Source organism: Hyalella azteca, unplaced genomic scaffold (genome assembly GCF_000764305.2).
Source record: "Hyalella azteca isolate HAZT.00-mixed unplaced genomic scaffold, Hazt_2.0.2 contig3573, whole genome shotgun sequence".
Taxonomy (NCBI): Eukaryota; Metazoa; Arthropoda; class Malacostraca; order Amphipoda; family Hyalellidae; genus Hyalella; species Hyalella azteca.
The window spans coordinates 85,680-374,037 of record NW_025933818.1 but is presented as its reverse complement, the minus strand read 5'-3'; the positions used below and the strand labels follow the sequence as shown (position 1 = coordinate 374,037).

Genomic DNA, 288,358 nt, shown 5'->3' with positions numbered 1-288,358 from the left:
CCACGCAGGCAACGATAACGGAGACTGGGAAGCTGCATAATTTTCAATCTTTCTTCATAAGACTTGCTTTTTAAGCCTGGAATTATCCTTGTTGCACGTCTTTGAACACTCTCAACTAAATTTTTGTCCTTTTCAAGTCTCGGTGACCACACAACGTTACCAAACTCAAGGTTCGGGCGCACGATAGAAGTGAACAACAGCTTCATCATTTCTATATCTAGGTACTCGTAGGAGCGTCTGATCAGCCCAAGCAGTTTATTGGATTTATTAACTTGCGTTTTAATATGCATAGAAATTTTTAGCTCCTTGTCGACACAAACTCCAATATCTTTTTCCAGGCAAGACTTCTCACTTATAACCCTCTTGTTGTAAGCGTGTCTTCTCATGCTGTAAGCTTGCTGTTCATTGTTCTTGCCGAGGTGAAGTACTTTACACTTGTCAACATTAAAACGCAGCTGCCACGCATCAGCTCAGTCAACTAAACTATCATGATCATTTTGCAGTTTCATTCTATTTGACGCATCCTTAACTGTATTATAAACTTTTGTGTCATCGGCATACAAGGAGCACACGCTTTACATTACTTCTGGTAGATCGTTTATAGAAGCGACGAACAAAACAGGCCCAAGAACGCTTCCTTGCGGTATACGTCACTGCGCACAGTTACACAGTCTGATACGGTTCCGTTAATGCTGACACGTTGTCTTCTGCCTACTAGGAAATTCCTGATCTATTGGAGTACATTTTCCTCTATTCCCAAAGAATTCACTTTACGTAACAGTCGCTCATGCGGAACACTGTCAAATGTCTTGGCAAAATCGAGGTTCAGTGCATCCACTGGCTCCCTTTTGTCCAGCAGGCGAGTCCAATTATTCAAGGTAGACAGGAGATTAGTGGTGCATGATCTGCCAGCAATATAGCCCTGCTGACAGTCTGATATTAGATGGTTAACAGTCAAGTGATCGATAATCCTATCCCATAACCGATTCCATCACCTTACACACAACACTTGTGAGACTTACAGGACTGTAGTTACCGAGGTTACTTCTGTCACCTTTTTTGAACATGGGTGTCACTTGGGCTTCTTTCCAGCCGGCCAGCAATGGCCCTTCGATAAAGGTTTTTCGAAAGAATACTGTTAAAGGGCCGACCAGGACGGTTGCTAATTCGTTGAGTAATCTATTGTGGAAACCGTCTGATCCAGATGACTTGTTGGGATTCAGGGAGACCAGGCGCTTGAGAACCTCCTCTTCATGTATCTCAAAACTAGTTAACTTCGAGCCCACTGGTCGCTCCTCAATAGCTGGAATACTGTTCAAGTCCTCATCTGTGAATACGCTGCTATAAAAGAACTGATTTAGAACATTGGCCTTGCCATCCTCAGAAGATATCTTCAGTTGATTTACATTCAAATCAGCAATACTGTCCCTTGTCTTACACTTCGAACTAGCATACATGAAGAAGGCTTTCGGGTTCTTTTTCGAGTTTTTGGCAACGTCATTTTCAACATTTTTGACTGCGGTGCGACAAGCTTTTTTAGCCTAATTTTAAGCTCTTGTATACAGGTTATACTCAGCATCGCTACGAGTTCGAAAATAACGCTTTTAGACTTCCTTCTTTGCCTTTCGCTTTAGCTTTAGGAGTTGTATGGAAATGCGTACTATTTTCGTATAGCAATCGTATATAAATCGTTGGAACCAATATGCTTTCTTTAAATTATTTTTCATATGAATTTTATTTAATTACCGTACAGTTTGTGTTCAATTGAAACCTATTTGCATCGATTAAGTGAATGAACTATTAAACTTGTTACTAGTTGTGTCAATAATCTTTGTATCGATCAATAGATGCGTGGGACACCAGATATAAGAAAAACGGGAAGACCAAATCGGAGACGAAAAATTTGACAGCTCGAAAGGCAAAATTTATATGCATCTGTTACACAGTTTTAGAATTAACAACTTATTATTTTAGGAAGGAAAGATGTTACGTATCTCCAGGAAAGCTGCTCCAATGAAATCTTATATACCTATTGCTAGTAGTGTGACCGTGATGTTTAACTATAATATTTAAATAGTTCCAGTATTTTGTGATGTTAATGAGCTATTATAGCTGCACGCGCCATGCTAGTAATGTCTAACACTTGTGATCGCTTAGTACTGCCAGGCGCGTGGATTCATTGTCTCGATAAAGTTAATGTGCGCTGTCGATGTTAGCATACAAAGTAGTTTGTAATAATAATTTGTTTCTTCTCGTGTGGCCAGGTTTTCATGTTTTGGCTGGGCATCGGCGGGCAAATCTACGGCAGCAGCGCGCCAGTCTTGGCGCCAGATAAGCACTTGCGCTCGGAGGGCCTCAACGTCACCGCTGCAACATCTTCGCTCAATGTGACCAGTGGACCATTACAAACGTAAAGTATTTCAATGCTCGGTCATTTAAATAATACAATAACTCAACATTGAGAGTTGAACATTTCCATTTATGATTATGAGTTTACCCAGTAAAAATTTACAGACGCGGCAGCTTCTGATTGGGATTACCAGAAGCTGGGGCGACTCTAAATTTTGTTAGGGTAGGTAACCTTAGCATAATCATGGCGGTAGACTGTCATGAGGGCGGGGGTTCAGATCCGATATTGTAACATTGAGCAGTTAAATCTGGCGCAGAAGTCTTTGCACGATTTACGGATAAATTGAACCGATAAAATTCAAATGATATTAACGTCCTTGAAAACAGAGGCAAGAGTTCTCATGTTGGTTTTGCCGCTGGGAAGAATACAACTTAAAAAAAATTATTTCATTATCATTGGGAAATGGAAAATTGGAATATTTTCTTATGTGCGTAACCGAACACACATGGATAAGTAATTGGTGACTAACGTTAAGGATTCGTTCACAGTAAGCGAACCCACAACAAGTTTTCTCGCATCGCTGGTCCTCCATCCGAGCCTTTCGAAAAGGAGTTTATCCCGAGTCCTGTTTCTTTCCGTAAATAAATTCTTGATAATTCAGTTCACTAGAAATGGTCGTATTGGCTGGTACATTTAATTTGTCATCATGCGAATGTAAAACAGAAATTAACTAAACGATAATTTATGTTCCACAGCATGACACGATTGGACGCTTGTTGAAGTGCTCAATATGCTTCGGAAAATGGCAAAATTCACATCCAATATTTTAATTGAAAATAAATTTGTCACTTGAAGTTTATTAGCTGCAAAAATAAAGAAACGAGTTGGTGTGTATTTTTTATCTCACCTCCGTGAGCAGTCCGCATTATGCACAGAAATTATTCGCAATTGATAGCGTTGCCACGCGCGTCTGTTCGGTGCCCCAGCGCCAGCCCGTGCAGCTTATGCAGGTCTGCGCCCTGCAAGCCCAGCCACCATTCTTTGTTTGGAAGTCTATGCGTGTTCATAAGGAAATTTCTATGCTCATATTAAATTCTTATTATACTCTTAATTATATAATCTAAAGTCAAGTACTTTCGTCGTAACTATTGTGTTGATATTTAAAAACTTGTATTGTACCTACCACGATATCTGTTGTACCCTAATCCTGCCACATTGGTAATATAAATGGCAGTGTGGCTCGACACTTATTTGTAAAGCAACACAAGTCCCTGAGTGATTCCAATGTGCAAGCCACTACACATATATTCATCGCATTGAAATAAATTGATGCTTCATGGTGTGACATTTTTTTGCGCAGCAGCAGCGTGCACCCTCTCTACAACATCTCCTACACGCTGTTTTCCCCCGTGGGGCTTTTTCTCTGCCTCCTCGTCGGCGTGGTCGTCACCGACGCCGTCGGTGGGTTCCGTTTGTGCAATCCTGTCAGTCTGGACATACAGCAATACTTCTGTCCTCTACCGTCTACTGCTTCCATATACTTTCAACCATTTCTGCTGCCGCTGTGATTTCCATGATCGGCAGCTTCCATTTACTGCGCACCCTGAATGACTGCGACGCTCTGTGCAGAATTACCCTAGAATTCGTGGTAACATAATTTCAATAGCGAATGTATGGTTCAGAGTGCCTCAAATTTTGATATCAATAACTCAACAAAAAGACCACGAATTTATGAATATATATGACATTCCGTAAGAGGAATTGAGATTGTTCATCACCGCATGTGAGAACACAAACTGTGAAACTTTGCCGCCTTCGTGGCATTTGCCACATCGTTGAGAATCCTGAGAGTCAATAATTGACGACACTTGAGTGAATAAGGGAGATGTGAGTACCTCAGAGACGCAGGCGACATTTGGTAATTAAGAAAGATGTGAGTACCACAGAGATGCAGGCGACATTGGATAATTAAGGGAGATGTGAGCACCACCTGCAGAGACGCAGGCGAAATTTTGAGTTGTCAAACAAGTGCTTGTGTTAAACTTTAACGCACGAATTCGTGCCAAATTCGAGGTCCGATGTCAACCATTCGACTGGCGACGGGAACGTTTTTATGGAGCATTTAGGTATGAATTTGCATTGACGACGGTAAATAGATGTATCTAATGTATCCGTAGACCGAGTGTTAATAAAATTGTAATGTTTAAGCATCTTTTCAGAACTGTATAAAATGAAAACAATTGTCAAAAAGGTATAAAGGGAGCGTAATTTTTCCAAAACAGTTGAGAAAGAATTGTTTTAATTAGAATGGAAAAAATTAAATTTTAAATTGAAAAAGAATATACATAACATAATTTGGAGATATAAAATAGTTATGAGGTATTCATGAGATGAGAATAATATATATCGTTTTGATTCTTGAAACTGTCGATGATATTAATTATATCTTCTGCGCGAGCTGTCGGACCACGGAAAAAGTCGACCCTCAGCACATTCTGCACTGCCTCAGGCAGTGCAGAATAGCTCAAAACCAATGCAATTTAGACAAATTATTTTGATGTAGTTAAGTCAATTGTGTATTTGTTTGTTTGTGCCTTTGATGCCTGACGCCGCATATATACTCGTATATACAGGGTGTCCCAAAAAACGATACTCAACTTTGAATGGCTGTAACTCGAAAAGTAATAGAGTTAAAAAATTTTGGAAGGTCAGGATTTGTTCCCAATGTTTTTCTGCATCTCTCCACCAAAAATCAGACAGATCGATGTAGCCATAAGCGTTTAATAGAACTTTCAGTAACATATGCTAAAATCGTGCTTGCGCAAAGTTTTAGTAAGATCATTTTGCATAATCATTACGTTGTCATGACACGTTTTCTTTTCGCTGTTTTATTTTTTGTATCTTTGGTGAGACAAAAACATAGCAATCTTTGGTGAGAGACGATCATGGAAATCTTTGGTGAGAGACAATCATGACAGTTTTTGGTGAGAGGCAATCTTTGGTTTTGAAATTCCCTCTCACCAAAGATTGTCATGATTGTCTCTCACCAAAGCTTGCCATGTTTTTGTCTCATCACAGATTATCATGATAGTCTCTCACCAAAGATTGCCATGATTGCCTTTCACCAAAGATTGCCATGATTGTCTCTCACCAAAGATTACCATGCTTGTCTCTCACCAAAGATTGCCATGATTGTGTCTCACCAAAGATTGTCATGATTGCCTCTCACCAAAGATTGTCATGTTTTTGTCTCACCAAAGATACAAAAAATAAAATAGCGAAAAGAAAACATGTCAAGACAGCGTGATGATTATGCAAAATGATCTTACTAAAACTTTGCGCAAGCACGATTCTAGCACATGTCACTGAAAGTTCTATCAAACGCTTCTGGCTACATCGATCTGTCTGATTTTTGGTAGAGAGATGCAGAAAAACATAGGGAACAAATCCTAACCTTACAAATTTTTTTTAACTCTATTACTCTTCGAGTTACAGCCATTCAAAGTTGAGTGTCGTTTTTTTTTGGGACACCCTGTATAGGGGCGGTTTTGGCGCGTATCCAAAATGCATGTCATGTCGTGATATTAAAAAGTTTTATTCAAGTAAAGGAATCGTAGGAATTGAATTTTGAAGATGCAAAAAGAATTATTCAAATTCTAAAAACCGGGTAAAATGGGAACTTTATTTTCATTGTTGGTTGCAAACACGTCTTTTTTCAGTCGGGATACTTTCATACTTATACTACAGCAGAGATTTATAATTAGTGATGAAATTCCCAAATGGCTGGATTCGGTTTAGTGAGATTATAAAATTGCATTGATTATTGATCCGGGTACACCGGGCTAGTCTGCTAGTCTCCCATTTATTAGTAGAAGTTCGTGTGTTAGTTTCAGTGCTATAGGAGCCAGACGCTGAAAATGTGTATAAGGGCTGCTGACGGGCGCGAGTCCACGAGGCTCATCATGTCGCGATATTATGTAAGTTTTGTTTCTTTTGTTTTTAATTGTGGAATTATATTAATAATGAGGAGAAGGTTAAATTAAAATGTGATTTTTACTTTGAAAAGAGTAAATTCCATTGTACAATAGTTAAGAGTTTTTTAATTTAAAATGCGGACTTGCGCGGGACCTTCGTGGAGTGTTTGAACGGGTATGTTTTTAACTGTAGTAATTTAGTTTGAAAACTATTACCTGTTTTCGGGATGATGAAGTCCCGTTAGGACGGGATTTGGCACGACGAAATTTGGAATACAGGGATTCTAATATTGCAAGGATTCTCCATATCCGGCTACACTGTGGTAGCCTGCAGGTATAATAAATATTTTTTGCCGGTTGTTTGTGCGCATGTTTGTTTCATATCAGTTTAATCAAGTCGTGTTCCGCGACTCAGTTCTTCATAGATGACGGCAGGAAAGGCGATATCCCGACACTATAGACATTGAGGAGCGCTAACGATCGATCGAGTAGCTCCAATGCAGACCTGTATTTTCGTAGCATCTGGCTTCATGCAAACATAATAACATTTAGAAATACTTATATAAAAATATAATCTACTAGCAGGTTAACCCGGCGTGGCCCGGGATAGGTAATCCTTGCAAATTGTACTAGAATCCAATTATTGCATACTCCGTCGTATCGAATGCCCGAAGCGTGACTGCGCTAAACTCAAATTCAGCACCGAACTTCCAATCAAGTCATGTTCCGTAATTTAAAGGTAACTCGAACTTTTGTTTTTTTTTTAATAAAACTTACACGTATCACAGTTCTTTGGTGTTCTTTGGTTAAATTTTATATAAATAAATTCAGGATCCCTTTAAATTGTAAAACGGGAGTCAAATAAGGGTTCTTTGCTGGATTTTGGTTTGAAAAAGTTTTTGATAATTCATAATTATTTTAATTTGAAAATCATTGCAGAGGAAACGTGATTAGAGTTTAACATTATTACAAATGTCAGGTATTTAGTATACAGAGAAACTTCTCGTCAAACGTCTTGTTATTCGTATCTTGTGATGTCATAATTTTGTCAGAATAATGTCGTTGTTTCCATCGTCATTTTTATGTCCGTACTTTTAATTTATGCCTTTTTAATTGATTAATTTGCAGTATTTACCATACGATTAACTAAGAAACTTCATTTATCATCGCCCGATAATCATCGCTTAAATTAATTACGACTTATCCGATCATATACCAATATTAATCATCAATGATTTTACTACCATAATTTCCATTATTGTCATTATATTTTACTACCATAATTACCATTATTCTCATTATATTTTAATACCATAATTACTGTTATTCTCATTATATATTCTAATACCATAATTACCATTATTCTCATTATATTTTAACACCATAATTACCATTATTCACATTAAATTTTACTACCATAATTACCCTTAGTACCATAATTTTAAGTCCATGCTTCTAAAATCGATATGTGATTTACTAGCAGCGCTTCTGGGCCTATGTTACACGTACACGTGCGATCCCATATAAATGAGGGATGAACAGCGATGTAATCTTAGCAATTGTGTGGGTCATCCTGACACAGTTTGGCTCGGTGAAAGGCATTTCAGTGCTACAGGCAGACAGTGTCACTATTTCGATAACTTGACTAACTTTTCTCAGTGACTAATTAATTCAAGATAATAGGATAACTTTAGGTTACCATACGAATAGCAGGTGATATTTGCACAAAAATGGCACGCTATCACTATATGGGTTCTATATATATGTAAGTGACCTAGAGAACATATGGGCATATGCCAATCTAATATTTTGATGGTTACCATATAAGTGAAATTCGCAGTTCAACTTCCTTCTTCATAAATGGTAATCAGTTCTCATTTTTACGTCTCTGTACTTTATGTCAAACTATGTATGAGTACATTAATTTTAATTGTGAAAACTTCGATACTCATTGGAGACAAGGTTTTTCTACGATGTTGTTATTATAGTTCTAACGACTCATCAGTGTATATTAGTAACAGGTTGAATCAACACAGAAACTAAAAAATTTCTGCTTGGAACTGAGGTAGCGAAAGAAAAATTTCTTCATGCTTTTTGCATGATTTAAAGACATTAAACTTATTCAAGATTTGAATATAGAAAATGTCCTTGCCAATATAAAATTTTGTTGCAAACAAATGAACAAACTAGAAGTGAAAATTTAACATGTCCTTGCTTCTTTGGCCGCACTAAATATTTTTCTCAATAGTAACGATCACAAAAAAATCTTTCATCGAGTTTTCATAGGATTACACTAAGATGTGTCACTTTTCGTGACAATACACTGTTTTCGTCTCACGTTCGAGCTTGTATAGTCGGAAATTTTTTTACGTGAAAACAACGAAACAAAGTTGGACGAAATGACGAATAACTCAACTAACGAAGTCCCTGCTGAATTGCAGGAATGCCGAACGAAAATTCATGATTTTAGGGGCAACATCAGTAATCTAGATCACGGATATGCATTTTATTCGACATTGAATCGAATTTGAACGAAGTAGTAATTAGTTACAGCTTCATTGTCATCAAATAAAGTATGGTATTATGATCATGGTATCTGCCACGTCGGTATTTGGTTCTCAGAATTTTAGCGGCGATTGGAAGTCAATTATTGCCAAGTAAATTCATCTTGTAGCCTAATATCTACATCGGAAACGTTCCGGTGACCAGCACAAAAATTTGAGGAATAAAATCAGCAAAATTAAGTAATTTAATTAAATAATTTAATTAATAGAAAAAAGCCAAATTCTAACAAAAAAACAGAAACGTAAATACCGCACAGTAGTGGCAACAGTACATGGAAGGCAAAGCCCTCCTCCTCCTCCTGAAGGGTTACTAGAATTTGAAACAAGAACCAACACCAGGGGCCACGGCTATAAGCTAAAAAAATTGCGCTGCAACTTCTCCACGCGACAAAATTTCTTCTCGCTTCGAATCACCGACATGTGGAACAGCCTCCCCGATGACATCGGTGGAGCTCCAAGTATGAACGCGTTCAAGAACAGACTAGATAAAGCTATGGAAAAATATATGTTCAGATTTGAAATGCCTAGCTCCTTATCGAACCCGGTGGAAGTCTAGTAGCTACTTCAAACTATCGCCAGTCATGAAAAGATCCGGTCAAATGACACGAGTTTAGATCTATGAACAAGGCACGAAAAGGAAAAGAATCGGCGACAGGCCACATCAGACCTACATTTCAGCGCCGACATCATTATGTTATGTTATGTTATGTTATGTTATTGCTGAGCTATTTCGCTCCTGTGAGAACCAAGACAAATGACCAATCCTCACCCCAATAACTTGCTCATTTATCTCTCATGTTATTGTTAACAATAGACGGAGTACTCATAAGCGTCTATACCAACTCGTACGTAAGTTTAATTAGCAGACTTAGAGTGGCGGTCCACCTTAACGTCGCATTCACAGCAACTCGCTTTGCTTTGCCTGCTGTCACTAACCGTGCGCATAATACATTCGTCGTCATTTGCTTACTTGTCAGCGATGCTAGCAACAGCTTCGCCGGGCCCTCAGTGGGGCCAGACCCAGTCCATTTGTACAGCCGATTATTGCTTGATTATTGTAACACATTAGTTGCCAGTGTAGCTACATGTTTTCCTACATTTTATAATGAAGGTTATTGCGTAAATAATTCATGCCTTAATACTGAGATACATATATGAATGACTCAGCAATGAGTGAAACTTAATTTGAATTTAAGGTCTAAAAGTATTAGTATCCGCATATAAAAATAATATTTCAGCAAACACAAGTATTGTAAATTTCTTATTTTAACCTCACCCATCCAAGAATCATGAAATGCAGAACATTCATATCTCGGAAACGCGTCAACTTAAATATATATATAGGCAGTTTTGGTGCGTACGTACGTTAATAACATAACATAACATATTGATCTCGGTGCTGAAGTGTAGGCCTGATGTGGCCTGTCGCCGATTCTTTTCCTTTTCGTGCCTTGTTCACAGAAGATCTAATATCGTGTCATTTGACCGGATCTTCTCATTGACTGACGATAGTTTGAAGTAGCTACTAAACTTCCACCGGGTTCGATATGGTGCTAGGCATTTCAAATCTGAACATATATTTTTCCATAGCTTTATCTAATCTGTTCCTGAACTCTTTCATACTTGGAGCGCCAACGATGTCATCGGGGAGTCTGTTCCACATGTCGGTGATTCGAAGCAAGAAGAAATGTTGTCGCGTGGAGAAGTTGCAGCGCAGTTTTTTTAGCTTCCAGCCGTGGCCCCTGGTGTTGGTTCTTGTTTCAAATTCTAGTAATCCTTCTGGGACCTTGTATAAACTATGAGTATACTTGTATACTTCAATGAGGTCCCCACGCAGACGTCGATAACTGAGGAAAGGTAATATCCCATGTTTCGATATTAACTGGGAGTATCACTGCATTTTTGATGGGTAAATCGAAGATCACTGCGGTACGCGATCAGAATAATGGTAAATAGCAAATTTTTAATTAGATTTAATTATCAATTGTCAAATGCAAATCCTGATAATATCTCGAAACATTTCCTTCTGATTGAAAACTTGAAATTTCAAGATAAATATGGGCCTCAACGGTAATGCTTCAATCTACGAACTTTTTTTAAAGCTATAGTTCTTCACACTCGAGGATTTTAGCCTCATGAAGGATTTAGCCTCATCGAGGATTTTAGCCTTATCACACTCGAGGATTTAGCCTTATCACACTTGAGGATTTTAGCCTTATCACACTCGAGGATTTTAGCCTTATCACACTCGAGGATTTTAGCCTTATCAGTGACGTTTTTTACCTTCCTTCCTGCCAGGCGAATGCGTGAAATGTGAATGACGTACTCAACGCCGAAGAACAGTGAGAGCTTACCGTGCGAGAATATTTGAACGTCGGTTAACGTGTAGCATCCATCCCTCAACGATACACAATCAGCTCTTCCAATTATTTACCAACGCAATCAATCAGCTCCTGGGAGTTGCAGGACTTCAGTAGGCTCTTAATCTCTACCAGATATTTAATGAAGAGTTTGAGAATAAACTCACTAGAATGGGTATGGAGCAATTATATTTCATTCTTCTTTCTAGTCGCCGTTCCGAGCTTCGCTGACGGCGAGGACGTCACCGCAGAGCAGAGTGCGATGCAAGTCTATTGCTTTGTCGAAAATAGTATCGTTTTAAGGTTCTCGTTAAAATGCAACTTTAAACTTTGTCGAGTTGTAAATTACCTAAGCTAAAACTAGCTATAAAACTATAATTTTCGTGCAATAAAAATGTCAATACTGCTTAAACTAATTGCCCGGCACCACTCTGACGATTTTGAGGCATTGGAGGCTCGCGGTTTCGGGACCAAACTTCAAGTCACTCGGCTAACAATCTTCAGTCTTCTCCTGCACCTCACCCCGCGACCAGCCATCCTGCGGCAATCGATTTTTCGTCAGTGTATTCTAAGACGCTATGACCGGAGTTCGTGTACTGCTTCGACGTCGCATGTGATGGGAGTCATGAGGTGCTAAGCTCTCCACGTCCGCATGTTCTCCAGAGCCTCAGTTAGACCCCTCGCTTGCATCAGCCGACTGCACCTGCTTCAGCCTCTCATGCCAGACAGTTTCAGAGACTGACATAGCTATACTCTGCCCTCTGACCTCAAACTAGAATAAAGGTGTTGGCTCTGCTCAATTTAGAAATATATACCATATTAGATATTTAATTTTAATTTATATCAACATATTTTTAATATAAATTTAATTCATTGCATGCTGCCATGCGATATATTTTCAATTGATAGATGGGCTGTGCCCTCCATATACATATTACTAAAAAGGGATAATTGACTTGAACCTACATTGAGCTTGGTCAATAATTGATAAATTGATAAATATGTGTATTATATATTTGGAACAATTAAACTGATAATGCTAATTTATACAGATAATAGATCTATATACAATATCTTGTTACTATTATGGAGATTTATGGTTTCAAGTACATATATAATTTTATTTGGCAGCACTGAGCTTAACCTCAGTACGTGCTGGCTGCAGATCTGGCACGTCGCGCGTTGGTCAGGAGCTTCCCGGACCAATATCCGTTCTCGCAGCCCTGCCAGGCTTCACACGCCTATGCATTATTAAATTTGCAGCTAACTAGAATAATATATATAAGATAAATTTAGGAAAGTAAACGTTGTTCCATTGCCATCTCTATCCATAGTGCGCACATTTTTCTTTAGGCTTCTTTCAGTTTCCGTGCTGGCACAGCGTGCATACCGGCAGCGTATTGAGACTTGATCAGAAGATAGATGAAACTGTTACGTATATTCATTTACGAAGGATTATTGTGCAAGATTTTTCGTTCTGCGGTCGCATTGAAATGGGTTTCTGTAGAAAGAAATATTATGCAATGCTGAAAATTATTTCATTACAATAATACTTTAAATGAAGTGATGTCATTGACAGGTGATGTCATTTATTCTGAACATTGGACGCGACATGAAATCAGTTACACAGGGCCAATTGTATTTTGAAATTTTATTGCAACTCCAGATGCTAGAAAAATCGACTTTAGATGTGTACATAGAGCGTGACATGCCTGCCCAGGGCAAACAGGATCTAGAAAAAAGTGTATTTCAAAACCCGGTTCAATTCAACAATCTAAAGTGGCTCAGACTTACCAAACGGTTTTCTGTTGCAATAGCTTTTCCGCTGAAACCCTTCAGTCTCTGCTAATGTATCAGAATTATAAATGAATTATTTATTCTATATTACATGAAGTTGATAAAGATAACCAGCAAACGTCTGCAATAAAATGCACAATAAAGCAGCACAGGAACTAGCTTTTCAACTCGAGAGTGCCGTGGGCAGTGCATGGTGCAAAAGTCTCTAGACCAAGCCTTCATTTCAATTTATTTGATCTCCCTTGTATAGATTGCAATACTGAATCTTGTGTTGATATACAGGGCCTACTAGACCTAAGTTCGCAATGCCGGTGTGTTCGCAAAAAAATTTAACTTTCTGCTTGATCTGACTGACCATGAAATACATAATCAGTCGTCATGAAACAATACCAATTTACACTGATTACTCCCTCTAATTTTTTCAAATTTCTCATGAAACCCGAAATTTTACCAATTTCACACCTTTCAAATAATTTTTTGCCATTGTCTCTACATAGCGAAAATAAATTCTGAATCCCAAGGGAAGCTCCTAACAGCTTTTTGTCTATGACCGGAGGCACACGCGCCTCCATGCAGACTTTGTTTATAATTCTACCTGAACCTGAGGACAGGGGGTCATTTACTAAGTGCGTGTAGGATAAGTAAGAAACCATTTGTCAAGAGATCTTATCTTAAATAACTTATCTTGGTGATGCATGAGAGTTTTATTAGTGGCATGATGCTAAGGCGTCGACCGTTAGGTCAAAGTAGCTGTAACGCGAGTTTAATTCCGGCTTACTTATTAGTTACTGGGGCTTTACTGAGGTTCCCAGCCCTTTTATAGAATCACGGCTTCCGCCCACTATTGAGCTCTTGTTCGCGTGATGTGTCGCGTGATGTCCAATTGTCCATGCTAACTCAGGCCTAGTACTTTTCCATCAATTTCTACCAAGTATGCTGAATATTACGTCTCATTAAAGATGATCTAATGCTGGAATATAATTGGAATGAATTGAATGAGACGGCTGAATGACACCGGACATATATGAAAACTCATTGTATATGAAAGTTTGAAGTTCAAAAGAAATCTTCGTATGACTGCAAGGTGGAATCAAAATTAGATCTTGCACTTTTAAAGTTGAAAACTAATAAAAGGTGGTAGTCTACTTATCTTATCAGTGACGGCAAGTCAGCGTTTTCATGAGCTCGCCGCATTAGTAGCGATGATAAGTCCGTGCTTACTGCAAGTCCCTCATACTCTTGTTCCATAAACGCGCACCATGAATTCACCAACTGAAAAAGATGAACTTCAGGACTTTGAGTTGGAATATTACGAACAGGTAAACAGAGTAATAAAGAAATAAAACGCTAACACCTCTAATTTACTGAAGGTATAACATGGCGTGCTTGAGACAGACATGTTATCAAACGTTCCACAATAATCCTGCGCTCTGAAATATTTTTGAATTTTGGTACAATTGGATAGAAAAGAGCAAGAAGACCGTAAGACTTTTATTGAAGACCGTAAAGGAGAGCACTCGAGGTGGCCAGAGGCATATTGGCAAACACTTTGGCATATTGTTGTAGGAGCTATACACACAACAGTAACAATCACTTGGATCAGTATAGTTAAAGGAATTAGTAGTTAAATATCTCAATATTTGAATTCAAAGTAATTATTCAATGTTACGAGGTTAGATAAGTCTCTCGATCCTCACCGTAATAACGTGGTTACTGTGCAATCATTCAGGAGTGTTCAAGTATAGAGAACAAGCAGCGAGGGTTTAACATCCAAGGTGTTAAGTTGAAGTGTGAGGATCCTTATCTGGCAATAACGAACAAAGAAATAAGAAATATAATCAAATAATTGGTTTCGTCTAGAACGCACAGTATTCAAATATAACAGCAAAATCCGAGCAATAAATAAAATGCCTTCTTACGTATTCGCTTTCTTACAAGGAAATTATAGAAAATAGTTCTCATGGAGAGCTATTACACTAAAATAAAGGAAAACAGTTGGAGGTGTGTCATTTGTGTTAAAGTTAGAGGCATGCAACGCATGCATGTTAATATTACGCTTGAAGCCAAGCACTTAAATAACAAATGCTACACGGAGCCAAAAACACAACGGAGTTAAGCACACTGCCTAAATTTTACAACAAGTACAGTTCCGAATTTAACCGAATTTACACCAGGGGTGCAAACGTGGAACTTAATTAAAGAACTCAACAAAATGTGAACATATTTTCAGACGCTCTAAATCAGTAGCAGAAGAGCAATATTTAATTAAACGCAAGTCCCAAATGGAGTATATACGCAAAGCCGTAAGAATGATCCGAAGATAATCCAATTAAGCTGAAGATCCACGATCTCGCCTCGTATGATGAAACTATCGACAAGCGTATGAATAAGGTTCAACGTAAACTAACAATAAATTTTAATAATATTCTAAATTTTTAAACGTATCGAATACAGAATACTTTTATACCGAAAACCCGATAAAATTTATAGTCGTTCTCCTGTGTTGTAGGATCAGGTCATGTTGCCCGTGTGGAAAATATTTGTGTCTTACATTCGCGTGACTGGAATAACAAACGGGAAAATCAACTTCGCATGTGTTTTATAAATATCTTTCAAGGTATCGATTTTTTCACGAAGCTTTTTCAAAGTGAATAGCTTCTACAATTTTTATTAACATATCATTGGTCAATTGAGAATTTGGTTCTGAGATCATTTTGTGTGGGTTGGACAGCATTTTTGATCCTGATTTCAAAACTGGCTCTTTTGTCTTTAGTGCGTCTAGGTTTTGATATATTCGCATTCTTGGGAGAAATATATTTGATAACTATAAATGTATATGTAATTTACATCGATTCATTATTGTTTGACCATTAACAGATGGATTTCACGGACCAGCACCCATCAACAATGGATAGGAACGTTGACCAACTACAGATAGATTTCACCGACCCGCAACCATCAAGAAAGGATAAAAACGGCGAGCGTAAAGTGACAGGAGGAAGAAAACCAGTGCAGCTTTCTGCGGTGCAGTGCAGAAAGCAGTGCAATTTTCTGCACTGCTTTAAAATAAGCTGCATCATCATCCTGACAACCTGTGTAGTGTTACTCTACCTCAACAGTGTTAGTACTTCTCTCCCACCACCACGATGCATTTCCATGTTGCTCATGTTGAAATTTTTACGTGTTTATAAAATCGTTGTATATCGTTGTATATCTGGTCGGAATACAAAAATCGCCGGGTTTAGAAAATGTAGAAAGATTTTTATATAGTGTGATCACATACCCATAAATTTCAATGCCCATTCAACCAATAATTTGGGTCAATTTAAGAAACGCCGCATACATGAATTGGCTAACAATGACTTAAAGTAAACTAATTTATTATTATAACTTGCAGAAGAAGCAGATGAGTCCAGCGGAAGAAAGCGCTGAAATTGTGAGTATTAGTTTGCAGTTGTGTCTTGTCACCTTAAAGATGTGAACCATGACTATATATAGTTAGCGTTCAACTTATTCCTTGATTCTTTGATTAAGATTAGTATGGTAAGTGGTTCTGGTATAAGGTTATGGGATATGGTTCTGGTATATGGCACTTTGGCATATTGTTGTAAGGTACATGGCTAAATGGTATATGGTTATACCATATACCCTCCAATTAGTGCAGGGTCATCAATATTTAGCGTTACAACTTTGAGTGGTTAGAACTATGAAATGTAACACAATTGTGAATGTTTGAAAATGTATTTATGTAGGCAGAGGTTCAGAGATACAGTTCCCACAATTGCATTCAATATGTCCACCATCTGCATCAATAACGAGTTGTAGACGCTTAGAGAAAGCCTTACACGAGACACGAATGACACTCTGCGGGATTTTGGCTCACTCCTTCAGCAGTTTGACCTCTAGGGCATCGAAACTGCTATGGTGAACGGTCGAGACCTTGCTCTCAAGGTATGACCAGATGATAAAATCCAGAGGATTCAGATCGGGTGACGATGGGGTCCATTCATCTTTGGTAATGAAGTGGGGAACATTCTCGGACAGCCACTCCTGAGTCGATTTGGCCCCATGGGATGGTGCAGAGTCCTGCTGGAACGACCAGGGGCGTTTTTTGAAGTGCTTTTGTGCCCAGGGCAACAATGCACCAACAAGGATGGCATCTCGATAGTTCTTCTGATTCAATTTCACCCCTTTGTCAACAAAAAAGAGGGGACTCCTTGAGGACTCTGTTACGGCTGCCCAGACCATCACTGAGGTCGGGCATTGCTTCCTAGTCACCACACGGGATCCTTCGTCCCATTCTTCGACCAAATTCGATCATTTTGGGAGTTGAAGTGGTGTTCAACATTGAATATCTTCTCATCACTGAAAACGAGGTCTGGCAGAGTGCCATCATGAATGCGGGAAAGAAGAATCTTGGATCTTTGGAGGCGTTTGTCAACTACTTGAGTAGACAGTTGGTGTTTTTTGACATGCTTGAATGGGGACAACTAAAGGTCCTTCCGGAGAACAGTCGATATGGTTCCATACGACACATTTGACTGTTTTGCAAGTGTATTGATTTTGAAAAAACAATGTAACGCTAAATATTGATGACCCTGTATATGGTGGGGCAGCACTTTGTTTAATTACGGACGCTTCGCATATTACCACACTCTGGCGTACTCGGGCTCTGCTCACTGGCGTACTCGGGCTCTGCCTCCTGGCGTACTCGGGCGCTGCCCCCCCCCCCGGCGTACTCGGGCTCTGCTCACTGGCGTACTCGGGCTCTGCCCCCTGGCGTACTCGGGCTCTGCTCACTGGCGTACTCGGGCTCTGCCCTCCTGGCGTACTCGGGCTCTGCCACCCTGGCGTACTCGGTCTCTGCCCTCCTGGCGTACTCGAGCTCTGCCTCCTGGCGTATTCGGGCTCTGCCCCCCTGGCGTACTCGGGCTCTGCCCCCTGGCGTACTCGGGCTCTGCCCCCTGGCGTACTCGGGCTCTGCTCCACTGGCGTACTCGGGCTCTGCCCCCTGGCGTACTCGGGCTCTGCCCCCTGGCGTACTCGGGCTCTGTTCCCTGGCGTACTCGAGCTCTGCCCCCTGGCGTACTCGAGCTCTGCCCCCTGGCGTACTCGGGCTCTCTGCCCTGGTTGGAGCGCCGCGTGCTTCTCTGCCCTGGTTGTTATAGGCTGCCTTCTCATGAATGAAGGTTGCCTCCTTCTGAATGACTAATGTTGCTAATGATTTTTTATATTAATATCTCAACATAGTGTACCCCATTTTCTATGAAATAAGATGCGTAGGAGTGATTGCACACGACGGTGTTTAAATATAATGACACATCATGAGAGTCAGTTCAGGGTGAGCTTTGGAAGCATAGTTAAAAATTTGGATCCATTCTAAGTATTTTAAAATCTTATGACTTGAAGCGTGCGCAAAAGTTTTTTTGGTTTCATCATATTATGCCAATAAAACATTTACTAAGAAAACACCTGATGTTAACTGATGAGAGAAAATTTCTCTGAAACGCTTCTGAAGACAGGCACACTTGTTAGCACTCGCTTCTATCACGTCCGGATGTGCATTCGTCAACATCGATAAGTTTTCAATGGGAATTCTTACCATATAAATGGCTTCTCCATGTACATATCTCGGTTTCTTTAAATTCGTTACAGAATAAGAGAAAAAGAGAAAAGAAGTCAATGCGCTTGTTCAGTAATTTAAACACTATGCACTAATTCCAAAATTTCCCCTTAAGGGGAGATTAAAATGTTATACCTAGGCGAAATAGCCTGTTAGTTACAGATTAAAGATTATCGAGAGTTACTCAAAACCTTCAACTCGATAAGGTAAGCCCTCCTTCTTGCTTGAGCTTGCAATTAATAACAGGAAATTATTGTACCAGCTGGCTCGAACGACCTCGTCATTAATTAGCCGTCTGAGGGTGATTCAGTAATATACTTGTATTTTCTACCCAATCACCATATTTCACATAAGAGATGTAATACATGCAATGAATTCATGTAATACATCGTTGCTTCTTGTCAAAAATCATCAAGATTATAAGAGATATTATCACTTCTCCTTAACATAGCGTAATCCCTGGGGCAGATCCGGTAACGTCTGAGCGCAGGGCGCAGGAGATGCCATCCTTTCAGTCCGTGGTTTGCCGTTCATGCTGTTAGTACATCGGCTGTTGGCTATATTTAGTGACTAAAAGTGCGCACATGGGCTTATAAGCAGATACTTGAGATGAGTACAAAGGTATCCGAAATGCCTACGCGGAGAGGTCGTGAAATGGAAAGAGGACCTGATGGCTTATCGGCGGTGCATCGTAGAGGGAGGCGAGTCTGCCTCGTCCAGCAATGGCACTACTCAAGTGGTCATGAAATATTTGACTATTTTGGAAAGGACATCCCTCGTATAGTCCCAAAATTTATAATAATTTGTAAATTACTTATTCATTTCAATTAATCAATGCCATTATTTGGGAAATTATTTCAGCATTCAATTCTTCGGCTACAGAGAGCTAGGGCCAGTCAGGTCACCTTAAGCCAAGGCAGCGTAGTTTCTGCACCCTAAAATGTGAATGCTGCCAAAGCCCGAGGCATTGTCAACGCCACTTGGGCTGTGGATAAAAAGCGTGCTGCGTTCGTAGCCGGTGGATTTTACTTAATTAATCCGTGGACCTGCCGACAGAACAATAAATCCTAATACAATAACGAATAATAAACTAGTTCAACAAGATTTTGACAAAACGACTAATCACAATTACAAAGCAATATTGAAGCGTACAGCAATATACTAAATTATAAGTACATGATTATAGGGCCCGTGAACTGATCGTACCTTACGTTGATTTTGGAGGGGCTTAATTAAACGGAACCAAATTGCGATACTACGGACAAATTGGTCAGTCATCTGTCAAAGGCTGCTCTTACATTCCTGAAAGCTGACAAGTAAGATGCGCCGCTAAAGCACAGAGTCGATGGTTCTTGGCACAAATGCATTAATTAATTAATGTTTTTTCTTTAGAATATACCTATACTATATACAGGGTGTCCAAAAAAAAACGATACTCAACTTTGAATGGCTGTAACTCGAAAAGTAATAGAGTTAAACAATTTGGAAGGTTTGGATTTGTTCCCTATTTTTTTCTCCATCTAACCACCAAAAATCAGACAGATCGATGTAGCCATAAGCGTTTGATAGAACTTTCAGTGACATGTGCTAAAATTGTGCTTGCGCAAAGTTGTAGTAAGCTCATTTGGCATAATCATTACTTTGTCTTGACATGTTTTCTTTTCGCTGTTTGATTTTTAGTGCATTTTCTCATTTATGAAAAAATGCACTATTGTGCTCGCCATGTCCGTCCTTCCGTCTGTCCGTCCTTCCGTCTGTCCATCTGTCTGTCCGTCTGTCTGTCCGTCCATGACTTCATGTTTTCGTCGACGAGAAAATGCGCTCTCTGTCACTCACTGCAGTGAGTACTGAGTTCCATTTTTTGTATCTTTGGTGAGACAAAAACATGGCAATCTTTGGTGAGAGGCAATCATGAGATCTTTGGTGAGAGGCAATCATGATAATCTTTGGTGAGACACAATCAAGGCAATCTTTGGTGAGAGACAATCATGGCAAACTTTGGTGAGAGGCAATCATGACAATCTTTGGTGAGACACAATTATGACAATCTTTGGTGAGACACAATCATGGCAATCATTGGTGAGACACAATCATGGCAATCTTTGGTGAGAGACAATCATGGCAATCTTTGGTGAGAGAGAATTTCAAAACCAAAGATTGCCTCTCACCAAAGATTGCCATGTTTTTGTCTCACCAAAGATACAAAAAATGAAACTCAGTACTCACTGCAGTGAGTGACAGAGAACGCATTTTCTCGTCGACTAAAACATGAAGTCACGGACGGACGGACAGACGGACAGACAGACAGACGGGCAGAAGGACGGACGGACAGACGGATATGGGGAGCACAACAGTGCATTTTTTCATAAATGAGAAAATGCGCTAAAAATATAACAGCGAAAAGAAAACATGTCCAGACAACGTTATGATTATGCAAAAGGATCTTACTAAAACTTTGCGCAAGCACGATTTTAGCACATGTCACTGAAAGTTCTATCAAACGCTTATGGCTATATCGATCTGTCTGATTTTTTGTGGAGAGATGGAGAAAAACATAGGAAACAAATTCTGACCTTTCAAATTTTTGTAACTCCATTACTTTTCGAGTTACAGCCATTCAAAGTTGAGTATCGTTTTTTTGACACCCTGTATATTCTCATAGTATACATACCCACTAAATAGATAGTATGAGAATACTATACCTACTATTTGTACGATCCGACAAATAAATCTGAATTCGCTTGGTTTTGGAATTCAATTTGGACGCAATTACATTTCCGGACTGGGCGACCAAAAAGTGTTGATCAGAATGTTAAAATCGAACTCATTGAAACTAACTAACAAATAATGCAAATTATTCACCATTCAAGGTGCCAGTTACTTCTGAAATGCCACTCTCTTCTGAGCCACCACCTACTTCTGAGTCACCAGTCATCTCTCAGTCCAGCACCATCAAACCTCATCAGAATACGGTAGATAAATATAAATAAAAGGTGAAATATGTAAATATTATTTGAATGCTTTTGTTTGAAATATTTATAGAAAATTTTTCAATTAAATTTTTGAATTTATATGTCGTAAAATCCTCCTCCAATCACTAATTGTACTAGCGGCCATATATTTCCGATTTCACTCAGTTTTTTTATCGACTTTGTACTTAATTATTTTTTCCTGTCCGGTCGATCGAGAAGAATTTATCGAAATATTGAAATCCAAAACTTGAAATTCAACTAAAAGTTTGTCTCAATTATTCACTTTCCAGGAGTCGTTCACTCCCGCGGATTGTTTGGAGCGGCCGGAGAAGACATCGGGCGTGTACACCATCTACCCCAGCAGCGCTGCCGTCCAAGTTTACTGCGACCAGACGACGGACGGCGGCGGCTGGACGGTCTTCCTGCGGCGCCAGAAGCAGGAGCCTCAACTCAACTTCAGTCGAACCTTCAAGGAATACGAAGAAGGATTCGGCAGTCCCACTGGCGAACACTGGCTGGGTAACACTGGGCTCATGTTTACTAACGTTTATTGTGTAATTCGATGATGGGAAATTCTTCGTATGGACGATCAAATGCGATTTTTTATTGTGTATATTTTCGCTGTTATTGGAAAGTTTTAAGATATTCTATTTTAGCGTAACCGGCTCTGAATATGAACCTTAAGATTCTCGTTTCCAGAAATGCAGATGTTATTAATGCATACATAGATAACATAGCTGTCAAATTCTATTATACCGACTTCCACTGATCAGGCCTGGAGAACTTGCATCACCTGACGACCAGGAAGACGATGGAGATGCGTGCCGCGATCATCCGAGGATACAGTCCTGTTAACACCAGCAGCCGCTACCGGGACTTCAGGTGAGTCATGCCCGTGGTTGTAGCTTAGAGGAAGTGTTGGGGTACAGAGGAGTGTTGGGCACAGATGGAGTGTTGTGGTATAGAGTGTGCGTTGGGGTACAGAGTGAGTGCTGGGGTATAGAGGGAGTGTTGGGGTATAGAGGGAGTGTTGGGGTACAGAGGAGTGTTGGGTACAGATGGAGTGTTGTGGTATAGAGTGAGCGTTGGGGTACAGAGGGAGTGTTGGGGTACAGAGGGTGTGTTGGGGTACAGAGGGAGTGTTATGGTACAGAGGGAGTGTTGAGGTACAGAGAGAGTGTTGTGGTACAGAGGGACAGCACCAATGATTACACTCTTCCGAGCCCTCATGCTCCCCAATCTTGTCTTTATTGCTGCCAACTTTGGTCGCCACTCAAGACGGGTGCGGTGCGGAAACTAGAGGCAGTGCAGCGGACCTTCCCGTACAGAATCAGCGGCATGAGGGAGCTGAACTTGAACTACTGGGGCAGGCTGAAACACCTGGGACTGTAATCACTGGAGAGGAGAAGAGAGAGGTATCTCATACTGTACACTTGGAAGGTGATAACCGGACTGGCTCCCAACTTTGAGAGTGAGACCTCTAGAATAGTGAAACGTTACAATGAAAGGAGTGGGAGACAATGCGCGATTACCCCATTTAATTACCGAGCCGCGGCCAGAGTACAGACTCTTCGTGAGGGAGCACTGCCCGTGGTAGGACCGATGCATTTTAATGCCTTGCCTAAAGCGGTGATGAGATGTGGAGTTCACCCTTGAAAAATTCAAGAGACGACTGGCCAATTGGTTGAGAAAGATCCCGGATTGTCCAGTAATGAGAAACTACCCTCAGCAAGCGACAAGCAACAGCATCTTGCATCAGCTGGCCCAAACGAGGGCAAATAGACGGAACACGTCCAACGTTACATCCGGGACCCGAGGGCGGAGTGACCTGCCTAGCGACAACTCGGAGACGGAGGGCGACGAAGGCGGCACATAAGGACATAAGGAGTGTTGGGGTACAGAGGGAGTGTTGTGGTACAGAGGGAGTGTTAGGGCACAGAGGGAGTGTTGGGATGGGTACAGAGGAGTGTTAGGGTACACAGGGAATGTTGATTACGCAGGAAAATTGTCATTGGTAAATTTCACTCGCATTTAACAGTGATTTTAAATATATTAAAAGTTAGATTTACACGGAAAAAACCGTTAAGTTATCCAGATCAATGTTCTTCATAGGGCATTGTGCGTGTAATTTGATCCACCAGAGTGGACGGCGGCGATGAGTACACATTGAGGGTCGGCAGCTACGACGACAAGCGCAGCTCTGCCTCCGATGCCCTCACCTACCACAACGGCATGCAGTTCTCGACCATCGATCGTGATCGTGATCGAAACGGTAAGATCGAGCAAAGTTAGGCTGGATTATCTACGCATATCATAAACATTCAATAAATCATGAACATTCGCAGTATGCCCCATACTCTCGCACACCACTTCACACACTAGCACTACCGCGCGAGTGCAGCGCCACTGAAAAGACGAGATAGTAAGCAAGTAATTGTGAAGGTATCGGGTACTGTAATGATAGCAAGTGTATTGTGCATTGTGAAGGTCTCAGGTACTGGTAATGATCACTAGTGTATTGTGCATTGTGAAGGTATCAGGTACTCATAATTAAAGCAAGAGCAAAGGGCGACAATTTGCCGAACATTAACGTTTCATTGGTCACGGTCCAACAATGGATGCGCCAGCTTGCCGAACATTGACGGTTCATTGGTCACGGTCCAACAATGGTTGCGGCAGCTTGCGGAACATTAACGGTTCATTGGTCACGGTCCAACAATGATTGCGGCAGCTTGCCGAATATTAACGGTTCATTGGTCACGGTCCAACAATGGTTGCGGCAGCTTGCCGAACATTAAGGTTTCGTTGGTCACGGTCCAACAATGGTTGCGGCAGCTTGCCGATCATTAACGGTTCATTGATCACGGTCCAACAATAATTGCGACAGCTTGCCGAACGTTAACGGGCTTCGAACTGTCGTTGTTTCTACTGTCGGCTCATGAGGCTGCCATCTATTCTTGAGACAGTGAATAATCTCCTATCAATTGATTGTCTTCCAATCCGCTGGGTCTTAACTATAGATCCAGGTGTGTAGAGTTAAGGTGCACAACTTTCTATGGAACCATAATAGAGCGAATAATGGCTGATATGAGATGTGCCTGACATCGTTGTCAGTATGCCTTTTATACTCGTCATATGCAGACAGCTGAACCTCGTTCACGCTTGCCAGTATACGTTCTGTGTTACACTGTGTTTCACTGCCAGCGGTGCGCTGTCTGGTTACCTGTACACCAGGCAACGCAATTTCGTGAATTACTCAATAGAAAACAAATAATTCACAAAAATATAATAATAAATGAACTTACCACTAATGAACAAAAGTACCTAACCTAACATATTATCGGGCCGACTTTTGAATGACAGCTACTTAATCATGACGTCCATATTAGATTAACCGAATACAATCTACTTTGAATGGCAGCTACTTTATCGTGGCGTCCAGATTAGATTAACCGAATACAATTTCGATTTTTCAGACAAAAAATGTTCGGGACTGTACGGTGGCGGTGGCTGGTGGTACAACTCCTGCTATAGAGTTCACCCTACAGGCTTGTACGCACGCAACCGACCTGCCAACGAGATGTGGAGCGAATCTAGCACTTCACAGTTTGTGGCCTGGGGAATTTTCATGAGAGGGCACATCTCGCAACTCACCCTCATGATCAGACCAAGGAGCTAAATGACAAACGAAATGTAGGACATGATTATGACTCTGGACATGCAGGCCATGCTCTGGGAAATACAGGACACGCTCTCAGAGGTGTAGAACATGCTCTGTGACATCTAATAAATATTCTATGATATGTTGGACATGCTCCTGGACATACAGAACATGCTCTAAGGAATGTAAGAAATATTGTACTATATGTTGGGCATTCTTTTGGAAAATTGAATGAGCAAGAAATATCTCCCAAACAAATGAACGAATTCGATGAAACTTGGTACATGTATTCAATAGGACCTAGCGGTGATGTTGTCTCGTGAAATTTTTTGAAATTGCTTTCATTCGTGAGTTACATTACAGAGTCAAGATTATGCCTGAAGGAGTCAAAAAGTCCCAGTGAATGAACAGTACAGTAAAAGCTCAGCTAAAGACCAAGAAAGAAGCCTACAAGCTTTATTTACGAACTCGCAGCGATTCTGATTATAACCTGTATGCAAGAGCTCGAAATCAAACTAAAAAAGTCTGTCGCACTGCAGTAAAAAACTTCGAAAAAATATTGCTAAAATGCAAAAAAGAATCCGAAAGCCTTCTTTTTGTACGCTAGTTTGAAGTGTAAGTCAAAGGACGGTATATCTGATTTGAAAGTAGACCAACGAAAGATTTCCTCTGATGAGGGAAAGGCTAACGTTCTTAATCAGTTCTTCAGCAGTGTGTTCACAGATGAGGACTTGAACAGTATTCCAGATATTGAGGAGCACCCAACCGGCTCGAAGTTATCAAGTTTTGAAATACACGAATAAGAGGTTCTAAAGCGCCTGGAAGCTCTAAATCCCAACAAGTCATGTGGACCAGACGGCTTCCATCCCAGATTGCTCAAAGAATTAGCAACCGCTCTGGCTGGCCTATTGACAGTATTCTGTCAAAAAAACTTGAACGAAGGAACTTTGCCGTCCGACTGGAAAGAAACTCAAGTAACACCATTGTTCAAAAAAAGTGACAAAAGCAGCCCCGGAAACTATCGCCCTGTCAGTCTGACAAGTGTTGTTTCTAAGCTAAAGGGATCTGTTGTGAGGGATAGGATTATCGATCACTTGACTGTTCACCATCTCCTATCAGATTGTCAACACGGTTTTATTGCCGGTAGATCCTGTACCACTAACTTATTATCTACGTTGATCGGTTGGACTCGCCTGCTGGACGAAAGGGAGCCAGTGGATGCATTGTACCTCGATTTTGCTAAAGCATTTGACAGTGTTCCGCATGAGCGGCTGTTATGTTAAGTGAAGTCTTTGGGAATTGAGGGAAACGTAATCCAATGGATCAGAGATTTTCTAGTAGGTAGACGACAACGTGTCAGCATTAACGGAACCGTGTCAGACTGGGCATCAGTGCGCAGTGGCGTACCACAAGGAAGCGTCCTGGGGCCTATTTTGTTCGTTGCGTTAAGAAACGATCTGCCAGAAGCCGTGTCCAGCGTGTGCTCCATGTCTGGCGACGACACAAAAGTTTATAATACAATGAAGAATGCGTCAAATAAAGCGCAATTGCGAGATGATATTGACAGTTTAGTTAACTGGGCTGACACGTGGCAGCTGCGGTTTAATGCTGACAAGTGTAAAGTACTTCACCTCGGGAAGAACAATGAACAGCAAGATTACAGTATGAGAAGACATGGTTGCAACGAGAGAGTAATGATTGAAAAGTCTAGTGTGGAAAAAGATCTCGGAGTTTATGTCGACAGGGAGCTGAAATTTTCTAAGCATGTTGAAACGCAAGCTAACAAATTGAACAAACTTCTTGGACTAATCAGACGATCATACAAGTTCCTAGATGCAGAAGCGATGAAACAGTTGTTTGTTGCTGTCGTGCGCCCGAATCTAGAGTTTGGAAACGCTGTGTGGTCACCGAGATTTGAAAAGGACAAAATATTATTAAAGAATGTTCAAAGACGTGCAACAAGGATAATTCTAGTCTTGAAGAGCAAGTCCTGTGAAGAAAGATTAAAGATTATGAAGCTTCCAAGCCTCAGTTATCGACGTCTGCGTGGGGTCCTCATTGATGTATACAAGTATACTCATGGCTTATACAAGGTCCCAGAAAAATTACTAGAATTTGAAACAAGAACCAACTCCAGGGGGCCACGACTATAAATTAAAAAAACTACGCTGCAACTTATCCACGCGACAACATTTCTTCTTGCTTCGAATCACCGACATGTGGAACAGACTCCCCGATGACGTCGTTGGCGCTCCGAGTATGAACGCGTTCAAGAACAGACTAGATGAAGCTATGGAAAAATATATGTTCAGACTTGAAATGCCTAGCACCATATCTAACCCGGTTGAAGTCTAGTAGCTACTTCAAACTATCGCCAGTGGTCAAATGACACGATTTTAGATCTTCTGTGAACAAGTCACGAAAAGTATAAGAATCGGCGACAGGCCACATCAGACCTATACTTCAGCGCCGTCATCCCTATGCTATGCTATATGGTGCCGCAATTCGAAATATGCTATGCTATATAAGGGCCGAAATTCGTAGTGATTAAGGAATTTCTTCTAAACTACTGAACAGATTTGAACGAAAATTTAATTATACATTCCTAACTAATGAGCGATAATATTTAGCGCGTGAAAATTTTCTCGATTTTGCCTTCGTTCGCGATTTTTTTTTCCATTTCACCTACATGTATGATTCGATCAGCAGTATGTGCTTCGATTCGCAGTGATCAAGAAATTTCTTCTAAACTACTGAACATATTTGAACGAAACTTAGTAGATAAATACCTAACCTCAGCAACGGTGATGTTTAGCTTATGAATTTTTTTTTTCGATGATGTCTTCGTTTGCCAGTTATACAGCTGTACGTATAGCGCTCTTGGTTAAACCGGCCAGTCGAAGTGCCGGACGTTTCTCCGTATATCCGGATAACTTGCGAACGAAGGCAAGATAGAATAAAGATGTCACGACCTAAACATCACCGTTGGGAGGTTATGTATATATAAATATATATTAGATGGCAGGATTTACTTCTTTACACACGTGCGATCGATGACCAGAGAATTCATTTATTTATATTATCAGTGAGTGGAACTTTTCTTCAGATGACGGTATATTAAAAGGCAAGTTTCAGAAAGTAATTCTTATTTATTAACGACGTTTCGAATGCAACAAACATTCATTTTCAAGTTAAAAGAAGCATTAAATATTGAAATTTTGGTGAAAATTAGCACATAATATAAGTAAATATTATCTAATATTATTTAATGCTTCTTCTAACTTGAAAATGAATGTTTGTTGCATTCGAAACGTCGTTAATAAATAAGAATTACTTCCTGAAACTTGCCTTTTAATCTACCGTCATCTGAAGAAAAGTTCCACTCACTGATAATATAAATCAACGAATTCTCTGGTCATCGATCGCACGTGTGTAAAAAAAATATATATATATATAGTTTCGTTCAAATCTGTTTCATTTTAAGAGACAAATTACCCGGCGATACGAGCCGAATAATGAAGTGTGAAATCATGTATGACGGTGAAATGAAAAAACGCGCAAACGAAGGCCAAATAAAAAAATGTCATGAGCTAAAAATCACCGTATGGTAGTTATGAATGTATATTCGAAATTTTGTTCGAATCTGTTCAGTAGTCATATATCGTCATATAACTCACGATTGAATGTGAAATTTAAAACTTTTTTTTGCCAAACATCACCATTAGGTCCTAGTGACTACGTGTTCAAGTTTCATCGAGCTGCGTTCATTAGTTTGGGCGATATTCCATGATAATTGAATTAGGAGATTGGCCACGAGACCGGCAACGAGACCGGCCACGAGTCCGGCTGTAAATTTTTCCAAGACGTCCTGGGTTTTACTAAATGAGGTTCTATTAGCGAAATACAGATTTGTGTTTAACCTATATCTTTTAAAATTGCAGTGTACTAAAGGTCAAGAAAGAGGCGTTCGTTTTCGTATATATGCGTCTGTGTGGGGAGGGGGGGGGGCTAGAAATTCACTGGAGAGCCATAAGGGGCGCCCGCTTGAAAAGTTAGTGAAACACTGCTTTATGACATGTAGAACATGCTGTAAGACATCTAGGAAATGCTCGTGTCCAAGTAGTGCGTGATCTAGGACATGTATGGTCTGATCGTGGACATGTAGGAAATATTATAGGACATGTAGGATATGCTCTATGACATGTAGGACATTTTCTATGACACGGCTGACATATTAGACACGACATATTAGACACGATGGACAGTAAAGACAGGTTTTCGGAGGTTACGGGAATGATACCTTATACTGATACTTGATGATAATGGTACTTGATACTTCAAAGCATAAAAATTTTGTAATTTTGCAATGTATTTTATAAAATTATAGCAACCTGGGTTAAAGGCTAATGTGGTTGACACATTTTGGATGAATTATTTTTTATAAATATGCAGAATCGCTTTGATTGGTTGGAAAGTCGAAAAATAGTAAAGATACTAGAAGGATTTGATACTTTGTAAAATAAGCAGAATAGATTTGAGATTAGATTCAACAGCTGCGCAAGTTTAGTAGGAAAATGAACCACAATCAAGGCACAGAATATTTTTATTTGCCTGTCAGATATCTCGGAAAGGTAGACTCCGACCCAGACTCCTCCAAGGCATCTTCCTCATTAGCGCCAATCCCCGTCTATAGGCAGGTACTGAATTTCGGTAAGATGAGAAATAATAGAACAACGAAAACTATGAAACTTTTATTGAACACGAAGTGAAAGAACAGAGGCCAGTTATAACTGCATGATGAATCTAGTAGTTATTCACACAGCAGGAAATATGACGGGTAACAGGACAGACCAAAAAAATAGCAATAGTGTAACAATATTCGAATTAAAAAAAGAGTCATTGTTACAAAAATTTGCCTCTCAGACTCTCCCTCTCAAATCTCACCGTGAAAACGTGGTCACTGGGCAACAGTAGATAGTGTTTGAGGTATATGTAAATAACAAGCTGCAGATTAAGTTTATAATGATGTAAGCCGTTGGGTTTGGAGACCAGGTTGAACGTTGCGGCTGATTGGTAAATTTTCATCTTGCAAGTAAATATTCTCAGTTTAAGAAACCTTTCTAATTCATTCAAGTTTTAACTCAATATACAGGAGTTGGAGAAGTAAGGAAAACACCTCACGTTTTTATATCGCTATTTTTTAACATGTTATAAACAATAGAAACGTGAGATATTTTTATGTTTTATTGTTTATTGTTGCTGCTAATTGATATTTTTTGCTTGCACAGATATTTCTAAATAAATTTTTGTGTCTATAACCCAACTTATAACCTATTAAACGCAAACCTCTCTGACTTTCAAAGAGGCAAAATTGTTGGTGCCCGAATAGCAGGTGCTAGTGTGACAGAAACTTCCCGAATGCTTGACGTTTCTAGAGGTACTGTCTCAAAAGTAATGGTTGCTTTTGAAAGGGTATGAAAAACGTCCTCGGCAGAGCACAGGTCTGGCCGAAAGTCGAAATTATCGGAAAGACAACGTTGGTACCCAAATAGAATAATGATGGACAATCGAAAGGTCACGGCTGGTAAATTGACTGCAGACCTCAATGTCTGCAGACAGAACCCAGTTTCCATAAAGACTGTCCGACATGAGCTGCACAGATCTGGATTCCGTGAAAGAGCTGCAATAAGAAAACTTCTGGTTCCAAGTACAAATGCATCAAAGCGTTTAGAGTGGTGGAAAAACCTCCAGAATTGGTCTCTGGAGTAGTGGAAAAATGTGATATTCTCTGACGAATCATCGTTTACCTTATTTCCAACCTCTAGCCAAGTTTACGTTTGGAGACAGCCAAAAGGGTCATTTAATCCCGACTGCCTCCTCCCATCGTAAAACATGGCACAGGAACTGTGATGATCTGTGGTGCTATTTCTTGGAAATTCGTCGGACCAATGATTTTTCTTTACGGAAGAATCAACAGCCTCGACTTTTTAGGAATTTGGGAGGACCAAGTTCATCCAATGATTCAAGCACTGTTTCCGGAGGGGGAACGATATCTCTCAAGATTTCAAGATCCATACAGCTGGAATTATCAAGAAATGGCACGAGGAACATTCTAATGAAGTTGAGCATCTCATTTGGACACCACAATCACCAGACATGAATATTATCAGCCTTTATGGTCGAATTTAAAGATGAAAGTCAGAAGTCGATACCCGCCGCCATCGTCTTTAAAATAGCTGGAGGAGTTTCAACTGAAGAATGGGTAAAATTTCTTTTGCAAACTATTCACAATTTGTATGAATCAATACCTCGGAGAATTGAGGCTGTAATTGCCGCAAAAGGTGAACATACACCACACTAAAATATATTTTGTAGATTTCTCAGGTGTTTCCCATATTTTGTCTAACCACTGTGAATGTCTGTATAATAATGTGAAGTAACACCAGCTACTAACATATTTGCCTCCTTGAATGAATCATAAATAAGTGTTCTCATAGATGACTTAGAGAAAGAGAATAGGGAAAACAATATTAGATAGGTGTTTCCACTCCTATAAAATTTAAGCATGTAAGCATGCGAGTTAAGTCAGGCTTTAAGACAAGCTGCTAAAGAACAAAAGCTCCACGGAGACAAAAACAGAACGAGGTTCACCTCCTGGCAGATATACAATACAGGAACTTTAGTCGAGTGGACACTAGAGACTCTAACACGCAATTTATATCAACTCAACAAAATGCAAGCACATTTGTACAAACTCAAAATCGGTAACAGAAAAGTAAGATTCAGCGTAAGTAGCAAAAGGTTCTAGGAACATGATCACACAATCGTGAGGTTGATACAGTAACAATCCCATTGAACTAAACATTCACGATTTCGCCTCCTAACAAGAAGACAGCGAGTAGCGCATGAACAGTAATAAATTTAATAGATAATTAATTTTAGTACAGGTTGCATAAGGAGCTTAAATGCCAATTAAAACACGTTAAATATGATAATGAAGCAATTTCGAATTTATTATTGGCAACTTCGGAATAGAATCCGAAATTTCTATTGTCACATGACCGAAGACGTTGAAGTGTTAAATGAAACGAGCACAGATGATCGAAATCAGGGCGCGTAACCCAACCGACCTCCGGCTCCCAGAATTCAACATGGAAATTACTATTTCTATACAGGTCCATGCTAGGAACACATGGCGAACTCATCTTGCGTCGTGCAGCAGGCGAACAAACCAGTCTAAGCACTGGGATCTCCTCCGCTCACTAGCCGGAAAGCAAAACCGCCCTCCCCCCAATCAGCCAATCCAATTTGGTCTGAATTCCCACTCCTCCCAGCGCAAGATCTCCGCCTTCTGCAAGCTATTCACCTCGATTGCTCCTCACTCCCAAAGCCCCTCCACCCGTCGCCTCATACGTCGAATCCGGGCTGAACATCCCCTCGATAGGGATTTCTCCCCTTTTACACCCGACAATCGACATGATGAAGCTTGCTATCGCAGCCACCAACAACTCTTCCGCTCGAGGTCCAGATGGCCTCACGGTCCTTCACTTCAAGCACCTCGGCCCGCGTGGTCTCCAGCTCCTCACCCGAATTTTTAACATCCGTCTCCACAGCCTCGATCCCATCCATTTGGAATAATTCAATAATCATTCCAATCCTAAAACCGAGCAAACCCGGAAACCAGGGCTCCTCATACCACCCTATCTCTCTCCTCTGCTCTGCAGCCAAGATCCTAGGGCGTCTTGTGCTCCCGTACATATTAGGATTCCTCACCACCATCCCCTCGCAACATGGGTTCAAACCGGGACACACCACAGTCACCAGATCGCGCACCAGATCGCGCTCAATAGCCACTATTGATCACTATTGAACAATATTGAAGACTATTTGAAAGTGTTCAATAGTGTTCAATAATTTTCAATTGAGTTCAATGGTGTTCAATAGCCAATGGTGTTCAATAACCACAATCGAACACTATTAAACAAAATTGAACACTATTTGGAAGTGTTCAATAGTGTTCAATAGTGCCTATTGAACTCTATTGAACACTATTGAAAACTATTGAACATTATTGAACACTATTTGAAAGTGTTCACTATTGAATACTATTGAACACTATTTGAGAGTGTTTAATAGTGTTCAATAGCCTCTATTGAACACTGTTGAACACTATTGAACGCTTTCAAATAGTGTTCAATGGTGTTCAATAGTGTTTAATAGTGTTTATTAGTGTTCAACAGTGTTCAATAGTGCCTTGGTTTGAAAGCAGACGGGTCTCTGTTTTATGATACGTAGACGTATTTATCGTAATAAATTCAATGCCGTACCTTATCTGATTTCTAACCTCAAGGCAAGGCCCAAAGTTATTTTTGTAACCGGTCTATGTCAGCCTACTGTTTCAGCACAAACTAGCTATAATCGAACAGTTTACCAAATCTTTCATTTCGCTTTCTTGCCTAATAAATACACGTAATATTTTAGGATTTACAGATGCAGAAAAATTGATAAAAAGAAGCGGCGCGGTGTTAGACAACACAATAATTTATCACCTGTAGGAGGACCGGTTGGCTTCACGTAGTTGAAGCTTTTGATGGTTCCGGTGTTCCCGGTGTAGTACTGCAGACAAACACTCGGGACTGCCGCAGCACGTAATAGATTGTAAATTTTTTAGAGGCAGTATGTATTAACAACAATTTTATTATTTTTACCTTATACGAATCTAATCTTTGAATCACTATTTGGAACTATGAAGAGAACATCGAAAGTACATGAAAACTTTCATGAATGAAAGCAAGCTTATTGAATGGGATGGTAAACTATGTAATTATAAACAATTATTGTTGTATTTTTAATGGGTTCTTGGTTTAAATGAACTCTGATCGAACCACAAATCAAAGAACGGTATTTATGATAGCATAAATTTTCAACACGTGAATCTCTCTGCAATATCATTGCGATGCTAGGTGTGATAATTCAGTTTGGTGGTTACATCCGTCCCTACATCATATAAATGAAATTAATTTTCAATATCAACTCACCTCGACTGGGCGAAGTACACTCGATCTGGGTCACCGAAATTTGCCACTTGCTGCCCGCCTTTGACGTTTTTACGTCCAAGACAAAATCGAAACCGGGAGTCACTTCGAAGTACATTGTAAATAAAATCATGCAAAATATCATAATGGTAGTGAAAAATGAGAATTATAAACATTTTCATATTCGCTTTACAATAAATATTTAATAAAACAATTCAGCGTACTAAATTAAGAGTCTTCCTCAGTAAGGCACGAATTCGATTAAATTCCATCAGCGAGTAAGCACTGTAAAACAAGACACATTGCAGAAGTCGCCGTCCACTTTACCTTTGATCGCGCATTCTCAACAACCATATTTACGTCTCTGGAGCGGAAATAAAAACAAGCAGCTGATGAATTGAAAGCAATCGGCCCTGAGTAAGTAAGCTACGTCACTGCAAACGACGCTTATTAACTCACCATGCTGCCCCGAACACGACGCCTCACTCACTATGCTGCCCCGAACACGACGCCTCACTCACCATGCTGCCCCGAACACGACGCCTCACTCACCATGCTGCCCCGAACACGACGCTTCACCCACTATGCTGCCCCGAATTCTCTCCACAGATGACGGGGACTGTTGACGTTGCGCCTGTGACTGTGAAGGCGTCCTGGGCACACACTCCCACGGCATTGGGGCCAGCTAAGGTGAAGGCTTAGAAGTCCTGGCGGATCTGACAAATGTTGTTATTGGCAGGTGTGATGGCAAGAGGGAAGCTGCTGTAGGATATCATCTCAGGATTAGGGTAGCTTGGGTTCTCGAAGACGGCCGCGGCATATTTTGCCGTAAGATAGCATCCGCCGTATATAACTGAAAATTGAGTTATTGAGAACTTATGAGAGTTATTGAGAACTTATCTATTAAATTTCGTAAATTAATTTAAAATTAACCTCAATATATGTGTTGAGGCAAAAATTTTGGGTAATAGATACTGCACATAATCAGATTGTTATTTCACAAAATATTTATTTTGTAAATACCATGAAATGTTACACTTTCGCACTTTTAATTTTCATTGGTTAAAGTATCTGTCAGATCGTTTAGTTGATTCTTACTTGAATAATGGTGCAGTACTCCAATGCAACGGATTAAGTATATTTGAATTCGTTGTGTCGTTGATCGAAAGTTTCATTTCCGAAAATTTGCTTGCAATTTAACAAATTTCTGTAGAAAATTCTCATTTTATGCAGCGGGTTCTGTGGCTCCCGGGCTCGTCGGGACATCCTGCACCAAGGACTCTCTGACCATCCCTGGGGCGGTCATCACCGACTCGTGGTCCGTCATATACCCGCCGGGCTCCGTGGGTGACACTTTCTGCGGCCTGAATTTCCCAGCTTCCGTAAGAAGTAAGATAATTGTTTTAATGATAGAAAAATTATTCTTCCATCATATATCTGACTTCACTTTAAATCGGATCTCTTCAGCTTACATGTAGCGGAAGATTTTAATATTAGATTTACTCAAGTCTGAAACTTGTGACCGGTATTTATTGATGGAAACCGCTGTCAGTTTCAAACTCTAAAGTCTAGCTTAACTTTTCTTTCACATCGCAGCTAGAGGCTCATCTAATAGATACTGAATTTAATAGTTAAATTTGCGTATTTGCACAGAGTGCATTTTTCTCGGTTTTGTCAAAAGTATCTTACAGAAATAATCTGAACCAAGAAGTCTAACCAGTTAAATGATCGAAATTTCAAAAATCTGAACCAAGAAGTCTAACCAGTTAAATGATCGAAATTTCCAAATCCAAATAAGTCTTCGTAAAAGGGGTTGAAGACAATGGTTTTTAATTAGCTTTAGAACCTAAATATGTTAACTTATACCGAAACTTTTCATGTCCATTTCACATCATTAATTCAATGAAAGATACGGCATCACATAATTAAGATGATTATGTCTTGATCTTCATTTTTTTAAAGGCGCAGGTACTCAGCCCTTCCAGCTACACGTGAAAACCGACAGCACAGAAACGCCCTCGGACGTGTATAACGTTGTATTTTCTTTTGACTATTCTATGAGCGCTCAGTAATTATCGCGGGGAGCATTTTGGTACAATGAATCGATTTAGATTTAGGTGGAAAAAAATTTCGAGAGATTCCTGATTGATTTTAAAGAACAAACTTTATCACCTGATTGTTTTTAAATGACAATATTTATTACAGAATCGTTTATTGACATCATATATGTAAATTCGGTAACCTTGTTTCTGAGAAATTGAAATATGAGAAAAATGTTCCTGTTTATAATATTTTTTTGCTAAAATTAAAAATTGCGCATTCGTTGAAGGCTATTTGTAACCTCGAATATATGTTGCAGATAGACCAAAATGAAAGGTTCTAGTCTGCATGATAGACTTTGTTTGGTCGGATTCGAAAGTTGAGGTTTATCTTCAAAGTTCCCAGAACATTTGCACACTTTGTACAATCGACACATAGCCTCATAATTTTCTGCTCTGCTTTGGAGCTGTGGTGTGCATGGAATTGGCATAAAGTAGGTATAAAAGTTACCTCATTACGTACGATGATGTGGCCAGTATTCCAAACTATTACTTATTTTCAAGCAACGAGGACAAAACTATCGTGAGCGCCACACGTGCCTTAAAGTGAAGTGCTGAGCAAAATAATAATTCGAGTTAACTGTGGACACCATTAGTTTTGAAATAAGTCCAGAAAAAAAGACAACGGCAAGAAAAGTATCGTATGAAGTATTGCAAATTTGATTCACATGATTTGAAGAACTAATTCAATTTGCATAAAAAATACGTGGAAGCTAGTATTTCACAGCTATCTATTGTATATGTGAGGGTTAATTTTTGCAAATCTTATCTCAGAATGCGGTTAGTACTAAAAAAAGAAAAAAAACTAAGTAATTTCCTAAGTAATTATTACGGTAACTACGAGTAGAAATGCAAATGCTGACTTATATATATATTGAGGGCATAGCGTTCATTTGCTATGCGATATCTGCATGACGGTTTTGTCATGCGATTTCGCTTTGATTTGCCATGCGATATTCGTATGAATATCAGGACAGAGTTAATCCTTGTCATTACAAGTTTCATCCGATGACTATTTTGCACGGAGAAATGCATAAGCCCTGATCGTTTTGCTTCGATATCACAAACTTTTGTTCGGACGAGATTTATACAGAGTTTTTCGCAGTTCTGGAACTGTCATACATATTCTTATCGCTCTTTAATTACGATAAAACTACTTCAATTAATCGTAGTCTCTAGACCTAATACCACACATTAAGCTACGAACTTGTAATGCTCTCGTTAATGTATGATCAAACTTTGGCTCACTGCATTATGGTCGTTTCTGATAGGTCATGTGTTGGATTGGAAACAGATATTCATACCCCGTATGGCTGGGCAAACATTATCATACGAGAATAGCAGTTCATCGGAACTGCATCGTAACTTGAGTCTCTGTCCGTAATTGAGATTCAGGACACTGCATGAGCAGAGAATGTAAGCTCAAATGACATCTGATATAAGCCCAAATGTTCACAGTTAACCATCTAATTTCTGTTTAAACTTTAAAAATTTTGTTGAATATCGTTTTATGCTTCTTCCAACAATTATTCATGGAAAACAGCAATTAATCGCGGAAAAGAATATTATCAAGGGAGCGAAATTTCATTTTCATGCATTGAGTGCAGCTTTAAGAAAAAATACATCAGGAAATGAGTTCGAAGTTTTGCTGGTTCTTTCTGTTCTCGGCCGGGGTAGCGGCGCTGCTGCTCAGTCACGTCCAAGGGGGAATTGTAAAAAAGAGATTCCAGAAGGTAAGTTAGCATTTTTTTATTCTCAAAATATGCTCAAGAGATTAGTTTTCGCTCATGAGAGGTTATGTTCTAAGTGTGTTAAAATTCAGCAAGCCCATGAACGAGGGAAAAGAATAATAATTTTTTCAAAATCAGCTTACAATAATTCTGGATAATATCAAAAATCCTGCAATAACTACTTGTATAATGAAAGTTTCCAACTTTGGTGAGATATCCAATACTGATCATTGAATTGAAGTTCAATCACGATGACTTAAGGGGAGCGTCTACCCTAAAATTTATCTCGGCTATTTACGAACGGATCACTCTGAAACTTGGTACACATATGTAAAACAGAATTCTAAGACTTTACTTAAAGAACTCCCCCACCCGCCCCCCTTTCATGAAATGTCGTGAAATCATAAATCAACGTACAGATATGGCAGTGGTACCGTTGGATAGGGCAGAATGTCAGCTTTAAAATGAGTGTAAAAACCGAAAAAGTGAAAATTTTCAATTTTAGGGTAGACGCTCCCCTTAATTAAAAGTAATAGAAACGTGAAAAAGTCTCAATTGATGCAAACGGTTTCGATTTCACTATAAATTAGCACAATTCACATACAATGAAAAAATAGTTCAGTTCCCCATACGCATTCATTTAACTGGTCGTATTTCAGGTTGATGTGAAGACGTTCTTCTCCTTGTGCAAGATATCAGACAACTACCGAGTGTACGACTCAACATCACTCACACTCACGGAATGCGCTGGACGTTGTTTGCTTAGTGAAACCTGCGTCTCGTACTGCTTCAGTTACGGTAAATACGATATGATTCTTGATATTTTATTACGCATTTTGATTATTATATTCTGGAGAAATAGTTCTGAGAAGAAGCATTCTGAAATCAAATTCACATTTACTATCGACAGAACGATCCATGTGTGCCATCACGTCGGTTTTTTCGGCCCACTGGTTTTCCGGGATACCACCTGATGCCACGACGGAGACTTACGACGTGTGTTACTCATCCTGGACTTCAACTGATAGCATCATTAGAGATACGATGATCACGACCTCAAGTCCTCCTTACAATTACGGTCGCCGTAGCAGATTCTTCGTTGACGGATTCTTCTGTCAGGCGAGCGGGTATGAAGCTAGGCGTTTCGACGGTGCCTTCGGCGTTTACAACTACCTACAAGTTGACTTCGGGAAAAATGTTCAGGTAGCCGAGATACGAGTTGCACTTCGCTCTGAACCAGTATATTTTGAATCCGTAACAGTGCGACTTGGTACTTCTTCTGTAGAAACATCAAATGCCGTGATCGCTCAGCTGCCCACTGGAGTCACCCCTCTTGGGGATTTGAGAATCCAGTTGAAGCCGCCTGTCTTGGGGCGATACATCCACTTCAAATCTGGCACTACATACTACTTCTCATTGGGTGAACTCCAAGTCATACCTGAAAATTAGTCGATCTATAAAAGGAACATGCGATCCTATAGAAGTGTACGTATACGTCCATACGATATCTCCAAAGCGACCGCAGTCTGAACTCAAAGTCCTGATCAGTTCCTCTAGCTACCGAGGAAAGATTGATGTATCGAAATAATTAGATTCCGATAGTGCATGGTCACACGTGTTGAGTAAATTTCAAGATTCTAAGGGATTCGAATAAATTAATCAATTCGACTTTCAGGTCGACTGTTCGTAATTTGGGTACAGGGGGAAATCGCAATCGCTCTGTGACAATTCATCGCATCTACAAGTTCAGTAAAACTGTTATCAATATCTGTGTCCACTGATACATAATTATCACAATAATGAAAAGAGCAGAAACCGGGTTTTCATGAGTGATAGTTAAGGTGTTTTAAATCGCACACGTGTTGATGCAGCAGCGTGATCTTACATCACACGCACCTACATATAATGAAAATAAGCTTTACGATGAGTCTATGCTAAAATTTTCAAACAAGTGCTTTGAACTGTTGAGTTTGTTCGCTAACCTCAAAATTGCTTCCAGTAAAAGCGGAATATCAGATAAATGCTAACTCAATTTCAGATTCAGATTTGAATCATTGATATAAATTCAATGAAGATTTCTTGAAACCTTTTGATATATTTATTTCATTGAATATTGATATATTTAATTTCATCTGTGAATGGTATAATAATCTTTTCCGTTTAGGCATTAACTAGCTTGGCGCCGGCAAATTTCTGATGCGTAATTTTGGCTTTGAAACCTTTCAATTGTTTGATTATTCATACATAAGTCATTGAGTTTATAGAATCTCAGAAATATTGTTATTTATAGATATATCAATTAAGTTTCCTCATCCTCGTAAATTCTAGCTGAAACTTATTTTTAATTACGCAGCGGGCGCACCACTGGCACATATATCTTGTCTAACTCACAAGCACATTAGACTATAAAATCAAGTGTGTTTTACGAACTACAGATCGCGATGCAATAAATCTCGAGTTTTTTTTTTTGTGTCAAAAAAATGTCTGCTTCTTCTTAATAAATGATGATTCGTTCATTGTTTTGCAGCGTTTCAATGAAGTTCACAATTAACAGATAAATGTGTGATGCTAATGTTAGTCATGCACGCTTCTTTCCACGCAGTAACGAACAGCACAATGTTATCCAGAAGTTACATTATTATAATGTGGAATCGTTGGCGTTTAATTCAAATCGTATTTAGAAATAGGCTAAACTTGCTTAGATATGTGAGTTGATAGCGAGAGTGAAACATTGTAAACGCTTGCAACCGAATGCGATTGTATTTTAATCTGCACTAGTGTGACAATTTATGGTTCTTAATCTACACTAACGTCGCAAGAAGCCTGTTTCATTTATTTATTTCTGTAATCGATTAACACATTAAAAAATAAACTGAAGCTCACCATAATGAGTTTTAATCCTATTTAAAATCGTATTCCTTTTAAAGAAAAAAAAATAGTATATGTGATTTTATGTGCAAAATTATTATAAAGATTGATAGATTGATTTCGAATGACAAGGAACACATTTTGTAAATATGCAGTCTCGAAAAAATACATTCCGATTTTTAACTTGATTTTCCAAAAGTGCGGAGAAGAATACATGACCATTGAGTATTTTTCGCCCCTAATCGCATATTCCATGCAGCATCAGAAAACTGAACAAATCTCTTCGTTTTTTTTTTTGCCTTGAACGCTTCATGTTGAAGCTAATTTCTTTCAGCGCATCCCGCAAAGAACGCACCCAGTTTGTCATTCACAGCTGCGTACGTCGCTTCTCAATCAAACGATGATGTGGGTAATGATGCAGATCAGTGCCGATTACTCTGAATTTGTGCCGGTTAGTGAAGAACTCGGAAAACGAGCTGCTGGTGTGAATTCAACTAGAAAAAAATTAGCAAATGCTTAGCGTTAGATGTGAGATGTTTCTAGCATTTGTTTAGTTTCCACCGATATGAACTAATAGGTGTGACAAGCACATGTATGATTTCCCGTACATCGCATAAAATTGGCCCTACAAAGTAAGACCGTGCTTTTAAAATGCCTGCAACCAAGATGTGTGGGTCACTGTGACCCACACAGACATAATTCCGCACCAGATAAGCAGGTGATGTATTTACTGTGGTAAGTCATATTAAAAGTTTTGTTTTTATCCATGCTAAAGCATACTGCATATCAACGTGTAAATTACCTTTTTATCTGCAGGAAAAAATGATGAATTTCAACGCAAATTGATCATTATTTCTTACATTTAAAGTATTGAAAGCAGATTATTCGAAAGCAAATGCTTTTTATGATCATTGACAAATGTATATTTTCTGAATCAGTTAATAATATGACGTGGATATGAGAAGTTTTGATAAGATAGCGTGGAGCAATGGAGCGCCATTGTGTGGTGAATTCTATGTTCAATATTCAAGGAAATTTTGAACTTTTTCTCGTTGAAGGCAATAGCTCAGCAAAGAGTCTGAGATAATCAGTGCACAGGTAACATCCCTCAATAGATTTTTTGCGGTATTTTGGATTTTCCGGGCTTATTAGTTTCCAGGCTATAAGGTTGTTGAACCTCCTGTTGAATTAGAGGCACACGTGGCATGAGCTCATCAGTCAATAATGTCTGAGCGTAATTTATGGCCACCGGTCATTTCACGAACGGATACGAACTGCTAATATGTACTTGACGAACCTCAGACAAAAATGCACATTCGTTGAACGCTATTGGTAGCCTCGAATATATGTTCCAATTCGACCAAAATGAAAGGTTGTAGTCTGCATGATAGACTTTGTTTGGTCGGGCCCGAAAGTTGAGGTTCGTCTTCACAGTTCCCAGAACCCTTGCACACTTTTTACGATCGATACAAAACCTCATAATTTGATGCTCTGCTTTTGGAGCTGTGATGTGCAAGAAATTGGCATAAACTAGGTATGAAAGTTACCTCATTAGTATGTGGCCAGTATTCCGTATTATTGCTTATTTTCGAGCAACGAGGACAAAACTATCGTGAGCGTGCCTTGAAGTGAAGTGCTGATCAGAAAAATAATGTGTGTTGCCTGTAGACGTTGCTTTTGAAATAAGTCGAGAAAAAACGTCAAGAAAAGTATCGTATGAAGTGTTTCGAATTTGTTTTACATGATTTGAACATCCAATTCATTCATTCATAAACAATACGTGGGAACTAGTATTTTACAGCTATTTATTGGATATGAGAAGGTTACTTTATGCAAATCTTATTCAGAATGCGTTCAGTACTTTTCACATTAAAAAAACTCTAATGAATTTCCTAAGGAGCTATTACAGTAAGTACAAGAGGAAACACAAATACTGACTTATATATATTGAAGGCATAGCGTTCATTTGCCATGTGATATACGCATGACGGATTTGACATGCGATATCAGGACAGAGTTGATCCTTGTCATTACAAGTTTCATCCGACGACTATTTTGCACGGGGGAAAGGCATAGGCCCTGTTCGTTTTTCGTCGATATCACAAACTTTGGTTCGGACGAGATTTACACCTATTTTTTCGCAGTTCTAAAAAAATGAAGAATTGTTCTCCAATTCGTATCGCTCTTTACGAGAATACTATTTAGATTGATCGTAGTCTCAAGACCTAATACCACATATTAAACTACGAACTTTTAATGCTCTCGTATATGTATGATCAATCTTCGGCTCACTATATTATGGTTATTTCTTCTAACCTCGACCTCGACCTCTCGACCACTCGACCACTCGGCCACTCGGGCTCTCGACCTCGACCTCGACCTCGACTCGACTCGCCCCGACTTGCCCTCGACTCGACTCGCCCTCGATTCGACTTGATCAACTCGACTCGATTCGACTCGACTCGACTCGCATTCGACTCGACTTGACCCTTCCTCGACTCGCCCTCGACTCGACACGACTCATCCTCGACTCGATTCGACTCGCACTCGATAATAATTATAATGATAATAATAATAATGATACTTATATTGATAATAATAATGATAATTATATTGATTATATTAATGATAATAATGATAATAAAGATGATGATAATGGTAATAATGATAATAATCCCAGCAGGCATCTGACATTGAAACGTTGATTATTGGTTGATTTCGGGTTGAAATGTTGAACAATCAAAATTAAACGTCATATCAACGTCGAAATCTGACCAACACTAAAAGGGTCGTAAAACAACCTTATTTCAACGTTGAAACAACGTCGATATTGGTACGATGAATGTTTATTTATTTTTAAACGTCCGATGAACGTCGAAATCTGACCAAAACTAGAACAGACGTAAAACAACCTTATTTCAACGTTGAAAAAACGTCGATATTGGTACGTTGAATGCTTATTTATTTTTGAACATCCGATCAACGTCGAAATCTGACCAAAGATAGAACGGACGTAAAACAACCTTATTTCAACGTTGTAACAACGTTGATATTGGTACGTTGAATGTTTGTTCATTTTTAAACGTCCGATCAACTTCGAAATCTGACCAACACTAGAGCGGATGTAAAACAACCTTATTTCAACGTTGAAACAACGTCTATATTGTTACGTTGAATGTTTATTTATTTTTAAACGTCCAATCAACGTCGAAATCTGACCAAAAATGGAACAGACGTAAAACAACTTTATTTTAACGTTGAATCAACGTTGATATTGGTACGTTGAATGTTTATTTATTTTTAAACGTCCACTCAACGTCGAAATCTGACCAAAACTAGAACGGACGTAAAACAACCTTATTTAAATGTTGAAACAACGTCGATATTGGTACGTTGAATGTTTATTTATTGATAAACGTCCGATCAACGTCGAAATCTGACCAAAGCTAGAACGGACGTAAAACAACCTTATTTCAACGTTGAAAAATGGTCGATATCGGTACGTTGAATGTTTAGCTATTTACCAGCATGGAACTAATGTTATCACGCCAACATTGAATGAAATACATATATAAAAGTGAACGATTAATGAAGGAATGCATTTCAATTTTCAAGGAGTCAAACAATTCTTTGGTTTATTTCTATTGCTCATGCGCGCGAGCTGCAGTGGTCAAGGTTGCTAAGGCGTCGCGCGGTCTCCAGCAATCCCGGGTTCAAATCATGCTACGGACGAAAAACAGTTTGGTTCTTCAACGTCGATTTAATTAGAGAATTTGACGTTGCAGCAATGTCGTAGTAGTAACATTGATTCAACATTGCATTGAAACGTCAGTACGACGTTTGATGAAAGATGTTGCTTCAATTTTCATTCTAAACCTCCTTTCACCCGATCTCAACGTCGTAATAGGTAGTTGTTTCAACGTCAATTCAACCATAGAATTCAACATTGCAGCAACGTCGTAGTAGCAACATTGATTCAACGTTGCATTATAACGTCAGTACGACGTTTCATGAAAGCCGTTACTTCAATTTTCATTCTAAACCTCCTTTCACCCGATCTCAACGTCGTAATAGGTAGTTGATTCAACGTTGATTCAACCGCCGAATGCCTGCTGGGATGATAATAATGATAATAATAATGAACACTATTGAAGACTTTCATATAGTGTTCAATAGTGTACAATAGTGTTCAATAGTGTTCAATGGTGGCTTTTGAACACTATTGAACACTTTCAAATAGAGTTCAAAAGTGTTCAATAGTGTTCATCAGTGTTCAATAGTGTTCAATAGTGCTCAATAGTGTTCAGTAGTGTTCAATAGCCACTATTGAACACTATTGAAGGCTATTGAACACTATTGAACACTATAGAACACTACTGAACAATATTTGAAAGTGTTCAATAGTGCTCAATAGCGTTCAATAGTGTTCAATAGCCACTGTTGAACACCATTGAACACTATATGAAAGTGTTCCATAGTGGCTAGTGAACACTATTGAAGACTATAGAACACTATTGAACACTTTCAAATAGTGTTCAATTGTATTCAATAGTGTTCAATAGTGCTCAATAGTGGCTATTGAACACTATGGAACACTATTGAACACTATTGAATAGTGTTCAATAGTGTTAAATAGTTGAACACTATTGAACACTTTCAAATAGTATTCAATAGTGTTTATTAGTGTTCAATAGTGTACAATAGTGTCCAATAGTGTTTAATAGTGTTCAATATTGTTCAATAACGTTCAATAGCGTTCAATAATGTTCAAAAGTGTTCAATAGTGTTCAATAGTGGATATTGAAAACTATTGAACACTTTCAATTAGGGTTCAATAGTGGGGATTGAACACTATTGAACACTTTCAAATAGTGCTCAATAGTGCTCAATAGTGTTCAATAGTGGCTATTGAACACTATTGGACACTATTAAAAACTTCCAAATAGTGTTCATTAGTGTTCAATAGTGGCTATTGAATACTATTGAACACTATAGAACACAATTAAACACTATTTGAAATTGTTCAATAGTGTTTAATAGCGTTCAATAATGTTCAATAGTGCTCAATAGTGTTCAATAGTTTTCAATAAAGTTCAATAGGCACGATTGAACACTATTGAAGGCTATTGAACACTTTCAAATAGTGTTCAATAGTGTTCAATAGTGGCTTTTGATAACTTTTGAACACTATTATACACTTACAAATAGTGTTCAATAGTTTTCAATAGTGTTCAATAATGTTCAATGGTGTTCAATAGTGGCTATTGAGCACTGTTGAACCCTTTCAAATAGTGTTCAATATTGTTCAATAATAATAGAGCACAATAGAAATAATGATAGAACACTATTGAACACTATAGAACACTATTTGAAAGTGTTCAATAGTGTTCAATAGCGTTCAATAGTGTTCAATAGTGTTCAATAGTGTTCAATAGTGGCTATTGAACACTACTGAAGACTATTGAACACTTTCAAATAGTGTTCAATGGTGTTCTTCCAAAACGAAATCAGGTTTATTTCTTTACAGTTTGAGGCAGCTAGAGAGGAGGCGGCTAGAGAGGAGCGAGCAAGAGAGGAGCGAGCAAGAGAGGAGGTGGCTAGAGAGGAGCGAGCAAGAGAGCAGGCGGCTAGAGAGGAGCGAGTAAGAGAGGAGGCGGCTAGAGAAGAGGCGGCTAGAGAGGAGGCGGCTAGAGAGGAGCGAGTAAGAGAGGAGGCGGTTAGAGAAGAGCGGGCAAGAGAGGAGGCAGCAAGAGAGGAGCGAGCAAGAGAGGAAGCGGCTAGAGAGGAGCGAGCAAGAGAGGAGGCGGCTAGAGAGACCAAGGTGAAATACTATACTGGACTGCCAAGCCATGCAACTTTCATGATGTTATTGCATGCAGTGGCTAACTCCACTGTTGAGTAGAGAGCGGAGAATTCTGTCACCTTTCCAGATGTTGCTCTTGACATTCATGAGACTGAGGCTGAACCTGCCAAGGACACACATCGGCCATCCTTTGAGAGTTTCACCAACAACGGTAGGCAGTATGTTCTACGAAACCATTCAAGCTATGTTTGTGAAAATTGGTGGTTGTGTACAGTGGCCGGACAGACACCCTTCACACTAGCATGCCACACCAATTTGTGGAAACTTTTGGCAATAACGTTGCCGTTATTATTAACTGCTTGAAGTTTTCATAGAGCGACTGTCAAACCTGAAAGCTAGGGCTCAAACGTTTTCCAATTATAAGCATAATCACACAATTAAATACCTCATTGGCATAGCCCCTCAAGGTGCAATCACTTTCATTTCTAAGGGATGGGGAGGAAGAGTACTGATAAACATGTTACAGAAAATGATGGATTTTTAATTAACTTGGTACCTGGAGACATTGTTTTGGCTGATCGAGGGTTTGACATCAAAGACTGTACTTATGATGAACGCTGACGTCAAAATCCCTATTAAGACAACTGGTCGTGCTCAGCTAGATGCAAAAGATGTTGAAGACACAAGAAGCTTGGCGCACTTGAGAATTCATGTGGAACGTGTGATAGGCAATCTGTGCAACAAATATGAAATTTTGACTGGCACGATTCCTATCGATTTGGTCTTGCCATGTGAAATGAGAATGCAACGTTTCTTGACAAGATCGTACGGGTTTGCTGCGCCTTGACCAACATGTGTCTGTCCTAGTGTTGTATAACTGATCAATGTGACACAGAATTAGTGTCTTGCTGTCCATCCCATGATTTTGTTTTGTTACAAAAACCATGCCATTGTGTCTTCAGGGGCTAAGGAGTGAAGATGTTAAAAAACCAACAGTCATCCTTGTTCGGTGATGAATCTCGGCCAACACACCGAAGATGAAATATTCAGTTTCGCACTTCTCATTGTCACATGCCACCATGTCATCCACATCCTCTTCTCTGCGGCAGGTGGAAGATCTCTTCTTGCTTGTGCTTTTTTGTGGGCTCAGAGAATAAACTCTCTTTTTATCACTATTTTGTGATGTTTCACCGAGTGGCATTTTGCTTGGGCTCAGAGAAAGAATTCTTGTGCTAGCCTCCTTCTGTGGTATTTCAGCTAATGGCATTTTGGTTGGACCTCTAGGGCTTGGTAAAACTGAAGAACGTGTGGCTGTAAAGTACTTAGCCGCAAGTTCAGGAAGAACAACTTCATATAAGAATCTCTCAGCTATGTTCTTTTTCTCATCCCACCATTCCTCATTTGGGAGAACGCGAACAATTGCCAAGTGCTTTTCCAAGAACACGACAAAGTCACAATAGTCTGATTTAGTACAGAAGATCTGGCACTGCACCTGGCCATAATACGGGTGATTTTGTTTTAGTGAAAGTCCAAATGGTCCCATTTCCATACAGAAGCCCTTGTCCTACATCGCTTCCTCTAGTGTCGATTCTCGATGCGTATATAGACATTTGACTTCAACAACACCTCTCCCACAGCAGTCACATGTCACGATGCTGTCAGGTGAGGCCGCCATGAAAGGAATTTCAGGGTTGACCACAAGGCCAGACTTCTCCATCATGAACTCAAAGTGGTCATCCTTAACAGAAGCTTTATAGCTGGCTAGCGCTTCGTTCTCCATTTGCTTTCCATACACCACAGCTGGCAATTTCAGGGTTTTAGTAGATGGGTAGCACACAGCTTGCACAGTTGCAGCACAGTAGTTTGTCAGTTCTCCTAGTGTCTTGCTATCACACTTGGTATTTCTGACCCTAGAATAACCATTCGGTGCCACAACAGCAGGAGTTTGCTCAACAAGTGCTGACAGTACTCTGGTGTCACAGACAGAACTGCTGCCTCAACTCCAGTCAAATGAAGCTCTTCAAGCATCATTTTCAGTTCATCTGCATCAAGCGCTTGAAATACCGTCTTGGTAGCAGGCCCCGTGCGGATCTCCATTACTGGCATCGCACCAGGTTGACTACCATCAAGTACACGGTCCAATGCCCTCTTCTTTGCTGTTGACGGGGTGTAGTCAATTCTGTATCCCACCTGTGGCTCCACCTTGGCGATGCTGCTTGGAACCATCCAATATGCTGGAACTCCCGAAACACAGAAAACAGCAACTCATCTAATTCAAAATGACTACACCATGTTAATTTAGCCATGAGACCATATTTGAAACTTGAAACTTTCTTTGGTAACACTTGCACATTGTATTGTATCCAGTCTTGGTGCTTGTCTTTAAAAGATCCATCTTTTCTTAATCCTTTTATTATCCTAATCACAGTATCAGATATGTATTCAGTTTTGACACTAATGAAAAATAAGAATGTTGAAGTTGAAAGCAAAATGATGAGTTTAGCTTACCTGTGACTGTTGTTTTCTCTCTGCATCTTACAATGGCATCAACTTTGAATAATACCGCTCCAACATGTGTACAAGTCTCGCCAACCCCTGCCACACTGTCGTAGTGAGCTGATATGATGGTACCGTCAGCATCAGTAACGACCCAAGGTTTCAGCAGTTTTTCATTCGGCCGCATTGAGGTTTCATCTGCCATCACTACTAACTTCAAAAATCAGTCTAATTCCACTGTTCTGATCACACTACAATCCTGGTCACGGATCCATGTTAACTTCGTAGGGTTGGAATTAAAGCTTGTAAGGTTCGTAGGTTTATTGACACAACCGAGGAGGAAGACGCCGATTTAAAGACTGACGAAAACTGACTTACGTCATGCTAGTAAAAAATGAGTAACGCGTAGCTACTGGTTCTACATGCAACTATACAAATGTAATTACGCAAATTGCACAACATTAACATTAACAACGTTAACATTAACACCGTGAACATTAACAACGTTAATGTAAGACATCTGTAATGTCAGGTATGTCTACAAAAAATGTAGGTTTTGGTATGTTACCATTTGTAATAAGTCTGTTTATAGTGACAGTGCTGACTGCTGAGTAGCAGATGTCTTCACCTAGCTTCTTGATGTCGCAGAATAACCCTCTCGCTCTCGCCGGCCGTCAGATGCAGCTCTTCACTCTTGCAGTCCTACGCATATCTTCTACACGTCCTTCAAGTTGCTTCTCACTGTCGAGGGTCAGGTACCTTTTAAGTGTATGTTTATAGTGTGCAGTCAGGCTTCAGGTGCCCACAACCCGCACATCCCCACCCAACCTCCATCACCGCCTTGTCGGAGACCACCACTGCTGTGCTTTGAATGGACCACCATCAGTAATGAATATTATTTCTATTTTAGAAACGGCTGAACAGATACTCGTGAAATTATAACAGAATTTTAGCCGCTTTAAAGAGAATAAATTTTTATTTTTGGGAGAACTTTCGAGTTGGATTTAAAAAGTTAGGTATACTAATTATATTTTAAAAACGGCTGAACTGATACTCATGAAATTAAAAAGACTTTTTTGCAGCTTTGAAGCGAATAAATTTCTATGTTTGGAAGAACTTTCGAATTAAATTTAAGAAGTTGTGAATGCTAATTCAATTTTAGAAACGGCTGAACTGAAACTCATGAAATTATAAAAGGCTTTTTGTCCCTTTAAAGTGAATGAATTCCTAGGTTTGGGAGAACTTTCGAGTTGTATTTAAAAAGTTGTGAATATCAACTAATCTCACTATAGAAACACCTGAAGTGATACGCGTGAAATTATAACCATCAGCAATGCAAAAAATGGCATAAAAGCCCGCTCAATTTTTCAAAATCACAAACTGTAATTTGGTGTGAAATAATTATCCGGTGGCCTCATTCTTTATATCATGCCACTGTGCACCTATAAAATTTAAATATTTTTCGAGTTTGGCGGAGATTCAAGTTAACATTTGGCAGTTACAGGTTAACTACCGAACTCAAAAGAACTTAACCAACAAACCTGAAATTATTACTGCCGCGGTGCAGGTGAAATTTTTAAGTTCGTTATTTGTTGACACACACGGCTACAAAGTTCAATGGAAAGACATGCAAGCAAATGTCCAGAACATGCTGAACGTATGCATCGAGCGACCAAGACATGTTTGACTTGGTTTGATGTAAGTCAGCTCTACAAATGATTCTTTGAAACTGATGGCGTGATGGCGATACGGCCTTATATACCACAGTAGCAAGCCTCTTATACCACCCTATAGCACGTAACGATAACCTTGACTATGCATACGTGGTCCATACGTATATTAATGTTTCAATACTTTACAACAGCGAAAGAAGTCGGATGTTCTAAGTTTATTGCCGCTTAACCCGAAATGATTTTGATTTTGGCTTTAGCCTTTTCAACATAACGCCATTAGCTGAAGACAGCATGGTTTTAAGTTGATCACTACAAATCTCAAAATATTTCAGTTGTGGGTTATAAAAGTCAACATGTTGCACTTGAATTATCTTTATTTGCCATATTATCAATCGGAAAATGCAGTCCCTGTATCAAATTGTATCAGGTAGAAGCAAATGCCTGGTGCCCGTAAGTTTTGTGAAGTATCAAGAACTCAATGCCACACGCAGTCATGGAGACTACTCGTCCTTGTGAGTTCTAATATTTAACGATGAGGCTCTTACTTTAATAGATTAGTATATACTGTAATGTATATTCTAAAAGATGTCAATTGAGAAAATACTCTAGGCTCCAGTGGGGAAAAACAGAACAAATTATCGGTCACAATCAGGAAAGTAATAGGATATATTCTAAAAAAAAGTACAAAATTAACGGTCTCGGTTATCGAAAGTTTCTTAAATTAAAAAATCATTCATCGCCCACAAGGGGCGGAAGGTCTCAATTGACCAGCCCGCTGAAGCTGGCTTGAAGGAAGCAGCGTTAGCATCTCAAAGAGACGAAATGACAAGGAGGGACAGGTGAAAAGCAATAGAAACGAAGACACTCGAACAAGAGGTTGCTTATACGGGACGTCGGCCGCCCGCACGAGAGAGACAGAGAAGGGAAATGTAAGGAATCCTACCTACATAATAACTTAATGTAAGGGATCCTACCTACATAATAACTTAACCCCACAACTGAGACCAGCAGTCAGACACCGCGAGCTCAGCGGTGGGGCGCTCAGGAACAAACCCCCTAGGAGCGCGAAATCCCATAGGACTTCTGCGACGAGCACAGACACCCGTCAGAAGTCCCACACGAGGGGACAAAAACAAAATACAACCAACAATGAAGAGATAGGATATAAATCTCGACTTTTTAAAAGATTTCAAAGGGAAAACAAAGTCAGAACTTTATTTAAACGACTTTCACTTTCCATCGAAGTGATGCCCACATAGTACTTCAACAAAATCGCATTCATTCATGTGCATGGTGTAATGAATTCACTTTGAAAACGAAACAGATTTTATACAGCATGCGTTAACAAAATACGAGGCCGACTATTAATTATCAGAGATGCTGGAGGCCAACCATGCAGAATAGCTGGCATTTAACCGAATTATGCGCAGAGGTTTTTTTAAAGCTAAGCAATCAATCATCGTACTGCATATGAAATGCATAAAAGCTAACAAAAATTCATATACGTCATCTCACGAACATAAGATGTCACATGTACACAGAAACAACTTAGCTTGCACTTCCGTCAATTATACAAAAAAGGAAAGGACGGAAGATGATGCATGAAAGGCGAAATGGCATTGAATATTTGGTGACGTTCCCATGAAAATCGCTAAGTTATATTGGCATATACATCAACTGCCGAACTCGTGTTAGAAGTAACCTGTAGATGCCGAACCATTTCGGAGTAATTTTTGGCTAGCAATACATGACGAACATTCACGAACATCTAAGGAATGAGATTTACCTTTGAGCGTGTTTCTTTTCGATACATTTCCCAGGAACACTTCGGAAAAAAGAATGAAAACAATAACTAAGTTTTTTCAAGTGCACGAGTAAAAATTTGATCGGTACCACATACTTCTTTTCTATTACACTTTTCTCTCAACGGCGAAAAAACAGTTTGTTTCAATGTGAATAATATTGCTTCTATCATAGATAAAATCACCACAAATCTTGTTAAAGCTCGAAATAACAATAAAAAAGATATTATACAAATTCCTTTATATAGAAAAAACGACAACTAACGACTAAAATTGATATCCAGTCAAGGCCTCCTATGACTAGTATTGTTTCATATTTTAACAAGAGAATACTATAATATGAACTTGTCAATGACAAAAATAATCCTAAAATGTTTGAAACATGTGCATTTTTCAAAGTAGGTGTTAAAAGCGTCGTGATCTTATCAGTGCAATTGTTACAAATACACTACATAGATGTGTAAAAGATCAAATACTTGCATACAAGGTGCCAGAGAGCGAGTGATTCAGACAATGCAAAAATCTAAAACAAAGAGTACATTTTAAAAACGACAAATTCATCATTCAATACCTATCTGAAATGAAATTGTCATTTAAACTAAAGATTTTGAGTATGAGCAGAAGAGAGTAAAACTTGAAACTTGATGTTTGCAAGCCAAAACTATTTATGCAAGATGCTAGGAAACCTTAGACAGGCCATCGCAATCAGAATACTTTCGCAAATTCTCTTTTATTTCGCACCATAAATAGGAAGGAAAGAGGAAGACGTTATCTGGCCCATTTCATAAATATTCACTAAGTGACGAATCAATTATTTATTCTTCAGTCTTCAATTTTCTAATAATAATTAAAGTCCAGGCAATTGGATGAGATTCATCAAGTTCTATGAAGTCAGCTTCGTAAACATGAATCTTACTTCACCCAGAAATGCTGTCACACTAACAAGCATGAATTGAAGCGATGAAACACAGAACACATAGGATTCGGTGTTAAATATAAAACTACTAGATTTTTTGTAGAGATATATACATTCCAAGTAATGACAAGCAATAAAAATATCAACTATTCGGTTGGACTTGACTCATTTCACTTATGTACTGAAAGACGAAAGTCACGTAAGCACTTCAATATATACCATGTTTATAGAGCTTATTTATACGGTACGTTCCCGTCCTACGTGTACAGAATTGCCAAGAACGAGCAACTTCTCTGAACGCATGAAGCTTGAACCAAAACTAATTAATTCGTCTGGTGAAATGTGGATGGTTCAAGTGAAAGCCGGAGTTGATTATAGCCGGATTAAAAAGGAAGCGAGACCGTACTTTTGGTTTACGAAAAATCCTTAATTCAAAGACGATAACTCGATAAGGCAGGCAGTTCGAATTATGCAAGAAGGTATTTATTTAAACGTACCTAAATAATAATTGCGTGATGCCAAAACCTCCTAGTTAAAGATAAATGATGCACTCCATACATCTCCGGGAAATGAGGTTTCTGCAGGCAAATAATAATAATCGACATGCCACTGCATCAATAAATACACCTAAGAATATATCAAGATAATTTTTCATTTCATTTAAATATTGCCACGACAAATGAAGCTGCACTGCTATTTTGACCTGATTTAATCACAAGATCGATGCGAGTGAATTAGTTCTATATAATTGCGCAAACAAAATTTGATAAAGGAGCTTGCATTCTTTATTGCACCTCAACTCTAGCGATGAAGCATTAAAACAATCGTGGCGATGACTCGCTGCGATCGCGAGCTAAAAATCAACGGTGAAATACCGTTGTATTATAATACCGTTAATACAACGGTATAATAATACGTTATTATTAACGGTATAATAATACAACGTTATACCGTTAATAATATTATACAATTATTATACCGTTAATCAACGGTATAATAGGGTAGGAAAGAGCGCCTGAACGTTGAAACGGCTTATGAATGGTAAGTGCCCTGCTTTACAGCTTATGAATGGAAAGTGCCCAAATTCACGATGTCACTATTCTTTACTTACTTTTCACGATTTTCCGCCTATGTAGAATGACTATTGCTAATTTTTAAGGAGTCCACTTGTGACGTAGACTCTTTGTGTCGCTCGTATGCTGTTGCGACAGATGCTGACGTGGGCATGGACGCGCTACGAGGCATATTTATCGTTGTTGCATCTCGATTTCTCGTCTGAGTTATTTCTAGAGGAATATAGTCAGGTCTTTTCTTGCCTGAACGAGGCATTTTGACACCGAGATCTGAAGAAGAGTTTCGAATTATCTTCGTGTTTGCGGCATTTGATATTAAAGGTCCACAACGATGCAGCAGATCTTTTATACTTCCCATACTGATGGAATTAGGGATATTTTGACGAGTATTTTGTGAACAATTAGGGCTCCAATCTTGAAGATTCGTTAACTGATAAGTGCCGGGTAAAGCTCCAGATCTCGCTCTGCTTACTATACGTGCAGGAATATCGTATGATAACGCATTTAATAAAGTGACCTTCTCGTTGGCTAGATCGGCGTTATCAAGAAGTATTTCACTTGTCATGTTCTTTTCTCGATCGGAGAATGCAATCACTTCAGTCTCTCTATGATCGTCTTGTTGAACTAATACGGAGTTGTTTTGGGCTGAAAAAGAGGCTTGATCGACTACGTCCGGGCAATCTGATAGAATCGAAAATTTCCTCTGATTTGATGGAGTAGTAACTGAAGAAACAGAACTAGATGGTGATGGCGAGCTGTCGTTTTGGGAAGTTCGGGATCTGACATTTAAGCGACGACGTTCTCGACGCGCCTCTTTCCTCTCAGCGCTGCCTTCTAACTTTTCCGATGATGATTTACGACATCTGCCAGTATTATTATCAGATAATGAAATAGAATTAATAGTTATAGAGTCTTCTAAGCCTGACGATCTTCCGAAACTTCTACTTGCGTTGGCGTCTCCACAGAAATCGGTGGTTAACTCTGGCTGATCACTACTTCTATTCGTACGTGCTGATGACTCTTTGTTGCCAGTTGCAGCATTCCAGTTTTTCTCTGTGATGTCAACAGAGTTTTGGTCAACATCAGTCTTATCTTCCCCCACTAGTTTAGTGTAGGCTGGGGAAGCTGGAGAGCTCTGGTCATCTACTCCCAGTAACTGCAGAACTCTTTCTTTGTGCGCCAAGACGAACGCCTCGAGCACAGCTACTGGCACGTTGATGGGCAAGTGTGTTTGAGTGGCCACGTGGCGACATGCCTGTTATTTACAATAAAATCAATGTCAATAACCTGAAGTTGGACTTAAATTCATTCGGTAAAAAGGGCAAATTTATTAATATTGAAATAATTAAACTGAAATTAATACATACGATGAGTTGGAAACGAAAGCTACTTTCTCTTCAAACGTGAAACATAATTTTTGCATATGCGGCGGCCACGGTTGAATGGAACACGTTATTACTAATGAAATAGAATCGACTACAAGATTTTAATAGTTGGAAAACTAGAAATTTGTAGGACAGTATCTTTACTATGAGATTATAGCTATAATAAAGTACTACCGTTATCATTATTACAAACATTACATTTAACAAAACTAACTATTGACAAAAACAAACATGAAATTCTGTCATAGCGATTATTACAATTTATAAAACAGAAATATATACTATCAATTCAAAACAATCTGCTGCAAATCAGTAAATCATTTATCATAAAGAAATTAGGTATTAAAATTGTATTAAATGGTATATCCAATAATACAATAATAATGAAACTAGATTGCTTGAATCGCATTCACTAGAAATTTAAAAGCGAAGAATACTCCACAAAAATTCAGCATTTCTCTATTTAAAACGTTTCGGAGACCAGCTCCATTGTCAGTTCGATAAATCTAGAACACAAATACAGTAAGAAAATTAATAAAGTTCGGAGTCAAAAGAAAAAACGTTTCCTATAATAAACGTTTCACCGAAACGTTTTCTATAGAAAACGTTTCACCGAAACGTTTTCAATAATAAACGTTTCACCGAAACGTTTTCTATAATAAAAGTTTCACCGAAACGTTTTCTATAATAAAATAAGTAAGACCTTATTTTACACCCAGAAATAACTTTTTAAAGCTAAATAATTAACATGACGATAACCTTGACTTGTGTGTGGGGAGGAGAGAGAGGCTCCTCCGTGGTCACGAAGACGCTGGGGGACGAGCGCGTGAAGGGCGACAGCTGTCGGGACACATCGATGGCGATGCCGGCCTGTGCACCGCCACCGCCCCCGCCACCTGCCACCAGCTCGCCTCTGCTGCTACGACTGCCCAGCGTCTGCAGGATCTGCACTGCAGATCTCACCTGCATAAAGAATTAGAAGGTACAATGTATAATATTGGGTCAATATAATACTATATCTCAACTAGAGGACTAGAAAAATTATTAGGGGCGATAAAATGTATAATATTGGTCAATATAATACTCCATCTCAACTGCCGGAACAAAAGAATCAAAAGGTTGTGATACTATGTATAATACAAGGACATTTTCATACCCCGTCTAACCTGCCGGACAAGACATGCTGATATACTATAGACTATATCCTATAGTTAATAACTCACCTCCTTGGTTAGAACATTGAGATGCGAGTGAAGCGACGTGACTTGCGAGTCAATTTTCTCGAGGTGCTGGCGGGACTGCGCGTCGTCGGGTGGCGGGCGCAGCTCGTCGGAGGAGCGGTGGTGGCGGGTGGGCGACAGCGGCTTGAGGCGGTGGGGGGTCGAAGCGCCCCCCTGGCCCGCTCGGTCCCGCCCACGCTGTGCCCACCGAGGGCTGCCCACCACTTCTTCTTCCATGCTGCCACGAACACAGTTTATGAGACAACTGCCAGGCATATGCCAGGTGTTGTGTAACCATTCAGTGTTATACAGGCATTTTTATTTTAATTTAAACATTTGACATCGGATAAATTTACCGTCGTCAACGCTATTCGTGCCTGATGGCTGGGGAATGAGAGGTCCCATTAGTACACAAAGGGTTAAGCGTACGATCAGACGAATTCGACTCTGATCTTTAGACAATCGTTAGGGAAAACAGTTGGTACGTGATTCAAAGAATAATTTCTCACAACCGAAGTGGAAATTATTCGTCGTCAACTAAGATGACGGTCTCGGTCACCACGAATTTTTCTAATGGGGAATTCGTCATCAACAAATATATAATTGAACTCTTAATTGACTGCGCGCAAAACATCGTAAGCATTTCAGAACAACGAACATAGAAACAATGGGCGGACAGCAAAGGGAACATAAACACGTGAAAACGTAATGGATGAACATCCATACATTATACATGCATTCCGTACATCCATTTACCTGCATTAACAGAAAATGTAGTGGAAGTTTAATCCATATATAATACATCCATTCCATACATTGGTTACGTTCATTGCAACTATTTTCCGCTGTTGAGACCCATGAAAAAAAGTGACATGAACTTTCTCGTGAGGAGCCCATTAAAATCTACTCAGGATACGCCGCCCATCAAGACTCCATAAGAATTAAGACTCCATAAAAACGAATACACGCTTGGAAATACTTCAAGAGGTTCATGGACTTGAAGCTTACTATATTAGGCATTATGTGGCATGCGGTTAATAAAATGTTTGAGCTACGTGTCAGTGAGTAGCTTTTGGATGAAAATAAACGGCAATAGATGCCGGTCCTGGAATAAATAAACGGCAATAGATGCCGGTCCTGGAATAAATAAACGGCAATGGATGACGCTCCTGGAATAAATAAACGGCAATGGATGACGCTCCTGGAATAAATAAACGGCACTGGTTACGGTCCTGGACTAAATAAACGGCAATGGATGACGGTCCTGGACTAAATAAATGGCAATGGATGACGGTCCTGGAATAGATAGCCTAAACGCTAAGGCTGCAGTAAACCTCATGTCGATTCTAGCAGACCCCGTTAGCTTTGAGTCCACTGGGTCACTGGGACCTTGCCTCAGGCGCTGAGTTGACAGTCTGTGAGTCACAAGGACAGAAGCTCTCCGTGAGCGGAATCACAACGTCTATAAAAAGATTGGGCACTAAAATAAGAGGGGAGCAGTTTGCCCCTAACACGACCGTAGCAATGTTACACTGACTGTACGTCGGCCTGACGGTCGAAGGCTATAAAAATGGGAGCAAATTAAACATGGCACAGAATAATTATGATGTAAGAAATTACCACTCTTTTGCGCATCTCCTTCTTCACTTGCTGCCAGGTGACGAGGAGGCGCACCTATAATTTCATTTAGATTTGAACCGGCAGCCGTGGCAGCAACATCTCCCGTACCAGCCTGACTACCGATACCTGGCCAAATATCTTCGTGAAACCTCAGTCACTAACTCTCAATAAGATTTAGGTGTGTGCCAATTTCTTGCATTAATTGATAAATAATGATGTATTTCCAAATTATATAACTTTCTGACGCCAGTTTTACGATGCGACTATTCTAACAATGTTATTCTCTCTTGTACAGTATAAAGTACACCTACGCCCATTGCTACGTCTGCAGCCGGTCCAGTCGATTTCGTTCTTTTTGACGCGAGAAGTTACTTGAAGGAAGACTTGGGTTTCGCCTCCTGTTCAATTCCTACCAACCAAAACTTAATCTCGCACTTGGACTACCTCGTTACTAACGAAGATTGATGAAGAATGAAAACTAAAACAAAACCTTGAATAAACTTTGCGTAGCTTAATTAAAATCTTTACTTGACCTATTGTGTGGGAAACTAAAATTTCTTACAATGAAATTCTAACGTAGAGACAAGTTAGACGATTGACAGGATTCAAAAAACACAGTTTCAAATTATGAAACGTCCGCAGAAAACAATAGCGAAGATTCCTGAAATTACTTTGAATTTATGTTAGCTGTCTTCGCGGTCAAAGTCTAAATCAGAAAAACCCAAGGTTTAACATCAACTAATATAACTTCAAGCGAATATACAGTAGCGAAAATTTACATATTAGAATGCGGCCCATGTTCAATCAAGTTTACGATATTATGTAAATTTGAATAATGATGAAGCACGAAGAAATAATGATATTATGATTAAATAATGATATTAATAGTGATAAAGCACAGGCGACACAATTTAAACACAAATAACCAAAACTGAGGTTGAAACAAAATTTATAACAATGAGTTAGGGAAATTTAACGCAGCAACTTAGTAAAGTAATTCGTAACAAATTAGATCTAAAGAAGCAAAGACATGACGTTGGCAAAAAATAAAAATAAACTCGGTAAAAACGGAAAATTTTTCAAGGAAAGCGCACACGACACTGAATAATGAAAACAATTATAAATATGAAACATCAAATTAGAATAATGAATAATGAGAAGCAACGCCCTTTTATAAATCGTTTTTTTTTCAGAAGCGTCCGAAAAATCAAGAAAGTAGTTGAGTAATGCAAAGGAATGGAAATAATAATTTCCCGGAGATTGAGAATCGTAAATGGGCTCCGCATTGAGAAAAATACATGAAACGAAAAAAACACAGATAAATAAACGTGAGTTCACGATCACCCATGTCAGGAGCATAGAAGTATGCGTGCACAGTATGCATGCACAGTATGCGTGCACAGTATGCGTGCACAGTATTCGTGCACAGTATACGTGCAAGGTATACACAGTAAGCGTGCACGGTATGCACAGTATGCGTGCACAGTATGCATGCACAGTATGCGTGCACAGTATGCGTGCACAGTATGCGTGCAAGGTATGCACAGTATGCGTGCAAGGTATGCACAGTATACACAGTATGCGTGCACAGCATGCGTGCACAGTATGCACAGTATGCGTGCAAGGTATGCAGCACCGTGAGAAGTTGAACCTATTGTGGCCGCGCGACGTGGCGTGTAGCGGCGACCGCGGTGACGTGCACATGGGCGAGCGGTCCTCGTCGTCACTGCCGCGCTCTTCGTCGTCCTCGCTGATGGACGGCAACAAGTTCTTGCCCGACATTATGTCCAAGTCGTCTCGCTCCTGTTGACAGCATAGAGGGATGAAATATTGATTTGGGTCGTCGTACCAAACAGTGAGAGCTGCAGCTCTAAATATGTAAACTTCCAGAATGTTTGATTGTATGTATTCGTTATCGTCATCTAGTTCAATAGTTTCTACCAAAATTCTTACGGTCCACAAAACTGCAATGGTATCTACCAAAATTATCCTGACTGCCCAAAAAACTGATATAGTACTTAGCAAGAACAGCAATAGAATCAAGCCAAACATTTCTAACCTTGTAAAATATCGTAAAGACCTTCATTACAACACACTTCATTGCTGTATCCAGTGTAATACAATATACAACAAACTACACACAATCTTCACTAGCTCTATAATTACTTACTTCAATTTAACATCCATGGTAAATAATATCTCACCTCGCTGTCGTAACCTTCACGTAGGTTATGTGTGAGGTCATGCTTGATATCATTGGCAAACTCTTGTTGGTACTCAGGGTAGAGTTTGAGCACCTCTATGACCCCCATGATATTAACACTCTTGAGGTCGCAATAAGTCAAGGCCTTCACATCACACGCGCTCTTTACGATGGTCTCACTGCCAGTCTCCAGGTGCATGTCTATGTCTGATCCCACCAAGTCCCCTTTGCCTGCACAAATGTCGCGTAATTGTCAACATGGAATGGATTTTTATTGAAATTATTGAGGGGATATTATTCATCATGAGATAATTGATCAGGTTATGTTTGCTTGATCAGGATTCAGAAGAACCTATCAGCTCAAAATCTGATGATGTACAAAGTGGTAAAATCGGTCCAAGCGCTGCTCGTTCGCTAATTATTCTCAGTTTTGATCTTGTTAATTTAATAAATATGAAAGTAATATTATGTTATAACTTATTTTGGGTTCTTAATGGCACTATCTGAAGAGCCGAGCATTAATAGTATAATTAGTCTTTAGCGAAATATACATATTATTTATATTATATTAATATATATATATATATATAATTCGGTCATTCAATTATTATTCAATGATCACAACATCATATTTGAAATCCATGTACGCAGTATGTGACATATTTACAAAATTACGAGCTATAACTTGAAAATTATTTTATAATGTAACTTTTTACTATCATGAAGCAATTCAGATCAAACATTTAAATAAATAAAATTCAATATCATGGCAAAATCCAGTCTGACATCTGTCCCAATTTTAACAGAAAAATTAAAGTGAACCTCCCGTTGCCAAGACTCTAAAATTTAGAGCACGATCTCAGAGGCTGGTTCAAAGGAATCAATTCGTTAGGAGGAAAAACTGCAAGTCCTAATGCAGCTGGGCTCATTTAATCAGCGAAGATTGCAGAGAAATCGATGGTCCTGCACTTAAAGTCGACTAGACTGACCGAGGATGGCGACAACCATTTCATCGATGACGACCTCCATGGAGCCGTTGCAGAGGTAGTAAATGTACTGCACGGCATCACCTTTGTGCACCAGGAACTCGCCGGGGGCACAAAAGTTGTTACGAATGTGCAAACTAAAGAGCTTGAGACAGCCTTGGGCAGCCGTGTCGAAAATGGGCAGTGACAGAATTTCTCGGTGGATGTGCATGGAAATGTCGCCTCGTAGCTCCTCAGGGAACTCCTTCAGAGTCTGATGGAAAGAAATGACTATTTTAGAGACTGGTAGAAAGAAAGAAGCATTTCAGAATCTGGTTTGAAGAAAAATCGTTTTCAGAGTCTGGTGGATGGTTGATTATTGTTGAAGAAAGTTGAAGGAAATCGAAAAGGCCTCAAAAATAGATATCCATTATATCCCAAAACGCCAATAATTATTTGAATATTAATCATTTCGAACCGAAAACGTAAAACGTTTTAGTTTCGAATAAATAATTTGTCCGATAATAACCGCGTTCATTGTAGAACTACAAATTCCAATGAAAGAACATAATCCTCCGAGTGCTGAAGAGACCAAAATGATTACGATGATTGTTAAGTTGAAGAAGATTGTAAATCTCCGTTCACGATAATTGACTGAAGCACATACTTCATGAACATTTATGCGCTCTTAGCTGAAACCTTCTTACTAATGTCCATGCGCGGCCACCATTTTAAGCGTCTCCATGCGCTTACACACACACATCATGCATGACCATGCGCTGCACGCACCTCATGCATGACCATGCGCTGCACCTCATGCATGACCATGCGCTGCACCTCATGCATGACCATGCGCTGCACGCACCTCATGCATGACCATGCGCTGCACCTCATGCATGGCCATGCGCTGCACCTCATGCATGACCATGCGCTGCACCTCATGCATGACCATGCGCTGCACGCACCTCATGCATGGCCATGCGCTGCACCTCATGCATGACCATGCGCTGCACCTCATGCATGACCATGCGCAGCACGCACCTCATGCATGACCATGCGCTGCACCTCATGCCTGACCATGCGCAGCACGCACCTCATGCATGACCATGCGCTGCACCTCACGCATGACCATGCGCTGCACCTCATGCATGACCATGCGCTGCGCCCACCTCATGAATATCGATGCCCTGGTTAAGACTCCACATGGTCTGGAAGTAGTCCTGCATGCGCTGCTTGAGCTCCTTGGGGATCTGGTTGAGCGTGAGGAAGTCTTTGAGGTCTCGCCACTTGGTTTGGTATTGCGACTTGCGCGAGTACATCCGCTGAATAATGGAAGTTACGTTGCCAAATACCGTGGCATGCATCAGCGCTGCGGGAAACGTAAAAAAATATTTATTATCTGATTTGACTGCGAAATGAATGTGAAAACGACAAGCAGGTAACCGAAGAGAGTTAGCATTCAAAAAACAGTATAGCATTCATGTCATTTTGGACTTTAACATTAGAAAATTAAATGCATGAAGAGATAACACATATCTTTAGAATTTTTTAGCCTTTTTGCTGGGCATTAAATTTAGGTTGTCACTGCGAGCGCGAAGACGTACATTACTTATTTCGGCCTCAGAGCCTTAACACTTTGAATATGGAGATATAGGCTAACGCTGTTGCTATAAGACCATATAAATTAATTATTATTAATTTGTCAAGTGTCCAGACAAATTTAATTTTTAATGCCATAAAAATCAAACTATTCAAAACATGAAACCCCTCAGTCTTATTAATCGTTGGAAAAATTCAGTATAATCAAACTTAATGTCAGAAAACTCCAAATACAAGGTTTTCAGAACTATATAAATAATGTTTAACACTTTGTCGAACAATGAATACAATATAGTGGCGAAATTTACCCATGTTGAGGTATGAATTACATGCTAAAATATGCGAGCCAAAAATGTATAAAATGCAGCCAAAATTCTACCGCCAACTCTGTCCTAACAGTGATAGGAATTTTTTTTAACACAGTTATTGCCGTTATGAAAATAAAACATGATGATTTAAGAAAAATTTGTTGGGATAGTAAACCTGCTGCACTAGTGAACCTTGACATGCATGCTTCGAGAGGGTATGACAACAGACACTATGTAAATACAACTAAAATGGTACTATTGCTCTATTTTATCAGATTTGTCGACAGTCTTCGATGCCTCGGCGAATACAAATTGAGTCACGCAGCTCTAAGAAGTCCGAAATAAGGACTTGAAAGCATCGTTAGGAGCAAGAATACTTGGTTCAACGAGTTACTTAAGCAGACTTCCTCTGCATGTCAATAAAGCCATTGAAGCAAATATAGCTTTGCATTTCTGACTCGTCAGAAGCGCCACTCTTGGTCTGATACATTAGCAGCGTGAGCAGCCAAGATTGAAAGTTATCTTTGAGTTAAATTAGATTTGGATATTCACTTCTATTTATTGACCGTTACTATTTACATCTAATTTATATATATTAACAATTGAAATTAAACATTTTACAAATGTGTCTCAATATAGGGAGGAAAAATAACGATCACATTGAAATTAATGACGAACATTAAAGGTGTGAACAGGCACACATTTGATTATAAAGTAAACGTGTTAACCTTATCTTACGAATCAGATCTTGATTCGTGCTCAGCTATATTTTATTCGAACGAAAACTTCCTTCAGCAGCTGAAAACCCATCGCACATGATGAAGTAGCCACGAAAACTCAAGCACTCAGCGAGGATTTTTTTTTTAATTTAGACGTTATAAGCACACATTGATAGTTCAGCTGTATGAAAATGCAAGGACGCTGATTGATTATTGCACCGCAGCCTTCAATTTATTATTTAAAAAGTCATACGATATAAGAACGGCAGATATATTTTCTGCATGTGTATTACGACAGGAATCTTCATACTTTTTCTATCTTCTTCGAGACAGGTAGTAGGCAGAAACGCTAATTTGCAATGCATTCAAGTTGATTCGCCTGTCGTTTACTAAGTATTTGTAAGCGCGCAAAATGTTGAACTTCCTTTACTCGGTATTGGCTTTCTCGCGATCAAGACTAAATAAGGGGAAATAATCAACAATTTTCAGGAAGTTGTAGAGGATAAAAATCGTTTGTCAGTTTAATGTAATGCGAGGCGACGAAATTTGTTAGAAATGTTTTATTATTCTAAATTTTAATTGTAATTTTAGTTTAGAGTTCACTGGAAGAAATGTGAGGAATGCTATAAGGTTCGTTCATTATTGTTGCGTGGAAAGCCGGAGCGAAGGAAAACCTCAGACCAATTGTTACTCAAAATGGAGAGTTAGACTCAAATGGAGATTTAACCTTAAATCAAGAGTTGGCCTCAAATCTCAGTACTTGAGCTGATGAGCAAAGAATCCTAAATGGAAGATGTGAACTTAAAGTGCTAATGTGCTAATGTCATTTTTTCACACGTTGATATTATTTAGTTTGTTCATTTGAAAGTGAGGTAATGAAGTGTTTTAATATTTTTCACACGTTGATATTATTTAGTTTGTTCATTTGAAAGTGAGGTAATGAAGTGTTTTAATATTTTTCATACGTTGATATTATTTAGTTTGGTCATTCGAAAGTGAGGTAATTAAGTGTTTTAATAACTATTCATCAATTTCCCGAACCTATACTATCATGTAGGCTAGTTGGGTGTCAGAGAGCCCCGACAAAGTCACAATCACTCACCCTTCTGTTCGCTATTATTAGAATCATGAAACATTATTCCTTTATGAGATACAAAATCGAAAGACAAAATATCATGGTACAGCTCGAATGGACAACCACAACATAACATAACATCTTATTTCATCCTATGCAAGATGACGTATCATTAATCAAGGCCTCTAACACGAGCACATCAAAAAATAATACGCTTAGAAAACATGTATCACAACAAATTTCCCTTCGGGATGGTTAGAAACAAGATCTAATAAATAATCGATGCAAATCGAAATGAACAAGACGCACTACTATCTGACTGAGAATTGCATTTATTCGAATTTGCTTACAAAATATGATTATAGCTTCAATTTTTCCAATCTTACACCAAAAGCAGCGATATATTTGGCTTATAATCATGAATTTAAAAATTAAATAAATTCCGAGTGATAAAAAAGTTTGCACTGAATAAATAAAGATTAAGAAGTCTTAATATTAATGCTATTGTTGTAATTTTATCATCTTGAGAAAATATATTGTAGATCTTACAGCCAATAAGCATGCTGATGATGCTGAATATTTTTTCAGCTTTAGTGTTGGCGGAGACGTTGCCGAAGCCAACGGACGTGAGGGATGAGAACGTGAAGTACAGCGCAGTCACATACTTCTGGTCGTTGTTCAGACTAGACACGTTGACGTGAGTGCGCTCTGCCAGCTCGTAAATCCAGCCTGGTGCGATGCATGTAATGATTTAATTGGGTTTGGAGATATACGTAGACGTATAATGTGTATTTTATTGAAGAATCGATAACCTGTGATGAAAGAATTTAATGGAAATTAAATATAAAGATAGATGAACAATAGGTATTTGGTGAAACAATTGACCACCTGTGATAAAAACAAATTAATTGAAATTAAAGAAATAGTTATAAGTATAATATGTATCATGTTGAACAATTTACCCACCTGCGGGTAAACTATTAATAGAAATCGAGGATATAGTAAAAGGTGTTATATATGTTTTGGGAAGAACAATAATTGACCACCTATGGTGAAAAAAAAGGTATCAGGAAGAGAAGTAATGAGGGAGATGACACTTTTCAAAGACAAATAAAATGTGAGATCGATAACAGACAACATGGCGGAGCAAGAAATCAGAATACAGAAAAGGCAAGGAAATAAAATAATGGCGAAGAGTGAAACTAACAATAACGAACTAAATTAAAAAATAGCATTTTGAACCCCCACTGCCACAAAAATAAAACATTCAAAATGAATTATTCGTGAAAGTCAAATGACCAATACGTCCTGTCGAGTGAATAAAAGCAAATGAGAACCGTAAATCAAAGGATGATGAATGCTAGCAATTCTTTACAAATCCGCGGACTTTTCATCGAATTTTTCAATATCCTGGTCAGCAGGGAGGTTATTCCAAAGTAAAAATTATTGATATTCTATATGCATCAAGCTCATGATTGAAATTTATGCGGTGTGTGACGTAAATTTTAATGCAATTCTAGCTTCAAATGCGAAATTTATCAGAGATTAGAAGTGACGAATTTCGGAGCCTTATCCAATATTTGTACTCGCAAACACATGAAGAATCAGACGAACAATAATAATAGAGTGTACAATCTTAGGATGGATATCTTCAATTAATTTTTTTTTCAAGTGAACAAAACATTTCGGAATTATTTCATTGAATCTAATAATTGGAAAATTTGTAAACTATAACTTAGAATTTCACGACTTTGAACGCATCTTAGAAGAATATCAGTCAATAATCTAAAAAATTAAGTGTTAAAATTATAATGGCGCACAAAACACACTAATATAATATCAGCTTCAAATCAAATCGTAGCATGGCTAACTGCACTTTCTAATGCAAACCTTGGATCGGTCTGAAATTCTAAATTAAGTTTGCGAATATCCGTGTAGTTGCAGAATTTCATGACTCAAAAACTGCATTAAAACGCGCTAGCATTCAAAGGAATTCATATTCCTCGTGAAAACATTTTCAGAGGAGCAAATCGAGGCGCGGCAAACTCGAGTTCGAGGGATTGAAGTCATAACTCTCAAAGAACTTTATTCTGCCAAAGATAGAAGTGAAAGAGTGAAAATCAAAATTTTTGAATGCATTTCGCAAGGCCAAATACATGTTTAAAAAAATATATCATTTAGACCTCGTGTAAGAAGCAAGACATAATCAATACCGCAGCCTTCATTGCTCGATTTAACACAAGAGAAAAAAATATAACTCAGTACTCACTGCAGTGAGTGACCGAGAGCGCATTTTCTCGTCGACGAAAACATGAAGTCACGGACGGACAGACAGACAGACGGACATGGCGAGCACAATAGTGCATTTTTTCCATAACTGAGAAAATGAGCTAAAACAGTAGAATGAATTTCATGAATGAGTGCGTTCATATCATTTGGCAGTATGAGTGAACATTCCTGATCATACCGTACGACTAGCGTACATAGAGTGAATATTGTTCTTATGTGAAAAACTCGTCTCTTTAACTCTAGACATTATGGTGACTTGTTAGTGATCAAACTGAACACATACTTTTAGAATAACTTGCAATTAATAAACGTAATATTGGAGGGAAAATTTTGCAAGCTTTGTTGGAAATTGGCGAGCACGGAGCATCTCAAGAGAAGACGAGCGTTTGAAGAGGAGCAAGCGACCTAATTAAATATCAGGAAGCCATACTAATTAGTTGTGATCAGCCTTTGGGCAAGATCGTTCAGGCAGTTCTCGAGACAAGAACGCTTGACACTCGTTCACTTCAAAGACAACTTTTGGCTTGACGTTGATAGCTCGTTACCGCCAGACGTTCTTCCTGTTCATTGAAGATCTTTGAAATATCATCCAAGTAATTCACTTTTTCTCGAGAGGACGCGAGTGCAACTAGCAAGGACATATTGCCAGAAGAATATTGATAATTATTCATCTTATGAAACGGTTAAATGGGAACATGAAAAATACTTGGTTTATTTGTAAATAATTTTAACAGCACATCAGCAAATTTGCTAAACAATTGCAGTCGCAAGAAAGAATATTTTGATCTGTCAGCGCTAATAGACGATTGAGTGTCGAAAATCCGCAAGTGATTAATAATACCTTCAACTCCAGTGCGTTAAATCTGTCGGAGCGTCTTTTCAGTGACACCTGGGACAAGTTTTAACTAAATAAAAGTTTATCGCGGTTCAATTAATTGTTCAACTTGTTATAATAGGTTAAGTAACGAGATGTAACTCTAAAGCGGAAATTATTTAATGTAATTAAGTCACGGCGAAGTATTAATACAAGAATATAATTGAATATAAATGGCAGCTAGATCGACACGATCGCCAGTGAACAGACGAGTGTCGGAGCCGACAGAACGTATGTAGACGCTCATACGTAGAGGCTAGGCAGCCACTGACTCCTGGGATGATTGAGGCACTTATATAGCCTCACTACAATGACGTCACAAAGACGACGCGGTGATACTGAAGGAATGGGTGGTGATATAATAATAATAATAATAGCGGTTTCAGCGTTAATTAGGCCGTAGGCCTGTCGCCGATTCTTAAAATCGCAGAACATCCACAGCTTGTTGCGGTCTCGAACTCACAACTCACTGATTCAAATTCTACTGTGCTTAACCGCCCGGCCTCCTCGCCGATTCTCACCAGAAACTGGCGCACAGAGCTGGGATCGAACCCGCGCCTCTCTGCGCCAATCTTGGTACTCTGAACTGTAACCACTGGGCCACCCTGCTTAGACGTTAAAATAACGTTACGGAAGCTGACAAATCAGGTAAGTCAATCTTCATATCACAAGTCTAACCATAAATATGAAGCTTTTCTCCAAATATTAGACATAAGCAGCTTAGAGTTGGGATTAACTTGAGTTACTATAAGAAATGCGTTCCTGAATATTCCCCCCAACGGATTGGTGTTCTTGCCACAGAAGATTTATATAATCTTTTTATCTGATAGGCTACCAATAATTGATAATACCTATTATTTTGGCAGAAGCGCTAATTCAATGACGATGAACGAGGCAATCTCCACAATATGTCGACCTCAATATCCCTATCAATAATAAAACATTGAAATAATTTTATTGTATAGTGTTTACTTTCTCGAAGGAGCCATGCACTAAGACTAGAGTAATGAAACCGGGAATAAACAAGAAAAATAATAACTACAATAAGAAAGTTAACATAGAAATATTCACTACACATTAATAATGTATCCACAAAGTGGGAGCCACGAGTCGCGATCGAGGCCTTGGGCGCTAGACCAAGAAGAGTGAAAATATAATCTATGGATTAAACAATTGGATTTGAAATATAATCTGTGGATTACTTCATGGAATTCATAGAGCTCCTAAATAAAATTTTCCAGTCACATTGTACTTCATTTCCATCTCCATGTGGGCTCTGTAGGTGGTATGAATTGTACGTTGGCTTTCACTCAACAATGTGCAAGCCACACAGAAATGTGATTCGCAGTCATGATGTTACTGATAAGTATGTTATATCTTGACTAAAATATTACCTTGTATGCAGAGGTGCAAAACTCACTTGCTCTGTCATACTCGATCTCCATGTAAGTGCCGTTAGTGGGTGTGGGGATGACGACAAGAGCTATCCAGATGCAGGCGAGCCAGTGAGCCACTAGCGTGAAGCACAGCATGAGCAACGTGAGCACGAACGTCGAGTATTGAGAGTAGCGGTCCATCTTCTGCAGAAGTCGTGCCAGGCGAAGCAGGCGCGTCAACTTTAGCATCGTGTAGATCTTGTTCGCCTGCCGCCAAAAACCCGAGGCATACACCAATCAAAACACGCAAACTGGGGTGTCTTAGGCAAGCAATTGCCAAATAGGAAAACAAGCGAGGCAAATCTTTGGGAATGAATGCTATTGTCGCCATGATATAGGTATTAAGTGAAAATTAGAAATATGTGAGACGAATCAACAGTAATGAAATTAGTACTTGCCAGTGATTCAGCAAAACGAGATAAGATTTCGAAAAATATTCATGAAATATCAGTAAGACTCTCAGCGGTGGAAGGAGCGAGTTAATCACCAACTTATATATAGTCTAAATATATTGAATACAGAAGCAAACACGACATAAGAGTCTATGGCATACGGATCAGCATCAGCCACTGCAACTTTCAATAAACAATATAAACTTTAATCCACGCTGATGGGTATATATGGCTATATATACTCTCTTATCTTATATCTACTTTGTGCGTTGGCAAGTCGTAAAATTTTGCACTCAAAAATTTGCTTTAAGCAACGAGTCATCCGAGTAATATTGAGAATTTACCATCTGAATTGTAATTAATCAATTGAAGATCGGAACCTCTATCACAATTACACAGGTACTAGTGACTAAATTGTGTTTAAATTAATCAAACATTTTAGGAATTCTCAGAAAAATTTCCAGGATCAATGCAATCGTATGAAGAAAAAAAAATACCTGCATTTAAATAAATTTGACTTTTTCAAATTTTCGAAATCGCAAATGTCAGGGCACTTTATATTAATCTTGTTTTACAGGATTTGCAAGCGCAAAGTATAATCGCTACGAATTTAAGTACTAATTTTACATACACAAAAAATTCAAACGCTTGAAATTCAGAATTTCTGGAACAAAGTTCAAAGCACAGTTAAATTCAAATGAACATTTTTAAATTCTTCAACATAGGTATAGCGGTTCAAATCCACAATGACGCAGTAAATCAGCAGTGACTGATCTCAACCTCAATGAAAAATCGGAATCATGTTCACGCGGAGTATACCGCTCAGCAAATACGGTTTGCTAGGCCTTTTTCAAAGTAAGATCTTATTGCATTTTTACCGCCTGTGGTGCAGTCTGCACAGCCTGAGGTATCTGATCGCGGGGTATTTCTAGCATTCTTAAGGCTTATAATAATAATAATAAATAAAAAAAATAATATAAAATAAAAATAATATAATAAAATCATTATAATATAATGATTTTAAGTTGATATGGCCATGAATGGAATAATTTACAATAAAATTTAAGATTTGCTTAGAAAGGACGTTGCAAAATATGTTAAGGAACGTAAGAGTTAACTGATAACTGATGTGATGGGACACATGATAATTTCATGTAAATAGCATACAATAAAATTCAAGTTAGCTTCGCATAGAAACAAACACCATGTATGAATGAAAACTATGAAATTATGAATGAAAACTATGAAATTATGAATGAAAACTATGAAAGTATGAATGAAAACTATGAAAATATGAATAAAAACTATGGAAAAACTACACTACAACCGAAAAACTGACCTCATTTTCAGTTCTGCTCTGCAGTATGAGCTCAAAGGGGATGGCGGCAACCAAGTCGAGCACAAACCAGCCCTTGATGTAGTTGAGGGCGATCTTGCGGGGGCACAACACCACCTCGCCCTTCTTGTTCACGTACGTCGTCCGAAAATTCAGGATAATGTCTGAAAAATTAACAATCATACGGTGTTATTTTTTAAACGTTTCAAAAAACAAACCAAACTTTGAAAAATTATTGTTACGGTCGAATAAACCGCAGTTTTCATGTAAGCCTAATAATTAAAAATGAAGGTAAACTAAGAATAAAGAAATTATGCAACAACATTTAATTCTACTTTTCGGAAACACTAATGATGGTTTAGAAACTGGTGTTTTTCACAAGGAAAATGAAAATCAGGTTGACATTTTTGTTCTAAGCATTGGCGCTCTTTCATACGCTATGGCGTGTCATAAAAAATTTGGACACTGATTTTAGATAAAAATATTTTCAACCTCCTATAATTAGATATTTAATTGCCAGCGCTCTTTTATTAGCTTGCGCATATCGTAAAAAAAAGTTAGGCATTGTATTTTCTGTGACTTTGAGCTCGTTAAACCGGCAGCAGCATATTTATCAAATTATATACAGAAACTCAAACATCCTTTGCCGGTTAATGACTGTAAATTAGTTTATTCGTTCACGATGGGTTTTGAAAACGCGAGAATCCTTGAACTTCTTATTAAAATCGGTTTTTGTTAAATAAACATACAATGTTAAAATAGCTTATAAAGTAGTATTGCACACAGCATAAACATGATACGTAGAATACTTTATTTTGAACGAAACACATTGAGAACTTGAATTGAATGTAAATATTCAGAGCGATATTCCTAACTAAACACGTACCAAATATTCCCTTCACTATAGGCAAGTCGAGAGCCAGAATCGAACTAAATCAAACGCGTAGATTAAAATCTGCTATAACTAAGTTGCGTACGACACATGCGCATCAAGCCGAAAATTTATTAAAAAATGTACTTGTAAGAACTAAAAATTCTAAGATGACATTTGTACACGTGAGCGATCCGTCTGGAAATGGATCAGGTTTGATAAATATTAATTTAGGTGGATCATCTTAAAAGTATTTTAAATACGCAATATTTTGAGGTACAATAGTTTTTTTTTATATTGTCGAGTATAATTTAAGAAAATCTAAGCACATTATACGTTTAATAAGATTTAGAAGTTCTACGGTAGAGTAGTGACAAAATTATTAATCTTCACACTAAGTTGCTTTCTAAGCGTCTGAATCACACAAATTTTTCAAGAAAAAGCAAATGCATTCTTCTTGCAGGTGACAATGCAAGGTCTTGCACTTTAGATTAACAGTCACCTCTGTTACAAGACGTCTTCCTTTTGACGTTTTGCAACACAACAGAATTTCAAACTTATATACGTACTGGCATTAATAACTAAGTATGTGTTCCCCGAAGGAGCAGCAATTGCTGCAAATAACTTCAAATGAGAGCTCACGAGATGCCTTTCCTTGTGATATATTCAGTAGCCAGGGACTTCAAAGCGTTCAAATTCTCAATGGATTCGGGTGGTAACTTTTCTTAACGAATAGCCGAGCTTACAGGTATCATATATATGTGCTTTATAAATTGCTTTAAATGCAGCGACAAGTTCAAGGAATAGAGGTATTCCTCAAAAACAGGAAATACATCAAACAAATAATTTCAGATAAGCGAAGCCCGACTAAACGCCAGATGAGAGTCACTCGACAAGAAGTAATTCCTTCTCAAACCCAACTTTTATAGCGCAAATGCAAAAATACACACAAATGGAGTTAGTACAATAAATTTTGCATTTATACAACAATGATTGAGAGAGATAAGAGAATCTTTATTGCTTAATTACAAGAGATCTACGGTAAATTTTACCTTAATCTGAAGTACCTATTCTACTTAAATTTTGTCCATAGAACGGATTAATATATTATGGCAAAATATGGGAACGCTCGCACCCACAAGTTACAAGTCCTTTGAAATCAGGGAGAGACTCGCTCAGTACGCATAGACGTGACCAGATAGTGTTACTACGCACAATGTGTACAATGTTATAAATCTCATCGAAATACAACCTCCAGTCAAAATATTAAAGGGTCTATGTGTTGTGCAGTCAGACAGCTATGCCTGTCAGGCGACGTATTAACATTTAATTGGGGCTTATTTCATCAGAAGTAAGACAACAAATGCCGACAAAATTCTGAATTGTGTGTTTTTTTGTGAACAGTTGCAAGCAGATCAACCCGAACAAAAATATCAACTAGTAGCTGTAGGAGCCGGAATATCATCAGTGCGTTACATATAATTGATAAACTAGGAGCCGCTCTTAATAAGTTGCCTTCCGGTCGATGGTCGCCCCGCTCAACACGCCATCCCGACGCCTCGTCAAGGAAGGGAAAGTCCATCAAATATTTCAACCACATTCAAGAGAATTAATGAGCACAAACTGAATGTGTTACTGGCATAGATGCATGCCCGAGGTACTCAATACGTTCACAATCGCCAGTCATGCTTTCAACGCACAGAAACGAGCAAATCGACTTAAGCTGTTGACTCGGAATTCTGCCGCACTTGGCTGAAGTCAACTTCATTGTGGGTAAACTACGTTGGGTGGAAAAAAGCCAGTTCATTTTCTAATTTTTTCACAATAAAAAATAGCAAAAAAGTTTCACATGATCCTTGGACAGTAGCATATTTAACGATTACAGCTTCTATGCAGTTTGCAGGATTACATTTTTTTCAAAGTCAGTCACTACGAACAGTTACAGTGCAACATCAATCATCAACATGATAAAATGACAGAATGATAAGAGCACCGACACTGGGTGATTCGGAGTATGAGTTAGATAAAGTTCCAATATCATCAGAGTATGAGAATGTTGAACTGCTGCGATCGAAAATAATGGTTGGCAACGAGGTTTGGATCAATAGTAGTACTTTAAAAAATTATTCAAAACTATAGTGTTAGTTGGGGTTCTGGGGGTCCATCAAGACGAATTTATGGCCAAATCAATACTGATGGCAACTCCTTCCCCTTTAACGCCTTTGTATACAGGGCGCGCAGCTATTTATGGGGACCGACCAGGGGTCGAGTTGATCACTGATATCAAACCAACCATTTCCTTCTGCAAAAATCTGCCTCATAAGAACAATTTTAGTACTTGTCTCAGTTCTTGGAAATAGGTAATTTTGTCCAGTCGAATCTAGTCTAAAGTGGAATTATTGTTCCTTCTGTTTCCAGATTCATAAAATTCATTATTTTCCATAGTTAACTAGATTGAAATAAATATCAAAAGATCAATACAGATATTGATCCATCAAAATTTCTCGTTATTTTATGACAATATAATTTAAATCAAAATGTTCCAGAATATTAATCCCTCCAGAACTGGCTCCTCAAAGCAGACTGCCGCTCATATAGATTAAGTGACGCTCCCACAAGGTATTCGAACCCGCGACAATGAAGATTTGGTGAAGCACTGCATGCGATCTGGCAGGGCTTCAGCATCAGTCAAACACACGATGGTCTCTCGCTCAAGGATGGAAGATATCGAACAGCTGGCAGATTGCATCCATCAGCGGCCACATCGAGAAAGGTTCACCGGCCGGAGCTGAACGCAATTTCTTACTCACAGCAGCGTGTTTTTTTACGAAACGAGACGCACTCACTAAAATGAACCACGGAAGCAACTTGCGGTAACATTTATTCAGACAAAGAAAAACATTGACGTCTTTGAAAATTTTATTCATCATAAATTGTCTGCAAGATGGGCTTTTCTTTGGCAAATTTTGCAACAAGATAATGCAGTTTTATCTGAAAATATAGAATTGGAGACCATCAAATTTCATTATCTTAATTTGCCATTATTGAGCTTCTACCTACTACGTGGCTCAATACTACATACATACATACAGTACATACCTACTACATCTTTCTATCCTGGGATAAAGGTAAACATCTAGGCGTGAAGTATTGAGCGTGAATGATAGTTAATATTAGTAACCTATTTGTTTAAATGCGGTCAATCGTTACGGGTCAATAATTCGTTTTCCATTACAGAATAAAAACAATCTGCAATTAGGTCATCAAATTTGAATGCATATCAGGAGGAAAATCAGGTTTTTAAACATCAATCATAATTAAACTCATGCTCACAGCCAGTCACAGTTACTCAGGGTAAGAGTCCAATACACTGCCGAGAAAAGCGAATAATATTGGTACGAGCCACACCAAGAGGCAGTAGAGTTAGACGGTAAATGACACGGGTACGAGATGCCAAAGGCCGATTACTTCCGAAGCACGGAAGGCATTAACCCCAATGACACGGGAGGCGCGAACGAAACGAGTACGAGCCGCACCAGAACGCTGACAAATATACTCGAGTGCGGAAGGTAATATCCCCCACAACACGAGAGGTGCGCTCGGTACGGGTAGGAGCCACACGTACCAGAGCGCTGCCAGTGGCCGGGAGTAACCATGAACTCTGCCTACGCCGTATTTAGTTCGTTAGAGGATTTCTTCTTACTTACGCCTGCTTTAAGCAAGCACCCTCGAATCGATTAACCTTGCGAGATATGTCCACAATTACAACAGTCTTAGCAGCCCAGATCTGGCTCTCTGCATTCGAATCGAAGTGCTTAGACCCAAACCAGTCACACTGAGCACACAGTATTCGTCCACGAGGTGTAGCTCAACTAAAATAACCTCACAAAATACCTCTTTCACAATGTACACGAAACGGGTTATTAACATCATCTATGTACATTACAATAAAGTAGGATCGTAGTTTAATTATTTGGCCACATATTGATCGGTGAAAGACTATATATGATATAATAACTCCCGAAGATACCTAACTGTCAAGCGCGTGAGTCGCGAATTTTATAGCACTTTGCCTAGACAAAAGAAACATTGACTAAAAGCATGATCAAAGTGCAACGACAACTAATATCACATAATAGAATCGCAAAGTTTAACCTTTTGTTAACATGATTATAGGCTATAATCGATTTTTTATAGAACATATAGGTCGAAGATGTCCAACTTGTTTACGCAAAGATGGCGACGTAGCCGTACTCGCGAGACGATGGTACCGTAGATTGACAGCGCTTATCTACTTCCAGGATCAAGTCACAATTTACGAATTAAATATCTTAGAAATTAGTCTACACGTGGTGGGGGCTAGCAGACGACGAGTGACGCTAATCAATGTAACTTATCGCTATCGATAAATAGTATCACATAAAAAAGAGTTTCCACGTTTACGTCGAGATATAAAAAATTTTTACGCATTATTTAGTCATAATTTAACAGGCAAAAGTTACATCATTTGAGTTTAGCCAGAAATAAAAACATTGTTCTTTAAAAAATTGTTCACAAAACTTATGTTCCGCCACACGTGGACGAGTTCCAGCGCGGTTTTTAACGCATTTTCTCATTTATGAAAAAAGGCGCTATTGTGCTCGCCATGCCCTTCTGTCTGTCTGTCCGTCCGTGACATCGCGTTTTCGTCGACGAGAAAATGCGCTCTCTTTCACTCACTGCAGTGAGTACCGAGTTTTATTTTTTTAGTTCATATAGCTTTCAACGCTTTGGCCCCAGGTGTTGGTTCTTGTTTCATATTCTATTAATCTTTCTGGTATCTTGTACAAACTATGAGTAAACTTGTATACTTCAATGAGGTTTCAACGCCGACGTCGAAACCACAGACCTATAGAAGCTTCATGATCTCTAATCTTTAATTTCTATAGTTAATCTTTGTTCCATCATTATTATATGATTTTGGACTTAATCTTGTTTTAAAAGCACTCACATAATCTTGCTGCATTTTGCACTCCTTTTTCTGCCCACCGATGTGAATTTGATTTTCTGAGGTATTTGGTCATATAAATTAATTCCTTTCACTCACGCGCTGTTCATCTGACATTAGAGTTGTATCAGCACTGGGGTCACCAGTTATGGGATAGCAATAGGTGTAGTTCTAGGATTTGTTGCGCGTGTAAGTTTCATTTGAACTAAAAGTTCTCCCAGATTGACACAAGATATCTCAAAACAAACGGTGTTGATTTTAATTTTCTTTGTTTAATCTTGAAATTTGATACAAGCCACAAGACGAGTTGCTCAGACCAAATACCTGCCAATTAAGTTACTTAAATCAGTACCCAGAATACATTTTATTTAATAGCATAATCAACTTCAAACAAAATCATTATTACAATTTTCATTTTCCCTGGATTACTTTTTTACATGTAAAGCTTCACTTGCAAAGATGCTAATTGCCGACTATGGATATAGTACTATGCCTATGCGTATTCTTTTAATCCTTTAACATCACATGATATTTTGCATCATGGGCACGCATGCAACTTTTTAATGTTACTCATAGCGCGCGGTCCTTTGGAAATTGCAGTGCAGCCTCATTCGAGCTATTAAAAAAATATAGAGCTTTATTTACTATCATTTCTAAGAACGTAATCCCGAAGCGAGCACAAACATCAAGCCGGAACATGAATGTGAGAACGCGAATTTGAGACCCGTCAGTGACGCTGCGTGCTGTTAAAGATGAGGTCGTCTCAACATCTCCGCATCACCGACTGCGATGAATTTATACGATACCTTGAAAGGGGCGAATATTTACTGCGTGGATTTGGCTCACGAGTCTCGCTAGCCATGCAAAGAAATAATCGGGGAAATGTTTACATTAATTCGAAGTTCTCTTTGTGCACAGGTCAACTGATAACCATGGCGAAAGAAAGGGCGTAATCGACCGCATTTTTCTTCATACTAGGTTAAATAAATGCAGCAATTAATTATGAGTTGACTAATGAATAGGGAAATATCGAGTCACTACCAAACGACTCAACTCGGGATGTCTCATGGAAGCAGTTAATTCAGCTCCATTGGAAGGAATGCTGTAATTTGGAGCAATGTTGTGTACAAATTGGAACTTTGTTTTCCATTTAGAGATATTGCCCACTAATCAACAATGTATTCCATATATATTCGACAGTGGGCGAAAAATTTTTAATTAATCGTTCCAATTAAACTTTGAACCAATTTGATTTGAACCAACATGATCGGCTCGAAAAATAAATCTTTACTCTCACCATAATTTACCTCAACTGACTGTAAAATAAAACAACAAAAAATGTCAGCGAATATAAAAATCAGAATTAGGAAATTTTATCATAAAATCAAAAATTTATCATTGAACCAGAAGTTTGCAATCATGAGATATTTTCTCATGTCACCATATAACTTAATGCAAATGTAGTTTTAAAACATTGAAACTCATGCATGGAGTATGAATGTTAATGACCAAATAATCACAGAAGGAAGATTGTGAAGGCATCTTGTGGATCAATTGTTGTGCGAAGAATCGTAAAAATTTCATGAGCGAAAATAATTCCAAATTTGTGAAATCTTATTTTATGCGTATAAAATCAAGTATGAAAATGATGATATTAATAGATAAACCATTGGTCAAAGTTTATTAATAACATGAAATCAATACTTATGATTGATAATATGGAAATAGATGATTTATCAAATCAGACAAAAAAAGATTTCAGGAAATGAGGGAGATAAACGCGCACTCGATCGTACCTAATATACAGCGGCAGCAAGGCCATAACACAAACTGGATTGTCTATACTATGCCTCAGAAAAAAATATTCTGATGGTATAATTTCGACTCCAATAACTTTGCATACAATTATATGAGGCAATTTTTGCCGGAATTACAATTACGAATTAATACAAAAAAGTTTTAACCATTTTCAATCTATTTTAATGTATGTAGAGTGAGAAAATATGGAATAAATTAATAATGAAATGTAGGATAAACGCAGAATCAACATTGATTATTTCATTAAAAAACAAAACCGTGATTTCCTGCCTTTACATAAAATTAGAAATTATCGAATGACGTGACGAAAATGTCTCTGATCGCTCGAACAAAATACGTGAGAAAGCCTCGACAACCAATTAAAGGCAATTTAATCAACGTATGTAATTTGATACATCACTTTTTATTAAAATTGTTTCCGTTCAATATAAGTTCGCGAAAAAAATGATCTGAACAACCGTCGCTGAAGGGACTGCGGGATCGACGCAACTCTCACTTCAATAGTAACTTTGAATCGGGGATATAATAAATTAATAATGAACGATTGTTCGCCCTCCGAAAATTGAACGATTATTTCAAATTCAATTGAAAAAATCATCAATTCAGATGTAAAACCATATTATCATAAGAAATCAAATCAAATTTTGTAGCTCAGACTGGACCTTTAGCTGAAAGAAAACGAAACGACATTTTTTTACGAAAAATGTCGTCCTTCAAGCGTTAAGAAAGTAGTGATTTACTGAATGAGCAAATATGATCCAGATAACGATGGTGTTCATGCTACGTATGAAAAAATTACTAATTGTCTTTCATATACACGAATTGAATTTTGATCTTTTACAGGAGAATAGAGAAGAAATTATTAAAGTCAGAATAAACCGAAAAGAAATTATTGATAACTCAACATATAGAGTTTTAAAAGCGTTCTCAATAGTGAAGACCTCATGAAACTACCCTGAAATGAGGGTGGATTAGCTTGCTTTTTACAGAACATCCGATTTTGAGGTATCGACAAATATTTATATTCAATAGTTTAAAATTTAAATCAAGAATGTACATAAAAATCTGTCCAGGGAACATGGTAAAAAAAATGCTGGTTGATGTATTCTTATTACTGTACGTTTATATTAATATTATTTCATTCTAAGGTGGCTATTCATATATTTCAGTTTCCCAAATGGAGCACACTGCATTTTGAAATTTAATAAAATATTCTTATTTCAATGTCTCAATCCTCAATTGTTTTATTAATTATCTTATATTACATAGTATAAAATACGTCTTACATCGTATATTATTAAAATAATCGACGTAATTCACAGTTAAAGTCTCGTAGTTATTAAATTATTGCACATAAAATAATAAAAAACATCAACTCCAGTAATCCGGAATTTATATCCTTCAACATGAATCAAAAACTATCTTGTTTAAACATGTAACTTCAAAAATCCAGAACTCAAACTTCGATAAAAAAACATGAATGTATATAAATTATTTAAAAAGTTTAATTCGAAAAAGTTCCAGTCGAGGCCGAATTATTAAATTTTGACCGAATATCGTCATTTTGGGATTGACTCAAAAATAGTTCAGCATAGATAATAAGAATCATTCACTTCGACAAATATTAGAATGATTCTGCTAATGATTTATTCCTATCATTTTTTTTTATTGCAGAGCGTACATGGGAATTAAAAAAAAAACATAATTCGCCCGACCAGCTTCCGAATTACTTTCGCAACTAAAAAGCAAAATAAATGAAGTCGCTTTTGGTAAAATTCAAATGACTACCAGAACAAATGGCAACCACGTTGATAAGTTCTGATTGCCGACATTTGAGTTCCGTGACATAAAATATACTTTCCGGTTACTATGCTTTCTAATAAATACAAAAAAAGTATTTATTTCTAGTTCACAAGTTTATTTCGGACGCTTTAAATTAAGTTGCAATGTCTGCAACTCCATCATGTATGAAATTTTTACGCAATTTTGTCCCTTTCTTTTTTTATCTCTAGCGTCTAGAAATCACATAAGAGAACTTGAAAAATTTAAAATGACGCTTAGGCTCATTTATTAATTCGATCGATTCCGATACCTTTAAACACAATAATTGAGTGAATTAATGACAATTTTCCAAAATATACGGATAATATCACATGTAAAGATATCCAATGAAATTTTTGTTGATAAATTAATAAATACACATTTAAATTGACAGTGTAAAATCCTATTTATTTAGTAATAATAGAGATGTCAAGAAATATAAATTAAGAAATAGAGCATATAGAAAGCTATGATCAACATAGAAAGCTATAATCAACACAGAAAGCCTATGCATTAATCATGGCATTTATATATACTCACCGCATAAGAAGAGCGCGCCGACGACGATGTCAGGCACCGGATTGGACTTCTGCTCGAGGAAGGCAGCGTTGTAGGGAACCACAACGGCCACATAGACCGTGGCGAAGAGGATGACAAGGTCCCAGCACGTCTTGAGCATGCCGTAGTGTGTCAAGATGAAGCGAGACTTCTGAATGCTGACTGTCTTGTACTCAGGCAGGGGGGCTGTCGCGTGAGGCTGAAGCAAGTTCTGAAACAATCGCGTGAAAATCTAACAATCTGTCTTGGATGTAACATTTCTGTTATGAAATATGTATATATATCAATATACCTGAAATATAACGTATAAATATCTGTTCTAAAATATAACGTATAAATGCCTGTTCTGAAATATAAATATAACAAGTTCTAAAACAATCGAAGTGCAATATAGAGAAGAATCGTTGCATCAAAATACACGATAACTTCCTTCGTTAAAGGTCATTAGAAACAAAAACACAAGTGCTGAATAGTCTGAGCGGGAACTTGAATAAAAGTGAATCCTCTTACCTGAACAACATGAAAGAAAACAGATTTAGTGACTCGAATATCCGAAATGTTTAATGGACCTTGCAAACTTATTGTTTAACTTCATTTATAACTCTATTTAAATATTCATAAACATTAACATCAAAAATATTAAATAAGCAAGTAATAAATTTTTAGTTAGCGATAATGTGGTGAGCAAACTTAGCAATAATCGAGAGTTGTGAGGCGCATAGTTGCCAAATGAAGATTTGGACCTAGGAGCAGAAAAGTAGAAAAGTTCAAATGTAGTGGGAACAAAGTTAAATTATTAAAAATTTTGATTAAATTTACAAAATAAAAAATCACGCTCATTAAGTTAATTCCAATCTAAGATTTATCTTGCGTGATAAATTTCGGGCAATAAATTCATGCAATTATTTATCAAATAACATTTGAATGTGAGCAATTTGAAAAAAATGACGACCAAGAGAAAATCGAGAACAGCAAGCAATAGCCACATGCAACTCAATGGCACCCAAATTTCTGAAAAAAATCTAATTCAACTTAAGAAAAATTTGAAGTAATATAGTTATTTGTTCAAAAAAATCGTGCGCATGCTAATTTGTACGAAATTCGAGACTGCAAGAACACTGCGCGTTAGGGTAAACTTTTATACACGAATATTCCGCAAATTTACTTCGTAACGAATACTATAGCGTGCAATGATTTTAAGTTTTAATTTAGGGTGGATGTGGATTAGTTTGTGTAGAATACATGGAAGACTCTAGCTTATTGCAACTCAGTTCTTATTTAAAAAAAGGGGTGCCATACTTAAATGATATCATCATTGGGAGGTATTTATTCCGAATATTTTTAGTGGATTATTTTTATCATTTCAAGTTGATTTCACATGATCACAATCACTAATAGCATCGGAATAAACAAGAAACTAACAGCATCCAGAAATTAAAAAAATTGGGCGGTCAAAAACAGAATTTTCCAAATTTACCAACAAGTTTCGTTCATAGAGAAGACGTTTTGCTCGGAACTGTTCCAATAATCAAACATATAAGCCAGAGATGAACTGCATACGTGTTGTCACATTATTTATTTCGTCTCTGCAAACCGAAATTGCCAGATTATTATGTGCCAATTCTCTCCACTAACTCAAGTATTTTTTCGTAACGAAAGGCGCGTGGAAAATTTAAATCACCATCTTGGCATAATTTGGATTCACTTCATGAGTCGGGTTGAATTCGACTTACAACAGCACAAGTGTATTTTACATAACATTCAGCCCAATATGCCAATCGGTGATGGTCATAAAATTAAATTTCTGATGAATCAAAATGTTCAAAACTCTTTCTAAGAAGAAATTATTTCTATAAATTTTCTGCATTTTAGGAAACAAAGAACACCACATAGAATGAAAAGTCAAGGAGTGCTAGTTCAACATTTTTACGCGTACTTTGCATAAAAAATAGCTGCACTGAAAATTGGTAAGTTTTTAAATTCGTGCGTGAGCAGCCAGGACATGAAGTGCGGTAAAATATATAAGTGTCCCAATAAATGCAAGCCAGCAGAAGATCAGTGGAACAATTAAGCCTTTGTATAGTCGGCGGCTTTAGAAATATATTTAAACCAAATAATAAACTAATCTAAACTTTGGTACTAGTTTTACATTAGAATTTATTTCTCGAATGAACAATATGATTAACATCTAAAGTTCCGTCAGTTTCAAATCTTTCTTGTAAATATTTTGTTTATTTATTTATATACTTTTAACTGTACTACAAAAATTGTTTTTAGCGCATTTTCTCATTTACGGAAAAAATGCACAATTGTGCTCGTCATGTCCGCCCGTCCGTCTGTCTATCTTTCTGTCTGTCCGTCCGTGACCTCAAGTTTTCGTCGACGAGAAAATGCGCTCGCTGTCACTCACTGCAGTGAGTACTGAGTTATATTTTTTTTTTCAAATTAACACTACTAATAAGAGCACATAGTAACCGTATCAGCTATGAAGATAAGAAATTGATATCTACGAACATGGCTAAGATATCAAATGCCGCAGAATCTGATGCAGGCCACCGACGACCATGCACCATAAAATTAAATGGTTCAAAATAATCGCAGAGATTATTATCATGAAAATACCATGATAAAATAATGTATTAGCTAGATAAAATGTAATCTCTGAGATCTATAATAAAACATGATTATTGACAATATGAAGTTTAGGTCATATCAACCTGAGACAAGTTGAATTCTATAATCTCAACTGTAAACAAACAGAATAAATTTGTTTGAATGAATGATTAGTTAATTTGACTGATTATTTGCAATTGTTTTCCAGCTGAAGTAGGAAACATTCCAAATTGAAAAAAATTATTGGATTAAATAATTTATAATTAATATTAACTAGTATTAAAATTACAGGAACTTCAAAGAAATTACAGGGGTTAAGAATTCCAACCATTTGAGCCGAGACTCATATTCCTAAACGGGAACATGCAACAAGAAAATCAGCTACATCATTTTGTTATACTATAACTTATCATTGAAATCAATGAACAGAGTTTATGCTCTACGACTACGAAAATTTGCTTAAAATTTTCTCTCATAAACGTTAATAAGTATTTAAACATATTCTCAAGTGAAGTTCTGAAGAAAATCATCTCCTTTGTGTCCAAAAAATATATCGAAACTTTCAAAATCTCTGTGACCATTTTCCTAAACATTCTTACTTTACTATACATGTACATATATTACAAAGCATTTCCATTAAACCAATGATCCATTTCCATGAAGCCATTCTCCGAAATTATGAGAAAATAAAGCTATTTGGCATCGGTGCCACAAAGCCATGATGTTTGTTGGGAGTTGTTAAAGACGTGGAGCCATAAGGCGAGCAAGCCACGGTCTCCCCTGCAGACATCCGCACGGCTGAGTCCACCTGTTGGGCTGCTCCACGCTCAGTTTCAAAATTCATGATCAATTTGAACTTTATTGCGAAGGCTAATGCTTAGTATGTGCTCAAAATATGACATATTCTAAAATTACACAATAAAAATTAGTCTAAAATTAGTCCCAGAAACACGCAAGCTCAATTAAATCAATAATAGGGACTCTTGGGAAAGGTCAACACAAAAAGCTTCCGCGGGCCTGAATGCTCACACACGTAAATTCGAGATCCCGATTATTTGAAATTCTGATTCGCATTTCACGCTCATACCAACGACTCGTCGAATACCGACAAAGAATATATACTTGGACGTTTTGGGGACTGACCCTACCTCAACTCGACGGCATTTTTTGTGTAATGTGAATCAATTGAAGATGATACCATCTTGGCCATGAACATCAAGCTGTTGTGAATTTGTAGAATTTTAGGGTTTCGAACTCTGCTGTTAAGAGTGAGCAACACCAAAAGGTAACAATACGAGTAAAAAACGAACATTGATTAGGATAAGTAAAATAAATCAATATAATGAGGAGAACCGAGACGTAATTTTGATCGTGACTGATTTCGAGCAAGGAATAAACAGCGACCTACCGTCTGCGAGTTGAATGTCTTTTTCCTGTGCGGCTGCAGAAAAAAAACGGACTTCAAACAAAGAGAAGGACAAACTGCCTACGCAAACACCGCCCAAGAACAAGGGGGTTTGATCTCCAAAGCGGCTGATGCAATATTTTTTGTTTGCTTTATTTTAGTAGGTAAAGATTAAGAGCTAAATTATAATTTTTGCTCTGGTCATTTATTGGTCGTAAATTTCTGTTTCCCACTAGCAAATGTACGGCTAGGTTTCGTAGGTTTTGGATAAATACAGAAATTTAAAGTTTAAAATAATTATCCATCACTCGAATTCGGTGTGAGTTGATAAATTAATTGAAAAGTTTCTTTTTTATTATGGCATATACTACATTTCAATAACCTCGATTCTATAGTTGTAAATGTGATAAGGGGAAAGTGGAAATGTTTCCAAAATGTAATTTCATTTACTATCCATACTTAAATGAAGAATTAATAAAGTTATTAGGAATCAATTGAAGAACGTAAAAATTCACACATCGTAAAACGAAACAATTATAAAATGAAAACATTGATGACAAAAATGTAAAAATAAACGAACAGTATCAATGAGATAAAAACATCCAAAGTTCAGAGAAAAAAGACATTGTCGCAACACAGAAAAAAAATAACAATACATGGCTGGGCGAGTTCTCCGCTATTTTACTCAAGACAAAACGAAATTTGCGAGTCATGCAGGTCTCGTAAATCTTCAAAGAGATCATTACTTCTCAGGCATTCTCTTAAAGAGGCTCCACTCAAGCTGAAGGCAGTCGTTTCAAATTTCTTCATTTTTTATTCCTCTATATATATACTGAATACGGACTTCATATTATTTATATACTATGAAATCCTCATTCAATTAACTCGTTATTGACCATTAACTTGAACTAACCATAAGTCGAACAGGAAAGTTTTTGAATTCAAAAAATGTGTGCAGAGAAAAATGACATCAAGACAGTAATAACCCAAATAACAATTAAGGGTGGCGCATCGGATTATAGGTGGCGATATAGGATTATAGGTGGCGATGGTAGATTATAAGTGGCGTACTGGTGGGTGGCCACATCGGCGAAAAATCTACTGTACAACACGTATAAGTCGAGAGGGTGGCGAGTATAGGTGGCGGCCATCGATGAATGATTAATGATTTAGGGTATGAATCGTCGATGGCGCACTGCGGGCAAACCTCTCGTAAGCCACCGATAACCGTGTGTCTAAACTGGGCAGTGCCAAATATCTCCATGAATTCGGTAGGCACTTGTACAAGGTGTTCACAAATTTTCAAGCCAAATTTAAGCCACTGGGCATGTATTAGACTGCTCCTGGTATAAATTATCCGAGGAAGAATGGAAAATTATGTTGAAAAAAAATACAGTTTCCCATAAGATGATAACGAATCCAATTTTTCATGCTCACTCAATATATTGCGAATTTTGCGTATGCGCCAACTGGCTGTGTTCAATACATTGTGAGCAATTGAGACTAATTAATTGTATCGTTACGTATAAATAGTTTAATCGATTCAATGAGTTTTATAATATTTATTATAGTCTCATGTTGCCCCATTTACCTAAATCCACTTTGACATAGTCGGCTGCGGCCCGGCCCCTTCCAAGCGCAGCGAGCGAGTAAATACATTCACATCTACACCTGTTATATTGGCTGGCGCACGTCGGCGTTGAGCTTCCTTCCTATTAATCATTACGAAGTTCGGCTTGAATTATGTCCTTTCCGGGTAATTTTCTAGTCCAAAAAGTATGCATAGTGATACGAGTGAAAATTCAGTTTTTTATCGATGACTTCGATAGTTAAATGAATTTATTTCTGAGAAATTTGCTCATACCGTCAGATAATAAACATTAGTTTAAGTCTACATTTCTAATACAGTGTTCTCGGTATCTTTCCCATGCAAAAGGTTATAAATTAGGCTAGAGATAAATATTGACTCGGAGTGGTGAAGGTATTTCACGCCTTTTATTTCAAAATCATCGAGTGCAAACAATTCCTTATTTCACGCAGGAATATTCTTGGCAAAATATTTAGAATCGAACCTCTGTCAAAATTGGTGTAATGTTTCCTTTATGAAACTTTGATGCTTATCAAGCCTTTTCCCGTTGCTCTGAGCTGTACCATCCTCCGTTTTGGACAAACAAAGTTTTTTCAGCGTAGTTTACTCGTATATAGCAGTATGTTAAAATAAAATAGAACTATCTAATCATCCCGTTGGTAGCATTAAAATCTCTCATTTATTGAAAAAAATTCTTGCAGTACGTCAATGACACGTTCTTGCCACTTAAAATGCCTTAAGCGTCAAGTCCTCTCCCATGGCTCAACGGTAGGGGCTTGGCTTCGCGCGCTGAAGATCGGAGTCAGATTCTTTAAGGCAAGAACTTTTCCTCAAGTCAATTCCTCACGAGGTATGTGTATAGTACTGTAACAATTGTTCCTTATACGTACATGTCTATCATTGTTACTTGTACTGCCATGGTGGATGTGTATTCCAAGTCCTCAGAATTTGTGAAATGCATCGGATGGGAAACTAAAGTAAACATTTTCATCGACTCCATTCTAGAGGTGCCATCGGCGGCTCATCGATACGCTAGCGGTGCCAAAAGGTAGTTATTGGTGGAAGAAGAGTTTTTCTGTTAGGGTGGCCATCGGTAGGTTATAGGTGGAACATATAGGTGTGTCACGCTATCGATGCGCCATCAATCATTCACCCATAAAGTCCACCTATAGCCACCAACAATCGTCGATGCTCCACCAATAATTTGTATTTCGGAAAAACCTGAGACGCGCCCAACACTCACATGAGTTTAATGATAATTTGGTTTTCGTACACGCACTCACGAGTAAACCAATACTCGTAAGACACTCAGTCGAACGCACAGTCCGACAATCCACCTACGGTAGAGCACAATTTTTAAAACAATAAATCAAAAGAATTACCTATAAAATATCGTCAATTATTCTCAAAACACGTTGTAAAACCAAAAATATAAATGGAGGAAATGGTAAATTTCAAAAAAAATGGTGAAAAAAATTGGCTGAGAAGAAACGGCCGCTATTCCGTTACGCAGCGTAGGAGTCAACTGTTGAACACCGGGAAACTAACTAGCAAAAACTTCAATTCACTGTTCAGCTATAGAAGTAAAATTAGAAATTCATAAATGCAATAAAATTCTTAAAATTAATGTCACATTATACAATTTACTATAAGATAAATTCCACTGCGTGCTCTCTCAAAAGCTGGCCCTTTGTAGGCTGAGATTAAAAAAATACTTGTTTATAAGTAGTACCTCTTAAGCAGTTAGTAGGTTATCAACAACAAGAAGTTAATTCATAAAATTTACTATAATATGCAAGTTCCTAAACGCCGGATAGTACGCCATATCTAGTATATTTTTTTTCTGAATGCGATATTCAGTAGTTCTCCGCGAAAAGTATTATTTTAGCTCCGCGAAAAGTACATAATTCTATTGATGGCCGATCAGTGTTTGCATGCGGAGGCTCGACATAAGCTTTCAGCGTTATATACCTCATGCCCAGATGCAGCGCTTATGTGCGGCGAGGCATAAACAAAAGGCACTGGAAGAAAATGAGTGGAGTGTCCATTTATGTGTCTCGGTAAACCACACGATTGCTAAAGATAAGTTTTCTTATTACTGAAGAAAGATAGGCTAATGTGATTTTTTAAACACCGAGTACGTTTTTCTTCACACTCCAAGTAGATTTCTAACAGAAATATCGACGAATATAACGTAGGAAAAACATTTTTCGGGATTGAAATTTACTGCATTAGTATTAACTGGATTTCACTCCGATTTTCTACTACGGAACGACAGACTGGTTCAAGAATTGAATTGCCAATTTGACACTCATACAATAATAATTAGGTGTAACAACAAGTTTTGAATACCAGAAATAAATTTTTGTGACCACCTATGCTACTACTACTTTTCAAGTTTCAAGCACAATAAAATTTAAATTCAGCCCATGTTAAAAACAATGGTTTCTATTATAAAACGTAGAGAATTATGCTAACGACTGACAATTTTCCTCATTCCTGACAGATACAGAACGTTTATTCGAAATAATTGACATGCTATATTATGATTCCAACAATCATGCGACGTAGAATTTTGCTAAATACAAGTAAGTGAGAACAGCCGTGACAGAGATCAACCCTGACTTAAAGTCTCAGGATTTCAAGAAACTTGAAATCCCGAGACTAGACAATTCCCTAATTCGAAATGAAACCCCTGCTTGCGTTTCAAATACAATCGCGCAGCAAACAATTAATCGAAGTTGAATCGTATTTAAAGACACTTGTTTTGAGCGAGCTAAAAGCTGGACCGGTGAAAGGTTCTCATTCGTCAAGGTTTAGAGGGCAATTGCGAATGACAGATGGACAGATGTTTTTTTCGCCTTAATTGGCCGTTAATGCAATCACAGCCGCCGAGAGAGAGAGACAAGAGCGTTTCCGGCGCAATCAATTGGATCGGCGGCACTCGCCTGCGCAGTCGATTGCAATAGACACGTGGAAAAAACATCCTCGAATTTGGGTAAATTTTACAGTAATATGAGAGCATGTTCGCTTATTGGAGGCGAATTTTAAAGAATTTGTGCCCAATCTATTTTTCCTAATTATTAAAACTTTCTTTGTCATTAGCGACAACTATCGGACGATTCAAAGCCAAGCTGATAAAGATGAACTGCGAGCCTTTTTCACATCATGTGAAATTGCTCGTCGCACTTGAAAAAGAACGCCTAGCGAAATTGAATTTATTGATATAATACTAATCCTATTAAGATTCAAAATAAATTGGAAATTGGTATCTCATCCCTTCGATCCAACTGTAGAATATTACCAACGAAATGGCAAAGATTCGAGATAGGAAACGCTCTGAGAGGCTGAGGCGCTCACTCTTCAAAACCAATTACGAAGATTGAAACGATCCCTGAATTAGAAATTTCATGAATTATTAAGCTAGAAGCGGTGACTATTTCTTTAGGATAAATTGCAGTTACATATGAATTCATCCATTCATGATAATAATTAAGATTTTATACTCATGTCAATTATCGTAAAAATATATTTCTGGGTTCCCATTTCTCTGTAAGTTAAATTTAATTAAATACGTTTATATCGGTTTATAATTGTATACGTTTGTTTTACGCAGTAAATATAACTGCAAGACAGTATATTTACTGCAAGACAGTAGTAACTGCAACCACTCTGGGGTTGACTGTAGATATGCTATGCGTAGGATTCATCCAGTTCCACACGAGGCTCGATTTTGCATAGAGCAAGAGCGGCACGATACGTTGCGATAAAAGTTGATATTTCATTTATATTTATTGGTGAAGTTCGCCAGGTCAAAATCTCGGCACGCATGCACCAGTAGTTGAACAGAGGTAGGGACTGCCGCTTCAGTATTAAAACTTTTGAACGTATTAAGGTATTCAGAATAAGCTGCTTAATGCAGAGAGCAGCTCTGCAGAGTCGAGCGTGAATAACTATATTATGTTTAAGACAAGTTCTCCTTGCAAGTGCAAGACGCAGACGAAACGAGGTTTCGAAAAGATCTGGGATCTTATAATAGGAGAATAATAGTGAATAATTGGTAAATTAAAATTATCATCAATTATATATAAGCTTATAAATAAAGACAAAAATACCGACTGATTACGAAAACTTCACGGGGATTTTGTGATATTCCTTGTTTCGAAAAAAAAAATTAGTTACAGGTCCTCACGGCTCACAATCGAAACCTTCAGGAGATTGAAAAAAACTTGAAAGTACTTTAGTATGGTAGACGATGACCGGAACACTTATGGGCAAATAAATGCATATGAGGATTCGGTGCAAAAGAACCTATGTTAATTTTAGCAAATAATATCATCAAGTAGCGTGAATACTGGTAAAATAAAATCATGGGTTTCAGAATTCGAGCTCATTAATCACTGAATGGTGATAAGTTGCTTTGATTTAGTATGAGTGTTTGCCAAACATTTCTAATGCCATCAACTAACTTTACGTGATTTACAGGTTACGACTAATTGGAACATTACATTATAGTGTGCAAGAGCATTCAATATTTTTGCGAAATGCGTAAAGCAAAGCGTAGAGGCGCTCCAGTAAAGCCGATAACAGTTAGGTATAAGCAATCAATCATGGCGAGACTTCCTGCGCGGATATCGAAGGCTCCTCTGACTGTTCCGCAACATAGGTGCACCTCGAAACAAAAGGCGGACAAACTTCACGAACTCTTGGAAGACGAAGAAAGAGGCTCAGCCGCAGAGGTGGGTCTCGATAATCTTACCGAAGTCTTCCATCAAAAGAACAACGAGCGCTCCCTGCCGTAAAGTTCCGCGATATTTCGGAACTCCGGACAAATACGCGTGTCCGGAATCCAGATAAGCAGTTGGAGAATTCCGATATGACGCCGTATTTCCAGGCTGTCAAACGGACTCTCGACACTAAGAAATAATGCTGTTAATAATATATAATAATAGTAATATATTAATACGCCAGGAGATATCCTGCTTAGTTATTCAGAATCAACCCAACGGCTTCCATACACAAAGCCAGAGAAAGGAAACAAAAATTAGGTATACACCGACGAGTAAAGCTCGAAATTAAACAAAAAATAATATCATGAAAAATTCTGTGTCACTTATTGTTATCTTCTAAATATATATGCAAATTGAAGCATATTCATTGTTTTTTATTCGTTTTTAAAGAAGCTTATTAATAAGAGAAGAAACGTCATTAAATCAAGTGCGTTTGAATTTTCACTTAATACATACGTATTTATATTGACAATAAATTGGATGAACCACCGCATATATTCAGTCATACTCGCCAATATTCATAATTATCACAAATATTAACACAAACATAAAAAGCCTCACTATTATTTAGGATTTCGAACAATATATTGCAAATTCTATGATCTTCAGGTTAGAATAAATTTCTATTTGCGTTGGAGGTTGGAAAAATTTACATATCCCAATAAATTTTCATCACAAGATGTGAATTTTTCATCACACGGTGTGGTTATTATTCACTTTTTCATCGTGCCTTTATTTTTCTACATTTAAATTCTCTCTTTTCAAAATAACTTAGTTGAAGCAACAAAGTTTAGCACAGAAACAAAAAACAGCCTGCGCATATGCAACGATTTTTCACCATCAGACAAATGTACACGCGTCCACGCTCGAAGAATTAATTTCCTTTCACTTCACTCTTAAAATGGAACCACATTTTCCAAGCAGAACCTGGGTGAACATCCCTAACCCTTGGCAGTGGTTTTTCAATAATAAACGAAGAGCAGCCGGTCATTTGAAACAGGGCATATATATTTACGGTATATTTTGCATTTATCTACATGAATTTTCAACGGTAAACAACTCAAAGCAGAACAAGAGTGTGGATCTCGAGATCTTCTCGGCTGACAAGTAAGACACGAAGAGCAGGCAATCTTGGACTCCGGGAAGGAGTCCATTTATCATGGAGGCATGTCGCTTGTCGTCATCAATCCAGCTCCAGTGTTGGCTAACAAAATCTTACTTCTCCATCATATGTCCCTCCTTATCTGGGTCATCGGGCCAGGAACTGTGATGATGGAGATATTTTCAGAATTATTTAGAGGCTCGCAGTGGAGCTATTTGGGTAAAAAAAAGAATGACGAAAGTGAGCTTGAGGCGTTCTTGAGTTATAATGAATAAAATTTCGTGATGAGAGACAGAAGAGACTTATTTCTAAGGCAAAAAATTAATAGCGAGGACGATACATTGTGAACTCGAAGATGGTTGCAACGTGATGTAAATTTTTGTTGTCATTAATAACAAAATTAATAATAAAACGTGAATTAGTTATAAAAGATTCCTTTCAGCACGGACAACCCGATCAGAAATTTTTAATAATAAACATGTAGTATTATCAGATAAAGTTATAATTACAAGGGTATTCAGGTAAGTAAATAAAGTATTTAAAAGAAATAAACTAACCGGAAACCTATATCAATATGTTGGCAATTGAATATTTAAGGCATACATTAGCGAGGCACACGCCGTAATATAGAAGGCATCAAATATATGCTAATTGTATTGAATTAGTCTTTAAAATCGAAGGCTGGAAGAAAAAAATTGCGAACGACGAATGTTTGAAGTACAATCGTTTGGAACAATCCTCAGTAATTTCGGCACCTTTACAGAAGAAATATGACAAGTGAAAAACCTCCATGATGAATGCCATAAACGCTACTTTCAGACTAAACTTCATGTAAAGAATTCATAGAAGTCAATACAGAGAATATTTTGGGAAAATTGCTTACGAAAGTGAGCCAAAAACAACGTTCCAGCAAACAGGGGATCCATATGCATAGATTCAGGAACATCGAATTTGGATCTCAGCTTCAAAAGAAAGCAAAGATTTAGACAATTCTGAAAGGAAGTCAGTCATAATATTCCTTGTAATCTGAATGTTTTAGCAGCCTTAATAAATTGAAACGGAACCAGAGGAAGGAAACTGTGAGCCATAAGCTCTGAACCGGAACTTTCGAAGTCTTGAGAAATGGAAAAAAAATCAAGAGCTGTCACGGCATAGCACGTGCTTCTTAATCATATCGACACGCACGTCAGCATCGTATTGAAAAACAACCATTCGGTTTATCTGCCTTATTCGGAAAATTTCGGCAAGTATGCCGAGTGATATGATAACCGCCCTAACAAAACGAGCGAATTTCCCGAAATTTGAAATTCATCTTCTATTTTTTTCTTTGGAAAATAATTTTAAGCAATAAATGCTGAAGTAGTGACGCAAATAAGAAAAAACAACTAATAGAATGATGAACTTAACACGAACTAAATCGCAACATTTTTTTATTTACAGACAGTGTCAGTGATGAGTATTCGTTTACAGGTTACTTTTGAATACGAATGAGGTGGAAAGCGCGGGCCGTGTTGAAGTAAGGTTTCATGGACATGCCTTACCGGAATTTGAAGTCTGATCAACCTATTTCACTCGATTATTCATCCCCGGTTATGTTCGATTCATTTCTTAACACGCATATGACAACCTACCCCAACGGGATAGTTAGAAAGAATGAACAAACTATATAATTGAAAGCATGAACTATATATTTAATGAACAATGTATAAAAATGAATAAGCGAATCCATGAGAAGTACATCAGTAATAATCTTAGGGAGCTATCAGACGGTAAACGAATGGTTAAACATTGAAGAACATTAAATTGGCTGGGTCCATCCGTAAGGTCATCGGTGTTGTCGCAGAGAGGAAGTCAGTTCAGCGAAGATAGACAAGTCAAATCAAATCAAAGTGTGGGAATCTAGCGGAGGAGCGCAGTGCTTGCCGAAATTACAACGGGGCTCTTGTCCAACGTTGCCAACAAGTTGCAGCTTCCTTTATCTACGCTGTTCGACGAGTGGGAGAGAAATGTTCAAATCATCGACCAAGTCCTGGAGACGTACTGTGCCGGAAGCGTTTCCGTCTTGAGACTGGCACTTTAGCTCAGATTGTCTGCAGCCGCTCCCGTCCATGGCCGACGAATGAAGTAACCAAAATACAAGAAGTTGGTTTTGAATGAATGGTTGACAGCAGCATCGGACTGGATCTGAGAAACTTCCTTGCCGACCTATTACTGCGTCCTGCCACGCCTGTCCAGGCAGACGGCTCAATCGAGAGTGAGCCAACCCCGGCTCATGTCCAATTCCAGCTCCGAGTAATGCCTCGGAAAGAAAGAAGAAGAGCGCGAATGACAGAAAGTCGGACCGCTACATTATGAATTGCACCCGTTGAATACTGCAGCTGCTCAGTTGATTCATCCTAACGTTGGAAGCGCTCACGTGACAAAACCACGTATGATTAGAAGGGAAACCAGATCACCCTTTTTAACGTTCTTTTGTCAAAAAAAATTAAACATGCATGGAGGAGACGCAGAGCCAGTCGACCAACGTTAACGAGCTTTAATTTAACATGACTAACCTCAATTAGGCGAAAGTTTAGCCATGCATGGAGAATTCGATTTATAATTAATCGATCCATTGGCACACCTATAATGAGAGAAACTTCTCTAACGTGTGCACTGCAGTCACATAAAACATGAAAAGACTTTTGAAATTTAGACTTATCACTAAAACTGTTTTATTGTATTTCCAAATGTCAGTCAAACCAGTACAAGAGATAACATGAAATGAATAATTCCACATAAATTTTATACAAAAATTGCGTTTTATTTACAAATTGTTTACATTTGACTAGAATACTGATTTTACCGATCATATTTTACATTAAAGTGAAGCTCTCACATTAGTTGTCCCGTTCGAAAAAAAGTTTTGAAGCGGGCGAATTTTGTATTGGAACGTTCCAAAAAAACGCTCCACTACAGCCAATATCGGGAATTTTAGCCAATACTCGACCGAGCGGTCGTATAGTACGTCGATTTTAGCCATGTTTATGGACAAAATAGTTGTGAAAATTAGCAATATTAAAGCTCAAACGTAGAATTTTCTAAGTAGAAGCTAAACGAAAAGAATGTTTCACGAATTTCGATAATGTTAGAAAAAATGAAATTTTAAGGTACACAGAAAATTAATGGTACGTAAACAAAGATACACCGAAAACGAATTTTTCGAATATTCAGCTTCTTTATTTGGTATTGATGAATTCAATATCCAGTCAATTAATATATTTTCCAGCGGGATTCTAAATTCACGATAACTATTTTGTTGAGTAATCGTGAGCCTCCAAAAATACTACGACATTAATGACCATCCATAAGTAATTTGAACAGTCAAACATGTTTTAAAAAACATTCAACTTTAAATACAGAAGTTGCTATTTTAAGTGCTGAAATTATTAAAGCCTCATGATAAAAGTGCCCATGTTAAATGTGGATCCCTACATCATAATTATTGGTCATACTGTCATACAGCCAAGGAACACCAAAACCTGCTACAAGCACTATGAAGTCTGTTAATTTGACCACTTCCAGCAACACTTGCCAAGGAATAATGAGAGCCGCAGAAGTTACGCGAGTGTTCAGTGCTCCAAGCCTGCGTAAACTGACGCCAAACTGGCAGTCACTCCATATAATTGCCCGTTTGTCTTGAAGGCAGCGCGCTGGATTTGGAGCAGACACGAGTAGCTCTGTGTCGTCCGTGCTCAAAGCAACGTCTTGTTTCGTGGATAAAGCAATTGAGGGTTAGTTTCTCAACCATCTCCTGACAACTGCATACGGTTGGAGCTAATTTCTCGTATATTCGGCGAAACATTAATGTCGGAACAACGATCTCAGTCTTGAATTTAACATAGTTTCGTTGCACTGGATCGCTGTTTGCGTGGCTCTGGCGACTTCGTACTTCACGGCCACTTACTTTTTTATAGAAGAAAAACCGAGCGAACCTCGAAAAATACGTTTCTGAGAACGTCTTTTCTCTGTATTTCCACGTCGTATTGCGGCACGGTAACAAATTGGAAGTAGATTATTCCACAGGCACCCTTGTGTAAAGTACTTGAGCGCACGAGAAGCGTCATAAAAATTTTTAAGAGAACTAATGCTATTAAAAATATGCATGTACCTGCAGTTTAGTTCTCAAATCATTATATGTTAATGGTATCCTAAAAATAAACGGCCGTGCCACTGAAACTGAACGCAACAAGGAACGGGTCAATAATGAAACACGAAGCCGTTCCTTAACCCCTGCCAAGGTAACAAAAATATAACTCAGTACTCACTGCAGTGAGTGACAGATAGCGCATTTTTTCGTCGACGAAAACCTGAAGTCACGGACGAACGGACGGACGGACCGACGGACATGGCAAGCACAATAGTGCATTTCTTTCATAAATGAGAAAATGCGCTAAAAAGAACCATTCCCTCCCGCTGCTAGTATAGCACAAATTTCTTCAGCACACTTCGTCATCGAGCTTTGTGTGGTTCAGGATCTTTTCTTGGTGGGTTGCACGGCTCGCTGCGTCGCCGCGGAGGTCAATTTGCCACTTATTACGCCCGGCGCTCGCTGAACTTGACTCTCAGCTGCTAATGAGTCTAAGGACCTCATAATGTTGACCGCGTTGCAGGCCTTCTGTAGTAAAATCATACCATTAGTGTGCGCAGGAAGCAAATTGAGTTGAAAATATAATTTTTTATGCGTTTTATAAGACTTTTTTGATACGTTTTATAACAGACTCCCATTGACGCTCAAAGCACGAACGAATTTCGGTGCAGACTAGATAAACTTATGACACGAAGAAGTCCAACGACGAATGGACTTATTAAAGGTAAAGTGACTATTTATTTAAACGTCAGTTTTGCGGAGATCTCGGCAAAAGACCAGCTTTTAGATCTCCTGTGAGCATGACACAAAAATTACAAAAATCGACGACAGGTCAAACTTGGCGTAATGTTCCGCGCCAACATTTTTTATACTTTATAATTTGATACTATATTATGAAAATCTATTTGCGCATACTACACGCGTACAAATTTAAGAAGCTATTCGTTCACGAGTGAATGACTCGATGGCAAATTTCCAACACTTGAAACACTTAAAATTGAAAGAAACCAAAATTAAATAACAAATGATTATAATTGGTAGATTTATGAACAACTGAATGATGAAAATAAACACGTCAAAGAATAAAATCATCTGAAAATAAAAGAATAAAAATAACAGAACATAAATATAGACTGAATATGAATAAAAAATGACATCCGAATAAACAAATCATCGAAGAAAAGATGAAGCAAATTCATCTTTGAATTTGAATTTTCAAATTCAATTCATCAAGATGAGTACTACCAGCCAGATGAATGCTGTACATATACTACCAGCCAGATGAATGCTGTACATACACTACCAGCCAGATGAATGCTGTACATACACTACCGGCCAGATGAATGCTGTACATTCACTACCGGCACGATCGTGTGATGCAGGGCCTCTTGCCAATTCATACGGTGTCTCTTTTGCTAATCGTTTATTGAAAAAAGGTTCTCATAACACAAAGAATTGACTAATGTTAACACCGACAACATTAGACACGATAATTCTACCTTCTTAGCCACATATCAACTACAAATTTAAAATATTTTATAATTTACCATCAATTCTATTGATATTCTCGCGTGCAGCGATATGTCCTCTGTTCCAATTCAATAACCAAACAGACAATTATTTTTATGGAGATGTTTGATAAAACGCAGTCGGCCAACTTAGTGACTTCGAGCGAAAGTTTATTAAAGTATTGCGAGAGATTGCAACTCAAGTTTACGCATACATCCTACATCTCCCTACATAAGGCGTAGGAATTAGTAATAACAAAGAAATTTCATTATTCATGCCGAAATTTGAGCACATGAGCTTCACTTCTTTGAACGTTACGAACAACAATAAAAATGCGTCAGGCAAAATCCCACATGAAACCATTTTTATTTTTCTGTTGTACAAATTATACATCGGAAAAATAATTTAATTAAGCATTATATTGAAATTTGAAATGAAAAGTAAAGGTGCCAAAAGAATTGTAACCCAATAATGGAGTTCAAGTACGCGTGGAAATTAAGATCTTAAGAGGTCGCTACATGAAGCAATCTATATAAATATTTAAGAAAACATTCATTGAAACATAGCTTTATTCAATTCATGCACGTGAAAATGAAAAAAAAAAAACCTTTCGCTTAATTGGCTGGGTTCGGACAAGAGATCACGAGGCTCTCGTCTCTGTCATTCAGCTCGACGTTCATATTGCGTTCAGAGCTCTGACAAATTAAGAGCAACTCGAAAGTCTCTTGTATAGACGTGGATTATCCCTGCAGCAATTAACCTCCTCCAGGAGATTCTGTTCTTTTCTCTTTCCGGTCGCTTCTGTCGCAGCGCAAGTCTTGTAAAGATGTCTCTTGTTTTGCAGGCAGTACAATAGATCTTTATGGTCATTGTTTTCGTAACAATGGATCTTGATATGGTGAACGGTTATGGCTACGAAAGATATTTATGGTGAACGGTTATGGGAACAATGGATTTATTTGTTTAAAGGTTATAGTATCAATCAACCTTTACGGAATCTGTTTTTTTTTTTCAAGGCTACAAACAACCTGCGATTTGGGAAACTATCTTCGACTTGGGGAGAATTATTATCGGTCCGTGACAGATATGATATTTGCCAAAAATAGATTCATACGATGCACCGTTATTAATCAAATCAGGTCCAATTGTTTCATTAGACATTAACATTATTGTGAATTAAATGGGGATGGTCAAACGGCAACTGCTTTCTTAATGGATTTGGAAATGGAATGAAGTTATGTCATTGAACGACCATGCACAGCGTTCGCCTCACTGAACATCAAGAGCAAAATAATCTTAAAAATCGTGTCGATGGCAATTAGTTTGGTGCAAATTAATTCATGCAAAAGCGAGCATTAGGTCGGTGCAAATTAATTCATGCAAAAGCGAGCTTGCATTCCGATTCGCTCGTAGTTAGGTTGCCACTGTATGTAGAACAGTAGTTAGAACTTCAGTCTCAGTGGAGCTGCAAATACACAAAGCCAACAGACATTCTGTGAAATCTTTCAAACTAATTTGTTGAACTTGGGAGCATGTACTGCAATGTCAGACGACTCAGCTGAACGGCAAATCCTGTAAATTCAGAAGTTGTAAGGACACTTTTGACACCGTGTACATTGTGAGCGTCAGCCTGCACACGCGTTATATGCCTCGCTCATATGACGGAGAACATTCGGTGCAGTCACAAAATAAGTACATCTGTAAATACTCATGCCCATATATAACAAAGGGTGATACTTTTTCAAATTCTGGAGTACACGTAAGTTAATGAAGATCTGTTTAATGTAAATACAGAAAAAGCTCATTTTAGAAGTATTAAAATCTCTAAAAAATTCGAAAATATCGCATATGCTCATAAGAATATGCTGATGACCAAGGAAGGTCAAGCTAAGCGAAAAAAAAACACAAATCAGTTTTCAAGGATGCATTTGGTTGAGTAGGCGAACGTGAACCGGCAAATGAATTTCGCGTCAATGTATAATAGATATGCATTACAATCACAATGCCAACATTAAACGGCTCAGCCAATCAAGAGAATTAACTTTCACAGCCACATGAACAACAGGTTAAGCTGGAACTCACTCAAAGAATAAAGATTTCCTACCCATTTGATTTTCATGATGACATAGATCATGCGAGGGAAATACAACAATAGTAAGATACACGAGCAAGCATGACTCTGTGATTACTCACGTTGTTGATCTTGAGTTTGTTTTTGATCTTGTCCTGTTTGTAGTGGCCGGAGAGCTGGTAGAGAACAGCGCGACTGCGCCGGCGCCCATAGTTACCGGGTGGAGGCGCTTCCGGGTCTTGAGTGTCGTTGTCTTCTGCAGGGCAAAGACGGAAAATTTATTCATTCATAAGCGAGCATTAGTTTGGCGCTACTCTATTCATGCAAATAAGAGCTTGCATTCTGATCCGTTGGTACGTAGTTTGGTTGCCATTGGATGTACTCGAAGAGCGGTAGCTTTGATAAGAGAGCTACGAGCCACCGCTCGTACAGCAGTAGCTTTTAAGATTTAAAATGTTACACGAATGACAATGATACGTTGGGTCCTTTGCTTGGGAGTACAGTAGCACCTTTCATAACAGCAACTTTCATGGTAGCACTTTTCATGGTGGCACCTTTCATGCTAGCACCTTTCGTTACAAAAGTTTTGCGTTAGCAATTTGAGTAGATTAATAAGAGCTTATTTTGAGTTGATTATTCACTAAAGTTCTTTTTATACTCAACGGCCGAAACTAAGATTTGATCTCCAAGGTAATTAGTTATGGGAACAATAGCCACACATGATGGACGAAAACAAAAACTTTTGAATATGAGAGAAAGTTCATCATACGCATTTTTATCAGGCTTTGTAAGTAATAGAGAAACCTACAATACGCAATTAAGAGGACTCGTGCTCATGGTTCTAAGACTAACAATAAAACATTATCTTCTTTTCGTAAAATGTTTTTGTTTTCAAAACATCTGAACCATCCAATGCGTAAGACCAAAAAGAGCCGATGATGATATAAAAAAATCAACAGGGAAGTTTGAGAGCCTTTCTCGTCACATTAAAAAAAAAAATATTTAAGGCAAGCAGCAAAGTCTGAAGTGCATTAAAATTATTTTCGGGCGATTGAAAACTATAAGTCGCAGTGAAAGACGTTAACTTTTGCCAGGAACTTTGCATAGAAGTTTAAGACTAATGTGATGAGTTTCAAGCTGTTTGCGTGCAAAGTTTCATCTTTTTGCTGAGAACATTCTGCAAAAATATTTTCCGAAATTTTACGTCAAATGAGAGTGCTTCTGAAAGAGAGTTATTTCCTTATTTTTTATACTCGTAGTTGATCTTTCCATGCATGCGAGAGAGTGGTTTGGATGAGGTTTGTCATGCCGTCTCGCTAGTCATTCGGCCGGTTTACGCTCATAAATATGATAGTTTCGATCATCACGTGGCCAATAAGTCGTGCAGACAGTCATTCACCTACTGAACGGCCGGCCAAGTTTGGGAATATACGAGTAACTCTATTAAAGACCGCGACCGTCGTGCACCTATAGGATAACATGCAAGGCTCCGTTCTTCGTGCAGTGTACCGATATTTTGTTGCATCCTTGGAGGTGTGGGCTCGAGTTTGAAATTTCACGGAATTTATTCGGATTAATTTTATTTTGCAGCAATTGGAAAGTTAGGTAGTTTCTGTGTTTCATAAATTAGTTATAATAGCTTATTATTGTGACTTATAATAACTATTTATCCAAAAGATGAATACATGGCAGTCATATAAAGTGACATCGACTGCTTATGATAATATGTCGCTTTAGATGCGTTCATTTCCTGCGTATAACGCTAACTGTTCTTAATTGCGACGATCCCACTAGATTTTGGAAAATTAAGCCATATTGACGCTAATATACAGAGAGATTATATTTACACAACGCACATAAACATACATGTCCGCCTACATGATTTAATAGAAAATAACTCCTGAACAAAATTCTAAAGAATTTAAAAACTAAGAAGAGAGCCAAAAAATTCTCCACCATTACTTTATAGGAGAAAATTTTTCTGAGTCCAGCTCCATCGTCAGCTCCAAATCATAGAACATAAGTACAAACAATTAGTAAAGTAAAATTTACAATAAAATATTATCTATTCATATTTTTTTCTCATTTTTATTTTGTTTATATTTAAAAATTTACGTAATAACATTTTCAGTATGAATTTTAGTTTACTAAATATTCGTACTTGTGTTATTCGTACTTGTGTTCTAGGTTTATGAGCTGAAGATGGAGCAGGAATCGAAATTGAGAAATTGGAAAATTGTGAATTTCTGGCTGCTTTCAAATATACATGGTAAAATTGCGCTTTAATCAACCAAGTGATCTTAACACTAATAAACAAATTTAATTACCGAATACTCAAAATAATTACGCATTATAATTTATTTCTCAGTTATAAATTTACAGGAGATTTCCAGCTAGGCACTGCCAACACCTGAATCTTTTGTTAACGTATTCAATCAAATACTAAGGATCGCACGATCGTGGTATGCTGACATGATCGTTCTGGCAGACTGGCAGGCAGCCTTTTGTTCTCATAAAGGCTTTTATAGTGCCATATGAATTGCTCGGCACGGCCAATTCCTGAATCAACAGGCTCCATGAAAAGTGCAAATCCAGGAACTATATAATGATAGATACGGCCTGTATAGCCAGCTCACGGCTCATCATCGCGTTCCTATAGACAAACTGGTCTTTTGACTGCATTTAGAATCTCAAATGATCAAAATTTATGAAATACATACATGCCTAAGTAGCGCTAGATGTAAATGTTTCAATGAGTTCAAAACGAAAAAAATCCAAACGGGATGCTTCCAGTAAATCGTTTCATTTTAGGACAAGGAATGTTACCGTACGGTTGCCGTGAGAAGCTCGCAGAACATCGCATATTTGGCAACTTTTAAAGTCGCGTGAGTTAAATGAAGGGCGAATTTGTAACTAGTCTTGATGATGCACGAGGCAAAGAAAGACAGCAGACACAGAGAAAAATATTGATATATATTGCATATCATCGGGATGTTGTGATAATACAAAAAAATATGAAGCTCACAAAGAAATTCTTTACAAGAAAAATACATTTGTACTTTTCTCGCGACTTTATTAGCCTTCTCGTGCAATTCCATGCAACATCAGAGACACCGAACGCATCCATCGCATTATTTCTTAGAGTTACAGCTTTTATGATCGGAAACTATGACTGAGAGATAAAAGAAAAATTGTCGTCAGTCTTATATTAATCGATGTTCGAATTATAATTGTTTTACGTCGATGGCTTTTTATATTCGTTAGATTATTTTTAGGACATTAGTGATCCCTTCGAAGAGAAAAAAATTAAGCATCTCTTTCAAAGTAGTGCAGAAATGAAGTGGAAAAGAAAATGTCAGAATCTGCCTCGTAAACGTCAAATATCCACGATCATTAATCACTTGGTGCAATATTACATGTAAAATTCATTTTGAAAGAAATTTTTAAAAAGAAACATGAACGCAATGACCATCACCAGGGAGATATAGAGCTTAGATTCTTTCCAAGAGAGAACTCGCAATCATTCAGGAGAGAATTCGGATAAATTATCGCTTAAATTCAAAACGCTCTTCGTGCCTTACTAGCGCAACTCATTGGCTGGCGAAGGTTTATCTCCAATAATCTTTCGACTAGTCGATGATCAGACGTTCTCGGAGTTAGTCAGTCTCGAGAAAGCCAATATTCGCGTCACACATTTTGTTCCAGCGAGGCTGCTAGAATTGCGCATCTGATACTGCCCCCTCAAGTTAAATTTATGCAGTTCAGATAAAATGCCCAGATGATGAATGATGGAACAACATAGATGCGAGAGGAAACAACACAAAGCGAATACGTGGACTTGTTTCCCCTATCTTGGAAGAAATAAGTCTTGGGCTTGTTTCCTCCATCGTATTCGAGTGTTATATATCGATATATATGCATTATTGCGATATATGAACATATATAGTCTATTGGTGGATAGAGTCATATTCAAAGGTAAACATATTCTACATTATAAAATGTTGCAGCGAATAAAGACGATTGGCTAGAACGCATTATTTTCCTATTGATTTACTGATATTGTGGAATGTAAAATAGTTGAAGCTGCGTCGAGGGTTAAGCCAAGTCAGGGCTGTCCCTACATTTTAGACATCGCGTAATTTACACTGCCAATCAAGCTTCTCGAACCCTGAATTCTCTGCCCCAATCTTGTTATTCTTACCCAACCGGTCAGTTTGCTGATATCGACCAGAATAATTCGCAAATAGCCAAGGCTCGAACCCGCAAGTCATTGCTTCAATCTTGGCGATCTCAATAAATCGGCCACTCTGCTGCGCAGTTGCAACACATGCACATGCACGAGCACCACAATTCTGGTGTTAATGCAGGTGTGAAATTGTAGACATCTGTTGCCCATATATAATGAACAAAACGTCCACATATAGAAGCCAGACCGAGTCTGAGGTGCGGAATTAATAATAATAGTGGCCATTTAAAGAATAACTCGCACGGTCTTCGCAACCACAATAAAGGTGTGTTTCCTTAAACGCAATTTGATATTTTAGAGTATCACCAATACTGTTTTTATATATATATATATAACGGCGAATTTAAATGTTTGAGGTTTGATCACTATGAATTTAGGGGCCAGGGGGACATACTTTCAAAATCGCTATGTGAACTTAAGTACTTACGCTCTATTTTCTTGTCTATGATTGGTGGATTTTGCTTGAAAGGCCGTCAATGATTGGCTGATGAACTTACGATCTCTTAACTTTTTTTGAAATTATAGGCCCTGGATGTCTTCTGAGGTTCAACTGTGATTTTAAGACACAAACTATTTGCGTAAATACGTCAGTAATAAGTCATCCGACGTCTACGCTTGACTTCAACTCATACACAATTTCAATCTTCTTCTTGTTTTAATAACAGCATTACGAGAGGTTGTCTTCATTCCCCTGTGTCGTACCGCGAAAGAAGTGAGGAACCTGCATGGCGGGTTATTGTGGATATGTTGAGGCCGTGCATAACGCACAGTTCATACTAGTCCCGGAAGACTCTTAAGTGTAGAACGTAATGAAGAGGCTGAGAGAGGAATGCGGAACATCCAATTTTGCGTGCCATGCTTTGGTAAATACTTCTGAACGTTGTCGAGGGATTTGGTAGTAATGATAAGCTTCCCAATTTATTTTTCAAACAATTAAGCTAAGATTTTTTAACTCAGTGAAGGCCTATAAATATTCTTACAGGCATTAAACATCGTTCTCGGAAAATTTCGTACCTCTCCCGTTCGCATTTTTTTTCAGATCAATACAACATGAATCGAACATGTATTCATTTGTACCGAAATAACCAAATAGTAAATGTTTCCACTAATGATTGGCTTCCACGAGCCATTAAGGCCAATTGTTGCCTTTAAACCCTCCCTAAACACCCTACATCATGACGCAGGATTCTTCTGAACCAGATTTCCCCAGAGTCTAAAAGCCTGCTCATAGGAAAAATAAGTAAAAATAATGGTTTCGGATGTTTTCACGTTTCGGAGTAATAGTTCTTCCTTCAAAAAGTGAAGAACAAGAAAATAGTTTTTTGTATATCATAGAATTATTACACTTTTCAATGATGAATGAATATGTAATCACTAACCTAAATCCCAGGATTATTATATAATTTTCAAGATAGTAATTACCAGGCCTACCACTGCCGGAGTGTCCGTTATTCATGCAAATTCTGGGAAGTCCGCCAAAAAAGTTCCTTGTATATATGGCGCTCCTCGCATAAAAATGAAACCAATTCATCGCGCAGGAGACATTTTTAAGTATGCCTATGAGGCCTTCAGACACGCCAATGAATATGCTAATGACTTTAAAAACATCAAAGTGATTACCACATAAAAGCAATTACCATGAGGAACAAAATACTGCCAAACTGCGGGAAGATTTGTTGCATGCTACAAAAGTATTCAATATGCCTCAGAAAATCCCTTCGCGTTCTATAGCATAAAATGACAGATTACAAAATTTAATTATATGCTTGCTCCAGATGCTTTGATCGAGGTAAGCGTATCCAGACACAACAATGGAAAAATTCAAAAGAGCGTGCTCAATAATTAAAAGGATGCATACAAATATTTGCTTCGTAAATATAACAAAATGTAACTTGTAGCAAAAGATTTCCGGGAACACTATAAACCAAATTAATATGTCATGTGTTCGCAACGACTAAGCGTATGAAAAATCCAGTTTCGAAATTGATAATACTGCAATGCTAAATATACATAGAAGATTAATGAATTAAGAAGTGTTCAGAGACAAATAAAAAGTTTGACGGTATAATACACAATGTAAGTTCGACATTACAACTGTCAATCCATGTTTGGCAATATATTATATGATGGAAATATTACTCTATCGGCTATGTAGCTCCCGCCGAGAAAACGAAAAAATTCACTTTCAATCCGATACAGTTCAGTAACATAAATAATGTTTATCCTGTATCTAAATCCAGAGGAAATTTTGAGTGAAAATATTTCATCTCCCGTTCAAAATCATATTTCCAAATAGCTCACAAAGTTCTTAATATATTTTTATAATTAACTTTCAGCCAAGAACGTTTGTATCTCGGCCCCTATATGCCACGTCAATATCTACAGATTTTCTCACATTGGTCACAGCCCTGTCCGTATAACCATAAACTGAAATAACTGGTATTTAATTCGATGGCTATTCGGAGAATGAGTTTCGAGATTATTCTCATGAACAAATTCAGAACATCGGTTCTCTTCATTTTGAATGCATGCACTGTCATCTAATTGCGTTTCATTTATGAAATTATTTGTTAATAAAATGTGAATTTCCGAGCGATGTATTCAACACATCAACTCGATCTAGCAAGAGCAGGCCAGAGAGCGTGACGAACCCACTTCTAAGAGACAGCTATTGCTGCTCAAACTTTATCAGTAATCAGGAATCATCCACTAGTTGTCGGTGATATATAGACATAAACTGTTTCATAAATTTCCGATTGAATCACAACGCTCTCGAGAACACTGCAAATTAATTAAAAATTTCGGTTGTATTTTAATTATGAAATGGAAATTTTCTGCTTTCGATTAAGACACCTACGACTTCTGTGAAATTCAGATTGGAAAATTCACAAATTCTAGAGCTCGATAAAGAAGATAATCAGGCTTGATTAATTGCTTGAAGTCTACTCAGCTGAGCTCACCGCTAACAGAAAGCAGGCTCCTCCTTTGTCGAGTGAAAGCTTCTATTAAATAACTCATTTACTTGAGAACCACCAGGCTAATTGGATGCCCTGCCTGTCACCGACGTTCAGGTCTGGAAATGAAGTGAGATCATTTCCAGGTTACCGGGACTCAAGATATCGCGCGAGTCCAGCGGGCTTCGTGGAGACGACTGCTGGACTGTTGGTGGTGTACATCACTGTGGTGTACATGTTCACTGTGTGGTGTACATGGTCACTGTGTGGTGTACATGTTCACTGTGTGGTGTACATGGTCACTGTGTGGTGTACATGGTCACTGTGTGGTGTAAATCACTGTGTGGTATACATGGTCACTGTGGTGTACATCACTGTGTGGTGTACATGGTCACTGTGTGGTGTACATCACTGAGTGGTGTACATGGTCACTGTGTGGTGTACATGGCCGGTGTGTGGTGTACGGTACATGGTCAATTTGTGATGCAGCAACGCTGCAACACAGACGTCAAGTGACGCTGCCTATCTTGTTGTAAAAGGTTGCCTCATACGGGAAAGGGCGCCGAATGAGTGGAAAAGAAGGCCACGCAAGAGGCAAGAACGTCATGTAGGTGATAAGTGAGGCCGCGGAATCTGCACAAGACGCCTCTTGATTGGCAAGTTAGGCCAGGAATGCGGCACAAGAGGCCACGTGAGAGGCAAGGTGCGACGCGCTGAAGGCAGTGTAGGAGAACAAGGCCTCTTCCTGTATACGTCCGTCAATGCACGAGCTAAACTAGAACCATTCAATAGTCAAGTTCATACAGTGGGGGGAAATAAATATTCGTACACTTGAAAAATCGTATTTTAATGTATGTAAGTACACAAACTTAACAGGAAAAGTTATTTAAATTATGTATAGAGACGCATAGTATTCAAAAATATTATCAAAAGAAATTAAATTTCAATGCAACAAAAAACAATGCAACATGTTCACTTTTCGGGTGAAAAAAGTATTCGTACAAAACAATAAATCCGCATTATTTTAATTTAATACTTGGTTGAATACCCTTTATTCAGCTCAACAGATACCAGTCTATTTCTATACGTCTCGACCAATGATTTGCAGATGCTGACTGGTATTTTATACCATTCTTCTTGGCACACCACCTTAAGATTCTCAATGTTTGTTGGGACCTTTTCTTAATTTGAATCTTCAAATACCGCCACAAATTTTCAATCGGATTTAAGTCCGGCGACTGGCTTGGCCATTCCATAACGTGTACATTTCTATCAGCGAACCATTTCTTTGTGGATCTTGCAGTATGCTTAGGATCGTTATCCTGCAGGAAAATCCAATCACCAGGTAGCTCTAGTTTCTCAACAGAAGTCGTCAAATTATTTTCCAGGATGCTCTGGTAGTTTGCAGCATTCATCCTACCATCTATAAGTGATATGTTACCAACACCTTTTGCGGAGAAACAGCCCCAGATCATGATATTGCCACCACCAAACTTTACACACCAAACTCACTCACTCACTCACTCACTTACACCAACTCACCGTCTTTCCTCCACACATGGTGACGATAATTTCGACCGAAAAGCTCAATTTTTGTTTCGTCCGTCCAAAGAACCTTTTCCCAAAAAGCATAGTCTTTGTCCTTATGCTCCTTGACGAATTTCAGCCTGGCATCTCGATGTCGTTTCATTAGGAGTGGGGTCTTTCTTGGGGTGCGTGATTTTAATTCGTTTCTGTGAAGTTCATTGCTTATTGTTCGTTTGGTTACTTGAATTCCTGAGGCACTCAGGTGACTTTGCAACTCTCCTCGAGTAATCTGTGGATTTTCTTGGATTTTTCGTCCCAATAATCTAGCAGATCGTGCAGAAATCTTCCTAGGAGCACCTGATCGTCTTTGGTTTTCAACGCTGTCACGGGTCTTGAAGCGTCCAATGAACGAAGCAACTGTACTAAAAGGAACATTCAAGTGGCTAGCAATCTTCCTATAACTTTCTCCTTCCTTCCAGGACTTAAATGCCGGACTTAAATCCGATTGAAAATTTGTGGCGGTATTTGAAGATTCAAATTAAGAAAAGTTCCCCAACAAACATTGAGAATCTTAAGGTGGTATGCCAAGAAGAATGGTATAAAATACCAGTCAGCATCTGCAAATTATTGGTCGAGACGTATAGAAATAGACTGGTATCTGTTGAGCTGAATAAAGGGTATTCAACCAAGTATTAAATTAAAATAATGCGGATTTATTGTTTTGTACGAATACTTTTTTCACCCGAAGAAGTGAACATGTTGCATTGTTTTTTGTTGCATTGAGATTTAATTTCTTTTGATAATATTTTTGAAAACTATGCGTCTCTATACATAATTTAAATCACTTTTCCTGTTAAGTTTGTGTACTTACATACATTAAAATACGATTTTTCAAGTGTACGAATATTTATTTCCCCCCACTGTATATGGAGAAGAATATCGATCTTACAGAGAAAGTAAATTTTTTAGTACAATTTTATGGTTCAAAGATTGTAACCAGTCTTAACACTAATAATAATCTGATTCATGTACTACTCTCAAAGGGAAAGGTAACGTCATTTACGTAGCGGGGAAATCTGAATCTAGTGAAAAATCAACAGAATGATACATAATCAAGAAAAACAGACCATTTAAGAAAATATTATTTAACAGAGATGAAAAATCAAAGGAAATTAAACTAATTTCAAGTAACAACAATTATAGCAATCATTTACGAATTCCGAATATAATTTGCAAGAAATGTAGCATAGCACCAAGAACTTTCTGTCTAATCATAACGGTTTAACAGGTCTCATTAAAAATCAGACATGAAGAAAGAAACGCTTCAGATTCATGAACTCTCCTGCGTAGTATCGTGAGCTCCATGGCACATATAACACGCTTACATACAACGTCTTCCAGCTCCGGTCTCCTCAGATCAATAAGACTAAGAAATAGAGCAGACAACATTAACGTGGAAAGCCTGAGTTAACAGTGATAAAGAATTTTACAGCATAAGTATATATGATCGTGAAAAAATTATCAAGGGAAATGGGACGAGATATCAAATAATTTTACGACCAAGACAAATTTGACGACCTTTGCACAATGAATTTTTTTTTAATTGTTTTAAGACAATTTGCATTCCACTCCCACTTTACCGAATAGAAAGTTACTTTAGTAGTGATATTAGTAACACAGATTCAAGAAACATTCTCATAAATATATAAAATTAATTAATTCACTTAATTTTAGGGTAACGTGCAAGTCGAGCGGTGAAGTTTAAAGTATCCTTAAAGTCCATTCCTCGAACGAAATATGAAAAATAATATGTGGCCACTAAACTTCACATCCTACGAGATCTAGAAAATCTGAATGGACCACATTAGGTGGGAGATCAAACTTGACTCAACACGACCCAAGATCAAACCGTCTAAAATAGGGAACTTGACCCATACCGAACCATCCCAGACACGGTATGACTGTCATTATAACACAGCATATACAAGCGTACATGGGTCCTGGTTAGAGTCGCTCCATGCCAGACACGGTATGACCGTTAGTATAACACGACATATGTAGGGGCGTACCTGAGTCCTGATTAGAGTCGCTTTCAGCAATCCTGGTGTTGGTGACGTCCTTGTGGGACGCCAGGAAGAGAACGACTTCGCCCTTCTCGTTCTTGATAGGAACGATGTCGAGCAGACACCAGAACGCAGTGCCTGCCAACGTAATGTAAGTCTTAGTCAACATAACGTAAGTCTTATATTAAACGTATATATGTAGTTCTTGATGGGAACGATGTCGAGCAGACACCAGAACGCAGTGCCTGCCAACGTAACGGAAGTCAATCTTCACTGGGGATTACAGCAAAGTATGTCATGGATGTTGAAATTGATAATAGCGTATTTCATTGAAGTATGAAGGAAAAAACCAAGTTCTCAGCAGTAAATCAGTACAAAGTGTAATTTTCGAGTTTTGCAGACTTGACTCGGTCTTGTATTCTTTTCGCAATAGACCGCAAAATTCAGGAATTTATCAGCTAATGATAATAAGGGAAGAGAAATTAAATAAGGACACTTGGTGGCATATATTTACTTCTACGGTGATAGCTTTCATGTTGACGCAAACAGGAAAAATATTGGAACAAATCCGTGAGAATGTTAAGCCTGAGACTTCTTTATCACTAAGTGAACGTGATTTGAATATCGGACATTTGTTCTCTTACACACGCTATTATCTGAACAAGAACTTTGAGTTCATCAAGTTGATGATGATATTGACCCTGACTAACTTTTAGATTTTTGCGCAAAAAAATACATAAAAAAATTCCTATAATAAATGCTGCAAATATTACATTATATTGTATTTTGGAAAATAAATTTACAATACATGACTGCAGCGAATTTAAAGGAGTTAATGAATAAAACTGAGTTAAGAATATAAGTGAGAAAATAAATTCTAAAGCCGATAAAATGTGGGGCTCTTTAGAGCCACGAAAAATAGTGAACGGTATTTTCCCCAATACTGGACTGAGAAAACTCTGGCTAAATTATCCTGTAACTCCAAGTTGGTATCTGAACGCCTCTATCCAAAAGGTGTTTTTATTAAATCAAAGTCCACTAAAATTTTAAACCATGAGCAATACTCGAAGATACATCCTACTTATCCAGCCAGGACATATCACGGGGAGTGAACATCGATGAATCGCAGGCAAGCATAAAATTAAAATGTTTGTTAATTAGTCATAATTCATAATTAAATTCACGAAACCAGAAGTAAGCCTGCTGTTATACCAGCAATTAATTTGAAACCATCATGTCGACACACCCTTAATTTCTCTACAACCATAGCCTAATAAAGATCCAGGAAAAATTACTTCTTAAAAATTTACCAAAGTATTTTGTCAAAATAAAATGTTATTTATCATTCTAATTCTAGAGTACATCTGCTGAAACCCATCTGCTGAAACCCAAGATGTGTTATTGTTCACAATAAGCAGATAAATGGTGAGAAACAGCAGCGGGAATCACATGCCGGCATATGCACATGAGGCATCGTCATCGTAATCAAATAACGTAACATTATCGCAGAGCAGTCTTTTATATGAAACATTTTTTATAATTATAATGCATGATAAAAATGCCGATCCTTCGGTAGAATCTGCACATTGGCACAAGCTGTCGTTGCGAGAAGAGACGTGAAACTGGAAGTGCAGTGTAACTTGAGGAAAACCTTCAGTATTTTAAAGCTTGAAATCTAGAATACGCATAGATCCATCTAAACAGTTTAAAAGTAGCGGGAGAATAACTGAAATCTGAACGATATGCATTATGATTTAAATTAATTTGTACATTTTTTATTCCATTAAATGATCAGCAATTAATGCAACTGCTACAGTTCAATTTACTTGCATATAAATAATGAAAACAGCATCCAAAAGAGGCATTCATGTACTTGAGATTAATTGTCTCGATTTAGAAACGCAACATTGCAGAATTAAATGAGCTTCATTGTAAGGCGACGACTTAGATAACCTAATATCAATAACCAGCATGATTATTAATCAGCACTTCTGATGTACTCCGTTAATTGATTATTATTGAATATATTGAAACATTTTTAACGCCAAGTTACTCACAAATAAGTTCGTGATTAGCACCAACTCAACACTTCGTTACATCACATTTTCGCTGAAGACATGTTTCCTACACCAACATTTCCACCAACCACCTCAAAAATAAGCACATAATGTGCATCATGCAGGCATACTGATTATTACATTATAGGTGCTACCACTTAGCCGAATAGGCCAAACAACTTACGCAGTAACTAAGATTCATCCGTGACCGAATAAAAAAAATCATGTTTTTAGCGAATTTTCTCATTTATGGAAAAAATGCACTATTGTGTTCGCTATGTCCGTCTGTCTGTCCGTCCGTCTGTCTGTCCATTCGTGACTTCACGTTTTCGTCGACGAGAAAATGCGCTCTCTGTCACTGCAGTGAGTACTGAGTTATATTTTTTCACGTAGCTACCATTCACAAGGTTGCATGCAGAAGAATCACGTAACTTGGTACGACAATAGCAACCTTACAGCAGACGTGCAACATGCCGTCTTTCATTTCATTCATGCCAGTCTCATCCACTGCACACTAACAGGCTTCGTCGTTGCGGGCACAGAGCGCAATTTCAGCGTGTTTAAGTTCAATTCCAGTGTGATGGATGATAACATGGCTGCTGCTGTGAAGTTCATCTCTACTATGATATCCAAGCTGATTCAACAACAGCTTAGAGCTATTGTTGGTCTAGGCTGTTTTCATTAAATATTTTAAAATATTTAATGGTAATTTGTATGAAAGTTACCGGGGAATGTAATCTTTGTTCATAATTGTTCCTATTTCAATCCCAAACTTTCCATCGATGGGTGCTTATTTTACCATCAGTTGTATAAAAGCAGCTACTTCATCAAATTTTCACGATTTAGCAATTCCCATAAACTTCCATTTCCATTTCGAGTTGGACAATAATTAACATCACCTCATATGTTAATTATTCACAAAGTACCTCAAAAATTTGCAATGCAAATTATGTTGATCTTAGTTTTCGAAGCACGGGACGTCACAGAGGCCGCCCAGCTTTGATGCTTTTGACTGATTGAAGAAGCCAATTAAAAAAATATCAGCCAAATGACAACAGCAAATCAAATCACCGTAATGCCAATTAGTTGATTGCCTCCTAACTTTCGATAATATTGACCGTGGCTTAATAAACAATTACAGCGTAGTCTCAATCGATGCCCAAGCCTCAATAAAATCACGTAAAGGCTCCACGTAATCGCTCAGTTAACCCTACGAGCACCAAGACTGATGACAATATTCGTCCATCAATTTGTACCCTTCGTACAGGCTTGTCAAATTGACAAGGCGACGTCAGTTGCATCGCTATCCTTCGGATCGACAGGCTTGTCAAATTGACAACACGACTTAAGTTGCATCGCTATCCTTCGTACAGGCTTGTCAAATTAACAACACGACTTTGGTTGCATCGCTATCCTTCGTACTGGCTCGTCAAATTTACAACACGATGTCAATCGCATCGTTACCATTGGTACAGGCTTGTCAAATTAACAACACGACTTTGGTTGCATCGCTATCCTTCGTACTGGCTCGTCAAATTTACAACACGATGTCAATCGCATCGTTACCATTGGTACAGGCTTGTCAAATTAACAACACGACTTTGGTTGCATCGCTATCCTTCGTACTGGCTCGTCAAATTTACAACACGATGTCAATCGCATCGTTACCATTGGTACAGGCTTGTCAAATTAACAACACGACTTTGGTTGCATCGCTATCCTTCGTACTGGCTCGTCAAATTTACAACACGATGTCAATCGCATCGTTACCATTGGTACAGGCTTGTCAAATTGACAACACGACTTTAGTTGCATCGCTATCCTTCGTACATGCTTGTCAAATTGACAACACGACTTTAGTTGCATCGCTATCCTTCGTACATGCTTGTCAAATTGACAACACGACTTTAGTTGCATCGCTATCCTTCGTACATGCTTGTCAAATTGACAACACGACTTTAGTTGCATCGCTATCCTTCGTACATGCTTGTCAAATTGACAACACGACTTTAGTTGCATCGATATCCTTCGTACTGGCTTGTCAAATTGACAACACGACGTCAATTGCATCGTTACCATTGGTACAGGCTTGTCAAATTGACAACACGACTTTAGTTGCATCGCTATCCTTCGTATCTGGCTTGTCAGATTGACAACACGACGTCAATTGCATCGTTACCATTGGTACAGGCTTGTCAAATTGACAACACGACGTCAGTTGCATCGTTAAAGTACGGTCAAAATGAACGATCAGAACTGCTCGCGTTTCCGTGCAATATTTCCCTAGGTCGCTGATGAGCGCTGATATATACGTATACAGTCTCCATTCAGGCAAGTTTTAAACAAAATGTAGCTGGGCTGCAGAGCTTGGAAAAAAAATTTTTTATGCTAAAACTTTTGGTGCGCTGTCTACAAAAAGAGAGTAAAAATCATATGCATCTCATTTATTTTCCCATGCGAAATAAATATTTAGCGAGAATATGACAGTTGATGTGCTTCTCGCACAAAAGTTTTCCTTCCAGTTGAATAGGAATATATACAAACAACGTTGCGGTTTGTACAAAAAAATTTACTGCAGGTAATGAATACAAAAAAGATAAACATTAATTTTAAGGATGAAACTGTGAGCAGCTGTTAAACGTACGAAGACCGTAAGATCTGAACAATGTTGACAGAGATCAACATAAAAATAATGTCTTCAAATCGTTATTCTCCCACACATGACTGGAATACGAAAAACATTTGAGTGCCCTCAACATACACATTCTCAAGAATCACCTGAATAGTTGTGCAAATTAAAACTCATGTTCAATCTGGAATGGCAATCCTATCTCCAATTTTCAGGTCTAGATTGCCCGTGGAACATTTTTTACGATGAATAATTTATTCACAATACTTCTGGTGCTCGGGGCGGTGACGATCGCTTCCGCTCAGATTCACCTCGGTGAGTTCCATTATAGGGACAAGTGTGCAGATGATAAACTTATGTGATTATCCAAAATAAACTTAGCTTAATTTTGATTAATGAATAGGTGAATGAATATGTAAATTTAAAAGCAAAAAATCATTATTTAGTATAAAATCAGGATTTTTTTCGGGAAGCTAAAAATTGTAACAAAAAAATTTTCATGGTTTCATGAAAATCAAAATTGAGATTCAAATGTCCACAAACCTGTAATTTTTAGTTATAAAATCGCCTTCCAAAGTGAAATAATTGTACATTAAAGGAGAGAAGAACATCATATTCAAATTAAGACTCAGAATGTCGACTTCAGTTATCAAGTCGCTTGTCTACTGCACTACTTTTGAAGCAATAACTCGTCTATACAAATTTTTGGCTAGAGCGCCGTACTAATAACGCGGATGTCGTGGGTTCGATCCCCATACTGGCCAAATATTTCCATCGCGCTGCAGAGGCTTCATTTCTAGAATTATACATTTCAATAATACGATTCCACCACTTTGAGTATTTATAGAAATAAAGTAAAGTTAAAAGATATTGAAGAACATATTTATTGTAATAATTCTGCTCGCATTCGCAGGCCCTCTGAACGTGGACGCGTCGTCGGTGACGGCGTCCGGCGTCTCGTCAGGAGCAGCGATGGCGACGCAGCTTCATGTGGCGCTCTCTTCCACCGTGCACGGCGTGGCGCTGTTTGCAGGAGGTCGGGTTACTTATCCCATTTAAAGTCGTTTTAATACAAACCTATACCACATCGTCGGTAACTTAAATAGATTGGGTGAAGCCGTATAACGTGTCCGTCACTGTACACTCCGAAATCCGGCTTTAATATCGTTTAAATACAAACCTACAGCACTTGGTCGGTAACTAAAATAGATTGTGTGAAGCCGTATAACGTGTCAGTCACTGTACGCTCCAAAATCTGGCACCAAATAAGCCATTTCTTTATATTTAGTGCCTTCTTAATAAGTGATGTGGTACGAGCCTCACACCCAAGGCACGAGATTATTTTCGTATATCAGATACCCAAGCATAGAGACGAAAATAACGAAGTTAGGAATGATTGAGGAATTAGTGAGGTTTTGTTTAAAAGATTTTCATCGTTAATTTGGTGAGGGATCCGACAATCCTTTCAAGAGATCGTGAGAGGGCACTCGCCAAATTTGTCCAGATCAAAAAACATAAGTCGTTCATCGCACACATAGCTGGCAAAGAGGCAAAAAATATAATTTTCAACGTGGAAAGGTATTAGTATAAATTAGAAATTATAGCAACAATGACCGAATCATTTAAAGAAATAATAATTAATTATTCTATTAGTGTAATTATTTTCTTCAAATATAATAACATGCTTTAGGCATTTTCGACATTACGTCGCTTACGGCGCTCCTATCAAGCAAATATACAGTAATGAAAGATTAACAGCAAAATTAATTATGTTCGACGAGTTCAGGCAAATCATGGACGTCGTTGCAAATGCGCGCGGCATTCAACACGATATTTCAAGCGGAATCAATAGCAAATAAATATTGATAACAATAAACCCGAATATTTTTAAATTTTAACAGCTGAGGTCACTACTCCTATTACCAAGCTCAATAATTAAACACATTTTTGTTAAGCTAGGTTTTCGTTCAAAAGTTACGATTGAGTCGATATGTTTTAATTTAATTAATATAATAGTTTACTTAATTAAGGTACAGAGTTTGGCAGCTGGCAACAAAATTCCATATTGATAAAACAGATGTGTGTTCTCAATAAGTAAAATTACACCAGGAGAGACGACTTTTTCTGACGTCAGTATGACACTGACAACACACATCCTGCTGCTGTTTAAGTTTTCACTAAATTTCAATTAAAACTGCATGGGGATCACAAGCAGCAGCAGACTGCCAAACGAATATCGTGGCTCCGTGACCATGACCGGCAGGCTATCATCTCGCAATATCATATGAACGATAAAGAGTCTTTCCAAAGTCCGTATTAAATTCAACCTCTACAGGACTTACATGAGGACGTGTTTCACTAACGTTATAGGTAAAAAATTCTCTTTACAAACCAAAATAAAAATTTCTAAATTATTTTTGACATGAAATTAGTTTCTTTATTATTTACTTCACAAAAGAAACGGTCAACTGATATTATTGTCCTTGTGCAGTGGTATTCCATTGCGCACAGGGGCTGCTCTCCGAGGCTCTGGTGTGCATGGAGACCCCTGCGCTGGTGCCGGTCGCAACACTCATCTCCGAGACAGACAAGTCAGAGACGAATTATGCAATCATATACAAAAGCGTTCAGTTCCATGTAGATTGTATGTTTTATTGAGACAACCGGCCGTCCCAGGAGGCAAGGAGGAGGTAAGGAGTCGGGAGGTAAGACGGCGTTGTTTAGGAGTCAACAGCCCAGAAATTTATTTTCTACTTTGAGGCTCAGAGAGAAGCCTCTCGAAAGTCTTGGATCCCAGAGTTTTCTGAGATAAAGAGGACTTGTGAAATTCCGTTTAGATGTGCGGGCAAAAGTTAACCTTTAATGTTGCTTCACTTTATATTTTTGGTAACTTAGTTGGGGCTTTTCTTCATAAACTAAAGGTTATTACAGTAAATTGCTTGAAGTGTTTTTTTAATTTATCGCAACAATTTTTTTCAATTTGAGGATCCTAAAAGAACTAAATTTTTGCTCCCATCGCATCTTTCCGGATATTCTTGATTTTTTATTTTATATGTACTTGCTTACTATTCAAGCTCAACCATTGGTATAGCGAAAGAAAAAAATCGAAGAAACGTTTCAATTAGTGATTGATGCAACTGGAATCTGTACCCAGGTGAACATCTTGTTTGCGCGTTCTCGGATCAGCATTTCAGTGCGCATTTACACTCATGGACCACTTTACACTCATAGACCATTGTTTTTCTTTTTTATGCAGTTTTTAAGCATGCTCAGTGACATTTCTAAGAATCATTATAACCTAATTTTTCTGTCTTTTTACGTTCATTTATAAACGAGGCGTAGGCGAGCGAGGTGGCAGAATTTCTGAGCCGCGCCAGGTTTCCAACATAGGCACTTTATACTACATGCTTATTTAAAATTTGGTCTCAAGTGGCGACACGCGCAATTGGAAATATTTCGTTCCCTTGACAGCATGGAATCACGAGGCTCCATTGACTCGACATCCAATTTGGTGGGCGACAAGGCTTACATTTTTGCTGGGTCTCTCGACACGGTAGTCAAGCCAGGTAAAGTGGTGACAAGAACCCAATTTTTCGTGCACTTTCTCATTGTACATCAATATATGTAGTTTAACTACGTATCAGAATTTGCAAAAAAATTAATTAATGTTTCCAATCAGGTTATGATAATTAGTTAGTTATGAATTAATGCAATATTTCAATTAACCATCAATGTGTTCTGTTACCATTGCAAGTATTTTTCGACCTCATGATCTGAATGAACATAAATACTTCTTAAATAGTTAATAATAATATTATAAGAGTAATAATAATAATGATTATATTGATAGCGGTCTCAGCAATTATTAGGCCGTTGGACCTGTCACCGACTCTTATCATTGCAGAATATTCACAGCTTGTAGCGGTATCGAACACGTAATTCACTGCTATAATTTTTCTTCTGTGTAACCGCCCGGCCTCCTCGCCGATTCTGACCAAAAACTGGCGCAATATAGACCTGAGATCGAACCCGCATCTTTCTGCTCCAATAACAGCCAGTACCTGAACTGGACCACCACCAGGAATGATAAGAAATGTTATAAAAATTATCCCTTACAGGCGGCAACATTCCATCATCCCGATCAATAATTCATGATAGAAACTGAGACTACATGTTGTTACTTCTATGCTCAAGTACACCATGGCAGAGAAGCCTTTCCAGCCAAATGACTCAACCATGATTTATGACGGAAACTCTGCAAAAGATACTGTAAATGCAAGGAAAATATATTATTTAGAATGTTGTGTTCAATATGTAAACAAGTTGAAAATAGAATGTGGACTAATCTATGATACCGATGAGTTGAAAACCGAAATGGCTGGAGTTGCTGCCGGACAGAACACGCTATTGCTATCATATTCTGACAGTCACTTAAGAGAAATGGCTCGCAGCAATTTGTTATAGAGTTGCATAATGTCATGATTCACTCTTATCTTATTATTCACATTTGCCTCCTTACAGGTAATGGTCCAAATATTGAAGAGTTTTACTCCCACTACGGCGTCCAATTGATTACTGAGTACGGGGTAGTGGCCGAGCATTGTCAGGTATGTTACAAAATTCGAACATGTGTCAAAAAAGAAAAAAGGAGTTACATAATTAGAATCAAAATTTCGGAACGGAAGTCCAGTCTTGAGATCTTTTTCTTTATACCACATGAATTTTTAAACGATGATAGTGCCAATAAGGTTAGTGATTTATAACACTTAAGATTGCTAAAACATCAAATCTTTATTGATGTTCCATGACTGTTTTAAAAGAACAGCATAAGCACGTATTTTGAAAGATCAACTGCATTAAAAGTTGCTGCTTATGAAAAATATTTTAGAAATAACATTTCACAGTTACAATTAAATCTCACTCATATTTGCCTATCAAATAAGTGAAGAATTGCTGTGATAAATAAGGTTGACCATTTGAAACAACTCATATCGCTTTGTAAATTAGATTGCACCCAGAAAGTATTTATACGTCCCCATTGATATACATATACAGTGGGTGTAAGAAGTATCCGACACAAAGGAAAAACTTTATTTAATTAGAGCTTATCCAACAAAATAACATAAGCAAACACTATTTTAAGGTAAATTTAAATGGGAAATACATATATCATATCAAAACAACAATATCATTATTTGTTGACTTGATAATTGCAATTTTGTAAAAGTTAAGTTTCAAAATAAGAATGTTTTTACTTCGTGTCGGATACTTTTCGCACCCACTGTATGTGTATACCTAAAGGTGCTCTCGTCGTGACCTGGTCGCAATCAAACTCCCGGCTAGGACTATACCATGATAACTGTGAAATGAATATTTACTTTTTAGCGCATTTTCTCATTAATGGAAAAAATGCACTATTGTGCTCGCCATGTCCGTCTGTCCGTCTGTCTGTCTGTCTATCTGTCCGTCTGTCCGTCCGTCTGTCCGTGACCTCAAGTTTTCGTCGACGAGAAAATGCGCTCTCTGTCACTCACTGCAGTGAGTACTGAGTAATATTTTTTTCGATTCCCTAGAAATAGTAATGTAAAAATGTTATGAAATTTAAAAGAAAGGGGAAAATATCTAATTAGGTATAGAGGTTAGCAAATAACTTCATACGGAAATATTTCCTCGTTTTAATGACGGAACCAAATCATTTCACTCCAAATTATATGATTACAATCGGCTGCAGAAAAAAAATAAAATTTTTATTTATTTTATAAGATTTTATATATTTAATTTCTACAAATCAAAAATTAGATGTCTAATTTAGTTGATATTTTCGACTCGTCAAATTCGTGTTCAAAAGATTCGAGTAATCATTTATATTTTATAATAAATATTATTACTACTACTAAATACTACCTCAACTAATTCCGCGGTTAAAGTATGGTTCAGAAATAAGGTTTGCTAACATAGAAACCTGAACTATTTTCCCAAAATCAGTTTGGGGAGTCAGATTTGTGATATGAAACTGATCTATGAATGATGATTATAAATGTTAGTTTTAATCATAGTTACCATGAAATAAAATTGAACTTGCGACGATTATTATCAAGTGCCAAGAAATTAAACAAAATTAGAGGTAACATGATGTTCTAAATACATTTTAAAATTTCATCAGTTTATTTACACGTTAAATATAGGACTGGTTGCTTATTCAACATGTTATTTGAATGCGAGCCCGAAATTTATTAAGCCTACAGACAAAACAGATATTGACTTGAAGAAATACGTTCATTTAAATTAATGGACCTAATAATAGCAAATTGGCAACTACGATAAGACCGACAAAATTACGACGACTTTGTTAGATTGTTCACTAATATGAAGTGAGTTTCAGCCAACTGACAACCACGGCCCGGCCTGCTCGTATCTGGGTGGCGACTATATCAACAACTGCGTGTACAATGGCGCCTACGAAGCCTTGAATGCGCTCTACGGCGACATTCAGCGGCCTACTGGTAAGATTTACAGAGCATCTAATTTTCGGATTTGCTTCATGTTTCTCACCATTTTAGGCAGATTCATAATAATGCTCCCGCATACATTCGTAGCTAATGTTTATTTGAGGGAAAAATAAGGTAATATTAGCTTCTCAAATCAAGTTCTACTTTTTGTCAGAACGAATGTAGAACTTGAAAACTATCCCCAGTTTTGACCAAACCGAGGCCGTTCCGTTGGCGATTGAAAGGAGTTCAATTCGGGACGAAGAGCCGTGGTATCGATGTATCTCAGCCGAGACGGCGGTCAAGAATCCAATTATAGTTCGGGTTAATACCACACAGCCGAACACGTGCTAGGAATATGCCAGCCTCGGTCCAGTCCAATATTCTTTATTGCATTTACATAGAAATATTCACACCAGTCGTGCAAGGCACCTGCCATGACTATGGTGTGAATGCTTCTAGGAAATGCATGAAACGATATTGGACTGGACCGAGGCTGGCATATGACTGACCCGGCTCTATTGCATGGTGGGAACAGAGTCTTTATCGCATCCTGTCACTCCTGAACAACCTGAAGCCCTATTGCCTGAATCCACGTACGTAACTTGTTTCAAACCCGCAGTCTGATGGTCAGAGGCCGCCTCTCTATATATGTTTTGAAATTCGAATCCACATGTCAAAGATCATCATCCATACATTCTCACACCGAATGCACAAACATTTATATGCGAATAAAAGTTTGAAAAAAATCAGCAAGACAGTATAAACGTAGACATTAGGCACATATAACCGAAAGTTTCCAAGATTATCCAGAAACAATAACTTTGCGTTCTCCATTAACATATCAAGTGCCTGGACGTTATATTCATCCTTCACAAATCCATGCCTTTTAAACTTAAATACACCGACGCCTACAAAGTCTCCGCTGCAAACCATTCAAGATCGTTAATTGTCACTTCACAAATTTTCGCATCCATCAAGTTCGGGAATAGGCATTGTTGCACTCAAATTGCATGAATGTTTCTCATTTACAAAAATAATTTCCAAAATAAACGCAGATTTAGTTGAAGAAAGTGAAAATCATAAAAAAGAATCTAGAATGCACTAGCAAATATAAAGACGACTTGATTTTAAGTCGTAAATTGATTAAGAATTTAAAAACAAAGAAAATATTCCATAAAATTTACTATTTCTTTCAGTGAAAAAACTTTTCGGAGTCCAGCCCCACAGTCAGTTTTCAAGATCCTAAAACAGAATAATTGTCAATCAGTTTTAGTTCAATAATTTATTCTACTCGTACATGCGTTTTCGGATATCGAAGTGATGATAGACGTGGACTCAGAAACGTTTTCTCACATATAGAAATGGCGAATTTCTGGCTATTTTCTACACCAGCAAATGAACAAACACGATGAGCGATACTTCGATTAGGTGTACGAGAAAATCGACTGCGTGCATTCCATTTAAAAAATTATTTTTCCATAATTTTTCTTGCAGATGCCCAATAAATCTGAACTTTTGAGTAGCTTTTCAATATCTCCATCAGTTGCAAAATTGTCAGCAAAAATTCATCACGGATCAATTTTCATCCAATTCAAAACAAATCAAAATAGCCAAACATTCACTATCCCGAGAGAGCTTCATTTGTACAGAGTGGCGCGCAAAAGTTGAGAGAACTCGATAGCTGAACTGACTGCATTCACAAGGGATGGCCTGTAACTGCTCAAATAAAGGGGACCAAAAAATTTGCGCGATTTGAGACCAACAGTCGTGAAACGAGTGTCAATTTTTATGAATATTTCACTCCTGGCTACGCTGCTGCGAATATTGACTTTGTCGAGAATACTTTTTCGTCAGAAAAAGTTTTCATTATAATATGAAATGGAAACTGGAATTTATGAGCAAGAAATTTTAAATTCAATTTGTTTCAGATGTCAATAGAAGTACCTTGCAGACCAAAGAGTTCTCTGAAACAGTTCCATCAGAACTAGTATAGGATTGTTATCAGAGCAGTCGAGGTAGGTTGATCTGTAGCTTACAAAACAATCTTATAACAACAACAATTCTTTAATGATGTGCAAGTCATAGTCTTGAAAATTTCTTCTCGTAATATTACCGGTTCTAAGCTGCAAATTAATGGCTGCAAATTTTCAGTAAACTCCGGAGCATTAACTTGAAGTGTCTGGCTACCAATCCTTGGGCATTAAGCGACCAAATAATTTACTTTTTCTTAACGGAGCTGAGACATGAATGATCGTTTTTCAGCTTTTTGTTCAGTATGTTTTCAAAATTAACCCCTTTTTCATGGAATGCCGCGTAAAAAGCTTGTGACATGAATGAACGTATTTTAGTTTTTGTTCAGTGTGTTTTCAAAACGAATCATTTTTTCACGGAATGCCGCGTAAAAAGTTTGTGACATGAATGAACGTATTTTAGTTTTTTCTACAGTATGTTTTCAAAGTGAAAACTTTTTTTCACGGAATGCCGCCTAAAAAGTTTCAGACATGAGTGAAAAAATTTTAATTTTTTGTTCAGTATGTTTTCAAAATGAACCTTTTTTTCACGGAATGCCGGGTAAAAAGTTGATCGTATACAACTCGAAAAATTTCAATCTACATATCAACATGAAGAATAACTTTTTCTGGCATCAGCTAGTAAATTATAACACTGGACTAATGCGTCAGGGTCGGAGGCGCTGCTCGGAACCTTCGCCGAGTTCGACCAAGGCGACTTCTTCACGCTTGGCCTGCCGTCGCAGTCGAGCATGGACAACGTGGGCTACGTGTACATCCCGTCCGCGTGTGAGGACGGCACGGTCACGTGCAAGCTACACGTAGCTCTGCACGGCTGCCTTCAGGGCAGGTACACAAATATTCTTACCACCTTCTTATCCTCTAAATTAGCAAATACATTCTTATTCTATAAGCATTTATTATGAGTTATCTATAATTTTAGTCTCTTAACGTCATAATGTAATCGTGCAAGTGATTTAATAAGATCCGCAGTCATGTACAAGTGCAATTGACCAGGCAAATGAGTCCCAGCTGACCAAAATTTAAATTCTTTGCACCAAATCCTTTCAATAACAATTTATAACAAGAAATTTATATCTGCATAGTAATTATGATTAGGTAGTTTGTAAACGATCACACCTAATAAGTTTGGTTGTAAAATTCGCCGTCTTAACCAATATGTGAAGAGAACACAACCCTGTGTCACAGAGAAGCGATGGGCGACACGTTCGCTAAGAACACAGAGTACCTGCAAGTGGCAGAGCTCAACAACATCATCGTGATCTTCCCACAAGCTATCAGCACCATCCTCAGCAACCCCAACGGCTGCTGGGACTGGTGGGGCTACACTGGAATTGGTTATTGTGAGTACATATAGCGTGATGTGTTCATTGTGATACCGAACAACATCTGAGATGGTGAAGGTACACGAAACATTAATATTTGATGTGATCAATGTGCCGCTAATGTGTTCATTTACTGTCGTCCCGGCGGGTATAAAGTGATAAATTATGTCGTTAATTTTGACGTAATATGGTACTCGCTACTCAAATATAAAATTTAGATTATTTATATTGAGAAATAAAAAATCGTGGATTATAGTTTCAATTCAATAACAAACTAAACTGAACGCGCTACGCAAAAAATTGCAAAAAAAGATTAAAACGCTTGATTTAAAGCTCGTTTTTGTCGAATTTCAGCCACAAACAACGCACCGCAAATCGTTGCCATCAGGAGGATGATCGAGACGGTCATCGGATGAAAACATGCAAGCAGATTTGAACCAAACTCCACAAGCACAAAGAATAACAAGTAAATGATCTGCAGAAAATAATTACTCATAAAAATAATACAATGATCTTACTTTATTATACAATGAGTTGGAGGAATGTCCAAGCAGGCTCTTCTAATCTGTGCTATCTCTGGCTATAAATAAAAAATCATCAGAAACTGTAACGATATTTTCTTTACATTTTATTATGAAATACGGGATGTTCAAGCTTGACCACGTCTATAAGCCCCTGAAATATGAAATTTTGTATCGAATTTACAGTTACACTTTTGATAGCAAGAAAATATACTCAAGTGAAATTTTGTTCAGCTAGATATGCAGGTGCAGCTGGTATGAGAAGATCGTTCAAATTGAATTCTCATTGCAATCACAGGCGATTGATTGAACACTGCACATTCCCCCGATTGCTTTTTTGGTTTGTTCCTTCAAACGATTCGATTAGAAGCCATCGTTAACAATTGAAGCTCATTTCCCGAAATTTGCAGTGATATCGATGAGGGCGCTGATAGCTCTACATTGCAACTGCATAAATGACTTCAATTGCAACGAAAGATCAAAAGTGGAGAGACGCCGCAGGCTGGAATGTCACTGTCAATTGGATCAAATTTTCCAGGAATGAGTCACAATGAATCGTTTCTTAATGATCAGCTTTAAATGTACACATGACTCCACCCATGAAAAATATTTTAAAATTTGAGTCACTTCACGTATCTGGCCAGGTAATATAGTGTCAGCATGAGGAGGTTAAAGAATGTTCCAGGCAGGGTTGCCCGGGTAGCTGCCCACCTACCCACCCGGGCTGGTTTTTTTAACGTAAAAAACCCGGGTTTTTTAAAAATCCGGAGTAAAAAGAAAGTTTTAAAAAATTAAGAATTCATCAAAATTATCCCATGTTTGAATTTCATGATGCAATAATACTGGATAGAAGTTATCAAAAATACATCTATCTGGATGGTATGGAAAAATTTTTTTATTTACGGACGGATCACTTTAAAACTTGGTACACAGGTGTAAAACAGAAATCTAGGACTTTTTTGTTCGTGCAAATTTTTCTAAAAAAATGAAAGAAAACGCGAATTTAATAGAAAACGGCAAAAAGGGGGGTACTGTAGAAATCTACACATTCGATGCGAGTTACATATCATTCGATGCGTAAAGACCATATCTAGAGATTCATCAAATCCATTCTGCGAATATTGCAATTGTGTCTAATTTCTAGCCGCTTATTTAGCAATTTATGTCACACCATTGATAGAGAAATAAATTTCACAGGGGATTTATGTAACAATTTGATGTCAGCTTTATCTAAACTGTAGGTTTAATATAAATTTGAACTTAGGTGTTAATTTAATTTGCATATTTTAGTTTCGCAATGTAATATTTAGATACCGTAGTCATTTGCTATGCTTTTTACTAAAAAGTCCATTAATTACGTTGCAATAAAAATTTGTCATCAATAAAAAACTACAGTTAAGACTGTGGAATGAAGTTGGAGCAAAATATTGACTTTTTTATGTTTTGTCATAAAAACACTTAATATTTTGGCTACTCAAGATTCAAATCTTAAAAGACTTGACAAAAGAAAGGCTGGTAATGAAAAAAGAAGATCAAACCCCCCAGGTATGTAATTTCAAGACATGATGAGAGAGAATTTTTTTAAAGAGGTTATTTTACTAGAATACTAGGTTTTTATGAACATGTGAGTTTTTTATTCTGCATCCCAGCTAAAAAGCAACTAGCAATACAATCCTGTCAATTTTTGAGCACTTACAGTAGTTGAAGCCTAAAGGATTAGTACAAATTCCAAAGTGATTAGTCTAATTATTCAATAATTATGAGGAAGAAACTGAAAATTGTTTTTACAAGCTTGCACTATTTGAGTTTGAGAAACAAGAAAATATGCAAGAATTGGGTTAACTGTTTCAATACATATTTTTTTCCAACAATCTGTAGTCTCTGACAGAGATGTGTCACTGTTTTATTAATAGTGATACATCAAGTTCCTTCAACTCCCTATTAAAAAAATTGGCAATTATTGGATTTAATTAAAGTTATCGCAAATGTAACAACAGAAGTTGATACTCTATTTATAGTATGAAATTTTTAATAATCAACATAAATTATAAAAACTTTGAAGATGAGTATGAATGATAAAAGTGAAAAAAGTAATATAAGCCATATTACCCATTAATTTGCCAGGGTTTTTTAATTAATACCATGAGGGTTGGGCAATTTGAAAAAAAACCTGGGTTTTTGCAACCCTGATTTCATCTGCATTAGTAAACGACAAAATACGATGCAACGCTTACGATATGTGTCATTCCATTGGTAGCGTTTTAATTTCAAGTAGTCTCATCTGCAAGGAAGACATAATTAAGTAAACAGTTGAAATTTATCCACCGCGAATATACGTGTTGTGTCACGTGATTTTTACCACGTTTTTCTTAGCTCGCTTTCGTGTCTGTGATGATCAAATCTTGCAATCGATATTTCACCAACTTTCCCATTAGCTAGCGCTCTGAAACTTTTAGGGAAGCTCAGCTCCCGATAACAATACAATAATCAATAATTTGTTGCACGTTTCCAGGCGTATAAACTCTAGAGAAACTCACAAGCAGGGGTTGGAACCTTTAATGCACGTCATCCTCGAGAGGATATTCGTGTTTAGACTGCGTATATCGATGATACGCTTCGTATCATCGATACGTACATCAAGTCAAGTAAATTGGCTGGCAACAACGTGTTTCGTGTGTAGCAACGGACTAAAAATGATAAACAGAGATCAGTAGCTGCCGAAAAAATATTTTCTACTTTTGAGTCCACATGAAAAACGTGGTCTTTAAAAATTTTTTTTTATACATTTTATTTATAGTTAGTATTTTCGCGTGTGCTAAAATTATTTTCTCACAGATTATTATGTAAAATTATAAAGTACTCGTCAACATACCAGAACACCAAATGATATTGACCCAATTCGACTATCTAAAATCAATCGTACACATCGTTAATGAACGTTTTTCGTACATCTATTACCTAGCTAGTAATTATAAAAAATACATACTCTGCCGCATACATCGGCAGAGCTTTCGTCAAGACTTGGCCCTCATAGTTATAAACTAAAAAGTTGTTCTCGAGAAGAGAATAACGTTTTCTTCATGGCCTCGGTGGGAGAGATGGCCATACTTCCGCCGCCGCCTTCCATGATTCATATTTGATATTATCCTGCGCGTGTGGAAAATATCGGAACACGGAAACTTGAAGCTTTCGGTGACAGTACGTTTTACGATAATCGTACATACACGATAAGCGTGCATACACGATAATCGTACATACACGATAATTGTACATACACGATAATCGTACATACACGATAATCGTACATACACGATAATCGTACATATGTCTGACGCCTGCGATACTCAACGAAACTGATAGTCTGGTCGGTACACGACATCTGGAACGTTCACGAAAATCCGCCCCAGCAACAAGCCAGCAAAAGATCCTTTCTCAACCAAGTTAAGCGATCTTCAAGAGTTAAGCGATCTTCAGACTATTCATTCCTAATTGTAAAATTACTATAACTCACACATTTCGCGACACTAAAGTTAGAAAACGTAATTAGCGTGTAAATAAAATCATAAAGGAATCAATAACTGGAGGAATTCATGTTCCTCCAGCTATAGAGTTCCTTCAACAATATCTGACAATATTTACCGGGGAATGAAAGCCGAGCAACAGATGGCAACGCAAAGAGGATCTTTAAATAGAGTTCAGGTTCTTCGCTTTATGAAGATCAGATGACGTCCTGGCAAGGCTAAATCTTTCCCACTGATCAGGCTCAGAAACGCCCACTCTATGCCTGTCACTCTCTAAAATAAGGTCGCAAGAAAAGGCTGCACACAAACGCCCACTCTACGCCTGTCACTCTCTAAAATAAGGTCACAAGAAAAGGCTGCACACAAACGCCCACTCTACGCCTGTCACTCTCTAAAATAACGTCGCAAGAAGAGGCTGCACACAAACGCCCATGGACTCTACGCCTGTCACTCTCTAAAATAACGTCGCAAGAAGAGGCAGCTCACAAACGCCCACTCTACGCCTGTCACTCTCTAAAATAACGTCGCAAGGAGAGGGACCGAGGCTCTGGAAAGCGTAAACCTAAAGAGAACTATTGCCAGAAAGTGCGCTATCGTGTCCCGATAAATGGAAGGTGAAGTCGCACGATACATCCCTAGAAATGCCAGCGGCTATTGTTGTGACGAAGTTTTCAGAAATGTTACCGAGAAACAGATATGTTATACAACAGATGTTTCGTATATCCAGAAAACCATCGAATGGCTGGATCAAGCGGAGATTGTTCCATTTCAGTGAGTTTCAAAGATCCTATTGGGGAATAGAGACACTCTAGATTTATAGCGTGAAAAAAAATAAAATAAGACCAGATTTATAACGTTAACAATGGCAATATTTGGAATGCAATTCAACGCAATAAAAGTCAAACAAAATAAGGTTAATGTATAATCTGTGGAAATTCAATATCGATGCTTTCGGCGAGTTGATGATTCACGCCGTATTACATTAGCTGAATCGGCCATATTCAATAGGAGTATATAATAAGTGCTTCCACGCCATATGAATCATTCATCCATAAAATTGTTAACAACGCACTCGTCCTAAAAATATTTGCTAGGCATAGATGCAATGCAACATTAAAAAACCTAAAGTTTTTGAGAAGATATTCATCAAGGTGCATAAAAAAATATTTTCTCATTTCCCAAAATGAATAACAGTGAAATGCTAGTAATAACTTCGAGCAGTGATACAAATTCACCACTTTTTACCATAAGAAAAAATGACAAGGCGGGTAAAATTGCACAAGTTGATTGTTCTAATGGGACGAAGCAACGTGAAGGCGCCGGATGCAAGATATTCGCTAGGAAGCTCTTGCGTTAGAGGCGATGTTCCCGAGGCCGTTAGCAAGCAAAAGAGATCGCGCGGCAGAAGCCAAAAATTTTTTATCAAAGTCGCTGCCATCCAAGATGACGGCAGAATTGCTCTTTTCCGTCTCCTATGGCATGTTGCATGTTGGTATGAATTCAAATTAAAACCCCAAGAAATTTATATCAGTTTTTTTTTTATTTTTCGTGAATTTTATTCTTTTTGTGTTAATAACATTTTCATTTAGAAGAAAATTCAATCCATGAGACCATTCGACACCGGCAGCTTTCAAATGTGATCTTGATGAAGCTAACCAAGTGCCTCCAACGTTCTTTAATTTTGAAATAATCTTTCAAACGTTTGCGTTGGTGAATTTGGTTGCAGGTACGAGTATATATGTAGTCATAAAACTGGATATCGTAAACATTGAAGTGACGTAAACATTAATTTATAACTAAATAAATAATTTCTGGGCTTCAGAACTTGATCAGATTTACAATCAATCGAGTAGAGCTTGTCATTCACTTTGGATTTCCATGTTGCGTTTACTTTATTAAAAATTTTATACATGAATAGATACACCTCACTAAATCGTTTTTACCTGTACTAATAAAGCACGACGAGATCTGTCGTGCTTTTTTCCTGTGCCGCAATCGTATGAGACTACAGCCACACCAACGTACGTCGCGCATACAACGTCATTGAAAAAGTTGGCATAGTTCCTATAATTGGCGTTGATCCCAATACTGAAATAGAATAAAATAGAGCATCAAATAAATCATTTCTAACCCCTCTATCATCCGACAATATAAAATATATCGGAAAAGGAGTCTACGGAGACCTAAAGCCATGGTAAATAATGCAATTTGGTAAATAAATTACGTTGAATCCCTAAATTGTTATCCAGAGAGCTACATGGCGAACGCGTACATATTTAAATGAGAAAGCCTATATTGGATTTCCGGAGGCGACCCGACGAAAATAATACAATTATCTCGAGTTTATTTTGTTGTTTTATCGCAATTTAGAAGGAAAAAATCGAATTGGTAAAGGCGGGAAAAAATTAAAAGAATTTAGAACAAATACACATTGACAATAAATCGCAGTGGCATTATTGAAGCTAGAAGCAAAAAGCCACGTGGCATCAAAAATTATTTACTTTTCGGCTGTCATGTACATTTTAGACGAATATATTCAGTAGTTTAAAAAGTTAAATTCCATCACCTTCCAAGAGTCTTCTGCATTCAGGTAGAATTTTTTCAGCAAATTTCTCATATTAATTAATCTACGGGATCAGATTCTACAACCCTTCCACTTTATCTCTTGCATTTCTCATCCACTTTTTCCTCTACTTGCCTTCTCTTTTTCCATCAAGACATAAACAGCGTTTCGTCTTCCAAAGAGCGATCATAAAATCTGAGACTATTTTCGAGCTTCCGTGAAGCGAACATCTTTTGCGTCCAGACATCGCTTTAGAAAAGTTTAGACATCGGATACGTCGAGGTAATGATGGCAGAGAAGACGCACTGGATCCCACTCATACTAGCAAAAATTCCTAAACAAAATAGCTTTATGTCTCCTGTTTTTCTAGGCACTGTTCATTGAGATATGATCCCTCCGTGGAAAAACATTACGATAGAGCATCAATCTGAAGAGCAATGAATAACAACATTCTTTGTTACTGTACGCGACTCAATAACGAGGAAATCTTGCCAATCGTACATAATCATGAATAAATACAATTTTCGCAATAAAAAAATTGAGTAAACTCTAGTAAGACTCAAATAACATAAGCGAAAACTAATTTAACTTTACAACGCAAATCACATCAGTTATAATAAACATTCTACCCCAGCATCTGATCAAAATTAATAATGGTAAAAAAATTACTTCCATGCAAAAATAGGTAGGAATGATTTTACCTAAAAAACGGACAAAAAATCAAGTCTAAAAATTGCAAAATTTATGGTAATTTAATAAAGAATTGGATGGTGAAATGTATCATAACTTTGCTGGCTTAACTGTCGAGTTTTGAAAGAAGCCCAAACTGCATTATGATATGGCTTTTTAAATTATGCCTACACAACGTAAAGAAGTCTTCGATATGAGCGAGAGCCGATCGAGCTAGCTACGGAAAGACGCCAGGTTTTGGCAACTATTAACTTCTGCGGTTTTAGTTTTTCTCTGACATTTCGTATTTTTTTGCTGAATTCCAAGCATCAAGTTTCGTCGTCAAACTTCTTGCAATTAACAATAAGAATAAACGATCGGAAATAAGATTCAACTCTTAGGTATCGCAGAACAATTCAACTTTTGATGAAGACAACTTCGATTCCGCTACATTTTAATGAATATATTTTGGAGAAGAGAAAATTCATCAATAGAACAGATTAGCTCAGAGTCCACTTAAAAATTATAGTAAAAATATATATTCTAAAAAAATTTTACCCCTTCTCCTAGAGATACAGACCAACCCATTGTGTCATGCACACAAAATTTCAAGAAACTCTAGACAATACTACTTGACAAGAAACACTGACCGTTTTTCTTGTAGAACATAACTTCACGCTTGAGTTCAGTCTTGTTCTCAAGTGCCTGCTCGATAGCAAGTTTGTTCTCGTCCAGAGTTTCTGGCCCGAAGAGGAACTTGCATGCGCAGCACTTCTGCATGATCTGCGCACGCGCGTAGCCCGTGAGCTCACAGAAGCCATCGCTGCAGTACACGATGGGGTACAACGACGGCACCTGAGCGTTCCCGAGCACAAAGTTGCTGTCTGCAATGAGAAAAAATCATACATTAGAGACATGAAATGCCATTGTAAAGTATTAAGTAAATGCTATATTTTCGTGCAGCCTCGGGACACATGTGTTCTCATAGTTTTTTACGTGAAGAGGTAAGGTTGTGAAGATTTTTTAGATTTGTATGTGAAAGAAACATGAATTACGATTTTTGTATCCAGTACGATGAAATAATAAGCCGTTGATGTCTAACCAAATATTGTGAAATTTCAGAAATTTCTATCTTTGATATTATCAAATGTATTCCGACTCCTGCCATCATCACTAAACAACTCATAATCAGTCAACGCAATCATCTATACGAAAACGAGCTTAAAAGCACGGATAAAAAACCTCACTTGTGGGTTTTAATACTCGAAGCATAACACAATTTCAAGTGCGTGTACAAAATTTGCAAGCAGTTTTCCTACGTGCATCACATGTTCCTGCAAAAAGTGAACCGGGTTCAAAAAGTCTGCTTGAAAGAGTTATAAAAATTTGCATAAGACGATGAGCAATAGCAGCAGCGATCACTATGTATGCATGAGTGAAATTTTGCATGAGAAAAAAAACGCAAAAAACGCACAACAATGCATGCACTGAACGCAATTTTTCTAAAGCGGTTTACAGAAAATCTTCAACCAAAGACTTTCTGCGTCGCCGGGCCAGACTCTCAAGTTATAATGCATGTCCCGGGATGAAATGAAAACCAATCCGTAACTTAGTTCAGAGAAACTAATAATAAGGTAATCGTGCAACAACATCGCGTTCATCTCATCGCATTGTTCTCAGTTTGGCAATGATGAAATTTAGGAAATTAGAGCACAGATTAAGATAAATCTCTATGAAATTAGAAACCTAAACGAATTGAAAGATCATTATTTATACAATCCGCAATTCAGACTAGTTCAAGTCAAATGCAAAGGCATGAAATTATGAAGCCAATTAAAGAAAACATATAATAAAGATATGAACCATTAGCTAATAATGATGCATAGCAATCAATGCACATTTTGTCTGAATTTTTCAAGTCAAAGTGAAATTCCTTCAGCCTGTTTTGTAAGACCTGTGCTGAATATCGGCAACCTTCTCACATGAAAACGCACAACTTCCACTACACAGTCAAAAATATAGCATGCCGAAATAGCCAATAATAAGGGCAGGGTGGCCTAGTGGTTACAGTTCAGAGTACCAAGATTGGCGCAGAGAGGCGCGGGTTCGATCCCAGCTCTGAGCGCCAGTTTCTGGTCAGAATCGGCGCGGAGGCCAGGCGGTTAAGCACTGCAGAATTGTAGCAGTGAGTTGCGAGTTCTACCCTGCAAAATGCTGTGAATGTTCTGCGATGTTCAGAATCAGCGACAGGCCTACGGCCTAATAAACGCTGAAACCGCTATTATTATTATTATATTATTAATAATACATACGATACGTTGAATACATTGGAACTACAGCAACAACTGCGGGAAGAAAGTTAATAACGGAATTTGTTAGGGAAACTTGAATAGGTATATTTTATGACTAACAAAAAATGTCGGAAAACTCAAAGCTATAGACAAAAAATATAAAATCTAAATTTTGGTTAAAAGTCGAAATAGACATAGTACTTCGTCACAAAAAAGACAGTACATCGTCACAAAGCTCAAAACTTCGTTCTGAGCTTTTTTCCGAAGAAATCAGATTCATAATATTTGTTATATATTTTATAACATTATTCTACTTCTGACCTTAAATTGGTAAGTTTCAGCTGTCAAGCAAGTAACGTGCACGTAAGTAATGAATTAAATTTCAGTTCGAAGAACGTACAAAAAGTCTCGGTCCAGAAATTCATTTATCTCGAACGCAGTAATTTTGAAACGAGAAACGCACATTAACGAAATTCTACGTTATTAACGTAATTAGAAACAAACAATGGAAGGGTCCTTCACGATAGTGACTGCGACACAAGAAACATATAATTTCCTTGCTAAAAATGCAAGGGACATGGGCACCTTGTGCAAATTGTTCCATCAAACGTGGGCTCGACGTAAGATAAAAACAACGGAAAAATAATTCGTGTTTCTAATTCTCGGAAAGCGACGATTTGCTAATGGCGGTGCACAGCTAATGCACGTCACAGGCGGGGCACCGCTGAAATTTTATAAATATATAGTATCAATTACTTATACCCTAGCTTGAGGTACGTGAATAAAATAATTAGCGAGTTTCAACTAGTATATGTTGGCAGAATTTGTTCTTTTAGGCAGGTTTCATTGTTGTTGATATGTTAAAAAAACTAATAAGAAAATTGTCAAAAAAATTCTCTGGTCTTTAATGAAACCTGCCTATAAGTATTAAAATTGGCTTACAACGAAAACTCTTCCGTTTCTGAGAGATTTTAATCAAATTTTGGCATTAAACTCGAATCGTAGAATAATATCTATATGCCAGGAAAGCAAATTATTGATATAAATTCAATATCTCTGTGAATGGCCTTCCCACAACATAAAAAAATTAATCCTGAAGCTTTCAAATTCATCGTCATCGATGAAAAATCACCGTTTAGAGGAAAGATCATTTATTGATAATGAAATAATAATCAAAAATACAAACAGTTAGTACACTAATACGATCTATGACTTTAATGCCATATATATTGATCCCAATATAAATGGGATCCCATGAAAGTTGATATAATAGTAACATCCTCACAAACTATCAGTAAATACCTTAAAATTAAATACGAGTCTGGCTAGTAAGTTTTGGTAAAAATCAACAGAAAATTTCACGGCGACCCGAGGAAATCTACGACCGTTGCTGTCAGGATGAAATTCCAGACCGGAATGAGGATTAGAGACGTGATTGCACTGACATTCCAGAAATTATAAAGCTGTGCAGTGACCACACTTTAAGAAAGTACAAAATAAGGTAGATTGAATTTCAAACTGGTCCTTAATTCACATATGACAAGCTTTTTCAAAAAAAAAATGCCACTACAAGTTTTAAAAATTCAATCCCGCAAAAAAAATTCGAAAAGATTAGTCTACAGCAGTGGCTCCCAAAGTGGGCGATATCGCCCCCCTAGGGGCGATGGAAAGATTTTGGGGGGCGGTAAGGAAGAAGAGGGCGTTTGGGGGGCGATAGGGGGGTGGTAGTCAGAAGTTCGAACGTTGGTTTGACGATTTGTACACAACACGTGCAGCACATGACTTCCAGCGATGGGTTTTTCACCCAGATCTGTTTTTTAACCTCTCCTGGGTTTACGTCTAGGACAAATTAACGGCCAGACTCTCGGCCGATCTCACGGCCAATTTCCAATTCAATGTTCGAGTAATATCTCTCAAACTAATGAACTTGACTCGATGAAACTTGGTACGCGTATTCATTAGGACCTAACGGTAATGTTAAGGTCGTGAATTTTTTTTATTTTGCCTTCATTTGTTTTTGCCATAGTTATATGGCAATACGGGCCGAAATTCACAGTACCGGGTAATCAAGAAATTTTTTCCAAACTATTGAGCAGATTCGAACGAAATTTTGAATTTACATTTTACAGTCCTTACTATCAAACGTTAATAATTAGCTCATGAAAATTTATTCGATTGTGCCTTTGTTCGCGAGTTTTTTTTTCATTTCACCTTCATTCGTGATTTAAACAGCAATACTTGCTTAAATTCGCAGTAATCAAGAAATTCCTTCCAAAACTACTGAATTGATTTGAACAAAACTTAGTATTTAAATACCTAACCTCAGCAACGGTGATGTTTAGCTCGTTACAATTTTATCGTTTTGCCTTCGTTTGCGAGTTGTACGGCTATACGAATTCGGATATACGTAAACGGCTCTTGGTTAAACCGGCTGGTAGAAAAGCCGGTCGTTCCTCTTATATCTGTATAACTCGCGAACGAAAGCAAACTAGAAAAATTGTCACGAGCTAAACATCACCGTTGAGAGGTTAGGTATTTATATACAAAGTTTTGTTGAAATCTGTTCAGTAGTTTAGAAGAAATTTCTTGATCGCCGCTAATGTAAGCGACAAATTATCCGGCGATACGGGCCGAATATAATGAAATGTGAAATCAAGAATGACTGTGAAATGAAAAAAAAAACTCGCAAACAAAGGTAAAATCGAAAACTTTTAAAAACCGAAAAAGTCAACGCTTGGTATTTAGGAATGTATATTCAAATTTTCGTTCAAATCTGTTCAGTAGTTTGGAAGAAATTCTTTGATCACTGCGAATTTCGGCCTTTATCGCAATATAACTCACGAATGAAGGAGAAATTTAAAAATTTTTACGAGCTAAAAATCAACATTAGGTACTGATGAATATATGTTCCAAGTTACCTTGAGCTGCGTTCATTAGTTTGGGAGATATTACTTGATAATTGAATTTGGAGATTGGTCGTGCGACCGGCCACGAGTCCGGCCGTGAATTTGCCCGAGACGTCCTAGGTTTCTAGTGCTGAAACAGTTAAAACAGCATAAAAACATATTGGTTCACTAAATGGGGTTCTATTTGTGAAATACACATTTGTGTTTAACATTTATCTATTAAAATTGCAGCGTACTAAATTTCAAGAAAGAGGCGTATGTTTTTATATATGTCTGTGGGGGGCGCTAGAAGTTCACTAGGGAGTCAAAGGGGGCGCCAGCCTGAAAAAGTTTGGGAACCACCAGTGGTTCCCAAAAAGAAATACAGTAGAAGTACAGTAGTCCCTACAGTAAAGAAATATTATAGAAAATTGAATATCAAGTGCCTACCACGACATCCAGCTTAATTAACACAATGCAAATCCCTGGAGTTCGCACTCAATCTGCACCGGAACTTTGCATTGATAAATCTTAGATTTCGGTTTGCGAGAGAATCTTTCCCGCAGGAACCGAGCAGCAGTGACGCTAATTAAACTTGGCCGGGGCTGCCGACCCAGTGTGTCTCCAGAGGCTCTAGAATTGCCAGCAAATCAGGCCCCCTGCACCGTGCAACGAAATATTGCTTGCTCTCCATGTGCAACGATTTCTAGTACTGGTTCAACGCGGATTCCAACAGTTCCAATAAAGAACTGATGGACATTTTTCTAGACGACAGCATCAGAAAAAATAATTAAAAAATTCGTAGCAAAATCAATCGTTCTATTATCATCACGCCCAATGATTTGGGCAGGTAAAATTCGCATACTACTTTAACGTTCGCCAGATTGTGCCAAAGACCCAAAAATCCCATCAATTACAATGCACTGGTACTTCGACCAAGAACACAGAGTTCGTTTAGGTACACCTGGAAATGAACTGAGTTTACCAAGGCAGGAACACAAACGTTTACAAGGGCTGTTCACCACCGCTGAACAGTACGTAATGCTAGTATGGAGTAAAATAGTGACTTGAACATCCAGCTGAACACTAATTTGTTCTACCGCGACTGGTTATTTAGATTTTTAATTTTGTCATTCCCTAAGCAGGAAAGACATTAGAATATATTATCTGAAACTTAACGCCGATATCGAAAAGCCCTCATGCGCTGGCACGAGTGCAATCCTTGTTATGAATCCTTGAGGTCATAAAATTGTATGACTACTTTGATTGCTAGACCACCAAAATATCTGATTTCAATTTAGATTTGTAAATTCATCCTTTCCTAGTGAGTTTGTCGCTGAGTTATCACGCCAAACAAATTCTCCAATACAAAAAGAAAACAAGGTAGGATTTCCCCACAGATCAGCCAAGCAAAACATAACAAGCGAAATTTCCCGAAGTTGCACCAGCGAGGCACCGGCAAAAGAATTTGATCATCGCGACAAGAATATTTCCAAGCGTGTGAAAAGGCATAAGCGTGCGCGTACCATTTCAGTCACGTTCTGTTGCACAATAAATTAAAGCCGGTGAATTGTTGGCAGCCGGAATGCTCGAACATAATATTTTATATATGAGCGAAAAAATTTTTGACAGTAGGGCGGATCGACATGGCTTACAATTATACAAGAGAACTAAACGCCTTGCACTTTGATTCAAGTTGGTACAATTTCCAGCGAATGTTCGCGTATCAACACATTATTTTGCAATTGAAGCCGAATAATTTGTCAGCCAATTGTTGTGGATTGGCTTGTAGGAGCAAAGACTTTTATTTTTATTTTGCACCTCCGTCTGGCACCAGCTTACCACCTGTTAACGTATCAGTTTCCCTTCAGTTCATCGATTGAAATTTCTTACGTCGCCATGTAATTCCTGGTACAGGGAATATCAAAAAAGTAAGAAGGTTAAAAAAAGTACTTCTCTGCTCCTCACTTCCAGGGCCTGCGTAGATTCCTCCCCAGGGATGTAGCTCATGAATCTTTGCGGGTTCTGGCTCTTATTACCAACCCTGCTCCCAGATTTTAAAAAGCTTTCCGTCAGTGCAGTGGCGCAAAGGACTCGACGCACCTGCGACAAATTAATGAATAAATAAAATTACTGAAGTTGCACAAGAAACTCGACGCACCAGCGACAACTCGAGATAAAAATGCAATGCAGTGGTGCAACAAACTCGACGCACCAGCGAAAACTTAAAAAAATTCACAGCAGTTGCAAAACAAACTCGACGCACAAGTGAAAATTCGAAACAAAAATTCACTGCAGTTGCGCAACAAACTCGAAACACAAGTGGAAACTCGAAAAAAATTCACTGCAGTAGCGCAACAAACTCGACGCACAAGTGAAACTCGAAATAAAAATTCATTGCAGTAGCGCAACAAACTCGACGCACAAGTGAAACTCGAAATAAAAATTCACTGCAGTAGCGCAACAAACTCGACGCACAAGTGAAACTCGAAATGAAAATTCACTGCAGTAGCGCAACAAACTCGACGCACCAACGACAACTCGCACTTAAAACTTCAAGCGGGACTCTTCGTATGGCCGAGACAACCATGGCCAATAAGGCGTCATTTTTTCCTTGAATTTTCATACGCCAAAACCAATTTTGCTTCACTTTGTAACATCGATGAAATTCTGGACCTTAGAATTAATTTTGAAGGGTGTAAATAAACGTCATATAAAAACAACTGCGCTGCTGTCAAAGAACACACAAGAAAGGAAAAATTAACAAAATAGTGTGAATGTTTTTAAAATATTCAAAGTTGGCCGCGGATAAACATTTTGAAACGACATTAACTTCTGTCTAACTTATTATGGATCCTATAATTGAAATACAATAAATTTAAACTCAGACATAAATCGGTTTGTTGTGATATCTACTCGATTCAACCACTTCCCTGCAGATACGTCAACAGTCGTCACTGTCGTACTCGTACATAAAAGCCAGGTAACTATATAATTGATATTAGCAGACGAAGGGTGCATCGACCCTCATCAACGCTTACCTAAAACCTATAAAGTATCTTAAATTCTTAAGTTACTGTCATCAGTTATAGCACATAGAAGAACCTCTCTATCGCTATTCGTAACCAAAACCTAGCATCTTAAGTTACCGTCAGCAGACACGTAGCACATAGAAGAACCTCTCTATCGCTATTCGTAACCAAAACCTAGCATCTTGAGTTACCGTCAGCAGACACGTAGCACATAAAAGAACCTCTCTATCGCTATTCGTAACCAAAACCAGTATCTTGAGTTACCGCCAGCAAACACATAGCACATCGAAGAACCTCGCTATCGCTATTCGTAACCAAGACCTAATATCTTAAGTTACCGTTCAGCCGACACACAGTACATCAAGAACATCGCTATAGCTATTCGTAAAGAAAACCTACTATCTTAAGTTACCGTTTGCAGACACATAGCACACCAAGAACCTCGTTATAGCTATTCGTAACCAAAACCTTGTATCACAAGTTGCCGTCAGCAGACATAGCATATCGAATAACCTCACTATCGCTATTCGTAACTAAAAGCAATGGTAAGACGCGTTGCCGTCACCACTAACCGAGACAGGCTCGTCGCATTGGTGCCTGCGGTCTGGCCGTAAGTGGTCCACGGCGATCACCCGAGTTTATGGCTTTCATAGCCATAAGTCTCTGCACGTTGCCAGCTGGCGCCGGTTGTCCTGAACTGACTTATTTTAGGTAGCGTTTAATTTATTTCTTTTCATTGTTATCAATTTATATCTTAAAAGTGAGCAACTGGTATAGGTAATCGGCACAATACATAAGTTGTTCATTAATAAAATAAATATGGAAATGAAGTCCTCGATAGCCTCCAGACATTAAACCGTGATGGAATGGCCAACCATTTTATTATTGATTGGATCTATAAAAGTGATAAGTAAAAATGGAAGAAGAAATCAGATACAAGATAAAAAATATTAATTGTGTTTTCTTTGAGCTCAGTCACCAACCCCTGCGTTGTCTGAGATTCATATCCTCTCTCAAAATACACAACTATACACGCATAGATATTATTAAGCGATTTTATATATAATGCAACAGATATTAAGCGATTTTCATATATAATGCAATGTTAGTGGCAAATCATGATTTGATTACACGCCTGAGAGAAATGGCCTCCAAAATTTGTCTAAATAGGTCATTAAGATGCCACTCGGAAACCGCTAACAATTCTTGGAATTTTAAAATAAAGAATATATCGCTTAGACAGCATCTTTCCGTTATTTAATAATCTAATTTTATTGCAAGGCCAAGTTTAACTGCAGAGATATTTTTGCGAGCGAACATAAGCGGATATTTACAGAATAGCCAACAGCTAGAACACGAGACTTCGAATGGTGAATTTTTTTGGCTGTTTTCTTTGCCTTTAAATTCTTGATAAACTTGCGGTTTGAGCAATCAAGTAGTTTTAATACGAGACTTCAAATAACTGATAGACTCGGCAGTAACAAACAATTAAGGTCAGTCGCACTCATAAATGCCATTCTTCCATTGGCCCTCAGTTACTCGTCCACAAAATATTGCCTCATCGGCAGTAAACTGCATGGAGGCTTGAGGAATGCACAAATGAGAGCTGCACTAATAACATCTAAAATTGATGGCCTCCTGATCAGAGGTTCGACAGATTATTTGAAGTCTATAATCACTTTCACACAGACGCCGCGCTGCCTGCTGCACTCAGCTATATATACACTCGTGCAATGTTTACATGACACATCAAACGTGGGCGGCGGCTTAAAATGCTGTGAATTTTTAAGAAAACTTCACTTAATTGCAACTTGAACCTGCAGAGACGCGTCTCATGGGTATAAAATCGATATATTAGACGATGGACATTTAGTAAGTGATGGCAACTTGCACATAATATGGATTGAAAATGTTATAAAAGAAGTGTATTAACTGAATACATTCGTGAGTTCTAAAATTATGACAAAGGTCAGTGAGCGAAAATGAAATTAGATCTTTCGAAATAAAAACGAGATCTAGAACTAAGCGAACTGCAATTAAAATTTCCTAACGTTCAAATAACCTGACATTTTTTAACCAAGAGCTGAATTATTGTGTTACGAAAGCGAGCGAGCTCGCACATCCCAAGCGTTTATTCTGTGTTATAAATATCAACTTACTTCACCTTAAAACTCAAGTTTCGCATAGGACGCAGGTAGGAAACAAAAAAATCCCCGAGATGAAAGGCCCATTACCAGGCTTTTGAAATTCTGGGGCAGAGGTGAACGGGAGAATCCATTCTTTCTTTTCTTTGTGAACTTGAAGTCTTGAACTTCCCCTGATGAATACCGCAACCTTAACTCCAGCATTAGTTGCTGTTACTTATAGTGAATGTGCGTTGATAGTAACGGCCATAAACGCTGGTTTGAAAGCAAAAACATTAATTATCAGATTCAATACAATACAGCTTATGTCGTTTAATATTAAAAGGAAAATTGTTCCGTGACTCATACACGAGTTTCGAAGGGAAAATAATCGACGATGCAGCTCTCTGAAAGAAAAACTTCGCAAGGGGCGCTTGTGCGTGACGCACAAATATGTGTATAGATGTTTTCTTTTCTTTTTCATGAAGAAAAAAATTTTAACTGCTAGATATCATTGCTGAGCTGCTGTCATTCTCTGTCCAGTAACTTGAATAGTCTTAGCTTACCGATTTCGAGTCAAGAAGGTAGCCAAAAGTTGCTGTACAACAAAGAGCTTATTTAAAGTTGCCTTGGCAGGCAGCTGAAGCGACCATATGCACAACGGATCTCTGGTGGGCAACGTTGAGACACTGAGCCAGCTGGGGCCGTACTGTTCTTTAACTTTTTTTCGAAATAACCATGAAGATAGTTAAGTGAAAAAAAAATCAATCAAAGTAAAAGTTGTGTCTATGCAAGGTTCTGCCATTGATCAAAATATTTATTTTGATTCGTCCTTTGCAAGACAAGCCAACTATCAACTGAATGCTCACTAATGGAACGAAGTCTAGAAAAAAAAGGACTTTTTTTATAAAGAAAGGTGACTTTTTTATCTGATCCTTTAAGAACTCGCTTTCTCCGGCATTTTAGTTACGTTGGAGGGCATTGCTAAATGAATGTAAAAAGCCCACAACGATAACAAAGTACTTGATAGATGCGCAGCGAAATTACGGATAATGATGCACAAATAAAGGCGTCATCATTAACGGTGCAATGGTTTCAATGTGAATTCATTCCTCGTCTAATATTCGGAAAGTATTTTCTAGGAATGATAAACTAAGATTTTAAGCATATGTAAACATTTCGGAACCGGAAGATCTCTGAAAAAGCGCTGCAAGCATGCATGAAAAACTTGATTGAAAATACAGAAACCAACAAGACGAGTTTGAAAATCACAAATTATTGGCACTTAATGCAAAACGTTTGGGACAAAGCGAATCCAATCGGAATTCATCCGAAGTGATCGAAAAAACAGTCGATAATTGCGGCTTCTGTAAACCCACACCAGAGTTCAAATCATCAATCGCAGGAAGCCTATGGGGCAAATGGAGAGGCGGTGAACTGAAGCGGGCTGATGCAATTCGAAGATAACGAGCGAATTGATCACATGGAAAACGCAATGGCTGTCGCTGCAAAATTTAATGAAATTCTAATAAAAATATCAGTGTATGTAACAGTAGTAAAAAAAATATCGCCAATGAAGAAAACACGTTTTTCTTCGCGTGCTCCATCGAAAGTGCATTGTAAACTCCAGACTCTTTGAAAAAATTCAGCAGTTTTTGATCAGGGTCTGATTCCTAAAAAGTTAAGGGATTTTCCTCCGCTCCAAGAAGATTATTTAGCTCGCAGAGAGTTTTCAAGGGAGCTTTACAGGAACTTTTGATGAAATAGACAGCAGAGGCTACAAACTTCCATCGTCTGCCGGACATATGATGCCACGAGCTGCAAAACCCAGGAGACTTTTCATCCCAGCTCAAGCTGGCGCTGGTTTGCATTATAGAAAAGAGCGGTCGAGAAACAATACCTCGATGCGGTTTCACTACAGCCAACCGACCGACCATGCATGGTCGGTCGGCTTAATTAACCCGTTGCGGTCGGGATTGCTCTGATGGTTAATTGCATAATGTTTGCTGAAGAGCACATTATTTTCATTAAAATGCAACGAAATGATTTCAATTCATGAGTTATGTCAATAAATGCATTTCTTGAGCTTATAACAGTTGGCGTAAATCATTATAATTGTTATTGTGATAAAAAGAAAACAGCACAAAGTATTAAACACCTTTTTCGGCATCAAAACATGAAGGCTATTCATCTTGGCTTCAAGAGAAGTAAGGATACCACATTCGTTGCACCGTCATCGCAAGTCCCACCACCATTATTGCTCCCAAAAGCATCGTAGCTCCCAAAAGCATCGTAGCTCCCAAATCATCGTAGCTCCCAAAAGCATCGTAGCTCCCAAGATCATCGTAGCTCCCAAATCATCGTAGCTCCCAAAATCCCAAGATCATCGTAGCTCCCAAGATCATCGTAGCTTCCAAGATCATCGTAGCTCCCAAGATCATCGTAGCTCCAAGGCCATCGTAGCTCCCAAGACCATCGTAGCTCCCAAGATCATCGTAGCTTCCAAGACCATCGTAGCTCCCAAGACCATCGTAGCTCCCAAGGCCATCGTAGCTCCCAAGATCATCGTAGCTCTCCCTAATCATCGGAGCCCCTGCAGCCGCCGAAGTTCTCACGTCCATCGTAATAATTACAGAATACTTTTGTGCCGTGGCTCCTCGCATTCCCAATTATTCATATTATGTTCCTATATAGCGCCATTTACATGAATCGGTAACGGAGAGTTAGTTAGTTTAGTGGCCACACGTTTACTTGTGCTTCAGCTATTTAGCTATCTCGCACCGAAAGTCATGTTAAACATCACCAAAGAGGCGGAAGGTTTCAATTATAAAAAGTTTCTCAAATCAAAAATAGGTCATCACCCACAAGGGGTGGAAGGTCTCAGATGTCCAGCCCTCTGAAGCTGGCTCGAAAGAAGCAACGTTAACATCTCAAAGAGACGAAGTGACAAGGAGGGACAGGTGAAAAGCAACAGAAACTTAGACACTCAACAAGATGTCGCTTACACGGGACGTCGACCGCCCGCACGAGAGACAGAGAAGGGAAATGTAAGGAATCCTACCTACATAATAACTTAATGTAAGGAATCCTACCTACATAATAACTTAATGTAAGGGATCCTATCAACCCAATAACTTAACCTCCACAACTGAGACCCGCGGTCAGACACCGCGAGCTCAGCGGTGGGGCGCTCAGAAACAATCCCCCTAGGAGCGCGAAATCCCATAGGACTTCTGACGCGCACAGACACGCGTCAGAAGTCCCCCTGAGCAAGGGGTCGGTAACGGAGAGACAACCAATTAAATTATTATTTAATAAAAGACCAAATTCTTGCAAACGATTTTTTTGCGGTACTTCGAATTCATATACAGAGCCCATCACTCAAAATCTGAAACCTTTTCGACAGATCAAAAAAATTTACTTCGCTTTTAAAGACGGTCCTTGAATTCGGAAGTAATTAATAAGAATCCAGGCAAATTCATGGGCTCAACACACGACTAGACTTTTCATGCGCTCAATATGAATCGGGACAAATTTGTAGATCGAAAATTACTTCAGACTGGGAGATTGGGATTCGTGAAACGCTGTTTATACGGACTGTCAATAAAAACAAAAAAAAATCATCCACGATGAAAAATCATCCCAAATCATCCACGATGATGATCCCCAATCGTAAATCAGACGCAAATTAATCAGTATCAACGTCATACTGGGCCGTAACGAGGCCGTGGATTTCTCAGTGTCGTTGTAATCAATTATAAGAAGTTGGTGGCGGGCGGTAAGTTGGGATAGCACGTGAACGCGTCGTAAATCTTGGTGTCGTAAAAACGCCTGATTGATGCGACGTAAAAGTTCCGTGATTATACCTAAAATGCCTGACTTCCTGCATGAACGACTTCCGCAATAATTTACAAGTGAAGATGCGCAGTAACTCCGGGCATGTCGGTCGGAGGGAACAATTGCTGAACTTGAATAAAAAATTGCAGAATTTTGAATGCCATCTAATATCTGTGTTTTAGCCAATTAAGCACTTCAGCTTCGGGTTTAATTTGTTCAAACCAAGTACATTTAATTCAGCTAAACTCGCAAGCAGTTGGCACCACTAATTACTCGTACATATATCTTTGCAATAAAGGTGTCGCACGATACCTCAGCGAGAAAACCGTACCTGACAGAGCATCCATAGCGGCTACAATTTGCTAAGTATAATGTTCATTACAATATTTCAATTGACTGAAATCAAATTGACTACATCAAATTATTAACAAATTACTTCCAGGAGAAAACATCAAGTGGACTGGACTGTTTACTAATTGTGAATTCCACCGATTTTTTGTTAATCACTGATGTTAATCAGTAAGTAATTTAGAGGTATCAAGTTAACACGTGAGTCAGTACTAGATCCAAGACAACTTTATCCGAGCTCTCATTTAAAGTTTGGCATGTGCGAGGAACACAAAGAAAACGAAGTATACATGGCTTAAATTTTCGAAGGATATCACATTCATAGATTCATAGACTCGTGTTGACAATACGAGACAAAAAATTGAATAGGAAAACATGCAATCTCAAGAAGTGAAGCATATATGGACGATATGAAGTTTGATTGGGAAGGCTAAAAAACTTCTCACGCTGATGGCATCCGTTGGAACACAAAAATTGTGTCTAATTAAATTGTACGCGCCGCTCCAGTCACATAAATAGACAATAAAGTTCTGGAAATATGCAGAATGCAATTGAGATCACGAAGATCTCTATATTAATAACGTGGTGTGGAGCTCATGTTCTGCGAAATTTTTTTTAATTATTGGTTACAACAAAATTGTTAAATATCGTCTGATTTCAGTAAGCTCATTGATGCTCAAAGCTCGCAATGCTCACGTTACAGCTAAAAAAAATCTCAGCGCTATAAGCTGAAATCAGTTGACGAAATTCCAATCAAGAAGGAAGCGCTCTCAATCAAGAGCTGCTTGATCAGACTCGGCAGGTCTATAGCTTCGGTAATTGAGCTCGCCCCTCAGCTTCATCTCACACCAATTCCCTATCGAGTGCGATTGATTTTGCCTGAAATTGCAAGCCATCTGATCAACTTACATGAGCACAGCCGGAGCAATCCCTTGCGATCCTCAGGCTCTGGTCAATAATTATTAAATAACTGATAAATGAAGTTAACAGATAACTGGTGTATTAAGATAGCATTATAACTGGTGCATTAAAACAGCAATATAACTGGTAGATTAGAATAGTGCCATAACTGGTAACCTGAAATGGAAAACTATTGCTGTTTATAGGTGCGTTTATAAGTCCTGAAACGCGATGATAATTGTTCATTCCGCGCTCGACAATCCTGAACCAAGCATTTCAAAATAAATAGCGCACCACACGATCGATTATAATTGAAATGAAAAAGATATTTTATTGATAAATATATTTACAACTACCCGATGATTTGAAAGTGGATCAGCTTCTATTTGGTTGTTGACGAGGAAATGCTTGGTCAAATTTATAATTTACCATTTTGAATGTATTTCTGAAAAAATTATAGATGGACTGTTTGAATGAACCATGAAAAATGCATGGCAAATTCCACTTATAGTTTCAAGAAACCAGGCCGTAACCCCACCATTCGTCAAATGATTTGAAATTCAACTAACCATGTGACTTTGAGCAAAGCTTTTACGCAAGGAAAAAATCGATGGCTTCACAAACAATCTCATCAACCTGCACGTAGGCAAGGCCGTTGTTCTGTTAAAACGTCCAATACGAGTGCGTTTGTGATGGGATTGCATGAAACAGACTGTGAGAAAAATATTGCAGTGACAAACTTGACAAAGGATAAGGGTGAGCCAGACCTGTGAAAATAAGAGTTCAAACTAAGTTCTTCAAATATTTCAAATATGCAGCAGCTTCTCGAAACACTGACACAACACATCGCAGGGAAATAGGGCAATTAAGTACAAGCATTTCAGAAATAAATTTATGCACCAAAAATCGGATACTAATCCCATTGAAAATCTCTTCAGCGGTAAGCTCTTTATTTTTAGGAATCATTGCAGAGGATGACACAGCTAGTGCCTTCGTAAAAATCATTAAGAATCTACTCGGGAATATAAGAATGAAAAAGAAGCAACTATCTCACAAAACATGGCTATACAACCGAAAAATACGGTCATTATAGGAGTGAGTCTTAAGTATGCAATAACATTTTAAGAAGTAAATAGCCGAGCGTGAAAAATATACATTTGTAAGTTCCAAAACAGCAAAATATTTACGCGAGGCCGACGGGACATTTTTCTAATTGCCGAAGGTAATTTCATTTCGAGCCATTCGTTAAATTCGATGACTTTTTCGGCAATAACAGTCCATCTCAAGTAGTTAGTTCGGCAGGCATTGGCAATAACATCTGGAAATTCATTGCCCAATCAGATGCCTTCTAAATTTACTTCTTGGTTAACTAACTTGCTAGCATATGAAAGTGGCACTAGAGCTAGGCCGTTTGAAATCGTCATCTTACAATTTTAATTAACTCGTAATAATTAGAGAAATTTAATCTGAAGACTCCTCAAGTTTTAGTATCTAAACTCTACATTGATAGTCTCATTTATTCGTTCCATTTGTTTGTCCAGTTAACCAAGTTAGCCCGTAAGCGAATTATCCAGTCATGTTGAGAGACGATCATGGCAAGTATCCCGGTCAAAAGTCGAGGGAATTCCACAGAATATTTAGTATCGAGCAAGGCAGTTGGCAGTGTGGCTCGAACGATGTACCATCCCATTGAAAATTCGATTGGTTAACACTCAGTCGTACATGTGATCGTCGAAAAGTTATGCAAGTGCGACCATATGATCTCTACGGTTGGTTCGGTCCGACTCGCCCACAAAGAACGCGTAATTATTTGCATAGGATATTTTGCGTGCCAACTATAGGGGGTGAAGCGCTTAGCATAAGGGGAGCGTTTACACTAAAAATTAAAAGAAATTACGTTTTCCGTGTTTTCATCTCATTTTGTACGTAGAACTATTAGAAATCTGCAGCAAAAAAAAACTGAAGGCCATACCTGCCATTGTTTTTTAGTGAGGCGGTTTTGAACTTTTATAAAATGAACATTTGACAACAATCATTTATGAAGATTTCTTTAATTAAGTCTGATTTTTTAGATCATTATTGGCGCAGATTGAACTGTTTTTGAGTTTATTTTGTAGCTACGGAGAAGACGCGTCGATCGCAGCCTACTTAATCTATGTGTAGACTTTAATTTTTTGCACGAGGCAGTTTAGGATATTTATAAAATGACCATTTTATAACAAAACTACAAATATTTATTTACAATAGTACTTATAGAACATTTTTTCGTTAATTGCGATGTGTTTGGGCTCACTTTGAAGCTGCAATCGAGGCACGTTAAAAAAGCACCAACAATTGATTTGCATGCAATAATTTTTGCTTAAGGCCGTTTTGAACTTTTATAAATGATCATTTTATATGAATAAATCTATCAGAAAATCGAATTTATAGCTTATTATTCGCGTTAAACTGAACAGAAATAAGTCAAAAGACGCGTGATGCTATCCTCAATACGAGTAAGTGGCAATGGTAGAATATCAAGCAATTTTTAGGAATTTTCTTCTTTTTTAATCAATTTACTTCTTTGGCTCACCCTGAGCAATTATAAATTCCAAACTGCGCCATCTAAAAATCAATCTCCTATGATTTTCAAGCTACAGCAATGAGAGACATATTCGATTCGGATAGACCATATCTATAGCGACTCGAGAAGCCAGTATTTCTGATGTAGAAGCCCTTTCTCTGAGTTGTACATGGTTTGAATTATATATTAATATAAATAAGGGAGAGAACTGATAAAAGTCGTACAAAAAAATCGAAAAAGGGCTTATAGTCTATAGCTACTCTTTTTTACAAATCGAATGATAGGTCTCTTGATGTTGTAGCACATGAATTGAAGAAGATTGATACAGGACCCTTTTTTGCCGTTTTCTATGCATTTTACGTTTTCTTTTATTTGCCAAAAAAATTCATATGAGCGAAATGTTTTCTTTTAGTGATTTACATACGTATAAGAAGTTTCAGAAAGATCGGCCATTTAGTTAAGGACATAATTTTGAGGAGAGACGCTCTTTGAATTAACTGCTACCAACATCCACAGACAGAGAGAATAGCTGTCAATAACACAGAATCCTTAAATATTCACATAGTTTCAACATTTGAAGTATATGAGTTAGCAATAGTTCTAGTTTGTACTTAATTTTGTCTCGAACAATTCAGAAAACTCAAAATAATCCATGAATGCTTGACGAGTAAAACAGCAAATTTCTTCAACAGACAATTATTCAGCTGCACTCGTATCATGGGACAACGTCATCACGAGCTCCGGGACGGACACATTGTTCCGATCCAAAGCATTGCCACGTTGAATGTTACATGTTCTGTGCTTCGAGGAAATCGCAATGGAATCGCAAGTAAATTTCTTCCTCCACCAGACTGTTACCAGACTGTTTAACAATACAGAAGACTTATAAAAATTAATGCCTATCCAGAGAAACAATCATTTTGGGCTTCTTTCCTCCGGCCCACGGGCACACCTATATAACATTTCCCCGCTGCATGGTGCCAAAATGACTACCATACAAATTTGGCAAATGCTCTTGCGAACAATGATAAACTATTTACAGATATTACACGCAGTATGCGGCAGTAACGAATATATATAAACACATGGCTGCGTGACTAGCACACGATGTTCCGAGGTACGATATTCTAGGCAGCGTTTTATAGGCATACTACATATGTATCTTGAACATTTCCGAACAGCCATAGTATGACTTCAAGAATAATAACGAAAGAATTACGATTGATAAACCTAATAAATGGGCTACAGCCGTAACAATGCAGGTAAAATAAAGAGAAGTGTCAGGCAGCAGCCAACTATCGTTCGTGCCTGATGTCAACAGGCTTTATTATACCTCCATTGTCGTCGGCTGCCAAGAATGAGGATGTAAATGAGGATATATGAACGTTTTATGAAAGAGGAATTTCTTGAGGACTGGAAGCGCACATGGAAATCTTTAAGAAATCGTTCGAATCAGGAAATTTCCTAACCCTTCGTCGCTTAAGTTCACAGAATGAAATGGATTTCCATAGAATGGGATAGATTTCCCTGGAATGGGTAGATTTCCATAGAATGGGATAGATTCCATCGAATGGGATGGATTTCCATAGAATAGGATAGATTTCCATCGAATGGGATGGATTTCCATCGAATGGGATTTTCGCTTATTCAAATCTCACCTGCAAAAAGCAAGCAATGGAATTTTATTAGCTGTATTAAATACCAATTTTCATGACTAACGGATGTTCACACATGACTATAAAGTTCGTTCAGTAACACATCAAATGTCCTGTGTGAATCGCTATAGCGATGAAGGCATTCGAGACAATCGAGAGCGTATATTTTACAATTATGACCAGAAAAACGCAGCAACTTAAGTACACGATACTTACAATCCCATCGAGTGAGGAACATAACAAAGTATGCCATAGCCTGCAGACATGATGAGGCGCTTGAGTCCCTGACTTCCAAGTCCTAGCATACACTAATGCTCAACGTGTAAATTATCGTCCGAATTAAAGATTTATTTTTTTTACACGCCGCTCTGTGAATAAAGTATAAGTAGTTTTAGTCGGACCAAAGTAATCTGTATAAGATCTGTACATGCTTCTAAATGTACAAGATGATTAAGTCAGGAAATTCGCAAGCATCGAGCGACCCACATGGCTGCGTGCTCTCGATTGCAGACTGGGTCTCACTAGTTATAGCGTGGAGCGCTAGTTTGTTTGCCACTATCATAAAGTCTGATAGGAAATCGAACATTTTGCAATGCTTCACAAGCTTTACAGTTGTGCAATCGACAAATGTCTTCAAAACTTTATCGTGTAACAAATAACAAGACGCTTAAAAAATATTGAAAGCCGCAACGCGCTATCGAAACGCTCAACATCTTACGTATCGCGATATAAATATATTATTTATCTTGAGGTAGTTAGTTACATTTACATAAAATGAATAAAATATTTTGGTATCTGTTATCACCTGAGATTAATGCATCAGAAGGTCCTACAGTAAAATCCATAAGTTAAACATGCGTTAATGTGGTAGCTTCCGTGGTAGACAATTGGTCCGACAAATATCGCTCAAAAATATTAGCTTTAAGAGAGTTGCTTCAAAAACAGAGCATTAATTATTTTACGAAAAAGAATAAAAGTGGAATTTTAAATTAACAAAATATCACCAATATGAAAGAAATGCAAAGGGAAGTTATAACGCTCACTTTTACTAATTGTTTCCAGCGGATAAGGAAGCGCGCTCGGCACCGAATAATTGACAATTGCCCTGTCAAGTAATGAGTCGTCCCATCTGTACTGCTGTAAATTCTTTGTTTAATACACGCATCAATATTTATGTGAATTTTTTATGGTATTCGCATCAGTAATGATATAAGTATTTTTATAAAACAACTCATCATTACCATCCACAGTATAATCATGATAACGTCTTCGCTAACATATCAATACTGTAATTTTTTTAATTAATTTCTGTGACGGTTACATTTCAAGCACTAACTTTTACAATTAATTCAAAAACAAAATTGGTCATCAGCGCATTGCACGAGTACTCTTTGCCTTTGCTCATCTGTCAACAATGGAACTCTTAAAAATGTTGGATGTAAGATACAGACATTGATTAGACTTCTCAGTATCAAATTCATTAAGCATTGATAATAGTTCAAGGTAAACATGTCAGGAGCTCACACAAATCTGCAATAGAAGCTAAAAACACGCACGTGGTTAAATGAACGAGACAATTAGCAAAATAATTAGTTCCCTTACACCTTGGATACAGGCACAAAAATGTTGCAAGAGTTTATCTAACATTGGTTTAGTGTTTTCATTAACAAATTAATGAAACAAGCTCTACGATTATTAATAAATTATTTAAATCATTGATGAAGCTGTAAGAAACAAAAGTGAAACAAGACTCCGCCAGAGATAATACCACGAAGAGCGTCTTCCAATAATTGAGTTTTAGTAATGAATACAAAACTCTAGAAAATCTCGAAACATACAAGTAAACTATCAAACCTATTTGAAATCACCCAAATAATATGAAAACAGGCAAGTTATTTTCTTAGAATACACGAAATTAAAATACTATTACAGAACAAAACGAACAAAATTAATGCAGAAGAACAGCTAGCTTGAACCGAATAGAAGCCTTAAATCAAGTTTTGAGAGAAACAATACAGCCGACAACGTCTGGGTTTACGCGAGAAACCCCGAGCTGCAGCGCGAAAGAACGGATATCCCGCGCTTGATAAGCGTCCCATGACACTCGTCCTGCAGCTCAAGCGCGGCCATCACGTATAGTGACTACAGAGGACATAGACGTAGACGTAGTGACTTCAGAAGATATAGGTAGACATAGACGTAGTGATTACAGAAGACATAGGTAGACATAGACGTAGTGACTACAGAAGACAGAAGTCGCTGGCGAGGTGCGAGCTTTGTCATTGTCGAGGGCACTCGAGCTTGGTGATCTGCATCGGCAATTGATCAAGTGTATCAAGTGGCACTCTGGTGGATTGCGTCGAGTTATATTCGGTTAGGTGAAAGATTTAGATACTTTGTGAAGTCACTAGGACACGTTAACTGCATATCACATGTTAAAAGAAAGACAATCAATAAATTTTTTAATGAACAATGATAGTACAAGTATAATAACGCAAACGTCGGCTTGGACACCGCATCACCGAGACAAGAAAGCAAAAATTGACTCGCTTCCAAATTATTTGACTATTGTCAGGTAACTCGACTAATCAAGTATAATACACAAAAGGAGGTATATATTTTATGGAATATTGACAATTTTTATTTATGTGTGATTGACAACAAACTTTCGTGATTTTCATGACGAATAATAAAAAATCATTGCGTGAATAGGTGCGAATATGACGTGATAGAATAAATTGTATGGGTGATAATAAATTTTGAATATATTCTACATATTATACGTAAAAAATTTAATAAATTTAATTAATTCGTTGCAGAATTAATTGATTCTAGAGAAAATAATTGGGAATTTGAAAGTACGATTCTAATCCATGGTTGATAACTATAGTAGGCACAGTTAAGAACAAATAATTAATAGACAAATTGGGACTTTCTTTCTAAAAGCGCGTATAATGCAAAATAACGATTGAGTTTAAAAACTTATCGGCAGTAAATCAAACGTGTCAATGATTTGCTGAAAAAAAAATTCATATCCAGACAACTTCAACTTACATAGAATTTGAAGACGAATCTGAAAAAAATTCATCTCCGGACAACTTTCACTTAAATAGAATTTGAAGACAAATCTAAAAAAAAAAATTCATCTCCAGACAACTTTCACTTAAATAGAATTTGAAGACGAATCTAAAAAAATTTCATCTCCGGAAAAATTCAACTTAAATAGAATTTGAAGACGAATAACAAACAGATTTTTCTTTGTATTGATCGAGCTCCTTGACTATACGCGCGGGCAGAGGATGGAGCTGCCGTACAAGAGCCCCGCGCGGCGCAAGAAGAGCACAGTCACGCCGCCACAGTTTGCCTTCATCTCAGAGGTCGAGGAAACTTCTGCGACCACCCGGCAAACCTGGGTCGACGGGGACTTCAGTGAGGGGCTGTCGGGTGAGTGCCTTCAGTGAGGGGCTGACGGGTGAGTGCCTTCAGTGAGGGGCTGACGGGTGAGTGCCTTCAGTGAGGGGCGGACGGGTGAGTGCCTTCAGTGAGGGGCGGACGGGTGAGTGCCTTCAGTGAGGGGCTGTCGGGTGAGTGCCTTCAGTGAGGGGCTGTCGGGTAAGTGCCTTCAGTGAGGGGCTGTCGGGAGAGTGCCTTCAGTGAGGGGCTGACGGGTGAGTGCCTTCAGCGACGTGCATGCCAACTACTTATTTATTTCTTGAATTGCAGACTTCAATTAATTCGTTTTCGGTGCGCGTTTCTCTCTCATGTTGAATCACATGCTTTAACCACGCAAAATTATTCACTGTTAAGCCGACCACTTCATACATTTGATATCGCAGCCCGAGAGGCAGCAATCACGGCGGTAGAGAGCAGCTAAATGCAACCATCAACTATTCAGGAGATCGGGCCAAAATAAAGATACAAAAATTAACTCGAGGCTCCTAAAAGTTCTGGAGCTCGGAACTAAGTTCTGAGCGCAAACAAGGAGGCAGATTTTGTTAGCTCAAAACACACTCCATACTTTGAGCAAGAGTAACGCAGCGCGGTGATACTTTAACTCTAGAAATTGTTACCATGTTTAAACTTCTGCTCGGAAAACATAAAAATACTCGTGAGCTAAGCCCTTGATGTCTCTTCAATAACAAGTCTGCGGCGTACCTCATAACATAACGAAGAATAGGATGAAAATATGCCCACGTATTATAACCGTCACACTGGGATACGAAATGATGCAGGAAATAAATATTAAGACCAACGAAAGCTAGTATTCAAATAAGATGTTTGATAGGCGAGATCAGGGAAAATATTCATTCTAAGAAGCTACGTATATGGTCGCAGGATCGGAAGAAAATGTATCAAAATCTTTACATGCGAGACCGAATATTATTTAGGCCTCAAGCTTTACAGGCTAGACCGAGTATTATTTAAGCCTTAAGCATTACAGCCGAGACCGAGGACTATAATAAGTCTTAAGCTTTACAGGCGAGAACGAGGACTATTAGGGCCTTATAAGCTTAAAAGGCGAGGCCGAGGATTATTTAGGCCTTTGGCTTTACAGGCGAGACTGAATGAAATATCTAGTCTAAGGCCACCCAGGCAAGAGACAGGTATATTTAAAGTTACATGTAGTAAAAACCTCGTACCTCGTTGTAAAAATAATTGTGTTCTCACTAGCTGAAAATAGTAAAATACTACCTGTATTTCAAGCGAGCCTCGCCTGGCCAAACAAACACATTAGGAGTGCTGCAGGGCCAGGACCTCAACTGAATGCCGGTACAATTCTATTCAACTTTGGTAAACTCTTTCCTTAAGGAAAGACTCCAACCATCCCGGTGAACGTGAGGAGAAATGAACTGAAACAAATTCGAGGAATATAATAATTCTACATAATTCAGTTAAACAGGTATCATGTCATTTAGAAGTTTGAACAAAAATTTATGTTGAGAGTTAAACATGCCATATACCGTAAGATTCCAAAAACACTAGCTACAACTTATCCAAACAAATTATACAGTCGTCAATTAGTAGATTCAATGTCTGTCAAATTATTTGTTAGCCTTCATAACATCAGCGACATCGCTAATGTTGCAGGAACTCTAATAGCTCTAAGCTCGGCACAAACCTATTATAGCGACTTTGGCCATCGGTAACTTTTTTAATACTGTCCACGACAAAGTGCCTTCAGTGAAGAATATCAATCTTGGCAGTGTATGTAGTATGTACATTGTACAAAGACGGCACTTGGTATGCTCAGGCTCTGAATTACAGCATGACGATAAGACTCCTCTTTCTTGTGAACCAAACAAAGTGAGACGTGCATTAGTCAGACATGACCGTCTTACTCCTCTAATAACGCAGCAGAAAGAGGCAATATGCTATAGCAAATTCAAGTGTTATCGTGTCATGCACGAGAGCGATAAATGAAAACGTTTATGAACGCTAAAACAACAAGTATTTTTTGCATCAGGTTCAAACACCTGAAACGCTCGAGTTGATTCCTACTACTAGATTAGGAAGGGAAACATTGGGAAACTGTTCAATGTAAAGGAGTAAAAGTAGACTTATTGGTGAATCCTTGAAGCCCGCGACTTTAGTGCAATATTATTACTTTTTTTTTGGTTTAACACAAACTTTTAAATTAATTATATTTCAGGGAAGCGATGGCGTAAAAAATGGCCTAAATAATTAAAGAGTGAGATTAACCCTTGGATGATAGAGAGAGAGAACGTTTAAAGATAATCATGCAAGTTTAAACTGAAGCATAAATAATTGCAAATCGTATATATTTCAAGATATAATGTACGAAGGCCAAATGGTGGAGCAATTTATATAGTATAAGCGATATATTGACAGCAAATTGATTTAATTAGGTTCTGATGTAAACTCAGTACGTGAGACTCGGTTTTCGAAGTTTTGTTTAATTTCAGTTTTAACTGCGACTTTTCCAAATATTCCAGTGCAAGTAAAATCTAACCCCCATTAAAATAAATTCACCGGAAACATATTTCAAGCACAGGAAAATTTTCTTTAGGGGCAATAAGACAACAAGTTAACAAATGGACATAACCAAGTGCTCATAATTAATTCAAAGCACTCAAATCACCGAAAATAGTTCCTCTATGAGTCTATGCACATGCACATATGTTAAAAATTATCGTTGCCACAGCTTTGATGAGCATTGAGCACTACGTGTCAAAAGAAAGAATATAATATAACTGTTCCTTAAATTTAACCTCAAATTAATTTTCAATCAGCTTCAGAATTATTTGGATGAGCTTTTGCAGAGTATGAATGCTTTAATTACTTTTTCAGGCGCTGGAGGCTCGCGCAGGAGCGAAATTCCAGACGCGGTGATCATCTTTCGAGCGGTGGACACGCAAAGCCTGGAAGTGCTGCACACACTTCTGGACAATAGGCCGGAGTTCGCAAACTGCCACGGCGGTATGTTCCACATGACGCCTCTGCACTGCGCCGTTGAAAACGGCTGGCTCGAAGGCGTTCTCATGCTCGTAGAAAAAGGAGCATCGGTGACTTCGCGTAATCAATACGGCCAAACTCCGCTCCATTACGCAGCAGCGCGAGGTAAATATGTAATACTCGAAGAACTCTTGAAGAGAGGGAACGTAAATTTGATTGACGCTCAAGACCTTCGAGGAGTGACGGCACTCCATGACGCGGCCACAATGGGGTCCCGACGGGCAGTGGAGGTCCTGCTCGAGTATGGCTCCAACTGCACTGTTACAGATTCCAACGGCCAGACGGCCCTACATAAAGCAACCAAGGCGGGTTCGGTGGAATGCGCCGCGGTGCTTATGAAGGCCGGTGCAGATCTACTTCAAAAAGACGACAGAGGCGTCACGCCCAAAAGATACTTGAGGGAACACCCTGAGTATTTGGAAACTTTGCTCGATATGGGCATCATCACAAGCCCTAACCGGCAGTCTGGCTTCCCTTTGACTTTCGACTTTTCTCTGTTAGTTGCGCCGTACGGGATACAGCAATGTCGGCTGCTTGAGAACTTTGCAAAGACCGACTCCAATTATCTGCTGGCTCATCCACTTGTGCATATACTGCTTCTGGTCAAGTGGAGGAAAACAAGATTAATTTTCATGGGCTACTTATTATTTTTTACTGTGTTTGCAGCCCTGACTTACACACTTATGTTCGACCGCTTTATTTGGTCAAAGTGTACACTGAACAACCATACAGCCTACAACCAAAGAGCAAACAGCCGAAGAACCAACAACTTTACAGCAAACGACCTCAAACTGCCCCTCAAATGTGAGACCATCGATGATGTGCTCGGAGTGAAGATAACGATGATCTTTCAAATGTTGATCTTCACTGTAGGCCAAGTCAACCGGCTGCGCAAGAATGCGATGAGTTGCATGAAGTCGCTGACATGGTGGCTCTTGCTGACCATCATCATACTCTGCACCGTCATCATCGTCCAATCATGGGCGAGTCCACAAGAGAGTATGTGGTGGGAGCATCACGTCGCAACATTCATCATCATGCTCGAAGGAACTCAGATCCTGCACTTACTCAGCAAGTTTCCTTCCTACGGCATTTATTGGCTCATGTTCATCAGAGTGGCAGAGATGTTCCTGCGGGTCTTCTTCATTTACTTATGCCTACTACTCACCTTCACAACCACCTTCTACCTCGCGCTACACGACTTGGACAAAACCACGATATTCGGTAACTTCGGCCTCACGTTCCTCAAGAGCTTGACGATGATGGTGGGTGAACTAGACCTGTCAGATATGAAGGACAGCTTGGAGCGACTCCCTGTCACCTCGCACATTATACTCATACTCTTCATCTTGCTTATATCCATCATCCTCGCTAACCTGCTTGTTGCTCTCGCAGTCTCCGACATCAATGGACTACGCTCTATTGCCCACCTAATGCGACTCGCCAGGTTGGTTTCATTTATTGATAACTAAGATCATAGCGAAGATAAAATTATGACGTCACGTCACTAAACTTTAAAATAATAAAACTTTAAAATAATAAGTCATGAGGTAATATAAAAACACTAAAATATGAACGACTTTTTGCATACAAAGTCCAAATAAAATGAATATATTCACTGCTAAAATAGAAAAATTTCAAACGAGAGTAGTTCATCAATTGGATCATATAAATGACAACAAAAGGTATTATCAGTATTTTTGGTAACTTTATTAGATATTAGTAGCATTTAAATACCCTGTAAAATGCGCATGCAGATATGTTTAGTTAATTCGACTTTCAGCTTCGACTTTTAAAAATTGTTCACGCCCTGTAATGAGATGTAGACGATACCAGCACAACTCTCATCACAATATAATAATAAACTGGAGACCCTCGTTTTAAGCACATTGAAAATAATATTTTTACGGATTTTATAATGTTAACGCTAGTTACAAATCGTGATCTACATTTAAAATCGGCAGTATGGTGGAAGCGATCGTGAGCATCGAGCAGTTGTGGGACTGTCCGGTGCTCAGATATCTCGCCCAGATCTGCTACTTGCCTACGCAGAATATTCAGGTGAGCTACTAGCAATGTACGTTATATTCGCTTCTAGGACTGAACTTTTTTGACCAGAATTTTTGTGTTTTGAACTGACGATGGAGCTGGACTCCGAAACGTTTTCTCTTTTAAAGATATGGTGAATTTTTGTGGTATTTTCTTTGTTTTTAAATTCCTGGTTATATTCAGATATTATACTTATTTTCTCAGGCTTGTACCAATAATGGTGGTACAAGCAAGGAAGCTTTGACATGAATAATTATTTCTGCAGAAGAACTATAGTTGATAAATGCATATATCAAGATTCTAGAGAAGGAATGCATCCGCCTAGACAGTGAAAACTGTGAACGCCAAATGTGATTGTAAGCTAGAACGTGAGCACTAAAACTTGACTTTTTTATGCGTAGATTCAATCTCTTGCCAATCTCCTCCTTTCGGCTGGCAGACATATAAATTTCCGAAGCTAATGCATTCATATATGGCCAGTTCTGTAAAATATTTACTACTGATCATTCTTCTGAATTTTACATATATTGAAGGCTCAAATCGCAGTTATATAATTTTTAAATCCGGTAGAAACGCTTTACAGTTATACGATATGTGAAATTGAACATCCAATCATAATGGGGAAAATTGTCTACCCTCATTCTAATTCCAGTTAATTATATCAATTCAAGAGATATTGTTTCTTACGCGGGATTGCGGAGAAAGCGTTGTTTTAACGTCTAGGCCTTTAACTTCAATTACTCTTCTTTTTATTCTAAGCATATATACGAGGTGCTGCAATGCATGGAACTATGGGAACGTTATGGTTGATTGACAGCGAAGGATAACGTAGCGTAGAAAACAAACCCTGGACGTGGTGGGTCGCTTTGGGCGGAGGTTAAGGTAACTTTCCCGCTAAAGGCAACCCCAAATGTGACAAGTTTCCCGCTGAAGGGTTATAAAGGCGAGCGAAAAATTCTCTCCTGGACACAACCATACGAAGTGCAAGCCCTGGAATAACATGCGTGCGGATGGTCATATAAGCGCTACAATCTATATAAAGAATAAGAAAATCGACCCCAGAACTCCATTTCTTTTAATTTACTGTGGTTCTAAAAGAGAAGAAGCTAGTTAAATCTCCGTCCACCAAATGATACCTTAATGTTATTTTAACTAGACTCATAACTGCCTACTGGAATACGATAATACAATTAAAGGTATGCAAATTTGACCGATTTCAGAGCTGTGATGGAACACGAGATCAAAGATGAACTTTTCCAATGAGAAACCTTACGAATCTCAAAAGAAATTCACTCGAATAGAACTAAAGTTTTATTTCAAGATTTCTTATTTCGAAATAACATTTTTATCAATCACAAAAGTTTTAAAATAACTTCAATTTATTAATTAAGATTGCCGGCAGCAACGATTAATCAATTCAAAGCGGCAAAGCGAACTCAATCCTATTGATATCAGTATAAAAGCGACTGGTAAAATATGAAACGTTTCGGTGCCTAGAATAACACGAAAATTGTTGTAACGCGGTCTATATTAATCGTAGGGGTCAACGACGAAGCAGGAGTCAAAATGGGAGTCTTACGCCATAATCGAAGAAAACTGGAACAATTAAAAGTTTCTAAACCACTGGGGTAATTTCAAAGATAAATCACACCTGAATGATAATTACTCAATGTATTCACTGCATTCAATCGCGAAAGATGTGTAATGCAAAAACTTCAAATCGAGACATAATCTTTTGATTTATAGAGAGTCACTTAAACAACCATGCACGAAAGGAAAAGAGACTTGAAAACCTGAATCTTCTCAAGAAAAAGTTGGCAATCCAACGGAAGCTAACGGAACGTATTACTGGGGTTAGAACAGATTACCTTTGGCCGTTTTTTTCGACTATCTAAATGGCATCGCCAGGCCTATGCGGTCCCTCATTACATATGCCCGAACAAAATTTCCGTTCTCACAAGCCCACACAAAGTTTGGTGCAATCCACATCGCAACAAAAGGTCTTTTCCTAACACAAAAAAGCTCAGAACAAAAAGTTTTGTAATGTAATCTAGTAGAAAATAACCGTTACGGTCGAGCGTTAGGATTGTCGTGTGACCGGATAATTAGGTTACGATTGAAAAAGTTGTAGCCTAACACTAAGCTACGGCAAGGCTATATTGCAAATAAAAATGGCTCACCAAGCACAATATTGGTTTCTTTTAGGGTTCAAATAGTCTGATAACCTCATAACCTTCACATGAAATTGAATTTTCTCCCAGCAGCACTGATATTGTTGTCTTCCTTCCTAAAGAACGACCGTGCCATTGAAGTGAAAGTCGGAGATATGTCACATGAGAAAAAATTTCTGCGTTCAATGTACGATAGTAGAGTGCACTGGAAAAAGTACAAAAAAGTACACACTAGCTTTTGTTACTCATCATCAATTCATTATAAGAAAGATATTTTCTCACCATTAAACATATTTTTCTTTACAAGTAACATACCGCTTCAGAGACCAAATCTGGTCTTGCCTAATGACCAAATTTCCTTCTCCAAAACCCCATGGAAAAAATAAACTGAGTGAAGAAAAGTTCGGCTAACGAAACTTACGGTGGCGCTGATTTTTATTACCTACCTAGGTAATGAAGTCAAATGGTTCCAACACCTTAAAAAATATCAACAGTTAATGAGAATTTATAATAATACAGGCCACTTTTCTGAACCGCGGAAGATCCATCCTTGGCTGACCAAGTTTGGACCATAAAAAGTACAGTAAATGCTATTCTCCACTCAAAACTCGTACTTTGCTTTCAAAAGTTTCAGAGCAGCAAAAAAGAAGTTTTTCTCATGATTTCTCAAATTTTTCGCAGTTCCGCTTGTGGCCACGCACGGACCAACGCCATCCCAAGATCGTCGTAAAGTTGAGCGAATCAGCGATCCGCAAGCCTTCGTTGACGCGGTATACGACAGACAAGTCAACTTCGTGGTTCGTGTGCTGCTTGAACAAACTTCGATCCAACCAATACAGCGTGCAGATCTCAACATGCATCTTGGAAAACCTCCTGGACCGTCTCGACGTCAAAGAAGGTAACGGCAACAGCAGACTATCCGTGAAGTTCAGATGCCTCGGCCCATCCTCAGGAGGACGCAAAATCTCGGCCGCGGAGCTTGTCTCACGACGTCGCCACACGCTATGCAAATCAGGACCGTTGCAGAGGAACAACTTGTCTAGGAGAATCCGCGCGCCCAGCAGGAAAAAGAAGAAGTTTGATGTTGAGCCGCACCCAGAGCGATTTTAGTCCATGATGCGAGGTTTGAGAAGAGGATTGGTACTTAACCACGACAGGATTTACGTATTATCGTAAGAATACGAACTAGGGGTAGAAAAGAACGAATCTTATTTATTGCTTATATTTAATATTATCTTATCCATTTTAGATATAAGTAGATAGACTATAAAAAATAAATAAGAAAACCCCTATATCTTGAATTAAAAAATAAAATTAGGGCAGAGGTACAATATCAATACTAAAATTAAAATTCTAACTAAAAGAAGTTACCTACTAAAAAATTTACGCAAACAATTTCTATTTTCATTGAATTTTTTCTTTATTTTTATTCCAGAATAAAATAAGTGTTGTAGTAGTAAGGAATTTATTCAGCATTGTGTTGATTTTAAACAACAATTCAAGCTCTCAGTAAACTCTGATCATCCAGTGGAAAATCTAAGGAATGATGTAATAATGCAGAGAATAATACGCATATTCGGTATCCAGATAATGATAATGACGAGGGCACCACTAAACTGCATTACTGACACCATTACTGTTACAATAAAGTTGATCCAAGCGACAAAATACATTATTAACCAAATAGGTCCCAGTTAAGTAGTGCCGCTAGGCGAGGGAGCATCGATGATTATTTTCTTTACATAATTCGCACGAAGAGAGAACTTAGTTTCAAATATGAAGTTTTACAAGTTGTTAATTTCAATTTCATATAAGAAGTTGTGAAATTGTACGAGTTATTAATGAAATTCTGTGTACGAGACAAAGAATTTCATTAATAAATAAAGCTCTAAGAATGGCAAAAATGCATGAAATCCTGGTTACACTATAGAGGCTTTTAGGAACGAAGCAACAAACTGTATTTATACTTCGATGAAATGAAATTTTTATTCCACCGCGATGTCAGAATTTGTACGATTTTCATGTAGTGGCTGCAAAATATATACGTACGCCGTCTATGCATTAATGAAAACGCCGAAATAGGTGATGTTGATAACATTAATAGCAATGCGGAAAGCTTACTGAATGAAATCGCTTCAATTAAATAAAAGGATGCATTACAAAAACTACGGTAGCCTGTTTCAAAGGATTTTGGGCAGTTATAATTTCTAACACGCATTCTATTTTATCAACTCTGGTAATAAACAGAAGCATTGCCAATAATATTGTTCCATTTAATAAAAAAAAATTACTGCTCTAGTAAACTGGAAATAATAACACCCATATATTATACGAACATGTTATACACTAAGCGCCTATAATAAAGTTTTTGTAGTGAACTAACTATTTATTTCCATTATCTCGGAATTTCAATTTCATATCTTGAAATATTTGGCAACCAATATCATCGATTTGTATAAAAATTACAAATCGAAAAATTACTATGCAAAGTCGTGAAATGTTTCAACAAACGCTTCAGAAATAACCTTGAAAACATGACAGAAATAACCTTGAAAACATGACTCAAAATTGCAAAATTAAAGCAAGTTAATTTTCTTGGCAAATATTGATCTTTCACCGGAGCTAATATGACTTAAACTGTTCCGGCGTCAAGCCATTTTCATTTTGAATCCTTACCGCTGACAAATTAGGAAATCGATTAAAATCTCACGATGTGCAGACATAAATTTTGAAAATGAATATTTATCAAATTAATTAATTGATTATTTCGATGAGCAGCATCAGCGATGAAAATAATTTCAAAACGACTGCGTAAAAACGAATGTTATTCCTAACGCTCAACTCCGAGGAAATTGACATTCTTCAGCTAAAGGCACAGAGCGCCTGAGGTAGGAATGACCATGAATGAGATTTCTAAAAATTAAAAAAAAACACACACACAATCACATATTAGAACTAGGACAAAAATGAATGCCAAAATAATCACTTTTTTCGTAATAAAAAATTATAGTTGCGTGCTAATGTGAAAAATAATATCTATTTCACTCTTATTTACGCTGCAATATGCGATATTCACAGCCGTATAATTATTACATTAAAAATAGTGATAGTAATGCTTTGTAGCTCTCCAAGATAGCTTTGTTTTTCCTGTTTTTAGTTGTACCTAAATTTTACACAGGACCTCACCAACAATTGAAGATATTTTTTCCAAGACGGAAACCACATTTGCACCTCGCACCTGACAACATGCCAACGCTACTGCAAACAACGTACATTAATTTGTATGCATGAGAACAGCGCGATTTGTGAAGCAGAGTTCCTGCAACCGTCTACATAGAGCCATCAATTAGGAGTCAGCACTGCAGGCTCTTTAAAACTCGAGCAGCATCCCAGGTACAGGAGATCTAAAGCCGGGATTTCAACATTCCAACGTTGAGCTTTTAACGGGGCAATGACGAGAAAATGCATCATCTACGCTGAATATTGTTTCTATTTTAATTTAAGGAACTATCGTGCGGATAAACTAATTATTATATATTACAATACTAGAATGCAACGCGTATATCAGAGAAAAGTTTATTAGTTTGTACGGAGACATTATACAGAAAATTACGTGTAACAAGAGTTTAATACAATAGCGAAATCAATTGGCAAAGTTTAATGATCGTTCAAATTAATTATTGCGTTCTTACGAAGAATAGGCAACGGTATAGTTAGATATCTGAATTAATGAAACTGGAGCAGGAATATAGTGTCTATAATTCTGCGACAGTTATCAAGTCTCCCGATATTGCATTTATTAATGAAAATTGGCTGCATTTATACTGCGCCTCAAGCAAATACAACTCAAGTCGCATCTATTCTCAGCATTGCCATGAAGACGACTTTGAGTCGCTGGTCAAAGAAAATTCATTGTAATATGGGTTTTTCGATAAGCTCACACTTCGTAAAACAGTTAGTGCCCATAAACTTCAAAGGCAAAGGCCTCCAAGAAGAATGTTTCAGGAGAATTTTACACTCCTTAGTTGGACGAGTATCAAACAATTTAGTTTCAAAACATTTCAGCATTAAACAGAAGATGTTCCTCGTGCCAATATTAGAGCATCAAAGGATCATGCCAATTAACCACCCGAAATGTATTCAATTACCCGAAATTTTCTTAGGAATTTTAATGCAACACACATGTTTCAAATCCTGATATTCTCAAATCAAATTAGAAAGCCTATGTGAGAGAAGCAAACGAATCATTACTTCATAAAGAGCCATTTGAACTGGCACAGGAACAGTAGTTTATTAAACAAAAAAATTGTACGATTCATTGATATAATTGCCTGGATATAATTTCCAGGCAGATCAGATGAAGATGTGGGAGTTCAGCCGTGCACCACCAATTTCGTGCACCAATAAGCCCTGAATCGAACGCCTTGGATCTCTCCGGACATCCACCAATCAGCCGTGAACCACTCGGCTTTGTCTTCCTCCGGCCTCACATAGAACCTGCCGTGCACCACCAGGCGGCGGATCGAATCTGACTTCCGGGCTTCGTTAAATGGCGTAATTTTACGTTCACCGCATCTGAGGTTAGGTTTCAGATAGTATAGTTCTGTTACAAAATTTATCGTCCTTCGACAAGTGGCCGTTCGACCGAGGGCTTGTTCGACCCACGGCCTAGTTACGGACGGCTTGAAGTGTTGAAGGCTACGTTCCGGAAGGCAGGAATCATGATGGTCCATTACATCCAGGGCAGTGGTGGTCTTCGGCAGGCGACCCGAAGATGTAAGTCAAGTAACTAGTTCAGATCGTTGCAGATGGTGGGTTGTTGCGATCATTGCAGCATCGTGTTGCTCCCATAACTGCATCGGCAAGTGGTTACGATTGAAGGACAGTAACGCGTGGTTTCGATCATTGCAGTATTGCGTAGTTCCTATTGTTGCAGTGGCTGACGATTCCGGGTCGCCTGCCGATCATGTAACTAGTTCAGATCGTTGCAGATGGTGGGTTGTTCCGATCATTGCAGCATCGATCGTGTTGCTCCCATCACTGCATCGGCAAGTGGTTACGATTGAAGGACAGTAACGCGTGGTTTCGATCACTGCAGTATTGCGTAGTTCCTATTGTTGCAGTGGCGTACGATTTCTATCTACATACGTGGCAATGACGTTCATCTCAAGGTCCCGCTTCCATGCTGCAAGGTTTACGTACCACAGGGAAATCAGGCATGGCATTGAACAGTGTCGTGTTTGAAAGCAAATAACATCCAACATGTGGGAATATTTTTCCCTAACCTCATCACAGTGTTCATTGCCAATGTTCGTAATCCCACCGTTATTACGAAAAGCTACGTGGCGAGTTGGCAGCATTCAATATTTCCGAGCAATCAAACTCAAGAAATCAGATGTTACATTTCTTTTGAAGAGAAGAATCTGGAACTGTACATGAATGTGGAAAAACGAAATTAAATCCCAGTTGTGTGGACAATAATGTTGAATTCACCAATTTCCTTGGGCTGGAAGAAATATGCATCTACAGGCAGGTTCGAACATAGAAACGTTGTAGCTTGGACTTATGGCGTGGTAGAAATACAAGAGAGGTGAGGAGATAGAGTTTATTAATTATGTGAGAGAGGCACAAGTACGGAGAATTCCATTGAATTCTACCTCAATGTACTCGCAATTAATGATTGGGGTATAGCTGTCACGTTATTGCATCAATGCAACGGTGAACAACGACGTACTTTAAGATTTAAAGGAGTTAACCGTAACGACTAAAGGCATTCACTTGAAAGCAAGTATCACTTTCACTCAACTCATACATTATATGCAATTGAATCTTATATTATTCAGAAATAAATACTAACTCAATGAACATAGACGCACTGTAAGGGTAAGAGAGAAACTAATCTGAACCTAGAGATGCACGACATAACTTCAAGACCTTGCCGTACGCCACTCAATCCAATTCAAAAGACGTTCATTATGCATGAACTATAACGGCAAAAACGGCAAAAAATTGTATCAATAATTTAACATAATTGTATATTATCACAAAAATTGATAAATTAAAATTCTACTCTGAAATCAAATATTTTGTTCGATGGACACACGCACCGATTCAACAGGACGACTGCACCTATGACCATAATATATCGAATGGGATTTTTTTTAATTCTATTAAAAACTGTGGCTTTTAGTAAATTGAGAGCACATTTAAAAATCTAAAGCGAGGAATTTTCATAAATCTGTTTACTCTGTTAACTGACACAGGGAAGTCTTAACTGAACGTGGTCAGTTGGTTATCAATCTGCATAAGCTGTCCTTAGAGAGTAATGGTCGCGTGGCAAAAAAAACTAAATTTGCTGAAAGTTACACTGAAATCCTTTCCCTAAGAAATTTATTCCATTCTTTTCCACGACGTACATATGACAATGCAGACTTCAAAAAAAATTAAATTGTACGCAAAACCGTTTCGTACACTTGTGGCCTCATCATTTAAGCATCAAAAATACGAGCTTCACCCACTTCTTCATAATAAGACTTTGTTACGATAACCATAGGTCAAATACCACAATTAATGAAGTAAAGCAACGGATACAACTAAACCAATCTATTATGAAACGCAAGACACTTTACACATGACAAATAGAAAGCCATGGAGAAAAACGTGCCCAATATGCACTAGCAGTACTCTATGTATAGGTATACATCTAAGTTAAAAAGTAAATAATATACCGATAATATTACGCAGAATTAGCTGAAAATAATCATAGCTAGCCGAAAAAGCTTTGATATGCCTTGAACGAAATTGAGCTTAACTAACTGCACCCTCTCATTTGCCGCACAAGCAGGGCACCTTCCATGAAAATTTGAAGAATAAACGAACAAATCACGACTCACCACACATTTAACGCACACATAGGCTTAACATTTAACGTTAACATTCAACGGCACATTTAACGTTATTCCGTCTATAGTTTTCAACAGGAGCGTTCAGACTCCAAGAGTAGCAGAGAACCTCGTAGCCGAAATTGTGCGGGTGCGCGACGATAGACCTGAACTTTAGGTAAGTTCATCGAGCGCCCCATTAAAGCCCGTCTCAGTCCATTAGAGAAATTATTAGGTCTGAAAAGAACCAAGTCGTCCAGCCTGAGCTTCTGCCGCCACAAATGTGTGCAAAACGAATCCAATATCTACCTGAAAGCTCATTGAGCCAAGACAGACGCTCATCGATCTTCAATACTACGGCGCCTGAAAGAATATTTTTTATCTTCATTTAATAAAAGGCGTGAAATGAAACATAACTTTCATGCCAGGTTTTAATAATGCATGGATCTCGCAACCGCCATTTCAGCTTTGTTGACTAAACAAAGGCAATATCATTTCATCAAAGACGCATAAATCTTCCTGTCATATTTTGAACGCAATTCTGCACACGTCTTTGCTTCAGTTGAGCGTATCTCAATATTATGGTAAGCGGTCAAACTTGTGTGGATCTTTCAAGGCTAACGATGCTTGCATTGCGAGGCCGGTTATACTAATGGTAAAATTGTAAATATAATAATTAAATTTTTGTTTGTATCGCATAATTTATTTACTAAGCACAAAACTATCAGATATTTTATTTGCTTTATAAGGAAATTCATTCCCGTAAATTAGCTTTCTAGTTCAATACGAACACACGTCACTTTTTCTTACAATATCACTAAAAGACCCTATAATTCAAAATCCCGACGTTGTATTTATTTCACAATGACATATATACTACATCAAGACTGTAAGATCATTTCATAAAAATAATATGACGTATTATATTATATATCACAAAAATTACAAGCTAACTTCAAACTACTAGACTTGCAGCTTATAGAAATTTATCGTTTCAGACTCACTTGACGAGGAGAATTTCTCGTAAACGCAAGGCGAAAGTTAGAACGATATGTTCAAGGGGAAACTTCGGAACTCGATGTGACTTATGCAACTCAACAGAAAAGTTTTATTTAGAACCGTTCGCATGACTTCGCTCCAGGGTTGGCAATGATTAAATCAAACTGATTAAATCATGTGATTAAATCAATTGATTTTTATTAAAAAATCATGATTTTTTATTAAAAAAATCTTGATTTTTATTATTTTTTCGATTTTTGTTATTTTTTTTACATAGTTAAATATATTAAGTAGCTGACTGGCAGTCTTCAATTTATTTTGAGGTATTGTTATTCATGGTTTACTATAAATGTACTATGACAAATTGGAATATGAACCTGCTGCCTTTTATCATAGTGTGTATTACGTTCCAATGAATTGTAGGTTTTGGGTGCAGAGGCATCAAGTGTTCAATACATTGTACAGTACATATAACATAGCTAGAAGCTTAGCTAATTCTTATAAGGTTATAAGTAATCTTTAACTAACTATTTGACTATTTGTTATTTATTAATCACATTAAACAATTTACACGTGTTAGCTAGCTTATATAAGAAGGGTTGGTTGAGATTGTTTCGACCCTTTAGGCATTTAGAAAGATTTTCCAATCTAATATGAGTACCGTCAAGTGGGGTGACTGCGGCCACCGGGGGTGACTTCTGCCACACCTACAATAGAAACAAATGGCAGCAAAACAAAATAATATTCGTTGGCCAAAGGCTTCCGAGGCTTCCATTTTGGCTTCCGAGGTGACTTTGACCAACGTTTATTATTTAATTTTGATGCCATTTGGTTCTGTTGTAGTGGTGGGCGAAGTCACCCCCGGTGGCCAAGGTCACCCCACTTGATGGTATTCTAATTAAAACATTTAATTTCAATCTTTAAATATGTGAATTTATAACTAGAAACAAAAGATTTACAATTATAAAACTATACCGTACATAAAATAATTAAATGCAGTTAATGGAAATAAAATGTTTGAATTGTGTACATGTTTATTTCAAACAGTGTTAGCTTTTCTCATAACATAAGTCTCGTTTCAAGTCATTTGAGGTTTGTTTGGTTGTCGTTCAGTTTATATTTAGTATTGGTTAACTGGTCTGAATCAAATGAGAACAGTGCAGTCAGTCACTCGGTCACTAGGTACTGGTCGGTGTGTTTAGAGGGTAGAGTCTGGTAGATTTATAGGACATAAAACTAGTTGATCTATTGATAGTGCTGTGCACTGTGCTACCTATCACAAGTGACTCTTCAATGTTTAGGAGATCTGCATTCCTGAAGTGTTGTTGTACAGTATATTGAAGCCAGTTAAATGGCCATTATATAGCTCGTTACCTTGCTCCATACAAACTTTACAAAGCTAATGAATAGACTTATTAATAATTGTTTACCCCAAAGTCCCAAAGTGGTAAACTGGTAAACACTACCTTGGCCATTCTTGAAGGCAATAACTGCCCTTTTTAGCCATCCATATACTGTTATCTTTAGTAGGCTAATTGCAACATAAAAAATAACATTTCAAAATAACCAAAAAGCTGAAAAAATAACAAAAAAACAAATAAATAGAAAAAATCATATAAAAATAAAAAAAATCATTGATTTTTTATTTTTGTTCATTTTTTTCAATCAAAAGAATCACCAACACTGCTTCGCTCCGGACCGAAATGTTTTATGTTCGTGCGTGTGAGTTGGTCCGCTGCGTTGCAACGTCTTGCATTAACGTACAAATCGCAATAGATAGCCGAAAATTTAATCAGCGTGTCAGTCTAATACCAATGGTTTTCTTAAAGGATCTAATGCTAGATTCCAACAACTTCGAACGATGTGCAAGACGAAAGTTATACCAGACAAATTTTTTCATGTATTATATAAGCTAAATTAAAAAAAACACATGACTGCCACCTCCACTACTGACTGCCTCCTAAATTACATTAATTATTGATAAATCATGCTCAAGAGATAAATAATAAACAAATGACGATCAGGCTATCCAGCTTGGGTAGTTATACATGTAATCACAATATTTATTGCAGCTAGAAAAGTTCAAAAAGCCAGCGGCTGGCTCCTGAGGACAAGTTCATGATATTTATTAAGGAAGTTGCCGGGGCACCAAATGTAATTGGCTGGATTTCCTCTAGGTTTAATTAGCACATGAAATAGAAATTACCTCGAGTAATTCATGCAGAGTTGGTTTAATTCAATCATGGATTCATTACTAATTGATACATAATTATAAATACTAAAATAACTCTGAAAGAATAGAAATAGTTTGTTATTTTAATGTAATGCGAGGCGATAATATTTGTTCCAAAATGGTTTATTATTTTGAATTTGTCATTTCAGTTTAGAGGCCACCGGAAGAAATGTGCGGAATGCCAAGGTTCGTTGATTATTGTTGCGTGGAAAGCCGGAGCGGAGGTATGTGCTGTGTTAGGATGTGGATATGTAAATGTATACGTGAATAGATTGATGTGAACAAATTGTGTAAATACTTAGGTTATATATGTATGAATACTTTAATGTTTGGGTTACTATTATTTATCTATTTTGTTTGTTTCTTTTGTATGAAAGCCTCAAATCTCAGAGTCAAGAGTTAGTCTCGAAAGCCATGCATCCAAGATGAAGTGTTAAAGTGTTATTGTGCCGAAGTTATTCTATATTATTTGTTGTGTTCATTGAAAGTGTAATAAAGTGTTTTAATAAGTACTCGTTAATATCCAGAACCTATACGATCCTGTAGGCTAGTTGGGTTTTCTGAGAGCCCCAACAACTCAAGGATCGTTAACTCAAGCAATTAAAAAGCTTCATGCGAGGTTCACACTTAGGTTAATTTGAAATAAACAGGAGATGATATGAACGAACAAGATCTTCAGATCTCTCACAATTTGATTAAAATTTAAAAATGAACATTTACAAGTAAACAAATTACCTATTAATATAAATCTTTTCACCAATTCCTAAAATGAAGAACCCCTGAATAGAACAAAATAAAACCTTACAAATTACATTAGATTAATTTACATTAAGAATGTTATGGTAATATTTGATACCTGTGAAGGATATATAATTAATGCTTTTCCGAATTCCGAAATGATTTCCTCCTGGCGTTTATCGGAGTGGATGAACAAGCAGTTCTCCACTTCATTGAGAATTGCATTAATTATTCACGAAGTACGAGCCGTTAATGTCCTGTATAACGAGTTGTCCACGGAATACAGATGAAGCGAGTCTGTTGTGGAACTTCAACACCAATAAATTGGGGCATCATTGAGGGGGAAAAAATGTCAACGATTCTGCATAAATCTTCGGGCATTTTGTGTAACAATTCAATTGGTTTCGAATGTAGCCATAGCAAGATTTGGCCCTTTGGCGAGTTCCAACCATTATAACATTATTCCAACATCTTACTAATTAACAGGAGCCAATATAGTCTTACGGGGTCTGATTCAAACTACTGTCTGTAGTTGGCACATCTACTGACTTGAAAACTGAAAATAAAAGTACCGTGAAATTTAGGATCGCCCTGAAAATTTTTTTGAACATTATAATAGTTGCATTTCAAATGAACATTTATGTAGCCCAATGTAGTAAGTTTTCGTAGTGCAGTAAGGAAACTGAGTAAAAACAGAACATGCGTAGCGCAGTGAGGGAACGCAGTATGAGCATGCGAAGCGCAGTGATCGTAGAAACGCCGTGAATGCAATGTATGCGTAGCACGATGAAGGAGCGCAGTGATCGCAGGAGGGTAAAGCCCGAGAAGCTTTGAGGAGAAGCGCAGGCCAGACGCGTCAGGCGCAGGAGGGAAGGCAGATCAATACGAGATTACCACAACGGAGACCGGGCGACCACCGCTATATAAGCAGATTAGGATACCCACGACATCAACACATCTTGGTCACAATTTCGTCACGTCTTACTGAACACAACAAACCTTAAAACATGCAACTGAAGTAATAAGTTTTGATATTTGTTGATGTTAATTTTACCTATTCTTTACTTCCACCAATTTCTGCGACGTTATTCTTGCCCTTCACTACATCTTTCTAAGCCTCCATATGCTCCCCAAATATCTTTTTGCAAACACAATCACAGCCGCATTAGCTTCCACAGACAAACCCACAATCACTGCAAGCTCCTCTTGACCTGTTCTCTCATCCCCCACGCCATTACTCACTCCCCTCATTAAGAATCACTTCAATCATTATCAGTTGTGCTACCCTTTATACCTCAAGTTTCACCATCAGACATTCGACAGTTCCGATCACACCCACATCACAGTGACATCACACGTAACACACTCATGTTCCCTCCTCTCATTCCCCAAGTATAAAAGTCTATTCCCCATCAGCGCCCCCGTTCTCACACCAAGCAACCAAGCAATAGGCCCCTACCTTCAATGCCATAATACTAATGCTTGCACTACCAGGAGTAGCAGAAGAAGCAATATACTGATTATTTAGGAAGGGGGACACAGAAGCAAGTTTAAAATACAATAATGCAGTACGATATGATCCAAAGGATTTTTTAACACTAGCAAAGAGGAGATTTGACTACTGAGGAAATTCGACTTTTATTCAACTACTGAGAATGAGAACCAGGGATTTTTACAATACCGTTAGTATCGCGGATTCTCGCTTGAACCGCTAGAATGAAAATTGAATTTGGATAAATAATAAACATGTTGTTAACAAAGAATATCCCATTTACGAAACCGTCTTGTATCCTAATGACGACTAAGACGGATGCTGTTGTACTTCATCAAAACGGTGTCGTCAAAACATTGATCACACAACGCTACTTGAGTTGCAATCGGAGCCAGCAAACAGACGGACCGAATGTATACTCTGTGTTGTCTTAAACCGAACTATTGCCGTGGGCTGCTAGCTTCAATGGAATGATCGTTAGCTCAGTAAACATGGAGCTGCGAGTGTACACAAGTTTGTTAACGAGATAGAGTTCATAACACAAACTCTCTCGAACATCATAACTCAAAACTTTAGATGAGGATTAGCAATTTATGATGATGCCGCAATCTTATAGGAAACTTGAACACGCACGGCAAAAAGACGAAGTCAAAAACTTCTGAGGCGTTTTTGCAACAGGAAGTTAAGGTTAACGTACCTGTATGAACATGCCTTCGAAAATTTTCGATAAATCTTTCAAATGCCAGCTGAACGTCCAAGATTTTTGGCTGGCGTGCCATTATCCGACAGTCATCCGCAACAGACAAAAAAACTTTTCTATCTTCAGAAAGCTTTTGCGCTCTCGAAAAATACCAGCTTTTTCTTGAAACTGAACACCAAAGGAAGTTATAATATCAGGCAACAGAGAGGAAATAATTCTCTCGATGTACTGTTTGAACATGAGATTTAAGACCTGTCCCTTTTATAGTAAAATTTCATGACAGTTTTAGTCTAAAATTTGTTTTACTCGTTCATTAATCGATAAGTATGCGTTCAAATACATATTTTGATCGAAAACAATGCAAAGTAAAGCATACTATAATTATTGCAACATGATTAGGATGGGAAAATCTCATATTGCCTTTTAATCGAATCAACGAAACATGAACAAAACGATTAGGGCTCGGCTTACACTCGATAATAATCGAGTTAATACAGTTTCTTATACACGGATGGTATGGTTCATTCTCATAAAGAGTGAAAAGAGCGGAAATATTTAGCGCTTTAGAATAAACTAATTTGCTGGTACTAAGTACATATATAACAAAAATAAAACTACGATAAAACACATCAATAAAGATCCTAGCGCACAACAGCGTACTACATTCCATATATTTGCTAGTGTCACCAACTGCATGTTCGCCAGCCGTACTTTCAGCACTCATTTATGCACCCCAACAAAAGGATTGTAATGAAAGATGCTTCGGTTTCCTCTGAACTCTTGTATCCACAGGTTCACAACTTTACACTCTCCTAAAGAAAAACGAGAAGAAATTCCTAAATTAGCAAATAAATGAACACAAATATTTTATTCATTAATAAAAACTGATGTTGAATAACACAAACTATAATTAATATAACAATGATGAATGATGAACTCGCACAAAATGAAACACCCAGGAACAAGCATTGAACCAAACTAAAACGCAACTGACACTGTGGGTTTATAAACGGCACTAAATATTGGATGGGAGCTTAAGAAACAAGTATAAAATAATAACAACACCTGTCCCAACATTGTGTATAAGATCAATACATATAGTAATTATCTCATGGAAGATCCAATTCAGTTCATGATTCGCATTTGTATTTCAGATCGCGAAAGGATAATGACATATGAAGTATAGGATGATGTGAAGGGAAAAATAGGATGGCACTTCTGGAGGCAATCATCGCACGATTAAAGATAATGTAATGCAGCTCATTACGTGGCTATAGAACCACGCTTGCAATACTGTGGCTCGAACACTTCATGGCGCACAACTGCGAGTTGGAATGGCAATGTGATGATATTAACATGAAACTGGTTAACGTGCTAGCCGTGTAACCTGATGTTGCTAGAGATATTGCGTGCGATAGGTTGCTGGTTAAATCTGCGTGGCAGGTCAACCCGAGCTGCAGGTTAAGCCGGCACTGCACGATTGGTTTCGTTATGGAGTTCTACTCGTTGGGCCCATGGACTTCAACAATAGAATGAACATCAATTTTTTGGCAATAGCAACCATATTTACAACCTTAGCTCATAGTGTTAAAATTTTAAAATTTCTTATCCTGTTGCCATAATATCTTTTATGATCCCGAGACAATAATCAGGCGGGATACTTTCTTTAATATATCAAATTATAACATAGTGATGTCGGCGCTGAAGAAGAATCGCTGAATGTCGCCGATTCTTTCACTTTTCGTGACTTGTTCACAGGTGATTTAAAAACAGGTCCTTTGACCGGATCTTTTCATGACTGACGATAGTTTGAAGTAGCTTCTAAACTTACACCGGGTTCGATATGGTGCTAGGCATTTCAAGTCTGAACATATATTTCTCCATAGCTTTATCTTGTCGGTTCCTGATATCTTGTTGTGTTATTCGACTTGCGGCAACGAGCTTCTGATGGCTTCCCAGTTCGAAATTCTCGCAGTCATTGCGGCCGTTCGCCGCAGAGACGTTCGCAAACGCGCAAATCTAGGCCGTTGTTGCCGACTTTACCTCGCGTTCCCGCCAATCGCGGCAACCACCTTCGCGATAGCGCGGAAGCTGGCCGTGCCTGCCGGCCTGGTCGCTCGCGGTAGGACAGACTGACTGCGGCAGCAGGCCCTTTCCAGGCCGAGAAGCGCTGCCACAATATTGCGCTGCTGTGGACATTCCTGCGCTGTTGATCACCCTGGCGTTGCGCTGGGGCGAGCGTTGGCGCAGGCAAGTTCACCCGCGGCTGGCTTCCAGACTGCGGCGATTTCTGACTGGGTTATTCTAACTCCCATGAAACGTGGAGCGCATATGAGAAATGTTATTATAGCAAGTCGTATAGCTGCAGAACAATTTAACCATTGTTTCTGACAGTGCCTCAAGGGCCTGTTAGTGCACAGAAATATTACTTTCATATCCTTTGCAATGGCATCGTAGCTATGCTATTGATATTTAGAGTTGTGAAACTACTTTATCTAGCTAGTTATCTCTCCTAAAGTATGTCCTGCATTGTAACGTCTCTTTTGACAAGTTTATTGTACATTTTAGGAAAGTATGTGTTGGAGTAGGCATTGAAAATATCTAGTACAAAATTTGATTAAATTTCAGTCGGGACTTCAGAAGTTGGGCATTCGTTTGCTGTCGATGGAAACCTCGGGCATTGCCAAACCGGAGTTGAGTCACGAAATGAACTTCTGACTTATTTCGTAATGCATCATGTAATGCTCCAACTTGAAAGTTGCTCGGCAAGAAAAATTGAAGTTTATCAAAATTCCTACCCGGATTTGAAAAAGGATTATTTTTTTTCAAAGGATGGTTGGATTGAATTTGCCTTTTTTGAGTTTGGAAATTATTTTGATTGAATATATATTCATATTGATACATAGTGAGATGCATATTATGAAAAAAGAATTTTCTATCCTGTATAATTCTTGATCTAACTGCCATATTTCATCAACGCGAAATTTCTTATCGCTTCGAATCCCCTACATGTTGAACAGCCTCCCCGATTACATCGTTGACGCTCCGAGTATGAACGCGTTCGAAGCGAAAGGCGGGCTGTACACAACCTAATTCTGGTCCGGAGGTGCGTTTCATTTTGAGCTCGCGTGCTGCATGGCAAATAGACGCGCGACGCGTTTTACGTGACCTCGCCCACGACACCGACCCAAGACTAGGCTAGTGCTTGAATTTTAGAGTAGGTTTGCACCAGCGTTTGTCTGGGATTTATAATCGACATTTTTAGAAAATTGAATGAATTTAATTAACGAATAAAGTAATTTCGGTTTTCAAGCCCAAAAAATGTCTGTTATGTGTGTGCCAATATCAATAATATGAAAACACTTAATCAATAAACCAAATAAATAAATTTGATGTTATTTGAGAACACTCAATCGCAACTAATGGTCACGATTGTGCTGTCTAATTGAGTACCAACGTGCAGATACTTGCAAGAAGAATACGTAAGAACCTTGATGAACATAACTGCATTATGAGAAAAAGTTAGACGCAATCGAGTAAATCTTCAAAACAGGGCTAATTCTATTATTATGATAGTACAACTAATGAATTTGATCATTAACTCTAATATAACATCTTTAACTAACAACAAGAAAATTTTGCATCCGAACAATATTTGTGTGGTAGTACGAACATTCAATTCTATTGCGCACCAGATAGTCGAAACGTTCTCCATCAGTTGAATGGAATATAAAGCTGGCTTACATCAAAATATATCTGTAATAACAAGAGGTATAACAAGTGTAGTGCCCGAGACAGCGTTAATTTGGTCTCTGTAGCAGCAATCATTGTAGACACTTTTAACTAAGCCATGCACTGCAGGCTGACGCATGCGGGCTGAGTACATATTGTACTCAGCCCGAGTACATATTGTACTCGGGCTATTGTTCGAGTACAATATCTATGTACACGAGTACCTACTGTACTAATGTATTGTTCGAGTACATATTGTACTCGAACAGCTGTAGCTGAGCAAGCAATGCGAGGCAAGGAAACTAATTATTCCAGTAAAATATGCAAAGAATTATTCCAGTAAACTATGCAGAGAATTTAATTATTTTTTTCTTTTTGGTTTGACATTTCTGAATTGCAATCTTGTAGCCACTGTTTTCTTCCAGTGGCTACATGATTGCAGATTTTTTTCGGAACCTTGACTTTCAACACACCATCAAAACAACAATTAATAAAATTAAATAATATTCCATTTAGATGAAATTTGGATTAATTTTATCTCCGTTTTGTGTTAATTTGAACGCTTTTTGAAAATCAAAACGTGACATATTCAACAGAGCATAGCGTTCCATGGTCTATTGTTTATGTCACCGGAACACACGAGTATGTATATTGCATATACCAACACGGGCAACATGGTCGTGCAAGGTAAAATGGTTACTATAATAGCGCCTTTCATTAAAGCAAATTTATTGCACACAATTCCTCGACAGTATGAACAACGTGCTGGCGAATACTGATATTCCTTGCTTGACAATTGGAGTGGGAGTATATGAGCTGTCCTCCTTCACACCGCACAATAAGCTATCAACGTACACATTCCACATTCAATATTAAGGTTCCGTAAATTCTAAACGAAAACTGCAATAGATAAATTTCCAGTGATAAATAAATTTTAAGTAAAATCACTCGTGCCCCACCGGATAGTGATACAAAATTCATACGTGCTTAGCTCTGCACTATATATAACCGATAACTGCTCGAGACATAATAGTTTACTTCCTAACTCAATAATGTCAAGTTTAAATACGCAGAATGTGAGTTACTGCAAGAAAAAAATAACTAACGAACAAAATATACGTCATCAATGGAATATTTCTTGAGAACGAACATCAATCTCAGGTAACTAATGGTTACAATGTATAGAGCGGCACTTGTTATAGTAGACGAACGGGCCGAAGTCTACGTTTTTCATTGTCCGCTAGTCAATGATGACAGAGTGCAACAAATGGCTTCCTATATCGAGCGTGGCACGCACAGTCGTTAGGGGCTTCCAATAGAACGTGACTGAGACAAATTTGTTCGTCGCTAAGGGACAAGAATCTTTCATGTATCGCTGTTAAATATTTCTTGGCAAAAGAGGACTACATTTGGTATAGATAATACACGTACCGTACGCTTATATCGACCACGCGAACTCAGCTATGCCCTCTGAAGCCACTATATTCGGGCACCACTATTTATAGAAGCGTTATTACAGAGCGCCTTGCCCACTATATACTCAAGAACACAATCTATAGCCAGCACAGGGCCCAGCGAGCCAACGCTACGCCTTGCATTTCACGACACCTTCGCTACGCCTCGCATTTCACGACGCCTTCGCTGCGCCTCACATTTCACGACGCCTTCGCTACGCCTCACATTTCACGATGCCTTCGCTTCGCCTCGCATTTCACGACGCCTTCGCTACGCCTCGCATTTCACGACGCCTTCGCTACGCCTCACATTTCACGATGCCTTCGCTTCGCCTCGCATTTCACGACGTCGTAGAATGATGCAATTATGCCTCCTTGGAGCCGTTCGAACCTTACATCGAGGGCGGCAGTTGAATTTCAATAGGATATCAGTATCGCGCGAGGCACAACTGTTGGTATGAGCAATGCATTGGTCAGCTGAATGTACGGTAACTTTTAAAACCAATAATAGCAATACAGGACAAAGCGACAAGATAAACTGGTTAATTCACGACTTAAAGTGCGTCGAAAATTTAAACTTAAAATTTAGACTTAAATTTAATCATAATCGTTCAGGAACTCTTTTATATCGATGGTTATATGTAAGTAAGAAAATTTGCAGAATTTGAACTTCTTAGGAACCGACGAAATACTAAACAAGCCTTCCCTGAGCTAAAGTAACATTTGGTGGTGACATAACGTCGGCGAAAATCTGACCATGTTTGGTTTTAGAAATTAGGGAGATGCGTTAACAGCTTATGAAGACCTGTTTAGGCAAATGCTTAAAAGAATATATGGTTTCAGGACATTCATTTCGACACCAATAGCGATAATATCCTTTTACAACAATTCAAAGCTTCAGCTCATATGACGAGAGAAACATGATGGCAAAATTAAATTTGTACACTAATCCTATTCCAGCTGACGATCAAAGCATGGCAACCGCGGTAACAAAATGCGTACTCCCAATTTTGAATAACGGAAAGGATATCTGAGCGTCAAAGTCTACATTTTATTGCATGAAGCCTTTATATCAATTGAAACAAAATCATAACATTCCATCAAAAACATTCCACCAGCGGGCGATTTTAGAGTAACTCATTATTTAGCCACCAATATAAGCAATTTCATAAATATAGTTTTCCATAAATGTATTTGTACTAGTATAGCTTTCTGCTTGCAACTCCGATGAACTCCACAATTACTATCCAGTGCAGCAATTTCTATCCAATGCAATCATATAGAGGAGGAACATCACTTATGAGCTGTCCTGAATAAGCGTTCGGATAATTCTGCCTCTAAATGCAGTGCTCGAGAAGACCGCGAACTGCGGTCGATTAACTTGGTGAATGCTTTCAGCTTTCCCTTTCTGTTCGTACATGAAAGGCCTTGCCGTATTGTTGTAAAAAAGCTATATTTCACTGCTGACGCCGCAAAACCTTTCAATCTTGCACTACATTAACATTAAGTTTAGAGCAGCGATTACAACACTAAGGGTATTGTTCCACGTGTCAAATGAAGCCATTCGGAATCGTGCGCATTGTTTGAAATGGCGTGGAAATTAACGGACCCGACGAAAATTAGGTTTTATTCCCGACTTACCCGTTATAGAATTCAGGCTACTCAAGATGGAGTAAATGTATGTAAAACTATTAGAATCTAAAAGCTTAATATTTCATACGTTTGAAATGAGCTTCAAAGCAGCAGAAGGGATAATATATATTTAATCGATCAAAATAGGTCAAGAGACTTGAGTATATTATATATCAATAAAGAGGAAAATTTTTATTTACCCGATGATTACATTTTACTACATCATTCTAATTTCTAAAAATTCATTTCCGCAATAACTGCATTTGTTTAAAGATTATCAATTTATTATAGCTCGTTAATTTTAGCGCTTCAATATAAAAGCAATTATAGAAAAAAATTAGTTTCCAAGTATTTATTTCTTTCATTTTCTTAAAACCATGAGGAAAATTAAGCTACATGTTTCATTTTACTCCTTATATCAAATGTAAAGACTTAATTTCTTTAAAATACTCAAATTAATCCTAGAATATAACTAACCGCGTTTTAAGGGTAATAACATACAAGCCGGTTAAGCAAGTGGGCACTCACTATAGGCAGGTTTCTGTGGCTGTACCCAGAGCAAGCCTGAAATTCGCCGATACCGAAGAAAAACAACAGCCCGTCCTCGCTACGTCATACTGGGACGATATATCAGCCCAATAATAACGGTGCTCCAGCATCGCCATATAAGTGACCCGTGAGAGAAGCGGGCGAACAACATGCGATGGCTGCTCTGTGGTATGAATGTGGTCAACACATTAGGCACGACGTTTTTAAATGATAAATGACGTTTTTAACATTAAATCATCATTTATCCATATATATTTTGTTTTTAGGATAATTGAACATAAAGCTTTCATCTTTTCGTGCTTCAACAGTGGCAAAAAAATTAAATGTAATAAAACAATTACACATTTTTAACTAATTAATTTAACAGATAAAAGTCGTTTAATTTTATTCCGTTTCGTTGTAATGAGTCGTGCCGAAACTAATCCTTATAAGCTGAGCACCCGAAGTAGCGCCTTATGCGCACATCCATGAATATGTTATACTTTGGCCTGTACATAATAAGACCGATTGGCTGATTAACAAACGCATCTTTCTGTCTTCTAATAGGTAAAGGTGTACATTATACATTTTATACCCCTTCATATGTTTAACTAAATTCAGAATTTTTACATTTTTAAGTGAGTAACAAGTCCAAAACGGACAAAAAACGACACGCAAGCCCATTTTTGGCACACAAACCATTTTGTTACTTGTAAGTCCATACGTATCACGTACTAATAAAACTAACGTAAACCGTCCCATCAATCCCAGACAGGAACCCGTGAGTTCAGCACATTCTCCATCCAGTACGAGTAACATATGAACTATAATAATACCGTACAATGCAATCTTACCATCGACACATATATGATAGTCTTCACAAAGAGAAAACGAGCCTCCGCAGACAGATTCAGATGATAGTTGTTGTAGAATGTCATCCTCAATAACGCCCTTCCACGATTAACATTTCAGTACTCGATTACGTACAATAGAAGCTGTTATAATGTACAGAGCTGCATAGTGGTTGGACAATATTTTGCTTTGTGTCGTGATAAATGAGCATGACAACGCCCCTACCAAACCTCACAACAAAGCGTGCCAGATCACATCTGCTTTACGCTGGAATCCATTCACTGTCATGGCTACTCTTTCTTCGAATTGCACGAGCTATAATATTTCCATATTTAACATAAATTTATTAGAGTTCGAGAAAGCTCGCTTGTACGACTTTACATTCGCAATAGATACTTTAAATCACGTTGCCTACATCTGTGCGTATTCCTGTGAATAACATGACTGATATCAAACGCCAGATATGATGACAATTAAAATAATAATAACATGACATATATTCCAAAACAGTAGTAAAAATACTAAAGATAATTGTGTAAAAAATACGGAGAATTTAAAATCGGATTTACGTGAGGACATTGAGGCTAATTTCGAGTAGAATTATAAATCAGCAAGGTTTTTAACCGTAATTATGCAAGGTTCCTTTGAAACTAATACAACTAACATAACCGCGCAATTCAGTGGCCAGTTCCAACTGTCGTCCGTGCAACGATTAACGTAACTCGTTTAGGAAAATATGAGCATCTCTCACGAGATTTCCAACGTCTCAATAATCAACACAAAAATCAAACGCACTCGCACTAAATTCCTCATGTCAAAGGCCTGCAGCTTAATTGCGTCCATATGACTATTTCACACGAAAATAAAAATAGCCTAAAATATCCAAATAGTCTATAAATAATGAAATAAATATAGCCAATATCATAGACCGATAAATATATTAATATGTATAAACACTGGTGGTAAATTATTCGGATATGGTGAGTTTTGGCCGCCAGCGCACCTAATGAAGCAAAAATAATCGAGCATGGGAAGACTCTTCGACCGCGGCGCAGGCTCATTACCGCGTCACTGGAAATATTGGCTGAGTTATCGGCAATGTTAATTAGGTAATCGAGAAGCGAGGCTTCAAAATATTTCATTACACAAATCATCCAGGGTAAGTCATGCGATGAGGATAAGTCATGCGATGAAACTACTTTTAGCGATCAGAAAATGTAGATTAATTAGCTCAATGTGAGCGCAAGAGACCACATATTTCAATCAATACAAGAAAATATACAAAATTCCCTGTGTAGGTTCAAATCAACGCTCGATAAATTAAGTCAGATTGATGGCGTACAAGATAATAGTAGAAACATACAAATGGTTAACTCAAAAAAGAGTTAAACCATTAGTAAATTATTGAAAAGCCGATTATAAGCGACTACGACACTTATTAGAGCATTTATTAGGTGCACGTTTATCACATTATATTTCCGTGGAAAAATGTATGGGTATAAACAGGTTCTTAAAGTCGCTCAATAAAAGTACACAATTGAAAAGAAATGAAATGAGTGTGCGGCGTCTAGGCAATTAAACTGAATTCATTCTGAATGTGAGTAACTGATAAGTGGTTATCACAAGATGATTGATAAATATCTCATTCTTTTTACATTTACAATGAAAATACTACAGTTATTTTTCTAGGAATGGAATTGGACAAAACAACAGTGCACCTGATGATATATTAAAATATTTAAGGGCAACAGATTACTCTTGTAAATTAAATTCGTCTAACTTTTGCGTTCGAATGCAGTTTAAAAATTATAGCTAATTTTTTCCGTCTCGCGCGTGTGAAGCTCACCGTGATTGAATAGAAAGTTTGCTCGTCGTAATTGAATTTGTCTTGTGATCACCAGGCTTTTCAGCAGCTTCCAACAACAACACATGCCAGGCTTAGCGACCCCGTTCATAATTTATCCCTCGTAGTGAACGAAGCCAACCGCTTTACTTGATATGCAGCTTAACAACTGATGAGAGCGCGTCGCTGCCTCAGTAGCCCCGGAACGAAGCAATTTCCGCTTCGTATGAATTGTGTACACATCGTACGTCGACATTAAATACAGTGAAAGTAAAGAGCGGTGGACGTGTTGGGATCTAAATTCTAAATGTTTTCATTTCCATTTTACGTGCCTCAAAATGCACGCGCAAGCGTTCAGTTCCTTTTAACGAGTTTATTCATTAATTAATCTAAGATCACGATTACTTAACGCGGGCGTTAATGTTCGTAGTCTCACATATTTTAATACCCCCATACCTGTTTATATATTCGAATCCGCGATAGTTACTTTCGCTGAACCGCAAAAGAGAGAAGGGATGCTCGAGAATGTGCGATTGTGGTCTCTTTTTTGGCAACTAGAATGAATAATTTTAAACTGACAAACAAGAAGGCATTGCTTCATGCGTGTCATGATAAGTAAATCGGGTACGACGCATACACTAATAATTTATATGTTTATTAATATGTTTACCGTCCGTACATAGTCCTTTAACTAGTGTGCCAAGGTGACTTACGTTGTTAGTACACCGTAATTCATGCTCTTGAGATTTTTATAATAGTTTCGCGATATTGCGATAATTTAAGACAATCCCATGTATTGATTGACTTTTCACGATCGTGGCAGAAAATATAATCACATAATGAACCACAGAAAAAATTCTAGCTCACAAAATCATTTTTTCAACTTGGTTTAGATTTTACAAGTATTCACGTCCTAGTTGATAGACTTTGCGACGGTCGTCAGTTAATAACAGAATAAAACTTGCAAAATTTTACCAAGTAAATTACTACTGGCAAGAAAATGGAAAAAAATGACATTTCTCAACATGCAAGCGGAAAGTTAAGAGAGTCCAACGGCTCGGTGCTGGCATGCAGCGGCGACATCTGAGTTTGAGAGATGGTCCGCTGGGAACCTCATTGGAGGATCAGCCACGAAAATTGGACCTGAGGTTAGTCGTAAATCCGAGGGAACGCACAAGGTTTACTATTTTTGCTTTAATGGCCCGAGTATTCAAGAAAGTGTCCATGAAAGTGTCCCGAGTATTCAAGAAAGTGTCCATGAAAACTAAATTGATCGGGCACTGAGTCCGAGGCGCTCAGTTTGGTTCGTAGATCATGACACGCTGAACAATAGCTCGCAAAATCGCAGAAGGGTCATTACCATGAATTATACATACCCATTGAAGAAATCATGATATGTACAGACGAATCGTAATTTTCGATGAAAAAAATTCGAAAACTGAGAAATTCTGTTGTACAATGCTAAAACTCAAGCGTATATTCTCGTCGTCCACCGTCTTGTAAATAATTAGTAACAAAAAGTTACACGAAAAAGTCCTAAATTTGTTTTTCGTGGATGAAATTTTCTGCAAATAACCCGCTAACTAATACTTCGTATAAAATTCGCTAAATTCAAAACTCTTTGAAAACAAATTCGTCATTCGAAGACATCATCTCTAAATTACCCATTATTCATATATAAATAATTTGAATTTGATCAGAATCCATGGAATTGAAATCATTGTAATTCAAATCAAAATTCTATGTTTCTATTGACATATCAATAGAATGGCAGAGCCATTAATAGCCGCAGTTAGAGCCCAAGTTTAAGCAGAAATATGGGTACTGAGAAGGTGACTGAAAGATTCACAAATATTGCTATTGAATTTGAATTGAATAGCACAGCATTCAAGCCACGCCAACCGTATCGAGTTGCTCTTGCTGCCCAAAAGCTGCTCATGAGCCGTAAAATTGACCGACGCGATATTGAAGATTTTATGTGAAATCTTTCGCTGTCATGTAAGAAATATTCCCACATCACTGTGAAACCAATCATTCAGAAACTAATTCATAAGTAAACACGTTAGCAATCGAGTAAAAATCGTCAGCGGAGTAAATAATCGTTTTCTCAACGACTTGTATTGTAAGCTGCAAACAATGTACGAATTTTATACCCAACGCAATTGATCTGCATCTCTTACTAAGAAGACAAATTTAGGGATTAGTTTGACTATGGGCGTGCGAATTTTCAGTCGTCGTCGAGTATTTGGAGGAATTTATAGAACTGCAGAGAGTAAGTGGCGTAAATTTTGTGTCAGCTTGCGTAGCAATCAAATTTAGAAGTCATTTTAACAAGAATCCGAGACCTTAGAATACTGCCAGCAGATAATAAATTCAATTATAAAAGGAAAATGTATATAAAGCGATGGAAATTGACCATCCAAGAAATAAAAAAGGGAGAAATCTTCAAATAGGACGATATTTTTTTTTAGCAGATAATAAATTCAATTATAAAAGGAAAATGTATATAAAGCGATGGAAATTGACCATCCAAGAAATAAAAAAGGGAGAAATCTTCAAATAGGACGATATTTTTTTAGCCTAGATTGAATTTTTTCAGCATTAGTAAGAAGGTCCACATCGGCCAAATCGTTTAGTTTTGAGAGCAACAACATAAAATGCTGAGTAATTTCGAATTATAATATAGTTTTACACATATACGATGAATATATCTTCAAAAATAATACAAAAATAACTCATTCAAACAGAAAAACCTAGCAGAAAAGTTCGTCATGCGTAAGTGGGCAAAACAAGTATAGTGTCATCGCCTATAAAGTGCCTCGCGGTTCAGGGCGCCATGACGCTGCGGACGAAAGTCGAGTGCGAGCGGAACCCCACCCACCACAGGTCAGGTGCTCAGGAACCCGTGGTCTTGTTAACTCCGTCCAATTATCATATTTCACATGATAATTCATAAAAATGAGAAACAAATACCTAAGAGGATATTGTTTGGTTCTGAAATTTTGCTAACTTCAATGTGTAGAGCATTTCATTTCCATACTAATTGAGATTGTTGTAAATTGTCGAAAAATTAATCATAGTATATTCGAATTTGGGTTCAACTCAAACAGTTATCTAAAAAGTATTTAATGTTGTTTTTCTTTGAGCGGGAACTCACAAGTGATGTGGTAGTTCGTTCATACCGGATAAATTCCAAACTATTAGTTAATAACGTAGTAACATTAAATTAATTTGCTGCAAAATTTATCAAACGAGATCTTTTCCAATGTTTAAACTATAGAGAAGACGGTGAGCAAGGCTGTTAACTTGAGTAAAAGCGGCGTTCCATCATGCAGCGCAGATTCATTGTTCTCAAGCCGAGATAATCCACGACTAATACGCTGCTGTCTCGTGTCTGAAGCTCCACAGGCCAAGCGGCTCACAAGCGCACAGTTATATAGCGTCAGAATAAATCCATAACAGCGTTCTAACAATATTTCCTTCTGGCCTTCAGAGGAAATAAAAAACCTGTTCAATATCCGTTTGGTTAAAGTCATTTACGAAAAAATTATTCCTCATAACTGACTAAGTTTTCTGCTTTAATTATAAGTTTGAAGCCGCACTTTATTTCAAGCTCGTTTTCATCTGCGGGAAATTATCTTCTTCCCCTACCAATCCGTCCCGAACTCCAAGCTAATTTGGGACAATGTCAACGTGTTTAAATGGTGCCAGAAACGTTAAAACATAACGGTTGCGATGTACATGAGCGCCAAGTGAGCGATAAACAACAAAAAGTATCGCCAACTTGAAAATTTTTGGTCATACACAAGCACGGATGAAATCTTATCTACGGATATTGCTCCGAATATTTAATTACCTATTTAGAGTGTCAGTTCGATTTACGTATACTTCAATTTTTAATATATGAATACATTTCTTTGCAGACAAATATATTTCGCACCAGTCGCTTATGAACACTGATGAAGCGTTAGCAACATGGTCTTAGTCCAATTCGCATGCTGCTCCTGAAATAACAAAAATTCATCAGTTCATGCACTGCTGTCTTTATATAGTAGCATGCAGAGAGCTAACGCTACTTTCCACTACACAGCGGAAAAATGAGTATACAATCAATAAAAGCTTAATTTAGAGCACCAGTAATGAGTGAGATAAAACAAAGGGCAGCAACAAATTGAAAAAAAATATACGACATGATATGAGAAATCAAAAAAAGCATCACGAACAAGAATAGAGTACATGAACATGCAACAAAAATGTTGATCGCGAGCCAGTGAGGTCAAGGTTGAAGTATGAAGTATGTTAGCAAGATGATAACAACAGCGCCTGACAGGCGTCAACAAGTCGAGCGATGAGGAGGTACCCGTCAGAGCAGGTGCGAAGTATCACACAATGCACGGCGCTAATTGACGCTAGACACGTACTCCTTTAATTAGGCAGGCAGGTCTCGTTAGAGCGCCGCCAACTCACGCGCGAGGCAAGGTATTGGCGGTAATTGAACTGCCATATTTGAATTTCAAACAGGGAATGAAGAAACAATTTTGTACTTGGACAATGGTGTTAAAAAAGTGCGATATAGCGTGCATTCGGATATCTTTACGGGAAAACGAGTTAATAATGTAAGGAATGCCATTTCATTTTGAGACTTAGAACGCAGTATAAAAATAATTTTAAAAACACAGACGTTTCAAGCACTGACCAAAAAGCGTAAAAAACATGTATTAACGTTTTAAAACTAGCATAAACTGATGAAGCCAGTAAATAATCAAGACACTGTACTTAACCAAACAAAACAAATTTTTGTATAATTACGGGAAAAACCTCAATATTAACTTCAAAAACATACTTTCAGTAGCGACAATGATGCTTTTGTTCATAGCATTTGATGTACCGTTTTACTGAAGCGGAACAATGAAAAATATAAGACGTTTTGGCATCATTATTTCTATACTTTTCTCGTTTTCGAAATAACTATTATTCAAATTCTTATAAAAAATCGTCCGTAATGTGATGGACGTATCATTTCCGCTCCTTACATTCCTGTGGCCTTCCTAGGTTCATTTCGAAATTTAAGCAATAACTGTTACATAAAAGGAATTTATACTTTAGCTAAAATAACTTATTGTCCAATCAATTCGAGTAATTACAGTATCCTTTAAATATCAATATACTTTCATGCATTTGTTTATACGAATGACGTATGAGGCAAAATCAATATCGACGCAAATTCACACAAAACGTTGCACAATATTGCAGCCACAAGTCAAGTAAAATTTCTGCGGCATTTTCTTCGCATGGCTGCAATAGAAATTAATCTTAGAACTGCACCTAGCACACAAGCATGGTGTCCTTCAAGAGGACCATGCATCAATTAAACCGAGTTCCGGGGCTACAATTATACCTCAGAACAACTCTTTGCTTTTCTTCAGTACTAACAGCTGCACAGCTTTGAGGACGTTTCTATTGATATGCTAAACAGACTTAATCTACCAGATGATCGACGAACAAAGATAGCATGGGAAACTAAGTAAATGAATAAGCGTTCGGGTGAGAGTATATTTTTTGTAAATTAATGCCGAGACACGACCGTGCAGGTCACGTATCAATAAAGAAAAATTTTGAGAGAGAAATGAGAACAATGAAGGTAAACCGCACGAAGACGATAAGAGGCAGTAAATACTCGAGGTGAACCAGCTGCAGCTGCTGCCTAAAGTACGAGGTGTGAAAGTCGGTGTGAAGAACACCCTTCGCTATCGACATCTTGATGATTCATGCTCTGCGAGCCCATGAATGTCGACATAACATTGCACCTAGGGTCATCCTAGTGACAAAGACTTAAGATATTTTTCTGAGATATAAACAAATGAAAAAAAGCATTAGTTCCCCAACGTATTTTTTATAGAGGAATTAACCTTATGAGTCATGCTATTGAGACCCCAACATACATGTTGGAACACAAGGGTGGTGAATTCACTTTATTTGAAGGAATATTCGCTTTATTTTCCCTTAATTAAGGACACTGAGAGCAAAATCAATGTAAGTGTAGGTGCAAACAGAGCAAAAGAAATCGTTAGCGTTTTATCAGAACAAACAAGCAGAAGTGACATCCATCCAGCAAAAAAAACAGTCTCCAACAGCCATGTGTCATCCCCGCGCAGAAAACTCTCAAACAAAATGTGGTAATCGAATGCAGACATCAGAGAAAGTAAATGAAAAATCTGTGAAATTTTTCCAGTTGAAATTGAAGTTTCCGACATCGGATGTGAACTGCATAGGCTATGTTGTATAGCGACATTCAAACATTACGGTTGCGATGTACAAGCGCGCGCCAAGTATGCGATAAGCGAACATGTTTGAACTGATTTATGCACGCAGCTGTGAGGATATGATTTCAGTTTTGACAGAATGCACGGGGTAAATGGGCACGATTTGCTTACTGTAAAGGCGATTTACGCATCATGCGTATTTGCGTGTCTCAATGACAGTGTTCTGTACATGCATCATGGTATAGACGCATAGAAAATGAACTGCAAATTAGGGAATGAAAATTAAAGACAAAAACAAACACACACACAGAAAATAACTAAAAATGAAACATATAGAAGTTTCCTTATCCAGAGCTCACAAAACATGGCCGAGGTTATGTAGTAGCGCTCGCAAATCGCTAGTCTTTTTTCAGGGATCCCGCTAGTGACCTGTCGCATGCTTCATTGTTATTCTCATTCACTCTTTAAACGTTGGTCGGTGCACACTGCACAGGGTTCCTGGTGCTGTCGTGTAATTCCTGCTGTTTTAGTTGAACAGTATAATTAATAAGTGATTCAAAGATTTCATCATAAAGGCGGGTAAGCTGCTGGAATATTCAGGACCCGAATTTATGTTTGATTTTCCAGGTAAATGCATTGTGTGGAAATGTTGTTTACGTATAACACCGGTATTTTCTCCGTTGTCATTTGCTTGTATATATCAGTCCGGTACAAAATTTGGCTATTCCCGGCAACTTAATTTAATATTGGACATATTGCGTGGAGCCAGTGTATATTTTGTTTATTTTAGGAAGGACGGCAGTTTCTATTTGCGTTAACTCTGACTGGATCTCGATCATTTCACCGAGCCTAAATTCCACCCTAGAGACTCAACTCTCGATAAAATTTGTAATAACTGTGTAGCATTTCATCCTCTCAACTGAAGTTGGACTCCTAAATCTGCTATATGGTGGAACGACTCAGCTATCGCTCTCTAGGCATAAATGTTGGAAATTTTCCCACAACAGTGATATGGAGAAGTCCTTGGCGGCGACTGTTCAATTATTTATCTAAAGTTTCGTGTGGTTCACCTTTGGTTGTTTTTTATTTCAATTTCACTTCAATTATCATTTTTAAGGTTTCCCTGAAAAAGCAGTGAGACGATACTACAGTCCCAGCACATTGCAATATACAAGCCCGAATGCTATGATAAAAAAATAATGCCCTTGCACTGCTATACATAAATTGAATGCTCCGATACGCAAGCCTTAATACTGCGATAAAAACTCTTACACGGCGATACACAAAGTCCTCTTACACAAAGTCCTACCTAATACTGCAACACACAAGCCCAAACACAGTAATACACAAGCCCTATTACAGCGATACACAAGCCCAAACAGCAATACACAAGCCCTATTACAACGAGACACAAGCCCAAACACAGCAATACACAAAAAAAAATACACAAGCCCTATTACAGCGAGAGACAAGCCCAAACACAGCAATACACAAGCCTTATTACAGCGATACACAAGCCCAAACACAGCAATACACTAGCCCTATTACAACGAGACACAAGCCCAAACACAGCAATGCACAAGCCCTATTACAGCGAGACACAAGCCCAAACACAGCAATACACAAGCCCTATTGCAGCGATACATAAGCCTTAGTCGACTTACGCTGCACCGAAAACAAGCTCAGTAAAGAGACACGCTTATACGTCGAAGCCGGAAAACAAGTCTGCTGGAGCGCGACGATCAACACGGCTCCAGCTCTGCTCGGGCTTCAGGGAGGCGTAACGGAGAGCCATTCGATCGTTTTCTTTGAAACGCGACAGCCGCACCGACAAAATTATCCTCATTTCGTAGATTGATACAAATTATATAATTCCAATATGAAAACAGAATCCCAAGATGGAAACTTCATTTGGATCAGTATAAATGGATCATCAAAATTTAATCACAAAAATTTATCTTCAATGACATTATGACAGTCACTACACTACAATGGCATTATGACAGTCACTACATTTGTAAAGTAGTGACTCCGTTATAGCGAACAAAGCGTGTAGTTGTGCTGAGGTTTCCCACAAGCTTATGTCTTCCAATGGTTGTTGAATCGATTTGAGGATCCTCTACAATAACGAGATGTCAATGGATGCAAGAACCTTAAGATCTACCTGTAGCTAATGACTTGCCGTTATATCAACTCATAGTCGACAGACGATCTCTCCGCACACAAATGTCCTTTTTCAGCCGAGAACTTAAAAGGTTTAACGACTGGAGGAGAGGAAGCGTCATTGTCTGGAACTAGTATAATAATGGGCTGTTCTTTCTGATTGTCATGCTGCCTGGTGCTTATCAGTCATCAAATGACAGTTCATTAGGTCTTGTCTTTTGATAGTGAGGTTCAATCATTAGGTCTCGTCTTTTGATAGTGAAGTTCAATCATTAGGTCTTGTCTTTTGATAGTGAGGTTCAAAGGGAACACGAGGCACTGTTGTGCACAGCACCTGGCACCCCGTCGACATCAATGCTCATGACTAAATAATACCGAATTATACACTTGAATGATCATAAGCTGCAGTTACACACGTGAGGACAGCAATTAGGATATAAGCGTTTGAAAATTGTTATATAGGTACATTGAAGTTTACTTTGCTTCGAAGTAATGTTTACTTTACATACTTTTTAATACTATACCTATATATATACTTTATATTGAAGTTCATGTGCAGTTGTCCACAATAGTTTTAAAGCGTTCTCGCCACCGCCTATTGTATGTCAATTTATGCACCTGTTAGGCCGGTCTTGACAGTGCAAAGCGTCTACATTTCAGAGAGTCGAGCTAAAAAATCTATTTGTCAAAAAATTATTATTAAAATTATTGACAAAATTATTGTCAAAACAATTAAGCTTTTCTATTATAAATCAATAAAAGTCTCTTTTCGTATAAAATTCATTGCTGATGTTCAGCCTTATGTGGCCATCTGAGTTAGGGCAGTGAACGTGGAGTCACAGAGGAAATTAGTGCAGAACATCTAAAGAAATAAAAATGTTAGTTGAGAAAGACTGTCTCACACATCGTCGCATGGCAGAATTACACAAAACAATTACACCTTATAAGCGATGAACAATAAAAAAATTGTGCTAGTCCATACCGTCCGCAATGATTATACGTTCACCTGCACAGTTTTTATGATATTTGCTAGAAGCCTACGCGGCCATCTCTCAGGCCCCGTATCCTATTTACGACGTATGCACAACGCTCATCGAAACCAAATAAGCCTCTGAGGAAATAGAACGGTGCTTTGACGGTTCAATAAATGCATGCGCGAATATATGGGAAATATATTCTAGTACAAATTTGGGCCAACTTTCTAAGGAAAAAACAAGCCCAGCGGTATGTGCATTTTTCTCAATAATCCATTGAGTTATTGTATTTAAAATAATCCAATGTTATCTACTTAGAGCGGCTTTGACCACTAACCCCCTACGTGACTGTGATTAGTATATAATAATTAGCATGTTAATAGAAATGTGAATATTTTCTAAATTTACCTGCTCAACGGCATTTCACATGATGTGTATAGGGTACAATTTCAAATATATCTTCAGTTATACTAGAAGAGGTGCTAAGTTTTTGAGATGACTATACCGTACCTACAAAAAAACTATCGTTCGCACCTATTCCGCACAATACATCCACAGAAAATACGAACACAAACACAACAAATTTTACGGGTAAAATGAGGCCAAACTGAACCTACGTCGCGTGGTTACATGTCTGGTAGCTAGCGAGCAGAGCTGTGTTTGCTGTCACTGACAAAATTAAATAAACTCTCGAGGATTGAATTAGAATCAACAGCGAGCACAGCGATGGTCACGTTTTTAAGACCGTTGATTAGTTGAAAATTGCTCAGAGATCCCTGCTCGTCGCTCGCAAATTGAATGAGAGATGCAAAGCCGACGCCTTCCAAATTCTTGGTGAAATTGACTTGATTTATGATGCACGAATATTATGAACGTAAAGCCAAACGACAAGGGTATATTCATGTGTATGATATGCACGTCAAAGAATATCTCATTTAGACACAGAAAAACGATTTACATATTATTTACATATTTATTTTTACAAGGAAAGCTTTACATATTCATCTGTATCCTAATTCTCTCTTTGATAATGAACAACTTTGACGATAATAAACATGGTTCGGATACAGTGAAGCTGGATAGTACAAGCAAATTCCCTAAAATATATAAAAAAAATGTATAATGAGCACCAGAGGTGGGCAGTAGCGCGCTACATGTAGCGGCCGCTATATTTTCAGTAGCGGTAGCGGCTCTACATTTAAAGCAATGTAGCGGTAGCGGTAGCGCCCGCTACATATTTGAGTAGCGATACGAGGTTTTGCCGCTACAGCGCTACCGCTACATTTATAGACAAAGCCTTTAGATTTTACTTAATAGTATTAAATATTATTTAAAAACCAGCATGATACATACATAATATAAATTACAGAATAAAACTGTACGAAAGATTTCGGTGTAATGTTGTCAACCTCAGCCTGTTACTAGTGTCAACATGTTAGTTGTCACTTGTTAAGTTGTTACCAGTTACCACTTACAGGTATTTTTTCATGTTTCAGTTTGCTTACTGTTATTTTTATGTTTCACCTTCCCTACATGGATGTCTACTTTAATCTACCAATCTCAAAAATAATCCACATTACATATACAAATAAAAGACTGATTTTTTTATACGTATATGTGGATAATTTTTTAGATTGGTAGATTAAAGTACACATCCGTGTAGGGAAGGTAAAACATAAAAATAACTAACTTTTATTTACTGTATCTGACCCGTACTAGTTCGGTTAGATTAATTGCAATGCATTGATATGTTTTGAAAATGCTCATTAAATGTTTATGAGTAAATCCCAATATCAGAACAATAAATATTTAGAGATTTCCAATAATTTTGGCCATTGTAGCGGCTAATGTATAGCGGCGCTACATTTTACTGTAGCGGTAGCGCCCGCTACATTTAGAGCATGTAGCGGTAGCTGTAGCGCCGCTACATTTCAAAGCAGCGCTGCCCAGCTCTGATGAGCACTAGGAGCAGGATATCGTAAGGCCTGGGTTATAGCAGGACTTATAGGGAGATCATCCAGAGCAAATCTTCTCATTAAGAAGATCTAACATTAACTTTTATCGGCACATGAATGAGATGTTGAAATCGCAGGTAAATAGACGCTGTGCGTTGATGTTCGGTTATCGAGAAAGCAACGAAGCATAATAGTTGGTTAAAATCGTCATGGTGACGTCATTAATTATCGTTTTTGTCACTGTATACGATTATTATAGTTCCATCACTCCATTTTGTTATCGGCGCGCAGTTCAGCGCAAATGGAGCGCAAACGAGAAAAGAGTGAAGACGCCAACGAGGAAAATAATGAACGAGATTAATATGATATGATTGTTTAATAGCATATATCAATAACTCAGAAATACTCTTTAATTTGTGAACACTGCGTACGATTGCGCGAAAGTTTTGAAAAACCCCTTAACGCGATATTACAAATACCATGGTCAAGATGGTGGTATTGTATTATACTCAAGGCTGGTAAAAGCGTATGCAGTTAATTGTTATATGCAATTATAAGTTTATAGGATTAGACCTACAAAGAACAATATATACCTTCTTGATCTCAATATACCTTTATATCACAATATGTCACAAACCAGGAGCCATATTTTCCGTCACCGCTCAAGCTAGCACGAGCAATGAGCGTTGCAAAGAGAAGAGAACTGAACGCAGGGAGACTTCAAGACCTCAGCCTAATGTTAGGTTCACGGACTGTATTTAGATATTCTGGCTCAAATCAGAACTCTCTAATAATATTTTTCTCAGTTCTTTGGAAAACTAATTTAATGAAGTTTGGATTTTCGCGAGGGGGAACCTCAATTAAATTATGGGCTACACAATGATTTAAATTTCAAGAGATATCCAATGAGTGTTTCAAAACTTTTTAGCAGACACACTTTTTCAACGAGACATAAAACATATAAAATAATTTCAGTGTAATCCCACAATTTAAAAAAAGGTAAAAAGCGTACAAAAGTTCATGTTTCTACAGCCTGCAGTTCACAACCTTCTAGTGACCAAGTACCACTTTAAACAACTATACACTCACCACGTACCACTTATTCGACTTACAAGCCGCTAATGTGATAGAGTAGCATTTAACTAAACTAATGCCTTAAAAACAGGCGTATTAATTAGGTGCACTGTTTGAACTTAACGGTAGGTCGCTGGTACAAGGTTGTGGTGTGTGGTACCTGTTACGTATCGCGGCCAAATTATTTTAGTTAGGCAACAATCATTTTGTGTCGTAAAAATAGCTAACTAGATATCTCTCATGGCACTGAGGGTGTCCGTGTACCAAATTTAAATTATTTCGTGCCACTAGTACGTAATCCACTGCATCATCAACATTACAGCAGCTTTCATACATAAAGAATGTCGAACGTGATGAGCCTCGAGGACGACTAGGTAATTTTCTCATTTTTAATAATTAATTAATAATAATAACTTAATAAATATAATTTTTCTCATTTTTTAGAGAAAAATTTTGCACGGATACTTAGATCATTAGATTGAGATTACTCATAAGTTGTGTGAAAGCATAAATTTATTTCTAATGAGGCAGGGGAGGCAGGCTTCGACGGAATACGCAAAGGCAGAAGACATTACGTTTTTTTTTGTACCATACCATTAGACATTGAGGACCGCTTCATGGGCTGAAGAAATTTCTTTCCCTGAAAGCATTTCGTCTCGTATTCATGGATAATTCTGTTGAACAGTTGTAGGTAGCTATCATATTAACACACGTAAAGTAATAAAGAAGCAAAAATCAACATTAAATGAGAGTATTTCGTGGGACTGAGACAGATATTGTTTCAAGACAACAGCCAAAATCGAACGGATTCGTTCACTTGCAAAAAAATCTTATTTTACAAAAAATGCGTGCTAACTTTTTCAAACTCGTGCTTGGACTACACACGAGAGAAAATATACACCAGTTTCCGCTTCCTAGACACAAAAAGATGAAGATACATTTAAAATTAAACTATTCTTGACTTTACATTTTTAGCGACTTCAAAGATAAGCCACAAAAAATAAGCCGATGCAAAGAGAGCAGGCAGCCAGCAAATTGTCAGAGAATTGTGTTAGTTGCTCAAAGTTTTGCCAAAGCATATCCGGGTTTAGCAAATCGAATGACATCCTGGAGGAAGAAGCAAGGGAGAATTTCTTCACCAAGCCAGCTTGTCTGATGCGCCAAAAAATAAACGTATAGTACCTACACGTGCGACTTCGATAAGCGGTCGTAACGCAGCAATTCTATTTATAGTGCAGTTATAGAAATAAAATGGGTCGCACATATAGAATTTCGAAAATTTTGTATTTACCAGGTATGAAGGCTAAAGACGACTTCATTCAATTTATCTCCTTCAAGGTAGCATAAATGAACACGTTTTACTTTTTTATTAATTTAAATGCAAAAGAACAAATACTGATATTATCGTTCTTTGTCTACGTGAGACATGACCATTTTTCCTATTGCATGTTTAGTCTCACTTCCTTGGTTTTGCCGAGCAACTGTTCTGCAGACAACCAGGTAACTAGAATACATTTTTTATATCTGAATAGGAAAACGCATCCCATTCATGAGATGCCTGTATTATGAATTACAATACCTAGCCACAGAAAATAATCCTCAGGGTAATCATTTATCTCACGCGCATATAATTTTTTCGGACGGGTTTTTACTTTTCAATCAACGAAATGAGGATTTTTCTATACCGAAAAGAATGAAATGATTTTGCAAGGATTCTTGACGAATCATCCAATCATCCAATACCGGAAATAAATCAAGATCTATGAACGAATGTTCTAAAAGCAAAATTGACAATTACATTACTAACTATTTCAGATGATTTCCAGATTGTGCGCGCTTAGTGCAGAAAACATGTTGATGTTTTATCGAAGATAAAACATCAAAGTCTGCCTATTGCGAGTTAGAAAATAGAAACTCGGATCGAAAAGCTAGACTTTGATGACGAGTTCAATAATTAGTGATTGTGATAACATCCCGAATTAGACGCGCTGTGCTGAATTTTCCGATCACGATGCCTCCTGATTTTAGGCATATGATAAAAGAAGTACACGAACAGAAGGTATTAAACGCTAAACGCATAATTTATCATCGAGAGCCTCCAAATAAAGAAATGAAATTAGAATTAGAAGATTTACAATATTATAGTTGGTCTTTTAGACTCTAGCGTGTCAAAACCGACTAGATTCTAACAAACTTTGATCGTTGCTCCATAACGGCAAGACTTTGACTAACAACTATAGAAGCGATAATTATAACATTAAAAGTAAGCAAACGAAGAAAATTTTGCTTAGCTTCTATAGGCTACAGGTGATTGTGAGCGCAAAAATATACCAAGGGGTTAATACCTCGATTAGTCATTCACCTCGTGGAAGACAGTTAATGAAGACGTCTTGGAGCTATAGTTCACTAGAATAGTTCACGTACGTATAGTATCTGCACTATTCAACCGGATAATTGGGCTTTATTGCACAATAAATGGGATTTTTCAATAGTTTTAGTAGCTTTAACAATTACAATAGCATTCTGAAATGTCCCGGAGATCGTTATTGGGCCGGAGATGACGACGGAAATATATTGCGGGTAAACTGCGGAATTGTGCCTCACTTCGCCGCCTACAAATTAGCAACATTTAATTTTGAAAACCGAGGTCTCTTTTGAGCCCACGCACATATCAACAATCATCATACAAAAACTTCAATAGTTAGGATCTAAAAGAATGATCTAAACATTTTTCAAAGTAAAATTAAGAACACATCAATAAAATATTGAACTACAATAAAATTAACATAATTAAACCATCAAGATATTTGCAGTGTTGGTCTCTAGCTCATAAACGAATTATTTTTATTCGAGAATAATTTCCGTGTTTGTAACAGCAAAATAACAGCTTTCATCACACGCGACCTCGACAACTTGTTCTATTGTCATCCGAAGCTTGTATATACATATGATGATAAAGATTCAAGGTTATTTGGTGCAGCCGGAACTCGTGCACAGAGAATGCAAAATGCGCGCAAAATTTAATCAAGAGAATTAATATTTCATTTCTTGTGGTTTGGGGACATCTCTAGCAATCATTCCTGACTCCAGGCAATTATGCTTTTTCGCATGTGAAATGATATTCTGCTGTGAGAGCCAAAGTGTTTTAGGACATAAGAAGTGACATAACATTAGAAGCGAAAATGTATTCACGGTCGCATTTCGGATGAGCCTTTTGATAGCGTAAATGTGTTAGCAGAGCAAATAAATTGCATTTTAACCGAATTTTCGTCTTCAATGTGGAAAGAAGTAAAGGAGAGAGCTAAACACCAAATATATAAAGAATAAGTATAATTAAGGAGAGCTAAACAATAAGTATATAACCCTAGCGACAGCAAAACATATGCAACTACAAAACACACCAACTTCAAATAAAAAGCAATAGATAAAAGATATCTGAATAACCATGAGCAATACAACTGGTTTTTTAATGCGGCGTTTATACTGAACTCAAGGGGACACCGAAAATGACCAATTCCAACACCGAAAATTTCACACAAAATCAATGTGTGTACTCACGCGTGCCGTCGAAACGAGTCGCGATGGTATCCAAGAAAGTGTTCTGCGGGGCTAGCAGCCCGCGCCTGTTCACCATCTTGCACTGGTTTTTCTTCTCTGTCTTACAAATGTTGCTCCCGAACTATACCGTTTTAAATACGGCAGTACTGTCTTACTGCACTCAGAAACACTTATCTTTTTCCACCAAAATTTTTGAACATGTTCTCTTTGTAATTTCTTTGCAATTACAACAAGTTATTATTCAAATTATATTTATCACTAATTTTCTTTTTTAATTTCATTCATTCTTTCACTTAGCAATAAATCAATTCTCAACTGTAAAAAGTTAGTTTTTCGTCCATGTTATCTTTCATTTTAGCGTCATTTACAGTGTATGTAATTATCGAATTTTTTTAACGCAGTCACGCGCAATTTGCACTACGCTATCTACACGCACTAATTGCTTCTCATTAGGAGCACTCGGTTTCCGTTCACTAATTATCTTAAATTTTTGGGTGACGAACAATAATTGAAGCAATTTTATACACATTCACTAGTCGTTTTATCGTATACTAAACCGCAATGAGCACGCCTACATCGGCTGACAATCTAATTAGCACTAGAGCCATCACCAGCATTTATCATCACTATGGAATCGAGTTGATTTTTTTATATTTTTGCACCAATGTTTTGATTTTTGGAATGTTTTAACATTTGCTCCATTCAGCACGAGAGAAAGATTATGGAGTTAATTTATATTACTACAATTTTTTAATTTCCGCTGAAAAATAGGTGCTTCCACTCTATATTACAGCCTTTTACAATTTTTAATTACGTTGCAAATAAATAATATCTTTGATACACAAAACAGTGATAATCAATACATGTTCAAGTCAGAGACAATAACTTGCAAGCATGAGAAAATCACATTTCGCAAAAGTTAGCATAATAAACTTTATAATCTTCAGGAATTAATTTCGTGTTAACAGCAACACTAATATGGATGCGCACAGCAATTGAGGTTAAGGCCATACGGAGACAAACATAACTAAGATCAGGAGCTCAGCTCACGAATCTTTGGGAGTTTAATATAGTAGATATTCTGACGTGGTTCACAACCGCACAAGGGTTTAAGCAATCAAGGCTTTTTTCGGCCGTGAAAAAGCATACGTAATCGCTCACATCAACGCTTTATACACAATTTATTTCACAATAAACATCTCGAGAACATTAAGCAACAATAACGCTAGTAATAACAATTATATCGCTAGAAACACTTCTAACAGCAACACGCAAACAGTAACACTTCTTGCACTGTATATTTATTAATTAATTCAGCCTGCACAGTTTTGTCTCAGTACTAGATTTTTTTTTTATTATCCAGAATTTAAATTGAGAAAACTTCAATTGTTGAACGTAATTTTCCGATAACGCTTTCAGTGATTCCAGAGTTGAACAATTCACAGCACATCGCGTTAAAGCTAAACTGTCTCTTAAATGAGGGTCACATGACAGATTACATACACGAGCTGGCAAGAAAAAAAAATTATCATTTTACTTATGATGAATCACATATAGTTTCCTGCTGTCGATTAAGTGCAAATAAAGACCTAAAGATATATTTGCAATAAAACCTTACTGATGGAAAATCAATGCAACTCCACGAATTTTTGAATTCCACGAATTTTATTCGACTTTATACAGCCACAAATGTTCGTTCCCGGTTGCACTGATCATGATTCCAAGTTGGTATTTAAAAGATGAGCATTTCTTCAAGACGTAGGTACATCAATATTTGATAGCACCCAAAGTAACCCATTTCAGGGCATCCGAAGTGAAAGAAAAGTCTGAAATGAGGCGTAGAGTGAGGAGGCAGTTTCGGGACCCAAGTTTACCTGAGGCCCGACGATACCCAAACATTCTGGCGATGAAATTGGGTCCACCTAATCATTCTAAGTCTATCAAATTACTATAAATACTCGTTATTAAGTTCCTTGTCCACGTTATTAGCATCTACGGCGACTTAAATAATATAATTATATAATTAGGAATAGCATGAGGGCACTTATAATCCAAAAATCGGCTAAAAATCACTAAGTGCAGTGGAATCCATAACCTCCCTTCAAAGACTTCAACCTCTTACGAAAATTAGAAACTAAATGCGGCTGAGGAACATGCAGTGGGGATGAGGAACGTGCAGTGAGGATGAGAAACATGCACTGGGGATGAGGAACATGCAGTGGGGATGAGGAACATGCAGTGGAGATGTGAAACATGCAGTGGAGATGTGGAACATGCAGTGGGGATGAGGAACATGCAGTGGAGATGTGGAACATGCAGTGGGGATGAGGAACATGCAGTGGGGATGAGAAATGTGCAGTGGGGATGAGAAACGTGCAGTGAAGATGAGAAACATGCAGTGGGGATGAGGAAAATGCAGTGGGGATGAGAAACATGCAGTGGGATGAGGAACATCCAGTGGGGACGAGAAACGTGCAGTGAAGATGAGAAACATGCAGTGGGGATGAGGAACATGCAGTGGGGATGAGGAACATGCAGTGGGGATGAGGAACATGCAGTGCGGATTATGAATAATGAGCAATGGGATAAGCTCTCTGCTTAGAAGCTCTCTTTTTATTTCGACAAAATCAATTGTTTAAGAGCGTAGACTTTTTATGCACGTTAGGTCGTCTTCTTCTGCCATCGCTACTAGCTCGAGAAACAAGGCCCCGTTCCTTAATTAAAAGGATTCGAAACGGTTCTTGTGGTTTTCGAATGACAACTGAAACGGGTTTCGAAATCCTCGGGTTCAGCTGCAAGCCGTAGCCTTGACCTTATGACCTTATGATGAGTTTAGGACTTCTCAGTCCATATAGTCAAGCTGATGTTCCGCCTTCGTTGCCCTCCGTCTCCGAGTCGTCGCGAGGCATGTCACCCCGCCCTCGGGTCCCAGATGTAACGTTGAACGTGTTCCGTATATTTGCCCTCCTTTGGGCTAGCTAATGCAAGATGCTGTTGCTTATTACTTGCTTAGGGTAGTTTTCCATTACTGGACAATCAGGGATCTTCTTCAGAAACTTATCCAGTTGCCTCTTGAAAGTCGTAGAGGTAAACTCCATTCCTCTCAGCACCTTTGGTAAGGCGTTAAACAGCCTTGGTCCTACCACGGACAGTGATCCCTCACGAAGAGTCTACTCTGTCCGCGGCATGGTTATTGGCCTTGTTATGAGTGGTAAGGTCTTTATGCCATGTCCTTAATATGGATGGTCCTTGCTAATAGATTTCATACAATAGAATTGTTCTTATATTAAGCCGACTTTACTTCTAAATTCCGAAATATTAAGATATTCACGTTATATAAAATTTTGAAATATAATAAACCACCTCTAAAACGATGCGTACAATCTGGCATCCCGGTAAGCCAGATCGACACAGTTCATTTCGGTCCAGCGCACCACAAGCGAAGAGCCTCATTTATCGACTCCTCCGAATTGGGAACACTACTATTGATGCTGATGAAAACTCTTGCACGTTTTCATCTGCAGCTGTGCATCCATAAATGAAGTTATAAATAGACGAATAACTTCACGCTAGCTGTCTATACTCTATGGTCACTCAAATATTGATATCATCTATGAACTAGCCCGAGGTCGTAGGATAAATTGCATTTCATTTGAATGGACAAAATTACGTAACAGAAATTAAGCAAATAAACCTCAACACATTTCAGCTAGCAAAAAACCTTATTTGGCAGCACTTCTTGCATCGAACGTATTGTTGGCCATTGGACTGAATCAGTTTTAAAAATAACGGATTTTAAAAAATACACAGTTATCACGTCGGGTTATACAGTTACCAACATTTACGGAGCTTCCCTAGTATTTTGAATCATCAATCAGAACCTGGGAGACTGATTTTGGCTGCCTAAGTCGTATGCGAGTGCACGTATCGTATTGGACCTACGAGTCATATACCAGATTTTCCTTCTATATTTAGCAGATATTTTGGTGCTGATCAAGTTAACAGACTGGATCGATCTTGAATATACGAACCGCCATTCATATAATTCAGCCCTGTATGTGACACTTTCATTCTAGCAAAAAGTTGCAATTCAGTGACAATCCAGGATAGCTAGCTAACTGATAATCCTCAAAAATCGGATCGGAATTGGAATGGCTAGGAGAGCTACGTATCAAATAAAATTATTTTAAAATTCTGTTATTAGCGCTGAGAATAAAGTTGACTTATATTTGTAGCCGAAGTAAAATTTAATAAGCCTAAGGTTCCATAGATCATAGCCAGCCACATATAAATCTAACTTATTAGTTATTACTAGCCTAATAAGAGCAAATAATTCAACAATTGATCAATCCAATTACTAGCGAATCGATCAATCACACTATAAGTTCTACATTTTCATTTTTTAGATAAAATTAGATGCACGGGGAAAAGTTCCTTCTACAGACTAAACACTTACAAAGTTTAGCAGGAATTGGGGTAGCTAGGTAAGTTTTCAGCCAGCAACTGCATAGCATCGCTATCAACAGGTCCTCCAGAGAACTCCTGATGTGCTCGGAGTTTCAGGAACCTAAATATTTACCGCATCAATTAAGAATATCTCACTTTTGTTTGCATTAAAACCGCATCATTTGCGGAAATGTTCATTCTTAACAGGCACTTCCATACAGAGATACAGCTCACCAGCCCAAGGACGTGACACAACCTCATCGCACCGCTACCTAACATCAACTGATTTGTGTATAAGAGTTAAGAGATATACCATTATACCTTAGTAACCTTACCCTCCCAACTTCCGGATAGCTTACGGATTAACTTATGTTATAATTTTAACTAGTAACATCAGTTAAATAATTTCTGTACATGTAACACCTAGAAACACTAGTGAATACTGCATATCCATATCATACATTCAGGCTGAAAAGAATATCATAATCGCTCCTGCAAGCCTGGATAGGTTCATCTGATTTATAAGAAACACTTGCTCCGCTTTTATTACAAACTATGAATTTATAGTTTTCAGAGGTAGATATACCATCTATTAGGTTCAGTTGGCTATATTATTTAATTTCTTTCCATTTCCGCTAATAATTATTGGCGCAACATTTTCTATTTAGCGATTTTTTTTTCTTCCTTGGGGTTATGAAAAATGCTAAATAATTACAGGTTCATCTTTAACATGAACCAGCTCAAGTACAAAAATCCTACCTGCCATTTTTAATGATAGGTTCCTCAGTGAACTTTCTTACGCCAGCATTAGGTTAAATCCGCAAATAATAGCAACAGTTGTTCACTTAGAAGGTTACTGAGAGATTTAGGTGCGGGAGGCACGGCTAGGCATTATTACTGTTAGGATTTGCAAGGAATTGGGATGAGGAATTTCGCTCATGGGTACCTGCCCTACGCGGACATGTAGAGCGGGTGTTTTGGCATGGTAATCGAATACAATTTCGTTACGTAATTCAATATATCCTCATCACCTGCGCCTGTGGGGACTGCTTCAACTGAGCCACAGAGGCTCGCGCCAATTTTCATCAACGATTTAGACTGTTGAAGGTAAATAGCGTTAGATGGAATAGTTTACCGTTTTCTTGTTGATTTGTTACCCTGATTTTCAAAATCAGCTTCATCGGTTTTCATAAATAACGCACGCCGTTATTTATGGCTCAGACAATCTATTCTATAGCTGCGCTTTTGATCTTCACGATGGTGATCATTTAGTTTTAGTCCTTATGCAGTAATCGCGATAACCTGCGATCTTCTTTGATATAATTATTTTGTCCTAATAAGGCAATCTCGAGTCGCTTTCAATCTTCTCGGTTATAATTATTTTGGATCGAATATCGTTCGCCTCCGTTCGCCAACTATGATTAAATTCGGGATTGTTTCGAAATTTTTCCTCCAGGAGACATAACCTGGAAATCTGAACTCACTATAGTTGCCGTGAATGAGCTATAAATGTATTATATAGTCAGAGAGACGAGAGCTTGGTATAGACAGCATTTGTATTCCAATTCCTTTTTTCAACCCAAAATCGATATTGCGTCGTCGATCTAAGATCAATCTGTGAGAGCGCCAAGCACCGAGTAATTTCCAGTTTCCAAACTAATTTAGCTGAAGTATTTTTTAGTCTCAATTTTCCAGCAAGCGATTGTCAGTTTGCACATTTTCGAGTGAACCTGAAAATCGAGAGGACTCAGAGGAGTCGATATGTGACTCGTAGCAAAGTGATTATGAAAGCATATAAACAGATATTCGTAGTCCACTCATGAGCCCGGTGCAAGTCTCGTGAAATTTCAACAATTCAACTCGTGAATTTACTCACCCAAAGGGTTGCTCCGAATAAATAGGTGGTCAAAATATGAATAAATTATCACTATTCGACATGATCATTGTATGTTCAGAGTATAATTCCTTTTATGCATTTAACGACGGTTACCTTGCAGAGAGTTCCTCCGCACTGAGAGATGTAATATGTAAAGGAAAACAAATTTGATTGGATTGATGTTAAAGCCCAGATCGTAATCATGATAATTGATTTCATGGTGATTTTTTATAATTGATTGGACGCATTTGAGAATCCGACGCCCAAATTACATTAGCTTTGCTCTTTAATAAAAATAGCATTGCAAGGGATTAATTGATTCAAATTTAGAATAGGTAGAAAATCAATTTGCTTATTGATTTAAAAAAATTGATGTTAAATCGCACGACTTCGCTGATGCATCACGAAACGCGTTTTTTTCCTGCGCATGGATATTTTTCGGAATAACGGCCTCTTCCCGTCAACCAAAGTAATTAAAACGATTGCAATTAGGCGTCTCGTTTAAACTTCTGTACGAGCGTCGCACGAAGCTGGAAACAACAGCGTTCTGAACAAGCCACTCCTTTAGCTTTGTACAGAGCGCTTGATAATCATAGTCTATTTATGCGATGGCTTCAGCAGTGTTTTTGTGCTCTAAATTGTGTGTGAAAACTTGTCAAATTGGATTTTTAATGGATCTGTAGATAAACTAATGGTTTCTGCATAATAAGTAACTTGAATGATGAGAGTTACATCAATCAACGCACACTAAAAAACAAGCGCAACAAATTTATCATACCTGTTCATATATATTCCAGGATAATTTTTGACATCACTGGCAGTAATCAGAAATTATTATTATTTTTTTAATTATGTAGCTTCTTGTAAAAATTCCTGGAGGAAGGACAATCAAATTTTTTAACACTACTTCCGGTTTCCGAATACCGCATAAGAATACTAAACGAAATGAAGGACAAAAAACTTTATAGTTAGCATATGTAAATTGTAATCACTTCGAACGTCAAACATATGACGTAACGTTTCAATTAGAAAATTCAAGGGTCTTTAGCATACCATCTGCCGAAAAGAGCTACAGTCATGGTATTGTATGTACCCTGGTCTGATGTCATTGTGTACAACGAATCATTCACAGAATTCACAGAGTAAACAGAATTTGGGATCAAATTGAAGTCGCGTGTGAGCCCCACAGGAAAAACAGTTTCACACGAAAAATTCCCCTGCATGTTGAAAGGCCCGAATGTGTCTTGCGGAGGTTCGAAAAGATCGAGCCGGGCACACGTCCTCCAGTTCTCTGATTCGCACCAAACTACTGCACAAACTTGTTCATAAATCTGGTATATATCTCCTCCCTTCTTAACCACTCCGCTGTACGTAAGGAGTTGGTAGGTCAGGTTACTGCTCGAGTGTTCGTATGTCAAATGACAGCACAAGCCGTCATCGTGGCATTGCGAAACGCTGTTGGTTTCTCCGGTCTCCGTTGGTGGCAGGACCATTCGCTCATAAATCGATAGGTCTTCGTGAAGCGTTCGTTGCTGACGGGGCTCCTTATTACGGTTGCCGGACGAGATCTAAAAATGTAAAAACAACTATTAGCGTGAACACTAAAAATCTGTGCTTGAAGGAAAGACAACGCAAATAGAAATAATATCTATAGAGAATGTCTATTCCAAATGTCACTAGTGATTGCAAAACAAAAATGTTTCATTGTTACATGTTCCTTTCCCCTAAAGAATGCCATAACTACACAACGCGAAACAAACTAATTCAATATTTACGACATTTTGAAATTAAAGCGTTGGCAGAAAGGGTATCATGCAAAAAGTTCGTCTAAACTCACAATTAAACACCTATAACTGCCCCCAAGGCGCTTCGTATTTCAAATTAATTACTTCAAACCCCATTCGCGCCTTGACGTCAGTGGTAAGCGAAACTTTTATCGAAATATTTGGGCTCACAAAATCATCTGGCAAAATTTCTCCTAAATTCACAACTATTGTTTTATTTATCGCAATACTGGTTTTATCGATTTATTTTTCCTCTACAAATACGTCACTTACGTCAAGCTTTATAGGTCGTGTGATGACAGGCAGATTTTTGTTCCTAAGATCTTTGGTTGTGGTGGGAGATGTTTTGCATGAGGTCACCGGGAAGACAACGAGTTCGTTACCAGAGTTAGGATCGTAGGAGTAAAGGTTGTTTAGGTCTGAGTATCCCCTGTACACGCCTGAGCCCAGCTTGGTGTGCTCAGGCCAGTGGTAGCCAGCAACCATCAGGTTCACGCCTAGACCGCGACTCCAACCATTTTGCACCCCAATCGCTGCCATACAAATTTAATGGATAAATATCGCATTTAAAGCGCTCAATTATGTATTATTTGCCATCAGTAAAGTTAAAAAACAGTTAAATATTTTACTATAATTTTGTACAAAAAATATTAGCAGAAACAGATTTAAACTTTAGAAATTTCTAATAATGTGATTTTATTTCATCAAGATCTTTGGTCTTTACAGAAACCATCAAAGAGTCTAAATTTATTGACCACCAGAAGACATCACGCGAGCGTCAAATGAAATTATTTGTACTAGTTTGGCACTATTATTTATTTATTTATTACATCACCAAATTTATAAAAGAGCCGTGGCGAATATAACTAAATTTTAGACTAATAATAAAAAATCAAAAGAAAATTTTAATGTCCTCTTGTGTTCAGTAAACGGACATGAATCATTGCAGCGCTATATCATGACACTTGGTGATTATTAGTGATTATTCAAGAGATAAGATAACTTGTTATGAAAGAAGATTAGTACAACAATAGAATGCTCTATGTCCATTTCCTATAAGAATAAAGTTTTCCAAATGGTCTTCATTAAGATAACTATCTTAATCCATATTACCAGTTCCTCACCCAGTAAAAATGGTGTTTCATCCACCCAAGCCGTGCTCATCACAACGTCCCGTACTCCCTCCTCCATGATGTTCGTGTAGGCAGGATGCAGGAAGGATATGTCGAAACATACCTGAGAATTTCAAATTAATATATTGTTATTCCCGAAACAGCATTTTTTAGAAATCATATAAAGTAGAAATAGCTTATTGATTTATTTTGCAAAGTTTAGTCTCTGCTCGATTAATTACAATCTTCAATGAATAAACCTCAGCCGAATTTGAATTCCAGTACTAAAAATTATGTATTATAGCATTATACAGTATGCACATCGGCAACTGTCTCTATCTTGTCTCATAATATTTACTCAGCTACATAAACATCAGAGAAATTGAAGTATAATTAAAATACTATAAGATGGATTGGAGAAACGAAACCGTACATCACCGAAATTTGCTCTGAATTCTTCAATTAATGTTTTTATTACACATCCCTTCTCTTGTGTGAGGTGAATTTTGTTAAGGTCAAAGCAACCTGATGCGCGGTTCTCAAGCCGATACCTGAAGGGAAAATTTGACCCCGAAGTCGGTAGTGAACAAAGCTGTCGTGTCGTCCATCGGGCCAGGAACGAACTGTGGCTCCAGATACAAATTTTGCTTACGGTACCTAAAGAAAATTAACTGGCTCAGCCCAGCGATGTTTAATAACGCATCTCAATCAATCCACTTTGCCACAAAATCCATCAGTTTTTTTTTTGTGGTGACACACTCAATTATATCATTCAAGTTACGTTACTGTATTATTCTATTTCAATATCTTCATATTCAGTTTTTTGCGACCACATCCATTTCAATTGGTCAGGTTATGTGACGCATTACTTTTTAAACTAAGTTATTCGTGTTAGAACTTACGGATTATCACAATCAATATTGTAATCAATAGAGACGGTCATTTATTTAAAAACATTTTTTTTCCTTTTACCATAATCTTTTCGAAATTAATACATCAAGCCTTAAATCATGCGCAATTTGATATTACGCATTTTATAGATTACTAGACTAAAATTTAGCTAAAATTTCCAAAGCAGGTATTAAGTATCGAAAATAATCTGGCAATAATCATACTATGTCCAAAATAAAATCTAAATTTCATAATTAATCGAATTTTAAGTTATGACACACACTTTCGGCTGTAGAAGATCTCAGGGTTACCGCTGTGTCAGTATGAATCCCTTAGAGATAAACACTAACTTACGTGTTTCACCTCCTCAGTTTTCGTTCTTTTACTTCACCGTTTAACTAATTTTATGATGCCAGTTAGTTTACCATCCATGATGGTTAACTAACTGGCTTGAAAACGAACATTAATTGGTCCTTATTTTAACCTTCAATTTGATTTTGAGCAGGGAATACACTATTTCGTGCAATATTCATTTGAAAGTATTGCGTTCTCCCCCACAGCAATATTCATTATTCCTGTATGATTCTTATACACAGTTACTCTCATTGAGAAATAATTGTTTGATTATGAACAATTACCTTGCTATGACGGTGCCGGCTCGGTCAAAGACCACCTGAGTGTTGAAGAAAGATAGTCCGTCCGCCTGACATGGTGCCTGAGAGGTGTTGCAGGCCGCCTGCTCGGCCAGGTCTATCACGAGGTACATCTCCAGCTCCAGCGCCATGCAGCTCAGGCTCCGTATTGCCTTGCAATTATTCAAAACATTACTAAAGATCAAGCTAAATAAATTACAATAGATTAGAGGAAAGCATTTATCCTTTCTGCATGATGCTATATTATTAGAACGAGTCTTCACTTGTGAGTCCTATGCTCTGATCGACAACACTGAAACAATAAGTAATGAAACAAGCCCCGTGTCACAATAAAAGGAACAAAATCTAGGCAAACTGCTGGATCTTACGATGAAGTTCGCGACTTGGCCGTCAATGGCACACGGCACGACCCTCAGTGATGGGTCAGGGATCTGTTGAGTCAGCGACTGGAATCTGACGGAGTCGTTGGTGTACATATCGAGACTCTGGACGCCGTACTCAGGGGCCACAAAGATGTCGGCGCCCTGCAAATATAAATGCTTATTTTGTTCGCATATTCTTGGTTAAAGAATATTTAAAGACAAAATTTAAAAATGCTTTGGTGACACTTCTAATTTATTCGCTTGCAAGCTTATATATATAAATGGCATGAATTTATTTGAATTTTCAAGTACTTCAAACTCGCTATACTGTTAAAATTGAAATGATACGTCAAAACTCACGTATTCTTTAGCCATTTTGGCAGCTTCGTAGATGAAGTCTACGTTGGTCATCAAAATGTCGTCGCCCGACGATGCGTTGCTCCAGTCCTTGTAAGGCTCGTACTCCAGCACCGCTGCCGTGTACCTAACCTCATCACCCACGGCGCAGTCCTCCAACGTGAACACGCGCTTTTCTTGGCCGCTTCTCGCAGGGAAGGCGGACAAACTTGTTCCTAGAACTACCAGGATAATCACACAGCGAAGCATCATGGTTATATATAAAAATTACAGATCTACAATAATCAAATGCAGATGTACATTTATGCCGCAATCTTGAATGGAGTTTGTGAGATCGATTCCTAATTAGGGTTATGGATATTTTCCCGCTGAGCCTCGTTTTACTATCCGTACGTCGTCAATTCAAACGCATAAATTCTGATGCACTGTTCTTTCATAATCGTAAACCTTTGATGCTTCGAGCTGCCTTGCTAAGACTTGAGCATTGCCAGATCTAAGCTATTACATCTGACTGTTGTAAACAACATGTGCTGGGATCCCCATGGCTTAACTGCAACTCAAGCTTCTAAATTATCATCACAACAAGAATTTCTCACAGTCAAGTGACTAACCTGACCTCGGTCCTCTTGGTAGCAAGGTCAAAAGGGTTTATTCTAAATTTGCCAAAGGATAGCGGTTTCATGCCGCTCGTGTCATCGTGTTTTGCTGACAATTCTGTTTCCTTTCGTGACCTTTGTCTATTATCATTTTGAAAATGAAAAATTAAAATGTTATTAGTGGTAATAATATTATTTTGAATAAATATTTTAGCCTCCGCAGATCGAACGATAACGTTATATAATCAATATATCTGTGAGTTTATCGTCGGCTGCAACGTGTGGATGATAGTGACAACACGTAATCAATTAATAAAAAATAATGGTATAGTTTTTTCCAGGATTGCGTCGTTTTCACCAAAATATGCGCGGACGCATGTGCGGTACGTTGGATATTGCTATTACACGTACCACTGTCAGACACCAAAAAACGCTACGATCATACATATATTTGTCAGTATATATAAAAATCAACAACGCGTAAACGACTAAAATTTAGATTTAATTTTCTGTTTATAGTGAATAAATTTGTACGAATTGGAACAAACGAAAGCAAGATAAAAGCTTGTACCCACAATCCCATGTAATATAGGAGCTGATGCTGGATCCTGAGAGAAATAAGTAACAAAAAAAATAGAAACAAAGAAGGGCTAAATTTTAATTTTGTAATTCATAATTCTTGATAACAGGTTCCGTCTTAAGAGTCGATATAGTATAGATCACATATCGAATAAAATCCCTTCTGGGGGTAATAATTATAAACAGCGGGTTTTCTAAAGAATCGGCTAAAATTTTAAAATTTTTGTCGTTTTCTTTCGTGAACTATTTTCTTATTCCACGGAGACTACGATATTATAACATGTTTCATGATGAATCATGAAATTATAAAAATGAGAGTAATACATTCAAACGACGTTATTATTGTATACGCATGCATTCTCAATGAAGCAAAGGATGAACACAAAATCTCTAAATTCAGAAACAAGACCGTCGTACTTAATCATGTTAATGTTAATCAGCAGATAAAATATTACACGCTTCCAGAATCCAGTCATGTATGAACTGAAGTCAGTTTAGAGGTTAATGTATGGAAAAGTCTAAAGCTTAAGAATTTCAGGTTTCTTACTCAAAGCGATTCGTAGCGATTCTCTTACATTTGAGATCTTTCCATGCTAGGTTTTTGTGTAGATTTGCATCCTTTAATGCAATGCTTTTGGCAAACTTTATGGATCTGCTGGTCCAGTTTAATTTTTCAAAAAGTACTATTGAGCAATAATAACCGATTTGCAATACTGTTCATATAGTTTTCTCAGAGCAAAAATAATTTTTTTAACGCTATAAACTCATTTCGGCATTTAGGGGAGCGTCTATGTGATGAAAAAAAAAACTTTTTTATTTACTGACGGATCACTTTGAAACTTGGTACACCTATGTAAAACAGAATTCTAAGACTTTTTTGTTCGTGCAAATTTTTCGAAAAAAAAATGAAAGAAAACGTGAAATTCTTAGCAAACGGCCAAAAAGGGGGTACTGTAGAAACGGCAAAAAAGGGGCTACTGTCTCCTCCTAGGATTTTCAAGCTACAACATCGAGACGCAGGGAGCGCAACGGAGCACCGACCCACGCAGGGAGCGCAACCGAGCACCACCAATTTTATGCACCAATAAGCCCTGAATCGGACGCCTTGGATCTCTCCGGACATCCACCAATCAGCCGTGCACCACTCGGCTTTGTCCTCCTCCGGCCTTGACCACCACCTGCCGTGCACCACCAGGCCGCGGATCGAATCTGACTTCCGGGCATCGTTAAATTACGTAATTTTACGTTCACCGCATCTGAGGTTAGGTTTCAGATAGCATAGTTCTGTTCCAAAATTTATCGACCTTCGACAAGTGGCCGTTCGACCGAGGGCTGGTTCGACCCACGGCCTAGATACGGACGGCTTGAAGTGTTGAAGGCTACGTTCCCGAAGGCAGGAATCATGATGATCCAATACATCCAGGGCAGTTGTGGTCTTCGGCAGGCGACCCGAGACGCATATCATTCGATGCGCAAGGACCATATCTATCGATTTGTCGTAGCTTTTTCTGAAATTCAAATTTTTGCGGATGTGGGAGCATTTTTCGTAAAATTTTCTAAAAATTTTCGATTTCCTCCTTTTTTCCCACTTTTTTCGAAATATTTTCAAAACTATAACGAAATTGAAAAAAGCTACAACCAATCTCTAGATCTTTCATTTGCAAATCGAATGGTATATCTCTCATTGCTGTAGCTTCAAAAATGTAGGAGGAGATATTTTTCCAGTGACAATAAGTGTGATTGTTCAGTAGAGCCCGACAAAGTCCCGGGTCCCTCGAAATCGGCATTCAAGGTTGCAAGGATGCAAGACCAGACAATGCTGCAGCTAAATCTCTGTCAAGGATGGTGGGAAAAACAGAATGCAAACCATCCCTTACGACTGTTGAAGGGTTACTGGATCGGAGAGTGTGAAGACTAACTATTTAAGGTGCACTGAGGCATTTACTCTCTATGTTAAATGTTAAAGAACTCCACCAACCATTCCGCGCTCTGTCGTGCACGCATAAATCCACGTACAGAGATGATTTTGGTACCGTCGGATAGGTCAGAATGTCAGCTTTAAGATGAAACTAAAAACCGGAAAAGTCAAAATGGTCGATTCTGGACATAGACGCTCCCATTAACATTTTCTAAAATTAAATATAATGTTCACGATTGAATTCATTTGCGTTTGAAAATTTCAACTCAAGATATTTTAGTCTCTGTTAAAGAGGGCTGAACTAATGAATAATACAGAGGAATGGATTCATTCATACAATGCTCTCTTAATTTTGACAATTATAATCTTATAAAAGTATATAAGATAACTTTCAAGGATGGACACAAAGACCCTAACATAATATTCTTCTAGTAGTGCCACTCTTAATTAGGTTTTCCTGATAAATTAAAACTAAATGAGTGAAGGCATCCCGCAAAAGAGGTATCAATATGAATTTCAAATACTTTTTTCGTATTCTATTAAATTTCAACTTCCCAGTGAATCGGAGCACACAAACGTCCGCTTTTCTCCTAAGGTAATTTTTTTCTATCAGAATATAATTGTGCTTTCCGAATCAACCAAACATTGACTTGAAATCCAAAACAGCCACTTACTTATTACTTGATATAAGAAAAATCTATACATTATATTTGCAGAGATCAAGCTCCTTAAACCTATTAATAAATTTTAGCCTATAGTTTGATCAAGTGCCCAGTCATTAAATAAGGAAGTTGGCATTCAAACCATTGCGCGGGTAAATAAATTCTGAAGTTTATTAGGTAACCTCATAACGAGGTTCTTGGTTGTTATGCCTCTAAAAAATTAATTATTCAAATTCCGCTGACGAAAACCAGGTAATGATCAATAGAAATTTAAAATTTGAATAAAGCAATTTTGTTATTTTAGGATATCATTCAACCAGATTTAAATAGAGGACAGAGAAACGAAATTCTGTTTTCGGTGTACCTAAAAATTCTGCATTTGGACGAGTTCCAGCGTTCATGATAGGGCATTTCTGTACATGTGTACAATGTACATGTGTCTGCAATCTACAACATAGTAATAAAAACCCTGACGAAAAGGTTCAAGAATTTCATGAGTAGAGTGAAATCTTTATTTGTAAAAATTTGTACAAATAGAGTAAGCCGGTTCCTTGATTGCTCTTGTTCAAACATTGAATGTTTAATATAATGAAGGAAATATCCATTAACAGTTCAGCTTTCAGAAGCTCACTAATGGTGTACACACAGAAAAATATGTCTCCCGCATTGGCCAGCACGTTACATTGAAAGCCCATTCTTAAACAAATATTGCGGTGAACAGCGATACGGGAATTCCTATTCCATATATCAGCTGAAAATGTTAACGCTAAGATCTGTCGGACATTACAATTTTTTGCAGTAACTGATAAACATTCTCGATCCATCCTGCAGAAGCATCGTAACTAAAAATTCGGAAAATACGTGTTTTTAGCGGTCACAAATCATGAAATTCTCAGAATAGCTCGAAACAAAGATTCGTGCACAATTCTGCCATTATGAATAAGTCGGTGGTACCAATTTAGAAAATTCAACAACGCTTGTAGACGACTGCTTGGTGTACCTGAAGCGTCATTGTAGCTACTGCAATAATTATGAGTTACACTAAATTCAAAGCCAAAAAAATTAAGCAACAACAACTTGCAACAACTGCCTGAAAATGAAGCAGGAAGTCTTAGAGACGTTCAATTTTTATCATTTAGAAGCCTTTTTTTGTATCACGCTAAGGTGGATGTTGCGTGAGAAAAGACGTAGAGCGACTGTAACTTTCAGCGTTTTGGCTACCTTGCGCTTTACCTCTTCTGTAAATTATTTAAATACAGCACTCAAGTTTGATAATTGTCTTTACCTACAACTTCAGTAACATTCAGGTTAAAAACTAAAACATTTTACAGAGCAATCAATTTCCTGAATATATTTCCCGCTCCAAATGCTTTAACATGACTCGCTTCAGTACTTAGACAGCATATTAGGCAGTAGCAGTGGCGGATGTAGGCAGTGGGTTTGTTACATAAGAAGTCGCCTCCGCCTCAACTTCAGACATGGAGGGAGCCAAATCAATCTCTCTTCGGTGTCGAGAGGCCGACGATCCTCTTCGGCCGTCAACGTAAAGTTCTTCGGGAGTGTCGATCGTAGAGGTACCGTAGGTAGGTGCTGCTGGATAGTCGTCGTAGGCGTACTCTGGTTCGACCTGATCTTCCCTGCGATGGTGACCACCTTTGTGTCCTCCGTGACCATGACCGTAACCTCCCTTCTTCTGACACCTGGTTACGTATTCTTTCTCATACTTGACGGAGGTCACAGTGACTTGACCGATGCCAGTCACTGTAAATACGATGGTTTTAATCCTCTTCAAAGTTTTTGTGAAGAACATCGGCTTGACTTTGGTTTCGACCTGAGTCAGGAGAGGCTTGATGACTTGTGTGATGAAGACTGGGTACCTGATGGTCGTGTGACGAGTTTCCTTCGTCTTGTGGACTTGTGGTCTGGGATTACGAACCTCAACCTGCAATAAAACGCAAACTTCAGAATCCGATAATAAAACTGTAACAGTTAAGGAATGGCGGATTTTTCCAAAATTTGAATAAAAAATTGCTGCTATACTCACTGTGCGTATTACAATACAAAAAATGCAAACTGAAGACTATGACCTTCTAAAATCTCTATTCTCTTCAACTCTAATTAAATTTCGGAACTAAGCACCCAGTTTCTTCGAAGATTTCTGAGCGAATTTATCAAATGACGTAAATCTCATTATGTGAACGACAGTATCATATTAAGAATAAAATTGCTGTTGCGTTCATTATTTATGAGACTCATTTTGATGGAGCATAGGTTAAAATTATGTTCTAATTTCTTTATGGAGTATGGTAGTTTAATATTACGGTACTTCCGTTTTCAGATATCAGTGAAATAGGTAAAATGTAAAAACTCAAAAGCAGTCAAATGCGCCCAAGCCCTACAGACTGGAGCAATTCGGCAGTTACATTACCTAATCTTACGTAAAGTTCCAGAACTTTGACTGTATTCATGTGGAACAGTGATTCCCATCCCGGCTGCTAATGTCACTTATTTTATAGAGAGATAAACGCAAATGTTAATTCATTTTGTTGTTAATTGGTGGTGAAGTTATAATACCTATATCACAACAAAAATGGTCCTCTTTATGGGATGAGAAGTTTCTTTGATTAGAGAACTTGGGAGAGGATTTTAATTAAACCCCATTTAACACGAGGGCCCAGCTTGAACTTTGGCGGAGGCATTTCCAAGACAAGCTCATAAAATTTGACTCATAACCCGGAATTAACCTTCATCACGCAATATCCTACATTAAACGATTCACATATATTGATGTCGCCGCCCAAAATCATATGGATACTGGACAACAGTTGCTCACGAATGGACCAATAGTGGACTATGGATTGTCATAAGCCTGGCTATAACTGACTACGAACCTTATTAAAGACGTTAGCTTTCCTGTCTTTGAAGACAGTTCGGTATTTTGTGACAGTGTGTGGATGGCAGTGAGGCTTGGCGGGCTTATAATCCCTCGCTTGGGCATCGTCTCCTTGGAAGTAATCCTCATCAGCGTAGCGGGCCTCGGCTACGGGCGTCATGGAGGAGTCGACGTCCGTGATGGGGAAACTTTCTTCTTTCGGCCACGTCTCGTCATCTTGAGAGTGGACGAGGCTTGGCAGAACAACGAGGCCAAGCAGCACGAGCCTGAAATAAACAGAATTACGAGTCATCACTGCGCCTTAGGGAGAACCAAGTGCAAATAAAGCGACTGAGATAGAAAAATAGAGTTGTGGAAAGAAAGCGAATGACATCAAAATAATACAAAACGCCGGTCGATGGAAAATTGCCGTTTCAAAGTTAGAACAACACTGTGTCGTTGATCCATTTATTACACATATGATACATATTAACATTTCTTGTTTTATATAAGAGTAAGCCCAACAAAGAAATACGGTCTGACCAATATATCACCGTGTTCTAATTACCCAGTCTTTAGCGTATTTTTATTATTCTACAATGATCGCGCACTGTAAGACAGGAAGAATATGTACATAATAGTTAATTGATCACTCCCGTATAGAATATTATAATTAACACGACTATAAATATTTTAATGATAATATTATCATTTCTATTGTGTTTCTGGAATTCTGCTAAGATACATGCATCTTTCTGCGCGTACTCACATACCGTACGGCAATTTTGAATCTTGCTGGCTTCGAAAGTTTCACGCACGATGATGCGCAAAGCGTTGTGACGCCAAATAAAATAAATAATGACCCTTTTCTCCGAGAAATTTCAGTGAGGATCAAGAACTTTCACGTTTTCCAACGCTCAGCGCGGCAATAATGTTTTATTATTTCAGAAATTTTACTTTGGCAGAAAAAAATCGGAACGAAGATAACGGGAGCATAGAACGTGTTTTATCATTGGTTTTCATTCAAGTTCAAATATATCCAACGAAATCAGGCCAGGAGAAACATAAATTACTATAAGCACAAGTTAGAACGCTTTTTTTTCATTTGCAAATTAATCGCTGCAATCAGTTAATTAGTTCGCAATGCAATCAGTTAATTAGTTCGCAATCATTTGTTCATGATTAATGATTAATTTGAAATCATATGTTCATCATTACACAACGATTAATTTGCAATAATTTGTTCGTGATTACTCAAACAAACTGAATTATTTTTACGAATAAAAGCCTAGTTGGAGATTTAGACGATGAATTATATGTATTCGGTATTGAATAGCTGTCTGAGTGAGCTCGTTCATTATTAATAACTGAGCTGATGCGGAACTTTTTCTTGAAAAATAATTAGGTGGTGAATTTTTCAATGTGCATCATCAGTACGATACTGAATTGTGTATTGTCAGTAGATGCTTACTGAATTATCCATATAGCGAGTGCGCTTCCTGAGATGTGTATTATGAGAATCATTTGTTGCTTGACGTACGGGGAGGTGAAACCTAATTGATGAAGTCATGAAGATTGACTGATTTCCAGGCAAGCATCATTTTAGATGGAAAATTTTTCCATCTACAAACTTTTCCCTAAAAAATTCCATACCGGCTCAGTTATTCATAATGAGTATAACTGATCCAATGTTTGTGAGATTTTCATTTAACGAGGACGTCAACCAATTACGGTTCAACTAAATTTTCAATAAATATATTTGTTTATGCTTACAAATAATGATAAACATATTATTTCGACTGATATACTCCCAATATCAATCATTCGTTAGAAGCATCTGGCCTTATTAACCCTAAGGTTTACCAAACTACTCTTGCCAGGTATTCAATGTGTTATAAAAATGTACAACCACGTTTAACCATATTTTTGGGTGAAACTCAACATCTTAGCAAGATGAAAAACTACAGCAAATGTCCTATTAATTTTGCCCTCTTTAAAAAGCCCTTAGGCAATAGCAACGAACATCTCTTTTCACTGTAAATAGCATCCATTAAAATCTTCGTACATCTCCCTGACCTCGAATCGTTTCTCGAGGGATTATCTAGTCAACACTTTAAAACTGTTGGCAACAATCAGCAAACAATCAAATGAGGCCTCTTCAATCCGAACACATTAATCTCATAAAATAGTTTCCAGTCCAGCCCACTTATTCAGTCGTGCATGCGCAACAGCAAAATCTGCTTCACATCGGTCAGCAAGTTGTTCTCATTTCTACAAGAAAACGCGTTATGAAGATCACACTTGTGGTGAAACTAGCAGACTTGAGAATTGAGGACAAATCTCTTCTTTAGCTGCAAGAAACTCTGCATAAAGATTCGAATTCAAATGCTGAGTCACCGAAGTCAGCAGGTGTAGTAATTATCTTACTAAAAAAGAGATAAGTGTATTGTTACGAAGATACAATCATTTCGTATTGGGGCTACCAGAATTGCCGCGACGCCTTGCTTGTATAATAATATGCCAACAAACTCATCGCAGTGCACTCAAAGTTTGATCGGAAATAAGCCAGACATAAACTTATGAATGATGAATGCAGCAGCCCTTGAAAAAATCTAGTGTTGAAACCATGAGCGAGCAGATGAATTCAAGTCGACATGTAGCTGAATGAATTATAAGTAATTAAGCATGCACCGAGAAAATAATTAGTGAGTGTAATAATACTTAATTATTGACTAGAGCGAAAAATTAAAGCATAACGAAATTTTCAATATTCCTTTGCGGTTTTTCATATACAGTTGTTAAAAATTATAAGCAAGACGATATATCTATAAAGATTTCATAACTCAAAACAACATTAGGAACGATGCAAGCAACGATGATTAGAAGGAATTTAAGTTCTCGACCGCCAACTGATGATTATTGGTGTAATTTTACTTATACGATCATCTACCGATCGCAAACCATTTAAAGTTGAATGTGATGCACTGAATTTCTCTAAGTCCTGAAACATCACCGAATATTTTTGAAATTCTTATCTACATTCGAAAAGTTTAAAACGTTACATGCGGCCTAATTAAAATGAGTATCATGCTTGATGGTGCCGAATTTTTTGTAGCAATACTAACTAAGATTTCGAATAAAATCATTGATATCGTTTCCTTCAAAATCGCGGGAAAGTTTACCTGCAATTGTGAATATAAATATCCACGATGCCTTCTAATTGGAAACAATGTTGTTTGATGTAGCGAATAGAAATCAATCTTCAGTTAAGCACGGTCATAAAGATAAACTAAAGTTTTACTTTTCCCATTCCCTAAGAGCGAGCGTTGTAAAAGTTTTCCAGGTTTTGAGATCATCATAGGAGAGAAAGTAGAGGTAAAAAGTACCACGTGTTGTGCTGTAGCCCTTAGGCTGGTAATCCAAATGTTGGAGCGGAGAAAAAAACCTGCCTTCGAAGATGAGCTTCTTCAGGATTGCCGAAATCTTGATTGGCATGGCGACCAGGCAAGTCAGAGAAATACCTGTCGTGCTAACTATGTCAACGAAGAGTTTATGACTCAGGTGGCATTCATTGTTGCATTGACTGCAATAAATCTATAGATGAAAAAAGATATCACCTCGTTTTTTATACATGTGTCAAATAAGGCATAAGATGTCTGAGACTCAACGAACAGACGCATAATGACAGGGGAAGAGTATGGGAATTATGTAAGAAATCACGTATATAACAATACAAGATGAGTAGCACGAAAATTACTTTTTTTCTTCTCGCATAGTTTTTTGAGTCTAGAAATTAACAGGATAAGATAAGCAGGGTAAAAGTAAGCATGCATGGACAGTAGAAGCTTAGAACAAAATCAGAATTTTTTGAAATGTCAGAGAGCGTCTTTGAGTCCTCGCTTCGCCGGAGGGACGAGCGAAATGCCTGCTTACATCAGGCTTTACTAGCCTAAAAAACTCACTTTAAACATGTTGTTCGGCCGGGGGTCGTAAATATCAACGTTGCCGTCTATGGAAACTTTTACGAGGGAAGCGAGAGGGATTCAGCACGCCTCAAAATAAATTTTCAACAAGATTTGACGCTAAATTCGGAGTAACTTTGGTCACTTGATTAATTCATGGTCAGATAAATCATGAACTATCCCGTAGTGAAACTCGAGGACGTGATTTCTTGCATAAATATTTTAAGTACTACAAGTAGAAGAAGTTTTCAAGAATAATTTTGCCCATTATTCTATGGTTACTTAAAATTTTACACACTATGTAAAATTATGTTTGAATTATGTTATCATATTACAAGATATATTTATATATATGTAGGTTTGATTGAAGACCACAGCATGCTGCTAATTCAACATTCTAATTCAACATTCTGCTAATTTTTTTTCAATAGGCAAAACAAAATTTCTTGCTGGTGTTGGAAGATCAAAAAGCAGGTTACCAAATGCCATTTTACCAGAATACGACGTTTCGAATATTCAATATTCATTCTCAAGTAGGTGAAGAGTTTTGCACGACTTGAATATGAAATACAGATGAAAAATCAAAGTTTGAATTACGAGAACAGTTTCAACGTCCTTACAAATCCGGTAGTTTGTAAATTAATAGCTGGAGACTCATGCTTGATGAGAGCCTCTGCTATCGCCTGTCTTGTGGTGTTTAAGTACCTCGAGGTCTCCAACGTCGCGCGAGTGAGGGTCTCACTAGCTTGGAGACTCTCATTTGGTTCTTCGGTCCTCCGGGCTGGCATGTTAGACAGCGGCTCACAAAGTCCTGTTGTTCAAACCGATGTAATTTACGTTCTGAAGAGGTCTACAACCTTCTTTTTGGCGTGAATATTTGTACATTACATTGGTTTCTTGTAATGGTCCCGACTTTTTGAATGAATTATTTTTGCATTGTTAAATTCTTGAGTTTCATGTTTTTATGATAAATCAGGAGTTAGATTCGCTCGGTTGCAGCTGTGCTTTTGAAGGTACTCAACATAAGTGACTTGAGGACTCTTTCGTCTGTCTTATAAATTTATATATTAAACCGGCCTATTGGAGAACTTCCATTTTTTGGCTGGGGCCATTTGTTGCGAAGAGTTCGTGGTCGACGATTGTTGTCAAGGGTCAGTTCTCCAAGTGGCTGGTGTAGTCGATGAATTTTGCTCCAAAGAAGGTTGCAAACTTCTTTATGATTTGAACTACAATGGAGTAATTGAAATAACAACCACGATATCGAGACCGTCTCACCAGTCATCTTCGCTTGAGGCAAACTCACAAGACCGTAGCCCGCACCGTGCTGGAGGAACCCACCAGCAGAGGTGCACAACATTAACCGGCCAACGATTGCTGGAACCCTAATCATTTTGGATTTGACCCCAGCTATCCATTTCCAAATTACCGGACTTGCCTAAACTTTAAAATTGTTTACGGAGGGGCTTTCTGGCTCGATTTTTTTTTGTGTTGTATACTATTTACGTGTATAATGTACTTATATGCAACAAAATTTCATTATTAAATGTTTCTCTTAACTTGAAAATGAATGTTATTACAGTCGAAACGTCGTTTATATATTATTATTACTCACTAAACCTGTCTTTTGATCTACCAATGTCATCTAAAGATTTTAATGCTATATAGACCTACGAACATTGCCCTTCTATAGGTAAACAAATAATTTTATCACTTTTGCAATGAAAAGCTAAATAGAAGCGTTTGCGGTATAAAAGGCTTAGCATGATGAATGTCAGTACACTATTCGCCCATTCGTTTTCCAAGTTCGTCTGCTCAGAGATAAATTCTAGGAGAAAGTCTAAAGGCTCATATAAGCTGAACAAGAATTTAGTCAGACATACGTAAGACAATGCAATTTATGTAAGTTATTGAATACCTTTCCATCCAGTCTAAAACTCAAAATAAAAATTTCAATGAGCTTAGAATTCAGTTGGAAACAATGAGTGAGATCCTTAGCTAATTGAATGAACCAATTAATTTAAATATCAGAAGATATTTACAATGAATGGGTAGTGAAATGTGTAACAAAAATTTCGCTGTAGAATAAAGGCAGCGAAAAAATTTCCTTTGTGTTTATTATTCTCTTATAAATATAACTATAACCAGAAATATAACTATAGCCAGTCATATAGAAGTCATATAGCCAGACATCAATTTTCACCTTTGGAGTCTGCAATGAACTAGCAAACATTATTACGAAACTCGCAAGAAATTAGCAGCATAAAATAGATGAGAAGAGGAGGCGTAAAATATTATAAATTACTTAAATGAATACAAGCATGGGGATGTTTAAAAACCGCCTACCCATCCCCCGCCCAAGCATATGAATATATAGAGTTGAAGTTAAAGCAGACCTTGGTACGATACAAACAGTTTGAATGTTGAATCCGCTTCAATCTTATAATGCATTCAATTTTGTTTTTACCCGCCAGCATAATAGCTATGCGATAAAAAGCACGGGCGAAAACTTTCGGAGCCCAATACGAATTATATCAGAGTAGAAGAAGCGAACGTAAATAGATTATTTATAAGACGGATTTAGGAAAGTAAGTTTATACCAGAGTTTGCAGTTACGTGGACCAGTGTATGAGGCACGCTACTTTAATGTTTTGTTTAATATATAATAATAATCTGATAAACATCATAATTATTGCAAACTTTCTCTGATGAAACGTCTACATAAACTTGCAATGTTTTAATGCTCTAGAATGACTGCGCTGAAGTGGACCTACGCAGATGGGCACAGGACCACAGGAAAAACTGGATCAACGTAAATATTTTGACTTGCAGGCAGTGGAGGAAACTTGGGCAGTTAAAGCGATGACCAGACGTGCTTTCACCCAGCCGGCAAGGTGGGTTCTGTACAGAAATCTTTTGTATTTTAATTAGGGTGGGGTTTCGTTTTAAATAGAATGTGTGAAATCATTTTAATGGCATAACATCAATTATTATTCCAAGAAAATCCGTATGGCAGATGTTGAGTACCTTGGAGACTATTACCCTTCTAATTTTTTGTGTAAATTAGTCGAAAAACACTTAAAACAATAACAGCATGAGAAAACATTCATTAAAACAAAATATTAAATTGCATACACGCTAAATTCGCACGTAAGGAAAAAATTACACGGCCTTAATTCTTTTCACATAAATGCTTTAACCCAGGGGATATTTCAATGTATTGCCGCTGCGTGAAACAATCACATGGAAATATTAGAGAGCGTTGAATTAATAGAAAATATTTAATTCATATTCATTTAAAAGTATCGTCAATCAAATGCTTCAACGTGAGAATGTTGAACGCGTTTAACTCGCGCTTATAACATTGAAGTTCAATCACGAAAAAAGTATCAATATTTTAGAATTAAAATATGTATTATTAAAATTAAAATGTTCAAATCAGTGGAGTTGAAGTTGCAGCAATAAATAATAACGTAACGAAAACGTGAAAGTCTTGCATTCAGTGAATTCAATTTTACGGAGAGTCAACTGCATGCAATCAAAGACCTTGCAAGCAACTAATATCATGATAAGCTTAGAAGCACTTTTCTATTATTATCAGTTCAATCTTGTCAATCTTTATTATGAATGAGGCAATAGTTCATTCGAATAAATTTATGAGGAAACTCTTGAAAATGATAGTTTATGTAATTTTCCGCAAGCTAGGCTCAAAAAATAAGAAAACTGACATGAACTTCCACACGACACCGATTGCGTATACTAAAACCAACTCAGCTTAATTGCTCTATTTTTAACGCATTTTCTCATTTATGGAAAAAATGCAGTATTGTGCACGCCATGTCCATCTGTCTGTCTGTCAGTCCGTGACTTCACGTTTTTGTTGACGAGAAAATGCGCTCTCTGTCACTCACTGCAGTGAGTACGTACGGAGTTATATTTTTTCAACACTTCTTTTTAACTTCACTTCTTGTTGTTTGTTTGTTTGTCTGCTACAAATCTTATAATCGATATTTAACACACTTCTACCTCTCCAATAGATCTGATATTTTGCACACTTATATACGTGAAGTTGGAGACAATGATGCATGAATCAATTGACAGGATAAATAAATTTTTTAATTTTTTTATATATTAGTGAAAAATGTAAAAAATTTTGTCATATATTTCTAAATACAAAAATTAATTCATTGTACATTAGTAACATCGGAGACACTGGCTTCTTTAGAAGTGTTGTCTTTAAAAAGTAATTTTTAAACGCATATTATTAATCCTATCTTTGCTGGGTAGGATTAGTAGCCATCTCTCTTACCCACACCCTTCAGCCATCGTGCTTCTCCTAACCAAGAACAGCGTCCTTACCCTCATTTATATTCATCCCCTTTCTCGTAATCAATAACAGCACATAATAGGTTAATATTATATATAGAATAATTTCATTGTAGAAGCAATTTTTTGTCGATGCCATGACGTTTAATTAACAAATATTCATCATATATTATATATTTTGCTCTGATGGACACTATGCTACTATTATAAGGCCAACGATATTTTAAACAATATTTAAAAAATATATATTTCAAAAAACAATATTTCATTGTTTGATTATTCCAGACAATATTTCAAAATTACTAAAACTATATTTAGTGTGTCGAATAGTTCCACAGTGACCATAATCCTGGATGAGATATGTTGCTTTCTGTACGAAATGAAACCGCTTTGTCGGAAACTATTGGTCTTTCCTTTTCTTCTAAAAAAGTTGAGTCCTTATATGTTCTTGTTTACACAATGTTAGTTCTAGTTCAATTTTAAAATTAGTGTCTAAATCATAATTTTACCATCAAAAGAAATTTCGAATTAATGCAATTGCCGGCACCTTATTTAATTAATATTTAACAGGATTAATTAAATTAAAGATTACTAACCGACACTAAACAATAAAGAAAGCAATGCCAGAGAAATTTGTTTGTCATGATACGAATCAACTTGAGAGAACATTAACAGTTACAGTTAGTTAGTTAGTGAGAGTATTCTGCGTGATGCAGTCTGTTTACTTCCCATTACGAGTCAACATTCAACTCACGTCTGATGATTTGGCAATCCAATAGTGTTTGTCCTGAGCATATTTGTTCTAGAGATTGTTCTTATTATTAGATTTAATTAAAATCGAGCTGTTCCCAACCGACATGCTCTATAGAACAAATTTTTAAAAATGTCGATCTAATTCATGGATATCCGAAATTTTGTGTTACCCGAAGAAGTAATTAAGACAAGATATAAATATAATTTTAAAGCTTTTAGGATACTTTCGCCTCAAGTCTACTATAAAAATTTTTAATTTTGTTTTGTGTGGTCGACCACACATTTATTTACTGAATTAAGTAAAAGTATGAATCAATTAAGTATACACAATACATTTTTTAAAGTAATACACCGCATAAATGATCAAAACATAAATATTCAATAAACTTACGCCGTCTGTTGAGGCTTTTTCCGTCTGGTACATGAATTTCGATAAACAGAAAATAGCAAAAGAATTCCTTAACTTAGCATGCAAATTCTTCATTCACTAGTCAAGAAAAATGATGTTGATCTACCGAAAAGTTAAAGCTATACGCTGTTCTCTTTGTGGAAGTCTTTAATCTGTAAAGAAGACCTTTCGCTTAATAAATAGGCCCACAACATGATGACGTCAAATCTAAATTTATAAGAGAAACACCCCCAAGTAAGTTCAACTTATCTTCATCTTCGAGGTTTTATTATCTTTTAAATTCTCATTCAACTTATGATATAAACAGACTAATGATATAAGATGCGCCGAGAGTTAGCGAAGAGACGCTCGCGTCTTGTATTGATGACGGAAAAGTGTATGGCGGGAATTGCGCTAGGAAAGTTCCCAGGCGACCGTCTGTCTGTCGAGCCGTCCAACATCTGTCAAGAAACTGCATTAGCTCACTCCAGCGTGAAGCGCAGATGCAACAACGCGCGTCTGATGGATGTGTTATTATTATTCACGTATGGAATTTACGAACACTCTTGATATACAGGTTTTCTCTTATTAAGATGAATATTTATACTTAAATAACATATTTAGTATGAAATATTTATACTTGAATGCTTAAAAAGTAGATATCGGATAACAAAAATGTGTGTGTTTACGTCGTTAAGCTGTTTGCTGCTGAGCGAGGATGCCTACAGGTTATGATGAGGCACGCAACTGTTATGGCTGAGGAAATTAGAAAGCAAAGATAATCTTGTCGAATGATTGAGAAAAATTCAAGTGACTCACATTGATGCTCGTTTTGTTATCTTACAGATTTATACTAATAACTTATACTAATAACAGAATTCCAGGCGATCTATAAAACTTCCAGAGCATAAATTTATAATTTATATCTTGATAATATTGCTCTATGAGAACATACAAATCTTATAGCGAAATGCAACTCGCAAATACATTTATGCAAGTTTGTATAATTTTAGCGCTAATTAATCATATGTTTGTATGATTTTATTATTGTATGTATGATTTATGTAGTTCATCATATGTTATTCTTTAATGAAAGTTCGATTGAAGAATAGAGAATGCATTTATTGCTCATTTTTCCAATTCGTCGAACGACAAAATTTATTGTTTCCTCTGGTTTTCAGTCGAACTCGCATCAAAGCACATGACGTACACAAATCTTGATAGGATCTAATAACAGAACTACCTGGTTAAGATACAAAAGTAAAAAAACGTTAAAATTAAATTAAAAATAAACACACGACTATCTGACTTTCAGAAAGTCCTTAATGGCGTCCGCCCTATAAAAAGCTACGCACAATATTACACGTACAGTCCAGATGCTTCGATACATTTTTTCTGTTGTTTATTGTACACAAATCGGAGTAATTAATTATCAGGAGCTTAGCTTGGTGATCACTGAACTGTATACAGGATAAAATTAGTGATTGTATTTTTCAATTCAGCACTCAATGTTTGATGTCTACTTCTTATTGCAGAACATTTCCAATTCTTTCAGCTAGAAATGTTCAAAACATTTCGAAGACATTTTTAAAAAACCTAAGTTAAAGAGTGCTTGAATTATCTGGATCTAGAGTAGAATGAGGTCATGTATGATAAGAAACATGAGTCCCACCCAGGGGACTCAGGCAAATTTAGTGCAATGTTTGACCACATTTGGCACTTGACGGGGCGATTGAAAATGTTCAAAATTGATGGTAATTAAACCATGGCCGCTTATTCGTGCTTATTGATCGACTTGTATAATACATTTATGATATGCTTATTTATAATAATGTTAATATATATAATTCATATAATGCATTTATCTATGTTATGTCATACGCTAATTAAGTAAACATTACATCATCCTGACGCCAGTGCAACTCAAATTTTCTTGCTTCCAGTTTCTTATAAAATTTTAAAAGGGGCTATAATGGTATCGTATCAATGAATGTTTATATTGTCAAATTTAAATCCAGCAGGTAAATCGACTGTAAAATTTTCCTCGATTTTAACGGCAACACACTTCATTTATATTGAATTAGGTTTATAACATTGTCATATATGCGTATTTTTAAAACAAACTTCTTAATTATACAGAAGAAAATTTAATCAAGACACTTCGAATACTTGTAAAAAAATCGAGACAAAAACAAAGGACAACGGTTCCAAAAATTTAAAATCCCTAAAGCTACTCGCCGCTTTCCATGAACCGTTAAGCTTAAGAGGAAAAAGTTCGTTGAGATAACAGGAGAATATTTGCTTGGGCTTGTGCACCTCACGCTGCTCAGCCAGCAGTTCTAGGTCACCTGCAGAACTCGTAATCCCAGTCTGGAATGTTCTCGAACCACTTCGGCGTTTGCTCTAAGCTTTATTTTAAAAATTAACTCCTACAAAGGAATGAATCTTGATTGAATAAGTAAGTGACATAACGATTTCTCAAACTTTCATGGAATATTCCGAAATATATAAAAACTTTTCTGCATAAAAGGGCGCTAGCGGTAACTATAGAAGTGGGGAGGCAGCGCAAGCTAAGTGTGTCACAGTCGGCATCGAGGCGGGGAAAGTCTTTGCCATCTCGTCTGTTATTTGGCGCTAATAATTACCCTACTCTCATCGACACGTATGTGAGAGTGAATTATCTATAGAACAACTTCTTTGCTCTGAATTTTAAGTGTGTAAGCGATATTAATTAAGGAGAGCTAAATTACTTCCTCATCATCTTAATTGAATGTGAATGCAAGCAAGAACCTAAATTTAAGAAAACGATCCTCGACATTCGAATAAAGAATGATACAAGTTATATCCGTTAATAAATGCAGACACAAATATAGCGAGATCAATCGCCATAAGATAATTTGAGATTATTAAAGAGATAAAAAATCGAGCCACCTGACGCTTGTATTTGGTCGGAAAAAGGTAAGGTAACCTTGGCCCAGATGCAAAAGACCGTAGGCACCGTTAGCCATAACGGCGCATTTACTGATCATCGGCGCCTTTCCTTGCAGCTTAACAGAAAAATGAGCGATCAGTACCAATCATGCCAATGATGGAGCAGCTCTCAGAAATCATTGATTATTCAGCACCATTAACGCTGAACTCAATGCGCACAAGCGGAAAATCCCGATCTTTTCTACTATGATTCGATCCTTACAGAGTGAGCGGCCGTTCACACCGATCCTTCGCTAAGTACGTCATTTTCACATCATATATAACATCAGGGACTGTTAAATTGAGGTTGTTATAGTGCATAGATCTTAAAATTTACCAACTGAAATTTTGAAAATTTTATTCAACTACACAAAGGAATATTAATGCTAGTTCGGAACTTAATTATTTAATAATAGAGATAGCATATCAGCACCACTGATGGATAAGTTTTAGAGCGATAGAAGCACCACATTGATGGCAAAGAAAAATTTTCGCTCAGTAAGGAACCGCTCAGATTCTGTTATACCACGCTGAATGTTGGAGAGTAATCAAAATCAATAGTAATCAAAAATAAAAATATAGAGATAAATTAACTTCCGGCTTCATAGAAAAACAAATTGGCGAGAACTGTGCAATAATATTTAATATCTTGTTCGTGATGTCTGATGTTCTTCGCTTCACAGCGTAGTGGCTAAGAAACCGTAAGACAGAAACCGTAACCGTACATCGTAAATGAGAAACTGCGGAAACCACACATTTAGCAGGTAAAAACATAAAACAATAGTACGTAACTTACCAAAATTGCATTGTGTGAGCCAAACTATTCTTCATTAGCAAAGGATAATTCTTTGCACGGGATTGGGTGAACTCAGTCAGTAGCAGGCGAGCGTTTTTGATCGTGACTTGAACAAACTCTCGGAAGAGCGAGTTCCCTGTTAGCACTTTTATAGCTTCTTAATCAAGTTCGTGTAGAGAGGCACGAGCGGTCTTGAAAATTTGTCCCGCAATAATAAACTTGAGGCAGTCGTGTTGAATTTCAGCTGAGGATCAGCTTGGTTTAGCCACCGAATGTGCGGAGTCCAAGAAGCGACTGAAGAGGTCTTGGATCTTCCAACCGCTGTACAGCGAGCCTGACAGCAACTCTCTCTTGCGAGACCGGAGCGATCTTCAATAGTCCTCAGGTCTCAGGCGCTAAAAATGTCGGTAATGGTCCATCGTCAAGACTGGTCTTCGGTGCTTTCAAAATACAGGCAATTCCCTATTGATACAACGACTGAGTTTGCGGGAAGTTTTTATAAACTTGAATTCGTTTCAAACTAAATGAATGGAATATACCGCATTCACTTAACAATCCAGTATCAACATGAATATTACGAATTTTTTTCTCTTAGTTCAAGTGAAACAATGACGATTGTGGGGAAAACCTCGGTGAAGAGCATTTACTATAGCACAGCAATTTGTTTTCCGACTGAAATGCCATTCGATTCAAGACAAGAAATGTCTTTACAAACGCTGCACGACGAAGCTTCTGCCACGTATTCTACAGAAATGTCAGATGACTTAGCGAGTCAGCATGGCAGACTTTAATGATACCTAAACTGTATATTTTAATCGCTTTCATCATGTAATTAATTCGTAGAAATAGTTCAGATGAGAAATCTAATTTAAATTAATTCACAACGCCTTTTTCATAAGAACACATGAGCGCGCTCAGCATAGATGTAGAAGAAGTATTTCAAGAGTTACCAGGTAATGCTGACATTGCTGGAATAATGCTATGAAAAGTTACAATGTTTTGTGCCGAGTGAAAATACATTCGTTCCACAGTTTGATTACATGAGAACTTCAATCATCTATAGTAGAGTCTTGCGGTTACGTCTTCAATCTTCAGATCATCTTACTTCAGCGTGATAATGCCTTGCAGAATGTTATATCTCTTATATTATCTAGTAATAAAAATGTTAGAACGATTTCTGGCATTGTAAGTAATGGATATTAAAAAACAAAAGATTATTATCAGGCAAAAGAGGTAAAGAAGCGAGGCTCTGCTACTGCGAAGGAAGAAGATAATTGATAGTATCGAAGGTTAATATAATAGATAGATAATTTTGAGATGATGCGTAAATTTCTGTTCTTGGCGAGAATGGTAAACTGGTACATCACCTGGCAGCAAAACGCGGTTACTAACAACAAAACATTAACTGGCATTCAAACATTAACTGACATTAAAACATTCACTGAGAGTAAAACGTGATTTACATATTTAATTTAATAAAACATTCACTAATCATAAGACAAATTAGATCTTTATAAAGCATGGAGATCCAAGAGTGACGTTTGATCTTCGTCGCAACAAGATCGAGCTCACCGGCCGTGACACGCGACAGTTCTCATTCGAACCGATGATAAATGCGCCGTCGTTACACAGAGAGCCGATAGATGTGCGTCTTTACACGTCATACAAATGTCGTAATCAGTATAGTGTCTTTAATACTTAACTGCATGCGCATATTAAACAAACTTGATTTATTTAATTTGAAACGAATCTAATGCTTTCTAACCAGAGTGCAAAATTTGAACAATTGAACAGAATTTAAAGTTTAAGTTCAATCGAAAGGAGTCTCCCTCGCGGCTTTGATACGGTCTAATTTTTATTAGAACACTTGTTAAATGAAATTCAAGGCGCTCGAAAGCCGTATTTTTGTCCGATGAGAGTAAAATTCTAGATTGTACATCGATCTGTTGGTGAAATGAGTGTGAGTAATAGTTTGATATAAGCTCGCCATAGCCATGTGACCAGTCTCATCTCACAGTACAGGGCTGTACCTACAGTCTCATCTCACAGTACAGGGCTACAGTCTCATCTCACAGTACAGGGCTGTAGCTACAGTCTCATCTCACAGTACAGGGCTGTAGCTACAGTCTCATCTCACAGTACACGGCTGTAGCTACAGTCTCATCTCACAGCACAGGGCTGTAGCTACAAACCAGAATTTAGACACTCGTCGCTTGTGGTGAAAAGAAGCACGGCAAATTTAATAAAAAGTGCACCACTTCTGCCGCCTATCCCTAGCGCTAAGGGCACTATATGAGCCTGTTTGAAAGTTCTGTCTTGGGCGAGGTCATTAAATGAAGAAGATCAGCTAGACGAGATCGCCTGATTACGATCTGCTGGACGTGCAGGATCGAAGTTTTCAACAAACATGCTGGCTCATTATGCATGCCGACAGACTTTTCAAGTTCCAGTGAAGTTTGATTGATCAGGAATTTGCATTGTGTGCATATAAACATAAACACGTACGACAAACAAATATACGACAAACAAATATATAATATAACACGGTTTTGCCGTGATTGCGAAAAACCAACTCTTGGTGCTCGAAAAAGAGACGAGTTGGTGGAAGAGCACGGCAATGAGTCGAAATTGTTGAATGATTTGTTCAGATTTGAAATGCCTAGCTCCTTATCGAACCCGGTGGAAGTCTAGTAGCTTCTTCAAACTATCGCCAGTCATGAAAAGATCCGGTCAAATGACACGAGTTTAGATCTATGAACAAGGCACGAAATGGAAAAGAATCGGCGACAGGCCACATCAGGCCTACACTTCAGAGCCGACATCACTATGTTATGTTATGTTAAAAGAACACAAAAAAAACATAAAAAGCAACATGTCCACCCTAAGATTTCTTCACCTAGTGCAAAATTACCGTACTTATTAAACGTGGGAGTCCCGAGTCAAAATATAATCTTTTAAGAGTTTAAGTAAAAGACCTAACGCAATTTCCTTTTAATGAGTTAAATGCAGGACTAATGACGATTGTTCTACTGACACATCTAAAGGTTGTCATAGCAGCTTCTACATTATTTAATTTTTGTCCGTAACAAGACATGTTCCTTTTTGGATTAAAAAACGTAGTGAAAGGAGAATAAATCACTTGTACATTGAAAAGTCCTATAAATGCTCACGCGTTTGTACTTTCTGAACCTGCGTAATTTATTTCGGGTAGGAATTCGTGCACCGGCACCCAAAACTGTTCAATGCTCCATTTCCAGATTTATTGAACTGGCCGGTTCCGACAAGATGGCTTTTTTTGGCGGAAACTGGACGCACGTAATCTTCGTCCGATACCTTATTAGTTTAATGAGTGCAGAGAGGGACTAGTATTACCTGTTCACAGTCAGGGCCTTTTATCAAAATTTTTTTGAGTTCCAACCTAATTAAATTCTTGAAGTTCGGCTGAACATGACACCACGACAACTGCTTCGTAGAATAATACTAATAAGAATAACAATAGCAGTATTAATAAAAGAAATAATGACAACTAATGATAATAATGGCCACTCCCAGAATGGATTAATATGCGTGATTAGAATATAATTAGAATTGGAATCTCAAGCAAGCAACAGCATCGTGCATCAGGTGGCCCAAATGAGGGCGGGTGAGCGATAATCAGAGGCGGCGATCCATCGTGGCCTGGGACTGCTACGTCCCAAACAAATACCAAGGATACCAAGGGAAGAATCGGGACTCAATGCAGACATAGGCGCAAGTTGAACTGTACTCGTTTTCAGCCAATTCTTCGCCAAAATTACTTAGTATAATTTATCATCAAAAATGGAAGCTTGAATATTTCCAGGTTGGATAAAATGTTCTACAAGAGGTAGCGCTTCTTCAGTATAGGTGCATGGCGCAGGGCTGAATTACCTAGCGTGAAACTCAATGAGAATGAGAAGTGAATGATTCATCGAATTATTTCATTGTTCATTTGTTGTTAATATTGATTAGAAAGGTAACTTGATATCATTTATTTATAGAGGTAATTTATTGACATGAGCATGAGTATTAATAGCATTTTGCATACATGCAAAATGTTTTTCCTAAATGCTTCACACAATTTAATTTATTGAATGTGAAGATAAATTTATGTTGCAGGTACACAGTTTAAAAATTGATATGTGAATATGAATCTGCAATATTGCACTATTGGTATGAAACTATTGGCGTAAGTAGGTTGGTGAAAACTCTTGGATTGATATATCGCTCTTTTATGTGAAACGAAGAATCATTACTTTAAAAGTTTCAACTTAAATTATTTTTTCGACTGCACTGATACATGAGAAGTGATACGGTAAGATGGATTATTATCAAATAATTTCAATTTTAATTTAAAATTATATGCAAATAATTTCAAATTTAATGAATTTTTCATATTCTATTCTTCCCTCCTATTTATGGCGTTTTTCTGACATCTAATTTGTTGAAATGAAAGTTACACGCCGAAAATTTGAACGCCGAATTAAAATATAGAGTGAATGTTTACCAGCGAAAATTTGACCATTTTCGATGCGAGCTGAAAAGTAACGAAGTTACTTGAAAAAATCGTTAGAAGGTTCTAAAAAATTATAGTTAGATGCGCTCTCAGACATTTTGCTTGAGGCTCAGCCATTTCGAACCTGCCGCCCATCTTCTGAACAGGATTGGTCAGCTCGCGGTGCGGCAAGATTCAAGTAAGAAATCAGGATGCTGGCACAAGAAGCGCAGGAGATGAGCAACTTTCACCGCAGAAAACCTAGTTTCCATCAGCACAGTAGAGTGATTTGATCGCCATAAACGGTTAAAGATCCATCCCGTTAATGTAACCTTAAGCAATATACCTTACAGAAAACGTTGTTCGGTAAGATACATTTAATTTTTCACCCTTTATCAAGATGGTTGGTTTGCAACGAACAACAAAGGAATATGGCGTATAGGCAACGATATTTTAATCGAACTAGCAGTTTTTATTATTTCACTGGGAGACTCGGAGAAAATTCCATCTTGCATCTAGTGACAAAATGAGTTTACTATAGTTCCTTCTCATCGTTGACACGCCGGTTGCCAGGAGAGTAATTTCTTGAAGTGGTGTCGTGCATGTAGGCTGATCTGGGGATTTGAATGATTAATTCCAATAATCATACATTCAAAAGCTTCACGTCTAATTTATTAAAAAATATAACTCATTACTCACTGCAGTGAGTGACAGAGAGCGCCTTTTCTCGTCGACGAAAACGTGTTGTCGCGGACGGACAGACAGACGGACAGGCGGAAATGGCGAGCATAGTAGCGCCTTTTTTCCATAAATGAGAAATTGCGCTAGAAAGAGGCATTAACATCGCTTGGAATCCGTATAGAAAAACAGCTCATAATATCATCCATTAGCTTTTAGGTGAAATAGACAAGAATTTAAACGTTAGAAAATGCCAAATAAATAAAATAAATTCACCATTTTAGCATTTAAAACGTTTCGTAAACCTGTTCCGAAAATACAGTTGTGCGCCGAAATAATTTCTTCATCAGATCGATCGAACATCGAAGCAAAGAGTAAATCGTTCTGGAGTTCTGCTTGCACACCCGCCCCATTCTGTTCAGGGAACCATCGACCCCAAAGTCGAAAAAATTACGTTTTTATGCGTTGTTCATCTCATTTCGCAGATGACACTATTACAAATTCGGAAGCAAAAAGCCCGAAGGCAAAATCTACCGTAGTTTTTTCGTAAGACCGTTTGAGCTTTTATTAAATTAACCTTATAAAATATATTTTTTTTAATTTCTTTGATAAATACTGTATTTATAGATCATCATTTGTATTAATTGAACTGTTTTTAAGTCAATCTGTAGCTACGAAAAAGACGCTTCTTAAGGTGCTTGTACACGGGGATAGTGCAGACGACTAGTACATCTGGCAAGTGTTGCTCGCTTGGTGACTATCCGGCTAGTAAGCCTGTACACACGTGGAGAGTAGAAGGTGACGCTATCTGCTCTTTCGCGCCCGCCAGTGCGTCATTAGAAGCCGTCGAGTGAGGTCTGTAAAAATAATTGAATATCGTCTGGAATCCACTTAGTTTGTTTCTTCTTAGAAACATTATCGTTCAAACAAGCCAGGATTCACTTGACCCAAGATACTTCGCAAGAGCGGCACAGATGCTCTCACCATGGCTGCATCAGCGCTACTAGCCACTTCTCCAGCCAAGATATCAACACATCGTTGCCCCGCTCGGCCGCATCTCGGGCACTTGCCGGCGCATGCCTCTGAAGCGGCTGAACCCCTATACACGAGGCTAGTAGCGTGGACAGTTCATGCGCCGGATGAACTAGCGGCTAGTACTATCCCTGTGTACAGGCACCTTAACACAGACAACTTTATTTATGTTGGGGCTTTAGTTTTTTCCATTAGGCCGTTTAAAGCTTTCATAAAATGACCATTTTATAACCATATTTACAAATATTTATTTGAAAATGGCATTTATAAATCATTATTTGCGTGAATTGCTATGTGTTTGGACTCATTTTTAAGCTGCAAACGAGGAACTTCCAACAAGGCAAATACAATGGATGTGCATGCAATACCTTTTGCGTAAGGTAGTTTTGAACTTTAATAGAATGACCATTTTGTATAAATAAATATATTAGAAATGTCATATCTATTGCTCATTACACGCGTTAAAGTAGACAGGAATAAGTCTACAGACGCGTGATGGTATCCACAACACAAGTAATTGGCAATGGAAAATTTGGGGCCGCAGTATCAAGCAATTTTTTTTTGCATTTTCTTCTTCTTTCAATCAATTTTACTCATTTGCCTCATCTGAAGAATCAAAATTAAAAGAAATACGCCATCTCAAAAATCTATCTCCTCTTAATTGTTATACACTAGCTACAGCACTGAGAGACATATTCAATTTGTAAAGGCAATATGCCAATATCTAGCGACTCTGGAAGCCCTATTTAGCGCATTTTCTCATTCATGGAAAAAATGCACTATTGTGCTCGCCATGTCCGTCCGTCTGTCTGTCTGTCCGTGACCTCAAGTTTTCGTCGACGAGAAAATGCGCTCTCTGTCACTCACTGCAGTGAGTACTGAGTTATATTTTTTATGATTTGCACATGGATTGGATTATATATTGAAACAACTAGGGGGAGGAGAGAAAAAAATCGCATAAAAAATATCATATATCAAAAAAGTTTTTCCGAGTCGATAAATATTCTCTTAACGAATCGAATTTGAAGCACATGAATCGAAGAAGATATATTTAGAGAGGAACCATTTTCCTGCCATTTTTAAGCGCCTTAATGCCGATCGTTGCGATGATCCCGAGTTTACAAGCGAAGTCATGAATTAAGATCTTGGAATCACTGCACCTTCTGAACCGAAAGCCGTCTAAAAAAGACGGCTTCTAAAGTTGTATAATTCTTCCTTACCTCTTGAAATTGTAAACTGATAGGTTTTCAGGTTACTTCGGCCGTTTATTACCATTATTATTAGTTTTTATTAATAATCGTTTCAAATTAAGGCTGTAAATTATTCTGTGTAAAGTCTGTCGTTCTTTGATTATACTTGCTTCATAGAACTTTTGAACTGATGCTACAGCTGGTCTCCAAAAAGTTTTAAATTAAGTTTTTGGGCATTTTAATTGTCCTTTCCTGTGCTTATTTATTTCTTTCGAAAATGAACGGCGTATTCTTGAGTGGCAAATGTTGTAGTTAGGCATTCTACCCAAATGACGACAATGTAAAGGTAAAAGAAACAAAGCTCAAACTTTATATCATCTAATAGTTTATGAATAGTTTAACCATCACTGTACATAGAAAGGCATAACCATTATTTAACAAAAAATGTGTAATGTAGTATTTTACTTTCTAACAAGATAAATCATTTACAATCACCAGTACTCAACAGCTTCATGACTGCAGGATGCGAGTTCAGTATGGAACAATTGGCAAGGGTTGTTGCAAGAAACAAACATGAATAATGAATACAACGCCTCACTCCAGCTGGCTAGGATCTGTAGAAGATATGCTCGCCTTATAAATCCTTCCAGTGATCATCAAAGAATTGGCTGACCTAAAACTTAGAATCGACATGACATTAAATAAAAAGCACATCCAGGAATATTAACATTTTAGGCACAAAGTAAACACTTGTCATGTGCGATTGTAAGTGATTAATTTCTATGTTCAATATATCAAGCTATACTAATCGTGTTCAAAGAAAGATTATCAGGCCAAGAAAACGCCTCCCACTTCCTAGATTAAAATGCCCACGATAACATAGATAATTAATAGACTACAAATTGTTAGAAGTTGGGGCAATTTGTGAGAAACGTCTAAAAGAATTCCTACTAAAAATCCGATCAACAAAAAGAGAATGAACATAATATATCATATTTTATAATCAAAACTAAGACAGTGAAATGGTTAACCATCAATAATGAATTAGTAACTGCAAAGAGAAAAGAAACAGGTTCGAGATTAATTTTGTAGCTCATCTGTCAATAGAATTTCGATTTGACACCTAATAAGTTCGGCAATTTAAGAAAAAATAAATCAAAACTTTATATTTTAGTCTGAACTAAAAATAAGTATATTCTCTTACAATTTTGTCAAAACAAAAGAATACAGATTAATATTTAATTTTCATCTTGGTATTACCCGATGTAATATTTATATTGACGTCCAGCACTTACGAATGAACCACCGTAAACGGCGCGAACATGTTTTTCTCGCACCTTTACGACGTTTGTAGCGTCACTCACATCTGAACAGTATTCCTATGAGAGATTATTGATGGTAGCAGCAAGTCTGAAGAAACATCGACACTACACATGGAAACAAGAAGTAAGGTTCGCACGGTTTAAGGAGAGGTCATTAATGTGAAGCCAGACGTAAGTAGAGACACGTACAACAAATAGAATTAGGCATAGATGCCAGTGCTTGTTGCTCCCGACAGCAGCTCGATAAACTTACGCTATCTTATGATTCCCAAAGAGAGCAAACCATCGCAAGAAACAAGCCAGCATCATCATAACAAGCAACACTCATACATTAGATTCTACTACGACTCTCATCAAAATAGATATTGTATCGAACGTTAAATTCCACAATTATACACGCAGGAATTCACGCACAAGGTAAATGGTAAATATTTTAAGCGGTAGTCGTCAAAAGACCTTCCAGCATATGTCAAGACGTTAACACGACAGAGGTAACTACTTAACATTGGACTTATGTTATGGAAGTCACATATCATGTCACCTCTCTTACTCCACAGAACGGAGCACCGAGAAGCACGTTCAACAATCCACTGAACACCACCGGCATCTGATATATTCCGGCGATGAAGTTTCATGAAATCATTCCTAACATTGAAGTTAACATCTAATAAGATTTCAGAAAAACACGAGAACTCACGAGTGACTGTTTAAAGTGAAATAGAAGCTTGAAAACCACGAAGAACTAACGCAACTTCTACTCTATCAGGACCAAAAACTTTGCTACGTTATAAAGGCAAGTGTCATGACCATAAAAGCTACGTCAGAAGATTTAGAGAACTTCATCGTACAGAATACTAAAACGGTGACGTGTTGTGATGAACACCACGACAAATTGGCAGCAACTAGAACACACGATGGGCAGCCCAGCGTACAATAGCATGTTCCAATCTTTTACGTGTGGCTACATTACAGGGCTTTGGCTTCAGAATTCTATAAAAGACGTGACGTTGACAGTGGAAACTTGGCAGAAAGAAATTGTATAAATTACCGTTTAAATTACACAACAGACAAATAAAAAAGTAGAAGATAAATACAGTCTCGAAAGTATCCGAGCACTAATGCAGTTGCCTATCGCACTACTTCCCACATACATTCTGTACAACTAAGTTTAATCGTAAAAATTATAATTGGCTAGGCACCTAGCAATTAAAACGATTATAATAGGGATGCTTTAATCAAATACATAAATCATGTTACCTGATACCGTGAAATGATGATACAAAATATACAAAATAGGCACTTGCGTAATCTACAAGGGAAGGAGCTCTCGCGGTCTTAATCCAGAATACTCTCGATTTTCTCAAAAATTAATTTGACAAATCGTGAGGCCGCGGCTTTATGCAAAGAAAACCAATTTCGAGATGCCATCTTTGAAATCGTGCATGCTGAAACGAAATCTTACAAAAAGGACACCTTTGCATGTTGTTCTGTTAACATTCAGTTTCGCGCCTTCGGACTGAAAAATACTGAATGACCGCGCACAATCAAGCAAGACAACGAAAATTCCTCAACGAGAAAAACTTTACAATCATAGCTGTTGAGCAAAAAAAAAAAAAAAACGCATCTCAAAGACATTTCCAATAGCTTTATTGATATGGTAAGTTGGTTTCCAAGGCGGTCGTCGCACAGCAACAAACCAACCAACTCCAGGTATGCGAGTCGAGAGCTCTTTCAAAGCAGGAATGAAATTAAGTAGCATCAATAAAGCAGCGCATCGACTTCAAACAAAACCGAGACTGAAATCCAAGTCCGTAATGCGAAAATATAGCGTCAGGTATAACCTTGCTTTCATTAGCTTCCGTTTTATCAGAGAACGAATTACTTAATTAGTAACCTACAATGAAGATTTTGCCAGCAGTCGCAAAAATCAAGTTAAAAGACTTGCGTAACACCGGCCTGCAAAACATTCGCAAGCGGAATGAATGGTTCAGTCCAGACAGAAGGAAAATGCCTCAATTCATTCATGATGGTAAAACTTAAGAAGCTTTAACACTCAAATCATTGAGTAGAAATCCATCAAATAAAAATAACAGAAAATCTCGACGAACCACTGTGGTTATATGCTAAAAAAATCTCCCAAATTCGAAAAAAGATGATGCACCTGAATAAATGAATGTAGAGGAGTACATTAACATAACTAGTTTCTCTCCTGAGAAATTCAACAGCATTTAACTGCAACCTGGAAAGAACCCTTGCTATTGTTTTTGTCAACTAACGGAACATTACCAGCATGCTTTAAACTAGCCGCTCAGGCGGAATGTTATGAACTGCACATGGGAGTGGGGGAGAGAATTGGTATCTTTGTATAGAAACTCGAATATTAAATTAAATGACTGTCAGGATCGTTTCAATTGCGGCCATCACACTCCATCAAAGCGCGTTTCAATGCAAATAAAACAACATAAAAACTCAAAACAAAAGCTTAATTTTGACTGTCAGGGCCACATTCTAACATTGCTGGAGCACACACACGCGATGATGGTAGCGAAAAATAATATACAAAAAAAAGTTGAACCCCTCAAATCCCGCCTCATAGATGACTTTCTTGCTGGATTGGATCAAATTATTGGATCGAATCCAACATCAGGTAAAGTAAAAATGCAATAAAACTTGACTACTAATTACTGCCTTGAAAACAGAGGTGTAACAAGAAGTAAATTTAAGAACGCGCACGACCCCTTCATACGATACATTATGAAAATGGTTCCGTTACAATTCATGACTGCCTAAGTTTTATCCACATCATTGAAAATGTCCCAACCGATAATTAAATACATGATTTATTTAAGAAGAAAAATCGATGTAGTAGCGAACGATCTACGTACGTAATCGCTCACTACATATAATCTAAAAAGCAATAGTGCTTCTCCGCTCTCCAACGAACATCAGTGTACCTCAAATTTATTAGATTGGTTTGCTGTGCCAGGAATTAACGCAATATATTCCTCGTTGCCTATCGCCTCCTACTCTACATTCCAACTTATCACGCATATCAAAGTACCATTTTACCCTAGAAATGAAAGAAGTGTTAGAAGTGTTTATCGCCTCATATTGCTAATAACTTGATTAAGAACTGTAGCGCTGGACAACTCAGGATGCAAGGCCAAGAAGAGTTCCCTAACGAGGCACTCAGTTACACCGGGACTGCTGCGCTCGCAGGACTCCAGCGACGTGCACAGTTCTGAGAGGCTGCTGCTGTTATTGCTGCTATTGTTGCTGGTAGCGACGTACGCCTCTCGTACCAGAGGCAAGAACACGCCGTGCATGAACGACTTGCTACTCGCAGAGCCTCTGCCTATCTGGTGCTTCTGCAGAGAAGATGGCTGCTGCTTCAGTTGAGATGAGGATGATGATGTGGAGGACGATGGTGAGTGCAGCTGATCTGATTGTTTGCTATTACGATAGTTGTGGTGGAGAGGTGATGAGCCATCCTGAACGTGGTTGTGATGCGCGCTAGAAGGACCGTCGCGTTGTGGTGATTGGTTGTTGGCGGAGGCCGCAGAACTCGCGCTGCTGCTGCCGGCGCTGCCGTTGCTGGTGCGCGACGTGCGACGCACCGGCGACTCGTCGCGCAGGTCGCGTATAAGATTCGAGGAGTTCTCGCGGAGGTTGTTTTGAGAACTTGTGAGGTCTCGTCTGTTGTCCAAAGACTCTTTACTTGAGGACGAGATGGAACTCTGTAAATAAATTACTAATGTTAGCGAGACACTTTAACACATTTTTTGGCAGGTTGAGACTAATCGGAGATTTTCAGCTCACGCATGTGGTTCGGTGAAGTAACCAATAAAATGCCAGCAAAGAGTTCAACATCAAAATCAAGTAATTCGTGGATTAAAAAACAACGCCAATCTGACCCGCCATATTTTAAACTCCGTTTTGTTCCACTAGATTAAATTATGCAAGAGCAGAATATATGAAATCAACGTGTTAAAAGAAAATTTAGTTTACAATTACGTGATAATGAAGAAGTGCAAACTAACTACAGAAATCGCTAAGTACCACGTAGGTAGAGGCAAAATAAGCAACATTAAGTTTTGCATTAAATGGATGTATACAACGAAAATTCTCTTAGCATTGCAGGAAGAATCAGCATTTTTTCTGGTAGCTGATGGACGAATGCGTTCTCTAAAGCTGACAGGATCCTCAAGAAGTAAAGTGAGTACTCACAGAATTGGGCGTGTCGCTGTAGAGCATTCCGTTGTCTCTGACAGGCGAGCTGTCCGAGCGGCCTTTAGTAGGAGATGAGGAGACGTTCGAGTTAATAGAAGGCAGAGAATGAGGTGGGGACGAGTGGTCGGGGTAGGTGGGTACGGAGGGGAGGCCCTTCACTGTCATGTTCCAAGCCGGACTCTCCATGTCGCTCGTCGTTTGGCTCTCTTCCCTGTAGAGCACGTGTGGGCATTACACCAGTGATCCACATCATCGTGATCTCTACCTACCACTACATTCATCCGACGCACGTACAAAATACATCTGGTAATCAAATCCAAAACCAGCAACCTATATCGCTCTATTATCTCCCAGAAGAAGAGAAAAAAATAAGATAAACACGGGCTTAGAGATGAAGGTTGTGTTCAATATAAGTGTATGTACTCAACACAAGCTTAAGCCAGCGGCGAGCAGGTAAGAGAATGATGAGGATTCGATTTGAAACGTTTCAGAACGATGCACTTACAATATCTTACCCAACGCATCCACATTGAAAGTAAAAAATAGAAAGATTCTATTCTAACTGAAAATTCATGAAGAAATAACAATATGAACAAGAAGCCCTAAAATTGGTCAGAAAACAGCATAGTCAGGGAATGCTAGGATAACGAACAAGGCCATGAAATTTACGAGATCTATCGTATTATGGAAGAACAAAGAGCACTGAGGCCGAGAGAGAATGAAACATTTCATACCGATTTCCTCCATACCGAAAATAAAAAGTCATGGGTGTCAGCCTTAGAACATTTAGATTGATTTACAGACCATGTTAAATATACGAGGTTGCTCGTGCGTTCTTTTCTGCAACTATGACAAGCTATATGGACCACAAAGCTTAATAGATCGCCACCTTAGAGTGTGCTAAAAATCAGTGATACTTACGAGTCTGAGGGGTCAGAGTCGGTGTCTGAATCGGTTTTATTTCTCTTGTAAACTTTATATCTATCAATTAGATCGATGAGGTACGAGTTCTTCTTGGCCTTGCGGATAAACGGATATTTGAGAAGTTCTTTGGCAGTCGGTCTCTGTAAGACAAGGATACCATAATATTACGCTTTAAATTACTTGAAGGTTAATTTACCGCACAAAATGAGGAAACGAGACGCATATGCACATCAATTCATGACATGTTCAATTATACCTATCATCCTAAATTGCACGTATTCGGAGTACGGTAAGCAAAAATTTTAATATCTTTCGGTAATTTAAAGCGCACCGGCTATAACCTAAAGAAATCATGATCGTAAAATGATGGGTTAAGTAAGGAATTTTATGAGCCAATTTCTCTGCAATAGAGGCGAATATCAACTGTAACCGTCAGCATTAGCTAATATTGCAACGCTTGTCCCATGAACAATGCATACTGACTCACATTTTCAGGGTCTTTATTGAGACAAGAGTCGACAAACTCCTTGAATTGCTTGCTGTAGTTGCCCGTGAGTTGGGGAGGGTTGTTCTTGGGGATGAGGAACAGCACACGCATGGGGTGAAGGTCGCTGTTGGGGGGCTCTCCTTTTGCCAGCTCGATCGCCGTGATGCCCAGTGACCAAATATCCGCCTGTGACAGGGTAGAGTTTAGTGGTCGTAATGTTGGGACTACGTCTAGTGGTCGTAATTTTGTGACTACGTCTAGTGGTCGTAATGTTGTGACTACGTTTAGTGGTCGTAATGTGACTACGTCTAGTGGTTGTAATTTTGTAACTACGTCTAGTGGTCGTAATGTTGTGACTACGTCTAGTGGTCGTAATGTTGCGACTACGTCTAGTGGTCGTAATGTTGTGACTACGTCTAGTGGTCGTAATGTTGTGACTACGTCTAGTGGTCGTAATGTGACTACGTCTAGTGGTTCGGAATGTACCGTGGATTCCAGTTTGATACAACACATCAGGACGTGACCATTTTGATCTCATTACACTAATGTCACGTTGAACAACACGTTAGTTTCGCTTTAGGAATTGCGCAGATGAGCGGTCGGTAAGATTAATTAAAATGTAAAGCATTTTTCGAAGTGATCAAAATCAAGGTAGATTTAGAAATCAAAATTAATGATCATGAGATTTGTAGCTAACATGATTCCAAGGAAAAGTTTTGCTTGGATCGCACATAATCGCCATTCTTCACATAATCTACATGAATTAACAGAGACGATATTCTCATGCTTGCAGCGAAAGCCATCATACGTTTTAAATTTCAGTGCAATCGTCAGAAACGTCCCTTACGTCATTAGCGGTCTACGTTACGAATTGTAAATTAATGAACCCTAGGACAGGAATGAACCCTGAAGCAGGAATTCGGGCTCTTGAAATTAAGTGCGTTTCCTGAAGCGACACAAGATGTTCACGTCAAAATAGAGTCCAGTGTGGTAAATATTTGAACGATAAACACCGTCTTTGAATCAATCGACACGCGAAAAGCCAGACCTAAACGGAGCTAATAACACAAACTAGATGTTAAGGAAGAACTCTGACGCATTGAATTGGGAACATAACACAAAATTGAGCAGACAAAGTGAGACCAAGCATTAGTACAAATCCAAAAGAACATAATGGCAATTTCTATTCTTTAACAACTTTTACCTTGGAGTCGTAGGCGCTCTGCTTGATCACTTCAGGCGCCATCCAGAAAGGCGTGCCGACGAACGTGTTGCGTTTGCTGGTCGTGTTCGTGAGTTGCCCGGCCACTCCAAAATCCGCTAGCTTTACGTCGCCCATTTCCGACAAGAGAACATTGGCCGCTGCAAGTAATTATGAAAATTAAATGATATATGCATTGAATGAGAGCAGCATCGCACTTTGTGTGTAAATTTCAAACGAAAACAGCAGATGTAACAGAAATAACCTTTCCTGAAGCGAGTTAATTAGCTTACACTTCTTCAGACTCGCTTGAGATTTTATTTGCTTATTACAGTTCATATGCCAAAAACTTAGTTTTCACTTCTGAGAAATTAGCACAGATATATATCCTCACCTTTGATATCTCTGTGGAGTTTGCGCTCACTGTGAAGGTAGTCGAGACCTTTAAGCACCTCCCTCAATATGACGCTGATGTGCATCTCCTCAAAGCTGCCAGCCTTCATCAGGTCCAGCGCAGACCCGCCTCCCAGGTACTCCATGATGATCCATAACTTCGTGCCTGCACACACACTAAATATAATTACTTTACGAATTGCAATTGTAATTGAAGACAATCTTGAATGGTAGACAGCGAACTAATTGTAATTAGTTACAATTAATTCGCAAACATGACCCTAGGTCATTAGTTAGTGTATATAAGTTTGGTGTTAGTTAGTGTATATAAGTTTGGATAAGATCATTAATGACATCAGGATGGAACAAGCAAGAGATTAGATGTGTCAGGCTTTAGTTGGAATGCACTAAAAATTGAAACATTACAAAATGAAAACATTACCAAAGGTCATGTTGGTGCTTGGGCGTTGATTTAATCTGGACGTTGGCATTAAATCAGCACATAATTATGGCTTTGTTTATGACATTAACAGCATAACAAATTCTAGAGACACAGTCGAAATTAGCATCAAGGAAATGAACGACTATGTTTCCTATTTTTTCGCTGGCCGATTCAACCTTTGGTGCATCAAGTTTAAACTAAATTACCGAATTGAAACGGGTAATTCTTTAAAGATTGAAAAGTGATTGTAATTACTTAACGGTTGCCAAGAAAAGAATACTTCAAGTTAGCTACTATGTATAGACTATCAATAAATTGAGTAAGAGAATTCGTAAACATCGAGCCAACTGGATGGAAATAATCAATGCTCATTAAAAGAAGGGTCAGGCAACATCGACTAAAGCCTTGACCTGAGATTATAAATAACAAAACTTGTACACAAACACATCCATTGCTAGCGCTTTGACTTTACTACTGGCAATTACTCTAATAACATCATAACTTGAGATTTACATTAACAATTAATCGTCAGGTTAATAGGCTATGAAGAGAGAGACGACCTCTTCATTAGCGTCACGTCATAACACCCAAGACTAACTTCTCACTATTACCTAGAAGCCGATAAATTTAATTTCTAGTTTGTTTCAACCAAAAGCTGATGAGTCCAATTTCAGCTTGTTTCACCTTGATATCAATAAATAATCTTACTAGAATTAAAACAAACAGCCAGAAGAATTCAACCGACAGTTTTGTCACACCCAATGTAAACAAAATTAAAAATTTTCCGACTAATAAAAAATTTCTTGTACTATAATTGTTCATAGATGATAGCTCTGACATGCTATTGAAGACGAACTGGTTCGTTCACTTCAAGATGCCCGAATGAAAGTTTCAGCCACTGTGGTAGGTCTTGTATCGTCTGATATATCAACAGTCGTCATGGCAATTCATATCTAATGGCCTGGTAACAAGTAACCATAAGCATAAGCAAGTAACCATTGGGCTAATAAAGACATATACAAATAAAAGCGATCCACCTTTAAGATAAGAGCCATAGTATTTGGTGACGAACGGGGAGTCGCACTGTGAGAGCACCATGATCTCTTGCTGAATGTCTTCGATTTCATCCTCAGCCTCTTCCAAGTCGATTATTTTTATGGCAACGACTCGCTGGGTTCTGTTGTCCAGGCCCTTGTATACTTCACCGAAGCTGCCCTTGCCAATTCGCTCCTGCTTCGTGAAGATCAACTCGGGATCAACTTTCTGCAATACAAAAAACATCGGTCATTAGACAAAATTGCGAGTTGCATTGGCTCAGTTCATTGGTCAAGAACACCACGCAAATGCTTCAGCTGGCGAAATTCACGTTAGGAGAGATGCATCTAATAAGGAAAACTTTTCAGGGTAGGGTAGTATGGACTTAGCGAATCCATCTCTCCGTTTAAATCACATAAAATGTACTGGAAAGTACTTGAATAATGTAATAAACTTATAATACTAAACTAGCTTTACTTAATAATCATGAAGAACATATGAAGTTGACTCGATACAGACCTTAGTAAAATAATTATTTCAGGCGATTTAAAATCAAATGCACACCATGCCAACTACCATGAAAAAATGATTACCACGAAAAAGATCGATTTTAGAAGCAGCTCTGGATTTTATGCAATATGCATCGCGTCCCATGTTTGTTCTATCTCAAAACTTGAAGGAAATAACACGAAAAGTTGGGTGGAATCCAATAGACCCGGAGCATAAAAATTCGCGGAGCTATAAGCAACTTTAGGCCGCGTCTGCCAGGACGGATGCAGCTGCAAGTAAACAGAGATGCCGTCGAGATCAGCGTGGGAAAACAACAGCTGCATTCACTTGCCCGTTTGTAAATAAAAGTTCCAGCTTAATATGCATACTTCTTTTATAATAATTGGTTAATGCAAATAACTGATAAAATGAACTGCAATGATATAATCGCAAAAACAATTTTTGCACATACGCATCATTTTTATTGTAGTCAGATTAAAGGTGTATCACTGTCTCTAATAATTTAATAAATAAACAAGTATGGGGAATTGCACCAAGCATAAGAGTTAAGCGTTGTGTGAAACAATCAATGCAAGTATTTCAACACGCCGCCGGACACAAGCAAATGATATTTCGGGGTCAATAATCTGAGACGGTACATAAATAAGCGTGGTTACGTGGGTTCAAGAAATATACTTCGCATTTGATGAACAGTAAGTTCATCAATTAACATGAACAAAATAATATGATGAACAAAAAATTATAATAATAAATTATAAGAGAAAATATGAGTAAATAACGAATATAATAATAAACAATAAGATGAAATAATAAGACGAACAAAACATTAAACGTTTTCCTTACATAGACAAAATAAATTACATCAGTAATTCAGTATGTACAATAAGTTTCACAAGCTGATGCAGCATAATACAACCTTAATCCAAACGAAATGACATGTATATCAAGAAATTAACTTCTCATTCCAGTCTATTAGGAGGCATTATGAGTGAATCTGATTAAATTCACGAAAAATTCTCGATGAAGGGAAAACTGTCAGTATATTAGAATAGTGTAACTTAGAACAAATAATGTCATTAAAACGTCGGGCGAGAGGGTGGGAGGGGGAGTAGTTGCGGTTGTTAGACACTCAACGATTATAAATAGTTTACTAGAAACCTTATATCTACCTGCATTCAAGATGTTCACCGACTTCCTGGCCGCCATGAAACGAAGATTAAAGCTATCTCTCTTCCCTAAATAAATCTAATCGGGATAACATTTCCTTATTGAAGTAGCGAATATGATGCCGAAAGTCATACGCACGCTATAAAGATATTAAAGAGAGGGAATTCTGTAACTATTTTAATAAATAAAATAAAGTGAAGTGAAAAAATTCTATCTGACTGGTAACTGATAAATACATGAAAGCTGCTAATCTAGTAAGTCAGTCGGTCAAACACGTCGTAAAATTTGGTGATCGTTGACAGAATGAGCGGAAGCGGCACCGAACAATGACCGAGGTCCGATAAATTAGAGCGTTTGATTGTTCCGCCATAGACAAATTAAAACGAGGCCACGCGTTCACAATTTTCCCGCAAATGAATAATAACTATCGAAATCGAATATTCTAATAAGAATAAAGTTTGAATGAACAGCAGGTAAAAAATTTGAAAAAAAACAAAAAGGGCGTACATTTTCTTAAATGAAAAAATTGTCTCACTGACGCCAAAGACAACACAACGATAAATAGTCCCAGACGTAATGGTGTGAGGTATCAAGACGTTGATGTAAACCAAGTGGAATAAATTTATACAAGATAGACGATGTGCGGACAATGCTCACATCCGTCACACACACAATAACGTAAGATTGAAATACTCCTATACATTATGCAGTAAGCAGTTAAAGCAAATGTACGGTGAAAATATAATTTAAACGATTCCTAAACGCACTTTAATGTACTCTATTCAAAGTTTTGACAATAATTCTTGAATAACTATTGGATGCAAATTTTGCAAACGGCTTGAGTTGATATAACCTGTGGCGGAACAACACGACAGTTAAAGCGACCAGCGCGGTCATGTGATCAGCCGGCTTGGGAACTGTACAGGGAGAAGCAGTGCCGGCGCGCTGAGCAAGAGCCACACGTATGACATGGTGGCTGCGCTCGACGTCCTTGACGCGACACTGTGTGGGACGTAACACCCAGGCGCTCTTTTATCTAATGATGTTCCAAGCAAATAATTCAGCTTTTTACTTAATTGACATGGAAACCATGCAGGGTCAATGCCACTAGGTATTGACCTCGCACTAGAATCAACGAAGACGGCATACAGCGCTTGAAGTAACCAAATAGCGACGCATACCTTTCTCAAGTTCGGAGTTATTACGAAGCTGGCTGATCATGAGAAGGTTTGCGTAACACTCCTAGAATACAAATGAAAATGATATAATGGAAGGAGAATGGAGTTGATATTTGAGTCCAGTTGCGAGAGGGTGAGAGGGATTTAACTCCAATGGGAATTATAGTTGCAGTCCTGGGAAATCAACGCAAGTTTTCATTGATTTTAGCATTGTAATTACTTTTAGTTGAGACGAATAGGTACCATAAATCTGACCTTAAGTGAATTTGCTACAAATCTGGATTCACGCAGGTGAAACGAACCACATTCGACAGAAAGCGTCAGGGCTCAGAATTCAATAATGATTGCAACGAGCTTTAAGCCTACGGGACTTGACAATAGTTCGCGATATCAGCGTCAAAAATGCACGAGCACCAAACTAAAAAAATTACTGAATATATCGCCGGGATTGCATGAATAAATTGATCGAATGTTGAACATATTAAAAAAGTTTTAAATTCCGCTGAGGCAGACAGGTTAAGTGATTTCAACTTGACTTGGTAAACCAGACAAGCAGGCTATCTCTTATCTATCGAGGCCTTATACCGCAACCCGTACGAGATAACACAAAGCAGCGTCTCGATAAATGAATAATTAAGGAGGCTGGAGGTCAGATTAATTAGCGCAGGACGCAGCCGTTGTTGAGGAAAATTGGCAACAAATTAACCTAGATCTGAAGACACATAATTAACGTACTAAACACAGTTCAAAGATACGTACTCGGAAACCGTAATCATAATTATGTATTGGTAAACGCCTTGTATATTGGGCACAACAGTACCTATATAGCTGATTACACGTAAATAGGTCATTTCAGTGCTTCAGTATGTAAAGCATCAAAAAGATACGCCTCTGAAGACTTTCTTTTCAATGTAAATTCATAGAATTACAAAGATCGTTAGTTAATGCAAGAGTTCGGAAGACATCACTAAACACAACTATGCAAGTTAGAGGGGGAGTTTTCTCGGAGCTGAAGAGAGAAAAAATTGAACAACCTCCGAATTGATGGTCATACGATTATTGGGATAAATAAGAGTAATAATCCTAAAGACGGACACTAAAAATAAGCGCGATTAAATCAATTAATACATAAAAAATGGACAAAAGGATTATGTATTGAGATCTCATTGGAATTTAGAGTCAATCAACAATTTTTTCGGGCTTCCGAAGTGGGAAGAAAAAACAAGTCCAGTTAAAAAAAGACTGTAGTTATTCGGTCAAAAATTGTAACACGCAAACCATGGCTGACTCTTCCGCCTTTTTATAAGTAAAAGTCTAATTAGATTGCTTAGCAAAGAACAATCGCGAGAACTCGTAACCACGTTGGAGAGGCGAACTCTCGGTAGATACATTTGATCAGGGAACGATCGCAACCCTCGTGATCTATTAACACTTTTAATCACACGGGAACATGATTCCTATGGATACCTGGAGTTAGATCTCACCATTTCAATAAAGCAATGAGCTAAGCAACTAACAATGTAACTAACTAGCTGTCAAATATAAGAGGCGCAGTAATACATTCCAACGCCATCACCTGATAATCAACGCCCTCAACGCTTGCTGAATTGTAACGCGTATGTGTAGGAATATATAATAAGGTAGGTAAGATGTAAAATGGCCGTAATGCCAACGTAAGATGATAGCAACGTCGAGAAATAAGAAACGACAACGCGGAGAAAACCGTCCTGAACGGAAATAGATATTACCTCGATGCGAAAAAACGCGTTAACGCAGTGTACAGAATGTCAACGTCATGAAGCATGAATGATACGATAGGGAGAACACGGCAAGAAACGTAGGCGTTCGCATCTGAAAGCGCGTGAAGCGTTGAAGCGAGGAGCAGGAGCAGCAGCAGCAGCAGCAGCAGCAGCAGCAGCAGAAGAGCAGGGAGCTTGGAGTGGTCCCAGCAAGGACAAGCATGCAGCAGCAGCACCGGGGGGCTTGGAGTGGTCCCAGCAAGGAGAAGCATGCAGCTGCAGGGCCGCACCTGTTCTTACAAGGCGAGCTAACCTATACAGGAATGCCATACACAACAGCTATTCTCATTCAGAGCGTGATACTTTTCTTAACCAGACTATCTTCAACAAGCGATTGCTGTCCAAGTGTCCGATTAAAATCCAGTCAAGGTGAGACAGATTAAAGTTGAGTTAAGAAGTTAAAATAGTAACGTGTTTTGATATTTATTGAATCCAAGTCAGCATTTGCACACATGGCACGACACAAACTAGTAAAACAACTCTAGTAACTAAATAGTCCAGAGAATTTCCCAGAGTCAGGACAGTAGAACAAATTTTAATTAAGTTAGGACCGGTGTAACTAATCAGATCATAAAACGTAGTATTTTCTGAAGACAGTGATCGAGTAACTGGCAAACAACCGAGCGCTGTCACACATAAATCATGAGCTATTCTCTAATTAAAATGTCATCATATAAAAAAGGCTCCTCTATATTGAGAAGCTATATACATTCCGCTCAGCAGAAGGCCACGGTCTTCGATTTTTGAGAGAAATGTCTCAAAAACAAACAAAAATGGCATGTATATACGAAACGATAGGTCTGAGAGAAATATAAAAAACTGATGAGTAGATGCTTGCCACATCGAGGAAAACTGGCCTGAAGCCTCCAAAAGGATACCCATTATTGGTAGGATGATTCAGCAGAAGTTTGCTGGAGTAGACCTTCAGCTAGGGGCTGCAAGTCCTAAAACCTAAACCAATATCGACGTTCGGTGGTAAGGTAGAATAAGTGTAAATAAGACCCCAATTCACGAGACTAATAAGAGACAAAACTTACTGGAACATCGCAAAAGTAAACCATGATAAAAAAACGATTAAACTCAGATTCATTCGAGAGTATTAATTCGATAACAATATGCGTTTAAAAATTACTTTTTAAAGACACTTCTGAAGAATACAGTGTCTCCTGTGTTTCACATCTACAATGAATTTCTAATTTTATTTCCATATATTAATAAAAATTAATTCGTATTTTTTTAATATTAATATGTGAAAAAAAATTAATTATTTATTCTGTCAATTGATTCATGCCTTGTCAAGTGTGCAAAATTTCAGATTGATTGGACAGGTAGAAGTGTGTTGAATATCGATTACAAGATTTGTAGAAGAAAAAATTATTTTTTCAATTTTTCAAATTACAAAAGAAAATTTTTTAATTTTAAAATTATATATTCTGTTAATTGATTCACGCATTGTCTCCAACTTTACGCAAGTGTGGCAAATTTTTAGATCAATTGGACAGGTAGAAGTGTGTTAAATATTGATTATAAGATTTGTAGCAGACAGACAAACAAACAAACAGACAAGAAGTGAAGTTAAAGAGAAGTGTTGTAAAAGAGAGATCATACGGAGTCTATCTATCAGTAATAGGTGTGGCATGGAATTGTACGAGTTGAAAGTACCGAGTTCAGTGGGGTACGCACTACGCAGCAAGGCCTTGCAGAGCACACGGAGCGCCTCTCACTACAGCTTATGCAAGCTGTGAAGCTTACAATCCACGTACGCAATGCAGAAAAGAAAGTCAACCCCAAATTCCTTGGCGCCCTCGCGTGGAAGTCTATAATGGGCATACAGGGGTGCCTCCTGGAACTTGGCGAGCATAGCTGTGCGTGCGACGCGTGTTGAATGTTCAGCCAGTGATTTCTACGCTGATAAATCTTCCACACAAATGAACTAATTACGAGATTACGTTACGCAAATAATGTACATTATAGAAAATACAACAAATGCCCAGTATCAGTTGTTGGGTATTATAAAGTATTCGCGGGACAAAGGTATAAAATAGTTGTACGGTAAATTAAAAAATAGAAATTACATCATTACAATTTTTTGGGTAAGACAAGATCAACATCGATGTATGACACCCGACCTTTAGTGAATATAAGACAATCCTTGAATAATTTCTAACTTCCAATTTGACTGGTAGACTGTACACCATACGAAGTCAAAGCCAAGCAAACAATGCAAACCAAGTGAACGCACCACACAGTTGATTATAATTATCCACGATGCAGGAGTAAACAGAGGTTGTGTGTAGCTTCTTCAGAGGCGAGCGATACGAACTGGCGAGCGTTGAACCTCAGGCTCGACGTTAGCAAATCTCCCGCACCAGAATGATGTTGCCGACAGAAGTGATGCTTCAGCAGCACGTATACATCGCATCGTGTATTCCAGCAGACGCGCTTCTTTGCATGTACTAGTTGTATGCCTCGACTCGATCAAACAACAGGTTCGATAAACAACAACTCATCCATTCACATAGCTTATTTTACGTCAAAACTCAGAACGCGTCAACACAAACAACAAATAAGAAATTTTCTCAATTTTCGGCTCATCATTTCAGTATCAAGAAAGGGTCTCTGAGTGAATATCGCACGTCGAGTTTTGACACACGAACACAAAACTGCCAAACAATCGTGCTCAACGATCCTAAAGACTGCAAGCGTTTTTTCGTCAATCGTTTGGTTTGTCAACGTCAACATTAAATCGAGTACTTCATTTCATGGTTCCCCATGGTTTCGACAACAGATCAATGAAGTTCGTCATCTCGTGCTACTTGTGAAGGGGCACATGCTGGGTATTCGAGAATGCACGATAAATTAAAAATACAACAATATTCATTTCAAACTTTTCTCATAGGCATAGGTGCAACGTTTCGCATGGGCACCGTTAATGGGTGTCAATAGAGTAAAAGAAGGAAAATAAGTTTTGCAATCATGTTCACATTTATAAAAGGTAAATTATAGTAAAGGTAAAGGTAAACTATTCGAAAATAATTTCCGTTTAGAAATCACATAGATGCCAATAATAATAATTGCGGTCGTTTCAAATCATAGCCTAGTTAATAATTGTACAATGAAAGGATGAAACTGGAATAGCTTCACGCCGTCAACGCGGAAAAACGCGTCGTGGCAGAAAGAGTGAAAGCTATAATAGCAATGAATAAACTTAAGACTGCCTAATTTAATTTTTCAGTGATAAGACCATGTTAAACAGATACATCAAACTTCGTTTCATTATCATTGGAAATTTAATAATTAAATAACTAATTTTATCAAAATAATCCGGATTATAAACACAGAAGGCGTAAAAATATATTTTAAATTAATGCAAAATTTATGCCAAGGTTTTTTTTACAATTTAATAGCACAGTCAAAAAATCTAACTTCTTGTGTATTAAGATACAGTCACAGAAGATCCATCAAACGTGATTATTATCATCTGATATAGATAATTAAAAGACACTGTTTCGGATTTGGCGAGCAGATAACTTCGTCTCCTGTATTACATTTATAACATACTATCGTCATATCGTTTCACGTACTAGTAATTATTTAAGAATTTACAATCCTACTGATCATGAACAATATCAAGCATGCGATAAAGGTCGAAATTTTTAATAACGCTTACTGCCATTACGGCATACTTGCGGCATGAGCAAATTGTGGAAAACGTCAGCAGGAAATGCCACGCGAAGCTAATCCTATAACAGCCTAGATTCATAACTATAAATAAATCCCTAGTCCCAGTAAACCATAAATAAAGGGCGCTGCTTCAACGACAAAATCGAATTACACGCTCGCCGAGCTGACATTTATAGGAGCAGCAGACCCGACGGCGCAGAAGAGCAGGTCCGGGAGTCGTTATTGCTAGGGAAAACCTCATCCCGGTCCCAAGTATAGAAAATTTTAGAAAAATCACTCGTATTGAATCAATGGTTAGCGGTCCCAATAGATTTTAAAAGTCCAGCAAATCAGGTTAGCTCTAAAACAAGTGAAATAGCGTACCAAGCATTTTCAGCCATATCCATAGTATAAAAAACTTTCATTAACACGAGTCGAAACTAAATAAATCGCTTATTAGCCTGAGATTTTTCTCATATTAAAAAAATATATTTCACGAATGCCATTAGCAAGCCACTGAAAGTAGGAGGAGTATTCAGTCAATTACAATTTCGAGTGTTGATCAGCGGTAATAAGCACAATCCAAAAGTAAGGGAATAAAATGACCTGTGCAGCACACGTGTGTACTACACGCACTCTAGAGTGCGTCAGGAATCTACCCCGCGTCTCTGCAGTGTGTAGGTTCGAGGCCTATACATGCTAAGCAATAGAAAGCAGGAGTTCCACATTAGAGAAACAAAGATATCGGCAACGCGCAGCAATCTGAGGAGTGAACAGGAGCTAAGATATGCGTGAAAGCGGCGCAGCTTCACCTCAAGTGGACCGAGAAGTGTTGCAACTCGAGGGCGTTTGGTCACTCCGTCATGAATGCAAGGTCGCCATTGAGTGTTGCAAGTACATGGAGAATATCCAACACTCTGGGCCTATACTTTCAAAAAAAGTTAAGATATCGTAAGTTCGTCAGCCAATCATTGACGGCCGTTCAAGCAAAATCCAGCAATCATAGACAAGAAACTAGAGCGTAAGTACTTACGTTCACTTAGCGAGTTTTGAAAGTATGGCCCCTGGTCTGCAGCAAAAGTTTTAGTTGCTATAATATTATATTGCGATAATTTCCACTGGATTCGCGTCTAAGTCGCATTTACTAGCCGGACGTTCTGCAATCGGACATTCAAAATTTTCAATGTTTCATTTGAAAACATTGAAAAAAATTGGTCACCTTTCACGTTTCACTACTCGAGTAAAGCTAAATCAGACTCTGTTTCGAGTTCATCACAATTGTTACGATGGAGAAACTAAAATTTTATTTCACAGACAGAAGTTATGTGAAATTGGACAGATTTCAGATAGTGAATGCAACCACATGAGTATTTATGACAAGAAACAATTATTGAAACGATGGAAAATACCACTGACAATGTGATTGATCGTTGAAGCAATGCGCGTCGTTGACGAAAAAACCACTTGCACGAATTTTCAGCAAAAACTTGGAGTGGACGTCAAAGCTCCAGCAAGGGTTCATCAACCGCCGCGCAATGGAGGTTACTTTAGTGGCAAAATGTAACAACATTGCAAACCATGCGTGGGATCCACGTGATAACACACGTGTGCAATTAATGAAGGTACAGTACAGGGAGGGAAAAACAATGAGTTATTAACCCTTAATTAGAACTTTGTTGGCGTGAATAATACAGAAAGCCGACAACCACAAAAGATATTACGATATAGAAGAGATCACTACAAACATTTTTTCCCGCATTGCAAGCAACAAGGAACATATTGCAATGTTATGCAATACCATTCACATTGGAACCATGACAGGTAACACTCTTCAAAGGGAAAAAGCGGTAATTTCCACATAGGAGAAAACACTCAAGTTCGGTGTTCACTAAAGATTGCGCGGTCAACGCTCGCTTGACCACAGCAAAGCGGGAGGTAACACTGGTCATCAGCTGCGGTGTCCAGTCGAATACGTAAGGCGTTGCTCACCTAATCCAGACCTTAAATGCTTGGCGCTTCGACGTTACAAGCTTTTAACCACGAACCACTAAACCGCTTAATTCTAAAAGCCGGCTATGAACTCCCGAGCTTTACATAGCAAGGGCAAAATGAAGCATTGATTTGACGAAAATAGCAATCTTTTAAATTCTTAGAGTTATGAGGCGTTTAATTCACTTGTCAACAGTGCTGCACTGAAATTTGATGGATGAACATTAACACTTTGAATAACAAAGTTCGAGTCCGTTTTACAGTTATGTGAAGAAGGAGAAATTTAAAGCATGCTTGGACAATGTAGAGAAACGCGCGAAGTAAAATCAAGTTCCGATATCTCAACAGATATCGGAATTAACCTTTGCTCCCGATGGTGGCGCTGGCATAATTTAATGCATACAAGTTACACGGAAGTCATACTAGCGCTCAGAGTTCGCAGCCTCGCCAACTGGCACGTCACAAAATATAACGTAGGGCAACATAGCAAATTATGCGTCTACGCACGTCCATGATGATGACGTCCAAAAATTATACAATCGTTATTGGTGAACTTTGTTTTTTGATTGTTTTTTGGCCGCATAAAATGCTACTTTCATCGCAATTTAACATGTAACCATAAACTAATAGTCACTCACCAGCTGGTTAAGTTGATACTCATGTTGCTTCCTCTCCTCGTCTTTCTTTCGTGCGTCACTTGCGAGAGCAGCCTCCCTCTCCAGTACTTCCTGCTGGTCTTGCTGGAGACGTGCGGCCTCCTCGTGGGCCAAGCGCTCTTTGACTTTCTTGTCGTCCCTTACGAGAGACTGCCTGCCATCCAGGGTATCACATAAGGTCACTTCAACAGTGGGATTATGGGCGTACAACGTAGACCCGTCATCGTAGTCAAGGGCTTTGGGCGATGGCACAACCTTGAGCTCGGCTTTTCTGAACGCGATGTTCTCGACACTGCGCCTCATGCGTTCTTGTTCTTCTATCCAGTGATGCTCCGTGGTGTCAATCTCACGCATCTCATGGGTGCTTCGTCTGTCAGAGTCGGTGCTGTAGCTCAGGCCACGATCTCTCCTTGAGAAGTAACCATCATCTTCGTCGTCGTCAATACTCTCAATGTTATCAAGCCTCTCAAGTGTCTTGGCCTTCTCTAATTTTCCAAGCTTTAGACCGCCGTCTCTGTTTCTCTGCTTCTCCATTGCCATAACTCTTTCCATGTCTTCGATAGTTTGCATTTGAATACCGTGATCATAGGACGATCTCAGTTCCTCGTGACTTTTGTATAGTTTAGCTTTCTTTTCATGACTTAAATTACTTTTTTCACTTTTCTTTGATTTTTTATCCTTCTTATTCTTATTCTCCTTAGTCTTCTCAGATTTTTTACTTTTATTTTTAGCATTTTTACTCTTGGAATATTTACCTTTACTGCTATTAATAGTGGAATCATTGATTTGTTCGTTAGCAACCCAGTAAGGGGGTAATGTACTAATGGCAGAGCTAGGGTCAGTCTCCGCTACAGGTGGACCGGAACTCACGTTATTCGTCTTCTCGGACTTGCGATCTTTGTGTACCGGGCCGCCATCAACCAAATTATCCCTGCTGTGGTATCTCACGTCGACAGCCGATGAACTCACGTGGTTTTTGCTGTGCTTGTGGTTAAAAGGATGAACTTGAGCAGTTCTTTCATTAGTTTTAGGAGGATTCCTCGATGACACGTCAAAGGTGGAGCTATAGCGCTGCTGATTCATGTGTCCAGGCAGGCTGTTATCTATGTACCTGCCGCCAGGTCTGTCATCGCTGAGCAACTGAGGAGGGAAATTATGTTGGTCCCAGTACACGGAGTGAGGTCTGGTGTTGTGACCAACATGGTTACGGGGCTGAAAGTGAGGTAAAAGATGTGGCGGAATATTGTGCATGTACGGCGGCATGTTGTGCAGAGGAGAACTAAATTGGGAGCCATTGCGGTGAGGTCTTTTCGAGTTGGTTTCAATGGGTTTATTCAAATCATTCTGGGATGAAGCTCGGACAAACGAAGTCCCGGATTTTCCGTTATGGCTGTTGGAAGGCGATGCAGCACTCCGCTTAGGCCCGTGGTAAACACCGGGAGGCTGGCGATGAAATTCTCGAGGCTCACGTGGCTGGATATTCGTCACCTTGGGCTCCACCACATCGTTTTGTGGGCGACTTTTACCCCACGAGAAGAAGCCACGACTTGGCATCTTCTTAATATTATTTGATCAATTTAAATTACAAAAATCATCCGAAGAATCCATATAAATCACATTTATTCTACTGCACGCCTACACACATGCCTTGAGGCAAAGAACAATATGTTCTGACACGCCGGTCCTCGAATTCCAACACATAAAGGGCGTATCAACAATGACTTTAAAACTTTTCACATATTTATGTTGAACGTCGTGACATACAATCTAACAAAGATGAAGAACATACAAAAACTCATTAATCCTTCATGAACAACAATTTTATTTTCAAACTATGAGATATAGAGAGAGGAGCCAGTACTTTAATTACCTACATGAATCATCCAAGAAAGAGTTTCAAGTTTGAGAAGTGGAGGTGAAGTGGTCAAGACTGCTTGGCATTTAGCCATGAACCGTGACACGCGCTACAGCAAGTACATGATACGGGCGCGTGTATCGGCAAGTCGATGGTGTGAGTGTCGAGTGCGTGAGCAGTTAAACATCAGCGAGCGCATTCCAGTGAAGGTGAGCGGGGCACCGCGCAGCAAAGGTCAGGCCTGCGTGCGCACGCGCCTTCCCGCGGTGCTATGCGATACAAACACGCAACGCAGGGTGAACAGGGAACAGGAGTGAAAAACGGACGAGGTGAACAGGGAACAGGAGTGAAAAACGGACGAGGTGAACAGGGAACAGGAGTGGAACACGGACGAGGTGAACAGGGAACAGGAGTGAAACACGGACGAGGTGAACAGGGAACAGGAGTGAAAAACGGACGAGGTGAACAGGGAACAGGAGTGAAAAACGGACGAGGTGAACAGGGAACAGGAGTGAAACACGGACGAGGTGAACAGGGAACAGGAGTGAAACACGGACGAGGTGAACAGGGAACAAACGTAAAGCGCGCAGAGATTAACGAAGCAAAACCGTGGATCAGGAAAAAAGAAACGAAGCACAAACTTGAAGCACGAAGAAGAAAGTTAAAAATTAGAATCTGAGTGTAAAAATAACACTTTTCAAAGAACGAAGACGGCGAGCTAGAAACTAGAAAGACAAAGACATGAAATAGCAATACGAAGCAGAGAGTGAAATGGACGGAAAACGCAAAAGATAAGTAATAAATATATATGAAAAACATTGAAACATTCGATATACTAAAATGTGTAAGACAAAACACAGAGAGGAATGTGTGGTATGTGAAACGTCCATAAAAAATATCACTCAGATTTCCAACAAATTTCAAAATTGCGAATCACCAGAAAAGGAGGTGGACACGAGAATAAAAAATGGGACCAGGTATATATAGGTCCGCAATTCAAGAATAGGAGTTGAAAATGCCCTCAAAAGAAGATAGTTTTCTTTAAAAAATGAACTTTCAAAAACTTTGCGCAGTCGTCAAGTAGTAATTATCTTGTTTGATGCGGTCGAGTTCATTTCGTTAGATTGGTTAAGAATGTGAACATGCGGCGCGAGATGTTCAAATGTGTGGAAGTATATAATAAATGGGCGTGAAAATTGAAGATTGATAGCATCAATGATCAATAGAGAAAACTTTTTCATATAGTGATAGCATTGAAATTAAAACATTCATTTCTTGAAGAAGAATAAACAGTTTAAATGATGAAATGCCGAAAAACGTTTTTATTTAACAAATGTTAACACAGCTGGCAACAACAGGCATCACTGCGTACACAGCTGACAACAACAGGCATCACTGCGTACACAGCTGACAACAACAGGCATAAATGCGTACACAGCTGACAACAGCAAGCATCACTGCGTACACAGCTGACAACAGGCATCACTGCGTACACAGCTGACAACAGGCATCACTGCGTACACAGCTGACAACAACAGGCATCACTGCGTACACAGCTGACAACAGGCATCACTGCGTACACAGCTGACAACAAAAGGCATCACTGCGTACACAGCTGACAACAAAAGGCATCACTGCGTACACAGCTGACAACAGGCATCACTGCGTACACAGCTGACAACAACAGGCATCACTGCGCACACAGCTGACAACAGGCATCACTGTATATACACTGTACAAAAGACTACGGCATCACAGTCCCATACCGAAGTTAGAGACATGAACGTAATATGGAAAATATTGCATGACTTTGTTTCACGACGGAAAGGTGCGTTTCACGAGACGTTGAGAGGGCGCCGGGGCACCAGAAGAGAAAGCATGAAGGAATGCGAGTTGAAATGGCAGCACGGGAGGGAACAACCATGGTGGCAGCTCACACGAAAAAAAGGAGCGGAGTGAGGTCACCCGCCAGCACTACCACAGCCACTCACAGACGCGTATAAAGCAAAGCGGTGTCTCGCGTATCCTTTATATTACACATCACAGCGCTGGTGTGACATCCATCAATGCTTCATTAGCTATGCACAGATAACACACTTTGTTTGAATGTTAAAGTTGAGCGCGTAGACTAATGATACGAAGCGGGCCTAGGAAGGAGTCGACGCTCCTGCACCACACGTCACGTGATCTCGCGAGCGACTGAGCGCTGGGCTCTGGAGCAACAGACTTGTTTCTCTGGATAGTGAGTCGGTCGGTCGGTCTACCTGCCGCCGCTCTTGTTGCTGCTGTTCGTCGTGTTGCTGTACAGGTGTGCGCATATACGCGACACGCTCGGCCCACCTCATACATTACGCCTTACGCCGCCCCAACACTGCGATAAGTTAACGCACGCACGAGCTATTTCGTAGGGGCTGAGTGATTATTCATGATAATTAATTAGAAGGAGCGCACAAGAGGTTTTAAATTAATCAGGAATTTCAAAAAATTATATATAGTACCTATATAAAATAAAGAAAAAGGAAATCAAAAATCAGTAGGATCTGTGAGCAAATTACGGAGATCTTTGGACTACACCGAAGAAATACCTCCTATGGAATATCGACGTTAGTATATCATCTTTAAAATGCTATAAAAGTATGAGGCAATCCTTCAAGATAATTTAGCCTAAAACGGGCTTTTGCTTACACGATTGCAACACAAAGCACACGTGAGTCATTTGCTTTTTATTACTTCCGTCAAGTTTGGAAATAAAAACGAAACCCAACACGTGTTGCTGTAGAGTAAGTGGAATGTATTAAGTTAACTAGCTCTAATTAAACACGTAATCTACCCACAACTTCGCTCGATTTTCTACCAAGTGACATATGAACGCGATTAGCAGCAGCTCATTAAGTACTCTTAAATAATAATCACGGGCGTTTTTCCGACATTCAGCAACAAAGCGCTACTAAATGACGCCGCACGTTAGTCATTTACTTACTCAACTCGTACATATAACAGCCATTATTCGCAGAGAAATGTTTAATAAAGTAATAGCGTAATTTACGAGTGAAATTGATCACTGAAATTCGAGTAAGCGAATGCCTGAGCGTGATGAAAGCGAATGCGTAATGTCCAGCGAACAATCATGTCAAATGACTCATGCTGGCACCTAATAGCCGAAGCAGGTGTTAACCTGGCAGCAGCACAAATTCAGAACACCTGTGAAGCCGGATACGCTACACGCTTCCTATAGTACACACAATAAGTTCACTTGTCTTTTGTAAACGGAGTACCGGGTAAGTACTTTAATGAGATGCTAATGTACAGGTAACGTCGAGAGCATGGGAGGTGTAAGATAGTCTCAGATAAAGAAGCGTGCGCAATGAATTCATTAGAATCCTCGCTAACTTTTTCATTGCATGTAAAGCACGTCGGGGAAGAACAATATAACAATGTCTAAAATGATTGCAACGAAAAAAAAATTAAACCCAGCCATTCAGTGGAAAACCTGCGAACACATTTAACGAAGATGACTGGGAAGTAAAAGCATACATGGCAGTGACTCACTGGTGCTCAAAGGTACACGTGACTTCGGTCACATTAGTGAAGTCACGGCAAAATTTCATGTGCAAGCGAGCTTAATTTTGAAATAATTAATCAGTATCGTCGAGTACTGTCGAGAAATTTTGACTAGCTCTCGAATGATGCCTGATAATATGTCGAACACGATGCATACAAATCTAGAATTTAATAGTACCATTTCCCGAGAATCTTCACAGAGTCGTTTTGAAAATACTTCATATGGTCGGACCCGAACGGCCAACTAAGTGCCGGCATGAGCATGAAGCGCGGCAAGGGTTCCGTTAGAGCCGCCTTGAAGTTCCGGAATAACAGCGCCCCATGAACTTGCAGCTGAGAATGCAACTCACGCCCGGGTCATGCTGACTGAACCCTGGCCGCAATGCCACTATTCGGGACAGTCACAATAATAACAGGACTGGCAACTCTGTCCCGTCAACAACGCTGCACTGGCAATTGTCGAGCCGTGACTGCAGCTCGGCATGGCTGTCTATAGTAGAGCTCACGAATTCACACGTTTCTAACAGGATTTCTTTAGCATTAAACTCCTCGTGAAGAGTGTAGGAATATCTCCCTTCAATGGTAGCTCTCGACAAAGGAAAACAATGATAATTTCCAATTTAATTAACACATTTTAATTCATTAATAGCCACAATTTTTCTCGCCCTGAACTCCACGACATGAATTCAAACTTTATGTCTACTTTTACAAAGCGCAAAGATTTATCGCCCGATCGTCCTGAGGGACATGTCTTTAAGACGCATTTTAACATTGTAAACGTGGACATCGAGTGCAATAGGCAGAAGACTATTACATTCCTAGTAATTGGTTCATCTTGGTTACATGCGTTAGGACGCGCTTTTTGGCACCCTGAGAATTAAAAGACGTAAAATGCATGCTGAGATATCGACGCTAGGAAAGCTAATTCTACTTCTGAAAATAAGAGCTTTTATGAACCGTCGAAAAAGCAAAATGCAAGTAAATAACAATTTACACATTCAAATATTGTGCACATTATGAAATAGGGAAAGTTTCTTATTGAAACAGCGGAAAGTCGTCGAAGTATTGCCCAGTTGAAAAATAACACTGAAATTCATACAGGATGCCATCGTGAGCGAACGGGCTCTCGGAATAAATGTCGGGACTCAAATTAAGAGAACGGAATTACTCAAAGGTTAACCAAATTCAGACTCGCTACCTGTGAGCGTAACATTTGAGTATCAACGTTTGCTTACATCCAAAAAATGAAAGTGTGATATTCTTAGATAGTATGATTGCAGAAATCTCGGTTTCCTAAGACAAAAACGATTAAGATCTGTTACCAATAACAAGATGATAACTATAGTTCACAGTTGCACGAATCTTTAGCACAATTCGTTTTAATAAACCTTTATAATACCTTCATGTCATCTAAAAGAAACAAGGCAACACTGACTGCCTTATTTCTTTAAATCAGGCAACACAGAAAATGTCGAATGCCCACTACTGGCAAAACCTACACGAAAATAGCACGTCGATAAACCAATAGACTTTTGACAGGCATATTAGTCTAGTTTCATGTATCAAATCATAATTGTTTAACTTAGAAACGCCCTGGCGAGAATTTTATATTCTTCTTTAGAAACACAACTCAATTTCTGAGAAGCAAGGTCATCGTGTATCACAGGAAAAAAGAAATGATAATTCGTCAATTGAATGATGGAGGAGGTAAGATCGTCAATAGAGAACAAACGTGGCTATGAGGTATGGAAGCACGTTGCGCACGAACCCTTCACACATTGACACTACCATTGTAACCATCGCTTGACACAACAATGGGTGCTTTGAGTTCTACGGCTCACGTACGTGCGTAGTGTACCACTTTGTTCAGTCCGTCCATCGCCTCTATGTGGTGGCTGAGCTTTTCATTTCATTGGTACATTCAACAATAAACGATACTGCACTATATTACGCGTTAATTTTGTTTTCAATTTACCGCCTGTTCTTTTTTCAACATAAGCGTGAGAGAGCAAGTCAAATAGCGAAATTGGATCAACTGTAACATCAATGTTAGCTAATTCCAATCTATTTCATTCGATTTCAATACAAACTAAAAAAGAGAAGGATTTGAAGTAAGGTCGAGCAAAACATTGTCGTTTATCATCTGCGCTGAATAGCAAGTAAGGGTTTTAGTATATTAGTAATTCATGTCATCTACACCCTTCAGCATTGCGCATTACAGTTGATCATGTCTACGGCTCAGTGACCACCCACCGTAAAATGTTGCTCAAGAATTACCGCTCCAGCGCGCGCATCCGCCCAAGGTGCTTTCAAAGTAGCACGAAACAATGCTAAGAAGTTCACTGTATCATTCGTAATAAATCGAGTAACTAGTCTGTACAAAGTTCGTCTATTATTCATGACCGAGATCTGATCACAGATTGAGAGCATCTCAGCTCGAAAAACGCATGTGAATAAAGTTATTGAACCCAAATCAACTATTCGCAACAGGTAACAAATATCAAAGCAATAATGGTGATTCCTAACTTAACGGATGATTCAAATGTTAGTGAACATTATTGACCTTGCAGGGAAATGGACTGTGTCGCACTATGTTCATGAAACTTTTACATGATAGCAATAACACGATAGAACTTTCAAACGCTGCACCAAAAATGCAGGGGATCGCTAATTATGTATAAAAACCTGCAGGAAAATCGGACAATCTTCGTCTCCAAATAAAATAACGGTAATAAATGATTGAAGTTTCGAAGCAGGTTAGCACGAGGCGCTCATCGCCTCACACCAGACAGGATGCAATTTCACTCACTGCGGCATTCTGATGGCAGTAGGCAACTCTGAAGTACCATGAGAAAATGATACCCAAAACCTACAAGGATCTTGGTATTTAGCAACTGAAACTTCAAGGTGAATTGTCTTACTATAAAACATTCGAATCTGGCAACGGTAATAATTTAAAATTGAACACCAAAGGAATGAGAGCAACAATTTTCATTTCAATACGCCAGAATGAACGAACTTTATGAAAACTTGTACTATATAATTACTTTCTCCTTCCAAGTCAATGGTTAAATGAAGATATAGATAGGTTTTCTTTTTATGGGCACAAACACTGAATTTACTTGGAAAAATGACCCTGGTCCCACATTCTTTATGGGAAATCGAAATATTCCTAGTTTGCTGCTAGATATACACGGAGTCGACGCAGCTGAAGGATACAGATGGTCTTGCAAGAAATTGGTGACAACTGGCCCGTCAAAGGTCGAGCATTAAATCGCTATCCTTAGAAATAACAGGGCACGGAGACAATTAGCTTGTTATGAACTGCACGTAAAATAAAAAGAACTTGATGAAACGTTCCCTGAATGAGGTAAATTGAGATCAAATTACTCGTCATATTACGGGACACGCTACATGGTGAAGCGACTTCCTAAGCAGTGTGCCCCTTAAAAGTGAAATTACAAATGATAACATGGAGAGCTTCACTCGAATACGAGGGAAGTATGAGGGCCGTTCTCAAAGTTGGAGTCATCTAGCTCATCGTATGCATGAATCGCTCATTCGTTTAAACCTAACATACACCTAAGTCTTTGCACAAAGTCAAAGTAAATAGGGGTCTTGAATATTTGGAGCTAATAATTTTTGAGCTAATAAAAATTCTTGTAAACTCGCCTAATAATGTGCAGGAAAAGCAACATCGTGAAGGTTATAAAATTATATAATATAACTATTATAGAAAAATGTATATATACTGAAAACGTTTTCGAAAGATTTCCATTGTGCTCAGTAGACTGAAGACAAGTCGAAGGATTACCAATAATCTCGCTTGCATCGCAGGTATTTATGGTGCATTGTGTGAAAAATTCAACAGATCCACGAGCAACCCGCACTTTATGAGCGCCGCCAGTCATGTTCAAAGCGAGTATATGTGTCCGAGAACTGGCCGGCATTATGCTGGTATGTTTACTATGAATCATCACGTCATTCTGTGACTAATATGAGCTGCATCGTACATCAGCTGCAGGATGCAGGGCCCGCAGCAGGTAGTGAAACCAGTCAAGCAAGTCTCTGTGACCCCACTTGCAGAGTTCGGCTAAACCTGCTGCACACAATACTACTTTAACAATCCATGGATGGCAAAACCGTATAGGCGTTCGTTGAACGCAAGATTAATGCCCACGTAATCACGCGCACTAGGAGATTCTTCAATGTGCCCCGCCATAAGAATTAGAATGATGACGATATATTATTAAGTAACCGAAACAAAACATATTACTGGTTGTGGAAACAGGACTAAATATGCTGCGCGAATCGAACGTTTGAATCGATATTCCGTTGCTTACTACGCGAGACGAACCTGATGTCTTCCCTTGAGGTCATTCAACTCATTGTCAATATTTATTCGCTACTTACGAAGTACTGTAGCTCTCAATAGATATCCTATTAATATCGGGTGAGATTTCCTAAATCTCATTATTAACTTTACATCGATGATCGCAGACCTGAAAAGAAGATCAATAAATTAATAAGCAGGGATCGTTAGATGGCGCTGCAGGCTGAGCAACTCACCAAACGTCACAGTATAAGCATCCGGGAGTACCTGACACGTGGAGATGTGCATGCGGGATGCGGATGTTGAACCAATCTCGCCTTTGATCTGACGGCAACTCTAAGCTCTTATTAGTATTATTATGTAGCTGTGTGATACTTCTATGAGCAGTCATTACGTGGCGTCAAGCGCATTGCTCGATCGTAACTCGTAAGTGCGAGATGTTTCATTCAATGTCAGCCCCACTACAGGATGTCCTCACATTTTTTAGCATTTCTAAAAAACAAAGAATAAAGAAATAATTATCAATCGTAACATAACTCAGTGATAAACTACACACAAGAATAAGAACGCGAAGGGTAAAAATTTTGCTTTGAATTAATTGTAATAACACAGTCAACCTGATCACATGTAACGATCTTGGTAGTATGTGATATATATTTATATCGTGTACGAGATATAATAAAGCATCATTCAAGAGCGAGTCAGAATTTCTCGGCAATACTCGTGCTAAATTATTTCACAATTATGCTCGCTCGTTTATGAAATTTTGCCGTAACTTCACTGTAATGTGACCGCAGACTAGTGTACGAGTGTCACTGGCGCTCCATATGCTCTTGCTTTCCAGTAGCATTCCTTGGATATCTTTTCCACTCATGATCCCAGTAATCGTAAGTTATCCGCATTTACACTTAAAAGCATACAATGGGGCAGCGGAATTGCATCGCATATGAAGAAAAAGCAACAATGAAAACATTATATTCCACAAAGTACAATTTTGTTTCCTATCAAAATTATGCACTTATTCAGTATGAAATTGGAACGGTTTTTTATTCCTTTCCAACGGATAACTATGGAACACAAGGAGCGGTCTGTTATAGTCACTTCTTATCAAGTATAGCAACATTATGCCAGTCCAGACTCACAGGAATCTCAATAGAATATTCTCAGGACATTGATGGAAACTCCTGGACGTCTTGCCTGCCGCGGCAGGAAATGCCAGTCAAGTGCCAGGATCTTGCAGGAGCTGTTCACAGTCTCTCTATCGGTCGGTCAACTCAGACAAAATCTTCGTCCTACTCGAGCAGGAGACGTTTCTCTCCACAAGATACACTGTTAGAAAAAGGACCGTTAACGGTATAATACCGGCGTTTCAGTGGCCGGTCGGCACGTGAAAAGAAACACCGTTTCACGTTTTTATTCCAATTTAACACCAGAAATCCGTAAAACATCTGATAAAAACGGCGAAACAGTTTATTTTCACGGGGCGACCGGCCACTAGGATGCCGGTGGGACCGTTTTTTCGCCGTTTTTTCTAACAGTGTACTCAAGAGAGAAAAATTATCAAGATATATCAAATATCAGCATAGTTCTATTAGATTCGAGACACAATAATCATGTTACATAACATGTACTTTTTACATTTACGGCCATAGAAACTAATAAGAGGCCAAACAAGTAATGCGACCGTCTAATAATTCAACAGGGAGATAGGCAGAAAATAGCAGTAACTAATCAACAGTAAGTCCCTCATGTATAAAAGATCAACATCACATCAACGAACAGAAATACACGCACGAGTTGCCAAGATGGCGAAGCGAGTTCATGCACACCACGGTCGCTGGAGACGAAGGTCGCTCAACCCTTTAGCAAGAAAGTATGAGCGGGCAGGCAACCGCGGGTTGGTAGGTATAGCAGGATGCCGGAGGCGGCAAAGTGCCTCAGGACAATAAAGCGAGACGAGGTGTACGGGAGGAAGCAGAGGGCGAGAGATGGAGGAGAACTGGGCAAGGTCAGGGTATAGCGAGGATCATAGAACTGGGCACGCCGTCTTAGTCATGCGACGACTTCCTCTGGCAAGTGCGCTCATTCTAGACCTCAGTAGTTCTTCTTAATAATACAACAGCAAGACGCAAGATCTAGCGGCCAGACAGATCATTAACGCTCATGACGTAATGCGTTAAGAATATTGAAATGCAACAACGTAACACTGTCAACTAGGATGGTAAAACTGACTAACAGATGATAAACAATAAGTTACTACAACGGTATCCAACACCAGGAGAGGTTCATCATAAATGAGATGCTAAAGACAACTAGAAAAATATTCAAGGAAAATTGAATACAATTTACAAGGATCGACGGAATAACGAAGAAACTAAATCAACCCACGTGCAAGTATGAGCCACACATGGAGTTGCGTTTAAACTTGCACATGATTGATTAGGAAACAAAGAAGGGACTACACAGCAACGTTCATTATTCGACGGAAAATTTTAGATTGACACGGCCTACTTCCAACTCGTGCTTGTCTTTAGCATAATTCTTTGCTATGGAATAATCGGAGTACTCGCTTGGTGAGTCAGGCATTCCTGATAGTCTTATCTGATACTAACATCACACAGTCGAACAATTGTGGCTTGAAACATTTCGCAAGGGATTAACTTCACGCAACACTAAACGGAAAGAAACATTTCTATCAACGAATTATTATCGACGAGCAAACAGCGGAGAATCCAATATTAGTGATATGAAAGGCAACATTGATCTACACGAGAGCAGGTATAACAATGTAACGAATAGAGAATCTATCATCGATCTAGCAGCAGTTTCGTCACAAAAAAATAGACGAACAAGAAGACCTTATCTAGAATGCAAGCCTATATCTTCAAATGTTATGCCAATTTACTCTACATATTTTACACAAAATCGATAATGTGTGTGTGTGCAGGAATCGTCGAACCCGTAAATATATGTATTACAATCCTATAGACATCAGTTATCGAGTTTAACTGGTATTAAAGTTCATTATTCTGTAGCAGAATGAACGGTCAAGTGCCAAAATTATCAAAGGTCCAAATTCGGTTTCAAGCACATGGCCTCTACCGGATACGTAAATAATGCACGCATAACTAGAGGGTAGCTTTTGTCAATACAACAGGCAACCGATGGAATTCATGGCTCAATATAACCTGCAAAATCATCCTGCAGACCAAACGTCGTTAAAGCGGTCGCTTTTAAGGCCGCGTTAATCCTCGGGCGCAATAGCGTAGGTATATTTAAATTAATACCGACTTGAACCCAGCGGCAACGATACAGCTATAACTAAAGGCCTGGCAGCATTTCTCCCCTAAAATAGCAGTATACGTAAGCAGTTAGAATATAGCCGTCGATACATATGCAACCAAGCACCAACACATAAGCTCTTTGTATGCAACACAACACAGCTGGTATCCTGGTGTGTTATCGACCGTTCGCCTCAACCATAACGAAATGTAACAAAGAAATATATTGACGGCAGCAACTCGATCACAGTAGGTACCGTACGAAGACTCCTCACATTACTTATGTATATGGGCATATTAAAATGCGAACGATAAGAAAGACTTACATTAGTGACGCGTTGCATGGTGATGTCCAAGCGAAGAGTGAGCCGATATTCCACTATAATACCTACATCAACAAGTAGAGCACATAGACACCGTCACTTACTCGCTAGTGGGTACACCTTATCACTGCCGAGCGTTTCATAAGAACGCCTTGTCCAGGCCTGCAATAAGTACACTAGTCACTGAATGCCATAGAACATCTGATAAGCTGCTAATCGCTAGATAAAATGCACTACATGGCCTCACTCAGTCTCCGGTGTACCACGGTCAGGCCAAGACGACGTTTCTTTTCCGCACCTTCCCCAACTCCACATCAATTTGCTTGATCACTAAACCAGTGTCACGTTTATTTTGCATTTCTTAAAGTCAAATAAGATCACTTCGTGTTTTATCCCTAACACGACGTATTATCAATTACATGCTCGAAACTGAAATATTTCGTTCACTTGTAGGACGCGCCGAACACAAAGAAGCAGTGAACACTTAGCGAATACAAATTATGTAACCGTCAACTGTCGCGAAACCGCTGCAGATATTTGTATAGCAATATAATATTTTATAAAAATATATATAAATATATTTTATATAATATGTAATATTTTTTAATAAAATATATGAACTCAGCTCAATAGACTACAATGAATTTCAATATTGAATGAGCAATACGCATTAACCACTTGAACACGGCTGTTTTATAATAACACTTATATATGCTTTATTGACAAAAGAAATGACATCGCGTATATAAATGCATGGCTAGCACAGAAATTATTCAATTCAGTATATTGTTATTCTTCGAAATGAAAATCTTATGAAAAATCAACCAAAAAATTAATTAAATGGAAGACGGCAAAATAATAAGTTTGTAATTTTCTACATCGCCGCCAACGAAAGCGAAGAGGCCACACGTGCCGAGCATAACTCAAATAATTTACTCGGCAAGTGCTAGCCAAAAGCAGGCAGCATCATAACATTCAATTAATGACGCAATACTGAAAAAAAAAGTTCTAATAATATAGGAAGAAAAAAAAACGTAATAATTTTTTGGAGATATAAGTAAGTAAAATTTCTTGGCGCAATCTTTTTGGAGCAAAACTAAATTTGAAGATTTAGCCGGGCTTCCGGCAGACTCGTAGGCAGTCAGCTGGACTGCCAACAGACTCGTGGGCAGTCAGCTGGACTGCCGACAGACTCGTAGGCAGTCAGCTGGGCTGCCAACAGACTCGTAGGCAGTCAGCTGGACTGCCAACAGACTCGTAGGTACAGACTCGTAGGCAGTCAGCTGGGCTGCCGACAGACTCGTAGGCAGTCAGCTGGGCTGCCGACAGACTCGTAGGCAGTCAGCTGGGCTGCCGACAGACTCGTAGGCAGACAGCTGGGCTGCCGACAGACTCGTAGGCAGTCAGCTGGGCTGCCGACAGACTCGTAGGCAGTGAGCTGGGCTGCCGACAGACTCGTAGGCAGTGAGCTGGGCTGCCGACAGACTCTACACAGCCAATCAAGCTGCTAACAATCACGTAGAGTCGTAGACTACCCGTCGGTGGCTAACAGACACACAAAGAAGGGGCAGAATAATCCAGACAGTGGATTGCGTCGCGGCTGAGAACTTCTAGCTAAATAAGCAGCAGGCCGCACGCGTACTGAGTAACTGCAAAGCTGTTATAGACGCCACCGACAGGAGCAGAGCGAGCCATGCGGGTGATCAATACAGTCAACACTTAACTGCATCAACCATCACGCTCTATTATATGCAATAGCTTGGAAACATTATGCATGGCTGGTGGGAGAATGCCAGAAAAAATATATATATAATTAATACATGGTTTGCAAACGAATTAAAAACTTATAGGTTGTAGTGTTCAAGAAATTGAGCAAGCGACTGTAACATTTAGATCATGATAATCATAAAGGACAATGCGAGTAATAATATCTTAATTAAATTGCTGGCGAAAGCAGAGAGATGAAGTACGACCAATCATTACCTAACTATGTAGCTAATTACGACTAGGCGGTTCGTTACGTTTGTAATATCAATTTTATAGTTTCATTTTCAAACTGAAATACGCGTCTATTGTAATTTGTCCTTATAACATTCTTAATGCAACTTGTAAGAGAATAATATTGATTATTCTCTTGATTATTGATTGCCTGACTCTAGAAAAAAGATTGTGTGCTGGACATAAAAAAAATAAAAAACGATTGCAGGACTTCTTGTTTCACTTCTAACAAAATAAATCGCACAATACACATCCTGCCACACACGAATAACAGAACTGAACTTCACAGCAGTCTTTCCTGCAGCAGAATGTCTAGAAAGGAACAAATACACTGGCCAGCTGTACAATGAGTTTCTTGCCGATAGTCGTTTCTTTTCTATTGTGACTAGGCGGGATTTTCCATGTGAACCTCAAAAGATTGCAGGTTAAAAGGCCACAATTATTGTAATTTACAAAAATCAAACCCCTTAGCTGCCCGTCATGCAACACAATAACGACTTTTTTGAAAGAGGCTTGCAATACTCACCATTTTAGCTTCCTTGTGAGGGTCTGCAACAGCCTGTGAAGAAAATAGGCAGATATATTGGTATTCTTCGAAATGAAAAATTTATGAGAAGATCAACCAATAAATCGCGAGTAAACAATGGATGAATATCAAGCAGAACATGCAATGGTTACCGTTAGCTTATGTACCCAGGTAATTATTACACAGAGAGCTTTCAAATGTGGAGTATATTCACCTATCAAGTAATGCTAACTGCTAGCGGTGCATCTAAAAACATACATCATAAACTAAGAAACAAAATAAATTAGAATCCCGGGGCACTGTCATGACCTAGTGAAGGGACAAGATGGAATTCACAACAATAACAACATTAGAAGCGTAAAAAACCAGCGGCATTCACGATGGCAATTTGCTGCTAAGAGGCCCAGAAATAACTACCTGCCATGGCTGCACCATATCGCGTTGCAGGATCATGTGCACCTCAAGGTATTAATGCGTGATCATGGCAGTGGATAGAAACTCGCAGCACAGCGCCTTGCTTCCTGAATTAATAGGAAGACTTTGACATGCGCTGTGTGGGCATGAAAAGGGGCATGTACTACGAGAGGTGCTGTGTGGGCATGAAAAGGGGCATGTGCAACGAGAGGTGCTGTGTGGGCATGAGAAGAGAGCTGTGCTACGAGAGGAGCTGTGTTGGTAAGAACAAAATGTCTATTGTGGGGATATATATATAATACAATAAATAATACGAGTCTGTGTGTTTAAGTTATAAGATCACAACACCAAAATTGTCCAGGTAAAGCTAAGAAATAGAAGGCGCGATTAAAATAAATATAGTCCATTGACGTGAAGGCAGCTATAAATGTGCATAAAGTGATTCATAGTTTTCAATCTGGTCCTAGTTGCCAACCAATTTTGCACTCTCAGGGATAAGCTCTGCATTATGTAGCTTTCTTGGTAATTTGCACCAGAGGACATAACGCTTGACTCGTGTTGACGCATTGGCAAGGTGTAGGGGTATAGGGACTTGACGATTGAACAGGGTATGGGACTGGTTAAATCATTTTTTTATTTTTGATAGCCGAACGTTTTAGCTTATTCCTCCTATGTAAATTAGCTAAATTTGAGTCACTGATTCTAACACAAAATAAAAATAAGAATAAATCTACTAAGCAAACAAAATTGAATGAAAATCAAAATTCCGTCATAGCATATAGGTAGTAGTACATTCATCAATATCTATTTGGAGCCAGGCATAGGAAATATATACCTAGTGGTCATTGAAACATGCATTAATGATATACATCCACCCATAAGCGTGGTCGAATTGGCGAAGGAAAATCTCTTCTCAATTTCGCACCTCATTTCACTCAGCAATCTGAGGAGGCTCCAACAAAAATGTTCGTGTATTCCAGCAAAGTGAAATGCTTTTCCACAAAGGTTCTCAAAGTGGCATTCAAGTTTGATAAATTCAAACTGACCTATCTTCACTCCTCTATTTACTGAACACTCTTTGCTTCTGTATGTGATCACTTATACTAGGCAAGCTTGCTCATGTGTGGCACATCTTGATATTTGCGGTAGGTATTAATTAAATCAGATAGTTTAACTGAAATTTATGGACAGGAATCTGGCATAGTACCAGTCTACTGTTACATAATATAGAACATGAACAAGTACAAATTAATTAGACTGCAGAATTATTTTATCAGAAGCTTTCGTCTGTAGTCAAAAATGGAGCAAAGATAGTGCAGAAGGTTTGATAATTTCCACCAGTGACCAGGTACCAATGCTGGTATTCACACAAAGGAGCAACCAATGCTGGTATTCACACAGGAGCAACCAATGCTGGTATTCACACAGGAGCAACCAATGCTGGTAATCACACAGGAGCAACCAATGCTGGTATTCACACAGGAGCAACCAATGCTGGTAATCACACAGGAGCAACCAATGCTGGTAATCACACAGGAGCAACCAATGCTGGTATTCACACAGGAGCAACCAATACCTACTGATAACACAGGAATAATGACAATTGAACACAAGGCACACAGAATCCTGAGCTAAACACTCACCTGAACACAGGCATAACATACAGGCTAGATTTACCTATTATGCTAGTCTATAATTTCCTAAGTAACCACATGAGCCTTTATGAGGCAACCACTTGAGCCTAGTAATGCAGCTAACTGGAATAATGTAATTCTGAATATAACAATAAATTTGGAATTTCACATTTCATTGAATCTCAATTAAATTCAAATATTTTTTATCCTATGCAACACAAAATAAAACTGCTAAAAGTTTTGAAAACACACATATGAAGAATCTCAAGGATGTACCAGCTATTGCATTCAGATTTTCTTTACTTTTAATATTGAGAAGAATGAATAATGAATTAAGTAAGGAGGTACCAGTAGTTCATCAGCGTAGGTATAGGCATTTCAGGTTAACTAATAACTAATAATTGAATCTTAAATGAATGATGGACATAATTATTGATCAAAAAGTAGGAGCAAGTGCACCAGTCATATCCGATACCACACATTTCTATGAAATGCACACCTTGGAAATAATTATAGATAACCAGTAGTTTCTGAAAGCAAGAAAATCTCCAGGCCAACCAATTAAAAAATATTTTAACAGAAAAAATGAGAAAACACTTGATTTAGACACCACTCACTTGAGTAGAACAACACTGGGCTGAATATTTGTATATACATTAATGATGATAACTTTCCCGGATTGCAATTATGAGTTTGCACATAAAGACATTTCTTTCAGGAGCGCTATTGGTACACACAGAGTACTAACAGAAAAGAAAGGGCTTTGAAATTCAGTTCAGAAACATATGCAAAGTTATTTTAAAATCTAAATGATGGACCCAATCTAATAAATTTGTATTTATTCAAGTATAAATATAAAACGAATAATTTATACATCAATGGAAAGAGAAAGATTCAATCTTTTCTTATATATCATAAATGTTCAATATGTTCCCCTTGTGATGCCCTTCTAACATCTAAACGGTAGCCAAACTTGCCCAACACGCAAGAAAGCACATCATCTGTTACAAGTGAACCGTAGCAGGGATACGGTTCTTCAGATCAACCAGAGTTACTGGTAGAGGCGGGACGTAAACAGAGTTGCTGGTAGAGGCGTGACAGAAATAGAGCTGCTGGTAGAGGCGGGACGTAAACAGAATTGCTGGTAGAGACGGGACATAAACAGAGTTGCTGGTAAAGGCGTGACGTAAATAGCGCTGCTGGTAGAGACGGGACGTAAACAGAGTTGCTGGTAGAGGCCGGACGTAAACAGAGTTGCTGGTAGAGGCCGGACGTAAACAGAGTTGCTGGTAGAGGCGGGACGTAAACAGAGTTGCTGGTAGAGGCGGGACGTAAACAGAGTTGCTGGTAGAGGCGGGACGTAAACAGAGTTGCTGGTAGAGGCGGGACGTAAACAGAGTTGCTAGTAGAGGCAGGACAAAAATAGAGTTGCTGGTAGAGGCGGGAGGTAAACAGAGAGTTGCTGGTAGAGGCGGGGCGTAAACAGAGTTGCTGGTAGAGGCGGGACGTAAACAGAGTTGCTTGTAGAGGCGGGACGTAAACAGAGTTGCTGGTAGAGGCGGGACGTAAACAGCTTCCTTGGCGTAACCCATAAGAAATTAGTCACATGGGGTGAGATCAGGTGATCTCGGTGGCCAAAGTGTAGAGCCAGAGCTTCATTTCCTATGCATCCTACCCAATGTTTGGGAAGTGACTAATTCAATAAGTTTGGGACATCAAGATGCTAATGGGGCAGATAATTACACATTTGAATAGGCTAAAAAAAAACTTTGAATTTTTCTCTTCCCATTGTTGTATAAATTTTTCATTTTGAATTTATTATCAAATAAATGCAAATTTATTATATTATCATTTAAAATAACGAAGTATATATATACCTGATTTTTTACACTAAATTTCAATAATATATATAAGTTTACCTTTCTCATGAAAAAATTCCTGAGAGGTCAGTTTGTAAGTGTTGAGGGACGAAACAAAAATTCTCAGTGCACATGCACCACTTGAATAGCTCTAAGAAGTGTAGGTAACACGTTTGACACTCACTTCATTAAATGCCATGGTGTGCAGCAGGTGAGTGGCACCAGCAGCAGTAAGAGCGCACAGCTCCTACAGCAAAGCCAGGCTGATCACAGAAAAGGCAGCAGAGGCAGAGCTGCTCTTGACATCTGAAGTCTCCTTGTACGCTGAAGTTTCCAACATCACTTGGTGATCACCCAACAAATATCAGCACAGGCTCTGCTATGTCTTCCTATCAGATTTTTGCTGTAGGTTAAATGTATAAATAACATCTGAAAAAACAATCAAAATTAGGAGGAGCAGCCAACATGTTAATACATCCGAATCAAGCAGTAAAAGTTAGGGTTAGACTAAATTACCACATTTTTCTTGACTTCGTTTTGCGTCTGTCTGTCATCAAAAGTTCAAACCTTAATTTGAAGCACTTCTAACAAAACAAATATTTTTCAATAAAAAAAAACACTAAAAATTCACGGTTTGGAATTGATGTTTTTCTCGAACATCCATACTTGCCAACCCTGGAAATTGATTTGAATTGCTAAAATTGCTAACTAAAAAGTAGAAAATAAATAAATATAAAAAATATTTTTAAAAACCATGTTTTTCTGTTTTTTTCATAACTAAAAATGGTGAAATAAAACAAATAAAAAAACTTTTAACAACCACGTTTTCTTAATGGACAAAAAAGAAAAACATTTACTCTTACATAACATTACAAAACATTTTACACAACTTAAATGTTATGTAAGAGTAAAGGTTTTTCTTTTTTGTCCGTTGAGAAAATGTGGTTTTAAATTTTTTTCATTTGTTTTATTTAAATATATTACAGTAACATTGATTTTGAACATGAACTTGAACATTTGGACAATGGCTTCTCACCTTCACCATACATTATTTATATATAAAAAATAAAATTTTACCTTCAATGTACCACAATTTGATATGCAATCAAATGATGGTGCAGTATATGAAATAAATCATTTGGTCCCTTTCAAATAACATTGTTAAGGTATATAATGTATATAGTATATACATATCATCAATTCAGTACTAATTGCAGTTGTACTGAGAAAAAAAGAAATGAATTACCAATTTTGGAAGCACTATGAAGTTATGAACAACAAATATTCAATATTCATTTTAGCAAACATTGTGAGTCTACAAATTTGACTCAATAAAATGTAACAATACTATGACTGAGCCAAAATATTGGAGCTGATTGCTAAATGGTAGGAAGATTTATGGGCTTGGCAATTGGCATCTCATGTATTAAAGTAACCCCATACCTTGCTGCACAGACCCTCTGGCTCAATTTGCTCAAAGTAGACCAGTTCCACACTCAGGAAGATGTATATAAACGGGGAAATTTATCGCGTAAATCAATCTAATTATATTTTTTCGCGCAGACGTTTGTGCAAATCACGGTCATTGATTCTGCGCCGCGCAGCACTCAGCACGGGCCGCGGAACCGTCCGACACAGTTCTGATTTAGACACAGTTTTCATCTGAATGGAATGGCAACATCGTCTGTAGATGATTTCAAGTAACGCTGAACCAGCATTGCCAGATGGTATATTTCTATACCAGATTTCACAAATCTGGTATTTTCAAGAGGTGTCTGGTGTGAATATTTTAGATCTTGTATATATGCCTAAATCTGGTATTTTTCTGGTATTTTCTGACTTACTGCAAATTTACTGCATTTAGTTCCACCTCTGAAGTTTGAACTTCCTCCAGTGTAGGCGTGAATTTTATTATTATTTATATGAATTGCCTTCAGAGCGGCGCGATTAGAGCTTTCCCGCCATTTTTGGAACCGCAAGTTTACCGCAAGTTTTCATGTCAACGGGAACTTGAACACCACAGCAGAGAGTATTTTATGCAGCTAATGAATTTCGCAAACTTTGCTGGAAGAGAGATTATTGAATTTTAGAAAAAAGGCGGGATAATTCAATGAAGGCTGGTGGCAGAGCTGCAATCTTGATACTCTATTGTGATTCGTGCTATGATAACCTACGTAACAATTTTCATATGATAGTTATAATTTTTGCACATTCAAAGTACACATGACATAACATAATGCACCCAGATTTGGAAACCATTATTGCTCAAATGAAGCAAAAATAAATGACAGACCATTGACTTATCTTGCAAATATATATATTCATATTATGTATAACATAGCATAATTACGCTCTGTAATTATGCCATATTGACCTAATTTGTATAGTCCATTTACGCGCATTGTTATTAGGTATTGATTGTGTCGATTTTGCCGGCCAGGAGGATGTCGGTAATGTAAATGTAGTCACAACATTGGCACGCAGGATCGTACTGTTGACATGCAGGTTCATACCCTACTTGCCGCAACCAGTCCAGTCATTCATTAGAAGGCACCGATGGCACATCTAAAGCCATGTTGCCTTCTTTAGTTCTGTAATTCATGTCTGATTGAATTGTGATCTATGAATGAATATTCATTACTGTGCTGACACTTAGAACCTGAGTCCTGAGTTGACGCGGTAGCAATCTAGTTAACTCGTATCCAACCACAACACAGTGCGGATACACGTTTGTATGTACGGTCAATGTGATTACATAATTTGCATTGCCGCGCGTCCATATTTAAACTATTTTAGCTTTCTAAAAGTATGGCGCTGTCGGCGCACGGCGCATTTTTTTTACCGGCATAGTACGGCGCACCGCGCAGGTCATTAAAATGACAATATAAATTCCCGCGCACCTGGCACATCATCCTGACTATGGGACCAGTTAAGTTTACTGGTCCACTTATTGGACAGATTTGGACTCATTATTATGATGAGTCCAGGACATAAACAGAGTTACGACCTGGTTCTTGGTGAAACGTCTATTTTTTTATATTTACTAACATTTTCGGTTTATGATCATTTACTTCTGTTATCTCACGTTGTTCATAGTCTTTTTTCCGTAATCAAATTAATTTTTTTCTAGAAATATTTTAATCATCTTTTGCATGAATTTCATATATCTCAATTTTGCTTCTAAGCTGATGTGGTGTGTGGACTCATAAATGAACTAAAAATTTTAAAATAATTCTCTGCTTTGCCACCAAGAAATTATTATGTGAAATCTACTGCTATTTAGATTATTAGTGGCCAGATGCCACTAACTTTGCCAGCAGCACTTAAGTTGTCAGCGTTTAATAGAAAGAATCTATTTTATAAACAAAACTGAACCACATCTTTCTAGCCTTTACCAAGTGATGTTTAGAATGGATACTGTAAAATGGGGTAACTTAGACTGGCGGGGTAACTTAGACCACTTTTCCTTTTTTTACAAAAACCCCCACAACTCAAAAACTATTTGACATAGAAAAATTTTGTCAATGGGCATTAAAGGCCTAATACTGAGGCTACATTACACAATAGAAAGATTTAAAAAGTTTGCATATCTAATAGGTTAAAAAATTAAAAATGTGACCCATGAAAAAAAGCTATTATTTAAAGCCTGTCAGAGTACCCACTCCATTTTTTTATTTTTTGGTTAAATGACTCCAGGTTTTTTATGCATTGTAGTAGAACTCTTCTAGTTACATATGCAAATGACAAATTTTAGGAAAGTGTCATAGTTTGCAAATGGGGGGTGCCGCCCCCAAATGGGGTAACTTAGACCACCTAATGTCAGCCCTGATGGGGTAACATAGACCAGCTTGGAAGTTAATATAAAATTACCATATATAACATATTTTATGTTTAACAGCCTATTTATGTTTTTTCTTTATGTTTCAGGCTCTACAGAGTCTTATATATGGTAATTTTAACTTAATATCCAAGCCAGTCAATATTACCCCATCAGGACTGCCATTAGGTAGTCACATTTCCCTCATTATGGGGTGGCGCCCCCCATTTGCAAACTATGACACTTTCCTCAAGTTTGTCATTTGCATATGTAACGAGAAGAGTTCTACTACAATGCACCAAAACCTAGAGTTATTTGGAGTTATTTTACCAAAAAAAATAATTGATTTTACCACCCGGTCTAAGTTACCCCAAGAGCTGGGGTAACAAAGACCATCACTTTTTTTGAAATTACATAAAGACTATGAGAGGCAGGAGCCAGCAATTTATGGTGAGTGAAGCTAGAGTATGGACCTGTATTTTGCATGTTTCAATTCAAGTTTAATTTTGCTAGTAAGAAAATGGCATCATTTATAAGAAAAAAAGTGGTCTAAGTTACCCCATTTTACGGTACCATACCAGAAATCCAGAATTATTATACACCAGATGCAGATAGGCTAATAAGTATCAGTTTAAATTTTGAGTAGGAGATAGGGTCATAGGGAAATTAAAATTGAACTGATTCTAAAAAAAATCTCTGGTTTGCCAATTGCCACCATCATGTTTTTTAATTATTTGAAATAAAATGAAAGCCATAATGAATGTACTTTAGAAGAAAAAATCTCACCTTGACTAAATCTAAAGCTATTTGGAATTTGGATGAGTGATAGCCAGCATTATATTATTATTCTGCATATTACTAGAGAAGACAGGTAGTAACATAATATGATATACCTACCTAAAGAGGTGATTCATCGTCAAACTTGTTTTTAATCCTGCTGGAAATAAACTGACATAACAGATTTATTTTGTTCATCTTATTGGTAGTAATAGCAGAAAGCAGTTTTCTTCGAATTTTCACCTTGAGTCAAAAATATTTCATTCGTTGAGTTTGCGATCACGCCAAACAACTTCCTATGTAGTGTAACTGAGTAACTGTAATCGGTGCTTGCGGAAAAACAGGGCAGCGAGAACATTGGCCTACTTAAAACTAAAAGTTGAAGAAAATTGTAAGCTATATTAATAATGATTCCGCACTTTACAGTGTGAAAACACTAATCTTGAAGTCAGTTTTTATGGAATGTGCTCAACTATTCTCTATTAGGACAAGACTCCCAATTTTTCCAGGACACGTCATTTTCCTAGCACAAGAGCCGCGTAGAGTCACGTACCTGGCACAACACTTGTGAACTGTCAAGCGCCATATTGAATCAACCTGCCGCGCTATAATACACACACTCGAATCAAAACATTGCGCTTGAAAAACTAGTTTTGAGTTCTTAATTTTATTTAGAAACTTTTGCGATGAGATTTAATAAATTAGCAATTTTTCAAAAAAATGTACGGGTTTAACTTTTCCTAAACGATATTTTCGCTACCTTATCATATTATTATCGTATAAGGTGTCCTGTTTCC

At 38.1% G+C, this 288,358-nt stretch overlaps 8 protein-coding genes across 11 annotated transcripts; 4 read left to right on the top strand and 4 right to left on the bottom strand.

Moving 5' to 3' along the window:
- The first annotated feature begins 14,263 nt into the window (after positions 1–14,263).
- Positions 14,264–25,684, top strand: LOC108667418 (microfibril-associated glycoprotein 4-like). The gene is made up of 8 exons (XM_018154441.2): positions 14,264–14,364; positions 15,923–16,165; positions 16,443–16,481; positions 21,539–21,640; positions 21,931–22,159; positions 22,414–22,522; positions 23,782–23,912; positions 25,117–25,684. Exons 1-8 carry the CDS (start codon positions 14,305–14,307, stop codon positions 25,317–25,319), a joined length of 1,116 nt encoding a protein of 371 aa, XP_018009930.2. The 5' UTR covers positions 14,264–14,304; the 3' UTR covers positions 25,320–25,684.
- A 12,097-nt stretch (positions 25,685–37,781) lies between these two features.
- Positions 37,782–40,216, top strand: LOC108667427. The gene is made up of 3 exons (XM_018154450.2): positions 37,782–38,168; positions 38,825–38,963; positions 39,076–40,216. The coding sequence occupies exons 1-3, from the start codon at positions 38,067–38,069 to the stop codon at positions 39,612–39,614; spliced, it is 780 nt and encodes a 259-aa protein (XP_018009939.1). The 5' UTR covers positions 37,782–38,066; the 3' UTR covers positions 39,615–40,216.
- Positions 40,217–52,103: 11,887 nt separating this feature from the next.
- Positions 52,104–204,348, bottom strand: LOC108667415 (potassium voltage-gated channel subfamily H member 8). The gene is made up of 15 exons (XM_047879660.1): positions 203,475–204,348; positions 134,726–134,959; positions 112,276–112,407; positions 101,602–101,735; positions 82,255–82,483; positions 72,221–72,381; positions 70,474–70,696; positions 66,440–66,619; positions 63,359–63,558; positions 62,214–62,463; positions 61,226–61,455; positions 60,673–60,824; positions 57,405–57,639; positions 56,941–57,144; positions 52,104–56,051 (listed from the first exon to the last, which is right to left on the bottom strand). The coding sequence occupies exons 1-15, from the start codon at positions 203,548–203,550 to the stop codon at positions 54,852–54,854; spliced, it is 3,840 nt and encodes a 1,279-aa protein (XP_047735616.1). The 5' UTR covers positions 203,551–204,348; the 3' UTR covers positions 52,104–54,851.
- On the top strand, positions 117,015–127,408 carry LOC108667432. The gene is made up of 9 exons (XM_018154455.2): positions 117,015–117,270; positions 117,869–117,991; positions 119,447–119,546; positions 120,427–120,521; positions 121,477–121,562; positions 123,338–123,458; positions 126,128–126,305; positions 126,665–126,819; positions 127,156–127,408. The coding sequence occupies exons 1-9, from the start codon at positions 117,201–117,203 to the stop codon at positions 127,215–127,217; spliced, it is 990 nt and encodes a 329-aa protein (XP_018009944.1). The 5' UTR covers positions 117,015–117,200; the 3' UTR covers positions 127,218–127,408.
- On the top strand, positions 155,858–165,717 carry LOC108667431 (transient receptor potential channel pyrexia). 3 transcript variants are annotated; one of them, XM_018154454.2, is made up of 5 exons: positions 155,858–156,284; positions 157,006–157,153; positions 160,019–161,630; positions 162,148–162,244; positions 165,085–165,717. In XM_018154454.2, exons 2-5 carry the CDS (start codon positions 157,009–157,011, stop codon positions 165,511–165,513), a joined length of 2,283 nt encoding a protein of 760 aa, XP_018009943.1. In that variant the 5' UTR covers positions 155,858–156,284; positions 157,006–157,008; the 3' UTR covers positions 165,514–165,717. The 3 variants fall into 3 exon arrangements, with proteins under 3 accessions (XP_018009943.1, XP_047735615.1, XP_047735614.1); XM_047879659.1 differs by having other exon boundaries at positions 155,858–156,301; XM_047879658.1 differs by having other exon boundaries at positions 155,858–156,301; positions 157,002–157,153.
- Positions 204,349–210,764: 6,416 nt separating the features above from the next.
- LOC108667421 (pantetheinase) lies at positions 210,765–215,490 on the bottom strand. The gene is made up of 7 exons (XM_018154444.2): positions 214,959–215,490; positions 214,605–214,760; positions 214,222–214,388; positions 213,244–213,349; positions 212,705–212,816; positions 211,854–212,113; positions 210,765–211,364 (listed from the first exon to the last, which is right to left on the bottom strand). Exons 1-7 carry the CDS (start codon positions 215,205–215,207, stop codon positions 210,831–210,833), a joined length of 1,584 nt encoding a protein of 527 aa, XP_018009933.1. The 5' UTR covers positions 215,208–215,490; the 3' UTR covers positions 210,765–210,830.
- A 3,718-nt stretch (positions 215,491–219,208) lies between these two features.
- LOC108667433 lies at positions 219,209–235,119 on the bottom strand. The gene is made up of 3 exons (XM_018154456.2): positions 234,775–235,119; positions 221,602–221,869; positions 219,209–220,652 (listed from the first exon to the last, which is right to left on the bottom strand). The coding sequence occupies exons 1-3, from the start codon at positions 234,807–234,809 to the stop codon at positions 220,116–220,118; spliced, it is 840 nt and encodes a 279-aa protein (XP_018009945.1). The 5' UTR covers positions 234,810–235,119; the 3' UTR covers positions 219,209–220,115.
- Positions 235,120–242,549: 7,430 nt separating this feature from the next.
- LOC108667429 (serine/threonine-protein kinase 26) lies at positions 242,550–288,139 on the bottom strand. Of its 2 annotated transcripts, XM_018154453.2 has the most exons (10): positions 288,115–288,139; positions 283,152–283,396; positions 279,061–279,093; positions 252,224–252,449; positions 250,746–250,910; positions 250,355–250,512; positions 249,151–249,336; positions 248,661–248,803; positions 247,737–247,950; positions 242,550–247,246 (listed from the first exon to the last, which is right to left on the bottom strand). In XM_018154453.2, the coding sequence occupies exons 2-10, from the start codon at positions 283,164–283,166 to the stop codon at positions 246,608–246,610; spliced, it is 1,779 nt and encodes a 592-aa protein (XP_018009942.1). In that variant the 5' UTR covers positions 283,167–283,396; positions 288,115–288,139; the 3' UTR covers positions 242,550–246,607. The 2 variants fall into 2 exon arrangements, with proteins under 2 accessions (XP_018009942.1, XP_018009941.1); XM_018154452.1 differs by lacking the exons at positions 279,061–279,093; positions 283,152–283,396; positions 288,115–288,139 and adding an exon at positions 263,166–264,944.
- Between the last annotated feature and the right edge of the window lie 219 nt (positions 288,140–288,358).

What these genes read in the sequence shown, in the direction of transcription:
- LOC108667429 (XM_018154452.1), bottom strand. Translation starts at nt 264,737, where the DNA reads ATGCCAAGTCGTGGCTTCTTCTCGTGGGGTAAAAGTCGCCCACAAAAC. An exon ending in AGTATCAACTTAACCAGCTG is followed by an intron (nt 252,450 to 263,165) that starts GTGAGTGACTAT and finishes TTTGTATTGCAG; the next exon opens with AAAGTTGATCCCGAGTTGAT. An exon ending in ACTCCACAGAGATATCAAAG is followed by an intron (nt 250,513 to 250,745) that starts GTGAGGATATAT and finishes AATTACTTGCAG; the next exon opens with CGGCCAATGTTCTCTTGTCG.
- LOC108667421 (XM_018154444.2), bottom strand. Translation starts at nt 215,207, where the DNA reads ATGATGCTTCGCTGTGTGATTATCCTGGTAGTTCTAGGAACAAGTTTG. An exon ending in CCAAAATGGCTAAAGAATAC is followed by an intron (nt 214,761 to 214,958) that starts GTGAGTTTTGAC and finishes TTATATTTGCAG; the next exon opens with GGCGCCGACATCTTTGTGGC. An exon ending in GGGTCAAATTTTCCCTTCAG is followed by an intron (nt 212,817 to 213,243) that starts GTATCGGCTTGA and finishes TGAAATTCTCAG; the next exon opens with GTATGTTTCGACATATCCTT.
- LOC108667418 (XM_018154441.2), top strand. Translation starts at nt 14,305, where the DNA reads ATGAATTCACCAACTGAAAAAGATGAACTTCAGGACTTTGAGTTGGAA. An exon ending in CACTGGCGAACACTGGCTGG is followed by an intron (nt 22,160 to 22,413) that starts GTAACACTGGGC and finishes TCCACTGATCAG; the next exon opens with GCCTGGAGAACTTGCATCAC. An exon ending in TCGTGATCGTGATCGAAACG is followed by an intron (nt 23,913 to 25,116) that starts GTAAGATCGAGC and finishes TCGATTTTTCAG; the next exon opens with ACAAAAAATGTTCGGGACTG.
- LOC108667427 (XM_018154450.2), top strand. Translation starts at nt 38,067, where the DNA reads ATGAGTTCGAAGTTTTGCTGGTTCTTTCTGTTCTCGGCCGGGGTAGCG. An exon ending in TAAAAAAGAGATTCCAGAAG is followed by an intron (nt 38,169 to 38,824) that starts GTAAGTTAGCAT and finishes GTCGTATTTCAG; the next exon opens with GTTGATGTGAAGACGTTCTT. An exon ending in CTCGTACTGCTTCAGTTACG is followed by an intron (nt 38,964 to 39,075) that starts GTAAATACGATA and finishes TACTATCGACAG; the next exon opens with AACGATCCATGTGTGCCATC.
- LOC108667432 (XM_018154455.2), top strand. Translation starts at nt 117,201, where the DNA reads ATGAATAATTTATTCACAATACTTCTGGTGCTCGGGGCGGTGACGATC. An exon ending in TAGTGGCCGAGCATTGTCAG is followed by an intron (nt 121,563 to 123,337) that starts GTATGTTACAAA and finishes AGTGAGTTTCAG; the next exon opens with CCAACTGACAACCACGGCCC. An exon ending in CGACATTCAGCGGCCTACTG is followed by an intron (nt 123,459 to 126,127) that starts GTAAGATTTACA and finishes CTAATGCGTCAG; the next exon opens with GGTCGGAGGCGCTGCTCGGA.
- LOC108667433 (XM_018154456.2), bottom strand. Translation starts at nt 234,809, where the DNA reads ATGAAGAATAGTTTGGCTCACACAATGCAATTTTG. An exon ending in GCTCACACAATGCAATTTTG is followed by an intron (nt 221,870 to 234,774) that starts GTAAGTTACGTA and finishes TGTTTATTTCAG; the next exon opens with GCTCGTGCTGCTTGGCCTCG. An exon ending in AAGCTAACGTCTTTAATAAG is followed by an intron (nt 220,653 to 221,601) that starts GTTCGTAGTCAG and finishes GTTTTATTGCAG; the next exon opens with GTTGAGGTTCGTAATCCCAG.
- LOC108667431 (XM_018154454.2), top strand. Translation starts at nt 157,009, where the DNA reads ATGGAGCTGCCGTACAAGAGCCCCGCGCGGCGCAAGAAGAGCACAGTC. An exon ending in CTTCAGTGAGGGGCTGTCGG is followed by an intron (nt 157,154 to 160,018) that starts GTGAGTGCCTTC and finishes TTACTTTTTCAG; the next exon opens with GCGCTGGAGGCTCGCGCAGG. An exon ending in CACCTAATGCGACTCGCCAG is followed by an intron (nt 161,631 to 162,147) that starts GTTGGTTTCATT and finishes TAAAATCGGCAG; the next exon opens with TATGGTGGAAGCGATCGTGA.
- LOC108667415 (XM_047879660.1), bottom strand. Translation starts at nt 203,550, where the DNA reads ATGGTGAACAGGCGCGGGCTGCTAGCCCCGCAGAACACTTTCTTGGAT. An exon ending in ACGTCGCGCGGCCACAATAG is followed by an intron (nt 57,640 to 60,672) that starts GTTCAACTTCTC and finishes TGTTCGTGGCAG; the next exon opens with CATGGAAGAAGAAGTGGTGG. An exon ending in TCAATGTTCTAACCAAGGAG is followed by an intron (nt 57,145 to 57,404) that starts GTGAGTTATTAA and finishes TTCTTTATGCAG; the next exon opens with GTGAGATCTGCAGTGCAGAT.